Consider the following 288,358-nt stretch of genomic DNA (forward strand, 5'->3'; position numbering starts at 1 on the left):
ATGTTTCTTCGCTGAGGAGCCGAGACTGAACTCCGGCGTTCCAGCGGTACAGCGGAAGTGGCAGGGAGACGTAACGTTACATACGAGGGTTACATACGTAACCGAGACGTTCCCTTTCGTGGTCACTCCGAGTTACGTCGGATGACGACGAATGGGGTCCCCAGTCTAATCACGCCATCTCGGCTGTTTTCCACTGCCCTGCGCAAGTCTGAGCTCCCTGTCGTGAGACTAGCACGGACGAAGGTGTCCTACTTAACATAGGAATACTAAGGTACACTGGGAAGCATATCTCAGCGGAAAATATGCAAATATGCCCAGCCTGAAGGGGGGGGGGGGGACTTAGAATACACATATGACCCGGAGGGGCTGCATATGGAGTAACACTGGGGTGTCCAGCCGCAGGTGGAATATTTCAACCCCAGGGGTGGGAAGGTGGCTTGCCGAGGGAAAGACACATGCTCAGAGAGGCTTACAGTGGAAATACACATGTGGGGGTCGCCCAGAGGGGGAACCATGCACATGGAGGCACCTAGCCAAGCGCGAAAGCTGCCGGTGGCATAACTCTGGCGTTGACGTCAACAGTGCTGGAGGAAACTCAGGGCTTATGAGGCTCACCTGAGGAAATATCGCACGTATCCCGTCCGTGGAGAGGAATGGCGAGCAAGCAAAGACACCTGAGCAGAATCTAGTACCGGCTAGTTGAAGCGAGTACATGAGAAGAAACTGGCTCCACTCGGAGATTATAGAATCTCGCGAATGTGTTAGGTGTCGCCCAGCCTGCAGCTCTACAAATGTCTGTTAGCGAGGCGCCATGTGCTAGAGCCCAAGAGGATGCCACACTCCGAGTGGAGTGGGCCGTCACACCAAGGGGGCATGGCCGACCTTGCTGCTGGTATGCCAAAGCAATGGCGTCCACTATCCAGTGAGACAACCTTTGCTTGGAGAGAGCCTTAACCCTTCAGCTTCCCACCATAACAGACAAAGAGCTGGTCTGAGGTCCTGAAACACTGCGTTCTGTCTACGTAAGCACGGAGGGCGCATACTGTACAGAGCAATGCCAAGGCTGGGTCTGCCTCCTCCAAGGGCAGCGCTTGCAGGTTCACCACCTGATCTCGAAAGGGAGTGGTGGGAACCTTGGGCACATATCCAGGCCGGGGTCTCAGGATCACGCGAGAGTTAGCCGGCCCGAATTCCAGGCACGCTTCGTCAACCAAAAATGCCTGCAGGTCCCCTACCCTCTTGATGGAGGCCAATGCAACCAGTTGAGTGCAGCGAAGGCGGAGGACGCCTGCGGGCCACGATAAGTCACGGGGACTCTCGCGGGCCGGAGGCGTCCTGATGCACGTCTGGGAGAAAGGCACTGGGGGTGAGTGCTGTAGAGCAACACGTGCCCAGGAACCAATCATCAAGCCTACAGCGCTCGGGGGGAGGGTGGTGCCACTCCAACCAATGCTTTCAGCTGCCCAGGAAAGCATGGCCATCAGCTCTGGATCTGACTCCACTAACGCTGACACTCCCGAGGGAGGCAACGCAGTCGAATCCTCATTTCCAGAGGAATCAAGCCCGCCTTGTGATGCTGTGAGTGACATGACACCATCTGCTGGAGCCCCGAATTAAAACAGAGGAACCAGGCACACACGGAAGCCGCACGGTTTGCGATGTGGAGGGGGGCGTGGCCCGAGGAAAGCTCGTCGTAATTATGCCACACTATAACCCTCAGATCACCCTGGCCACCAGCCAAAGTATCCCCTCTCGAGGAAGAGATAGATTGGGGTGTGGCAGAGGGGACTCTCACACGGAGATCATTGAGTCTCGATCTATAAACATTGTGATGGTCATGTTCCCGCAATGAAAACATGACTCATCCACGAGCGCTGCCGAGCGTGATTAAGCCCAACACGCGAAACAGCGCTCGTGACCGTTAGGCAGATGAATCACGTGCCCACATCCAGTAAATACACGGGCGAGCCGTCTTGAAAAAGACGTGCCGCGTGCAGCTCTTTTAGAGAGAGGAAAAAGCTCAGCGGAATGCTGAAGCGCCCAGGGAGAAACACACACACTGTCGGCAGATCACTGCACAGATCAGCAGCAGGCAATGCGATCATGCTGGAACGCGCCGTCACACCAACACACTGAAGAGCCGCTCGTCTCGTAGAGTGAAGATGATTCAGAATGGCTTGTAGGAGTGAAGAGAACTCTTGGCTCCGAAGCGAAAACATATCTGCATGTTGCCAGCGTACTTCCTTATATACCCACGAGGTGGGGCGGACTTATACTTTGCAAATTCCGCAGACCCATGGCATTTTATTGCCATTGGCTCGTTTTGTATACTCGAAGGTGAGAGGCTTTCTAATCGAAACCCCATTCGTCGTCACTGACGTAACTCGTAGTGACCACGAAAGGGAACATTGTTTTGAATGTAAAGTTTCATTTTGCAGGAGAATTGAGGGGTTTTGCCCGTTCTGTGTGTGTGTGTGTGTGTGTGTGTGTGTGTGTGTGTGTGTGTGTGTGTGTGTGTGTGTGTGTTTTGATTTGTGTGTAGAGTTATGAGAGTATGAGGCATGCTTTCAGAAAATGTGTGTAAACAATTGAGAAAAACTGTAATAGACACAAGTCCAGGAGAGAGGTGGTGTGGAGGGCGAAGTAAGTTGTCATTACTATACTTTTGGAAAATTAGTTTACTTTGTTACAATAACAAATGTTATTTGGATGTGGAAGCGTGCAAAAGTTCCAGAACCTTCTACTGCCTTGAAAAAACCTCACGAGCTGCTGGCCGCCGCTGCAGATCAATTTTGTCAAGTTCAGCACAACGTTGGTTGTACAAAAAGTGTCCTGGCCTTGAATGACAAGGTAAGGAAAATATGTTTGGCACATTGTATGGGTCACCATATCATAACAAGGTAATACAATGTGTAATCAAGTGATGTCAATTCCAGCGTTATGGGCATGACATTTGCAGTAAAACTTGAAATATAAATTCTCAGAAAATGCATTTAATAGGCCTACCAATATATTGAAACTGTTTATATATCCATACTCCCTTTAATAAAGAAATATCAGTCTACACATGCGTTTTATATTTAATATGAGGGAAATAGGCAACACATGCCGTGGACATGACACAAAAAATCTTTAACTTTTAGGTGGCAAAATATTTTTTTTGTAATTCTGTGAATTAAACTGCAAACCAAAGTACTACCCACCGGATGAAGAAGGGTCGGCTCTCCACAGAACAGAACATATTCATTTTATTTTATTTTTCATGTTCGCATTTATGAGGAAAAACATACGGACGTGAGCGCTCTGAAAGCGGCACTAAAAGACTGTTTAAAACTTTCACAGAGACATCAAACAGAAAACACAAAGCCTTTCTTTAAAATTTATTTTGTTTTGTATTAATGATATCTTCATTTTAATCAATGTTTCATCAACCAATTGCTAGGATTTAATAATTAAGAAGTAAATATAGCAGACAATAGGCGCCGGCACGTGAACTGGAGCTCGTCTCACAAATGAACCGAAACTCAGCATATAAGGTAGCCTACTTGCCTGACAGACCTGAGAAATATCTATAGAAAGCTTGAAATGTCTTCTTTTAAACAGAACAATTCAAAACGAAAGAAAGCAGACTGCTGCTTGTATAATCCATATGAAATGTGCATTTCTCTCTGGCGCGTTCACTACTGCGAAGATTGCGAGTCAGCATCGTCAACTTCATCTATGCAGGGCACTGACACAGAAAACACTTGTTTATTAATAAACAATTAAAATGTCTCCTTGCTATATTTTACATATTCATAATCATTACTTTTGCCAGTTCTTTGTGACAGCTTTTAGGCGCTTTATTGGCAGCGCCACCCTTATGTTAGGCTACATGAACGCGTCACCGCATCAGCACCGAAAACAGGAGATTTTTTTCAATCCCTGTTTTGGCAGGGGAAAAACTGATCAGAAAATGTAACGAAACATTGTAGAAATGTAGTGGAGCAGAAAATATAATAATTGCTGCAAAATGTAACGAAGTAAAAGTCAAAAGTAGGCCTATGCACTATTGATTCTACTTAAGTAAAGTAACCTACAGATAGGTAAAGATACAACTACGTGAAAAATGTAGCCTACTTCAGTAAAGTAACGAAGTAGGCTATTTATACTTCGTTACATTTCACCACTGCTGATTAACAGTAATGTAAATGCTAAATGTCCTAATACCTGTTGATACTACAACAATGCAAAGTATAGGCTATGCTCTTAACCTTGCAGTTTTTCACATATCATGTAAGACTCAATTTCTCCATTTCTTTGCACAAAACTCTCCAGAAAATGCCATTTGATGGTTTATTTTTCAAAAAAATTCCCGGGGGGGCATACCCCTGGACCCCCCTAGGGAGAGCCCCCCCATATAATAAATCCCCATTGAACCCCTGGTTGTAGTTATATTAGATTGCTTCTCTCTGTTTTTATAATCTACCCAGTCTGTCACTGCATATACCCTCTTACAACCAAACTAAGTAGTACAGTCTGTTCCCAAAAGTCATTAGAAATGAGCATTTAAGTGCTTTATATATAAAAAAATAAAATAAAAAAAATTCGGGGAATTTCCCCCGAACCCCCCTAGCATTTACTGTCCCCCCCAGGTTCAAAATTGCTCCTACGCCCCTGATAGAGACAAACAAGGGTAACTATAAAACAGAAATTGAACACAGGAAGAGAACACAGAAACAATACAAACAGAAAACACTTCAACTTAAAAGTCTTTAAACACATGACAGGAATCATGACAGTGCATCGCCGTGCAAAATGTGTTTTAGTAAGTGAGAATGTGTTTAGAGTTTTGCACAAAAGAGTGCATGACATATACAAATGGTGTACAACTACCTGAACTTGTGTAATGTTTTTCCAAAAGAGTGGTTTAATTGACAAATATATTTAGACCACTGAGCATTTGATTCAGAGAATGGAGTTCATTGGTGAGTTAAGAAAAAATTAAAAGCTCTAGCGTAAAGTTCTGTCAGGAAGACTCAAATGTTACGTCACTCATTACTTTCTGGTCTATCCAATCACTAATACTTGGAGTATAAAAGATCGTTACTTATACATGTTTGAGTTTGCAGATGATGATGCAAACATTCACCTCCATCCTCCCCAACACCACCAGGATGGTCCCTGTCCATACCTCCCCGGGGTCAGCTGCGTTCCTGCCTTCATCTTCAGGCAAGATATGCAAAGTCCGCTACCCTCCGAATGTAAACTATGGATGAGGCCTGCACCAAAGAACTTCACCATCCAATATTTTTGTTTTCATTTTCTGGTCTTTTAATTAATAAATGTTATTGTGATGTCATCTTGCCTTCTGAGTCTTTCTGGTAGAACTGTAATGTAACGTTTAAGAGGTTATAAGAAATACATGGCAATTTTGTCACTGTCCCTGGAGCAACTGCGTCATCTGTTTTTCAGGCCATAGACTTTTTACAATGTACATGTCAGATATATAAAAAAACAGACCTGCATATCTCAGTGTAAGGAGCAGAATGCACTTTAACAGTAGTCTGTGAAAAAGACAGGTTTGTTTCTTTTCATTCTTTATTATAATTTATTATAACTATCCAGCTATTGATATTATTACAGTTATAGTATATTCTATAGCAAGTACATTATAAAGTAAAAAAACTAGTTATATATATATATATATATATATATATATATATATATATATATATATATATATATATATATATATATTGTACTAATATTAAATTATATATTTTATACATACAGAAAGGAGACGCATAAAAAGATTTCCCTAAGGACTAATATTCATCTTGTCAATGGAAAACATCAGCTTTGTAAAGGATTTTGTCATAGTTGGCTTTCCTGGACTTCAGCCTCATTACTATGGCCTTGTATCAGCACTTCTGTTTTTTGTTTATGCATTTACTTTGGTGGGAAATGCTGTATTTTTTACATTGTTTGTAATGACTAAGAGCCTTCAGAAGCCTGTATATTATTTCATTATAAATCTTGTTGTGTGTGATGTATTATTCAGCTCCACAACATTACCAAAGATAATTAGCAGGTATTGGTTCCAAGATGGAACCATTTCATTCTTGGGTTGCTTTGTTCAGATGTTCTTTGTACATTATTTAGGTAGTGTCTGTTCACTTGTTCTGGCAATAATTGCTATAGATCGATATGTAGCAATATGTTACCCACTTCAATATCATAGTATCATGACAAACAGAAATGTGCTCTTTCTTTTTTTTGGCTCTTGGATTTTGGGCTCCTTAGGCCCGTTGGCAATGGTCATTCGAGCTTACCCACTCCCTTATTGTACAGAAAACACCATTATACACTGTTACTGTGATCATTTTTCCATCACAACACTGGCATGCACAGACAGAACACCATATAGTGTTCCAGCTCTCATCTATGCCTTTGCAATACTGTTGGGGCCCTTTGCTCTTATTATTTTTTCATACTGCTCCATCTTTGCAGCAGTTATGCAAATTTCAGGTACTCAAGGAAGACTGAAGACTTTTTCCACCTGTAGTCCTCAGCTCATCATAATTGCTCTCTTTTTCCTACCCAGGTTATTTAATTATTTGTCTGGCAATATCGGTATAAAATTCAGCACTGATTTGCGATTAGTCATTATTATGATATATAGTCTGCTACCACCCATGATCAACCCCCTTATTTATTGTTTGAGAACAGAAGAGGTAAAAAAGGTATTTAGAAGTCATTTTCAAAAGAAACAAATTGGTTTTCCTTTACGGTTGCTCTGATGTGCTTTATTTAAATAGGTGGTTAAACTGTTGCTATTGTCTTAAAGTCCTCAACTTTAGATAATATCTCCATTTTACAAAACATACAACATATTCCAGTCGTTTTTGAATTGGACTGAATGCCAGGAACAGTAATGTAAGCCTTTGAAGGTCTCCTGAAAATTGATTTTTAACTTTCAGCAATTTAGAAATTTGTGGTACCTTTGATTCCAACATTTACAGTGCTTAAATTATATACATTCAGTATGTTTGTCATGAGACGGAACATAAAACCTAGTTCCTGTTAATATTGCAGAGGAAAATTACTTATGTTGTTGAACCTATTGTATTTGTTGTTTATATTGTTAGTTTGGGAACTTGTACGTGCACACGAGAAACACTAGCTGGGCATACTGGAAAATGTGATGTAAATAAACCAGAAAGAGTAATGAGTGAGAAAACATTTTCTTTATGTGCCAAGAAAATGTCAGACAGAAAATGTCAGACAGCAGGAACATAACAGCTCTTGCTTAACATAAAAAATAAGTCAGTTTTGTTTATATAGTCCAATATCACTAATCACAATCCAAACAACATCCATCCTTATTAGTTAAGCACTTGAAAATACAGCTTTATTTTCCTATAAATCATTAAAAAGCTCTAATTTTTTTTTATAAAATATAAATGTATTATGATAAAAATCTGTGATGGTCATTTCTTAATTTTTGTCAGGAAAGCTTATGCACCTGTAACTGGTCCTAATCGAAGGGCGTGTAATCGCCATCGTTTCATTCATATTCGTAGCCAGAGTATGACCCAAATGAGACTACAGAAGTCATAAAACATATGAAGTTCAAGAAAATCCCTTATATGGACAAAGAGTGTTTTGACTGATGAAATATGAAGACAATAAACATAAAACTGCAACAATTTTGGTTAATCTGTGTTTTTCTAGACATCTCTGGTATTTTCATAAGAATAAAGTGCAATTATAAAGCAATGCTATTCGACATAGCCTTTATCACTGTATAGAATACTATAAAACCAGAATGTACATTTCCTGAAGAAAATGTGAGTGGTGCTTGCAGTGGCAAAACTCGGCCCTGGGCAGATGCTAACATATTATGATACCACGTTCTAGTATGATTTGCCATGGTTTACCATGTTTCTAGCATGATTTACCACGATTTACCACATTGTAGCATGATTTACCATGATTTACTACGATTTACCACATTCTAGCATGAGTTACTATGATTAACATGTTGCTAGAATGATGCTAGCATGATTAGCATGTTGCTAGCATAATGTTAGCATGATTAACATTATGCTACCTTGATTAGCATGTTGCTAGCATGTTTTTAACAATAGATGCTAGCATGATTAACATGCTGCTAGCATGATTAACATGCTGCTAGCATGATTAGCATGTTGCTAGCATAATGCTAGCATGATTATTATGTTTGCTAGCAAGATGCTAGCATGATGCCCTAACCCTAAGCTAATTGCAATTAGCATGTAGCTATTCACAGCTAGCATGTATAGCATGGTGAAAGTGTTGTTTGCTAGCATGAGTCAAAAGAGCCAACCCCCATCTCTATACAATAGGTGTTTCTCAATGTCAAGGATACTTCCTTGGCAGGACTGGTCCTTCCAAGTCACTTCCTTCAGAGGCTAGGCGAGGCTCCTCTTTAGCATTCGGAGAACACGTAAATGGAACATGCTAGCAAGTGCACGTCAGTGCGTCATTATGTCAGTGAAAATGAAAAACAGAGCGTTGCTGTGGACGCAGTTCTGTTCACTCAGGCAATATAATCGTTTTTAAATCAATAAACTCCTTTTTAATCATATTGATTATTTGACTGTCAAGTGTGTTTAAACAGTGCAGGTCAATTTGACCCATAACATAATGGATGTAATTATTTTTTAAAACAAATGTTTGGTAACGTAAATATATTTACATTTGAAAGCATATTGACCTGTTAACGCTCTGACTCCGTTAACGTCCAACATTTTGAATTTTTTGAACAAGATAGCAAAGCTGCGCGCATAGGATTGTGGGTGATTTGAAAGCGCGAAGAGCGCGAAGGCTACACATATCCATCCTTTCCTGTATATGGGATATTTTTCGAACGAAGGACTCAGTCCTTGGTGGAAATTCCGAGGATCCTCGACATTGGAACAGTCCTTAGACGGATGTCGATGACGTAGCATCCTCGAAATTCTGGCTTCCGAGGATCCTTCCTTGACATTGAGAAACGCCTAATGTTCTGATGCAGAGATATAGGTCTTGTTAAACGGTTGCTAGGGTACTCTGTTTGGTTGCAATGGAGTGGCTTGGCAGGTGCCAATGATGAAATTCCAAAGGATGCTTGTCAGTATGAATGATATAAACCAACTCTATGACGTTCAGATTTGAAGATATCCCTCTTTAGGTTTGGGTTGCTAGGGTGCTCTAAATGGTTGCTAGGGTGTGGCTAGACAGTTAGCAAGCTTAAACCAATAGACTGGAGCTGCGTCCAAAATCGCGTACTATGTGAGTAGGTACTACATTTAAATTAGAATGTACTTTGCGACCGTTAAAAAAGTACGTTCTATATAGTATGAATAGACCCAATTTCGAGCCGACGCCACAGTTATGTCACGGCGTTAGCTGGTGGCAAAACAAAGGGAATACTGGAGGCGGCCAATACAAACCAGCACAGATTCGGCTATAAGGAGCTTAAATTATTATTATTGTTATTAAATGTCATCTTGTTGTGTTGTTGGGTGCAAGAATCGACGGAGTACAGGCTCCAATTTGAAATTTTATCGCATAATATTTTCTGAATTATTGTGATTATTTGTGAATCATCTATGATTGTATACATTGTTTTGATTGATTGTGACTAGACTTTTTGAAGAACCTGGTAAGAAAGTGTAATCAAATACATAGTTAAAAAATGAATATGCTGTATCTGAATTTTTTATTTCTAGAATAACCTAGAATGATATTCACATCATTAAAATTGCACCGTAATGTCAATCTTTACATTGTCGTCTTATGTCTGGCTATGGCGCTGGCTAGGCAGAACTGCGGATCGTAGGCTACCACACAAGTCTTGTGACCATTTAGTACAGTAATAGGCATCTAAATATGTATATGCCCTCAGTTTCTCTTTACCCTCGGTTTCTCTGTCGGGTAGGTGTAGAGGTCAGGCCACTCAACCGGAGGTAGCGTTGACGTTAATCCTGTCAGATCGTCCATCCATTGAATGAGCGTGTATGCCGGGTCAGCCAATTTGGGATGTCCGTTAAAATTAACTTTTGCAAATAACAATCGCGGTCCTGTACAGTGATTGACCTTGCACATTAAGATACAATTGGATTTTCTCCAGTCATTGTTAAAAAACAAGCTAACAAAACTTGCAAACTAACATTAGTGAAGCGGCCAGAGGGATCGTTCTGCCACCACCTAAGCTCCGCCCACAAAAAAAAACGGCACCAAGACTTCATAACATAAGCCTTAGAACATAGACAGTATTTATTTATATTTGAAACCTGGTAAGATACATCACATTTGTGAAAAATAAATCGGATAATACATATTTATTGATCCCAGGGTGTAAATTACCATTGCTCAAATTTAAGAAAAGAAATAAAATCTTAAAAATTAAGATTACTAGTACATATACTCTACTTATGAAACTATACAGTAGAAAATATAGATCTGAGTATTGTACAGTTTAATTTATTGCATTTATATTATTGTACTATTAAAGCATTGTATGTTTAAAGATATGAAGGATATGAAGCTATATATAAGATATAAGGATATTAAGCTGCTGACAAGTCTAAGTACAAATTGCCCAGACTATTAGTTCAGAATATCTGACACTGAGTGAAGGAGGACTTGAAATGATGACATGGAATGGTTTCCTGAGGCTGTAAGAACGTCAAGAATGGTTTCCTGTGGCTGTATTACAGAAACAAATTCAGTCAGAGTAATATCTTGTCTCTTTAGTAACCACTGTGATTTCAATTTGGAACCCATTTAAAAAGCTGAACTTGTCAGATCATAATTTAGGGCTTAAAGGGATAGTTCACCCATTTACTTACCCTTATGTTTTTCCAAACTTCCATGAGTTTCTTTCTTGTGTGGAACTTCCATAGTATGGAAAAAATACTATGGAAGTCAATGGGGAACAGCAACTTTTTGGTTACCAATATTCTTCAAAATATATTTTGTGTTCATCAGTAGAAAGAGGCTCATGCATGTTTGGAACAACATGAGGGTGAGTAAATGAAGACAGAATTTTCAATTTTGGGTGAACTATCCTTTTAAGATAGGACGTTTCTTTAATTTGGTCCCTGTGAAGTATCTTGGTGGTACCCTGCTCACCATAGTGATAAATTTAATTTTAACATTTAACAGATATATATTACAATTGCACATCTGTACACTTTACCCCAATCAAATGTTAGAAAACTTGAGTTGTGGTAAATGGTGTTACAGCTAGAATGCTACTAATGTGCAAAAGGGGGCAATCTTATCTTGGTAAAAATATTTTTTCATAAAATTGCAGTCTAGATATTTTCTTTGGCCTACACAAGTAAACAAAGAAAATGGAAAAAAAAGAAAAGGAAATAGGAGGATATTTAATTGGGGTAGCAGTACAATACTTCTGCTGTCAGGAAAGACAAATCAAGTTCTTATACCTTTCCTGACCTGAGCACAAGCTCTCATTCTAATCATGAAATTCTTAAATACTTATATATAAAGTCTTAAATACCATATTAAAATACTTTAAGTCTTTAAATTCATTTAAATTGATAATATCACCTGTGTACCTAATTACTGTTTGTGTGATGATTGCCCAATCTCTGAACAAAAAGGTTTCAATAAGCGCCACCTGCTTGCGATAGCTGTAAAGTAAGCACAACAAAAGCTCATGTTGTTTTCCAAAGACAGATATTGATTACAATGGTCTGTATCTTAAACTTGCATTGATTGCTTACCTCTACTGTAACTGATTTCCCCACACAGATGTTAATGCTTTGATGTTAAAGCTAGAATGTCCACTAATGTGTTTATTTACAAAAAGGCATGAGTGGAGAAAAACAAGGCAATTTTATTTTTACTACATTTTCATAAAACTGCAATTTAAATATATTATTTCTATAGGTTATACAAAAAAGGACAAAAAAAAATAGGCTAAATAGCTGATCTAAAGCATGTTCAATAGTGGTAGCCTAATCTATGAACGGTACACCCCCCTAAGCTCACAGAAATGGTAAGACCCAAGTCTTCAGCAGCCAATGACACTGACCCTACTAACCCACTAACTGTTTTTTTTACGTTTATTTCAAGTGTATTTTATTTAACGCACGTTGAATACGCATATTTAACGCGCTGATTTGTCACGCGTATTCAACGCGTATTTAACAGCTATTTCACGCACATGAATACACGTGAAATACGCGTTGTTGACGTGTTAAAATTCACTTGTTTTTGGCGTTCTTGGCTTTCCATAGCCGAGGCAGCGTGTAGATTACGGGTCTACAATAAAAGGGACACATGCAAGCTGTGAAATAATACTGTTTGGGTACGCATTCACAGTCAGCTCCTGAGGGTGCTGGCAGTGTTCATTGAGAAATATCTTGACACGTACATCCGTGCGCTGTCGGATGTTTCTGCCTTGCACCTATTGACTTTCTTCTTAAGGGATGAAAGCCAAATATTGAAATGGCTCGAATCTCACATTTGCAGAGGCAGCGTGTAGATTAGGAGACCATATAAATACATATTAAAATAGTATTGTCTGGTGATAATGACTGCATTTAATTCTGAGAAAATTAAAATGATGGAATATTATCTGACTTTAAGAAGTTAGATATTTTAATTCAGCCTACCATTCAGACCGTGTTTCACTTATCCAGTGTTTATGGCTGCATTTAATTCTGAGGAATTAAAATGATGAGCAGCGAACACACGCTTTCTATTTAAAATCGTTTTCTATTTTTCCCTGCCGGTCCTTCGCTTCAGGGTGTTGAAAACGAGACGAAAATAGCAGGGCTGTCCTCCCCGTGGAGGAATGAGCGAGAACGAAACCGAAAGAGCCTCCCCTCTGGGGAGCCCTCAGGATCGGTTTCCAGCGAACGCACGCTGCTCTGTCTGCCCCACAGGCTTGCGGCCAGGCAGCTCTCGCGTCCACACATCGAGATTCGTTTCGACCAAACTCTGCCGGAAAGCCACTTCAAGGGATCGAGAACGAATCTCGAAAAATACCCGAAATCAGTCTTGAGAGACTGGTTTCCTTAGTAGAATATTTCAAAGCATGGCAAGACCTGCCAAATATTTCTCCTTGGGTCCTTCGCACAATAGAGAAGGGTTACAAGCCAAAATTCAGCAGGGTGGTGTGGACTGCAGATGACCCAGTGCAGGGTCGGGTATTGGAACAGGAAGAAAACTCCCTGCTGGTACAGGAGGCCATAGAGCGTGTTCCTCCACCGGACAGGGAGTCCGGGTTCTACAGCCGCTACTTCATAGTTCCCAAGAAGGATGGGAGGTTGCGCCAATTTCAGATCTAAGACACTTGAATCGGTCTCTGAGGAGATTCAGGTTCAAGATATTCACTATTCCCATCATCGTGAGTCAGATCAAATCTGAGGAGTGGTTTGTCACGATAGATCTAAGGGATGCATACTTCCACTTATCCATCCTTCCATCTCACAGGAAGTTCCTGAGGTTCGCTTTCGGGGCGAAGCATTCCAATATTGGGTTCTCCCGTTCAGCCTAGCTCTCTCCCCTCGCACATTAACCAAATGCATGGATGCAGCTCTAGCTCTGCTGAGGCTTCAGGGTATCAGGGTGCTAAATTTTATCGACAACTGTCTTATTATCGCCCAGTCACAAGAGCTGGCAGTTCGGCATCGAGATGTCATCCTTGCCCACATCCAAAGCCTGGGGTTGAGACTCAACACGAAATAAAGCGTGTTGGCACCAGCCCAGAGTACTATGTTCCTGGGAGTGGTGTGGGACTCAGTCACAATGCAGGCACAATAGTCTCCTGCATGGATCTAGTCCATCCTGGCCACGGTAACCAGGATAAAGCTAGGCCAAGCCATCACTGTAAAATATTTTCATAGAGTGTTAGGACTCATGGCAGCAGCGTCCAACGTCATTCAATTCAGCCTGCTGCACATGAGGGCCCTGCAGTTGTGGTTGAAAACCAAGGAGTCTTCCCAGAGTGGGAACCCGTCCCGCATGATCAGGGTTACGTGCAGATGCCTTCGTTCCCTATCTATGTGGAAAAAAAGCTTGGTTTCTGTCCCAAGGCCCTGTGCTTGGAGCGTCATGTTGCCGGAAAGCCGCTTCGACAGACGCCTCCCTCACAGGCTGGGGCGCGGTCATGGATGGCAGGGTTCCGAGGAGCTTCCTCCCAGACCTCAGGGGTCACCACGCATGTGGGGGTTCTTCAGGGGGTTCTAAGATTGCACCCTCTATCCAGATTGGCACATCAGATCCTCCTGTGGCCCCAGGGGAAACTGTTATCTCTCAGAGCAATGCACGTCCCAGGGGACCAGAATCAGACCGCAGACATTCTGTCAAGACAGGGGCTGAGGCCCAGGGAATGGAGACTTCACACTGAGGTGTTGAAGTCGATATGTGAGAAGTTCAGCCCAGTGGAAGTGGATTTGTTCGCGTCTCGAGGGACGTCCCACTGTCCACTGAGTTTTTTTTTCTCACCCATCCAGCCCCATTGGGCCGATCATGGCCGAGGCTACGCCTATACGCTTTTCACCCGATCGCTCTGCTCCCAGGAGTTCTAGATAGGCTCCGTCGAGGCAGATCAGCCTACTTCTAGAAGCCCGTACTAGAAGGCGGGCTCGAGTATAGTTTTCAGACATCATAGCACTCCTGGCAGGCCAGCCTTGGCAAATCCTCTGAGGAGGGACCTGCTTCCACATACCGGGGGCTCAATATTTACCCTTAACCAGACCTGAGGAAACTTTGGGCCTGGCCCCTGTGGGGACTCGGCTGGAGTGGTTGAGACCATACTCAGTTCCAGAGCTCAGTAAAAATCAGTAAATTTATTCTCATATTCTTCATATTAAATTTATAAAATTATTATTTTTTATTTTTGTCTGTTTAAATTCTATTTACAAACTCCCCACACACAATAATGGTCAATAACTGTAATTTGTTGAAAGCTAATCTTTTTCTGAAAAAGATGACACCTTGCACATTAAGATAGCACATTGTTTTAGAATTGTACAGTCCAAAAATCAAAATATGTGAAAAACTCCTATTTTAGCTCCAGGTTCTAAAGGGTTAATGAGATTGAATAGTTGAATTAAGTCGTTATTTTTGTTGTTTTTTTGTGTGCGCAAAAAGTATTCTCGTCGCTTGATAAACTTGTGGTTGAGCCACTGTAGTCACTGTAGTCAGGACTTTTTAACGATGTCTTTAATAACTTTTCACGAGTTCACACTTAATTTGAAGGGGTAAAGTTTAATGCGTATTTGGCGTGCTGTCCGGAGGGAGGGCTCCGAGCTCGGAGTTCGGCCCGAACCCAGAGTACTCCCCCCGTATGTAAGTGTTTAGGACTAGAAGCGTGGAGAAGGGGTGGTGGAGGGATGCTGCAAAAAACTGTCAATGGAATGAGGTGAGACTGCTGAGTATATATGCACCTCTTACCATTGATTGCTGAGTGCTCTCCACTTGTGTTAATTATCTGAACGTGCTCCTCCCGAACCTTGTTAATAAAACATCATTTCTGGGCCGGCAAGTTTCGATCCCATAGAAGCCTACGGAGGAGTGTGCCAGCTCTTAGATTTCATCAAAAATATCTTAATTTGTGTTCTGAAGATGAACGAAATACTTACAGGGTTGGAACAACATGAGAGTGAGTGATTACTGACAGAATTTTCATTTTTGGGTGAACTATCCCTTTAAGACTTTCTCCTGGACTGCATCTGGACACTTATTCAACAGCTGAGGCATTGCATGCCATGTATTGTAAATTCAACTTACTAAACAGTGGTTTAGTATAAGCTGTAGAGTCCTTGTTAACAAGGTGCTTTGAACTAAGAAACTGTTCTGGTTCTGTTCAGGTGGTTGACTGACTCTTTTCCATAGCTTCATTCCCCTGTCTCTATTTAGGTTTTATTCAGTCACTTTCACTTTCCATTTTACTCATGTATGCATGATTGTGTGTATGTGTTTGTTTAGATTAGTTATGTGTTCGTGATTTAGCTAAATAAACTTTTGTTCACATTCATGTGAGTTTAGATTCTGGTCACTGCTTGTAAATCAACTTTTGTGATGTGATTCTGTGACCACGAAAAATATCCTTTCTGAGAGTTGATAGACGATCAATACCGAGTGTTCACTGGATGAACGGAATCATTTATTGTAATATTATTTCAGCAAAGAATTCGATTACGGACTAAGAACTTCAAGGTTATTTTGTCACTGTCCCTGGAGCAACTGCGTCATCTACATTTATCCCCATAGTCTTCATAATTTACATGTCTGATATAAACAAACTGTGACAAGCACATCTCAGTGTAAGGAGCATAATGCACTTTAACAGTAGCCTGTGAAACAGGTGTGGCAGGTTGTTTCTCTTTATTATTTATTATTATTTGTAAAATTATCCAGCTGTTATTATCGTTATAGTGTATTTTAGTAGTAGCATTGGAGTATAAAATCAAAATATTGTTTTATTTTAAAAGTGTATTTTTAAAGCTGTAAATATTGTACTGATATTAAATGCAAAAATTTCTTCACACAGAAGATGAACAGGCACACAAAGAGATTTCTATAAGGACTAATATTAATCATGTCAGTGGAAAACATCAGCTTTGTAAAAGAATTTGTCATAGTCGGCTTTCCTGGACTTCAGCCTCATTACTATGGCCTTGTATCAGCACTTCTGTTCTTTGTCTATGTGTCTACTTTGATGGGAAATGCTGTATTTTTTACATTGTTTGTAATGACTAAGAGCCTTCAGAAGCCTGTTTATTATTTCATTTTAAATCTTGTTGTTTGTGATGTACTATTCAGCACCACAGCATTACCAAAGATAATTAGCAGGTATTGGTTCCAAGATGGAACTATTTCGTTCTTGGGTTGCTTTGTTCAGATGTTCTTTGTGCATTATTTAGGTGGTGTCTGTTCATTAATTCTAGCAGTAATGGCTATAGATCGCTATGCAGCAATATGTTACCCACTTCAATATCATAGTATCATGACAAACAGAAATGTACTAATTTCAATCCTTTGCTCTTGGGTTTTGAGTTTAATAGCACCCTTAATGATAGTCATTCGAGCATACCCTATTCCTTATTGTGCAGAAAACACCATTATACACTGTTACTGTGATCATGTTTCCATTACAACACTGGCATGCACAGACAGAGCACTGTATAGTGTTCCAGCCCTCATCAGTGCCCTTGTAACATTGATGGGGTCTCTTGCTGTTATTATTTTCTCATACTTTTCCATCTTTGTGGCAGTTATACGAATTTCAAGCACTCGAGGAAGGATGAAGACTTTCTCCACCTGCAGTCCTCAGCTCATCATAATTGCTCTCTATTTTCTACCCAGGTGTTTTATTTATTTGTCTGGCAACATCGGCATAAAGTTCAGTACAGATTTGCGATTAGTCATTATTATGATGTATAGTCTGTTACCACCCATGATCAACCCTCTCATTTATTGTTTAAGAACGGAAGAGGTCAAAAAGATTTTAAGAAGACAATTTCAAAAGAGGCAAATCGGTATTTCTTTATGTTTCTGATCTGCTATATTTAAAAGGATAGTTCACCTAAAAATGACAATTTTGTCATCATTTACTCACCCTCAAGTTGTTCCAAACCTGTATGAGTTTCTTTCTTCTGTTGAACACAAAATAAGATATTTTGAATAATGTTGGTATACCCAGACAGTTGACGGTAGCCATTGAAAAAAGAACAATCTGAGGGTGAGTAAAATGACAGATTTTTTTCTTTTTTCTTTTTTTCTTTAATAAGTTAGACCAAAATTTTGCAGAAGCAAATGTGTTTATATAATGTTTATACACCTTTATATGATTTCCACATAAGCACCAGATAACTAGACATATATTTTTTTTCTTCTTTACTTTAGTAAATCTGTATTTATACATCATTTATTCAATAAGGCTTCCAATGTCACCATTCTACTGATGGATAAAGTTGGAGCATCATGGTGCTCAAAGCAACTCGCACATTTAGGCAGGCAATAAAAACAGCAAAAAACAACAGAAGCTTTTGAACTACATGTGGGTAGAGGTGCTTGGAATACATTGTTATTCAGTACATCACACATCTGATGTAAGGTCAACATGCACCAGATTGTCGTTCTTCTATCGAATTTCATCTAAAATAAAATTAATCCAGCATTAAAAGTAGCTACTATTAAATGCATAAATATTTGGTCCTGTCTAAGAGATCTCAACCTTCTTGACTATTTCCAAGAATTAAAATAAAGTCATAATTTTTAGATAATGTGAATTGTATGCATCCTGTTGTTTTAATAGCTCTAACCAGTGTTGGGGGTAATGCATTACAATATAAGATTACTTTTTTGATGCAACTAGTAAAGTAAGAATAGTTACTTAACTAACTAGTTTTTTTAGTTAGATATTAAACTAGTTATTAGTTTACTAGTTAAACTTAGTTATTTTAAGTACTTAAAATTAGTAAGTAATTTATAAAAATACACATTAATTTTTGAGGTTTTTTTTTATTAAATAATTTATTTTCAGTTTAATTCCTTTGCTTAGACATTTTTAAAACTACTGAATTAAAATTCTCTCTCATCTTCACAAAGTACTCACTTCCAACAGTAGTCACTTCAAACGGAGAAAAAAGTAGTTCAACTTTCAATAAAAATAGTTGTACAGTAGGGAGTCAATATAACCCGTAATATTAAGAGATATTTTGTATGGCATACATAGCTCTAGGGTCCAGGAAATATTCTATGTGGTCAGAATATAATAATATTCTAAATGTGTTTTTAAAATAAAATTAAGATGTTTGTTATATAGGCTAGGCCTATATTGTTAATTACATTATTGCACACACACACACACACACACACACACACACACACAAAACACCTGCAAGGCCTGGAAAAGAGCGAACCTTAAGCCAGGTGACAAAAAGTATCGCAAAAGTAGGCTACTATAACATTATTTTCCATAAAAAGAAAATATGTAACAACACTGGCTGTAGCGCACAAGTTGAATGGCTTTTGTGGATGCTTTATGGTGTTTGGTTCTATTTCACTGTTCCAGACCACCATTGACGGTGGAAGGAGTTACGTCTCATGCATCACATCGAAAATTTCATATCAATTCAGTCACAGGTGACTTACAACAATGTCAGAAGCTATATCAGCTTCCGAATACATCACGGTCGGCCTCTTTGTCATTCTCACGGAGAGATCTCGTTCGAGTGTGCAGAGCTTTTGGGTTGGCATTTGCTCCCCGCTGTAGCACACCTATGGAGAAAACAAAGAAACGCAATTTTGTGTTGGAGTTTATTGGATTCATCATTGGATTACATCGCAGTCATCTTTGGATATTGGATTGGATTGTTTCAGACCCATTGGTTATCCAGGATCTTCACAAACACCGTGTTCTGGCCACTGTAGTTGATGAGAGTGTTGTGAGAACTTATTGGTTAACCAGGATTCTTGTTTTCACCGCGTGTAGCCTACATATAGTAGGTAGTCAATCAGAATGCCTATCACCGCCGTGCTAGCTGCCGGTTCCCATTTGGTCTAAATATCCCTGCTTCTGCTGATACATTTTTTCATAATATATACTTCACCAATAGACCATATAAAATATATAAAATAAAGATATGCAACACGCACGTTTAAACAACAAACAATAAAATCAGAACCATCGCTTCTGGTCCTGTATTGAGAGATAAAATGAATCGCGTTTCTGTTGCAATCCTGGTTCCAGTCGCCTTAATTCATGCTCAGCTTTTCAAAATGTCACAAAGCGTTTTGGGATTGTTTTGAATGAAATATTGAAGTTTATAATTTTTGGCACACCACGCCGAGTTGTTCTCGAAGCTACGCATTGTTCTAAAATCTGGTTTTATTCTGGCATGTTGAATTCAGTGGCGGATACAGAACTTCATTAATAGGTGGGCCTGGTGAATATACGGAGGGGCCTCGTTTTTTTAAGCTTATAAGTTATACACGCCCAGTGGCGTAATTGTAAAGTGATACAACTTATGTACCATAAAACATTTCTGCACGGTGATCCTTGGGCCCACCCCGAGCGACATACCGAAAGCGCCGGGCTCTAGACCGAAGGCAACACATTTTCACCCTTTAACCCTAATCTCTGCCTGATGTCTCTTTGACTCTCTTTGACTCTTTTGACACTCTAAGAGCCTTTTGAGTGAAAGTTGGGTATAAGTGGCACACTTCTGTCAGGAAGGTCCTAGATTTTCACACTTCGGGGCCGTGCGTCGGGGGCCCCTGGAGAGTCAAAATCTCAAATATCAAGGTACCACGACACTGCGTCAACGAACGGGGGCCGTCCCACGGGCCATTTGTTGGTGTTGTGCTTTCACGGACATGCAGTGTCTTTTTTGACCTTTCGACCCCTGAACGAGGCTGTAGGTCCACCAAACTTTTCCGCCCGCTCCAGGGGGCCGTGGCGAGACGGAAAATGGCGCCCCCTAGTCAATCGGCCCTTTCGAAGCGGTGTCCGCGAAACCACTGTGGCAAACGCATTAATTTAATGGGTGGGTAGTTTTATAGAAAAGTCCCAGGGGCCCCAAATTTGGCACGGTGACCCCTGGGCACGACCCGAGCGACATACCGAAAGAACAGGGCTCTAGAGCGAAGGCAAAACATTTTCCCTAACCCTAAGCCTAAAACTGACATTTTCAGCCTCTAACCCTAAGTAATTTTTGAACTGGTCTATCTCAGTGATGAAACTGAGTTGGGACTCCATACTTGGGGCATGTGGGGACCACTAGGAGACCCCCCTGTGCCCAGAGTATGGGGCCCCAACTCGTCTTGGTTCCAGAGATATACCAGCTAGAAATTAGAAATTTAACCGGATGTAACTCAAAAAATAAGCCGAGATGGGACTCCATATTCGGGCCCTGGGGCAAGCTCTTGGAGACCCCCCTGTGCCCTGACTATGGGGCCCCAACTCGGCTTGGTTCAACAGATACACCAGCTTGAAATTTGAACTTTGACCGGATGTAACTGAAAAAGTAAACCGAGTTGGGACTCCATACTTGGGACGTGTGGGGACCACGAGGAGACCCCCCTGTGCCCAGAGTATGGGACCCCAACTCGTCTTGGTTCCAGAGATATACCGGCTAGAAATTTGAACTTTAACCGGATGTAACTAAAAAAATAAGCCGAGATGGGACTCCATACTCGGGCCCTGGGGCGAGCTCTTGGAGACCCCCCTGTGCCCAGAGTATGGGGCCCCAACTCGGCTTGGTTCAACAGATACACCAGCTTGAAATTTGAACTTTGACCAGATGTAACTAAAAAAATAAGCAGAGTTGGGCCTCCATACTCTGGGCATGGGTGGGTCACTAGGGGTCCCCCCTGTGCCCAGAGTATGGGGCCCCAACTCGGCTTGGTTCCAGAGATATACCAGCTAGAAATTTGAATTTTAACCGGATGTAACAAAAAAAATAAGCAGAGTTGGGGCTCCATGCTCGGGCCGTGGGGCGAGCTCTTGGAGGCCCCCGTGTACCCAGAGTATGGGGCCCCAACTCGGCTTGGTTCCAGAGATATACCAGCTAGAAATTTGAATTTTAACCGGATGTAACTCAAAAAAAATAAGCAGAGTTGGGGCTCCATGCTCGGGCCGTGGGGAGACCACTATGAGGCCCCCGTGTGCCCAGAGTATGGGGCCCCAACTCGGCTTTGTTCCAGAGATAGGCCAGCTTGAAATTGTAACTTTGTGAGGATTTCGTGAAAAAAAAAACTTTTTTACGGTTATCGGACAAAAAGTGGGTTCGTGGGAAGTAGTCCTACTTGGTAGTCGTCAGGGGGGAGGTCAACGGGACATTTGAAAACTATAGTTTGTTTGTTGGACAAATAGTGGGTCTGTAGGATGGGGGCGGGGCTTGGGAATGGTCAGGCGGGGCAGTTTGGGGGATTTATGGGGGTATTAACTCAGTATCGCCCCCTTAGGGTGTCCGTATATCACCTATTCCGCGGTATTTGGAAAGTGCTTTGCGGAAGCAGGGGTTATCACAAAGTGACAAATGCCCACTATTTAAAGGGCAATTGTCATCCATATTCGCCCTACGGTCCCTCAGGGACACTATGCGTCCAATGGCAGCTTATTTGTATGGGCGTTTTTCCACGAACCACCTATTTGGACTACCTCCGCAGGGTGACTGTGCGATCCCTTAGAAAGCCCGGGAGAAGCTCAGTGTAGAGCCGCTGCTCCTCCACATCGAGAGGGGCCAGCTGAGGTGGCTCGGGCATCTGTTCCGGATGCCTCCTGGACGCCTTCCCGGGAAGGTGTTCCGGGCGCGTCCCACCGGGAGGAGACCCCGGGGAAGACCTAGGATACGCTGGAGGGACTATGTCTCCCGGCTGGCCTGGGAACGCCTCGGTGTCCCCCCGGAGGAGCTAGAGGAAGTGTCTAGAGAGAGAGAAGTCTGGGCATCTCTGCTATCCCAAACAAATGATTAAACAAATGATTAAATAAAATATACTTAAAGTTAGAGCTTATTTAGAGATATCAGCCAAATGGCTTAGTGCAGGCGCTAATGGATCCAAGGTTGTATCTCGTAAATTACCCCACTAATAATGCCTGGAATGGTACCAAACTTCTACGGTAGAACAAATAGGTTCTGTACTCATAAAACAAGGCACTGGAAAGTTTGTAAGTACATCAGGAGTTTATTTAAATAACACTTGCCTGATGGCTTATGCCACCGCTAACCTGGACATCGAGGTCACTTCCATGATTTGGGAAAAGCCCGTAAAAATCCTGGCAGAAAGCGATGCACAAGGATGTAGTGTAACGACGCCCAGTTCCAGGAATGCACTAATATTTTTTGGTAGTACCAGTTTGCAACAATTATTAGTTAACACAAATTTTTATGGAATGTTAAATTCACTAGCTTTTCCCTTACACTTGTGAGTTTGCAAAGGACTTTTACAGGCTTTTCCCAAATCACGGAAGTGACCTCGACGTCCGGGTTAGCGGTAGCATAAGCCATCAGGCAAGAGTACAGAACCTATTTGTACTACTGTAGAAGTTTGGTACCATTCCGGGCATTATTAGTAGGGTAATTTACGTGATACAACCTTGGATCCATTAACGCCTGCACTAAGCCATTCAGCTGATATCTCTAAATAAGCTCTAACTTTAATAATGTTCGACCAAGGGAAAAAAAAAGCTGCTGGGGGGGTGTTTGGCTCGAGGTCATGGTGCAAAGGACCCTAGGTTGAAATTACTCTGTACCATCCCTTTAAGAGATCTATTTCAAAAGAAACAAATTGGTATTCCTTTACAGTTGCTCTAATGTGCTTTATCGCTTGAGCTGTACAAACTGTTGTCAAACTCTAGATAATATCCTCATATTGCTAAGCATAAAACAGATTCCAGTAGGAATTGTTAACTAACATGAACTAACAATGAGCAATACATTATAAATTATTTATTAATCTTTGTTAATGTTCATTAATAAAAATCCAGCTGTTCATTGTTTGTTCATGTTAGTTTACAGTACATTAACTAATGTTAACATTTTATTTATTTTTTTGTATCAATGAACATTAACTAAGATTAATAAATGCTGTAGAATTATTGTTAATTCTTAGTTAAGTACTGTTGGAAACTTTATTCCTTCATCGAAGCAAGACCAGGAGATGTTGGGATATCGTTCAAGCAGAAATTATTCTTTATTGAGGACTTCGCTGAGCATTGCTGCAATCATCCAACAATCTAAATCTAATACAGTATGCATTGTAGTTATATACATTCCAAGGGGGAGGGATTACATAGAGGCGGAGACTCTGAACAAAGCATGCAAATGAAGTAGGAACACACCCTACTCTGAGAGCGCTACCAGTCCAATTGAATCAGCGTAACTATTCAAATGCTGATACTGGCCAGGAACTCCGGTTCCAAGAGCCATCCCAGAGCCATTAAAGACAAAAGGTGAAAGTCTCCCTTACAGCTAATCCAATCAACCTAACGATTCAGTGTCTGGGCCAGGGGCTCCGAAAGCCATTTGGGCTCCAAAAGCCATTTGCAGAACAAAAGGTGACAATGGAGAAAACAGGAATTGCAACTTTGCTGAGCAGAATCATTCGTGTGATATCATCATCTTAACCTTAAAAGCTAAATACAATATTATTCACCATGATGTTATGTAAGGAAACATATCTGAAATAGATTCTTAAATTTGTAATCCTTCAGTAGTTAACTCATGAATCCTTATTGTAAAGTGTTACCAAAATTCACACCCATTTGAATTACACAACTAAATGAAATTAACTAATAAAAATGTTATGCATGTTTGTGAGTAATACATAACTGAAACAGGGAAGAAAGAGGTAAAAATTAATGGCATAGTTTATTATTAACTATTTGCATCTATTTGACTTCATTAAATAATCATACTTTTAAAATGCATTTATTAAAATTGCTTAGCAAAAAGCTGTTCACTGTGACAATTAAATTTGCCTAGTTAAAAGGTATGAACATGATTAAAATATGGCAAGCTGTAAAACAAACAATATTCACTTAGTCAAAATATATTAGATAATGCATGCTGATTATAAAAGTGAAAGAGTAAAATAGTGCATGTACATTGTAGGTGCTTTTATTTTTTTCTTTATTTCCTGGTGATGTTTGGCTCATTTGGTAATGGGGATTGGAGGATTTCATTGAACATTTAGGTTTTTTTTAGTTTTTTTTTGATGGACCTGAATAGTCTGACTGAAAATGAGTATTGTGATAGTGGGAAGTTACATACTTTTTTGAGAATGGAGAAGCATATAATCATGTCAATGAATTACTAATGCACTCAGTAGCCTAAGACTAATGATTAAAATTGAGTTGTTAAATTTAAAGTGATTTAATTTTAAACTGTTTTGGTCTAGTCTCAACTCAAATATTTTCCAAGAAATTTGTATCTCAGCTATGCTACTTTATAGCTCTTACTGTAGACTGTCAGCAATTGTGGTCACTCAATATGCCATTTAAGGTATTATGAGGGTTTATTTCAAACTACAGCAAGACTCAAGCATGTTAGTGTTGTCAAAGAAATTAAACTGTTAACATGAAAAAAAGAAAACCATGTGGCAATGCATGTCAACACGTGATTCACGTCAAACAACACGTCATCCTGTGGGAGGTGTCTTTGGTTTTGGAGAGTGATAATAAACAGTGTATTTGTCGTTGTCAGATGGATGCACAGAGAAACAGACATTTTCATTTATGGCATACCTATGGCATATGCACATGACAGATTATTTTTTTGTTTGTGCATTAATACAATTGGTGATTCAATGAAACTTCTCCAGTTTGGTGGTCAAAGTCAATCAAAGTCAAATTAATTCAAATTTAATAGATTATGCTATTGACATCTAAATAGTTTCCACAGAGATATGTACTGTATGTGAACTATATCTTATCAATATAATCTGTACTTTATAAAGTCAGTAATTGTTAAACATGTTTGTATGTTGCTTTATTGTTAATGTTTGTATGTTTTAATGTTTGTATGTTGCTTTTTAGACAGTCAAATGCTTTTGTAAAAGTCAATGCTTTTTAATTTTTTTGCTGTTTGAGGTAATTGTGAAGCCGTATAGAGTCATGATCTACACCAATGTCACTGTCTTTACTGAATTCTACCTGCTGGGATTTCCAGGACTCGATCAACAGTATTATGGAGCTGTGGGAGCCCTTTTGTTCTTTGTCTACTTGACACTGGCAGGAGGAAATATCTTTATTATTTCTTTTATTTCTTATGAGAGAAGCCTTCAGAAACCCACCTATTTAATCTTCTGTAATCTTGCTGTGTGTGATCTTGCTTTTGGAACTGTCACGCTGCCTAAAGCCATTGCAAAATACTTTTTTAATAGCAGTGAGATATCATTTTATAGTTGCTTTGTGCAGATGTTTTTTGTTCACTACTTAGGGAGTATTAACTCTTTCCTAATGCTATTAATGGCCATTGATAGGTTTGTTGCAGTGTGTAACCCACTGAGATACTGTGTCCTTATTACAAACAAAACTATTTTTATGGCATGTGCTGTGATTTGGGCAATCTGTATATCATGGATGTCAGTTATTGTTTTTAATGCCTTCAATGAACCCTACTGCTCTTCTAATGTAATAACCCAAAATTACTGTGACCAAAATTCAATTATTAATCTGTCTTGTGGAGATGTAAGGCAGAAAAAGTTTGTTTCATTTTCATGTGCTATGTTTGTTCTTTTGGGACCTTTAATTTTCATTATATTTTCTTTTATTGCCATCATCACTTCTGTTTTCAAAATCTCAGACATTCAGGCCCGATATAAAACATTCTCAACTTGCACTCCTCAGCTTATTATTATTTGTCTATACTATGTGCCCAGATGTGTTGTTTATGTGCATGATGTGATAAATGTGAAAATCTCACTTGGCATCCGGGTTATGTTAGTAATGTGGTACAGTCTGCTCCCACCTGTTGTCAATCCCATGATATACTGCTTCAGAACCAAGGATATCAAAGATGCATTAAAGAAAAAAATTAGAAATATGAAAGTGAGCATATGAATAGAGAACAACCTATGAAAAAAATTTGACAAAAAAAATATTGAAATTGCTTTATTACAGTAACACTGTTATTTTGGCTGTGCTAGTGCTTTAAATCCGAATCAATTACACATTTGTGAAATTATTTAATTTAATAATTAAATTTCCCTAATGTATAAACTAATTTATTCAATAAATATATTTTATTGCCCTCTAAATGAGCATCACAACTATTTTATTTTTTGCATATAAGGTTTACCAAATGTTCATTTAATAGACTTAATATTTTTTTATATCTGTGTTCACCTGTTATAATTAAGATATTCCAAACCATTTAGAATTGAATTGTATGGTTTGGTTATAATTTATATATATTCCAAATGTGAATTTACCTTTTTAAAAATAGTATAACATTACATGAAATAACAGAAATGTTATCTTAAATTTTAACAGTCATCATGGCTCAAGCCATCATCTGGTATTATACAGTACAATTTTGTAAAAGAGATAATAGTAATTTTACCCATAGATGAGGGTGAAAATTGAAATGAAATATAACAGCCAATATAAAAAATTTGAATAACCGATAGGATTTCTAATTCTGCCTTGTGATGTGCATAAAAATTGTGTGGGCCTACTGATTCTGTAAGTACAGTACATTATTATGTTATGTGACATGCATATCCATTTAACAGAGACACATCACCTGTACTCTAATAAGTTCAGTAGGTTTAATGAAAATAGTAGGATGACAAGATGATTTTCTTAAACATAAGATAACTTATTTACCATAATTTCCTCATATTAATTCTGATTCAAACAATACAGAAAGTGCTAAAATTTGTAGACGAGTGATACAGTTCCTCTGTGTCTTTGTTCATGAACTCTTATTTTGACATTGCCTGCATTCAGTTCCTGTGTGTTTAGTTCCTATTTTCGTGGTTACCATAGTTATTCATTGTTTCATTGATTAGTGTCTTATGTGTTACTCATCATCCTGTGGATTTATACCCTGTTATCTTCTTTTCTTTGTCTTATATTAACTTTTCATGTTAACTTTCAACTTCTCGCTAATGTTCCTTGTGTTTATTAAATGTGATTTCATCATTCTTCTGTGTCAAGCCTTGTGAATCTGGATTATCATCATCTCTAGCCAGCGGGTGACAACAAGAGGGAGGTGAAAGTGGAGGAGTGAGAGAAATGCCAAATCCTTCTCCACTGAACTTTCCCTGGCAGACAGTGAGAATGAACAATGAACAATTCAGTCACATATATTTATACGTTACTATACATGTACAGTACTTTACTTTGGAAAATTAGAGCTCATGTACCCCACCAGAAACAGCCTTATCTCACCAAGTCCTTCTGACATTTGTCTCTGGCTCTGATGTCTCTGTAGTGGTTAAACATGAGCTAATTCATTTTGGGTATATCTAACAGGCAGTCTTTGATCTCATGAATCTATTATTTGTTTGTGGGCAGATTTGCCTTGTCTCGGGGCAAAGTTAAGTTTAATAACTTTATATGTTTATTTAACTTTAATGCTGTACTAGAGCATACTGTATGCCTTTGTACATTTGATTGTTTGTGTATTTTATTGCACAAACATCTTACGCTTGCATCATGGATGTTATTGTTCATTACATATTATTGTTCAATAAATAATATTTTATATAAAAATTAAATGGTATTGGTATACCTGGTATTGAGAAATAATAGTACGAATTTTTCTGCGACTTCAGTGCTCGTTCCATTGGTAGCTGGCGGCAAGAGACTAAGACAGAATATCCTGTAATTTTGGTATCAGCCAGTCTAAAAACTCCACAGCTAAATAATGAATAGACATTCCACACTTGTAAGAGATGGTCCCAAATAAAGTAAGAATGTTGTCAACTGTTAGGCAGTTAAACCAAGATAAATGGGACCGAAGAGGGAACATCTTGGCTATCACAGAGAAAATAATGAGTTAAGACCCAAAGGTGGGGTAATTCCCAAGACAGAGACCTAAAACAGACGTTCTTTTTGAGACTTCTTGGTGACCTCTTGGACGCAGGACTGAAAATCTCTCGAAAACCCACAGAGACTATCTTTAAATATCAAAATGCATCAGAAATTATGCTAAGAGGACTTATTGTCAAAAATCATTTCATTGCATAATTCTACATAATGTCTGTAGCCCACACATTTTACTATCATTTTGTAATCACTCCTTTTTAGTAACTATGTATGAATGGTTCATAGGAAGCATGGGGTGCTTGGTATCAGTGTTTTAAAAAAAAATCTATGAATCAAATCTGAGTAAAATGTATCATATTTGTATTAATGCTGTCAAATCGATTAATCGCGATGAATCACATCTAACATCAAAGTTTTGGTTTATATAATATATGTGTGTATTTATATATATATATATATATAAATGTTTGTGTCTGTGTATATAAGGCTAGATTATTGTAATGCTCTACTGGGTGGCTGCCCTACATGCTTAATTAGCAAACGTCAGCTGGTCCAAAACGCAGCAGGTAGAGTTCTTACTAGAACCAGGATGTATGACCATGTTAGGCCGGTTGTGTCAGCACTACATTGGCTCCCTTTTAAACATTGTATACATTTTAAAACATTTCCAATTACTTACAAAGCATTAAATGGTTCAGCTCCCCAGTACTTGAGTGAGCTCTTAATGCATTATAGTCCTTCACGTCTATTGCAATCTCAAAATTCTGGCCAATATTCAATAGTATCTATATAATTCGATAATACCTAAAATATCAAAATCAACTACAGGCGGTATCCTGTAGATCCTTTTCCAATTTAGCACCTAAACTCTGGAACAGTCTTCTTAACATTGTTAGGTAAGCAGACACACTCTGTCAGTTCAGGGAGGAGCCATAGAGATGTTGTCACTGACGCCACCATGAGGACGACTGCAGGTGACGATGACATGGAGGAAACGAGCCCACCGCACAGCCGGAGAGTCGATGTTGCGAAGGGAGTCCGATGATCTAGGCGGCCGCGACATAGCCACGACGACCCCCTGAGATGGTGGTAGGGATCCGGAGGGCAGAAGTAGAGCTGGAGCGAACGAGGGCGGAGATGGAGCCTGAGGGAGAGAGTAGCTGGCCGATGCTGAAGGGGTGGAGGGCCAAAGAGCAACGACTGGCCCGCAAGTCTGCTGCGTGGGTGTAGTGATGTCCGACCTAGGTGGAGCCGACGTGCTGAGGGAGTCCGGCGAGGCTGAACGAGACTGCCGACATCGAGGGAGGAAGGAGCGCAGGTGCAGGAGCCAGGGCAACAGGTCGAGGAGGAGGAGAGCACACAGAGGCAGAAGGCGGAGCCACGGGATTCCCACATCCAGGAAGAGATGGCTCCCAGCAGTCCCAAGGTGGATCCACGCCATGGAGAGGAGGCTGAGGTGAAACTGAAGGGCTAATGGGAGGCAGCGATGACTGGGTGGCAGGCATGGCTGGGCACTTGATGCAAAATCCAACAAAAAATAAAGTCTCAAAAATTTTTTGGAGAGGTGGTGGGAGAAGGAGGTTGGCTGGGACCAGAGAATTAGAAACGTAACAGACAGATTCAGATGGTAGAAAACTGGGCAGAAAGTTAACCTCCAAAATCAAAACAGTTTTCCCATGTGCTTGCCAAACACTCTCAGTGGCGTGAGGGTGGGGCTCCCTTCCATACCCTCATATTCCACTAGCACTCCCTCAGCATGGATGAAGCTGCCGGCTCACACACCTGGTCAGGCACACGTTGTTCAGGTTCCGTAGTGATGTTCTGCACGGTCACCCTTGTTGGCGTTGGCTGGAACGTCACTGCAAAGTCCCTCTCTCGGTCTGCAGTGGGCTCATGCTGCTGATCTCCACAGTCTGGGTGTTGTTGGCTGGGCACTGGGTAGTTAGTGGGGCTGGGTTAGGGTTAGGGTTAGGGTTAGGACACAGGACAACAGCACCCACTCTACGTATCTGGTGAAGCTCCCTCGAGGGCCATCCTCGGACAGCTGCTCTCTGGTGGCGGTGTTGAGGCCGACATGCAGGAAGCTGCAGAGGCAGTTGTCCAGAAAAGTTGTAGCTGGCACAAGGCTGAGGAATTCCTCAAAATTTTCCTCAAGGGAGCAGTCCTTCTGCTCAAGGCATAGCAGTTTGGCTGCTGCAAAGTGGTCCATATTGCAGAAGGAAAATAAAAAAAAGCGTACTCAAAGAAAATCAAACAAGAAACGCTTCAATAAACACGCCGCTTATCAGAGGTGGGACAAAGTCATTGTTATGCAAGTCACAAGTAAGTCTCAAGTCTTTGCCCTCGAGTCCCGAGTCAAGTCGAGTCAAAGATGAGGCAAGTCCCGAGTCGAGTCAAAAGTCAAAGCCAACAAGTCTCAAGTCGAGTCCAAAGTCCTACCATTTTAGTTTCGAGTCATTTCAAGTCCTCTTACCACAGAAATCAAATTTATACAAATCATGTACGTCTGTAAGATTTGTATTTATTTAAACCTCTTTTTATACTTTGATTTATAATCAAATACAGTAAAAAACAGAAAATTTAATTTTCACAAAAAATGCTTGTATTTCAACAGCATATTGCACTAGAACAATGCACAGCATGCAGCTTCAGTCCTGTATTGTATTAACCTCATATTGCAAAACAGTTTAACTTTCAAATAGACATGGGTCGTTTTAGCCTAAACCTTTTTAAACATGTCTTCAATAAAATCCTCACTCCTCAAAATTATCACTTCTGAAAAACTGGACCAACCTGATAATATAATTGGAATGCGTGTTGCAGTGCGTATGCGGTGCAAGACCAGCACGCGCAATAGTGCTTTCACATATGCTGCGTTTGCAGTGCGTGATCCGCGGCTGTACCACAAATACATACTCACTATTTGTATTTCAAATCCAGAAGTTATTAGCATCTTTTATTTAAAAAAAAAAATAATTGTCAGCATTGCGATTCTCTTTGTACACACGTATACACTCTTTAATAGACGTATTCACGTTTAAATACAATTTAAACAACGTATTATTTAATGCATTACTCTTATATAATTATATATTAAGTTGCTCAAACAAGTGGTAAAATATTTAAACATGTAGGCCTACTTATATTAAAATCGCATAGCCTACATTTTAAATTAAAACTTAAAATTGACAAAAACAGCAGACTCATACTCTTTCTTTTGCATAATTTAAATCTTTATACAATAAATCTCGCATGTCACAAAGAACTTGTTTTTCCACCTCCACGAATGAGACGAGTGTTATGTTGCCCTGTTGAAATATGTATTTTCCCTTGATTTAGGCTACCCCGATCTTACGTCTCAGCATTGCGATTCTCTTTGTACACATATACACTCTTTAATAGACGTATGCACGTTTAAACACAATTTAAACAACGTAGGCCTATTATTCAATTACTTCTACTTATATTAAGTTCCTAAAGCAAGTGGTCAAATATTTAACCATGTAGGCTACTTAGCTATATAAAAAAACAGCCGACTCTCATGCCTTTTATTTTATATTTAAATTAATACGAAAAATCTTGCATGTCACAAGGAACATGTTTTTCCACCTCCACGAATGAGACGAGATTTGTTCATTATGTCGCCTTGTTGAGGTAAATTGTAGTTTTCCTTGCTTTACCCTGGTCTTAAAATGAAAATAGTATTTAATTAAATACATTTATGGTGAGATTACTACATTTTATTTAATTAATCGCATTTATGGTGAAATTACTACATTTTTAGGTCAATCTGTGTTCATGTTGACCACGAAACATGCGCTGTCACTTTAATTCAGCGCGTGCAGCACAGCAGAAATAGACTCGGTGCGGAAACGATCGCGGCACTGCTCTGCTGTATACGCACCGCACCTGGAACGGATCGACGGACTGCAACTGCGTGCAGTGTGAAAGCTCTAACCTGTTAACATGGGTACGGAAAAAAATACGCACCCGCTGGCGCATACGCACTGCAAACGGAGTATGTGTGAATGTGAAACGGGCGTTAGATGCTGTCGAATCAAAACAACGTGGGACTACAGTGATTGGATGTCGTGCAAGCAGCGCGCGCGCTCTCTGCATGCATACAGGTGGTGCACATTTTTTTCACAGATGCAGATAAACTGAGAGCGGCGCGGCCGTGTGGACATTTTTTCCCCCAATTTTCATGGGAAGTAGCAAGTCTTCTCGAGTCAAAAGGCGCAAGTCCAAGTGAAGTCACGAGTCATTGATGTTAAAGTCCAAGTCGAGTTGCAAGTCTTTGTACATTTTGTCGACTCGAGTCTGACTCGAGTCCAAGTCACATGACTCGAGTCCACACCTCTGCCGCTTATCCTTTCTTAGGTCTGGTCTTCAGTCGCGTGTTGTGTGGGAGGGACTAAACACACGATTAACACAAAGATAATAAAGAACTCATGAAGACAGTCATTTCTGTGCTACCATACTTAAAGGTGCTGTGCTGTGCTACCGTACTTAAAGGGGTAATCGGATGCAAAATTCACTTTTAGATGGTGTTTGCATATAAATGTGTCTTTGCAGTGTGTGGACACAACCATCATATAATTAGAAACATCCATTGACTCCTTTTTTTTATCCTCAAAAAGTCTAAACACTCAATAATCAAGCCGATTGGATTTTCTGATCCTCTGATGCTCATACTCCGCCCACAACCGCTGACAGACTGTCCCGTATAAGCATATTTCCGCTCTTAGCCATTTGTATACCGTCTTTCAAGGCAGTGCTTTATGTGTCTTGTATCGACACCCCCCATGGAAGAGAGGGGTGAGCAATTGCTCATTATCATATAAAAGGTGTTGTTTTTACACAACCATTGAGGAATTTGTTACAAACTTTACATTAAGACCCTAAAGAATCATACCAACTTGTGGAAAATGGGCATCCGATGACCACTATGATGCATTGTACTTGCAAAAGATCAAATTGGCCAAAAGTCTGTCAGACACGATGGGGCCATAGTATGATGCCTCCATGGCTGAAGACACACTCCACTGGAGCACTAGAGGCAGGCACTGCCAAGACCCTGATGGCCACTCAGAATAGTGCAGGAAGGGTGTTCCGGTTTATAGCCCAGAACAAGAGGGCGTTCTATCCTTCGGATATGTCAATTAAGTGACTTAGCTGATGTACTGGAGTGGTCCCAATGTTTTTCCTCTGACTCTTATGATTTGCTGCAAACAGCCTCATGGCGACGTATCAAGCGTCACGTGACACTTTTTGGGGCTACTTGGATACTTGGAAACTCGCATTCAGGGAGGCCTGGTGAGGCCTACTACCTGAGAGCCAGTCAGGCTAGCTGTCCAGTTGCCCATATGTGAGAACTCACCTTCAGGGAGGCCTGGAGGGCCCTACTACCTTATAGCAAGCTAGAAAACTGGTGAAACCCGATTCCGGGTGTCAGTGCCAGAGTGGCTTGCTAAGGCCAGCTGTCCAGTCCTGGGGCTCAGTCTCGGAGCGGCCTGTCGGAGCGGCCATGTAAAACCATGGCAAACAGTAAGAGTTTGAGGAATTGTGTGCCTCCCTGTCCACACTTTTTGACATCTGAGGACACCTGTAAGCTTTACATTGTCTTCTTGTGAATGGAGCATGTGCGTTGAGGGGGCTGGATGCACTTATTCTGACAAGTGGATGCTTATGGAAGCAGAATAGTCTCAAATATAATTCACGCAAAAAACATGATTCACACATGCGTAGACAATTTCACATGCATGAAACCTGATTCACGCACACACACAAAGGACTCCCCCAGGACTGGACACTGTTTCAGTATTGATCAACCAACATTGATGTAAAGGAAGTAGCAAACTTATTTATTGATTTATTTATTTGATCTTGGCTGACCTCTGCACTTCATCATTAGGCAATATAATGTTGACAGTAAATACGTATATAAATGAATACATTACAAATATAGGTTCATGTGCAACAAAACTACTCTTTCCACCCCCTACGTAATTTTAAAACAATAACATAATAAATTCAGGGCCCTCAGGGGGAGGGGGTGGGGGGGCTTTTATACATGTGAGAGTTGAATATTACGTCAAAGAGTTTAAGTGTATCTCAAGTGTGAGCATTTAAAAACCAAAGCCAAAGCAAATTTGTACCCATAACGTAACTGAGAACACTCTGACCTGTGCTGTAAGTATATTTGTTATGTCTAGAAAAAGATCATGAGCCTGTGTTTTGTCTTATCCTTTGCCTCCCCCCTGCCCTCTTTCTCACCTCACTCATTTGTAAATATTGTGTTTGTAGATACCGCACTGTAAAAAAAATATTATCTAAGCTAAAAGTATTAATGTCTATGCTAAAATCATAGAGCAATGTTCTTCAAATGTTTTATCTTTATGTTGGCATACATATTGCACTCATGCAAGAGTTTGTGTATATAAAGAGTTTTATTGTGCTATTTTACTTTTTATTTTGCCAGATGGGGTTGGGCAGCAATGATATCTACCAAAATACAAACAGCACAACAATGATCACTGAGTTTGTTCTACGAGGTTTTCCTGGCCTCCCTCCTGAGTATTACGGATATGTTGGAGCTTTGTTTTTCATCTTATACCTTCTTCTTGCTACTGGGAATATTTTCATCATTGTCTTTGTGATGTGCGAGAAAAGCATTCAGAAACCAACATACCTAATCTTCTGTAACCTCGCAATAGCAGATCTTGCACTTGGAACGACAACCTACCCAAGAGTCATTGCAACGTACTGGATGTTTAACAAAATCATATCATTCAAGGCCTGCTTGACACAGGTGTATTTTGTCCATTTTCTTGGGGCTACAAATTCATTTCTCATGGCACTGATGGCTCTTGATCGATTCATAGCTATTTGCAATCCTCTCAGATATCATACCCTGATTAAAAATACAACTATTGCCATTATGTGTGCATGTGTTTGGATAGCAAACATGCTGCAGTTAGTTGGAGTCATTCTCCTGGTCCTTGGTGTGAATTTTTGTGGGTCAAATGTCATACCCCATTGCTACTGTGATCACGTCGCTTTAAGCAAACTGACATGTGGAGATGTAACTACCATGAAAGTCACATCTACAGCCATTGCCATGTTTGTTCTGTGGGGTCCTTTAAGTTTTATCTTATTTTCTTACATCTCTATCATCATCACTGTGTTGAGAATTTCAGATTCAGAAGGACGTTATAAAGCCCTTTCCACGTGCACTCCACAATTACTGATCATTTGTCTGTATTATCTACCCAGAACTTTTGTGTATTTGACAAATGTTGCTGGCTATGAATTTAGTACTGACATCCGCATTGTGGTCTCCATGATGTATAGTCTCATACCTGCTGTTATTAACCCGTTTATATATTGCTTCAAGACTAAAGAGATCAAAGAGGCAATGATTAAAAGAATTAAGATAAAACAGGTTGGAGTCAATGGAAAGTTCAATCTTGGGTAAAAATAATCTGGTCCAGTATTGTTTCTTACTAATATCATAGAAATAATTATTCCGATACAGTGACAATGAAACTGAAACACTGGCCAATATAGTGTTGGAGGTTTCACGTCCATGTGCATGGCCTGGTGGCCAATCTTACAAATATAAATACAAACATTGATCAACTTTCAGTTGTTTTAAACTGTGCTCTAGAAATAAATTTGAGACATCGACATATATGTTAAATGTACAATTAATTGTTTTTATTAAAATGTAAAATTCTGTGATTGCACAAGCCTGTCTTTGGTCCCTCAATTTTTCTCTATGTTTGTGCTTTTAAAAACTTAAGAGAACTAAGCCTTGAATTATGGGTTTTGAGAAAAATCTGTCCCTATATAGCCTACAGTACAAAGATCACACACACACTCTGCAACAAGACTAACAATCTATCTTTTATTTATTTATCTGCTATTATTATACTGATATGTTTTATCTATTATTAGAATGATCTGTTTACTATTAAATTTCTGTTACCATTAAAGTCCCTGTAAAGTCAAAATTAAGTATGTGTTCTGAGTTTGTCATACCACCGAAAAATGTGTTATTAGCCACCCAGCCCAATTTCAATGATTAAAAAAGCCGCCAAGTAAATAAAATAAGCTATCAAAATCTCGAAAAAATGAGAAGTAGTCTCAGCTCTCAAACGCTGGGGGCGTGTCCGCTGGCTGCGCTGAAACCACGCCCACTCGCGGGAAATATGACTCGCGCACAGCTCGTGCATGTCGGCGCGACGGGAGGATGAAGGCCGAAGCGGACAGCGGGAGATAGTCGGTTCGGCCCCATTCACCAGTAACAGCGGATTATCAGTGAATTCCAGTTGTCTCCAACGAAAGTAAACTATCCTGATCTCTACAGAGGCGGGTGTGGTGTTGATCATCAGCTCTCCATCAAGGTAACGTTAGCTCTTCACAAGATAAATCCACCTCTTCTTGATATGATAATTTTTCGGAAATTTAAATAAGGACACCGATCTGTTTTCTAAGTGATTGCATCCAGGGAATACGCATTTACATGACGAAGGCATAGCCAGAGCCGTGGGCATAGTAGCTAGCAAACTGTAGGCTGTCTGATAGTAACTCGCGATTGAGCGATAGGCTTAGTAGTGACTCCGTGCATCATCAAGTAGGGGCCCAATCAAGCTCAGGGGGTCGCAGTGCGTCATCAATCCCCCGTTTTAGCCCCGCCCAAAAAATCCGGCTCACAGCAAGGGTGAAAACCTGTTAAACGGTCTAACTCCACAATTTAGTACTTCACAGTTCTCAGTCTTTGTAACATGTTTTAGCAATACATTTCTAGCACTTATAATGTGTTTAGAATTTTTTTGTAGAATTGCCTTTACAGGGACTTTAAATACAAAATTATAATAATCAAGCATCGCGTTAGTTCAGGCAGGCCACGTCAGCCAAGCCCGCATCAGCTGTTAGCCAGCTGTTCATGACGTGGTCCAATCCGGTGTCGACATCTATCTCAGCGGCACACTTAAATCTCACACTCCTTCAGCATTTCCCTCATAGCTTGCTGCTCGCATCTTAACTCCCTCCTCCAACCCCAACTCCTCCTAACAAACCTTCATCTTTCTGATCACTTGTTCTCTTTACAGTGTAATCTTGGCAAATTTTTATTTTATATTGTAATTCACATGTAATTGCTCATTTCAACTCATGTAATTGAGAATTGTAATCATGCATATACTGGTTCTGTTCTGTACCCCATGGGGGGTTTGCCTTGCTGCTCTCCCGTTCTATCCAGGCATAGCTGCATGGACAGGCGTGGGAGTTTTGCCCAGAACAGATCCATACCGCCAACACTAACTGTATGCTATTATCGCAATAAATCTATTTATCCATACTTGGCGAAGTGGTCCTGACTGAACCATAAATGTTTGGTAACGGAGATAAAGACTTTTCTTTCCCCCATGGTAAATTTACTGCAAAACGCAGACAACAAACAAATGTGTGATAGCCTAGTGTTTATTTTATTGAAGGATGAAGCAGACTGAAAGCAAAATTATAAAAAGTGAATTTATAGAGTGAACTCTACCTGTTGTACTAGTCAGGTCCGAATCTTCAAGATTGTGTAACCCTGTAGGCATTTTTGAGGAAAAGTTGTTATACCACATTTTTAGAAAGTTCAGTGACCTCCTGAATAAGGATCCACCGTATAACATTGAAATAAGGGTCCCATTTTCTTGTAATTGTTATTGAAACAATAGGTGCATTATTCACAGCCGAAACACTACAGGTGGATAGGGTAAAATTTTTAAGTTATAGATATCACCATAAAACCTTTCCAGTTTTTCACTTACATAGAGACAGCCATTTTTTGTATTACAAGTTTTCTGAAATGTCATGTTTACATATGCAAATGAGGCATACCAGTATATATATATGTAGGTTGTCTACAAACCGAAAGGTTGGCGGTTCAATCCCCGGTTCCACCTGACCAAGTGTCGAGGTGTCCATGAGCAAGACACCTAACCCCAGCTGCTCCCGACGAGCTGGATGGCGCCTTGCATGGCTGACACCGCCGTCGGTGTATGAATGAGTGAGTGAATGGGTGAATGTGAAGCTATGTAAAGCGCTTTGGTGGCCATAGGTCTGTGAAAGTGCTATATAAATGCAGTCCATTTACCATATATATATATATATAATTCGAGGGGCAGGCATACCAGTACGCGGTTCTCCCTTTCGGGCTAGCCCTGTCTCCTCGCGTCTTCACGAAGGTTGTCGAGGCAGCCCTTGTTCCTCTCGACGACTGGCTGATCCTAGCTCACTCTCGAGACAAGGTTTGCAAACACAGGGACCTAGTGCTCCGGCACCTAGCTTGTCTGGGCCTTCGGGTCAACTGGGAGAAGAGCAAACTCTGCTCCGTGCAGAGGATCTCTCTTCTCGGTATGGAAATCGACTCGGTCGCCATGTGCGCGCAGCTTACGAGCGAGCGCGCGCAGTCACTGCTAACTTGCCTTCGTCAGTTCGAGGGCAAGAGTGCGGTTCCACTGAAACTATTTCAGAGGCTCCTGGGGCATATGGCATCCGCAGCCGCAGTAACGTCGCTCGGTTTGCTTCATATGAGACCGCTTCGCGATCAAGTCCCGAGGTGGGCATGGCAACACGGCACGCTCCAAGTCCCAGTGACTTCGACCTGCCGTCAGACCTTCACCCCGTGGACGAACCTCAGTTTTCTATGGGCTGGAGTGCCCATAGAACGAGTTTCCTGGCATGTTGTTATATCAACAGATGCCTCCACAATGGGCTGGGGCGCCATGTGCAATGGACATGCTGCCGCGGGCTCCTGGACAAGACCCCAGCGCCTTTGGCATGTCAGTTGCCTCGAGTTGCAGGCTGTACGTCTCGCCCTGCACCGCTTCTGTGTGTTGCTCAGGGGTCAGCACGTATTAGTCCGATCAGACAATACCGCCACAGTAGCGTACATCAACCAACAAGGTGTCTGCGCTCCCGTCGTATGTCGCAACTCGCCCGCCACCTCCTCATATGGAGTCAGAAGCATCTGAGGTCGCTTCGAGCCATTTATATCCTGGGAGACATGAACCGTGCAGCCGATCTGTCTCGGTTTCGGCCTCTCGCTGGAGAATGGAGACTCCATCCCCAGTCGGTTCAGCTGATTTGGGATCAGTTCGGGGACGCACAGGTAGATCTGTTTGCCTCCCACGACTCGTTCCACTGCGATCTGTTTTATTCTCTGACCGAGGGCACGCTCGGCACGGATGCACTGGCGCACAGCTGGCCGCGGGGCCTCTGCAAGTATGCGTTTCCCCCAGTGAGCCTTCTTGCGCAGACTTTGCGCAAGATCAGGGAGGACGAGGAGCAGGTAATTTTGGTTGCCCCGTATTGGCACAACCGCACCTGGTTCCAAGAACTAGTACTCCTCGCGACAGCACCTCCCTGGCCAATTCCTCTGAGAAAGAACCTGCTTTCTCAGGGACGGGGCACCCTATGGCACCCTCGTCCCGATCTTTGAAATCTCCATGTGTGGTTCCTGGACGGGACAGGGCAGGTTTGAGTACCCTACCACCAGCGGTGGTGGCTACCATCACTTCTGCTAGAGCATCGTCCACGAGAAATGCCTATGCGTTGAAGTGGAACCTCTTCGTCAACTGGTGTTCTTCTAAACTTCAAGAACCCACGAAAGGCCCGATCAGTGTCGTGCTTTCCTTCCTGCAAGAAGGGTTGGAGCGAAGGCTGTCTCCCTTCACCCTGAAAGTGTATGGTGCCGCCATTGCCACACATCATGATGCAGTTGATGGTAAGTCCATTGGAAAGCACGACCTGATCATCAGTTTCCTGAGAGGATCGAGGAGACTGAATCCTCCTCGCCCTCCTCTCGATCCCTCTTGGGACCTCTCAGCAGTTTTAACTGCTCTGCAGAGTGCTCCCTTTGAGCCTCTGCAATCAGTGGAGCTTAAGTTCCTGTCAATGAAGACAGTGCTCCTGGTTGCATTGGCCTCCATCAAGAGGGTAGGGGACCTGCAGGCATTTTCGGTTGACGAAGCATGCCTGGAATTTGGACCGGCTAACTCTTACGTGATCCTGAGACCCCGGCCTGGATATGTGCCCAAGGTTCCCACCACACCCTTTCGAGACCAGGTGGTGAACCTGCAAGCGCTGCCCTCGGAGGAGGCAGACCCAGCCTTGGCGCTGCTCTGTCCAGTACACACCCTCCATGCTTACGTAGACAGAACGCAGTGTTTCAGGACTTCAGACCAGCTCTTTGTCTGTCATGATGGGAAGCTAAAGGGAAAGGCTCTCTCCAAGCAAAGGTTGTCTCACTGGATAGTGGACGCCATTGCTTTGGCTTACCAGCAGCAAGGTCGACCATGCCCCCTTGGTGTGACGGCCCACTCCACCCGGAGTGTGGCATCCTCTTGGGCTCTAGCGCATGGCGCCTCGCTAACAGACATCTGTAGAGCTGCAGGCTGGGCGACACCTAACACAGCCTCTGGGCGACCCCCACGTGTGTAGTCCACTGTAAGCCTCTCTGAGCATGTGTCTTTCCCTCAGCAAGCCACCTTGCCACCCCTGGGTTTGAAATATTCCACCTGCGGCTGGACACCCCAGTGATTCTCAATATGCAGCCCCCTGGGGTCATGTGTATTCCAAGTTCCCCCCTTCGGGCTGGGCATAATTGCATATTTCCACTGATATATGCTTCCCAGTGTACCTTGGTACCTTGGCATAATTCCAGCAGCCATTAAAAACTGTCCCTTTCATGTTAATGTTGTTTTTTCATTGTTTACATGTTTAAATATTCTGAGAATGCATAGTTTAGTTATAATGTTTAATGTTTAAACTGCAATAAATGCATTAAAACGTTTTTTTTTTGTTTTTTTGGCAGTCATTTTGTTTTTATTGTTTATGCCAAAACAGTGATGTTTACAACTTGTTATACGGCAGAAATGGATTCAGCACCTAAAAATCATATAGAAACAACACTTGAAGTACTTTTCCTCAAAAATGCCTACTGCATCTTATCCAGGGCTATTTATCTATTTTGGGACTCGACTATTGGTAAAGTACAACAATTTAACACTTTTTGATTAGATTAGGATGATTAGAAACATTAAAGTTTTTAAAATACTTTATAAAGTAATCATTTCATAGTTAATCTCCAAAGTAATGTAGAAACAACATAAAGACAGTATATTTTAAAAACTTGTTTAATGGCATCTTTTCATGAATGAAGGCCAGTGTCACTGATACTAATACTGCTACTGATGCCAATTTTAAACATTATAGCCATTCAACATTACCGTGTAATTGAAAGCTTTTCATTTTAACATTTATTAGGCTCCCAAACTTAAAACAATCTTCACATAAACCCATAATAATTGTCATATTTACCTGTACCCTTCCTACCTGTCTAAAGGCCCTTGCACACTGAGTCCGAAATTATCGCATGCGTTTTTTCGCTTTCGTGATTCGGTGGCTCTGAATTGTCAAAACACCATTCAAAATGCTTGCTACGGATGCGAAAAAACGCAGAAAATCTAACCTGATTCGATTTTTTTTTGACGGACGAAAGTTTCGGAGGCAGTGTACAAGCGTAATTGACATAACGTGAGGTCGTATTTATTTTTTTAACGTGCGAAAATTTCGTACGCGAATTTCGGACTCAGTGTGCAAAGGCCTTAACAGGTAGGAAATATACCAAAATTTTGAATATAATTAAGAATAAAGTTATCAAACACTCTGCACTGCATAAATTATAAATTAAATATATATATTAATGCTTATTAAAGCTACAAAAGTTCTTTAGTCAAGAGAGTGATTTTCTCTGTTACCTTTGTTCTTTGATTAACATTAATGACAGACAGCATTATAATGACTGCTGTCACTTTAAGATGTGCCGCTGCTGCACATGATGCGGATTTTATACGCGTCCCATTTTATAAAATGCGTCCCTCACAACTCTTTACATTCATTTAAGATTTTATTTAAATACTCAATACATTTTCAGTACAATACAATACAATACAATTTGATTTGTATAGCACATTTAAAAACAACTGGCGTTGACCAAAGTGCTTAACAAGGCCAATAAGGGTAGACAATACAAGCACAAAACCAACAAAGATACGGACAAAAAAAGAAAAAGAAAAAGTCGGACACATCAGGGTATATTAAAAGCTAGTGAAAAGAGATGCGTTTTCAGAGAAGTTTTAAAAAGTCTCAAAGTTTGGGCAGATCTGATATTGGGGGGTAGGCTATTCCATAGCTTGGGTCCATAAGCTGCGAAAGCACGGTCGCCCCTATTTTTTAATCTGGTCCTGGGGACAGAAAGTAAGTTCGCGTCCCCCGATCTTAGTGATCTTGACTTAATATTTGGATGAAGCAATTCAGATAGATACTGGGGAGCTAAGTTCTGTATAGATTTAAAAACAAAGAGCAAAACTTTCAAATCTATTCGAAATTTAATTGGTAGCCAATGAAGCGAGATCAGAACCGGTGTAATATGTTCAAATTTACGTTTTCCTTTGAGAAGGCATGCAGCTGCATTTTGGACTATTTGTAGATGGGTGATGTGTTTCTGAGGAATCCCGATATATAAAGAATTACAATAGTCCAATCTGGATGTTACGAAAGCATGCATAGCTATCTCAAAGTGCTTACCAGACAAAAATGGTTTAACCTTAGCTAAGAGACGGAGGTGAAAGAAGCAGGACTTTACCACCGCACTTATCTGCTTTTCAAGGGTAATGTTGTTATCAATCCAGACCCCCAGATTCCGAATACAGGTGGTACTGTAGGGTGACAACGTTTTAAGGTCACAAACATGTGTACTACGATCACTGGGGCCAAACACGATAATTTCCGTCTTGTTTTCATTCAGACTCAAAAAGTTACCAGTAAGCCATAATTTCAGGTCATCTATACAGTCCAGTAGTGGCTTTAAAGCAGACTTGTCGTCACGCTTTAGAGGCATGTAAATTTGGGTATCATCGGCATACAGGTGAAAAGAAATCCCATGTTTAGTTAAAATAGAACCTAAAGGTAACATATACAAATGAATAGTTCTGGCCCAAGGATAGAACCCTGTGGAACGCCAAACCCAAGTTTCATTTTGGATGAGCACTGTTTCCCGATAAGAACAGAGTAGCTTCTGTTAGACAAATATGAGCGGAACCATTTCAACACCATGCCCCTAAAACCTGTACATGCTTCAAGACGAGAGATTAAAATATCATGGTCGACCAGGTCAAAAGCAGAGCTAAGGTCTAAAAGGACGAGAGCTACAGATTGCCCTGTGTCAGTACTGAGCAGAACATCATTCATGACTCATAGAAGTGCAGATTCTGTACTATGACGTAATTTAAAACCAGACTGAAATTTCTCGTAGATCAGACTATCAGCTAAAAAAGACTGGAGTTGGATCAGAATCACTTTTTCTAAAATTTTAGAAATAAAGGGTAAATTTGAAATGGGGCGGTAGTTGCTTAGAATTTATGAATCCAAGCTAGCTCTTTTAAGTTTCGGCAAGACCGAGGCATGACCGAGACATTTGTTGATAATAGACAACAAATCGGAACCGATAGCACATACAACCTGCTTAAAAAATTACGTTAGTAACCGAGTAGTTCCCGAGTAGTTCTCTGTGCTAACTTCGCTCTACCGTGACCAAAGCACATGTATGAATTACAAGGGAAGCATGATCCTAATATAAGCCAGTAAAACAGTCTTTATATATTGGATAACTAGAAACTTTAGTTCATGGTATAAGGGATACATAGTGGCCAGCTAAAGCAGCGCCAGGTGTGTATGAACCCTAAGACTTTGTGGGGGTGCTTAACACTTTTACACTGAGAGAACCTTGGCCTGTAAGGCGGGTACCTCCAAGTTATAAAACTTCACAAATGTGGAAGGCGAGGCCCAGCCAGCCGCCGCACAAATGTCCTCAATGGGTATTCCACTGCACCAGGCCCACGAAGAGGCCATGCCTCTCGTGGAGTGAGCTCTGACGCCCAAGGGGCAAGGAAGGCCCTTGGACTTATAAGCTAGCGTGATAGCATCTACTATCCAGCGCGACAGTCTTTGCTTTGTAACAGCCAAACCCTTAGTGTGGCCGCCAAAGCTTATGAGGAGCTGTTCTGACTGCCTAAATGGGGCAGAGCGCTCCAGATAAATCCTGAGAGCCCTTACAGGGCAGAGTAAATGCGCATCACTCTCATCATCTGGTGAGGAGAAAGCCTCTAGGGAAATGACCTGTGCTCTAAATGGAGTGGAGAGCACTTTAGGGATATAACCGTGCCTCGATTTAAGGACGACTTTAGAGTCGTTTGGCCCGAATTCCAGGCTCATGGATAGCGCTTGTAGGTCACCTACCCGCTTGACTGAGGCAGGCGCCAGCAGAAAAGCAATTTTGAATGAGAGCGACTTCAGGTCCACTGACCGAAGCGGCTCGAATGGGGGACCTTTCATGGCTTCCAGGACCTTAGAGAGATCCCAGATAGGCACAGACGGGGGGTGCGGAGGGTTTAACCTCCTAGCGCCCTTGAGAAAACGCACAATGAGTTAGTTTCTTCCCAGCGTTTTGTCGGCTATCGGAGTGTGAAATGCTGTTATGGCTGCCACATAGACTTTGTGCGTGGAGGGGGTGCGCCCCGCATCCAGCAGCTCTTGCAAAAATGTGAGCACACTTGGTACTTCACATGCCTGAGGGTCTACGTTTTGTGCAGCGCACCAGCCAGGAAACACCGCCCATTTCTGAGCATACAGGCGCCTCGTTGAGGGCGCTCTCGCCTCTGAAATGATTTTCAGCACCTTATCCGGGAGATGCCCGGGTACCCATTAAGGGGCCATGCGTGGAGGGCCCATAAATCTGGACGGGGGTGCGAAATCGTTCTGTTCGCCTGTGTGAGGAGGTCTTTCCTCAGTGAAATCGGCCATGGGGCTGTTTCCAGCATCTGTAAAAGCTCTGGGTACCAACACTGGGTTCTCCAGAGTGGGGCTATTAACAGCACTGCACATCTGCACTCCCTGATCCTTTCGATGACCTGTGGTAGCATCATGACAGGAGGGAATGCGTACAGAGGGCGGCTCGGCCAGTAGTGGGTGAGCGCGTCCCTGTTCTTCGTAAAAAATATTTGGCAGTGAGCGTTGTCTTCTGAGGCGAAGAGGTCGACCTCCGCCCTGCCGAAGACATGCCACAGCAGCTGAACCGTTTGTGGGTGAAGAGGTCATTCCCCTGGGAGAATGTTGCGTCTGGATAACATATCCGCACCCTGGTTCAGAACGCCTGGTACATGCGCCGCCTTCAGCAAGCGCAGGTTGATGTAGTGGCCATGTAGTGCAGGTTGTGTGACCTGAGACCACCCTGGCGGTTTATGTACTTCACCACTGCCCTGTTGTCCGTCCGGACCAGGACGTGTGGTCTTTTAAGTATGGGAGAAAGGCTTTTAAAGCTAAGGCTACCGCCTCTAGACAGTTTATATGTAGGCGCTTCTCCAGGTCTGACCATAGACCAGAGACAGGCCTGCCTTCGTAAAGGGCCCCCCAGCCTAAGCTGGAGGCATCTGTCGAGATTGTTTTTCTCCTCGAGATCACACCAAATCTCATGCCAGACCGATACCAGTCGGTCGCTTTCCAGGGAGTTAGGGCTTTAATGCAGCCGTGACTCGCTCTGATTCGTAAGTGACCAGATCGCCACATGTGAGCTGGGACCCATGGTTTTAGCCAGCGCTGAAGAGGACGCATTCGCAGCAGCCCTAGCTGGAGTACTGGTGAGGCGAAGCCATGAGACCCAGCATCTTCTGGAATTTCTTGAGTGGAGCGTGAGCGCCCGCCCTGAAAGATGTTGCTAGGCACCGAACAGACAGCGCGCACGCCTCTTTTGGGGGACGAGGAAGTAGCGGCTGTAAAAGCCTGACTCGCTCCGTGACATAGGAACTGTTTCAACAGCCCCTTTTCTCAACAGTTTTGACACTTCGGTACGGAGAACATGGGCCACGTCCTGTTCGACCGTTGTTTCGACCTTGGCTCGAAAGCGCGGAGGTCTGCGAGCAAACTGGAATGAGTAACCTCGTTTTATTATGTTCAACACCCAAGTCGATATTTCGGGGATAGCCTCCCAGGCTTTGGCCCTCGTAGCTAGGGGTTGAATGAATACAGGGGCCGGGTCGCTGTGAGATAGGGGCCCAGCCGCTTGACTGTATAGTGTTTCCCCACCCGTGTGAACGGCGCTCATGCACAGGGGCGCGCATCTCAGGGAGCGCGAGCCCTCTATAGTGTCTATGGCGTGGGCTTTCACATATAGTGGTGCGTTCATAGCAGCGGGCACACGGTCTATGTTTATTACCCTCTTTTCCCTGATAGGGGAAAAAGATGACACCATGTTGGAAGTGCTTGTGTGTAGGGGCGCGCACATTATAATGGGCACCTGAACTACATGGGCAGCGTGAGCTGGCGGGGGGCTTGAGACTGTATGTACAGTGTTTGAAACTGTATGAACAGTGTTTGAGACTGTATGCACAGTGTTTGAGTGTGGAGGTGCAGACCTTGTGGTGGGCACATCTTCTACGTCTGTTAAATTCGCAGCCTGTGGTGGCGAATTGGTAACTGTGGGGACAGTGCTTGTGTGCAGGTGTGTGAACTTTATAGCGGGCACATGACCTACATATGACACATGGAGAAAAGAGCTCTTTTCTTGTTTTATTTGTGTCGCCGTAAAAACGGCGTTTGGTTGCAGGCGAGCGTGCTGCGCAGCAGACTCATTTGCTGCTGATTTTACATTTCCAGCCGCCTGTGAGGGAACTGGAAAATGTCTGGGGAATTTTAGAGAAACCGGCGGCGCTGGCTTGGGCTGCTGAGGAGGAGGCTTCCTCCTATTCTGATGACTCAAAGCCGAACTGGAGCACTTGGGGAGGAAGTGGCGCATCGCCTGCGATGCTTTCTGCGCCTCCGTGTAGCGTTCAGCGAAGCTCTTGACAGCCGGGCCAAAGTGACCGGAAGAAGAGATGGGAGAGTCCAGGAAAGCAGCCCTGTCTGCCTCTTTCATGTCCGTGAGGTTCAACCATAGGTGCCGCTCGAGCACCGTTAGGTTGGCCATGCTCCAACCGATAGCATGGGCTGTGGATTTTGTAGCTCGCAGGGCAAGGTCGGTGGCGCTGCGTAAGTCCTTAAAAGCGTCCGAATCAGGTCCAGACTCGTCCAGGGAACAGAGAAGTTTGGCCTGGAAGACTTGTAGCACAGCCATCGTATGAAGCGCTGACGCTGCTTGCCCGGCGGCGGCGTAAGCGCAACCAGCGAGGGCGGATGTAGCACGGCAAGGCTTGGGGGGATGTGAAGCCTTAGTCTTCCATCCCGCGGCGGTAGATGGACATAGGTGGGCGGCCACCGCCTCTTCGAGGGGGGGATCGCCTCGTAGCCTCACTCTTTAGTGCCGTTGACATTGGAGAGCGCAGAAGAGAAAGAGGGCTTAATGCGAGCTGAGTGCGGAGCCTTCCACGACTTAGTAAGCTCATCGTGGACTTCGGGGAAGAAGGGAGCGGGCCTCTGCTGGGGGGTCCATTCATCGAGCCTGCTGCGTGATGGTTGCTCGGGTGGAGACCAGTCAAGCCCGAGGTCTGCCACAGCCTTAGTGAGCACGCAAAGAAGCTCAGAATTGACGTTGGCTCTCACGCTGGCGAGCCGAGCCCGCAGGGTGGAAAGGTCCATGTCGTCACATTCAGGGCAGCCGCCCTTAGCGAGTGCAGCTTCGGCATGGTCGCGGCCCAGGCAGGATGTGCACAGAATGTGGCAGTCTCCACCGACGAGTGGGCCTCTACACGAGGTGCAGGTGGTACGAGGCATTTGCAACAACGCCTTCGAAATCTACTCTTTTAGAGTGTGAATGCAGCAGCGAACACACGTGAAAGGCAGTAAAAAGGATACGCACGCCGGATGGCACAGCGACGCGGCTTGCTGAAGGTGGCGAAGAAGCCGGCGTCCTCAGAAGCTCTATCCCGCTGAATGGCGTTTCGACGGCGGCTGGATGCTTCCGTATTCCGGAGGTCAGCGAAGTGGAGAAGTCGCTAAAGGAGTAAAAATCTGGAGCACCTGGGCGAGACACGCCAATATATAGCCTCTGACCACACCCATACTGGCGGGCTATGACGCGCCAGGGCGGCAAGTGTCCCGATTGGTTCTCGCGTCAAAGCCGCCTCGCCATAGGTTCGTGCAGTTGGCGCAGCACAGCCAATGACCGCTCTCACGCTCAGTTGTGCTTGCTGTGCAGCTGCAATGTGTTTTAAAAAGTTTGCTTCAATATTCTCGAGAAAAGGAGGTTTTCCCATTGCGTAAGTTAGTCTTACACAATACGAGAGACCTCTCGAAAGGGAACAATAGTCAAAAAATGGCAGCAGCTGTTTGTATGAAACAAGAGAGAGCGAGTCCACAATACTGGATGGCATACTTAAATAACTGTGCACAAAATATTGATTCGACTGAGTTTTAATATTTTATTAGCTCACCAAACGCAAAACCTCCACAAAGAAAAAACGTTCCTGACTTCAGTGACCCGGATGAGCCTGTGTTATCTGTTTTGAGCGGGTGTTATCTTGGAATAACAAACCGCTGGATGGCCCAATTGACCAATCAGAATCAAGTATTCCACAGAGTGTAATAAGCAGATGTAATGTTAGAGAACTAACAACAGATGGCGCTAATGTAACAAGATTATTACGCTCCTCAAACACTGTGATACTTAGCCTGTTTTAGGGGGGTACTCTCAAGGAGTTTTTAAAGCCCCCAAAACATTTCATTAATGTATTTATTAGAGCAACTATGGGTAAAACCTATCAAAATAATGTTATTTTTGGTCAAGTTTAGCTAAAAGTAAAGCCCCCCTAAAATAAGCCCAGCTACTTCCGTGGTTATACACAAGAGATAAAAGCAATATTAATTATTCAGTCACTACTGGTAAATTACAATAAGTTTAAATAATATATTTACAGTTTTATTAATTTTCTTAATGAATAAATGATTCACCAGTATTTCTCTGGTCAAGTATATAAAGTACATGTACAAGTACTGACTAAATAATAAAGGATGTTGTGAATGTTGTTTTAACATACTTTCAAATGATTTCCTCTTGGTCACTTTGAAAATCACAATCAGCTGGCTGAATAGTCGGTAAGCTAGCTATGTCCTCGAACACATCTGCATAGGTGTTAAAGTGAACACCTAGATTTAGAAGATTCTCTAGCTGCTGGATCCCACCGGAGACAGAGGTGTTGGGGAGACTGTGGACGGAGGGGGATGTGACCATGTCTCTGAAGGGTGAAGGGGCCGTTAGTATAAACTGTCCTCTGGACCAATCTGCAGCTGAAACAGAGTCAAACAAGAGTCAAATAAAAACCAAACCCAATAATTTGTTCAATAATTGTCATAATCAAACCACGCTGTGCACTCACATTTTATATTTATCAAATAAAATTTGTGTCTTAATATTTCGTTTGAATGGTCAACAATATTAAAAGGTAAAAAAAAAGGTCTTTCTTGTTTCCTAAAGCAGTCTAAAATGTAGAAGTGGTGGTGAACGAATGTTACATGGCCACTAGATGGCGCCAAATCTTCAGAATGCCTCTGACAGACGTTGCTCTAAAAAATGAGGATTAATTATTCAAATTAAAATCGCATATCAATATTTGCTGAGAAATATTGATATTCTTTTATATTTTAATTTGTTATTGTTTATTTTTTTTAAATAAAATAAAATTTTAAACAGAAATTAAAAATGTAACAAATTAAATTTCTAAATAAATGCTCATTTAGTTAATTATTTTTAAAAAATCAACACATTTAATCCTTCTGACCCATATTAATTTACAAATGGACCAGTGGGCATTATTAAGTGTTTTATTTATTCATATTTTTAAATAATTAACTAAATTAATAATTTTAGAAAACCTTATTTGGATATTTTTTATATATTTAGGTTTAATAAAAAAAAAATGTTTAAACACAAATTAACTTTTTTAATACATTTTAATGTAGTTAATTATATTAAAAATCATTTTAAAAATAACACATTTATCCTTCTGACCCATGTATAAATCCTGTTTTTTCTTCAGCCTTAAATGGCAACAATTCCTTTCATACCAAGACAGAAATGTCTCTCTTTTATTGTTTGTGTCACCCACATCATGTATATTATTTTATTTCTGAATATCATAACTAAAGGGCCAAACCAATCTCCACCCCATTTTTATGAGCCTCTTTAATTTAGGTGTCATAATCGAAACTGCCAGTGTGTTCTTGCCTTCAGGTGGATGTTCATCTTTCTCATGTGAGCTGACAAGGGACAGTTCTCGCTCACAGTCAAACTCTGAGCCAGTGAAGGAGCAGTGACTTTCACTCTCTGACGACGTCTCTGTCGCCCCGCTTCTGCATGGCTTTATGGGACACTCTCTGAAATTGTGATGAGGGTATCCCTTGTGGTCCCGTGGGGTGTTCAGCTTCTCAACCTCATCTACTGAGAGATGCTGTGGAGGGCCTGTCAGATCAGGAGCCAGTTTTCTCTTGAAGAAAAGGTGGGACTGACGTTGCCACTGGTGAAAATCGCCTCTAAATGTTTTCTGATGAAGTTTAGGAGATGGATCATGATTAGTTTGAGGTTGAGAAAATTTGGGATTGCCATTCGCCTGATCTCCACGTTCATCCTCCTTCTTCAGCTCTGGGGTCTTCAAATCTGAGTATGTGCTGTCAATCTCGTAGTACTCCAGTTCACTCCCTCCAAAACCTGAGACATGACAAGAAGGCCCACTTTCAGTACAACTTTCCACTCCTTGCATAGAATCCCTTGGTTTTATCAAATCCGGTTGCTTGCTGGCCCCATTTGAGATGTTCCGATGAGGCTCATCAGCAGGACCTAAACTAAATGCCAGGTTATCTGTTCCGTGCTGTTTGCTTGGTGGCATGAGGTAGACATGACTCCTCTTTTCACCCTCACAAAGTTTTCCTTGTCTCCTGAGGAAAAAACATAGAACCAGAATCAGCAGAATGAGGACGATGGGAAGAACGATGGCCACTATCCATAAGGGGACGCTGTTTTGTGTTTGAGAACAGGCCTCGCTGTGGACAACATCAGGTGAACAGGATCCACATGGAGACCCGGACACATTGTATAGACAAATGCACCAGTAGTCTTCTTTGGAAGAAGATCCACAGTCACTGTTGTTCCAGCAGGGCTCAGATAGACAGGAATCCTTGAGGCATGGAGTCAGAACACAGCGGTTCGGAGAAAAGCAGAAGGTTTGAAAGACAGACGGGCTGGAGCTGGCCTGGACTATCTCATTATAGCCGCTGAAGGATAGGAGGTGGCCGTTGAATTTGATGTATTCCACACACCCTCTAAAACCTGGAAAGACAAGAAAGCAACATAAGCAGCAAAATAAAGGGGTTGGACAAAATAATGTAAACACCCATTATTATAGGGGTTAATATCATTTGTGTAAGCTACAATGACAAAAAAACAAACATTGCAATTATATATTTTTTTATCTTTTTGTTTTATATTCTCTATCAGAGCAGTATAAGTGGTTTTCAGAAATTTTCATCAGCGAAGAAGAAGTGAATGATAGGGATCGTCGAACACTAAGAAGGATTGTGTCCAAACAACACCGAACAACTGCAGCAAAGTGACAGCAAACATCAATATTTCCCCTGAAGACTATGTTTCCACAAAAACTGACCACAGCAAACGTCATAAAGATATCATCAATGAAATAGCTGCAATTGCTTAACATTTAATCTAAAACTAAAATGTGAAAAAGATAGTGGTAAAAACCAGGGCTGCGTTTCTCAAAAGCATCGTAGGCCTAAGTAGATCGTAGAACAACTACCACCAGTTACAGTCCCGTATTTCAGCTCTATTTTTAGTGTCCCGACTTATTATGAAAAATGCTTTGTCCTTTATTTCATCTTTCCTAAAATGTCTTTATTGCTGAGCGATAGAGCGAGAAGTCGTCATCTCTCAACCGAGAATAGCCTAATCAAAGGTTAGCCAAACACGAAATTTTCTTCTGCTCAAATCTTAGGCTATATATATATATATATAATGTTGTTGCCATATAGATATTTTTATGCATGGGGTGGGGAGGAGGGTGCCTGTCCTTCCTGTATTACACTCTGAGAAATCTGGTCACCCTAATATTATTGAACTACTGTGGCCAGTTTTGGAGAGAAGAATGAGAAGCAGATCTCCTTCTTCAACATCCCTGAAAAAACTGGCAGATGTTCTGATAGACGACATTCGACTGCAGACTATTAAAAAGTTTGATTCATCTATTGTAATAAGGCTGGAAGCTGTAATAAAGGCAGATTTTGGTAAAACACCTTAATAAAGATATATTGCCTATTTCCCAGGTGTTCATATTATTTTGTCCAACCCCTGTATAAGGGCTTTGTGATCAAACAAAAAACAAACAAATAAACACTATTAAAAATCATGAATAAATTAATTGAAAGAAGAAATGAAAGAAAACTAAACTAAATTTAAGATACAACTGAAAATAAAATAGAAATAAAAACTGTTTAAATTCTATACTATAAAATAAACAAATTATAAATAAAAAAATTAACCATTTTAAGCAGCAAAATTTTTTTTTTTTTTTTTAACTAAGTACTGTAAAGCATGTTTAAGTATAGTACTTTATATTCAACAAACCAGGGGCAATCTAACCTAAGTCCTGGATCCTCTCTGGGAAACCTCTGGATTCTCCCAGTGAAGCAGTGCCCAGAAAAATGGTCTCCACTAAGAATGCAGAGTGAGTTATGGTGCCATTGGTGGTGTTGACAACAGGCCGTTCATCCACAAACAGAGAGATGTATGCTCCCTTTCTGCGTAGCTGAAGAACATGCCACTGTCCATCTGACACATCTCCCTCGGTTGAGAGCTCCAGCTGCTGACCAGATGTGACATTGGTGAACACATACAGAGGTTTTCCATCTGATATCTGAGGAGGTAAGAGAAAACATGTTATCAACTGAATTAAGAGATACAGTGGGGCAAATAATAATTTGATCCCCTGCTGAATTTGTAAGTTCGCCAACTTACAAAGAAATGAAGGGTCTATAATAATGGTAGGTTTATTTTAATGGATAGAGACAGAATATCAACCAAAAAATCCAGAAAAACACATTATATAAAGGTTGTAAATTGATTAGCATTTGTCAAGTGAAATAAGTATTTGATCCCCTACCAACCAGCAAGCATTCTGCCTCCCACAGATTGGTTATGTGCCCATGTGGAACACAGGTTAGTCCTGTCACTTTAAGAAAGTTCTCCTAATGTCCTAATGTCAGTGGACACATGTCCACAGAATCAGTATCTTCCATTCCAACCTCTCCACCACCATGGGCAAGACCAAAGAGCTGTCAAATGTCAGGGACCAGATTGTAGACCTGCACAAGGCTGGAATGGGCTACAAGACAATCAGCAAGAAGCTTTGAGAGAAGGAGACTTGTTGGTGTGATTATTCGGAAATGGAAGAAATACTAAATGAAAAATCAATCGCCCTCGGTCTGTAGCTCCGTGCAAGATCTCGCCTCATGGGGTAAGGATGATCATGAGAAAGGTGAGGGATCAGCCCAGAACTACACGGGAGGAGCTTGTTAATGATCTCAAGGCAGTTGGGACCACAGTCACCAAGCAAACCATTGGTAACACACTACACTGCCATGGATTGAAATCCTGCAGCACCCGCAAGGTCCTCCTGCTCAAGAAGGCACATGTACAGGTCCGTCTGAAGTTTGCCAATGAACATCTAATGATTCAGAGAAGGCTTGGGAGAAAGTGCTGTGGTCAGGTGAGACCAAAATCAAGCATTTTGGCATCAACTCAAGTCGACGTGTTTGGAGGGAGAGAAATGCTGACTATGAACCCAAGAACACCATCCCTACAGTCAAGCACGGAGGTGGAAACATTATACTCTGGGGCTGTTTCTCTGCTAAGGGTACAGGACGACTTCACCGTATTGAGGGGCTGATGGACGGGGCCATGTACTGTCAAATATTGGACGAGAACCTCCTTCCTTCAGCCAGAAAACTGAAGATGGGTCGAGGATGGGTCTTCCAGCATGACAATGACCCAAAACATACCTCAAAGGAAACAAAGGAGTGGCTCAAGAAGAAGCACATTAAGGTCTTGGAGTGGCCTAGCCAGTCTCCAGACCTTAATCCTACTGAAAATCTGTGGAGGGAGCCGAAACTTTGAGTTGCCAAGCAACAGCCAAGAAACCTAAGGAATCTCTAAGGATTTAGAGAGTATCTGTAAAGAGGAGTGAACCAAAATCCCTCTTGAGATGTGTGCAAACCTGGTGACCAACTACAAGAAACGTTTTACCTTAAGGTTAAGGTCTTACCTTGCCAATAAGTGTTTATCCACAAGTACTAAGGCATGTTTTGTTTGGGGATCAAATACTTATTTCACTCACTGAAATGCAAATCAATTTATAACCTTTATGTGTTTTTTTCTGGATTTTTTGGTTGATATTCTGTCTCCATCCATTAAAATAAGCCTGCCATAAAAATTATAGACCCTTCAAATCAGCAGAGGATCAAATAATTATTTCCCCCACTGTATAGTTCAGATACAACAGATTCAAGTTTTCTGTTTACTGTTAAAAACAAAGGTAACAAAGAAAAAACAGCAAAAATAATTTATATTAAAATATATAATTAAGGTTCAATAAAAGTTAAGCAGTTAAACTCAACAGAATGTGGCATAATATAGATTACCACACAAAAAATGTGTCCCTCCTTATCTTTATAAATTGCAATGGCACTAACAATGGAAGTGAACGAGGCCAATCCTTAATGTTTTGTATAAGAACAACAACAACAACAACAACAACAAAAAACGCTTACTAACCTGTTTTAAAATACATGTTGTATCCATTTTTTACTTACTTTTATTTATTATGCATCTAAAAAAATCTAAATAAAATAAAACTGTCTTAAAGTAAAAAACTAACGAAAACTAAACAAATTTTAGAGGACGAAAATAAAATAGAAATAAAAATTGTTAAACTGTTTCCTGTTCTGTTTTTTTTATCCATTTTTATTTCTTATTGACCAATTTTATTTTTTATGATTATTTTATGATTGTGCTATATAAATAGACTAAATTATATCCAATTTTACAACATAACTAAAATGACTGTAAAAAAGTTAGTTAATAAAGATTTAAAAGAATTATAATAAGTGCTGTGCTTTTATAAAATGATAAGCGTACTGGTCCCTAGATCTAGGCGGAAGAAAAAGGGTGACTGTGTTTTTGCCATAGCCGGCCCTAAACTGTGGAACAGCCTACCGCTCTCTATTAGAACAATCTCATCAGAATCATGTTTTAAAGCAAAATTAAAAACCTTTCTCTTCGACAAGGCTTATAATCACTAAGTCAAATGGGGCTTGTCTAATTATGTGTTTGTGTCTTATGTCTTTTAGTTTTCTTTTAAATATTGTTCAGCGCAATGGTCCACCACTGTTGTTTTTATTTGTGCTTTATAAATAAATTGACTGAAATTGATTGATAATCTTCATATTTCTGTTTTAAAACCTCCAAAAACTGTCTTCTTTTACTTCCATTGTAAATGCCTCATTGTAACCTTGATACTTTTTTTTTTAAATAAAAGAGAAACAGTTGAAAGATTTTTTTTTGTTGTGGTAATTAGCTGCAAACGTTATCAGCTTAACTTGTATTGAACGTTCCCTTAAAAATCTTTCAGAGCTCACCTTAAGTTTTAGATGTGCTGTTTGACACCAGCACACAAGCAAAACACCATTTCTTCTGACAGTCCTTATCTTGATCTCAACACTGTCAAACCCCTGAGAGTCTCCTTCCTTCCCATCCAGAATGGCTTGTAGAAGCTGATTTCTTCTGTAGCTTTCCTTGACATCAAACTCAATGTAGGCCTCTCCGTTGAGAAACAATACATGCTGCTCAGCCAAATCTATCAGAAAGCAAATTACATTCACTTTAAGGCTCTAAACTTTGAACTATCACAGAAAAAAACAGACAAACAACAGATATGTATGGATGAAATTACACATGGCACAGTTGGGTCCTGTGAAATGGTCTCTACACTGGCAGTGGTGGTGAGACCATCGGTCTTGACAAACTCCTTCATTCAAACACTCTGCTGTTTCGCAGGGAGGAATATTTGCTCGCGGACATCTGATCATCAAAAAGAAATAAACTTAAACATGGTATTTTTAATAGAACTTTCACAGTTACAAAGTTTCTTTTGAAACTGACCGATCAAGAACATTCTGGGATGCCAGAGATTTGAAGGAATCTGGACCAATGTTGTTCACTTGCACGTTTCTCATACAGCCAACAAAGTCGTGAGTCCTGATTTGCCTTTGCAAAATGACATCAATGGACTTTACGCCACCAAACGTCATGTTATTTGAGCTCACTTCCAGAGTCCTGTGTGTAAACATGATTTAGAGTTCAGTATGAGTTCAGATAAACAAACAAGTACTAAGATGATGTAAAATGGTGAATCATAAGCATGAAGATAACATTGAAATTATTAAGTGTACTAGTATGTTTAATCTTGGACAAAATGGCAAAATTAAATGTAATGCTATACCTTTGGGTTCCAGTGCCACCATTCTGCGATAAGCAAAACCCTTGGGGTTCATTGGCAGAGCAGTTGTCTATTTCTAGAGAGGCTATCTGTGAGACACAAAGGGAAGTATACCTGCAGAATATCTGACAAATGTTTCACAAAAACGGCTTGATTGATCGCTAAGTTTGAATATGACCATGTATAGGAATCACTTACATTTCCAGTTCTTCTTGCGGTGATGTTGTGAAAACTTCCATCAGCCACTATCTTTCCTGTTTCCAATCTTATCACTCCAGATCCAAGATCATAAGACAGCCACAGCCTTCCACTCACAATTTCAAGGGCCATGAAGTCTGAAGTTGATGGGTCACCATGGTTGTACAAAAGCAACGCGTTTTGCTGTACAGTCGCAAATTCCAGATAAATGAAGTTATATTGTGGATCCAATGGAGGAAATTCTATAAAAGAAAGTTCCTGAAAGCCATAACTGTGTTCTTCACAATTGATTCCGCTCACACCTAAAAAAATAGGAATGTCAGAAATATCTCTATTCAGAAATGTATCTACAATGTATCTATGTCTATAGCTAATCAGAAATGTATCTATTCAAATTAATATAATAATTAAAAAAAATTATTAAATGATGAATAAATACATTATTCATACTTATTAAAAATAATATAATATTTAATAAAATGTATATATTGTATTTAATAACAATGGAATGTATTAATTATATAAAATAATATACAAAAAATACTATATTTAGCTTAATAATACATTATTCATTTTATCATTTAAATAATCAAATATTTAACATGAATATAAAAATGAATAAATTGAATCTAATCAAACAATACATTTGATTATTCTTTAACATTTAAAGTAATATAATGGATTGAATTTATTGATAATATTAATAATTAATAATATTGTTAATATAATAAATACTATTAAATAATAAGTTAATTAAATTTAACTATAAATAATATTCAACTAAAAAATAATAAAATGTTTCAAATATGTGCCTATGAGCAATATCAAAAAATGAGGTCAGAAATGTTATCATAATATACAGATACGTTAATTTCCTCTTACCAAATGGACACTGGCAAGAGTAACCAGTTAAAAAACTGAAGCAGTTGCCAAACACACAAGGGGAGGAAGCACAATGGTCAACAATACGATCGCAAAATCTTCCTGCAACAAAAATATGTGGTTAATTCATGTACAACAAATCAATTAAAATTAGATAGACCAAACACAAAAAAAAATATTCAGTGCATAAGTTATATGACCATACCTTCATACCCTGGGCTGCAATCACATATGAACCCTCCCTGTCTGTTCCAACACGTTCCTCCATTTAAACATATTACCGTTTGACATTCATTATCAACTGTATTGCAGTGCGGTCCTGAGAACCCCTCTTTGCATTGACAAAAATAAGTTCCTGGATTATTATAGCAGTTTCCCCCATTTTCACAAGGTTCCTTGGTGCATTCATCAAAGTCTAGTTCACATGCATCACCTGTAAAGCCTGTTGGGCAAGAGCAGTTAAAGATCTCCGCAAAATAGGGAGAAACAAATATAAGACTAGAGCTTTCCAACACAGCAACTTCCTGACTGATGTGAATGTTTCTGTTGCAGGTGGCACCATTATGGCAGGGACGGAGCATACAGGGGTCGCTGGTTATTTGGGATATAGTCACATTGCTTTGCACTTCCAGTAACTTTTTATGCATGTTTGATATTCCGCTTGCTGCCTCTCCAGTGAGATACTGACCATTGTAGCTTTTCACTGCAGCCAAAAGCAGCATTTTATCTCCTTGCAACTTCATTCCAAATACATGCGTTTTGGATGCTTGTAGGTTAAAGAGGCTATCCAATGCTTTGACAAATTTTAAATACTTCAAAGACAGAAATTCCTCAAGAGTAGATATAGAGACGTAGAACAACACACAGTTGTCCAGAGAGACGTTGGTAAAGCCTTTGTAATTGACGTAGATGCTGTTGTTGACTGAAGGGTGGAGCTGGTCACTCGCTTCGACAGAAATATTATATGTTGCCTCTCCTTGGTATGGGGAGGACCACAAATTACACATCCCAAATGGGAAACTAAACATCCTAAGTGGCCCGTTTCTGATTGTACAATTGAACACATCCAGTTCGTCCTGATCGGTCGGTCTCACATTTCCGATTAGTCCTCCTGGGAAAGAACTTCCATAATATTTCACCAATATATTGATGTTTCTCTGAAGTGGTGCATTGTCATTTTCATCAAGAACTTTAATATTAAACAAAGTGGTGGAGGACATAGGCGGCTTACCAGCATCTTGAACCACAATATGTATGTGAAAAAGAGGGTTGCGCTCCCGATCAAAAGGTCTTGAGGTAAGGAGAACTCCATCAGATGCAAGCAAAAAACCTTCAGCAGGTCTCATCATCCAGTATGTGAAAGGACCTTGATTTGGAGGAAGATCATCATCTGTGGCAGCTAAAGTAGAGACAAGAGTGCCAGCAGGTTGGTTTTCTCGTACAAACCCTTCTGTGTTCAACAATTTGGGAGAATTGTCATTGACATCAGTGATGGTGATAGCTACCTTTGTGCTTCCGGTTACAGCAGGTGAGCCCTCATCAACAGCAATGACCGTCAGGTTATAGATGGCCCACATCTCTCTATCCAGGTGATTGTTAACTAAAATGACGCCACTGGTGGGATCTATAATGAAGGAACTATTGATATTTCCATGTTCAATGCTATAAGAGAACCTGCTCCATTCTGGGATCACATCCCGGTCCACCGCTTTGACTTTAGTTATGGAGGTCCCAATTGAGATGCCCTCCGGCACTGCTATGGTGTAGAGCATTGAATCAAACTCAGGGGGATCGTTTTCATCTAATATGTGTAGATGTATCAATGCCTCATCAACATTAAATCCAGTAATGGCTCCTCTGTTTTTTGCCAACACTCGCAGGATGTCTTCATTTTGAAGGCGATTTTTCAAATCTTTGCAGATATATATTATTCCTGTGTGCTCGTCCACCACAAAACTAGCTTTTTTACTTTGCCCTGCAAGTACATAAAACACTTTTCCATCAGGCCCTAGGTCATAGTCTATGGCGATGACCCTTCCTATTTCAGTTTTTGGCGGCAAAGCCTCTGACACAGAGAAGTTGTATAGATGTCTTTGAAAAGCAGGGATGAATTCATTGAGGCCAGCGACCTGGATGTGTATATGGGCAACATTAAACAAATATGGAAAGCCAATGTTGGTAGCCTTGACTGCAAGTTCAAAATGCTGATTTTGCTCATAGTCAAATATCTCTGAAGTGGTGATAGTGCCATTTTTAGTGTCCAAATAGAAGAGATGGATGTCTCCTGCAATAAGCGAATACATGATTTGAGAGTGAATTCCTGTGTCAGCATCCTTCGCCCAAACCTGCAAAACTGAGGTACCAATTAAAGCATTTTCTAATGCATTTTTTAAAGTTTTATTCAACAGCACTTTTCCGCTGTTACGTTCTACCTCAAAATAAAGAGATCCATTGCCACCACTATTAAAGTACTCAACATTGTTGTTCATTTCAAGAGAATCTTGATCTACTGCAGATATCTGGATCACTTCTTTTCCCACAAACAGGGTTAAAGGGACTGATACCAAAGGCATGAAGGGTAAAAACGAGGGTGGGTAATTATTATATTGTACTATTGTCACTGAAACAATGCTAGAGCTGTTCAAAGGAACACTGCCGCAGTCAGACGCCACAACTGTAAAAGCAAAATTTACAGATTCAGATTTACGGAGAACAATGGGCTGTTTGTTTGAAATTTCCCCAGTTGATACATTTACCAAAAAAAGTTCATTTGGAGGGTCGATGAAGTAGAGGATATGTGCATTCTCACCAAGATCTCTATCAGTAGCACAAACTTGTAGAAGTGAAACTTCTTGCATCTTCATCTCAGGGACAGTGACAGAGTAAAGTGGTTGATAGAAGATCGGTGTATTGTCGTTGATATCTGTAATGTCTATGGTGATGTCTGTGCTAATGCTCCAAGCAGAATCATTGGCATTAACCTTCACTATGTAATGATCCTGATCTTCTCTGTCCAAAGGAAGCAGTACCAGTAAAGTCCCAGTGGTTTTATCAATACTGAATGGGAACTCACTATAATGGCCGATGATTGTATATTCAATGACAGCATTTAAACCCACATCTTCATCTGTAGCAGTTATCTGAATGACTGAAAAGCCAACAGGGGCATCCTCAGGAACCTCTGTAATGAAAATCTGTGAGAAGCGGGGCGCATGATCATTTGTGTCGAGAACTACAATGATAACTGCTGCAATGGCCGAAAGACTGTTGTTTTCTTTATCAATAGCCTTGAGGGTGAGATTATAATATGCTATTTTTTCTCTATCTAAATGCTTTGTTGTGGAAAGACTGCCACGATTTTTGTCTATTTTAAATGCGCCTCCGATGTTACCCGCTAAAATGAAGTACTCCACCTCTGCAAACACTCCAGAGTCTGCATCGGTTGCTAACACATTACACACCCTACTTGAAGCCAGGTTCTCATACACGTCACATCTGTAGATGCTCAGAGAGAACACCGGTGGATTATCATTCACGTCACTGACATTCAAATGAAGTTCGGCATATGATGAATATGGCGGTATCCCTGAGTCCCTGGCTTCAACTATGAGATGAAAATGCATGTTGGTTTCAAAATCTAATGGATCCTTGACAGTCAGTTCGCCAGTGCTGTGGTGAAGCTCAAAAACTTCCCCAAAGTTTCCAGAGGCCAGATAGAAAGACACTGATATGTTTCTCCATGTTTCTGCAGTCACAGCAGCCACAAGGGTCCCAGTAGCTGCATCCTCGGAGAGGACGTCTTTATATACTTGGACTGCAATTCGAGGAAAGTATGAGTCATTCTGGAATCTGACAGTCAAGGTTGTTATGTCCATTTTTGGTATATCTGCTCCATCCTGCACATGAACATCAAATGTGATGTCATTTCCTCTTTTCACAGAATCTGTAGTGAACACGGTTCCTGTGCTAGGGTTAATTGAGAAGAGATGGGCCTGTTGGCCATGTAGAGAAAAATTTAGTTTTGCATTCAATCCAGCGTCTGCATCCTCTGCCATCACTGTGCCGACAACTGATCCTGTAAAATACATGTTGAAAACAGTTGAAAACTTTTTTTTTAAAGGCAGTTATCTAAGAACACTGGATAAAAAATATTAGGGTCACTATAATAGTGTGTACATTCACCTTTGGTTATCCCAGCAGGAACATTGGCCACATATGGTCCATAAAGAAAGGACGGAAAGTTATCATTCACATCCTCAACTTTTACTGAAACAGCAGCTGAGCTTGAAAGAGGCTTTGTGGGATGTCCGTCAGTGACAGTCACCAAAAATCTGTACAAAGCCACTGCCTCTCTGTCCAAGGAACGTATAGTAAATAAATCTCCAGATGTTTCATTGATGGAAAAAGGAATATCTAGGCCTTCTAAAGAATATCTGCAAGTGAAATTAGTGAAATATCTACAGTCAATTATATTATACTACACAGGATCATATCAGTGTTGTTGTTGCTAACTAAAATGATTAAAAATTGCTTTTGGTACATTAATTTAAACTGAAATAAATTAAAATATCAATATTAAATGAAAAACAAACGAAAATCACAAATGTTGCCTTGGCAACTAACTGAAATAAATAAGTTGAAGTTGAAGAACTAAAACTGAAATAAAAATTAATTAAAGCTATATAGAAATATATAAAAAAGAAGAAGAAATTACAAAAGTTCATAACAAAAATACAAAAGCTAAAATTAAAATAAGTGCTTCAAATTACCTTAGTTGTCCATTTGTCCCCTCATCTAAGTCTGAAGCTGTAATTCTCCAAAAAACCATCTCAACAGGAGAATCCTCTGATATGTGAGTATTGAACGTGTCATTGTCAAATACTGGAGCGTTGTCATTGACATCATCAACAACAATAACCATGGTGCCTGTGCTTGTCAGTGATGGGAATCCTAGAACGGAAAGACAAAGAAATTGTAATATAATACATTGATTATGTAAAGAATAAATTAGTGATGCACCGATTAACATTCTGGCTATTACCAATTAATATGTTCATGTGGCTGATTTTTAAATTCAAAAATAAAACACTAACAACATAAATAAATAGTTTTAAACGCTACTAGTGAATATAGGCATCACAACATCAGAATGTACACTATAAAAAATGGATATTCATTTTTAGGAATTTCACTAAATACTACATTTAACTGTTAATAAATTATTAGTGTTATTAAAGATTAACATTTTGAAAATTAAATGTAAAAACAAGGAAAATAAGCATGCACAATTAAATATCCAATATACACTGATAAATTAAAACAAATCTCTAATATTAACTAATAACCAATATATGGCACAGAAATATTGTGCATCCCTATCTAGAATAACAAACTAACCCAGAAACAAGCAAATAAGTGATGTATTGAGCCATTGAGGTGAATGGAGCAAATTATTACCTGAATCAACCGCAATAACTTTCAACATGTGATGGCTTTTCACTTCCCTATCAAGATCTTCTAAGATTTGGAACGTTCCATTGGAATGAAGTGAGAAGATACTCTCATCATTTCCTGATTCTAAAGAATATGTCAGCTGACCGTTAACTCCCAAGTCGTCATCAGATGCATATATCTACAAAATACATATTTCATATCTTCATGAATCATTGAACAATTAATTAAAACAAAGACAAAAAATGTAGTCAATTAAACCAGAAGTTAGTGTATCATTTCCATTTTATATTAAGTACCTGGTGGGTGTGCTGAGAAGAGTCTTCCCCATTTTCGAAGACATGTAATATAAGTGATTCGGACGAAAAAATAGGCACGCAGTCATTAACGTCTAGGACTGTGACGTTGATGGTTGCAGTAGCAGACCTTTGAACATCTCCCTGGTCTTCTGCTAGGACTGAAAAACTATAGAAAGGCTTCTTCTCACGGTCCATCTTGTCTATCACTGAGACAATGCCTAGAACAGAGTCTACCATGAACCCACTCTCTGAGACAGAGAACCGCACCTGCCCGTTCGACCCAATGTCTTGATCACTTGCGTTAACTCTGAGCAGGCTTGTTCCGCGAGGTACATCCTCATATACTGAAAGGCTGTAAGAGCTTTGAATGAACTCTGGATTGTGGTCATTCACATCCTCAATTAGCACTGTGAGGTTCAATGAACTGAACAATGGAGGTACACCTTTGTCTTTGACTTTCAATATGACTGTGATAACATCCTCGGTTTCCCTGTCCAATGGCTTCTGCAGGTACACAACCCCAGTTGAACTATTTATACTGAACGGTTCTTCTTCTGCACTCTCAAAAATGAAAACAACTTCACCATTGGATCCAGCATCAGCATCTATGGCCTGTATGACCGTAACAACAGAATGAAGAGGTGCGTTCTCAGGAAAAAGGATTGTACTGGGTGTTGTGATGAGCGGGGAGTTGTCATTGACATCCAGAAGATAGACGGTAACATGCACTGAGGTTGTGAGTCGAGCCTCTGTGGGTAGAGCACAATCATTGGCCTGGACAATGAGACTATACATTGCGTTTGTCTCTCTGTCTAACTCCCCTCGCAGACACAGAGCTCCCTGCTGGTTTATAGAGAACTTATTCTCAAGATTTCCAGATGTCACCACGAAATCCACTTCTCCATTTATACCTGTTGGATACAAGAAAACAGAAAACCTGAATTACAATAGCCAACATAAAACCTAGTTCTTGGTAATTAAGAAAAAGTAAGAGTAATATATGACAATTATAGGACATAATCATCAATCCATGAGGCTGAAAGCAATTGTTTTGATATAAAGTCAGGGCCTGTCAGCGATGGGAATCCTAAAAAGGAAGGCCAAAGAAATCAAAATAATAAAGCACTGAGTATGTACAGAATAAATTAGTGATGCACCAATTAAAAATTTGGCTGATATCAACAAATGAATAAATATTTTCATGTTATGGCTGATTACAGATAAATGACTGTCATTAAATTCGGTCACACTTTAGATTAGGGTACAATTCTCACTAATAACTATAATTTTTGCCTCAATAAACTCCTAATTACTGTTTATTAATAGTTAGCAAGGTAGTTGTTAAGTTTAGGTATTGGGTAGGATTATGGGATGTGAAATATGGTCATCCAGAATAAGGCATTAATATGTGCTTTATAAGTACTAATAAACAGCCAATATCCTAATAATATGCATACTAATAAGCAACTATTTAATAGTGAGAATTGCAACCAAAACTAAAGTGTTACCAAGTGAATTTAGGCATCACATCATTATAATGTACAGTATGAAAAATGCCTCTTTTTTATATATATATTTAACTGCGTTATTAAATTATTCATGTTTTTAAAGATTAACTGAATGTAAGATGATGGCGAAGGTGACGTTAATAATCATCAGATCTGCATACAAAAAGTTTGGTAATTTAGTAAAAGGCTTGTAAAAAGGACAGGACTTCAATCCCTGAGGCGGAAAGCAATTGTTTTGGTGTAACATCTCCAATAAAGAGCATGTCTTTCTCTTTCCAGAACAAATGAAGTGTCTTTTCAAACACATCTCAATAATCTTGGTCACTCTTGTTGCTGTTAAAGCTTGTGTGTAATCCTGAACAACTTCCTAAATGGGTTTAAAGGAACAAAAATGTGAATTTCATTGTGCACTTGTATGTGGAATACATAATGTGCTTCAACCTGAACCTGAAATAAGAGAAACCGAGACAGGGTGTTCTCCATTATTAGCAGTAGCCAGCATCCCCGAGAGAGGACCCTATTCATCGTCTCAGGACACTTACAAAGGAGAAATGACGTAAGATTTAATGAGACCACTTTAGCCTATTTGGTATTTCCCAAAGCTTTTCAAACGTGTGAACCTGGAGGTTTTGTGCTTAAAGGAAAATAAAAGATGACCGGTACCATCCATTGTGCTAATTCTATATTTACTAGATTTAAGTATTGTAATACATCCACACTTTGCTTGAATGTCTCAATTTGGGTAATGAAGGAGATGTAAAAAACAAAAGAAAAAAGAAAATATTTTCCCGAAAAAGACTAGACTTAAACAAGAATCTTATGAACACATGATCAATAACCGTTCATGCAATAATCTCTTATGCTCACCAAGGCTGCATTTATTTGATCAAAAATACAGTAAAAACTGAAATATTATTACTATTAATAATAACTGTTTTCTATTTTAATGCATTTTAAAATACTTTTTACTTTAAAGGACTTTATTCCTGCAATGGCAAAGTTGAATTTTCAGCATCATTACTCCAGTCTTCAGTGTCACGTGATTCTTCAGAAATCATTCTAATATGCTGATTTGCTCAAATTACCATAATCAGTGTTGATTATGTATTTTTATTGAAATCACAGTGCATTGTTTTCAGGATTCTTTGGTGAATAGAAAATTCAAAAGAACAGCATTTATTTGAAATAAAAATAGTTTGTAACATAAATGTTTTACTGTCACTTTTGATCAGTTTAATGCATCCCTCCTGAATAAAAGCATTCCTTTCTTTGAAAAATAAACAGTAGTGTAGTGCAATGTTACCCTCATCTGGATCTGAAACATTCAGACTTAGGAAGCACATTCCAACAGGTGAGTCTTCTGGTACAGAGGCAGAAAAGGCTTTCTGGTTGAACACTGGTGGGTTGTCATTGACATCGATCACATTGAAGTATACCCTGACCCTGCTGAGCTCACTGTCTCCCTGCTGAGCTGCAGCAGTCAGGATGTAGTAGCGTTCCAACTCAAAATCCAGAGCACGGGACAGGAGGAATTCGCCGGAATGTGGATTGAGAAGAAAGAGGCCATCGCCATCATCCTCCTGAACAGAGTACACTGAGGTTTCATTCTCTTTACTATATACTGCCTCCACATGTCCCACAATTGTCCCTATGAAGGTGACAGACAAGGCTGAATTTAAGTAATATTAGAGAAATATAGAAAGAAATAGTGTTTGAAATGTGCTCACAAACAGATATATATATAGACAATATATAATAATATACATATATATATATATATAGTCCTGGTCAAGTTATTGGCACCCTTGGTAAATATGAATAAAGAATTCTGTGAAAAGATATCTGCATTGTTAAACCTTTTTTTTTTTCTTTTTTTTACAAAAATCGAACCTTTCATTGAAGTAAAACAACTGAAAATGGGGAAATCTCATTATGAAATAAATATTTTTCTCTAATACACGTTGGCCACAATTTAATTGCACCCTTTTATTTAATACTTTTTTGCAACGTCCTTTTGCCAGGATAACAGCTCTGAGTCTTCTCCTATAATGCCTGATGAGTTTGGAGAACACCTGACAAAGAGATCAGAAATCATTCCTTCATACAGAATCTCTCGAGATCCTTCAAATTCCCAAGTCCATGTTGATACACTCTCCTCTTCAGTTTTCCACAGGATTCAAGTCAGGGGACAGGGGCGGCCATGGCAGAACCTTCATTTTGTGCTCAGTTACCCATGTTTGTGTTGATGTTTGTTTTGGATCATTATCCTGATGGAAGATCCAAACACGGCCCATTGTAAGATTTCTAGCAGAGGTGGTCAAGGTTTGATTTTTTTTGACAAGATGTCCAGGACCTCCAGCAGAAAAATAGGCCCACAACATTAATGAGCAGTATATTTAACCGTGGACATGGGTTACTTTTTAATCCCTGTGAGCACCAAACCCATCTGGTGGGTTTGCTGCCAAAAAAAAAAAAAGCTATTTGTTTGGTTTCATCTGACCATAGAAACTCCATTTAAAGTTTCAGAAGTGTCTGACAACTGAATATGCTGGAGTTTATGGAGTTAAAAAAAATATATATATTTAAACTAAAAATGTTTAGATTCCACAGATTTGTAACATATTGACTGGAACTTTTGAATCATTGCCCTGATGGCTATTTTGTTACAGCCACTTTCTATTTGTGAAGCTCAACAATCTATAGCTTCACATAAGAACTATATTCTTTGGTTTTACTCATTGTGATGAATGATTAAGGGAATTTTTTCTTTGTGTCATATTATACTTATATTATATTATATTATATAGTCATGGCAGCATAATTTTATGTTCCTAGTAACCCTGGCGTGCAAAAAATGTGTAAATGTGAAGTGGAATATACTTCAGAGATATTACTCAAATTTCTAGGGGTGCCAATATTGTGTCCAAAGTGTATTAGAGAAAAATATTTCTTTCATAATGTGATTTTCCCCCCACCTTCATTAGTTTTACTTCAATGAAAGGTTAAGTTTTTGTGATTTTTTTTTAAAATGAAATATCAAAAGGATCAACAATGCAGTATTATTTTCACAGCCTTCTTTGATTATATTTACCAAGGGTGCCACTAATTCTGACCACGACTGCATATATAGAAAAGCAATGCTCACCAGGGGGTGTGTCTTCCATCACTTCAAAGGAATATACAGATTTGGAAAAGGATAGCTGTGAGAAGCTTCTACTACGAACTGGAGCTAAGCCTGATTTGCTCATCGATGGCCGTGGTGATATGTTGAACCAGTTCTTCTCATTACTATTACCTATCACTTTTCTTGTTGAACTGGTACAGCAAGCACCATAAGCAGTAAACCTGAAGAAAATCTGTGGGATAAAAGAAAAAACAATAACTTATAAATTAGCCACTGCGGAGAAAAACATCATATCAAAGGTGTGGAGCAAGAAACATGGAACAGTTTCAGCCATTAAATCCCATGACATACAGGAAAAGGCTCTTTATAAAAGACCTTTTCTAAAAGCGGCAACAGTATACCTTGATTTGTGTAAGGTCTGTGCTTTGAGAGCCCTTGTGGTTCTCCCCTTACCACAGTGTCCCACGCCAACCTGAATATGTTTCTTTATTTGGGTTCCCAAGGTACCTGCCTTTGTTAAGCTCTAAAATGTCAATTTAGATCTGGACAATCTGGTATCCAATGAGTGGCTCGGTGAATAAAAAGGAATGTTCTAATCCTGTTTAGCTGAACGCACTATAAATTTAAAGCATCACTTCATTTTTCATTTTTAAATAAAAAATAAACTGAGGTGTTTTTTATTTTTTTTATTTCGGTCCTCTTGCCGAAATATGTCAAGTAACTTACACTTTCATTTGTTCATTTGTTTTATAGATAGATTAAATTTTCACATTATAATTAATTATATCAATATATATATATATATATATATATATATATATATATATATATATCATACTGTATATATATATATATATATATATATATATACAGTATGATTTAGGCTACTATGCAATTAATTATAGGCTATACATTTAAATACATGATATAAATATTTCATTAAATAGGCTACATATCAACAGATGTATGCATGTATGTTCATATATGATTATTAATATATTTAATTAAATATTAATATTATCTATTTAATGTGTAGGCTATTTAATTAAAAATTACATACTAAATCAATGTGTTCACAAATTTTATCACGGACATGCAGACTATGATATTTAGGAAACTGTAGGCTACATATCTTGAACACTTTCGCAAAACTTTTCACAAAAACAATAGGCTGCAAGTTTTTTAATTGTAATAATAATAATAATAATAATACTCACCGTCGCGTGAATGAGAAAGATACAGAGATGCATTGTTCCAAACTTGTTCATCTTTGCTCGTATCCATTTACCTCTCTACCAAAATATGAACATTTCTCGGACATAACACATATTCGAAGAACTTTGTGTGCACCATCTCTCTGTCCACTGCGCAGTGGAGGGCAGTGTGTGGGTGTAGATGTCCCGTGACGAATTTTATTGGCGCTGCCGCGCTTCCAGTCCAAATCACCGCCTCCAACTGTAACGCCAAAACGCGCAGGTAACGTCACTAAACTAAACTTTAATAGTTACTTATATCAAACAAAAAGCCCTGAAGTTATAAATAAGTTCCCCTGGTACATGATAATAATATTGTCTCTATTATCTAACTTAAGTAACAAAGACTTTAACATGTAGCCTATTAAGTTTTGAGTGACGCAAGCTGTGTTTACAAGTCGGTTGGTCTTCCAGTGGCTTGATGCCATATCTGTCTGCCCACTTTTAATGTGAACTGACAATGATCTATGTAAATGTTCCCCCTCTCATGCGGCAGCAAAGAGATCATGTGCACTGTTTCTGTCTCCATTTGAATTCAGAGGATGCCAGCATGGCACTCGCCCAAAAGGTGAATGAATGGAGTGCCGCTGTAAAAGGGGAGCCACCAGACAACCATTAAACAGTACAACAAAAGACAACTACAATTTCGGGAATATTAATATTGGAGCAACTCTGAATGAAATCCTTCCAGTAGTGATGATGAGAGCTTTCGAAACGCTTAGTGAAACTTCGAACCCTTTGCGAATTTTGTTTCGAACCAGTGATTCGGAACTGCCAAAGTCATGTGATTTCAGTAAACGAGACTGAGCACCAATGACTGTTTCGAAATGTTACAGAATTTCAATGATTCGCCGCTAGAGGCGATCTCTGTGAGTGTGAACCCATGAACCAGTGTCTATGTCTGATATTTTTTTGTATTTTTTTTTATTGCCGATCAATTTGTTAAATTTGTAGACATGTAATATAACAATAAAACATTTTAATTTGTTTGTAAAAAGGTGTTTTTATTCATGTTTGGGCTGAGCAGTTACTTCAATTGATTCAAAGTTTCAAAAAGCTAGTTTCTTCCATCAGGTTTGTAAATACTGGTTTTACCCTACTGTATTTTGTGCAGTCGAGTAAATCAGTTAACAAAAGACTTGAGTGCAGGGGATACTTTTTTCCCCATTCCAATAGTAATAGTGTTTGGATGAAGGAAATTTGGACGAAGGAAATTTGTTTAACTAATGCCCCAACGCTTGCGCGCATTGAAACTTTTCTTCGTCTTCATCTACATATAGCCTACATAATTGACATTCTGCTTATTGTCCGAATTGCTCTGCGTTGCTGGTGGTTATTGGCGGTGTCACATGCGACCAAACTGCCGCCTGTTGCCTGTCATATATTTGCCATAAAGGTGCGTTCACGCCATGCCATAATACCGTAATTCTGACTTGTAAAAAACATTCATGTGATTGTAGAACTCGCAATTACAACTTTAGATTCTTAATTTTCTGAGAGCTATGACTTTGTACCACGTGAGTTAATAATACAAGAGAAATGTATAAGTCCGAATCCAAGGACATGAACAGCTCCAAGTACAGTGTCCATGTTGTCATCTCTTATTTACGGTAATTACGACATAAAGGCTTGTTCGGCTTCATGCAGTGCTGCACAGACCAATCGGTGGCTGACTGAAGCAGTGCATGCCGGTTAGAAATTGTGTCCAACTTGAGACAGTGCCAAAGCCACGTGATTGTGACGTATGCCATCAAAGTACCGCGAGAGCGATAAGACTCTAGTAGTAGCAGCTAAGCTAGTCATGAGATGTCAACATGGTGGAGCCCATAAAAAATGAGCATGTGCAGTTGCTGCTTTAGGAAGGTATTTCTACCTATTAATTCTAATTTTGTTGTTGTAACCTAATTCAATCAGGCGTATGTAACATAAAACAAGGGAATGCTGTTTTAACTTAATTGAGTTACATTGACCCAATATACAATTTCCAATAAACCTCAACACATTAGACACATGCGTATAGGGCAGTATAGTCGTGACTCGTGTCAGCTACTGTATACGGGACATCTGCTCTGAAGCACAAAGAAGAAAATGGGTTTGTGTTTGGCAGCTTAATTCTTGCTGATCGGCGAATTTTGCTTCAATGAGAAATTGTGATTTGAGGTTATTATACACATTATGTTGCACCAAAGTGAAAATCACAATTGTAAAATAAATATACACTCAATTTTGGTTTTTTTTTTTTTTTGCCTCTTGTTCAGTTTAATTCATTAAAATGAGCTTAAGTAACAAAATTTAACATTTTGTCCCAACTTAATTTAATTGTGTTCAATCAACCTAATATTTAAAAGTGAAGTTTACTTAATTAATTTGTGTTAAAACTACATTCATAATTTGTATTGACATTAAATGGGCAGTAGATCTGTAATTCCCAGCATGCTTTGCAAGGGATTAAAGGGTTAGTTCACCCAAAAATTTAAATTCTGTCAGTAATTACTCACCCTCATGTTGTTCCAACCGCGTAAGACCTTCGTTCATCTTCGGAACACAAATTAAGATATTTTTGATGAAATCTGAGCCATGTTTCCCACTCCTCCATAGGCTTCCAGTGTGACCGAAACTTGCTGGCCCAGAAAAGTTATTAAAGAGATCGTTAATATAGTCCAAGTGACTCCAGTGGCTCAATCTTAAGTATATCAAGCGACGAGAATACTTTTTGTGCGCAAAAACAAACAAAAATAACGACTTTATTCCACTATTCATTTCCTTCTCTCTGGATGTCTAGTTGGTTTGCGTAGTGTTTTTGCGCAGCGCGTCTGTGTTACACGTCACCACGTAGGCTCACTATTGGCCGAGGCCGGTCATGTGTGTTTTGCGTGATGACGTGCAACACAGACGCGCAGCGCAAACACACTACGAGGCCCAGAGAGAAGGAAATGAAAAGTGGAATAAAGTCGTTATTTTTGTTTGTTTTTGCGCACAAAAAGTATTCTCGTCGCATGATAAACTTAATGTAGTGCCACTGTAGTTACTTGGACTATTTTAACGATGTTTTAATAACTATTCTGGGCCGGTGAGTTTCGGTCACACTGGAAGCCTATGGAGGAGTCAAAATTCTGTCAGATTTCATCAAAAATATCTTAATTTGTGTTCCGAAGATGAACGAAAGACTTACATGGTTGGAACAACATGAGGGTGAGTAATTACTGACAGAATTTTCATTTTTGGGTGAACTAACCCTTTAAGTGTTATGTGCTTTTCAGTAAAGGGAAAGATGTTGTAGTTTATGTTAATGTTTAATATTCAGTTATGTTGGACATTTAGAGTTGTTTCTGTTATTTAATTTTGTGGTTACCATTGTGCTGAAGAGTAGCGCTTGACTGTGCTTACGCTGTGGGCACTCAAAGTTTTATGCTCAGCTTAGTGGTTCATTATATACATTGTGAATATTGATGCATGACATTTCATGATTGATAAGTAAACCCTAGTAAATAAATGTAAAAAATAGATTGGACCAACGTAAATGTAAAAAAGTTAAGTAAAACATACTAGAGTGAATAAAGTTGACATAAACCAACTAATTTGTGTTGACCCAACTAAACTGATTTATTTTGAATTAACTAAATTAAATTGTGTGTAAAACATTTCTTTAATTAAATTAAGTAAGGGTAATGGATTCATTTTTTGAGTGTATTTACATCAAGGTGGAAAAGGACTTTCATCATTATAAAGTATTTTTACCTTGCTGGTGAAATCAGGTTATATCTACTGAGAGTTATGTTTCAGTAAAACCTTGTTTTTTCAGGTTGGTTGAAATTCAGTTATAATAAGTAATCTTAAATTATTTATTTAATTTCAGCAAAACCACTTTTTGCTTCACAGCTTTGTCAACTACAATCAAAATGCTCCATTAGCCACATTATTTAAACTGATTGGGGTTGCAATTAACTGTCTGGCACCCCTAAAGCGCCCTCTGGCGGAACTAAATAGAGTCTGCGTTATTTTTTATGGCCTTGCGTTGTTTGTTATTGTCTTTTTCCATCTTCCAGATATTTGTCTTCAGGTCAAGTAATTAATAGTCAATTATGTCAACAAGTACTGTTTGATTTACAAATGCGTTGTGACAAATATGAAAGAGTTAAGTGCTTGTCTCTTATGGACTTGTGATCTTCCCTTTATCTTGAGTAGGCCTAATCATTATCGCAACAGATTAAAAAAAAACAGAAATATCAGACGTCATTTAACCCCCCAAAAATGTAGATACAATGCTTTAAATAGGTGCTTTAGCATACTGTTATTTTGTCCTTCCTTGCAGAAGTAAAAGACGTCAAGGTGAAACCTGAATAAGATGACATCATCTGTAGTGTGACAGTAAACAAAGCAGTTACACATCACGGCCACAGGGTGTCGCTGTGTTTGCGTATTCCTTAACATAGTCAATGCTCTTGTTCAGTCACATAGCTTATTTCAAGTCATTACCCAAAACATTTCGATTTTTAGGTTATGCTGTCTGATAAGAGTGAGTGTCTAAATTTCCATTACCAAGTAGGCTACAGTCTTCTCTTCATTTTTGATGGCACACTCCAATACACTGCATTAATTCATGCCAGAGCATGACTTCATGCAACACTGGGTAAGGCTTTGTGTGAAGCAACATTCTGAAATTCATTTATATTGTACATAACTGGAAAATTCAAAAACGTTTAGAGTCTTAAATGTGCTGCAATGTTTAATTGGCTGATGCAGATCATTTCTTTGTTGATTTTGCAATATTAATGAACCAGTTTATAATACAATGCACCGATAACTTCAGATATTAAGTATAATATCCAAGAAATCTGTCACTACAGTAGCTACGGAAGAAAAAAACAGGACAGTTTTCTAAAAAAAGAAATGTTTACTTCAGACACATTCTTAAATGTCAAACAAAGCTGTATTCTTGTAATTAGAGTGGTATTCAAAGTACAGTTAAAGGACCTTATGACGGCAAATACGAAAAATATTTGTAAAAACTAATATGATAGTGCACTACAGATCTACATGAACCAGATACTTGTGCTATGCACCTTCAGAGAAACAGTTCAAATCATATTCAACCTTACGCTGTTCCTGGCAAGAACTACCACTAACGAAAAACAAAGATAAAAAAGAAAAATGTAAAGACTGAAGACACATAGTGTTAACTTTACAAAAGGAGAATAACACTGTACATCTTAAAAACGTCGCATATACACAGCCTAACAATTCTTGTTTCTGCTGTATTACGTTTGAAGATGTGAATCGTGTACAATTGGGTTTATGGCATGAACAAGAACTTAGGCTATATCAGGAGCTAATCTACTCATCATCATCCTCATCTTCCTCCTCCTCCTCCTCCTCTTCGTCTTCGTTCTCATCATCATCCTCCCCACCATCTTTTTTGGACAAGCCTGCAATTCCCTTTGTGCGGTATAGGGCAATATCCTACAGAAGATTCAAAAAGTTAACAAATAGGGCAGGTGCATTTTCAAGTTTGAGAATATTAAAGAGTACTCAGGGAGGAAAGAAAAAAGAAACTATACACTACCTTGTCGTACTTCTCCTTAAGCTTTGCAGCTTTCTTCTCATAGGGCTGCTTCACCTCAGCCGCTGAGCCGTTCCACATTTCTCCAAGCTTCTTGGCAATGTCTCCGATGGAAAGACCTGGGTTCTCACCTTTAATCTTAGGGCGGTAGTCACCACAGAAAATAAAGAACGCCGACCTTGGGGAGAGGGGGAACATGCATTCAAACCAAACCGTCTTGAAAAATGCTTTATTTTCAAAAGCAGTGCAAAGCTTGAACATACGGTGGTCTCTTGGGCGCGTTGGGATCCTTAAATCGCCTCTTCTTCTCTCCCTTCGGTGGGATGTAGTTCTTCATTTCTCTCTCATAGCGAACCTTATCTTGCTTGGCCATATCCTCAAACTTACCCTTCTCTTTGGCAGACATTGTCTGTTCAGAACGAGAAAAGGCTGTATCAAAACGTGCAAGTTACATTACAAAACAGATTTTTACAAAGATTTTTCTAAGTAAGCCTGAAAGCACAACAAATATAATATTTATGCAATATAACAGCATAATTTGCATCCATGTTTTTCAGAACAGTACCTTCCATCGTTCTGAACACTTCTTGGAGAATTCAGAAAAGTTAACGCTGGCTTCAGGGTGCTTCTTTTTGTGTTCTTCACGACAGGTTTGCACAAAGTAGGCATAAGAGGACATCTTTCCCCTGGGCTTCCTTGGATCTTTACCCATCTTTACTCTGTGAAAAAAGATATTCTTAACTAAATGAAGATGACACAAGCTATACTCATTTTATAACTTGTAATCTTGTATAATTATATATTATATCATTATTTTTATATATTCAATTATATTATTATCTAGTGCAATTACATATATATATATATATATATATATATATATATATGTTCACTACAATTTAAAATGAATTTATATATATATATACTGTATATATAGTTATTATTATGTACTGTGAGGAACATATTTGCACTAACTAAAAAAATGATTAATGATGAAATGTGCAGTGAAATCATATTATTGAGATGGCCGGTGAGATGCACAAAGACCCCCTCAGGTTCAGGGTGAAAGACAAGGACATCCTCCATTTCGTGAATAAAATAACAGATTTAATATTCATTCCCACTATTTTATTTTCCATTATGTGTATTTCTCATTAACGGAACATTGATAGCAGCATCGATCATGTGCGGGCAGATAGATTACACAGGGCCCGCCTTAAAATGCCTAAATGCTGCAATAATAATATTTCTTCTTCCATTTTGAAAAAGCCGTCTTCATGAGAGAAAGTCCCCCTCAATTGTCTCCTCCCACATTCCTGGGTAATTTCTAGGACCTAAAATCACCGCACTTTGTCCGTTTTTCGCCCCTGTCCCGCCGCCTTCCGATATTTCGCCTCCCCTATGGAAGAAGTCGGTCGGTCTGGACACAGTGTCTGCAACTATAAGCGCAATGCAATGGGAGTTTAGCTCTCGTAGGGCCGCCGTTCAACTGGAGCCACATGAGCACAGCTAGCAGAGCCAACATGGCTTCCTCTCGCTCTCTCCCTTTATGTCTGCTAGCCTGAGCCGCATACACACACACACACACATACACACGACACTGGCGGTGGGAAACAGTATAAATATAATTGTATCCCCTTTTTCTCGCTCGAGTTCTCTTTGAAAACACCGGCGTCCCCTGAAATAGATCCTCGGGCTTTTGTGCGAGTTGAAAAAGCAATGCAAACGAGCTTGGATGAATTTCATTTTATTAGTTAAGTTGAATGTCGCTTACACCCCGTCCGTCTCCATCCCCCGCCACTCACAGGCAAAACGCAGAGTATATCCTCCGCAAGCCAACCATATTATATTACAGAACACGGCCGCACACGTCCCGTTCAGAGAGAAAAATGCACAAAATTACGAGTACATTCCCTCGGGACTGGTAAATCTATCCGAGGTGTTATTTTAGTATTTTTGTGTCAATGCCAAGCACGTCACTGACTGACACAATAACACCCCAAAAAGACCTCAAAAAGCTAACTGCTTTAGCTGGGATGGCTACCTGACAAATATTACATCCCACCCTAATAAAGGCTATTCTAATACTGTCATTTCACATCAAAAATGCAATAATTTTTAATCTTAAAACGATTTTTCCATTCAGGACATTTCACTATGACTGAATGACTGGCGAATAGATTCTGACAAAGATTGCTCGCCCTGCGTTCACGAAATTACCACGCAACTACCAAGGTAAATGTGTTGTAATATACGACGCAATTTAAAAAATAGTTTATAAAGGCCTTGACAAGCATATTTTGACAAAACTCACCAGTCTTCTCTATTTGCAGCTTCTGTGGATGCCTAGATAATGGGGCTTTGAAGTACAATAACACCGATGCGCGCTCTTCCAAGTGCTTGCAGAACCCTCCGCTCACGAGAGACACAGTATACAGTCACGAATCCTATTGGCTACCACCAAGTCCTGAGCGCCCGTGATTGGCTGTCGGCGCACTATAGTCCCTACGAGAGCTGAAGTGTGGTTGGCTGTTCATCGGCGAAACGTCACATTTTTTCAACGGCGCCTGAATATGAAAAACCATACATTGGTGCAAGTGCAATAGTTTCAGACACCGTTTTGTACTGCTGTGAACATACTGTAGTGTATGTAAGCACACCTTTGTCGTTGAAGTAAAGGTTTCAAATTGTATTATGAATATTTGCTTTAAAAGCATAGTATTTCAAAGATTTCACAGCACAACTGCATGCTGATAACTGTCGGAAGAGAAAAAGAAGAAGAGTAGCCTATAGGCTATACTTTCTACCAGGGTGCAAATTACGGGAAGTTTGGAGGGGTCTGGACTATGACTGTTTAAATCCCCCTAGATAATTAACACAAATTGTTGTGAGTTTTACAAAGCATTAAACACATTTAATTCTGTATATTTGGTAAGGAACGCTTCAATAGCATTTCAAATTATTTTTGCCGCAAACAAAATGTATTGCCTACGCAACCATACAGCAACAGTTTTCTGATGAGAACGCAAAGCATATATTACTGTCAATATTTATCACTCAATTGCATATTCACATATGTATTTATTGGCGTGCCTGTTTTGAAATCGTGCAAATGCAAAAGCTGATTTAGATCCCTAGCTGCACGAATTTTACATTCAACAAACTAAGAATGTTATTACAATAATTGATCATGTATTAATTCATTGTTCATTTTTTTCTTTTAGAAAATTGTTATATAACACGCGAATTAAACGTGACATAGATGAATCACAGGCAATGTTTTAGGACTTTATATTTTAATGTAATCGTTGTTGGTTCTGAGTTTGTAATGGTAATCTTTAAAGTTTCTGTGACATAAATAAAACAACAAAAAAAAACTGAGTAGGCCTACTTTATTATCAGTCTTTCATTGCTCCTTGACAAATCTCACAAACATCGTTGTAAATTCTCCAAGACCCCAAGACGGAAAACCTGTGCTACCTTTTTAATTTATTTTGATAAAGGATGCAATATATTTTGTCGAGATTTTATATTTTATTATTGTTGCTGTTATTATTATTATTACTATTGTTATTATTTATAATTGGTGCTTTTTATTCCTCACATGTAGCCTACTATATTATTATTACATTTCCATTCCTTATTCGTGTATGTTTTTGTGATCCCTGGCAATAATAATAGGCTAATAAAAAAATACAAAAATAAAATTCTTGAATTGCATTATATCATGCTTTCCACTGAGCGGCGCTATATACATCCAAATAAAATCGAACTGGCTCGATTCTGAAGGAATTTAATGATTCTGTTTCTTTAACGGTTACGATTTTTTAGTATTAATTAAGAAACGTGATAAAATAAATAGCCCACAGTTTATAATCCTAATGCATGTAGCCTACATCCTTTGCATGTTTTAATATTTTGTTTTGCATAGCTATAGGGCAATTATTTCAGTCAAAATGTAATCATATTCCTGAAATATAGATTTCAGTGTGCTGTCTCCAACCTCTTTGGACGCTTGACACTGGTTTGTGGGTTTTCTCGTACGTGGAGAAGGACCCCTGCGGAGCGTCAGTTTGCTCTCGCGCACCCGTTGTTGTGCGTTTCCTATAACAACGCCATCTTACAGATAACATCCGATTAGATGGGCATGCATGCACATTAACATAATAAAAAGTTTATCTTCTTGATTCTCACTGTAAAACGACGGAGATACTGGTGAACAGCACATAAACCTCAGATACTGGAACTGGACACATGAATGTCGTTTGGACAACAGTCAGACATTTCACATCTGTCAAGACAACCATTGCAAATTATGGTTAGACACGTTTATTGTACTGTTGCCTTTTTTTTTAATGTTTTTTTTAGGTCATTTTCAGTGTTACTGTTTTCACTGTGCATTGTAATCTAGATATTAACAAAAAAATGGGATGTGTATGAAACTTCTCATAAAAGATATTTCATCAATAGACTTATCTCATCTATTCCAAATCTAATATGGTGAGTTTTCTATGAACAGAAGTGATGCAAAATGTCTGAGTTGAGAATCATCTCTTTTTGTTATCTGTTTCAAACACAAGGCCGAAACCATCTGGCAAAATAGAAATTCATATGCATTGGATGATCCAATGGGAGCAACTGCATACAGTGAAGACTTCTGCTGGAAGCCTGTGTCAAAGACTGTATAAGGTCTGCCACAGCATCAGGAAACCGAAGGAACAACAACCCACACCCAAGCCAGGTAAATGCCACATTTTGTAATTTGCTGTGTTTGTAGCATATAATTTGAAAGCGTCTGCTTGTAGGCTTTGCTATGAATGTGCGTAGGCCTACTGTTAAACTTAAAAAAGCACAGCAGCACTATATCTGTGTTCTATGTCATACATGTTTGGAAAAACATTAGAATGTACAATCTTAAAAATAAAGGTTCCAAATGTTTTTTTTGTTTTTTTTCAAAGATTTCATAAGAACCATCTTTGGTTCCACAAAGAAGCTTTCAGTGAATATTTCTCAAAATAACCAAGAAAGAACGATAACTAAGATAACGATAAAGATATCTAAAAATCTAAATTAAAGCAGAGTTCACACCACAACTGTAACGATAAAGATACGAGGAACGATATCGTTGGGATCACTTTTCGAACGATTATTTTTCCAGTTGTCGAAAGATAAAACACTGACAGCCAATCAGAATCCACTCGAATTTAAAGGGCTCGTGCATTTAAAATGCAGGCCTACAGAAAAATCCAAGTCAAAACCCCTTTTCAAGTTAAAAAAAAAAAGATATATGAGCAATACCCTTGTAGCCTACCCTTGGAATAAACGGTGGGCTCATAATGCAGGCTAGCAAATCCTAGTAACAAAATTACCTCAGGTATGCAGCGCTAGTTTCGACAACATTGTATTGTTTCCTTTGAAGTTGCATTGAAAAGGGTGTGGTAAACACACACACACACAAAAAAAATATATATATAGGCCTATATATATTGATTAGATCGATTACACTAGCTAGCTAGATTCACTGTTTAGATGCGCTCAAAACGTAGCATGCTGAGGACATCTGCTGCCTGGTAAAAGACGTGTAAACAAACTGATATTGATTCATTCGAAAGTATGAAAAAAAAATGACGTCTTAAAAAGACGACATCTCTCTAATCAGAGTGACGTGTTGTGCCGAATTTTATCACAAAGGCATTCATGGTGTGGAGACATAGGCCTAATGCCAATCAAATTAAACACTTTGATGGTAATTCCTCTCTTCAGCTTTCTTTGACAAATCCAAAAGGCTCTGAGTGCCCAGTAGAGGTCAACCTACCAGACTGACTTTATTGGATTACCTCAAGGTGAGTTCTAAGAATTACATTATACTGTAGGTGTATACACTGAATCTTATTTAATTTCAAGGTCTTGTGGTTCCAAAGATATCTTTTTTATGACTGAAGCATCTCAATGTCTTTGTTATATTCAGTCCAAATTCGTTCACAGGGGTTATGAAGAATCATGCAATCTTTGCTCCATTTAACCACAGTCTGTCACAGTTCTGCAAGAGATAGGACCCAAACACAAATGAGCAGACAAGGTTTTTTTATTTACAAGACAGAAGACTAGAGACAGCAGGGAGAGTGAAGCATGAACCACAGCTCAAACAGTCGGGCAGGGCAGACAACGATAGGCAGGATGGGTGACCACTGAGACCGTCAGTAAGATGGCGATGCCGATGACGTGAGTGAAATAGAGGCAGTTCCAAAGGAAAGACCAGGCAGGAACTCGCAGCTTGATGTAGATCTCAGATGTAGCACCAGTCTTGCCACCAGGTAGAGGCCCACAGAACCAGAGGCTTGACACAGGGGTTAGATAGGTGCACCAGTCAGGCTGCCAGGCAGTTAAGAGTCAGTGGCCAGGGAACTCGGAATACAGGGCAGGAGCACACAGAAAAACATACAAGACAAGACAGACATGATATAACAATTAAGAGAGCCAAAATTGAACTGATAAGATCAATGACTAGAGGAGCAAAAAGTTGAGAAATAGATATAACAAAAGCAAACTAACAAAAAAAGTAGCAAAAAAAGAAACATAGCTACAAGGATAGTCTGATACTGGGAATAAGATAGAAAACTAGAGTAAGCGCTAAAATAATTAAGCGCACAAACCAGAGAACACCATCAAGTAGCCTACATACACAACACAAACCAGCAAAGACATGAGGGAAAGAGGCACAATATAAAGGGACCAGAGCAAATGAGGATCAGGTGAGCACAATTAGTGAAATGAGGGCAAGACATGGACTAAAAAAGGGGGCGTGGTAACAGGAAACAAGGAGCACATGGCAAACACAGACCAAGACAGAGCCATGTGCTCCTCAAACACAAGACAAACATAGAAACATGAAACAAAGACAACACAGACAAGGCTGCCAGGGCAGAACCCTGACACAGTCATGCTGTCCACTACTATACCCAGACTGAAATGAGACATAACTACCGCCCACCTCAATCAAAACTTGAGCTTCTGGGGAACAACTCTCGCTATGGGTGCAATATGCTGCATGGTATAGCAGCAAGGGGTATTGGTAAGCTTTGGCAAACCTGCAGCACCTCTGTTTCAACTAGGCCAGTGGTTCTCAATCCTGGTCTTGGGGACCCACAGCTCTGCACATTTTATATGTCTCCTTTATCTGACACACCCAGTTCAGTTCATAGAGCTCTTTCCTAACGAGCTGATGATCTGATTCAGGTGTGTTAAATGAGGGAGACATACAAACTGTGCAGAGCTGTGGGTCCCCAGGACCAGGATTGAGAACCACTGAACTTGGCTAAAATACCAAACTACATTGTTTGAAATTTAAGACAACAAACCCTGTTGGTAGCCAAGACATAATGCAAACACAAAAAAGTAGACTAGACATGCAATGAATTACAAGTTGAATTGCAAGTTAATTGACTTAATCCATCAGTTAGTTGACAATTACAAAGTACACTATATAATCATTAAATTATTGTTAAATAAAATTGCCTTATTATGCCCTTTTACATAGTCTTGAGGGTCTTAGAAGGGTCCACTAGAGTAGGTTTTCATGGTAAAAAAAATATATTTTTCACATATTTTACATTGTTGTAGCACATCTCTTCCCAGTCTGTCAGTAACGCACTATTTACTTCCTGTCTCTATGAAACCCCTCCTTCCGAAAAGTGCAATGTGCTCTGATTGGTTGGCTGGACCATTGTGTTGTGATTGGTCAACCAATTTAACCAGGCTCTTATACTTACAAGGCGGCATGTATTCCGCCATATTGTGCATTGCAGTTTCTCCCATAAGTAATAGGAGTGAACTGTCTTTCTATATCTATAGTCTTTGATTAGGACTCATCCCTTTATTTTTATGTATGCCTTGGGCAGGAACTATTTAAATGAGGAACATTGTGACGTGGACGATCCTGGAAGAAAACTCAACAGTATAATCGAGGCGTTTCAGGAGGGAGTTCAGAAATGGTCCTTACTGATATAGAGAATAATTCCCTTGTGTAATTTGTGCTTTGTATCTTTTCAGACCTTTTTCATTCTCAAACAGCAACGTTTACACACTAAAGAAAGCATAATAAAGCAAATAAAAAAAATAAAAAGCATAATAGGTCATCTTATGGCACCAGTATGGCACACAAATTAGAGAAGAATGACACATTTTTCTTTTACATTTTAGTCCCAACAGTGATTCACAGCCACATCAATCATCAGGAAAACAGCAAACTGCAGACCACCTACAATAAGCATTTTGGAAGCGGACATACAGATGTCTCCTCAGTGCTCAAATCAATCCCACCTCAGATGTTTCTACAGATTGTAAAAAATTATCTGATAAAGGTGAGAAAGAGTGATCCTGTATGTTCTTACTGAATCTTTAGAATACTAGTTCAAATTATTAAATTACATTTTTACTATTATATATATATATATATATATATATATATATATATATATATATAATACATTTATACTTTTATATTATAATATTGTAATTATAATATCCTTCTAGAAATCCTACCGATCTTGCTTGAAAAGCAGAAATAAATAGCCTATAATTCGTAGTGTAGCCTGTTACTGTGGTAAGTGTTGTATATATTTTTTTATTTTTTTTTATTTAATCCTTTACCAGAAAAGAAGGATGTGAAGACATTGCACATAAGCAGCTCCTCTAGATGTAAGGTGAAGAATATTGGTGTATTCATGCAAACCCCTTCCACACTGGAGAGGATGTCTGCCTGGCTTGGGCCTTTATAAACATGGCATTTTGAGTCATGAAAAGCTATATGAATATTTGTGCAGTATTTTTTTAGGGTTCTGATTTTCTTCCAGGAGTCAGAACACTCTTAATATAATGATATGCCTTAATGCATCTTTGATGATGTGCTTAATAAAATACTCAAAATAAACTGAAAACAGATATAAATATTTTTTTACTGTACACAGTTCTTTTTCTTGTTGAGATTTTTTACTACGATGAATATACATGGAAAAAAATATCATTAATCATTTGTCTCTTGAGAATAATAAATCTCTTTACAATTTTGTACTGGAGAATAAGGCCCTATAGTCCTCCTGAGATAGTTATGTATTTTGACTTTATAAAATAATAGTAAAGGTATAAATCAATAACATCAGGTGAACTGATTTATTATGCAGAGCACAATAAAGAGATAGGGATATGCACAGCAAGCTGTAGAAAAGACACACAAAAAAAAAACATTTAATTTCACTTTAATCTTAATACCACGGGTATCTTTCTCAAAATTGAAAACCGAAAAGTGAAAAGTTTTCTTCCCCTGAAAATTAAGAAAATTAGTTTGCTGAACAGACGTTCAGCTTAAAAGGTATTTTTAACATTATGAAATTTAAAAGTGGTTTTAAATGTGTCTCTCATCACAATGCATGCGTAGCCACTCCACTCGGATTTGTGTATCAGGTAACCTGAGACTCAGGTGTGCTGTGTCTCTAAGCTCCTTTGCAAAACAAGCAAGCAGTCTCTAAAGAGAACGGAAGCCAAGCCGAAAAAGACGAGATACTCTCAGATCACTTCAGTTATGCTGCTAGGCAAGAAAATTCGGGCCTCATCTGCTGGAGCCCAACTTGAGACCCATAACAAACCCAGGTAATCTGCTTTTTGTTTTTCATTTATCTATATCTCGACATGGCTTCCAGTTCCCATATTTAAGCATTTAATTTGCTCAGCACCACTTTGAAACAGCTCCTGATACAGAGACTAATTTGTTCTGCTTCATGACTTTCATTTCAGTATGAGGACTATGTTTCGTAACACATTGGTATTCGGTTATTTTCCAGCTCCTGACCTTGAGTGTCACTCCTCCTGTTGTTCATGGTGTTTACTGTTGCCAGGGAATATTGATAATGCTTTTGCCATGCTGGAACCAGTTTGTGTCCTTGAAGATTAATTCATTTATGTTTTGACAGACAAATATGAAGATATTACTTGACTCTAATTTGATTTGACCTAACATACTCTTGGCTTTCGCTTTGCAAAATGAAATTTTGGAGGTGTAAAGTTATCCCTATAAAAACAACAACAACAACAACAACAACAACAACAAAAAAACTGGCAGCTGTCGTTGACAAAATAATTCTGTAAAAATACAGTAAAATGTACAACTGCAATTTTATTATTTAAATCTGTAATTTACACACGCACACACTTTAGAAAGACATGTTTTATGGGGCCATCCCATAGACATAATACTTTTTATACTGTGCAAACTATATTCTATTCCCTAACCCAACACAAGTGCGTGTTTCTGTGTGTGGTTACTCATGACACAGCAACACAGCTAAAAGGATTGCTAATATGTTAGATCTTTTATTGAAAGTAGCCTACTTTTACCTGTTAAAACGTGTCGTCACAAGCACCTGTAAGAGGTATATGCGATGTTTGAGTTTGCTGTTGGGCGATGCGTGATGCGTGAAAGGGCCATTTGCAAGGTTGTTTCTTGATAACTTAAATGAAAAAGAAATGATCAACAAAATATTCAATGCAACACTCTTATGCAGTATTTCGACAGATTTTGGACCAGTGTATGGAGCGGCTGGACTGAACCAGAAGCAGGGCACGCGGTACAGACAGCAGGCTGACAGGGTTCTGCATTCTACGGGGTCCATTTTAGACCATACTGAGAGGAGCCAACAGCTTCCTGCCTGGCTGGAAAGAGAGCTTTTGAGGCAAGAACCCAGACGACACTCTCTTGCCATGGGAGACAATGTTAAACTTAGCATGCGAAAACGCTACAGAGCAGATCCTGCTGGGACCCTCTATGAGCTCAAGGTAAAAGTCAAAGGGTCACACTTTTGCAGCATCTGCTGCTTGGCTGCATTTCCCAACAATTATATTCTACCTAAATTGAATGCAATGCCTAGATTGGGGCAACTTGCCCCAGCATCATCTCTCACTGGTCAGGTATGCAAATGCAGTTGTTATAATAATAAATAAGGGAGTTGGGCAGCTGGATTGATGCACTTCGTAGATCCATAATATTGCATATGAAATTAGAGTCTAATATAATGTTTACTATTTAATATATTAGGTTATATTTGATGTGTAACCCCGCCCCCTCCAGCACAGAGCCCGCCTTCATATGTTCTAATCTTGTTTTGCATTTTTTAAACTGATCTGCTCTAACCGACCAGTAAACAGACCACTGAATTCAGTTTTTACATCAACTTTAGGTATGTACAGAATATGTTTATTTTCATATATTTTGTCTGCTCTAAATCATATCATATTTATGTAACCCAGGGATTTCCCCCTCCAAGTTAAATGGGAGTATTTAAGACACTTTCTAATAATGTTTCTTGGGTACTGGGTTCATATTTCTTTATGATGTGTATAAGGGTATCTACCCCTTTGGTAGAGTTTGGTTGTAATTTACATATGCAAAACGTGGGTTTTACAAACAAGTTAGAGTTTGTCCTTTATTCATTGGTGTATAATTTACTAAGCCCGCCTGATACCTTTGTAATGTGATGTATGATTGGTTCTTGGGAGTTGTGAGGAAAAAAAAAGGAGAAGAAGAGATGTGGCGAATGCGCGGATGGTGTGCGTTTGAAGCGCACCGCTGTAACTTGTGGTGCGTTCAAGTCAGATCGTATTTACGAGTTGAACGCACTTGAACGCCACCACAATGTCGTAAATACCAGTAGGGAGCTCGGGATTTTCTCTAAGCTCCGATCTTTACGAGTTGGGGGCGTGTCAGTGATTAACATGGCGGAATACACAATACGTAAAGGTAGGCTATTTAGCTGTGATATTGTCAATGGGGACTTCAATGGGGCAAGTTTTAGCCAGCGCACATAGGTACGCGCGTGATCATAGGTACTAAACCTATGCGCGTGAACTCGACAATCGATTACTGTGGACTTCGACCGAAAACAGGATGTAAATACAGGTATGTGCGCTGGCTGAATAAACATAATTTTTTATATATTTCTTTCACATCTACTGCAGTCAGATTCACCCGCGTTCACTCAGAAGGAATCACTCATATGACCTGTGCACTTGTAATGACACATCATCAAGGATGTTAAGAGGCTTAAAGCAGGTTTAAAACTTGCCCCATTGAAGTCAACAGGGTGCAAACTTTAAAACGAGGATAACACGGTGTAGGCAACACCGATTTTTGTCGTTGTTCTCTGTACTGACAGCACCCCAAATGTACAAAAAAATGAGCTCAATGTTAAAATTAACCGGAGTTCTCCTTTAATAGTTAACTCAGAAACCCCCTTAACCTAGTTCTGTTCTAACCCTGCTTGCTGTGATGGATTTGAGTGGAAACCCTGAGCTCCGAGCAGAACTTAGCTCATGGTGCAAAGACGCTGTGGTGGATGAAACGCATGCCATTTTGCTGGTAGGGGTTCCTGCTGAAGCTGATGTGGCCTATATTGAGGATGTAGCTCAGACCGTGAAAGCTTGGGGAAGGGTATGTGTAAGAGCTACCAAAGTAGGTGTTAGCCCAGATACTTTAAAAGTATTATGTGAGTGTCGGGAAGCTGTTAAGCCATTGACCGTTCCACCAGTATTGCTGCCTGATGAGGGGGCAGATCCCTAGAGGGTGGTAATAGTTCAGGAGTGTGACCCCTCTCCTGCAAAGTTTGCAGAAAAACTGGCAATGTTCCTCGCTAAGAAGGGAAGTCCATGCAGGATTTGCGATCCTTAGTTTCTCCTTCCAGTCACAATGCTGGTTCTCCTGAGTCGATAATTCGGGCTGTGGGGGATCTGTTGGACAAAACAGGCAGACAAACCACTGACAGTAGTGCATATAGACGGTTACGTACTTTTTCTGGTTCTGTTCCAACACCGCCAGGAGAAGAAAATATGGAGAACTGGATGGACCAAGCTCGCATGATGATCACAGAGTGCGAGTGCTCTGAGAAAGAGAAGATAAGAAGAATTGTGGAGAGCTTAAAGGGGCCTGCTCTTGATATTGTCAAAGCCGTGAGATTTTCTAGTCCTGATGCTGATGCTCTACAGTATCTAGAAGCTTTAGAAAGTACTTTCGGAACCTCTGAATCAGGTGAAGATTTGTACTTTGCTTTCCGTCTTCTCCGCCAGTGTCCTGGTGAAGCACTGTCTGATTTCCTCCGCAGAGTAGAGAAATCATTAACCAAAGTGGTACAAAGAGGTGGACTGTCCCCACAGATGGTGGATAGTGAGAGTAGAGCAATTGATTTGAGGAGCAGTAGAGTCAGACCTGATGCTTCTACAGTTAAGGCTGCGAGAGAGAAAAATGCAACCACCTCTTAGCTCTGTTAAATGAGATCCGAGAAGCAGAAGAGAGTGAAGCCACCAGACAGAAAATCAGAACTACTGTAAAGACAGTACAGAGTCAGGAACAAAAACTCAGCTTTGCAGTTGTAAGCGAGTTAGGAGCAGAGATCCAGGCCTTAAAAACCCGATTAGGGGATGAATCTCCAAAAAATTCCAATTCTCCCAGGATGCTGGAGTCAAAATCTAAGCCCACTAAGAAAAGTGTGGAGACACCACCAGATGAAGTCGAAGCCCTGAAACAACAAATACAACAGCTGCAGCAGAAGTAAGGAGTAATGAAGGTAGGCTATGGTTTGCCAGAAGAACATGCTGCAACAGCAACCCAAACTTTTTCTGCTCAGTCAAGGACCAGATCTTCCTCTGATAGGGAAGATTTCTACTGTTACCGGTGTGGGGAAGATGGGCACATCGCCACAAAATGTAAAGCTCATGAGAATCTTGCTTTGGTTATTCAGAAACTGGTCCATCCGCTCAGGAAGGCGAAGAGTGGAAGGATTGATGCCTCAGGAGCCAGTTCTACGGCTGGGACTCATGATTGTTATTCTGCAAGAAGTCAGGTTGATGTCTCAGGAGCAAACTGTCTTCCAAAAGGATTGGTGGGTCCCTCCTCCCCTGTTTCAGTGAAGATAAATGGACATCCGTGCAAAGCGCTGCTAGACAGTGGGTCTCAGGTGACAGTTGTTTTTGACTATTCCAAATACCTATCTGAGGTGCCTTTACAGCCTCTTCATGGACTTTCTATTTGGGGATTGAGCTCCTCAAGCTATCCGTACAAGGGGTACATAGTGATTGATGCCTCATTTGCTGCTTCTTTTACTGGAGTGGAAGAGTCTATCTCCATTCTAGCTTTGGTTTTTCCTGAGCCCCAAGGTTTTCAGCAAGTCCCTGTGATAATTGGGACGAATTCCAGTTTTTTTGGAAGATTAGCTGCATTGAGTGGAGACCCTAATACTCCTCCTGTGTTGCATGCCTTAAGGATCCAGTCCAACTACCCTGATGTTTGCTTAACCGAAAAGCCAGAAGCGAAGGTCAAATGGGTGGGGCCCCGTGCTCTTATTGTTCCTCCGAGAGGTGAAGTATATGCGGACTGTAAGATGGAGTATGAAAAACCATTGAAGAAGGACATTTTTGTAGTTGAAGCCACGGCTGATGACCAATTACCTCGGGACTATTCATTCCCCCCCGTGGTACTGCCTTTCTCAGCTATAAACATGGACACCTTTCAGCTGCCTGTGCATAATGAAACATCCAAAGAGGTTGCTGTACCTCCTGGCACTGTCCTTGCTCACATGTTTCCAACTGATACTGTCACAGAGACTTGCAGAGAGAGAAGCATATTGAAGAAGATCAACCCAGACTTGTTTAACTTTGGCACATCTGTCATTCCTGTTGAATGGGAAAAAAGGTTACGGCAAAAGCTGTCTGAAAGGATCAATGTGTTCTCGCTTGAGGAGTGGGACGTTGGATTGGCAAAGGGTTTCAGGTTTCAGGTTTCTTTATTTGTACCCGTAGGTATATTTGGTTTACAGTGTCAGAGTGTCATCCATACATTTAGACAAAACACAAACAATAAAAACATTTGACGATACATAAAATGAGAAATATATAAATAATTATAAAGAATAACTAGCATAGCTTCTGTGTCATCTATGTGTTTTGTTCCTCTGATTAATGGCTGCTGGAACAAAGCTATTTTAATACCGCTTAGTTCTGCTCTTTGGAACTCTATACCTTCGTCTGGATGGAAGAAGTTGAAATTCACTATGCAAAGGATGGGCATCATCGTTTAAAATTGAGCCAGTTATCTGCTGTAACTGTCTGGTGTACAGGGACACTGGGCTTAACTGAGACACTCCAATCAACTTACTAGACCATTTAACAATTTGGTTTAGGGAATTTCTGTTTTTTAAGGATAGCTAGATTCCCAAACCATGACACCATACAAAAAGATAAAACTGATTCCATAAAAGCTCGATAAAATAGGACCATGATGGTTTTGTCAACGTTAAAGTAAGATAGTTTCCTCAGACAAAACAGACGCTGGTGCCCCTTATTGCACACAGCTTCACAATTTGCCTCAAAATTTAATTTTGAGTCGATAATTGTCCCAAGATATTTATAGGATTGAGTACATTCAACTGTTTGACCTTTGATGAATGTGACTTCATGTGTATGAGTATGTTTTCTAAAATCAATGATCATTTCTTTTGTCTTTATTATGTTTAACTGAAGGTAGGACTCCTCACACCACGTGGAAAAGTCATCAATTATCGAGCCGTGACAGGTCTCATTGTCCTGAAGCCTACTGACAATTACAGAATCATCTGCATATTTTATGATGGTCCTATTTTCATAACTACTCTGACACGTTTGTGTAGAGGATAAACGAGGGGCGAAAGAATATCAGTTAAAAAATCTAAAATCCAACCCACAAGATTTTTACTCAAATCGAACTGTTCTGCTAGCCGACTGATTAAAATATGTGGTTGAATTGTATTAAAAGCAGACGAAAAATCAACAAACAAGAGTTTAGCGTGAGACCCAGTTTCTTCCAAGTGTTTAACAATTAGATTCAGCAAGGTAACTGTGGCATCTTCTACTCCACTGTGTTTCCTATAAGCAAACTGCATTGGGTCCAGTGCATGCTCCGTTTTCCATAGTATATCTGACCTAACACCACTTCGTTTACCCCTCTTCCTCCTCTTCTTATCTCTCGTTATACCACGAAAGTCTGGTGACTGTAGCATGCTGTCTGTCGCGCGAGCAAGACTCGGACAATTCAGTTGCAGCAGTGCATCTCTTGTGTAATGTATCCTTGCACCATTGACGTTGCATACAAACAGTAGATAAAACAAGATCCACAGGGCGGTTAGGTAAATAAAATCCATTTTTGTATTAGGAGCACAGGAAGCAGTCCATAAAAACAGCTCTCTCGAAACACATACAAATAAATAAATAAAAACGAAAAACACTTAAAAAACAAGTAACACGAGGATGCCAAACTCTCACTGCCGGTCTCCACGTGGGTCTGCTCGACCGAAAAACTGAAACATCACATTCAATTAAATGACCCCAGACCATTCAGAGAGAGATCTCGTCGTATAACTGCTTGTCTGGTAGCAGATGGTTTACAGTATTAGACTTGCGAAGTGGTTACTATCAGGTCGGGATGGCAGAGGAGAGCAAGGATAAAACTGCATTCTTATGCCCATTGGGGTTTTATCAGTTTGAGCGGGAGTTACTGGAGCTCCTGCTACGTTCCAGCGGCTCATGGAGAAGGTAGTGGGAGACATGCATTTACTGCAGGTTATTGTTTACCTGGATGATTTGATTGTGTTCGGTCGTACGCTGGAAGAACACGAAGAGAGACTCTTCAAAGTGCTTGACCGTCTAGAAGAGTTTGTGTTAAAAGTGTCCATCGACAAATTCCATTTCTGTCAAGAGAAAGTCAAGTACGTGGGACACATTGTTTCTGCTTCTGGAATTGCCCCAGACCCAGAGAAGGTGGAAGCAGTCACCTGCTGGAAAATGCCGACTGATCTCAAGTCCTTGCGGTCTTTCTTAGGATTTTGTGGGTTTTACCGGCGCTTTATTAAGGATTATTCCGCAATTGTGAGACCACTGACAGACCTCACCAAAGGTTATCCACCAGTCAAAGGGAAAAGAGACACTGTTTCAACAGGGAAGTATTTCAAGGATACTGAACCCTTTGGTGAACGCTGGAATCAAGCATGTACAGAGGCCTTCAGGAAGATTGTTCACTCCCTTACTAATAACCCAGTGTTGGCTTATGCGGATTCCACTAAGCCCTATGTACTTCATGTTGACGCCAGTTTGAATGGTTTAGGTGCAGTCCTGAATCAAGAATACCCGGAGGGGTTGCGTCCAGTGGCTTATGCAAGCTGAAAGTTGAGTTCTACCGAGCAGCGTTATCCGACACACCAACTGGAGTTCCTGGCTCTCAAGTGGGCAGTAGTTGATAAGTTCCATGACTACCTGTATGGCATCAAGTTTGGCTAGCTGCATTAGCCACTTATGATTTTAGCTTACAATACAAGCTAGGAAAACAAAATGTGGATGCGGATGTACTGTCTCGATATCCTTCTAGCACGGAGTCTGATGAGTGGGCAGAGATACCACAAACAGCAGTGAAGGCTGTATGTCATCTAGCCAGCTCGTCCCTAGGTGGTAAATCTCCTTCAAGGTTGATAGACCAACTCTGTGTCTCTCCACAAAGTATTCCAACGATGTATGCTTGTCCTGCCCAGCTTGAAACTGGAGTGGTGGACAAAAGCAGATCTAAGGTCAGCTCAGGAGCAAGACCCCATCATTGCTCCAGTAAGAAAATAAGTGGCTTCAAACAAAGTGCTTACCATGCCCAAAAGCTCAAATCCAGCTATGGTACTGTTACAATTGACCATCAGAGACAATCTTCTCCATAGAGTAACCAAAGACCAAGATGGAAAAGAAAGATGGCAAATGGTTTTACCTGAGAAGTTCCATCTTCAGGTAATGAAATCCTTGCATGATGATGCAGGTCACTTGGGGGTGGAGCGGACTGTTGAACTGCTAAGAGATAGGTTCTACTGGCCTAAAATGAACCAGGACATTGAGCGGTATGAAAAGACTTGTAGAAGGTGTGTGGCCAGGAAAACTTTACCACAGAGGGCATCCCCGCTGAATCGCATCACTAGCAGTGGGCCTTTAGACCTTTGTTTGTATGGATTTCCTCTCCATAGAACCTGATTCAAAAGGGATTGCAAATGTCCTGGTCATAACGGATCATTTTACACGTTATGCTCAAGCCTTCCCAACTAAGGACCAAAGAGCTGTGACTGTGGCCAAGGTTTTGTGCGAGAAATTGTTTGTGCACTATGGGTTGCCCGCACAAATACATTCTGATCAAGACCGAGACTTTGAGAGCCGTCTCATTAAAGAGTTTCTGGAGATGTTGGGGATCCTCAAAATCCTGTACCTCACCTTACCATCCGCAGGATTACCCTCAACCTGAGCGATTCAATCGCACCTTTATTTCAATGTTGGTTACCCTTGATCCTGCAAAGAAAGCAAAATGGAGCCAACATATTAGCCAGCTGGTACATGCTTATAATTGTACCAAGAACAAAGCGACTGGTTACTCGCCGTACTATCTCTTGTTCGGACGGGAGGCTCGCCTACCTGTGGATCTTCGCTTTGGTACTTCACCTGATGGAGATAATGAAGTAACATATCAGCAGTATGTGGAAAGAATGAGACATGAACTTCAAGAAGCTTACCAATTAGCAGAGGAGACTTCTTTGAAAAATCATCAAAGGAATAAACAACATTATGACAAGAGAGTGAAACCTCAAATGCTGGAAAAAGGAGATTGTGTTTTCATTCGAAACCTGGCTCAAACAGGAAAGCATAAATTGGAGGACAGGTGGAATTCCGTGCCTTACATTGTAGTGGAGAGGTTAAGGAACTTGCCTGTTTATAAGCTTAGACCGTAGACAGGAACTGGACGAGTGAGGACTCTCCACAGAGACCATCTGTTGCCGATTGGAGACAGTGTGAGAATCCCTGCTCCGAGTGGTAAGAAAAAAACAATTAAGAGAAAAAGTAGCTATTACAAATGAGCACAACAGAGTGGAAATGTCTTCTGAGAGCGAGGATGATACTTTTTACCATGTAACAGACCGAGGTGGAATGCAGACCAAGCCACTGCACACATTATTGCCTGAACTTGCCGGTGAGGAGTGAGGAAGTTGTGCACAGTGCTGATGGAAGTAGAACTCTGAAAGACAATGTGTCTGAGAAAAGTCTGGAAGAGAATATGAGAGAGAATTCCTATTCAAACCCTGAAATTGAAGTGGAGGAGTTACCAAAAGAGAAAGTTCAGGTCAGCAACATTCCAACAGTGGAGAGAGCCTCTACGGATAGACGTTCAAAGAGAACCGTGAAACCGGTCATGAAGCTCAGCTACGATAATCTCGGCAAGCCTTCAGACAGACCTTTATCTATTGTGTATAAGGGTATGGTCATACATCTCGGAAACTCTCGGGAGAGGAAAAACGTTTGTGGTACTTTCTGGTGTCATCCACTGGCCCAGTGTGCTTAGTGTAACAAAGTAAACTCTAATTCAGCTCCAATGGCCACAATACAGAGTTTGACTTTCCCTGTAATCTCATGGGGACATGAGAATTTTAGAGGGGGGAGAGTGTAACCCAGGGATTTTCCCCTCCAAGTTAAATGGGAGTATTTAAGACACTGTCTAATAATGTTTCTTGGGTACTGGGTTCATATTTCATTATGATGTGTATAAGGGTATCTACCCCTTTAAGAGCATCGTTCTGTGGTAGAGTTTGGTTGTAATTTACGTGGGTGAAAAACGTGGGTTTTACAAACAAGTTAGAGTTTGTCCTTTATTCATTGGTGTATAATTTACTGAGCCCGCCTGATACCTTTGTAATGTGATGTATGATTGGTTCTTGGGAGTTGTGAGGGAAAAAAAAGGAGAAGGAGAGAGGTGGCGAATGCGCGGATGGTGTGTGTTTGAAGCGCACCGTTGTAACTTATTTGTGAAAGAATCGTGATTAATCCGACCAGGATTGGTTGATTTTATTTATTTTACTAACAAGAAGTGTTGAAATAGTTTATTTAACAGAACTTTGTTTTGGTTTCGCGATCTGTAAGCGGAAAGCTGAGTTATTTTTCAGCTTGTCATATAGTGTGAGTTCCAGACGAGTTAGTGCTAGTATTTATATACTTACTAGTCACTATTCTGTTGGTAGTTGTGTACTTTTAATATCGTGAATAACGGCGATAAGGAGAAGCTTTACGACTGGACATCCAGGTAGCGCCCTGAATCACCGAGAGGTTCAGGGTTCCCCTGGCAACGAGGGATCGCGAGGAGGCCAGGACGCGTATATCAGGGACAAACTGTCAAGTTACCTAACTCGGAGGGAGGACTTTTCACTAAGAAGTTAAGGTATCCCATTTAATGTTTATTTGGCTGTTTGGAGTGAAGCGGCCAATTATCTTTTTATTTTTGCGGCCACAACGCACGCGAGCAACGGTCCAGGCCTGCAACGAGGGGTGAGCGTGATTTTGTGTGTGTGTGTGTGTGTGGGCACACGTGGGTTAATGTGTTTATCGGTCAATTTAAAACTGCCGTAGAATTTTCCAAAAAGGGGTTCGATTTATTGTTATTCCTTTTCTGTAAAGGGCAGTGCATACATGTAAGTAGATTTGATGGTGCATTTAAAGAAGTGTTAAAACCATATTGAGAGACCTTTTATTTATTATTTGTTGAAAAAATCTGTACTCAACTGCTGTATTCATATTCATCTGTGGGTTGTCATACAATTTTAAAAGTACATTAATCATAGAGATTGTGTATTAAATATCCTAACTACCCCTCGGTGACATCATTCTAAAATAGACAGTTAATTGTAGTTTACTCATCCTTCTAGTTTCATCTTTTCTATTTTTCATTTAAATTCATATTTGTTTTAATAAACAATGTAATTGTTTACTTGAAGTGATTTCATCAAGTTTTACTAATTGGTTTGGTTGAAGATTAAACTGAATATTTCTATTGTGTTAATTCACATTCACATAAAAAGTCAGGGTTATAACTAGACAGAGGGAATAGCCTAGTGTATTGTGCTAAAGGGTGTTAAGAGAGTTCCTTTATAATTAGTCGAGAGACTGCCAAATTCAAACCCGAGTACCCGCCCTAAGAGCTCAGGTACGTCATTTCTGAGAGGGAAGGGGGTGCTACATTTAATTCTTCAAAAAGCTATTTATTTTGTCCCAGGTTTTGATGTAGAAGTAGCCTAACCAACCAAATTGTAACTGCTTTTAGCCAACCATCTTTCAATCTTAAAATCTAAAGGTGTCAGTGTAGTATAAGAGGTCACTCTTCTCATACCAAAGCTTCATTAAATTTGCCAAAACCAAATCATTAACTTTCTGCAGGACAAAATTGTTGTCTTTTTTCAAAAATGACATTTTGATTCCCATTAATTCATTAGCTGGATGACCTTTGGATGGGCATGGGCAACCATAGCAGGGTAATCTGTCATGACTAGCGATTGACTGAAATGACACAGTGGACATGCATTATTTATTTCAACAGAGTGCTTGAACTTGCTCCCCAGAAAGCAAATCAATTTTTTTTTCCTTATCAAGCCCAAATTTGTTTGTGCTGGAGGTAATTTGCCATCTGACTGCACAGTGAAATAGGAATGAAAGTTATAATCTGTATTTATCAGTAGGAGAGCAAATAACTACAAGTAGGAACACCTCTAACTAGGCCTACATTTTTCAGTTGTGTAACGTTAACCGTAGCTCAGCTGTTTTCAGTGTTCATTTTGCTGTTTAATGCTGTCACCCTAATTGAAATCTTAATTGTTTTTCTGGCAGGTGCAGTACTTATTATAAATTCCTAGGCCAGCCGGGAAGGCTAATTTACCTTGGGTTCCCTCTGCAATTTCCTATGGATTTTTAGTGGCGATTTTCAATTTGTGAGTAAATTGAGGTCTGTTGTTATTCTAAAGAGACTGTTGTATATCATAAAATGCAGTCTCAAACATGAATTTTAAAAACTTAAGTTGCTAAAAATTTGCAGAGGAAACCCAAGGTAAATTAACCTTATAAATAAAAATACTTATCTAAAATCCTATTAACAATTGTAGAAGAAACCCCTGTATCTTAGACTGGGTAAACCCAGCCCAATCTGTCGCCGATTTGATTTCGCCCTGCAGCTCAGGCTGGAAATCTGTACATTATTCTATCCTGCTTCCGTTACAAATTTGTGGGGACCAATCACAAACTGGCTTATCCACCTGGCAGGCTATTGGTGGGTTTAATCCAATCCAATTCCTTTTAACCTCTCGACGATGCTCAATGGCTTCTTTAGTTTAGCAAACAAATCGCTCGAGTGGGTGTAAATACCACTCACTTTAATGTTTTTTGTTTTTTTTGCACAACCTGCAAAAATCGCTCGATGCCATTGCTGCTTCTGCAAACCGCTGATCAATGCTACAAACCAACACATTTGTTGACACGTTTCCTGCCTGGATTTTTTCGCTGCAAAGTACGTCACCCGGATCGTTAGTCTGATTGGTTGAAGGACTATCCAATTGCGTACGGAGTCATTTGAACTATGCCCGTTGATCACGCCAATGTAGCAAATATAGAGCAGACTCCCCAGACTAATGTTCAGTCTTAAAAGATTGAGCTGGGTCTGGTGATAGCCAGACTACCTATATCTTATATCTTTCATCAATTCATCATATCATTCCTTTATTCATGGTAGATGATTTGACTGGCATGTAATCTATTGATTGTCTGCAGACTGATGAAGCATGTGGGTTTTTGATCCACAACAAAGTTTAAATTACATCATGTTGCAACGAAGCCATTTAAATTTCAAGTGAATTGATTATTGTAAGGAGGAGCAGAACATGTGACAGCAACCTGTCGAAATCCAGCAGCTGAAAGATGTTTGATCATCCAACAAATGTCAAACAACACTTGTCGATTTATACTATGTTGAAATAGCATCCGTCACAGTGACTTTATGGTGTTAATCTTTGTTAATCTTCTTTCTTACAAACCTCTCTGTAAAGACTTGCACATTTAATACATGCTCCTTCCATCTCACATGTTCTGTGAGATTTTTGCCTTTTTTAATTTATTTTTGCTGTCCAACATAGATTGAGAAGATGGTGTCCATTGATGATCTAAAGCAAATTAAACTGGCCTATGATGTAAGTATTCAAAATGTGTTGATTATTTGGAAACCTAATTTAAATGATTAATTAGACACAATATGATTTTCCTAATTCTGTTCTCTTGAGCAGGAGTTTGCAAAGGCTGGCATCCATATGTTGGATTATTCAGAATTCAAATCTGTTGTGAAAAACTGCCCGGGTTTAAAAGGAATTGTAAGTACTGTAAACGTACTGTAAGAGAGGTTTATGTATTCAGTTAGATCCTGTTGCTTGTGTAAATGGGTTAACGGAGACCTAAAATCGTAATGTATGATTGTACAATCTTCTCTCTCTCACTGTCTTCCCACCCATTACTTTGGACTAACACTTTTTGAAACGTCACAGAAAGAATCTTACATTCACCAGCTATTCATGAAGATCGATTACACTTGTGATGGCAAAATCGAATGGGTATGAATAGTTCACTGCTTCCTCTTTAAATCTCAAACTTGCTCTCTTAGATGAACTGACAATTTGTTAAATGCAGTTGCATCTGTTTTTGAGTCGAGTTTTTGCATATAAAAAACCTTTGTGGGCAAGTGGTCAAAATGGGTCTCATTCAGTAACTTTGAATGCACATATTTGTGCAGGAAATTGCTTGCAAACATTTTCAAATAGAAGCCATGATTGAAATTTAGTTTGCAAGTAAATTTATTCCTAATTTCCAAACGTGTATGCAAAAATCCAACTCCTGATGAACTTAATGTTTTTTTTTTTTTTTATATAAATGATATTGTTGTATTACTGTACGTAATGAATACATATTAGGCCTATACTAATTTTATTATGTTATATATTGTATGTTTTCATAGACTCATAGTTTCATAGACTTTCGAAACTCATAAAGTTTATTTAAGTCTTACTCTCTTTCTTTTAGCATGAGTTCTGCACATACATATACCTGGAGTATGAAGCAAACGAAGAGACTGTGCGTCGCAGTAAAATGGCAGCTTTTATATTGCCGGCTAACATTAAGTTTCTAAAACGTGGGAAGCCTGTTGTGAGAATCCACTTGCTTTCTAATGGAACCATTGTGACTCTAAGAGAAGATGGGGTTGTTAACTTCTGGACCCCCAAGCTTTATTTGAAGAGCAAGAAGAATGTGTTTGTGGGTTACATTTACATTTTGTTTACTTCTGTATTCCTGTTCCTGCTCTCCTCCATTTTTTAATTAACCAATATTTAATTTGAATCATTTCTCTGTTTCTATATCCAGCCTGAGAGATCCATCAATCGAAAACAAAAATGGTTTACTGATTTTGTGCCAATGTCAGAGTACAACAAATTGATCATTGGAACTGGGTAAACTGCTTTTAAAATACATTTATTTTTACATAACAGTCTTTATAATACACTGTAGTGTATAGAACTTTCTAATGAAGATTTTTCCCTATGGCATGCTGTTTCAAATGAAGATGAAGTAGTCAATTTGCAGATGCTTTTATCCAAAGCAATTTACATTTATTACAGTGACGATTCCCTTGGAGCAGCCTGGGGACTGCTCTGTTATTCTGCTCAAGTATAGGCCTGGCCTACCTTGTAATTTTGTAGTGTTCCTGGGAAAAAAACAGTTTTATATATAAAACAGCCACATCTGATCTCTGCCTTTCCTTCAGTCAATCCAAACAACATATTTTCTCCCACTTTACAGATCCAGAGAGATCCAGTTTTATGAACTTTCATCTTTGGAGCCTTGCTGTCAGTTGAGTGCACTAAAAACTGTGCCTTTAAACCTGGATTACTGGTGAGCAGACCTGATTCATGTCAGACATGATGTTGATGTGATTGCTGTTTTGTGAAGTTTTGGAGTTTTATTCATGTTCAATGTTTTCAGATATGATTTTAGTTTAAAAAACAACTTAATTTGCTCTGCATTTACAAAGTAACATGATATTAGAAAACAGATCAAATAAAATAATAAGGGTATGTTATGTTGGCTCTTGCATTTTTATTTTTGTGTACTAACATATTTAAGAACAAGAACACTCAATGCTCTTTGTTGATATGTCAATGTTTGCTTTTCTTGTAATTAAAAAATATACTCATTTTGTTAGCTCTACTGGCCCAGATGAATGTGTCATTGTATATGGCGATTCTCAGGTAAGTAAACGAAGGCAGTCCCACACATATGAATTCCATGAAATACAGTGTGTTTAACTAATCACAAAGCTTTTGGCACTCTAGGGCTGTGTGAACATCCTGTTAATAACATCGTTCAGGGATAAACTGAGGTAAACAAGGTTTCTTAATAGTAAAAATTTTCCATGTGCAGTTTTGTAAAACAAAATTACAATAGCATGTCATGCAGGCGTGTTCTAATTTTCATAAATTAATGAATAAATTAATTAGGAAACATTGATTCTGTTCTCTGGAGAGATGTGAAAGATAACTGGCATGTTAAGAATATCATATTACCCTGCTCACTGTCTGACACTGTGCATGATATTCATCTTATTTATATATCCTTTTTATAGTATATTTTATGCATGGTTTGTAAGCTTTTTTAAGAATGCATTTATGCCCTAGATTGTGGAAAAGTTTGCCGATGGTTGACAACATTCCAAACATAAGCCTCGACCGTGCAGTTCAGTCTCCAGAAATGACATTTATCAGATGGAAAGTCCACCAAGACTGGGTGTCAAAGGTAAAACATTTATTATTATTATTATTATTATCATTATTAATGTATGTATTTTTTTTTTCTTCTTCTCATCCTATGTTGTTCTATTGCTGCAATGCACATGGATATACATTGCAATCAATTGTAAATATTCCATCAGTGCATTAGTGTAAGATATTGACAGTGAAATATTTTACTAAATTAGTTTTTTATAATCATCTCATTTTTTACAAAAGAAAAAACAAGTGTCTAAAATGTAACAATATTTTATTATCAATTCAGGTGAAATATTTTCAAAGCTTACCTGCCATTGTATCCTCATCAGGGCATGAAGACTCTGCCATTGTTATAGGTAACATTTAAAAATGACTTCTATTGGTTTACTTTTTGCAGTACATTATTGTTGATTATTTTATTTTCTCTCATTTAATAGGATTATATGTCACCCCAAAATCAAAAGGAAACAGTAGAAATCATATTTTGCCTGAATAAAATTAAGCCTATTCACTATTTTTTTTTTTTTTACATTATTTCATGGCACTTAAGCACATTGTCTTCCTCATTATTGTATTACAGTAATGAGAATCATAATTAAAAATAATGAGAAATATAAGCAAGAGGGAAACAAGGAATAAGATAATGAGAATAGGGGTTGAAATGGGCTTAGTTGAATGAAAATAATGTCACAGAGCAAAAAATCTTATTGATCCTAAAAATTGCATTCATTTTATTTATTCAAGATATAATTTAAGATAAGTTTACTATTGATTTTAGGGTGAAATCTGACCTAAACATTCATATAAACCCATGTGTACAAAAAAGTGTATCCTCCTTTCTCACTTCTTTCTCAGTGATGTCTGTTTAACATGGCAGAAGGAAGAAAATAGCTACTCTGGCGCCTTGCATGTTTAATGCCAGATGAGAGATGTGTCAAAACTCTCAGTGCAATGAAGCTCCGGTTAAACTCATTTGAATAACACACCATGACTCAGAAAAAGGGGAAACGGGATCTGAATCTGTCAGCTGTGATCTGTTTGAGTGGATATGCGTGTATGAAGGTTTGACAATCTGTTTTTAATTAGGATTCATTCATCCATCAACCTACATGCAAGAGCAGATGAGAGAGATGGCAGAAGTGAGCGAAAAGGGAAAGTCTACGAAAGTCACACAGAGGGCAACCGGCAACCAAACAATCTTCACCGTTCCTAAAGGAGTCATGACCTTTGATTTCTGTGAGAAGCGTAATCTTTTGGTCACCGGCGGGTTGGACAGGCTGTTGCGCATGTGGAATCCTTATGTGCCTAAGTATGCCTTTTATCTTTAGGGTATCATCTTCATAAGTGGCATCTCTCTGATTTTAATTCTTTTGGACAATTTCTTCTCTGATCTATATAGGTGTCAGAAAATATGAAATATACATAGATAATACTGTGTTATCAAATACTGTTGTTAAATGTCAGGCTAGTAATTTTACATTTCGAAATGGCAGTAGACCAACAGGGATTTTGAAAGGTCACAATGCCCCTGTTTCCTACCTCTGTATCTGCTCAGAAGATGGGCACATTTACTCAGTCTCCACAGACAAGACTGCTAAGGTGAGGAATTGATTCATTACTTAAAATCCAAAGTCAAATCTGGATTTATTATATCAAAAAAGTGTTTTAAATCTTCTCAATATGAAAAAGCCAAACATTAAACTTAGCTAAAGTTAAACTGAATGTTCATAATTAGTAAAACCAAATGCAACATTTATAGACTGCACCACTTGTTTATTAAAGGATAGTTCACCCAAAGATTGAAATTCATTTACTCATTCTCAAGTTATTGTAAACTCGAATGACTTTCTTTCATCTATATCCTGAACACGAGGTTTTTTTTTTTTTTTAAACAAATGCGTATCACTCTTGTCAGTATAATGAAGGTGAATAAGGACAAGGCTGTCAAGCTCCAAAGTGACAAAAAGCACCACAAAAAAAGAAATAGTTAAATCCACCCAGTCTCTCCTTGATGCATTTATGAGAAAAGTAATGTCCAGTTTGTGAAGGAATCATTCTTTGAGTTAAATTGTTCTTTTCTATGAATCAGTTGATCTAGTCAACTAAACCTGCCTGAAAACCGGTCTGAACCGGACTGATCTTACTCATTGAGTCTCAATGATCCGGTCATAGTAAACAGCCCACTAAAGTGAAGATTAGCATGGAATAGTCTGTTCATCACGCAAAACTATTCAGAAGACTTGCAGTGTGGTGTGTAATTCACAAGGACCACTTTTATGAAACTATTACATTTGAATCCTTTTTGAAGCTTGACAGCATCAGTCCACATTTACTTTCATTTTTTTGACAACAGTGGGCAGAATATTGTTTAAAATTCTCCATTTGTGTTTCACGTCAGAAAGAAGGTTTGGAACAACATGAGAGTGAGTAAATGATGACAGAATTTTCATTTTCTGTGAAATATTCCTAGTTACGTGCTACATGAATATGAAAATGTATTATTTTTTTTATGATGACATTTTATTTATTTATTTATAGATATGGCACATTAAGGATGAGACGTGTCTGTTTACTGCCGATCCAGAGGCAAGTAATATCCAGGGAGAATTGTCTGTGTGCCTCTACTCTTCAGCTGTGAAGGGGCTCTACATCGCCACAGATTCTCTCGCCTTACTATCCCTTCAGACAAAGTATGTATCGTAGATGTTATATAACAAAGATTTCAAAGCCTATTATGAGTATCAGTTGGCTGTAAGACATTGGGTTGTATGTGTATTTAGCTAAAATTTTCTTGTCATTTAGTTGTCATGCATTTTGCTTCCTTTCTCCTTTCATATGCCATCTGTTGTAGACCACAGCCTAAGGGCAATCAGATTATGTCCCACAAAGAGCCAGTGTTGTGCTGCGCATACAGTGAGGAGTTTAGGCAGGTGGTGAGCTGCTCTAAGGGCTCGGTGAGTGCTTTTGACAAGTATCTGTATGAAATACATTGAGGACACAGATGCTCTGTTCCTCATGCTCATAGGTCGGTTTTTGAAAGAAGCCTCTTGAGCTCACCAGGGCTGCATTTATTTGATTAAAAATACAGTAAAAACAGTACTATTGTGAAATATTATTGCAATTGAAAATAACTTTTTTTCTCTTTTAATATATTTGAAAATGTAACTTGCCCTTTTGATGGCAAAGCAAATTTTTCAGCAATCTTCAGTGTCGCTTGATCCTTCAGAAATCATTCTAATATGCTGATTTGGTGCTCAAGAAACATTCCTTATTGTTCTCAATGTTGAAAACAGTTGTGCTGCTTAATATTTTGTGGAAAACATGATACTTTTTTTCAGGATTCTTTGATTATAAAGTCCAAAAGAAAACCATTTATTAGAAATAGAAATATCTTGTAACAGTGTAAGATATTTGACTGTCTCATTTGATCAAGTTAATGTGTCCTTTGCTGAATGAAAGTATTAATTTATTTAAAAAAAAACAAAAAGCTTACTGACTCCAAACCATACATAAAAACATACAAGTACTTCATACGTCTTGTGTGCTATATTCCAGTTCTTATAAAGTCATATGATAGCTTTGTGTGAGTAACAAATTGAAATGTATGGGTACAGGTTTGTTTGTCTTTTAGTAGGGTTTTTGGTTGAAGTGAGCAAAATTGTGACTAAAATCGCTTATTATTGTTAGTAGTCAAGGTTCCTTTAAAATTCATTTTTCTTAAGATCCAAATAATAGATAGGCCTATACATTTTTATCCAGTCTAGTATTTAGTAAAGCAACAGTCCCTCTTTTCTAAATGTAGTACTTTAACGTATTTACTTGAATTCAGGTTGTCAAAGTCTGGGATGTGGAAACTGGAGCTCAGATGTTTGAGTTTGGAGGTGCTCATGGAGAGTCTGCAATTACCTGCATGGCTCTTGACTCTAGCGGAAGGAGGTTGTTAAAGCTAATTTAAATATATGACATAACATAATATTACTGTTTTGTGCAATTATTTTTTTCTTTCTTTCTTTTTTTTCACCAGGCTAGTGACTGGTGGAAGAGATGGCTGCCTTAAGATGTGGAACTTCAACAATGGCCAGTGCGTGAAGATATTCAAGAGAGGTCAATAATTCCTTATAGTTCTTAATGTGCATTTGATTGATTTGCTTTGCTCCTGAGTAGGGTTGGGAACCGAAAATCGGTTCTTATCCAGAACCGTTAGTGTTTTTGAAAAATACCGGAACCGTGCGAAATTCCTAAGTTTCAGTTCCGAAAACAGTTCTGGTGCGATGTGTGGGCTAAGTGCTGGGAGCTTATCCTTTAATAGCGACGTCTCAGCTCATGAATATTAAAATAGTAAAATAGCACTGGCCCTCGCACTACTCGTATACGTTTTGCGTCAGATATCAACACAGAGAGAGTATAAAGGCAGTAGAGCTGCACGATTAATCTTTAAACGATCTCGATTCAAACACTCACGCAATCTTACAAAAGGAATCGCCGGTGCAGCACAGATGTCTACTGATTAAAAATATTTATTTAAGGTGCATAACAATAATTGACTACCGTTTCGATGTAAAGTTACATCTTCACTCACGCAATCTTATTCCTAAATGACAAAAATTTCACATTCAAATCTGTTTGCGCTGTCGTTCAGAGAGCAGTTGTCAATATATATGAAACAGCTTTACTTTCACAGTCTTTTCAACCACACAGTATCGATATTTCTGTGTAACAAATATTCAAATGATCACAGAAGTACTGAGGTAAAAGTTTATAGTTCGAGTAAATCACCTTTTGAAAGTCGCTGCCTTCGATTACATCTGATGCTTCAAAACATTCATAAAGATGACTGTTAAAGCTGCAGTCTGTAACTTTTTTTTAAGTTCAGAATTAAAATTTATATAATGAGCGAGTACATCATGAATGCCTGTTTTTGTCTTGTCCTGATTCACTACGGTAAGCCTGTAATAAGCGTTTAGACTCGGACTACTTTACACCGGTCGAGTCGGCACCGCTGCGGAGTAGCCCAGTTCCTGCGTGACTCACCCGCATCATAGACATAAACAGAGAAAAGTAGGTCCGGCTACAATGTTCTTACGCAAGACGCATGCAGTTCTGTTTATTAACTGCTAGAGCGCTGATTCATCCAGTAATGAAACAAGTGAAGTTTTTATGAATCAATCATTCAAACCGATTTAAAAAATATTATGTTTCACTGGTCTGGATCTTAGATGTGTGTTCAAGCATATTCTGCCCTTTCTGAGAGGGTATTCTCCACTGCTGGAGATACAATAAACTATAGGAGAGGTCCCAAATTATCCTAGAGAATGCAGAATTGTTTATTTTCCTTCAGAAAAATGTATTATTTTTTGCAAAAATTGCTAAATAATATGTTGAATTTGTTGACATTATCAGTCTGTTAAACTCATTTGACAAGTATAAGAAATAAACTCAAAAAGGATTGTGCATTTTCCCTTTACTACTATTTTTTTAATAGTATAATAATTTTTATTGAATGGGAACTGGAACCGAAACCGGAATCATTTGGCGGAACCGGAATCGGAACCAGAACCGAAAAATTTCTTACAATTCCCAACCCTACTCCTGAGTAAGACTGATTATTCAGAGTATATTATATCCCACATTCCCTATAAAGCTGTTGTGAAGTAAAGCCCTTCATTATGTTTTTTTCCCAGATGGAAAATGTGCAGAGATTTGTGACTGCCTCTACCTGACACTGCACATGAACGCGTAAGTCTGCTGACTGCAAGCGCCATTATCTTCATGGATATTATTATCCTCATTTTTTGGCTGATTCACTTTTTTATTTCTTTTGGCAGATTTGTGATTTCTGTTGGTTGGGACCACAGGATCGACATTTACTTGGTGAGTTTAAGGTGACCAGCCTGCTTCCCTTACAACCTTTTTTTATATCAGCATAATTCCCCAGATGGCTCTCATAAAATGGTTGACTGCCATGACCTGTTTCTTCCCCCTGGTACTCTCGCCTTTATTGCTGTTCACTAGATTTCCATATTTCATTTACTTCAATGTTTCTCCCTCCTCAAAAGTGCTTGAGTGCTGTTTGGTGTGGTTTATTCCTCCATTCCCTTCTGACAGTCCATTATTCCATCTATTACAAGAGCTTTTGTTCACTTTAGAAAAGAGAATCCGAGCTTCGTGAAAAAAGATAGCCTAAATGCATGATTTTGACACCACTGGAGAATCCGTATCTCATTTTATTAAAAACTTTCTATCTATCTATCTATCTATCTATCTATCTATCTATCTATGATTTTGGTGATTTTATTGCTAAATGGCATGTAATTAATAAAAAAATACTGTATGGTTGTCACGGTTATGAAATATATATAACATTGTTCTAGTTGTTTTTGGATATTTGAATCCAAAAATCAATATTGTGCCTTTAAATGAATGAATTAAAATTATTCTCCAAATGAAAAATGTATTAGATTAATCCCATAACCAACAAAATACATTTATGTACTTGCCGAGGGACACAGCTGTCGAGTTTATGACAAAAAAAAAATCTTTTAAAAATGTTCAAACATTTTCTGAACTATCTTTTTCTCGCCACCAAATTACATAAAATCAAGGATGTGTAATTAGTACTTTAACTTGTTGGTCAGGTTGCCTTATATCTGAATGGACCATTCTTTGCCAGATTAAACCACAGTATGCATCAAATTTAATGCCAGTGATTTAATTTAATTCAAGAGACTGTGAACAGAATAGTGCAGAATTGCCAGTGACTACTTTTGAAGCTAAACACGTTTATTTATTTATTTTTATTTTTTTGACAGGACTCCAAAGAGGAAAAACTGTACAATCAGAGACCAAAACCTTCTTGGCAGGACGATGTGGTATTAGCATCCTCCACAACTCACACCCATGTCTACACACATGTACTTTGAATCCCCTTCAAATATGCAGGGGCACTTTGGGAAATGTGTTGAATGTTTCACACACAGAGGAATGGGCACAAAGCGGATATTCTGTGCATTGCTCAATGCAAACCACACTTCCTGGCCACTGGCAGCTACGATGGAGAGATCATCGTATGGAATGTAGTGTCTGAACGCATACTGTCTCGCTTCCAGACTCCTCAACAGACCCCTCAACAGAGCAGCAGTTATCCTGGTATTCCAATCTTCCCATGAATTTTCTGTTAATACTGATTTCAGATTTGCTGGTCCTCAATCAAATCTGTTATATGAAAACTTGGTATATTATGCACAACTCATATGGATTACTTAAAAAAATTTTATTGATAGTTCAATGCACAACTGTGCTGAGCCTCATCTTCTTAAAGACCCGGGCGTTTGTCCCTGAATTGTCGTCTTCTGCTTGGCTTGTATCTTCAGACACTGAAGGTAAACTGGTCCTTGCGATGAATAAAATGATAGAAATCAGTTCATATACAATTTGCAGAACGTATTTCATCTTTCAAAGGTTATGTTCATTTCTGGAGTGTTCTGAATGGCGGGAAGTTCATCACATCTTTTCGGGCTGTAAGTAGTATATTCGTATATCTTATATATCATATATTTCCTCAAGTTTGATTATAAATTCAATGTCAACAGAATGAGATAAAGGTTCTAATTAAAATCTTATGTTTAAGTCTCAGCATCAGCAGGCGATTATGAAACTGGCTTCAACGCAGGATGACAGCATGCTTTTTACAGCCGATCATGTCGGCTTCATATACGTTTATGATGTCAAGCAATATGCCCTGGGACCTGAACAAAACCCTCCTGAAAGTAAGGACAGTCCTCATTTTATTTTTATTTTTTTATGTTTATGTTTATGTTGAGTCTTGATGTAGCGTTATTCATTTCTAGAGGTGAACTTCTGGCGTGCACACATCAGCAGCATCACTAGGTAGGTTCAATAAGTGGGGGGAAAAAAGCAAACAAAAAGTGTTTATTCAATATTCTTACTATTATTTTATGTATTTTCCTTTCATTTTTGTTTAGTATTTGTTATAAAAAAAAAAAAAAGACATCTCATTAACATTATTACCATAATTTCCTCTCCTCAAGCTTGAAGATAATTGACAAGGACCAGTTTCTGCTTACCTCCTCATTGGACTTCTCAGTGCGGTTGTGGAGTATCCATGGGGAGTTTATAGGTACATCTACAAGTTTGCTTAGATTTTTTTTTTTTTTTTTTTTCAGGAAGTAACAGTTGTGGCATGTGCATTATTTTGCCAATGTGCATCATACTAAGTATCATATTAAAATACTTGGACAGCATTTCCTGCAATACTTTTTCAGCAGTTCAACAACGGCACTACTAATTCTACGTAACCAGTGTAGTCCGATTCCGGAATAATGACTCTTGAGTTGGTTCTTTTTAAGTGAATCAAAAACTTTCAGGTCAACCAGTGCAGTCCAACACCTGACCGAATAACGCTAATAAATTGGCTCTATTTTAAGATGCAATCTGTGGGGTTAAAATCAGTGGTGGACGAGTCAAGTACTTGAGTAAATGTACAGTGTAACAAATTATCTCAAAAGGGAAATATGAATAATTAATCATAACTTGTTATTATTTAATATAAATATTTGGATCAGTTAATCGAATTAATGTAGCTGAATTAATATTACAGTCAATTAATCTGTTCATCCAGCGAACACTCAGTATTGATAGTCTATCAATTCTCAGAAAGGATTTTTTCGTGGCCTCAGAAAAATAACTCTTTCTTAGCATGTAGCAAGCAGGGAGCAGAATCAACACTCAGCTAAAAAAACGAAATCACAAACACATAACTAATCTAACCAAACACATGCACACAATCACACATACATGGGTTAAATGGAAAATTAAAGTAAATGAAAACAGAAACAGGGAATGAAGCTATGGAAAAGAGTAATTTAACCATCTAAAAGAACCATCAGTTTCTTGGTTTAAAAGCACCTGGTTATACTAAACCTCTAGTTAATTGTACGATACTTGCAATGCCTTAGCCATTGAACGAGCATCGAGATGCAGTCCCAGGAGAAAGTCTTGATGATTCCATGAGTCTATGGTGTTGAAGATGCAATCAATTTTAAAAATCAAAATGTATGAACTTAACTTCTTTATCACCAAAACTTATTATACATGATACGTATTATTATTGTTATTGTACACTATTACTGCAGATTTAGATCACAAATAACTGACAGTCATGACCTAAATATGATTTTCCTTTACAATAATAATGTTAAAATTCAGAATTAGTGACTTATTGCGTCAATCAAGCTACAACGATACAACATTTTGACCGGATCACTGAATCAGTGAGTTGTTAACTCAAGAACAGCTGCAGTCAGATTAGTCAGATTCATGAATGAATGGTTCAGTGCAATTTGTGAACCAATTCAACAGGTTCATTGGAAAGAATTGGCTTGTTCATGAATCAATCTATCGCGTCTCAGCTTGGGTATCAGGTGGTGATTTCTTCAGTTCAAAATAACGAGGAACGATATATTTTTATGAAATGAAGTAGAGTAAGAAGTATGATATTTTGTGAAATGTAGTGAAGTAAACATCTCCCAAAAGAAAAAAAAATACTCAGAAAAAGTATATACTTGAAAAATGTACTTGTCAAAATCAATGTACAAAATTTGTCACGTTGACCATTGCTACAATACTGACAATAGATCCTTTTTTTTGTCCGCAAAATTTTGCTAATGTGACCGCACCTTTAGTAGACCTACAGACTACTACTTGAAATGATAAAATCAAACTTTTCAATTTGTAGGTTCACAAGACATAAGCTATATGTGTTTGATTCACTGAAAAGAACCAATTAATTATTTGTTCAGGAATCAGATGTATGACAACCTAAACTACATTGAACTCTACAGGTACATTTGGACAAAATGAGAGTTGGAGCATCGACACACCATCTTCTTGGAAGCACCCGGCTGTTCCCTCGGAAATTCTCATAGATCCTTTAAGCATGCCTTCTCAACCCATTCTGGATAGAGAGACCGATCTGTCAGATGTCTTGGACTTGGTGGAAACTAAAAATAAAAAGAGTGAGGTAAGATATTTGGATGAAGCCTGGTGTGGTCGGGGGTTGTTTCATAAAGCTCTGTTTTCCCCACGAATGGATCAGGTGGTGTTTCTGAGATTGAAAAATGGCTTCTAAAACAATCCTAATGTGCTTTAATTGCAGCTGGATGTCCTCATCGATGAAAGTGACCATCCATCAATCCTCAAAGAAAACGAATCTGCACAGAGCAATTCCAGGTGTGTCTGAGCCTGACAAGAGGTTAGTGTATAATTTCATTCAGACCAAGCACACATCTAAATGTTAACCAAGTCTCCTTATTAAAGACTAACAAATTGGATTTTCTCAAATTTTTTGGATCGCAGGCAGTGCCACGCAATATTCAAACGTATCAGAACTTCAGACAGAATGGGTCTCAAGGACTACCACACTTCTGAGGACTCAGACCTTGTTGTTAACCTTACAACAATTAAAAAAACAGATCTCTCCAAAATCAATCCAACGATGCAGATGACTAGTCACGTCAAAGTCAGCATGCTAAGATAAGGACAAATAAATGACATAACAGTACTATCAAAGGAGTGAAGAGTTATTTTTTCTTTAGATATCATCTCATGATTTAAAGACATGCACTTTTCATGTTTATTTGCATGACAGTTCAATTTTTTTCTAACCATTTTGAAAGCCTTAAAGGGAAAGTCCAAACCTAAAGAATACCGTTCCAATTCTGAAGAATTTTTAAACTCTTTTTGTCCATACAATGGATGTCAATGGGGTCCAAAACAACATTTTCCATCATATATTTTGTTCCAAAGAGAAAATTCATTAAGGTTTGGAATGACATGAGGCTGAGTAAATGATGACTGAATTAAAAACATTTGGGTAACCTATACCTATAAGAGATTTGCAGAAAAACATGGATTAGAATTTTTTAGAAGTATTTATTTTATTGCGATTTCAGCAAAAGTTTCAGGTACAACACAAAGGAACAAACAACAATTCACTGCATCAACAAATTTCACAAGGACAGCTGGTGCATTTCCACCTGCACAGATTGTCAGTATGTGCTATAAATAAATTGCGAATTTAACATGACATATCCTATTGACTGCACAGCGAAAATAAAGCAAAACGCTCAAGCGTATAGCAGCAGCCCTTGTACATCAATTTCTGAAATTGCAAGCTTTCACTTTAGTGCCATAGTTTCAGCATGAGCTTTCTTTTAGTCACTGCTAGGCAATGGCAGTTTCAGTTCCTTTTGCTGTTCTCTTAATATTGTTGTTAACTGCTATTACATCTACATCTATTCATTTCTTAATCCAAAACAGCAATATCATATTTTTTTGGCATTCATAATCAGCCAATGGTCTGAGTCAAAATTTTAGAAACCAGACTGAAACTGTGGAGAGAAACAGTGGGAGCTTTTAAAGATTTCAAACTAGAGATGCTACATGAAGATTAACTAAAAGTTATCATATGACTATCATATCAAAATAAGAAACAAGGTTCAAATGTGCCTCTTAACATCAAATATAAGAAACAAAAAAGCTTAATTTACCTCTGTTTGCATGACTGAATGCAGCAACCACTATATTACATGCAATCCAGCTATATTGAATTTTCAATATCATAAGCTGCTAAATATTGACATGGTTGTTTTTTGCTTCATTTTGAACAAAATCAGTGTATTCCATTGTCACATCTTCTGGACTTTGCTTGTTGTGTGCCCGCTCTGGTTGAATGTTGTCGTTCATAGGAGAATCAACCCAGGGCTTGGGTTTGTTGTTGAGTGCCTGGAGAATTATAAAAAATAAATGTTAAACACTATGGCAAACAAATGCAAATATAATTGAATTAATTATAAATTAGGTTTAATAATCATGCTCACTAATTTAATAACATGCTCACTATGACTTTTGAAGTCCTGTTTTCTGATAACTTCTATATTAAAAAAGAAATAATAAACGTAAAAGTAAAAGTAAGAAATTCCTGATGAAACGCTTCAGTAAAAGACTAATTAAAAATACCTTTTGAATGTTGAAGGATGACAGAGAAAAGACAGCTAACACCACCCCTGTGTGGGTGTTCGGACATAGTAATCAATACTTGTTACATATAAGGTTATTCTTAGATCTGTCTCCCCCAATGAAATGCTTTCATGATGCTTTTAGTCTTTCCTCACCTGTAATTTCGCCTGGATCTGAGTGCTGTGTATGGCAGGATCATGATCAGATGTGTGTTTATTCTGAGAATCCTGTATGTTTGTCATCCACACTTGAGTATCTTCAACATACACTCTGACCTTGTCCATGTCTATGGCATCAATATGACAGTAACTGTCACTCTGGGAGACAAAAGTGTGCAATATATAATAAATGCACAGGGTTTCTGCACATTTTTTAAAGTCAAATGTAAGGCTTTTTAATACCTTTTTAAGACCTGAAAAAATAAAAATGAATACTGTACATTAGAGGTGTGCAAAAAAACATTTATCTAGATATTTTCAAAGATTTTATTGATAACAATAATTAGATGTTATTTAGCTGAGTGTGTTTTTGTGCTGGTATCATGGCTGGTTTAGACAGCTGACTTAAAAAACCAACATATTTATATTCTATGCGGTGGTCAGTTCACAGCAGTGACAGAAATTGACTTTTTTATTGAGGGGCAATATTTTCCACCTTAAATAAATTTCCAGGGGCATTTTACCTATATAAAGGCTTCTAAACTTATTAGATGTATGCATCACTTTTTATGTCAAGTTCTAACATTCAAATTAAATTCAATTACAGTAATAACACAGTTTTTGTGTATTGGCTGTTACCAATTAAATTAAATCATTATGAGTAAAATCCATCTTTGCAGTGCAGAGGTAACACATAAGCGGCATCAGAAGTGGCATTAATATATTTACAATACATTTTCAATTACATAAATTACATGCTTTGAGATTTTATTTTTAAATTATTCAATATTTAAAACCGCCAGTAGGTGGAGGCAAGTCACTGTCTTAATAAGTGAGTCATTTATGTCACAAATTCCTCGAATTGTCACATGAACAAGCAAATCCACAGATAATAAATAATAAAAATCATATAACGCTATATATATAATTGTAAAATTTGGTAAAGTATTTGTGATACATCTAAGCCAAAGTGTCATCTAAAATGTAAGTATGTCTTGTAAAAATAAGACTTAAGACTTTTTATGGCCTTAAATAAAAAAAAATCTAATTTAAGACTTTAAGGATTTGCGTGCAAATTAACATCCTGATGCACTTAAGAGTTGTTAAACTGGTTTTAAAACTACCTTATATTTTAAGGTGGGTTAAAGGTGCAGTAAAGCGATTTCTGAGAAGCACTGTTGATATTTGAAATAAATCCAAACAGACACGCCCCTCCCTTCATTGCTCCGCCCCCAAATGGACAGACACGCAATGCAAGAGTGCATGTCCCTTTATCATTGATAAAGGGAAGCAAAATAAGGCTTCACGAAAAATAAAGACAAAAAAATGACACTCAAAACTGCGTTTTTACTATAGCTAACATTACAACAACAGCATATCTTGGTTATGTGAAACATAACAAAACCAATGTTACTCACGTATGGAGCAGAAACAACGCGGCCTCAGCGTCCGTTTTCAGGCTTTCCCACTTAGGTCTCTCCAGCACTGGAAAGCTTTTCTAATATCAACACGGGTCCTAAAGCTCTTGCCTGATCATAACCCCCCCCTTTTTACATAGATATTCCTTTGACCTTTTCTCTTTTGTAATGCCTCTCAGCCATCTCTCTTTCTTCATTCTTCATTCTTTCTTCTTTCCTCTTGCTCACTCTGTCTCCTCCCCCATCATGAGTGTTTACGCCCCCTACTGCTGATTGGCTACAAGTGTGTTGTGGCGTTCAGTCCACTTTCAACAGTGTTTCCCAGAAATCGCTTACTGCACCTTTAAAAGTGTGGTTTTTGATAGGAATGTAATGATTTTAAAATTAAGATAATAAAAAATTCTATATATTTGTCTAAATTAATTAAAACATTAATAACTAAAATCAGTCGTTTTAAATGCTACAAGTAAATTTAGGCATCACAACATAATATACAATAAGAAAAATGGATATACATTTTGAGATTTTTAAAGATTACATTTAACAGTGTTTCAAAATATCTCTTTAAATATTTACTGTGTGCATTAGATGATGGCAAAAATAGAGGAAATAAGTATATACAGTTAATTAAATATGATTTAAAAACCCTCTAAAATTGGCCGGTAACCGATATTGCAACAATATAGGCTATATACATTAATTGACATTTTTTGAAAGGTTTCTCTAGGAAAATATTAGACTTTTTATTGAATATCAAATTGAAATTTTTCATATACCTGTTATTATTATTATCATCAGTATTATTTTTATTTTTTTGTAGAGATAATATTATTAAATAATTTAGAAAGATTGTGTACAGTTAATTGAAATATTATGATGATTTTAAATTGTATTACTTTTGAGTTTGCCATGAAAAGCTTTTCATGCTGATATGGCATTAAATGATAAATAAATAAATATCATGCATAATTTATTGAGAAATTATTGAATTTATTATAATATTGTGTTAACTATAAGACAACCATTGATGCCTTGCTGTACTTACAAACTCTAGTGTTGCACTGGCTCGTAATTTTCTAGTCAGTTTAGAAACTTAAAAGTATTGCGGCATTTCTGATATTAGTCTCCTTAGGATGAAGTGCGGTGTTGTTGCATCCCTCATTTGTAAGGTGCTTTGGATAAAAGCATCTGCTAAATGAATAAATGTAAAAGCACACATTCTTTATAGTCACTGATGACTGAAATCTGACTGCATAACTGCATGGGATCCATTATAATGTAAAAAAAACAAATTAGCATAATGCCTCCCGATGCTATAATGTTCCTTGCAGAGCATGATTGTTTTAAATAAGATGTAAGATATGACAAAGTAAATGAGAGCGAAAACTTACTCCATGCTTGTATTCCTCCACAATAGTCATAACTCTGTATTTTGTCTGACAGTTCCTCAAACATTTTGGGTCTCCTTATGGACTCCTGGTATCTGTTTTGCACAGGCAAACCCAGTTTCTGTTGAATAAAACAAAAGGCTTTAATACATCACTTATTTGCAAGCATGAATGCTTTTGTTTGGTTTGCAGTACACAGCATCCAATTAGTGCTCTTCCTAAAGTGCATCAGAAGGGTTTTGAAAGCTACACAAATGACTCGCCCTGCCTTTAAGCGAAGCACATGCCATCGCAAACGCTGCGAGCTGTCAAGACAGCGCAAGTCAATTAAACCACAAAACTGTGGTCGCATATCAAGCAGAGTGTAATGTTAAACCTATTGCAGTGTACAAGTCTGGCTATCTCTGAGAGAACACAAAATCAATTTGTCACGGCACACAAAGGCTAACCTATGATCAAATGTGTTTGTTCATCAAAAAGGACAAACGACTCATGTATTTCTGCCAGCCTGTTAATGTACGTCTGCTTATCTTGGTCTGCTCCCTCATCATACAGCCAGTTCTCTGTGCCATTCAAAAGCTCAGAATGTCTGATGGTCTTAGAGAAAAGCAAAAACCAGTGCTTGTTTAGCAGTATTTTAATGCTGCATTTACATTTGTGGTCCATTCAACTGCATTTCACCAAAGAGCTCATATGAACTACAAACTAATTTGAATGAGAGTTTGTTTCATTTATGCATGAGCTGAAAATGGCCTTTAGAGATTCAGCAATCAGGAACAGGCTTCTGAAACATGAAAACATTAAACGGGCGCTATGAATAAATCACAATCTGTTGATAACAGTTCCTGTGAGCTAAATAGATTACATGTCACTCTACAGGTAATGGCGTGTTATCTGGGAAAAGCTGCACGGAAGATACATTACCTGAGCGCTCAGAAACGTCTGAAAGGGGCCCTCCAGGTTGTGTCTGTAGTAATAGACATTCTCCTAAACTGCGTTTTTAGCATTGTTACGCTCTTTCTCCCAGTCTTGCTGTATCATTTCGCTCTGTCAGAAAAAAAAGAAGAGGAATTTAAGAGAGCGCCAGATGGTGAGAATGACTGATGGATTTTTGAATAGCTTTGATACTTAAGAATCTACCAGAATGTCTTTATTTATGTTTATGGCTTCATACATTGTCAAGATACCAAAATTACACTTCTTAGGCTAACAAAATATCTATCAGCTTTTGAATCATCTTTTGAGCTTTACTGAAACAATCTCATACAAAAAAGAGAACTATATTTGTTTTGCTTTCATCATTTAAAAACTATTACATGTACAGTGGGGGCTAAAACCAAATTTTATTATTAGCATTACAATTGGACTGAAATTTTTAATTAAAATGAATTTCAGAATGGCTTAGTGTGATCCTATTTTCAAATCTAAAAATATATATAAATTAACTCTTATTACATTAATTAAAAGTGACAGTAAATACATTTATAATGTTACAAAATATTTCGTTTTCAAATAAACACTTTTTCAAACTTTGTTCAAAGAATCCTGAAAAAAACGTATCAGTTTCTACAAAAATATTAAGCAGCACAGCTGTTTTCAACATTGATTATATTTGATCAAATAAATGCAGCCTTGGTGAGAAATAAGAGATTTCTTTCAAAAACGTTTATTTTTTATTTATTTTTTATAACCCCAAAAATTGTCTATTTTTTTTTAACCCATTTGCGACCTAGGAATAGCGCTGAATCTTAAATATTTCGTACTCATTTTGTTTCCTAAAATGACTTGTTTTAAATGTTTCAACATCCTAAACCTTTATCCGGAAGGATAAAAGAAGCGACGACAATGGAAGAAAAGAAAAGGCCAGGGCTGGGACTTTGCGTTGATGTTTTATAATGTTTATATGCGACAGTCGTCCGTGAGGGGCTATTGCTTAGTTTTGTTTGGTTTATTTTGTTATTAAAGTTACGCTTGCTGGTTCCCGCCTCCTTCCCTTATCAACGAACTTAGTTACTTTTAGTCACTGATGTATACATGTGGCATTAAACAAACATTTAGTCAACAGTACCTTCTGCTCTATGTAAGTTCTGAGGCGATCCTTTGGCGAACAGTTGGGTAAATGTCTCCTCAATAGGCAGAACAACATGCTTGACCTTCGTCTTGACTTTTTTAGCATCAGGGGGGTGATTGTTTACTTCTCCATTCAACTGTAAATAACAGGCAATGTCTATTTGCATAATGGTGTGGCAGTCAGTCAAACTGACAGAAAATGTCCATATTAAGATATGTAACAAGACATGCTGTGAATAACGATTTTTTATATAAACTAGATACACATCAACATGTCCATTTCATATGCACATACAGTCTAAAGCTAAATGTACTGGCCAAGCAGTAAGTGAGAGATGTAGCTCACTTACGCTCAGTGCATCTCTTTGATTCTGCTTTTCCATGGGGGGAAACTGTGCTATTGGCATGTTTTCTTTGTCTACCAAGAGCTGAATATTTGGCTTCAGTATATTGTCCTAGAAATCACAGTACCAGCCAGGGTTACATTTGATAGTTACATTTCTACACTACAATGTTACTGCATCACACAACAAGAAGCCAATCTCTCACTGCCACCCTCATAGAAACCCAAGCAGTCAATGTTATTGATCATATAAATCCTAACTATGAGAACCACATATGTTAGCTAAGCTACTGTAAATTAAAAAAATATATAAATATATTCCCACCACTGTGTGTGTATGTATTTCATCACTAAAAGCTTGAGCTGTTCAGTCATGATGTCAATTTGTAGACCATCCTGGAAGGCTCATTTGCTTGGGTTCCCTCTGGAATTTCTAATGGGATTTTATAATGGTGTTTTTAAATACTTTTAAGTAAATTAAAGTACGTGTTACTGGTTACATTCCTTGAAGAGACTTTCCTGGTTTGCTACATATATTAGAGTCTTGCGTCGGACACATAACGGTAATTAATATGATTAGTCTTTTGCTTGACCTACATTATCAAACAGCTAATAATGTTGCTAATTTTACACAAATCATGTTCCTGTTCACCATCTCAGTATGCCTTCTAAAAATCAGAAATGTCTTGAACTACTCAGAACGTCAGTGGAGAAAGGCATATAGTTCATCATAACACCATATACATAATTCATCTGCTACATTGCTAAATGCACACGATTTTTCATATCAACAGAAAAATATACCGGGAGAACCTGGCTTCTCTTGAGTCCCCCCTGCTTCACAGTTAAAGATATGCTAAAGCCACATGATTGGTTACAAGGTAGTTTGTGACGTAAGAAACACCGTCGATTTCAAACTGCGGGTTTGAGACTGTCTTTTTTTTTCACTGCAGTTTTAAGGAGAAATTACTCGCCAATGGTGTTGACTTATGAATTTGCACATGGTTTGTCTTAAAGGTACACTGTAGTTTAAGTATTTTATTAGCTAAAATCAATGTCTTTATTCATATGTACTCATTGGTGTAAAATTACCTCTGCCTATGACCTGACTTATACTCGTAAGCAAATAATTTCTTATCTTTATTTACATTGGGCGGGTAAGTCCATAGAGGCTTCCATGTCGGACCGCCATCTTGAAAAACTATAATAGCAGAGAGGGACAAAAAGCACTAGGCTACCTCAACGCGTTTTCGTTCAGAGCCAGCGTCACGTGACTGAAACCAGCTGAAAAGGACAAGGAGATCAGTGAGAGGCGTAAAAGGAAACATGACCAGCGATTTAAAAAAACGAGGGTTAATGTCGGGATAGCTTTTTCCAGGTGGAAAGAGCTAATGAAGGCGAAAGGCTTCGAAAGGGACGCTGAAGTTGCTTGCTTTCTTCTCGACAGGTAAGTCAATGTTACGGTCTAAATTACAAGCTTTTTTTCATTGCTTGGTTGTGTACTTTATTATATAGGCAGCATAACAGTAGAACATGTATAGTTAAAAGCTAAACAGGCTCTTTGATGAATAACAGCATAGGCTGTGTTTGATGTAATAAGGGTTGCATTTCATGCATGTGATTCATACTGTAACATTCATTTGTTCGCTGTGTGTCAAGTTGCAGTTTGTTTGAAATAACAAACCTCATCACCCGAAAGAAAACTCGATGAAGTGCTATTGGAAGACATGTTGTCATAGCTTCTTGGTACATAATGGCTACTGTAGTTGCAACACGCATTTGAAAAAGTGAGGCGCTAGAGAGCACTATTCGTTTTGATGCAAAATACAATTTCACCGCTAGATGGGAGACATTTCTACACAGTACCTTTAAAGCATATTAAAAACACCACATAGACATATAAACAAAATTTAAAAACTTGATTTTCACCACAGGGGGTCTTTAAAATGGCAAAACAACCATGACAAGCTAAAACAACTAAAAATCTATATATTTCTTATTATTTGGTTACTTTTATAAAAACTTTTTTTTTTTTCTAGTTATGCCAAGCTCTAAAATATTTAATCAGGTAGAAAGTTGTAAGTGAGGAGGTGCCTTCAAATATTGTTATGGACACAATAGCTCAAAATTCACTATATTACTTTTATAGCAGTCTTTATATTTAAAAAAATTAGGTATGATTGTGTATAAAACTAAGCTCTAGTGACTTTGTCTTGACATGTACAACCATTTTTACGAAAAAAGAAAAACCATCAATAGAATACATTTTATAACATCCTCTTGTTTATAATTGCATAACATCTGAGAAAGAAAAGTATCTGTAACAAAAACATGGTTTGCAACAATACATTGAATTTGGAGCTGTTGAGTGCTTATAGTGTGTCACGACACAGAAGGGAACAGACGGTGGATGTCAAATAAACAGTTTATTGACAGAGCGGAAGCAAAACAGCACAACAGGTGAAGGATGGTATTACTAGATGACACGTAGCACTTAGCCGTTCTGTAATGTAAATTAAGATGAAGGAAGTGAGGTTGATGATGTAGATCAAGGAACGAAGACACACGGAGGTAATGAGGATCCAAAGTCTGCAGACTGATGAAGATGAAGAACTAGAATGCTGTAATCTCTGGTGAGAGCAGGAAGAGTCTGTGTGACAAGACCAGACAGTGAACTGAAGGGAGTGTAGGCTTGATATAGTGAGGCTGATGAGGGTGAACAGGTGCAGGTGATTAGAATTCCGGTGATGATGAACGAGTGGGCGGATCTGGTGCTGATGGCTGAGTGGATGGTGTGAGTGACTCTGTGACAGTGCTTATTTAGCAGTAATTATTAATATATAAAAAAAAAAAAAAAAATTCAAATTCGGTATGAATGTGTGTAAAACTAAGCACTATTGACTTTTTCTTGACATTAGCTTGTACATCAATTTTACATAAAAAAAATCGAATGAATATATTATACAACATCTCCTTGTAAAGGGAATGTTTACTCTAATATGAAAATATGAAAATTAAGTAGTCATTTATTCACCCTGGTGTTGCTCTAATGTCGTATATTTCTAGTGTTCTGAGGTATACGATAGGGTTTGGTGAAAAACAACACCAGGCTGAATAAATGTAGGGTAAACTATCACTTCAATTATTAAATAACATCTGAGAAAGTAAAAAAATATCTATAACAAAAAGATGACAAGAATTAAATGGCAAATAAATTTAGCTTTTGCTGTTACCCATGGTTATGGAACACAAGCCCAATGTGGTACCCACCTCTATTTCAATATCATCAGAGCCACCATGACCGTAAATCTCATCTATTTCTGTGGTTTAAGATTTGTCTGAGCTGATCCTCAGGACCATAGTAGCTGAGCTCACACTGACTATACCACTGGTGTTTACTTGAACTTTTACTTTTGCCTTTTCTCCATTCTCCTGAGGTTGAATGTTCTGGGCTGGGTTTCCTGATAACGTCGTCTCTTAGCGCGCTACGAAGACTCGTAAGGTATAACTTAACTAAAGGTATACCATTACTAGGCGTGTTCCCCGAACTATACCTTAGAAAGCTGCTTAATATATACCTTCTTACGTGCGACGTTACCCGGTGCTGTCCGTGGTGATGGTGCTGAATTGGTTGATATCGATGGCTTGAGAATCAATTATTCTCTTGTCCAGGCGCTGTTTCACTGCTTTATGCTAGAAAGTGGTGTTCTTTATAAAAGAAGCACTTCAGAAATAGTTCAAAATTACATTTATTAGGACTATTGGATATTATAAAAAATAATCCAAACTGTAATAGCCTATAATAGCCTAGCCTACATATTTTAAAATTGTAACATATATTGCTGCCACAATAACCATTTCAAAATTTTTACGTGCTTTCATCTCTTTCCCATTTTTGTTTGCTGAGGTGGAGCTGATGAAATATTGTTCTTGTAAATACTTTCCAGCATTTCAGTAATAAAAGTTTACATCTTACATACGGTGCTCGGCAGTGATCAAAAAGGATTTAAACAGTGAATTTTGAATCTCTTCTTGTAAACTCAGAGATGTGGATTCAGACGGCAATTAAATTACCACACAACCTGTTTGTCAAAAAACAGTAGGTACTAACTTGGATAGGGATTTTTACGTGGGTTGGGTGAGAAAAAACACTGATATTATGGATTCCGACGGCACTAAAATCACAGACTTACCCCTGTAAATGTTTAAAATACCGGACGAGCCCATGAGAAACAAGCGTCCAAATAGGACTTAACTGACAGTAGCCTATGCTTTCACTGGCCTTTAAAAGCGCTCTTTTATTAAATTAATAATATAATATATAATAATAATATAATTAAAATTCTAACAACAATCAGTGTGATTGACAATTTTATTCTTTGCATGAAAACACTTGAATTAGCCTAAATGAACACTGTCTGTGTGTATTAAAACTTCAGAATTATTTTCATATAGACCTGCAACAGTGATAAGGTAAAGCTAAGAGTGGTCCAGACCAACCTTCCGAACGTATGACTTACAGAAGGTATACTTAACTACGTTTCGGGAAACACGTATTAACGATAAGGTACAGCTTAAGGTCTAACTTAAAGGAGAACTCCGGTCAATTTTAACATTGAGCTCATTTTTTTGTACATTTGGAGTGCTGTCAATACAGAGAACAACGACAAAAATCGGTGTTGCCTACACCGAGTTATTCTATTTTTAAAATTTGCACCCTATTGACTTCAATGGGGCAAGTAGTAAGCCTGCTTTTTAGCCTCTTAACATCCTTTAAGTGTCATTACAAGTGCACAGAAAATGTGAGTGATTCCTTCCGAGTGAACACGGGTGGATCTGACTGCAGTAGATGTTAGAGATATTAATAAAAATGAAGTTAATTCAGCCAGCGCTCATACCTTTGTTTACATCCTGTTTTCGGTGGAAGGCCATAGTAATCGATTGTCGAGTTCAAAAAAATCCTCTGTGTGTTCAACATCTGATTCGGATGAACTATCCATCAGATCTGATATTCTCAGAACACCACACAGCACCGTCATCGGCTGGGCTGACAGTCTGAGTCTCCACTGTTGCTTAGTTACCTATGATCACGCGCGTGAACTCGACAATCGATTACTATGGCCTTCCACCGAAAACAGGATGTAAACAAAGGTATGAGCGCTGGCTGAATTAACTTCATTTTTATTAATATCTCTAACATCTACTGCAGTCAGATCCACCCGTGTTCACTCGGAAGGAATCACTCACATTTTCTGTGCACTTGTAATGACACTTAAAGGATGTTAAGAGGCTAAAAAGCAGGCTTACTACTTGCCCCATTGAAGTCAATAGGGTGCAAATTTTAAAAATAGAATAACTCGGTGTAGGCAACACCGATTTTTGTCGTTGTTCTCTGTATTGACAGCACTCCAAATGTACAAAAAAATGAGCTCAATGTTAAAATTGACCGGAGTTCTCCTTTAAGAACGACGTAGCGTTAAAAAGGTTTCGGAAAACCCAGCCCTGCACTTTATATTCACCTGTGGAAGCATTGCTCACATGCATAGCATTAATTCACTTTCAAAATATGATTTCAGTTTCATCTGTATGCTGCAATATAAACACTATTATGGCCTGAAGGGCAAACCTTTTGATTCTCACCAATCTTCGCCTCAGGAGAGAGCAGAAAAGCTTGCAGAATCAAAGGCTTGTTTCTGTAAAACTTAATCATTTTGGTTGATGGACAAGGATGATTCCTGCCAAATATCTCATGACAGCTGGAAGGTAAGGACAAATAACGCAAGGTTAGTATGTGAGATGCACAGTACAGCTTATGAAAACAATATGCTTGGTTCTGATAAGTGAGGTAGTGAGAGGCTTACAATTTGCCTTCATCTGCTTCACTTGTCCAGGAAAGAGAAACAGGGAATGGGATTACATCTGTGATGGAGAACTCGCACACTCTGAATGCAGGAGAGAACATGGCGCACTCTGGAAAAATCATTATACAACAGATTAACTTTTCATTCCATCAGTATCATTATTTTTGTATAGATTCACACTCATTTCAAATTCTGTATGAAATGTACTGCGCAACATGCCTCAAAACACACTACCGTTCAAAAGTTTAGGGTCAGTAAGATTTGTTATTAAAGAAATTACAATTTTACAAAATCTTCTTATTTGAAATAAATGCTGTTGTTTTGAACTTTCTTTCAATCCTTAAAAAATAAATCACGGTTTCCATACAAAAAGCCACACATCAGTTGATAAGAATAAGAAATATTTCTTGAAATCAGCCTATTACAATGATTTCTGAAGGATCATGTCACTGAATGATGCTGCAAATTCAGCTTTGCCATCACAGGAATAAATTAAAATAGTAATTTACAGTATTAAAACAAAACTTTTTTTTTTAGTAAATTGTGATCAAATAAATTCATATTTAGTGAAAAAATCTTACTGACGCCAACATTATAAATGGTAATGTACAACACTAATGTACAATTCCATTTTAGGATTCCTATTCATCTACTTTTTAAGAATTTCTGGTTCTTAAAGCTGAAGTGTGTAATCTCTGCGCTACTAGCATCAAATTATAAAAAAACTTGTAGTTGTCTGTCTCTGCATATTCAACTAGGCAAGGAGATAGCATTTTAACATAATATTATGTGCTTCAGCTTTAGATGAACCACATTATGCTATCTGTTACGTATTATAAAACCCACTTACGTGTAATGCACAGCCTCTGGCCACTGCTTCATCTGCATTTAATGTAGTGCTCACATCCCGCTCACTTACTGATCTGGGCCTTTACAGCAGGGATCTGTGTGGCTCCTCCTACAATCTCCACAGAACTGATGTCCTGAAGCCGCACTTGAGCCTGTTCTAGTGCCGCCATCATAGGAACCACCATTCTCTCGATCAAGTCAGCACACAACTCCTCAAATTTGGCCCTGTGTGGAAGAGGAAGGCATTTACTTCTCTTGGCTTCTCCATTGAAGCCCAATTGCAGTTCTGCGATAACATTATTGGTGCTTTGTAGACATGCATTTAGTAGCAAATAAGGACAATTAAATATGACTTGTGTAAACAGATTAAGATGTGAATTTAAGCATGTTACAAAACACAAGCGGGGGACTCTTAAATTACAGAATTAGGGGGTTGGGAAAACCATACAGTCACTTAAAACTTGCATCAAATTGCCTTCTATTAGAATACAACATGAATCTTATGCAATAAGTATTTGATTATTTATTAAATAATAGAATCATTGTGAATGTACTTTCAAAGTATAGGTACCAATATGCAGATAAATATTTAATGATTTGTATATTATGCCTGATAACTGATGAACAGCCGATATTAAGATTCTATACTATTTTGTTTAAATAAGTAAAAATAAAATGAATCATTCAAAATGCTCAAAGTAAATTTAAGCATCACAACATCATAATGTACAGTACAAAAAAATGGATATTTATTTTGAAATCTGATAAAGAAAATTCTGATACAGATAAGCTGATAAATATGCCCATATTATCCCTGGTAACCAATAAATAGGCTAGCTGATATTAAAATTCTACACTATATTAAATAAATTACAAAATAAACACTAAAAACTCAACAACAACAAAAATCAATATGCTCCAAGTGAATTTAAGCATCACAACTTTATAATGTAAATGTACAGTATGAAAAAATGAATGTTCATTCTGAACTTTGATAAAGACTACATATAAAGTGTTAATAAATTATTAGTGTAGGAGGAGTGAGGAAATGTAAATGTAAAAATTTAGGAAACTGAGCATACAATTAAACATTATCGACCAATAACAATGAAAAACAAAACATCTCTAATTTTGGACAATAAACTAAATGGAACAGATATACTGTGCACCCCAAAACAGTTCTGCGCTCTAAGTAATACTAAACAGTCACGTACCTGTTCATTTTCCCACATAGGAAAATTATGAGATTATGAAAATCCCCACACGTCTTTATCATCCATAAAGCACTTGATGTTGAAGGTTGCTGCTCATCGGTTTCTTGAGTTTCTGGCACTTTTGTGTCAGTCGCGACAAAGCTTGAGCCTTGGACTTTACATCCATCTTGTACCTGGACTTAAATCCAGCACAGAAATATTCCACCAGCCTCTGATCAAAGTCTTTCCCTCCCAAATAAGGATCAAAGGCGGTAGACAGCACCTGCAAAGAACAGAGCATGCACTGATGAGCATGAAAATGCAAAGTTGCTAATCTACACAGGCGTCTTACTTTGACTGAGACTCACCTTAAGTTTGCCTTTGTTGAAAGCACAGAGACCTGGAGGAATGAGTGGCCCATGTCCACAAACGCAACAATCTTTGGATTCTCATCACAGCCTGGAAGATCTTCCTTATATATGCCGTAGTTTAAAGCCACTGGAATGATAAATGATACTGTGGACATTGCTTTAGACAAGGCAAAGGCAGTTGTAGTGAGTTTCATAAATTCAAAGGATACCTGCATTCATTAGCTTTAGGCAGTTCAAGCCAGCAATCTTGGCAGCATCCAGAACCGACCTTCCTGAATCAGTGAAGAATGAGGGATCATGCGAAATCATTTGTATGGCGAAAGAAATAACACAAACAAACAAACCATTGGATTGGTGGCTTGCACATTAGTGATTTGCATACAAATTAAAAAAGTCCTGGTTAAAATTTCCTGCTGTATGAAAACGAAGCAAGGCTTTTTCTTTAATTTATCATGATGACAAGCCTATAAATTACTATAATATATGATCATGTGGGAGAATTTCTAATGAACTAAAACCTCTATTTCTGGTACATGCCTCTGGTATCTATTAAATATAAAAAAAATTACACACTCCACCACTTTCTTCTGCAGATTTGCCTCTGCGATGTCTTTCATTTTGGTCCGCAACATAGCTGTGACTTTACCTTGACTCTAACCTTCCCATCATTTAGTGGTACCAGACCAGTTCATATGGTAAACTAGCCTTCTCTGCACAACATATGGTGGCCGAGAGAGCTCAACGCGCTGCAACTGAAGAAAACACATGCAAATAGAATTATGGTAATGTACCAACTGTCTCAAAATTAAGAAAACATCTTCATCATTTTTACAACACGACCCAAATACAGAAACACGCTGCAAAAGTTCACATCACAACCAATTACAGAAAAGCGCTGCAAATAGCACAGACCACAAAAATGTTTCCAGGGGACCCCAATAAGTGATGAACCTGGCTGGGACGTGCTTACAGCTCAAAAGTCTACTTTATTTTTTTTACAAAACATACAGAGATGACATGTTTATGACATACAAAATTGTATACAATATACAAAATGTAATAATATGTTCAATGTCATCAGAATACAAATGAGAAAAGAAAAATGAGCTGAAAACTTAAATAAATAAATAAATAAATAAAAAGATAGTTACATTACAAACAGCCAAAAGAAAAGGGAAAATGGCTCATAATTTAAACATTTCTTCTTGTTACTACATTCTCCACTAAATTTCCCAAGTAAAATGTCCTTGTAACTGTTATACTCCTCCAACAAACACACATTTTCCGCTGGGGTAAACTGCACTGAGCGGTTGAATGTGCTTACTCGATCCGCCATGTTTTTTGTTTTGAAAAGTGTCTTATTTTACCCAGAATGCATTGCAGTGTAGTCCTACTTAAGATAGTCAGAGTCTTAAAGTCCGCGTGAACCGGAAGTTGCAAACGACTTTTCTCCAGTGCTGTGACGTATTTCCCAGTGAAACGGTATATTGAACAGAGGGCAGGGTTTTACTCTAGCGCTCCTCCTCTCCATCTCTCGCTCATAGCAGATTAACGGTTTGAGGGGAGTGGTTAAGCGTTTCCCAAACCAAGCCGTCAAACCTACGTCATCAGGGAAGGTCCTCCAATGCAGAGGGGAGGGGCATTTTCAGATTTTGATTAAAGATTACAAAGCCAAAAAATTTTTTTGTGTGGATTGACTTGCATGGATGAATTGTTTACCACAAAACTAACAATTTAGGCAAAAAAAGTAAATATGGTCAATTTTGAATTCATGTGGACTTTAAGTGCTTTGTGCAACGGTCTGATTTAGATGTCTATTTGAAGTCTGACTATCTACTATATCTAAGCCATAGTCAAAGTCTATCTTTGTGAAACTATGTACTACTTGGTGAAAATAATGAGGAAATTACGTTGTCTTTCGTTGCTCCCTTCATCAAGTGTGGTCCAAACGGCTACATAATGGCACACAAGTGCCGTGCTCCCTCCAAAGTCCGGCTCTGCCGTCTACCCTTCGAAGGGAGTATGGCATAAAGATGCTCACGAGCAATAAGGGCCCTGTCCCAAATGGCACACTCCGGACTTGTGGACTTCCTCAGAGTCCACACTTTGGTGACGTCATGTAGTGCTGCCCGCCGGAAATAACGGTCTGGTTGTTGTTGGACAGGAGAAATCACATTTTTGCGCTCCGACGTCTTATCTCCATGTCAACTACACAGCCTGCTTTTACAGTTCTGTATTTTGATATTGTGCATGCCACCTGGGCATTAGACAATAGATACATCATGCTTATTTAAATGATGTATACAGTTGTACATAATAATACATAATGTTCCATTTGAACTAAGATTACAATTTTAACACATAATGAAAATGTGCATGAGTTTCAGATGAATTTACAGGTTTCAATATTCATACTATGTTTACATATGACTCAGTAAAGCCCTGACATGCGGTTCTATTTATTTAATGAATCATAATGCGATCGTATTATTCAACGCACTATTATTATGTTTGAGACATCAACCACTGGTCGATGACCATAATGTTTGTATAAACTGTAGGTAACAACTGGTAAAATGTACATCTAGGTCATAAAAAACGTAATATTTTCTTCTCAGCCATGTCAACAATTATCCGTGAGCGAAATCTCCTCCCATCCGTTGTCTGATTGGCCTTTTGCAAGGATTCCTGGGTAGTTAAAGTGTGTGGAGCCTGCATCTATGCGGGCTTCGCGGAAGACTGCTTCAATGGTACAAAGGGGGCGCTGCTGAGCACACTTCAGAGCATTAAAATGCTGAATGGGACGGCCTACGGACTCACTTATTAGGGTCCCCTGGATACATTTCCGTTGTGGTCTGTGTTATTTGCAGCACGTTTTCTGTATTTGATTGTGTTGTGAACTTTTGCAACGCGGTTTGGGTTGTGTAGTGAACTTTTGCAGCGCGTTTCTGTATTTGGTTGTGTTGTGAACTTTTGCGGCGCGTTTCTGTATTTGGTTGTGTTGTGAACTTTTGCAACGCGTTTTGGGTTGTGTTGTGAACTTTTGCAGCGCATTTCTGTATTTGGTTGTGTTGTGAACTTTTGCAATGCGTTTTGGGTTGTGTTGTGAACTTTTGCAGCGCATTTCTGTATTTGGGTTGTGTTGTGAGTATTTGGAGCACACATTTGTGAAACTGAAGATGTTTTCTTCAGTTGCAGCGCGTTGAGCTCTCTTGGCCACCATAACAACATGATCCTGAAACAATCTGCCATGAGACTCATGAGAGACAGTGCTTGCAGGATTGGTTATCATCTAAAATGGACTACTGGTGTTACATCACGCTAGATCATTTTCAATTCATAATCATCAGATGAGAACAGGGATGCCTACCTGGTTTCTTGCAGCATTACCAATGGTCCTCCTGTTCTTTCAACTAAATGATACAACAGCTCTAAAAGAAAAACTTTAAGGCATATGGTTAACGTTAACGTTAAGGTTTCAGATGTTTGACATTGGCAAGTATATGATATGAGGAACCATGAGTTCTGATATTTTGTTATTTATTTTTATTAAGACAAAAATAACAGCTTATCAATTAGACTTTATATGCTTGACTAGTAGTCTTTCAGCCTGGGTGGATACCAAATGTAGAGTAGGTTAGTCAACATTCATCTGATACACTGATGATTCATGCAACGCAAGCTCTGTGTATTTTTATGCATTCAGCAAGCACAGAATCAGCATCCACTTACGGCCTGCATCTGTCTAAAAATTCATTGGATTCGGTCTCGATGCCCCCGCTTTTGACCACAGCTATACAGCAGTTTTGAAATCCCACATCAAAGCCCACGACAGCCATCCTGGACCTTCCTCGCGTACGCGAGCGGTGTTAATATCAGATAAACAAACGAACAAACCCGCCTGTGCTTGTCAGTCCAGTCAATGTTGGTAATCCAAAACCGTATCTCTTTTCGGCGAACTTTCCAGAAACTTCCAAACACAGCAGCAGCAGCAGCGGCGCAGCTCGGTCCAGTCCGCGCAGATTGCGTTGACATTTCCAGAGCTTTCGGCGCAGAACTCAACGCGGAGCGTCCGAAGGGTTGCTGTGGTAACTGGTAACCGTGAGAGAGTGTTCTGCGCTACAGCTAAATATAGCACACATCTATTGATTTCTTGCAACGTTAGTTATTTTAATGTTACAGAGCGGTACGGCTGGATGTTATCTACATAACGACATTTGTTCAATCGGTCAGTGCGCATATTAAGCGTGAAAAAGACTGCATACTTGTTAGTGGAGGTCTAGTCATGACTCTCTTGACTATTAAATGTGTGTTTTAATATATAGCCAGATTAGATTAGATCGGTGTGTTTTTAGTCATGTAATTTATTGGGTTTGTGATCAAAATATGCAGGTTAATATTTTAGGTGATTTCATAACTGAAGCCAAATTATGACGTGATTGTCCACATGTCCTGTCATCATTTGCCATCTTTCAATGAACGTGAATGAAACTGTCGTTCTGCCGTTCTGTCTTTCACGGAACAAATTAAGGTTTTGATCAACGAAGATGATGGCTGTTACATTTGTTGTCAGTTTCATCTGGCGATTCTTTCCAACTATCCCTTTAATAAACATTTGAATCGCACTTGTTATGTTAGTGACAAGCACTGCCCCTTTTGTTGTAGTTAGCGATGTGGCCACTAGAGGCCGCAGCCGAGGCGCGCGTTCAACAGGAAATGTCCTCGCAAAACAAAAGCTGTGTAATGATCGGCGGGCACTGTAGTGAGTGTTGGATAGAAGATCAGTGCAAACATTCTGCTACAGCGAGCTGGCTGCCTGCGCTATCCGCGCTTCGTATTACTATGCTTCCCATAAACTCTCAATACGGATACAGTGTTGCCCAATATTTCTTGCTTTTGTCGCTTGGTAAGTATTTCTCTACTCATATAGCCTACCAAAATGAAGTTTTTCAGCTCGAGAATCTTACATTTATTTCTTTTGCTGTTTGTTTGAGAAAGGCAGCAGTCTAAAAGGATGTTTACTTCTTTTACTTATGGAAAAGCATATGCTGAGTATAACCGTTATTAGTAACAAGGGTATAGCTATTTTAAATAAGCTGCCACAAATTACACTTCCTTCTTTTTTTGCAACAGCTTTGCTGCTCTGTCAAGTTATGGGGAATGCGTGAGACTGATCTTTACAACTCCATTTGACAGTTGAATGAATTAAACTCCCAAATATTTGAAGGATACGTGCCTTTTCAAACTTATTTGTCTAATAGATTGAATGAATGGCTGAGCTGCCTAGGCAACATTTTGGCCATCATATGTGTGAATGGCCGTTTCAAAAGCTAGAGAGCTGCGTGTAGACCGCATATTTGTGCATTGTAGGTATCATTGATTGTCTCTCGAAAACCTAATGAGCTGCCAATCTTGACAATATTTTTTTGAGCATCATAGGTGTGATAATCTGTCTCAAAACCTAGTGTGCTGCTTGTCTTGACATCATTTTTGGGCAACATGAGTGTAATTTACTTTGAGTAAGCTGCCTTAACCAGAGTATCTGGTTGTCATTGATTAAAAATGAATTGAAGAGAAGGACAACAGTTTGGAGTAGATGCGTGCAAATGTGAAGTATTGTTTAACTGAAACCTTTTTCTTCTCCCCCTTCCTAGTTGAGGTCTATGTGCCAGCCAAATGAGTAATGTTACATGTTTCATACAGTGCACCAATGCAGATAGAGCCATTTTAATGTATTGATCAATGCCTATAAAGACAGTTTAATATGGACATTTGTGGATATTGGGGTCATAAATCAAGCCTAACCACCCGATTGCATGAATTGTGTGTTTCCGTTGCAGTTCATTTAAGATTGTGTATGCCCTACATGCCAGTCACGTAAATGCAATTCAGGTTGTTGGACTGAGCATGCCATCCATTTGTGTTGTGTATATATAGAGCACGTGGGTCCTAATGGGTCTGAACACCTGAACCACAGGCAAATGTGCACTGTCTGATAAGAAGTATTGTCATTGCCCCATATTTTGTCAGTTTTGCCACTGAGGTATAATTTGCTACTTCTCAAAGTGCCTCAATTTGTTTTGCCAATTTGTTGAGATATGTAGAGAAAATAAACTCCTATTGAGGGCTTCTTTTAAATTCAAGAAGTAGGCTATGCTGATAGATCTCACATAACTGTTCATGGAATTATTGATGTGCATTGTGCACGTAAGATATACCTCGTTGTTCAAGAATGAGACTTGTGGTTGCTAATATCTTGAGGAACTGACCTAGTTTTAGTAGTACTTGCACCTGCAGAGTTCAGCAGTTAGGACGACCCCGCTGGTCTGGGGCACATGTGAGAGAGTTTCCAGGTCAGTTGACAGAACCGGCATCTGCTATTTTGGGCTAGTGGTACGTTATCACTACATCCTACATTTTCCGATCTTGCCCATATGATTTTAAAGATCTGGCGGATTTAAACATATCATATCAGTTTAGCTAAGCGACATGCAGTTTTGTCAAAATTGCAAGAATTATTATGATAGTCTCGAAAGTATAATTTGGAATGTTAATTTGAAAGAAAATTACAAACCCATCAGTATTTTTTTTTTCATTTGCCATTGTTTACCAATATAGCCATCATGGAGTTACATTATAGCTCTATTATTTCTGTTAGAAAAACAAAATAATAAATTCAGTATTGGACATTTTGTGACAAAAAACTAATGGAAGACATTATCACAGTAAGATTTTTATGGGAAAAAATACAAAAATAAATATTTTATAAATATAGAAAAAAAATTATTGCAAATCAAATCCTAATTTTTTGTGACGAAAATGTAAAATTTAAAAGAAACAAAAATACTATCTGTAATATTGTTATGATTTTTTTTTTTTAAGTTCAATAAAAAAAATAAAAAAAAAGGGAATAGAATAGTTTTTTTTTTTTTTTTTTTACCCAAATGGAAACATGGCAAATGCAGATCTGAACTACTGTCACAACCAGGCCCAACTTAGCCTGACTACGTCAGACTTCGTACTAGAGATGCGCGGTTGGCGGTTACAGCCGCGGACTCCACGGATAAACCGCGGATCGGGCGGATGACGTGACGAAAAATAATATTTGAATTAAATTCGGGCGGGTGGCGGGCCGTTGAACCAATCAAATGAAAAATATATGTATGCACCAATCAGCGGATGGCGGGCGGGTGCGGTTTTGAAAATTGGTCAAAAACGTTGGTGCGGATGGATGGCGGACGGATGATGAGTTTTGTGATGCGGTTGCGGATGAAATAATAGCCCATCCGCGCATCTCTACTTCGTACTTCCGCTCAATTTCATTTCGCTTCTGTACTCAGTCTGAGACAGCGTCATAGCTTTCCGTTTTCCTCCGGCCTGAAAACAGCCGGCCAATCAACGAACAGAGGGCGGGCTGAGAGCCGTGACGTAGACGCTGATTGTACCGTGGATGCGTAGATTTACTTCACATAATCTGCAAAAGTCGTTCACAGCCATGTTCACTCCGGTATTTCGCTCGATGGTTTTGTTTTCGCATCATACTACATGTGTTTACAGTGGAAGTTAGATGCGGCTGAGCATGCGCATAACACACGCCATAACCAAACGTTATGTGATTGGCTTACGGGTAACCAATGATTTTAAGCTTCAGACTAGCGGCCCCAGGCGGTAAAGAAAACGTTTTTCTATTACGGAACTCCATACTCTATTATTACCTGGTATTGTTACTCTGGTATTACCAGGCTAGGCCCAGCTGGGACTGTGGGGAAAAAATACTGTTGATCTTAAAATATGTTGTATTTTTCCCTGTAAAGAACTTTTTGTGTAAGGGTTTTATGAAGATATGTATGTACGCTATGTCAAGATTATATCAGCGCTGTCCTGCTGTATTATTTATGATGTACAGAATAAAACTTTGAGAAAACATAGGCCTACCTTCTGTGTGAACCTGCAGGCAGAAAGAATGATCAGGCAAAGGCCACTGCGGTTTTGCCCTCAGTCACAGATAAAAACAAAGCCATTTAAAATGCGCAACAAATATGTTGTGTTATGAGTTATACTGCAAGATTTAGAATAATTACAGGCATTTTAAGTCTTTCCCACAGATGTTATTCTGTGCCCATAGAAGTTAGTCCATTGCTGCTCCAGAGTCAGGAGGCAGTTTAAACTAGCAGTTTTGAAAGATAAAAGTGCTGTTTACACCTGACAGTTAAAAAGATAAACACACTCTGACTGTCTGGAAAAGTGACTGTCAAATACAAATCTTAAGGTATGCAGGAATCCATGGATGGCATGAAATCACCTTGGCGGTGTGAATACTTGCGCTCTGTTCTGCTTATCAGTGAGAGGCAGTCTTAGGATTTGGCTTGGGATTGAAAGCCATGGGAGATGGAGACAAACCGGCATTTATGATGAGCAAATAAATGCCAATGCATGCTCGTTTTCTTTTCTCCCAACTTTCTAACTTGCGCTAAAAGGACATCTCTTCTCTTGCTGCGACATCTCTCTTCTCTGTTTACTGGCGTGAGGGCGGGACAACCTGTCACTCACATGAGGTCATAGACAAAATCAAGTCCTGCCCGACATTTTTTGTTGTTGTTCGAGAAGCCGTTTCACTCACATAAACGTCACAACAGGGAAGAAAAGACTGTCGCAACTTGCGTTTCATGTCGACTTGAATACTCAAGAAGGAGAAGTCTGTCATTTCACCGGAAGGTTGAGTTACTGTATGACGTTTTAATTGAAAATTACTATGTGTTGCAAAAATAAACTGAAACATGCAAGATAGAAAATCAATGAATTTTTATTTCATGCCCACTTTAAAAGCCATTCTCAGGTCAGTTTTGAAGAGTGCACAGCCAGAGACATCGTCACACAGTGGGAGATCTTTTTAATAATGAAGTTGTAGTCTGCTCACATCTTGTTGTCATCTAACTGCACTTTCATCATGTTTCGATCTTTTGAGTGATCAATATTTGTCTGTTTAGAGAACTGAAGACCCGTCATATACATTCAACAACAAACTCTTGATGTGATTATCAGGCCTGCCGAGTCCTTTTTGACAGCTTCTTCTCTAAAGTTTTCCTATTTTTTTCTTAGACTGACAGGTCATCAGAAAATCCTTTTCTCTAGCCACCCGCTTCCAAAGTGAGATATAGAGTGATGTGAAAGATGAAGAGTGGTGCTTTTTATTCAAGAGATAAGTCATGCTCCTTTCAGGTCATATTAGTTTCATAGTGCCATGAAATTTTGTGTTTTAAAAGCATTCACTCATCCACTTTGAATGAAATGTCAAGAGAGAGTAGTTCAGGTTTAATACAGCTCACGAGCAATAATTTAAAAGGGATCTCTGATTGACTCATGTTTTCGATTGGATTTAGATTTTGTGTAGTGCTCCTACTGTTTGTGGTACTAATCATCATCACAGCAGGGTCTAGTACTCGGCAAGAGAATTAATACACACCAACAGAATACAGAAGCAGAGAACAGTCTATAACATTCAATGTTATTCAATGGCTGTAACACCATTCAAGTGGCAGTGGTTGGTTTGCAAGTTTCTAATAACTAATGCATTACATTAATATAATTCTCTCAGAACAGCTTTGAGGTCTCCTCTGAGTGCCTATTTGATAAATATCAGTGTGCTTTTGTGATTTATGGAAGGAGTAATGACTAATAACTTGCTTTGTTTGCTTCACACTTGTGAATTTCTGACACTTTTTATACATTCTGTCTTTTGATTAACACTTACAGGTTCATTATCAACTTGCAGAGTATTGAGTACAACAAATGACTTCTCGTACACTCTAAAAATGTAATTAATAAAAAAACGTATCAATATTATCATGTAATTTGTGCTGCTAACCATTGAGGCAGTGAGCATAATGTGCAGGAAAGGTTGTGGAGACCTGGTAATGAAAAGAACTTCAAACACAAAACGGCACGCATGCATGAACAATAAATTTGGCTTCCGGAACCAAACCAAAGTGACTGCTCTCATTGTGACTCTGAGACTTTGGAATCCCATTTCCTTCATATAAAAGCCAATGCTGAGGACAATAGGTTTGTTTCAAATAAGTGCCAGTTACAATTCTGATTCAGGCAAAAAGTGGCTAAATTTGGAAATGTTTGGTTGATGGAATGAGGCAAATTAATGCATTCTTGATGAAATTCAAAACTCCATGTTCACCATCCAAAGCTAAGTAATGCAAATTCCTGTACTTTCAAAGTACATTTGGAGTTTGAGGGAGAACTCAGGGATGCACAATATCATCATCAGCAGCAGCAGCAACAGCAGCTTGTTATAAAGATGTATTCATAAAAATAAATTTTAACAGACAATATTGAATGTTTTTTGTACAGGTTTTTTTTTTTTTTTTTTTTAACTCTTCTTCAAAAGCTCGAATAACACTAAAAACACTGTTAAATGTAATCTTTAGCAAATTTCAAAATGAATATCCATTTTTCATACTGTAGCCTATATTATAATGCTAGTGATGCCTAAAATGACTTGTAGCATTATATAAAGGGGTTATATGTAGAATTCAGAAACCCCTGTCATCAGCGACACCGGTGGCTGTAAAGTAAAATGCAGCCAGCAACCTATTATTGAGACAATGTGATTCAAGGCCACGATATGCTTATGGCGAAGTTCTTTGAATTTCATGATAGTTTGAATATAAAGTATATGGGACATTCCATGTCAAACCAACCAAATTTTGGAAACTTCCCCGGCTTAAATTTGGGATTTTGGTAATATGTTTTTCTGAAGAAAGACGAACATAAATAGTGATGAAAGCCAAAATATTAAATGTGATGGATGTTTGTTTACTGAGTAATCCATTATTTTTTAGAAAATGACAATTTTCACCTGAGATTTGGAGCCAAATTACAGGGGAGTAAAAATGACTTTAGAAAGATGGCAGCATCATTATTTTATTTTTACACAGCTATTAGTTAAATCTGTTGTCTTATCTTTTTTGCATTATATGCATGCAGTGAAAGTCCCAACAGAAATGGGGCACTTCTTTTGTTTTTTGCCCCAAATTTGCATGCCTGTGACTCAAGAAGTATTAAAGATATCTTAATATCCTTTTGGATTCTGTTTTTATCAAACTTTCCTAACCGTCACATCCTTTGGATTTTCCTGCTGAAACATTAAAACTAAAATCAACCGTTTAATGGGGCTATATGTAAGAATATATGTGTTTTATTTTGATTTATTCTTAATCCATTTAACTGTAGGGGAGTTACAGCTATACCCCATTGAGAGACTGATATGCTCAGTGAAGACCAGGCGTCAAAGTTGAAGTTCAATCAGTTTACTAAAGACAAAGTTCTCCGCACTTTCCTAAGGAAAATGAAAATGAGTTGGAAATAACTTGGATAGATATACAGAATTGTAAGAAAAGATGTAAATCCATGTATGTATTTATTTATTTATTTGATATTAATTTATTAATTCCTCTAGCTGTATCAGCCTCAATTTTTAATAGGCCTAGTGCTTTTTATAGTAACATTGGTCATTCAGTTATTGTTTTCTATTGTGTATATGATGAATACTGTATTCAGGCTTGCTGCTGATTTGACATACAAATTTTTTGCATACTGTGTAGCAGGGAAGTATTCATATTTGTTCATAGGAACTGTGCATCAATCTTTCCTAGCAGACTTTGAAATACTTTTAATTACACAAGTACAGCTTTCATCCAAAGCTTCTAATTTCACTAATTTTTCCCATGTTGTTTTCCTTCATCTGAAGGAGCATCTGTTCTTTGCATTTCTCTACTCTAGAAGACATCTGAAAAAATTGTACACAGATATCATCAGTTCAGGCAAATGATTTTCTTGCAGTATTTTATCAAGAATATAGCCAGCAGTTGTTAAAAGCAACACTGGCAATAAAGAAGGGCACTTTATAGTGTAGTTGCCTCAGCGGCCATGTGCAAGCAGAGCTTACAGAGCTGGTAAATGGCCCTCGTGTGTGTCTCTCCCGCCCTATAACATCCTCAGGGGACCGGCATGAAAAGATTGAAAGTTTGCGACAGATGTCAGAAAATGAGGAGTGAACTTGGATGCGTTCCTGCAAGAAGCCAAGGTTTTCAAGCCAAATGTTGCATATTTAATCCACTCTGACAGACTCCAGTCCATGTGAGAATGTAGCCTGCCTTGCTGCTGAGAGAACCACTCTTTTCTTTGTTAAAACCCATTTTCTTATTTATGTGGAATTATTTATTTAAAATTCAAGATGGATCCAACTTTTTTTGCTTGAATATGTTTGCTGAGTGAAACGGTGCTGGTGAATGCGCTCGGCTCTTAATATTAAACACATATTTCTTGCATTTTACAATCGCTTTAATGGCGCGCTCAGGGAGATGTAGTATTATGAGCCTCCCCTATTGCTTTTCTTTTGTGATCCTGTCAGAGCACTAATATGGAATATTAGATTTGAGGTGAAATTGTGATCTATCTTTTTCCGCTATGAAAGTAGTGCACATTAGGGAAGCTATCCTGATGATAGGCAGTACCAATGTTCATTTTTCAACCGTAAACAACCCAATGCTTGGGTGAAACTGTTAGGGGAATTATCTGACAGCAACAGCAGAATTATATATCAGCTCTGGCCTCGGCTCATCCTGCCCACTGATATGCTGAAAATGCCTTGGTTCTTTATGATTCAGCCACAGTGGGAAAGATAATGTTCAGGGCAGAGCAAATCCATCCACTGACATGGGTTATTTATTATTAATGGCTTACATTTTGTAAGAAAGAGGGAACGTGATGTCCCCCTTTAAAGTGTGTTGGAAGATCATCTTAAACATACGGTGGCCGAGAGGTGCAAAACAAATCACAATTACAAAAACAAAATAACAATTCAGAAAACAAAATAACAATTCAGAAAACACAACGACAATTTAGAAAACAAAATAACAATTCAGAAAACACAATAACAATTCAGAAAACACAACGACATTTCAGAAAACACAACGACATTCAGAAAACACAACGACAATTCAGAAGAAAAAAAACGGAAAAGGTAGGTATATTTTGAGAATGACGTACTTATCGCTGAATGGACGAGATACCTGTCAATCAAGAAATTTGTGATCAACTTTGTTTTGCTATGTGAAAATAGAACACATTAAACTTTACTTTGAAGAAGGACATTCATGTGCCGTGATTGTGGACATGCTGGCGACATACCACATAATATTTACTATATTAATAGCAGTGTTGGGGAGTAGTTAACTACAAGTAGCGACGCTACTAACTTAACTACATTTTTCAGTAGCTTGGCAGTAGCTCAGTTGCTTTTTAAACAGTGTAGCTTTTCCAGTAGCTAACTACTTTTTGCAGCAAGTAGCGGTGTAGCGCGAGCAAAAGCTACATTGCGTTTTGTTGTCGAGCCAGCGCGAATCAGCGCGATGCAAGGATATTCTTCTTCTTGTTAGATTACAAACAATTTTTTTGCCATTACCGCCACCTGTTGTTTAATCACGCATCTTGCGGCTAACGGTTCACTGACGTACAGAAGTGGGTTGACACACCCATATTATCCATGATGGAGCAAGACGATATTTGAGTGTTGTGTGTAATAAAACAATACTCTTTGAAATCATAATTGTGTTGCATTGTTTTAAACACTAAATATTTTACTTAAAACATTCCTCAGACACTTATTCAGTTATTTATAATTGTTCAAAAAAATCAAAAGTAGTTTCAATGTAGCTAGCTACTTTTTGATAGTAACTTGTAGTGTAGCTAACTACTTTTCCAAAAGGGTAGCTTGACTGTAGTTTAACTACTTTAACTTACGAGTAGCTTGTAGCTTGTCAAACTACAGTTTCAGAGTAGCTTCCCCAACACTGATTAATAGTGTGTCATGAGTTTAGTATGCCTGAGCACATGGTTAGCATGAGTGTTTCGCGATTAGCGCGATAGCCCGCTATTCATTATAACTGGTCATTATGTCGATGTTATTTGAGTGTATGAGAGTACATGATGTCGTTTCAGTCTTATTTTGTTTGTAAAAAGCATGAGATTAGAGTGTTACTACAGCTGCCACACGTCATTTTGGGGCTAGCTAGAGCATGAGAACTGCACAGAGAGAGTGTTAAATAGCTTGTTGGTCATATTTTTCCTTCTAGTGTGATGGAATGTTTAAAGTCACTAATGTGTACAACGGTCATTACTGTAAAAAAAAGTGATATACATGTTGAGAATGTATGTTTTGAGCTTTTGTTATGCATATTCTCTTATGCTTCATTCTGAGTAAATACACCAACAAAGAAGCCATCACTGCAATGCTCTCTTTTATTTCATTTTTCGACATACCACGACATTAAAAGCTGCGTCGACCAGGACAGTTGTTCGGCTACCGGACAATGTGGTTAGTAAGTTACTTCTGCAGAAGTTGCGTGTTAAACGTGATGACATATGCGGCTGCTGCAAGAACTCGACCCACCAGGGACAGAACAAGGACACGTCGTAGATTCGTTAGGCGTACCTATCACTCCATGGGACGTTGATGGGTACGATTTGTCTCTAGTACTACCGGTACTTCCAGACAGTATCGCTTGATTCCGGTTCTGGCTTGATTGACAGGTATCTCGTCCATTCAGCGATAAGTACGTCATTCTCAAAATATACCTACCTTTTCCGTTTTTTTCTGAATTGTCGTTGTGTTTTCTGAAATGTCGTTGTGTTTTCTGAATTGTCGTTGTGTTTTCTGAAATGTCGTTGTGTTTTCTGAATTGTCGTTGTGTTTTCTGAATTGTTATTTTGTTTTCTAACTTGTCGTTGTGTTTTCTGAATTGTTATTTTGTTTTCTGAATTGTTATTTTGTTTTTGTAATTGTGATTCGTTTTGCACCTCTCGGCCACCGTATTAACATTTGGAAGTTGTTTAACATGAATTAAGTTGTGTGACCATGGTGGTAAACACGGACACCTTTATTTAAATATTAGATAGATAAGCAGGTTAGTTAGTAGTGGTCAGAATGTTGACCACTGAAATGTTTGTCAGTGTCGGCCAGTGTTGGATATCTAGAGATAATAGGGCCAGATTAAACATACTATATGGGCATTTTGCCACATGCCTGTGGGCACTACCAAATTGACACAATGCATTTATAAATGTTTTAATTTATTTAGGCTGCGCAATGGCAAAATATGTATGGTATGGTATATGTTTACTAAGATATTATGCACTACTGTTTAAATGTTTGAGGCTTGGCAAGATTTTAAAAGAAATCCCTGATGCTCACCACGGCTGCATTTATTTGATCAAAAATACAGTCAAATTTGATTGCAATTTGATCACAAGGATCAGTGGCCTGGACCTGGGGGACCGCTGGGGGGTTGGGGGCTTCAGAGGGTCCTTTGGGCAATTGTATGTGATCCTGTCTATGAAAAATCCATGATTTTTTTTTTAATAACAAAATATAATAAATAAAAAATATTGTAAAATATTACTGCGATTTAAAATAAGTCTTCTAATTTAATGCATTTTAAAATGCAATTTATTCCTGTGATGGCAAAGCTGAATTTTCAGCAGCCATTATTCAGTCGTGACTCGTCAGTATTACGTGATACAGTACTTCATAAATAATTCTGATGTGTTGATTTGGTGCTCAAGAAATTCTCAATGTTGAAATAGTTATGCTGCTTAATATTTTGTGAAAATTTCCTCAATGTGACATCCCTAGACTTTACTGTTACTTTTGATCAATTTAATGCATCCTTGTTGAATAAAAGTATTCATTACTTTGAGGAAAAAACAACAACTTTTTAAGTTTGAATGGTAGCCTAATGTATATGACAACAAATGAAAATAATGATAGCAATTGAAACATACATAAAATTGCTAATATTATAGAGAGAGTAGCATTTAACTAAATATTTTGTTTTAAAAAAAGAACTAAAATGCAGGACAGGGACTTTTTAAGCTCGGTTTATTCATATTAAGCATTCCAACAAACAAACTATACATTTTGTTATTTTCCAATGATCCATGGGAAGTGAGCATTTTGATTTAAGCTTGAGCGTGTTGGTTTGTTCCCTGAACTCTGCAAAGCTGTTTGTGCAAACAGTGTGACATTAATACAAATAAAATAAGCACATATATAAAATTATTTATATCATTTTTTTCAGCAACATTAATTAGATCCACAGAGCCACTTGTGCTGTTTAGGTCTAATGAGCTCACATGACCTTTTGGTTCCCTTCATTTATGATTTTGCTCAATGTTTCCTCATTTCAAAGTTAACTTGTTGCCATGCCTAGATTTCTTTCCACTTTTCTCCACGGCTATGTTTACCCATCATCATCTTTTTAACAAGTATAGTTTTCATCCATGTCTACATTAATGAATTTAAAGATGTTTTCACTTAAGCAGCCAGCAGATATTTCTAGCATTGAGCCATTCATTTATGCATATTTAATTTACTTAGCATAACGCTAAGAAACAAAACTTATTTTCACCTATTACTTTTGGATCTTGACACCATTTCTGTTTATGAAATACTCAGAACATAATGCTTGAATTTTTTTCTGCAGGCTTCTCAACATTTTTTGGGGGCATCTACAGAGAACTGGACTCCATAAATAATTAAGTTACAAGCAGGGCCAGGGATAAAGAAGCTAAATAAAATTCAAACCAACTATTGGCCCAGAGGTGTAAACATCAGCCTCATTAAAGCATTATATAAAAGAAGATTTCACAGGTTGCAAATGGACTTGTGAAGTAGCAACAAGCAAATGCCTTTTAACCCTCATATGAGTTAATCTAGAGTTTTAATGCACACTTTCAGGGCTCTGCTCTGATAATGTCACATGAGAAGCGGATAAGTAAAAGGAGCAATTATGAACTGTTCCATAAGGACAGCATAATGGCCAGAAAGCTGTGGTATTCTCAGAAGCCGAAACTCACTCGCAATGATCTCACTGGCACGGAAAGTCATCTCTGCATCTGCCGTTTTGACGCTCGGTATCGATTTTGAGGCTCCTCTCAAAGCGACTCTCTTCTCGGGATCAATGGATATGTAATTTGAGAGAAGCTTCTCCAGCTCTAATGAAAAACTTTGCTAAATACTTGTGGTGCAGAAGTCCCTAAAGGCTGGTACAGATTAAAGGGGAAAAGATTCTCTTCTAATCAGCTGGCTTTTAACTGCCTCTTCTAGATCTTAAAGGAGCAGCACTTAGCCTAACATTTACATTAGAAAGTCATGGGCTTTTAGACCATTGCCTATGTGTTGCAGTTTTGCCAACATGTTAAATGGATTGATGATGGAGTCCTCATTGTTGTGACCTGATGTTTTCTGTTTGATTTTATTCCAGTGCCCCTCATCACTGCAAAAGGAGATGATGTGGAGAGTCACCAAAAGGTAAGGGTTGTGTAACGGCATATGACAGCAGTTTGATTTTAAATGGCAGATCTGTAATCACCTGTTCTTTCGTTTGTTTGCTTCTCATACATGGCTCAAGATCTATCACCCTTTGTACAGGTTTTGTATCTTCAGCAATCAGCACTATAAATGCAAGCTACAGCTATATATTTTTTCTGCTGAAAGTGCACCAATTAAAGCCAAGCATATATATGTGTTTTCCACAGCATGCATGACGATTTTTTTCGTAAGCTTGATTTTGAAGTGGCCTGTCAATATTATAGTAGACATAAATACATTTTTACATAAATAATAGCATTTTGCGACAATTAGGGTTGCGCAATATTGGGGGAAAAAACTGACAATGCAGTATTGTGTTTTTCTGTGATATGGAACAAATACAAGAAGTTTCACCGAATAAATTATTAATTCTAAAATGATTGGAGTGATTTTGTTAGGGAGTGCATCGGCATATAAAAAAAGCCGAAAAAGTACTTTTTACTCTAAAGACTTTTTGTGTGCGTGTGTGTTAGGAAAGGAGGGGTTTAGACAGACTGAATCATTGGATGATTCGTTTGAAAAATGTGGTGATGTGCAGTGTATATTATGAGAAAATTAAACTTTTTTTGACCTTTGATGCATTTAAAACCGTTGTAGGAGACCTCCAAAACAAAATTAGGAACCCTTAAAATAGCACAATAGGGACACTTTAAATCACAGCCTGCGCAATTTGACAACGGCAGTAAGCCATATCAGAATATTGATTTTTATTTATATATATATATATATATACTGGAACGGTCTTAGGCAAATTATGAAAACCACCAAGATGTCAGTAAATTAAAAAGCAGTAGTTATGCATTGGTCAAATCACATTGTAACGTCCATATTCTAGAGTTGAAAGGGTTGCAAACAGAAAGAAAAAGTCAATTTATCAGTTATCTGCCACAACATGCTGTTTATTATCGGTTATTATTGGTGCATCCCTGAGGTGATTTAGTCTCTGCATTTTAATCAATACGTGTTTCTTATTTGGTTCCAGATCCATCTTTAACTTGTCAGGCTGTGTCGTTGTCTTGCAAGAAGAATTACATTGGGTTTGTCTAACTCTAAGGGACTTTGACGGGGGCCTTCACAGCTGAAATGCTGAGCATATGATCCTTGCTGCAAGTGACATTTTTCTCTTTTATTGCGTCAGCCGTTTCTGCTTTCCGCCGATAGGTTTCACGGTTAATGCATTCATTTTCTGGTGTAGCTTTTGTTGAGTTTTAACCAGAAAGGCCACTGACAATCTTGGTCAGGAGAGGGAACAAAGGACAGAGAGCAAGAGGAAGCGAATACATTAGAACGCATAGAATGCTTTAATATGCTTGTGTTTAGACCTTGGACAGGGTTCAGATGTGCTTGTACATCTGGGGTTTTTAGCAATTTTCCTTTTCTTTGTTGATATTTCCTTCTCCTTTTTTCAATCGATGAAATTAAAAGTGAAACGGTACAGTTTGTTAATGTTACCCTCACTATGGTCGAAGGTTCACATGGTTGATTGAGTGTAAAAGTGGACATTTTGATGAATAGATCTCTAGGTCCTTTCAGACGCATGGAGAGGAGAAGAAATAGACATGAAATAGTGGAGATGCCTCTCTTGATATGCACAGCAGGATGACAGGATGGAAAATTGTGCAGGCCCTCCTACTGTTAAATCAATGCTCTTCAAAGACAGCACATCCTTGTGCTCCTGGGGTGAGAGGATTGACTGGTTCCAATCAAGGATCCAAATGAATGTTGCTGTTGCTGTCATTGAAGTTTATCTTTTTCTGCCATTTCTTTTTGTGCATTTAGTAGGACTGTCATTCGCCTACAGTACCGGTTAAACGTTTGGAAACATTAGGCTACTATTTTTAATGTCTCTTATGCTCATCAAGCCTGCATTTATTTAATCAAAAAATATACAGAATACAGAAAAAACATTAAGATTGTGAAATATTTTTTACAATTTGAAATAAAGATTTCTGTGACGGTAAAGCTGAATTTTCAGCATTATTACTCCAGTCTTCAGTCACATGATCCCTCAGAAATCATTCTAATATGCTGATTTGATACAATCAAATGATCAATGTTGGAAACAGTTGTGCTGCTTAATTTTTTATTTATCAAAGAATCTTGAAAAAAGTATCAATTATAAGCAGCTGTTTCCATCATTGATAATAAATCAGCATAGAATTATTTCTGAAGGATCATGTGACACTGAATACTGGAGTAATGGCTGATGAAAATTCAGCTTTGCATCACAGAAATAAATAATATTTTAATATATTAAAATAGAAAACCTTTATTTTAAAGAGTAATAATATTTCACAATTTTTTTTCTGTATTTTTGATCAAATAAATGCAGGCTTGATGAGCATAAGAGAGTTCTTTCAAAAACATAAAAAATAGTAATGTTTCTTAACTTTTGACTGGTACTGTATAGTGAATCGTATATACAATTAGATTAAAAACCATTCAATCCTGTTGATTCTGTTTTATTCTTTTGCAGACCTAACGGCTGTTTTTGATCACAAGAGCGTGTTATGTGTGTAACAGGCTCTGTAATCTCATTCTGTGCTGAATATTCTCAGTCAGAAGATATGATTAAATACATTAGTTCATTTTAACATATTTAAAGGTGCCATGTGTAAAAAAAAATCAATTCATACTCCACATTCCATACCAGATGGGGGCAGTATACCTCCAGAAAGTGTGTCTACTCTATGAATATGACATCTTCAAGCTACTCCCCTTCACCTTTACCAGTGAATATGTTCATATTCGTTTTGTTCATATTACATTTTTATCGTTAGTTTGAATTACATTAATTTGACAGACAGCATTCGCTGATGTTGACCAACGTAACCAGAGCTGCCAACTATCACGCATTCACCGTGAGACACACGCAATTGACACTTTTCACACGCTCTCACGACACACATCAATTTTCTCGCGCACAGAAAAATCCCGAAGCAAAGAGGACATGGAGACCGACAGACTAGACAGAGCAGGTTAGTTATGATATAAAAAAAATCTCAGCTCTCAGATTCTGTCAATTTTATTACGCAATTCAAACAATAAATACCGTTTTGGCGCTTGTAAATGTTACGTGACAGATCCCTAGCGCACGTGAACCGATCATCTCTAGTAGCTAATAGTAAAAAACACGAACACTGTTGAAAGATACAGTAGGCTACAACTTACCGAAATGTATTCCTCATACATAATATCTACCAATCAGTGTTTTTTATCAGCGTGAAGAGGTCAATAACATAGCTGGAGAACAATTATGTCAGATTTACCTCAGGAAAGCCATTTAATAAACATAATATAGGTTGTTATAATAAACAGAAATGTTGCAAGTTCGGAGTCGAACCTCATTTCTTTCATGTCCATTAGTTGTCTCCAGCGATGGAAAGCAGTGCCAATGTTTACTCTGGTTCTGTTCCTTTTTTTATCAGATTTTATTTGCGATTCCGAGCGTGTTTTATCCCTGCAGCGGGTGGGTGTGGTGGTAAGGGTCTCTTGCCAAGGGCTTCAGCCATTCTTCCGCTCTCTTCCCTGAACTGAAATGTAGTAGTGGGCTGTATTTTCCACACGATTGACATCAGGTTCAAGTCATAGACTGTAAAAAATAGGTTCAAGTACGTCCACAAGCCGTGCGAGTTATTCGTGTATTGCAGTTGGGCTGGTGGTGGTTATGTTGCTCGCATACCGCCTCCCATGGCCGAAACTGGTATTACAACACCTGTCTGGCCGTGGCTAGTAATGCTATTGCTAATTCAGGTTGATATCTCTGCAGCACTATAACTTGTCATTTTTTTAATGACATCATCGCCCTTATTTCTTCTCATTCTTTTGATGCGTGTAGCTCATTTTTTGGATATTTTTACCTCAATTTTTACACATGGCACCTTTAATATAATATATAATTAAAATTGAATTAATTGTACTAAATTAAATCACATCAGTACTTCTGTACAGAAAAATGGTGTCACATTTGTTTAACAAAACAGTACCAGAATACAATAATAATTAATATTAATATTTGAATTAATTACTAATATTGTATTAATTTTTCATTTGTTAAACAACTGTGACATTTAGCACCGCATAGTTGTTTTTTTAGTCTGAATTTAAGTGCCTGCAACAAAGTTATATCTATAATGATCGCAGATTTGGCATGTCATCACCACGACACTGTTGCAAAGCATGTTGTACAAAGTCCTTCTCGAGGCTTTTTTCAGGTGTTAGGAGGTTTTAATTATAAATATATCCTAGTTAAAGGTTAGGTGCTTTACAAAATCAGATTACTTTATGGAAGTTTTCTCCGTAATATTAGAAAATAGATATTTCGAAAGATGCATTTTATTTCTCCCATAAAGTGGAAGTCATTGGGGACCAGTGTTGTAAATTTGTACCCCATTAACTTTCATTAAATGGACAAAAACAGTTCTCATTGTATTGTTGTATTCTCCTTCAGAATGTCATTTTTTTGTGTTTCCGGATGTAGTTTAGGGGAATTTTTTGGTAAACTCCCTTTAAAGACCCATAAGTCTTGGGAGACCCTAAAGACTCCCTACATTTTCATTTATTTATTAGCAAGGTCACTATAATAGGCCTATGCGGTACACATGACACCATGTTTGTACAGGACAGTGGTTGCATGCAAATTATGTTGTTGGGCTGTACACTTGTCCTTGATCTTGGATACAGGACAGGGATTACAGTTTGGCTTAAAAATATGGAAAATAATCTACGACCTATAATTCATGTGATTTACAGCACATCCAACGCCTCATAAAAGATACACCAAGGTGCCGTTTTCATCTTCAGCTTTTTAGTCTTGCATGACCTTTGCTGTCGACCTTTTTCTCAAGAACCGGCCACATTGGTCATGCAGCTCGAGGAGAGGCGCTGGACTCGGAATCTCAATGGCTCGGGGAACAGAGGCCAAATGAGATTCAACAGGTCACTGGTGTGTGCTGGAATACTCTACCATATATCATAAGGACAGAGAGAGCGAACCAGCCTTGGTCTGTGTATGGAAAATGAAAGGCGGTACAATCAAGGATTTTTCTGAAGATTTCCTTGATTGAATTGCTCTGGAAGGCGAGCACACACATTAAACCCAACTCCAATTAAGCTCGACCCTGTAATTTCAAGCAGCTTTTCCCATGTGAATTGACTGGTGACTCATTTTTACCTCTTCAAACAGGTTCAGTCCTGTCAGTGCTATAGCTGAAAGGATATCGAGAGCCAGCTGGCAAATGTCACTCTACTTGCAATCTCTGCGTGTTTGTATTGGCAGTTCTAGACTTTGCCACTTGTGCCAAACTGTCCTTTCTGAAGATTTCACAGAATCTCGCAAAAGAGCGTTTTTACGCACTTTGAAGCATTGGGCTTACAAGGTTCCTTCTCTTGCAGGAGGATGAGAAATGGCCATCATGAGGGATTATCATTGGACTCGTTCCTCAGATCAGGGACAAACAGGCTTCTCCAATGAGTTTTGTGACAACAATTCCTTAAACTATAGGATATATATGGGACAGGATGGGAAGTTAAATCTTTCTCTGCCATTGGCCATTGAATAGTAATTGGTTCATTGACAGTTGTACCACTGGCGAAAGAGGCTCCCGGCAGCCCTGAGATGCCACAGTGTGTAGAGTTTATTATGTTCTCGTATGACCTTGTGAAGCAAGAAAAAATATTTTCTGAGTCCCACATGTGTCTTGTGCTTTTTATTTGATATTCTTAGCAATGCCCACATGCAACCATTCTCTTCTGGTGCATTGTTTTTGTCTCTGATATATCCCCCGTGTTGGTGGGTTGAGTTTGTCCTTCATTCTCTTTCGGTTTTGTCTGTTGGCTATGATTTTCTTTATTTTTTGTCCTTTGTGTCCTTATTGGTAAAAAATAAATGGTAAACAAATAGTATTTATATACTAATATGTAGTTTTAATCATATTTTGAATTGGCTTTTTTTTTTTTTTTTTTTTTTATTGTCAGCTTTCATTTTAGTTTAGTTTTAGTACTTTTATGTGCTTTAAATCTTTTTTTTTAAAACATTTAACTTTATATTCGCTTTAATTTAACTTTAAATTTCAGTTTTAGTCATTTTAGTAAATTAGTTACTTAAACTTAACATCCCTAAGGCAGCATTTCTATTTTATCTAATATTAATATTTTAATATTTTAAAGGGATAGTTCACTTTGAAATTAATTTTTGATATGTTTTAGCTTACCTCAAGGGCATCCAAGATGTAGGTGTCTTTGTTTCCGCAGTAGTTTCAATTTTGATATTTTTAGGTCAAACCGTTCTTGTCTGTCAGTCATATAATGCAGGTCTGTGGTCACTGTCTCAAAACTCAAGCACAGAGTCCAAATTAAAACAATTCCCCATCGTCCAAATGAAACAATTCCCCATCATAAGTACACATTGATGGCCTAAGACACGAAACGAGCGGTTTGTGTGAGAAAACGAACAGTATTTATATAGTTTTTAGCTCTTGAAAACAGCACACGTCCAAATGGTCTGACGGCGCGGGCGAGTATAGATGTATACATAGATGTCGCCTTGGCTACGGTTTCGTTCCAATGAACTGCAGTAGCGAAGGCGACATCTAGTGTATACATCTATACCCGCATAGATATATACACTAGATGTCGCTTTGCTACGGTTTCGTTCCAATGAACTGCAGTAGCCAAGGCGACATCTATGTATACATCTATACTCGCCCGCGCCGTCAGACCATTTGGACGTGTGCTGTTTTCAAGAGCTAAAAACTATATAAATACTGTTCGTTTTCTCACACAAACCGCTCGTTTCGTGTCTTAGGCCATCAATGTGTACTTATGATGGGGAATTGTTTCATTTGGACGATGGGGAATTGTTTTAATTTGGACTCTGTGCTTGTGGTTTGAGACAGTGACCACAGACCTGCATTATATGACTGACAGACAAGAACGGTTTGACCTAAAAATATCAAAATTGAAACTACTGCGGAAACAAAGACACCTACATCTTGGATGCCCTTGAGGTAAGCTAAAACATATCAAAAATTTATTTCAAAGTGAACTATCCCTTTAAGTCAGCTTTATTTCAGTTAACAAAAATGTTTGTTTTGTTTCAATTTTAGTCATGTAAGGTCCATCCAATTGGCCCAGTGATGGTGTCCAATGGTGTGGTTGAAGGTTTCCTGCATGTTCTGTCTTTTTGGTGCAGAAAGTAATTAAATTCCATTTAAACTTGTATTAGCCTACTTCATTTTATCATGACCTCGAATTCAGTGTTGTCAGAAGTGCCGTCAATTTCAAACCGCATTTTTGAGTTTATTTATGAATTTGCACATGGTTTGTCATAAAGCATATTTAAAACACCACATAGATATATATAAAAAACTTGATTTTTCACCACAGGGGGTCTAGGCTGCCCATGCTCGCATGAATTAAATAGTAGTACCATAAACAGAGGTTATACTATAAAGTAATGCCGCCCCATGCTTGCTAGTACCTCAATAGTATTTTTGTCTGGCAATACAAAATAATACAATACAAAACATCAAATGCTCAGAAATAAAGAGTAAAGGTGCATATCTGACATCTGAAAGATACATAATGCTGAGTGTATAGAAGATGCTAATATGCATTACTGGATAATCTGGCTACAGAATCGCCCTGAGCCTTTTGCAACATTTAAATATCCAGACCAAGACAAAACATCCTCCAACATTATTCGAATTAACAATTGAAATTTGCATTAATCAAGATCCCAGACCTGGGTTAGAGCATGTGAGTGGACTGGAATAATATTTCCTTTCTGAAGATTCCACTCTGCTCGCTGAGTCCGCTCAGGGCCGCTCACTCAAACCAGAATAATCTTTGTGATATACTGGTTTGGTTTGAGAATATGTGAAATAAGCAATAGGTCTAAGGTTTTGGAGTTCAAATATTGGTTTAATGAAGTTGTGAACCTTATACATAAACATCAAAATTAGGAACGAAGAAGGAGAAGAAATTGAAAGGAAGTGTGAAGGACCTGAGTTTGCAAAGATTCATTTTGTGATATACTAACAGCGAAGTTCTTCATTGCTTTTTGCTTATGGATAAAAAGTTTGAAATACCTTTGCAGCGCTACTGTTAACAAACATCCCACAGCCACACTAATGAGAGCTGTTGCTGTAATTGAGACATTTATGCAAGCGTTACAAACAGAAGGACGTATATAGTACAGAGAAATTTAATGAACGGGATTTGAGCAAATATCGTTTTACCGGTGAGCGTGAGCGGTGCATGAGTGAAGCGTTCTCTCGGGCCGTGAGTGATTGAGCAAAACGCTTTGGCATAGTGCCGAATATTGAGCAGTCCGTCACACCACTTTGCTCACATGCTCTGAACTGGGTAGTTTACACTTTTTTGGGGACAGAAGGTAATTTGCATGGAAGACCCTGGGAAACAGTAAGCAAAACTCTCTAACTTGTATTACCTTTTGGTCTATTTCGCTGGATGTGAGACCATTGTACCAGTGACACTGAGACATTTCAAATGATACCGAACATGACTTGACATAGAACACTATTTTTAATATAATCATTCTGAGTGAACTGAGTAAATGGAAGAATGGGTATAGGAAAGAAAATGGGGGAGAAGGAACCAATGTTGAAGGAAGGACAGATCTTCACTCTGTTGTGTGTGGCGAAAGATGCCTGTATCTGTCCGTATTGTCTGTATCTCAGGAGATCAAAGTATCTGATGTTCTTTCAACCAACACTGGGAATGAACAGCACTTTTCAGATTATAACTAATTATAAAAGCCCTTATATACTTCATGCGAAATTGAAGAATGACCTGATGTGACGTTATTTCGAACAAAAACACAGCTTACCAAAACGAACTTTCTGGAAAAGTTCCCTCTTGCTAGTTAACACCTTTGTACTACCATAGGTTCGTGGCGATTACGTAGTAGGTAGGTGTGCACTGAATCTCCTCCTCGCTTGATGTGGAAATCTTCTCTGGTTCATTTCTTCTGTTCAGTCTGTTGAGGTCGGACATCCTCGAGTGAAAACATGAACACACTGGAGAGCCGCTTTATAGTAGAAAATGAAGTTGTAATTCTGATTAAATGAGACACTGGCACTGTTTTTCATGTTTAATACTGTAAAGCTGCTTGCTTTTAAGCAATCTATTGTATAAAGTGATATATAAATAAACGTCACATGATGTGCCTTTATTAGAGTGCCGAAATGCAGAGCTCGTGCAAACATATCACAATGCTATGATCAGATTCTTATGCTTTATTTAAAAAAATGCTTGCTGTTCTCTGATTTTTGTTGTGTGTTTATTTTGTTATCGAGAGGAAAGCGTACAGCACCTAATCTAAACTCCGCTCTTAGCAGTGTGGACGGCTTCGGGATGTTTGCTAACAGTATATCGCTGCTATGTAACTTCTTTTTACCCCTAAGCGAAGAACGAAAAAGAACTTGCTGTGAGTATATCAGGGTCTTAACTGAAGCCTATCCCCAAAAGAAAACATCTCTAAATTTGAACTTGATTAATAATTAATTAAATGAATTAATAAACAATTATTAGACCATTTATTACACAATTAAAAGTCCCCATTTAGACATATGTGAGTGTAAAAAAAAGAGAGCTTGTAGATGGTATAGTGGGAATGTGAACGTTATAATTTTCCAGTTCCAAAAACACACTCTCAGCAAACTGCTGTTTTGGGGTTGTAGAGATAGAAGTGGAAGACCAGGTGGTGTGTCATTTTAATGTTTTTTTTGTTTGTTTTTTTGCTGTTGACAGTACAAGATCATGGTTGTGTAACCCACAAGTAGCACGATAAAGCCACCTCCACTTGATTGTATTTAATCTGTTATCCAGACGACAACAGTAGCAATGGCCCATTTTCTCCTGTTTAGTCCGCTTCAGAAAGTATGTGATGAGGAGAAACCCTTGAGCTTGATAAACCACAGAGCCTAATTAAGTCAGTGCCTTCTACCCACCCCTGGCACTGATTTAAATCAGTTCTGATGTGGTCCTTTCTGCCCATGCATAAATTTTCCTCTCACTGAAATCAGATCAAAAAATGTGACTAACCATGCAGACGTTTTTCCTGGCATCCTGTTATCCACTTACTTCAAACAGATTTGTATTCGTCCCCTGTCGATTATATGATGAAAATGAGGAAGCAACTTCCCGTGTGTGGAAATATTGGTGCTGTATGGCACAATATAAGGTGGTGTATCTCTATGGTGGGTGGCAGAAGATGTGTACAGTTTGACATGCCTAATGTTACACTTTCATTTTAAATGAATATGCAAAAATAGGAAATAGTTTTTTATTTTTTATTTTTTAAGTGATGGATCTCTACGGGGGTTGAATTTAGACGCGTAACCTCTCATAAAGGCTTTTAGCATGCTGACAGTCAGTTAACCCTCTCCAAGAAGTTGCGTGACTAAATTCATACCCATTAAACCAACATCTCTACAGCCAGCAAAGCAGTGTTTTTTTTGTTTTTTGTAACAAATTCACCAGCCTCAACAGTTCTGTCAGATTTCAAATGTGTGAGCAGAGTTTTTTTTATTATGCATGGTCTCTAGGAGTTTTTTGTTGTTGTTGTGAGGACTAAGGTTATAATTAAAAGTTATAGTTAATAAAATGTTATTGTTATTATTTTGCCTATATTTGTTCAATATCTGTCAGTTAACCTATTTGAAGTCTGCACTTAGCATCCATTTATCCACAGAAGCACATCTGATGGTGTCTGCTTGACAAAAACCAGCCTAATTATACAGGGCTTTTTGTCCAAGTCATTCAGACAGCCCACTGACTAATCGATTTTGAAGATATGTAATTTTGAATATCTTTTGTGAGGAAGGAAGCCATTTTTTCTGGCCAGAACCCACTTACTTAAAGAGGTCATGCATTTTTCTTTTCTTTCATAATGTTCTCTGAGGGCCACTTATAATTTTATCAGGATTTTTGCATCAAAAAACATCCTAATTTAGAAGTAATTATTTTCTATCCTGTTTTTTGACCCTCTATTTGAAACACACTTTTTTTTGATGGGCATATCACATTCAATACTAATGCCCACTGCTATGATTGGGTAACAGTTTTACATTTTAAAATAGGTTTCAATGGCCTGCCATTACATCTCGAAAACCTCCGATGTTGAAAAATATCTCGTTAGATTGTTGAAACATATGCCAACAATGTGAAACATTAATGCGTATTGTATATGTTTTGGTTAAGTCTTGGTTGTGACAAATAAAGTTGAAGTACTTTACTACAGTTATAATTGACAAAGGATGACTTAGTGTTTTGTGTAAATGGAAATATGGAATTATGAATGAATGTGCCATTGCTAGTCACCCTGTCATTCTTATAGACTATATTCATCAGGCTATTCATTCAGGATTACAGCGAATGGCTTGGATCAAAACAAAAGCAGCGTTCTCAACATGCTTTCTTCCGTATCCGGCAATCTCCCCATTAACCCCATAAATGCCGAAGCAAAGGAAAGAACAGCCAATCACAACAGCATATCACATCTATTCACAGTTTGACTGCGGCGCTACAGTATAAATACTCAAATATCAAACGATCTGTAACAGACAAAGCAATAGTGACACATTTGTCACACTTGTGTGTTGTGACATTGCTGTCGGATCCAATATAGTCAGAACTGCATCATCTTTAATTTTCAGTCTCTCTGAAAAGCCTGCGGCGAACTTTGAATCTGCAGTAAAAAGAAGCGAGCAAATGAACAGTCTTACTGACGCGATCTGACTGGAACTTCAGTTCATCCACGCTTTCTTATAGGCGTCATGGGACGCCCATTTTCCACAAGTTGATATGATTCTTTAGGGTCTTCATGTAAAGTTTGTAACATACAAACCAATTCCTCAATGGTTGTGTAAAACAACATATTTTTTACCTCCTCAAAAACAGCTCTGTTCACAGCGACCCGTTTCGGTGCATGTCTCTTTAAATGAAAATGAGCAACTGCTCACCCCACCCACAGCTGCATTAATGCACGGGTTTACCTGGGCTGAAGCCCAGGGGCCTCCCAAGTTCAGGGGCCTCCCATGTTCAGGTTCATGATGAGCTGAAAAGGTCATATTGTTTTGTAACTTGTCACTTTTCTGTCAATCACTCTAATTGCACGTTACGTCTGCTGATTGAGTGACCCACGTGGCCCCATAAGCCCTGTTCACACAGCCATCGATTTTGTCGCTGTATGTCGCTAGTCTCTATACTGTGAAGTCGCTTGTGGGCGTTGGTAGTGCTGTCGCTCTAATGTTATTGGTAGACTGCTCGTCTGGCCACATCTATACAAAACACCATCACAAGTGATACAACTATATTATTTTAATTTGACTAGCAATTAGGCTCAAAAGAAACAGTATGCTGTTGGGAGAGTGTTTTTATATTACCACACAGTAGTGTTCAGTGGATTAAATAATTTACTAGATTAATGATCGATTAATCTACAAATGACTCACTCATCCTGTCATAAATTACTAAAACGTCGTCCGAATTTGACAAATAATCAATTTTCTTGTCCCTAATAGTCAACATAATGCAGGGGAAACTGTAAAATGAACTGCAGCAGTGCTAAACTTGCATCATAAAACTACAACACTCGAACTATAAATGTATGAATTAAACTCACTGAGACTGTCGACAGTTTCTTTTCCATGCATAATTTTATTATATCTATATTTGTGGTTAGTTACAGTCAAATCATATAAAACAGTGAAATCGCCCTCGAACTCTTCTGTCTTGCCTGCACTGCACTCGAGACGGTGACGGGAGCTGAGCTCCACTGAAAGGCTTCTTTCCTATTGGTTGTTGATCGTGAAAATCGCTTCTCATTTGCATGAAGTTGAAATTTCTCAACTGTGATGTAGATTACCTAGATATTACACTTTTTTAAAATGAGACTCTATAAATCGAGGGGATGGGGGGCCTACAAAACCTCTCAGCCCCGGGGCCTAACATTAGGTCAAGGCGGCTCTGACCCCACCCCTCTCCTCCGTGGGGTGGGTGGACATGACACGTAAAGTGCTGTCTTGGCAGACAGTATACAAATGGCTGAGGGTGGAAATATGCTAATACGGGACAGTCCGTCAGTGGTCGTGGGCGGAGCATGAGCAATATGACATCATATTGCTCAGAAAATCCAAACGGCTTAATTATTGAGGCTTTTTGAGGATTAAAAAAAAGGAGAGAAAGGATTTTTTTCATTGTTTGGTGGTTGTGTCTACACACTGCAAAGACACATTTATATGCAAATACCATATAAAAGTAAATTTTGCATCCGATGACCCTTTAATGTTAGGATCACAAGGAAGGCATTGCAAAGACTGTGTTTTTCCGCAACTTGGCACTTGGCATCACTATGGTTTTATTGCAGGAGTACTCCTGTGTTTGCATCTTTTTCATATTTACTACTACATGACGTGTGAATCGGTGGGCAGGGCTAAAGAGGCAATGATTTTCGTACTATAATAAAGTAACGCGATCTGAAACGAGTAATTTTTTTATCATGTTTTCAATAAAAGCTGGTTTTGGACTAACAAGGAAGTTTTGAGTTCTGAAAGGATATTTTTACAGTACAATGACCTCTTATATGTCAAAAGATGAAGGAAATTTTTATTTCTCAAATAAAAAAATTACTGATTGACATTTAAAACTCCAGTTTATTTAGTTTGTATGTCTATAATTAGGATCAGGTTTAACAGTATAAACACTATTATATAACTTATTATATAACTATAAATATAACTAATAGTATTATAAATATTATATTATTATATAACTATAAATAATTTTGTATAAAAAAAGTATACTAAGAGAAAACATTTATTTGTATGTATTTATTTATTATTTTGGCAGCTTTGGAATTCCATATCACCAGACCTCACTTCTTTTAGTTGCACACTTCCATTGTGTAGGCCTATTTGTTTCAGGGTCAGTTATACAACTGGAGGTGGCTCTTCCGTCTCAACAAGTCCCTGTCTTTGAGTTTCCTGGTCCTTTGGGGTTTCAGAATCAATGTTTTTCTTCTCTTCGGGTTGCCGTGGATTGAATCTCTAACCGTGCCATGATTCACTACGTCACCTTGATGATTCAGCCTCTCTCTCTCACTGTAATGATGTGCCACTCTCTGCCCGGTGTAAAGATATATTACTTGTTTCTCGAAGGGCTGCTTGGAGCTCAGGACTAGAGTTATTGTTAGCAGAGTGGTTGCAATAAATCAAAAGCCATCTCCTTTTTTCCTAGTTATCCTCTAATATACCACAATACAAGTAGGGAGAGCATCGAATATTGCTCGAATTTGCTCCCTTCTCTCTTCATGTCCCTGAGGACGTTAGATTTGGTTTGAGCGGGGAAGGCTTGTTCAAAGTTCGCAACAGGAACTGTGATCGATTCGCTCTTTCCTCCACAGTCGACTGGTAGCACTGACAGCTCTGGTGGCAGAATGAGCTTCCTAATACCCTAATTGAGCTGAGCACTCAGGGTTAGAACAGCATCAGCTCCGGGCACCAAAACCACACAATTTGCAGTGAACTAATGACATGGTGAATCATGATTTATTAGTTCAAATAACCCAAATGATCCTCTCCACATTTTGATGTTCTTTTAGAAATTGAATTGAACAACTAATTTATGCATACAGGAAGACTAATTCTGGCTTCATGTCAGAATGATCATGTTTAGGAGATTTGCATGAACGAAACCACAATGTCATAATTACCATTAGGGAAACTTGAGATGTTCTTTTATTTGTGGTTGATCATAATTTGTTTTACATAATCAGAATTATAAACAGAATATAACATGAAATAAACAGAAATAACAGAAGAAATGTAATAAATGGCAAACGTGTAGGGCAGGGGTGCCTAATCCTGCTCCTGCCGATCGACTGTCCTGCACAGTTCATCTCCAACCCTAATCAAACACCTTTAATTTTCAAGTGATCCTGAAGACCTTTTATTGGTTGCTTCAGGTGTGTTTGATTAGGGCTGGAGATGAACTGTGCAGGACAGTCGATCGGCAGGAGCAGGGTTAGGTACCCCTGGTGTAGGGTCATTCCATGTCAAATCTGCCAAATTTCGGACACTTTCCCGGCTCAATTTTTTTATTTTGTTAATGTTTATCTGAAGAAAGATAAACATAAATGAAAGCCAAAATATTAAATGCAATGTAATATTAAATGTTATTCAAATTTTATACATTTCATTATAATATTAATAAATTTAAAGATTTCTGTTTATATTTTTGTCTTAAATTCTATTTCAAGTCCCTGATTTTCAATGTAATGTCAGACTTTTTGACCCCACTAAATGTCAGTATTTTGTGTTGCCTACAAAAATATTCAAATGCCAACAAAAAAATAAACTATTAAATTTGCCCTAGATGCCCATTGCGTTGTAATTTAGATATCTGATCATGTCAGTAAGAACTTCCCAGGAGGACTTGACAACATTACATTTAGAATAACCATTAGTTTGCAGTTTATTTAGTCTTGGGAAAGGTTCTGTCTCATACATCTCTCTCCCTTAGTGTTTAGGTTGTACTTATTTGCATGTTTTAATAGTGCTGAATTGTCTTGTCAAAACGAATGATGTTAAGAGTGCCTCCAGGTTGGACTTTTATTTACTTGCTGGTTAATTTGTAAACACAGCCTCTAATGTTGTCTTTCTCTCAATTTCTCTTCTCAGATCCATGACGCTGACAAACCTCTCTCTGAGAGTCAGCTCGGTGAGTATCCAAGCAGCGTCTGTTTCCTTTCACATCCTGCAAAAGTCAACCAGAGTGTGAGGAGCTTTCAAAAGACACCAAAATAATTCCTGTCAGAGACTTCAAGTTGTATTTTAGTACCTTTTCAGTTTGGTAACACTATGTTCTTATCACATTTCATATTGTGTTTCTTCAGACCAACTGTAAATATCACTGATGCCTCATCTAAACAGAAAATGGTAAGGTTTATTTTAGATGGCTTTAGTTGATGTGGCTCTCCGTGCAGCATTGGATTTTAGGGCACGGCTAATTGATTTGGGTCATCGTTTGCAGTGTGCTGTACGTGTGTTTGATATTTCAGTGTAGCGAGGCAAATGAGAGTAATCCGGCATGGCGTGATGGAATGATCAGATCGTAGGGGTTTATTACAATACCCGTAATTTAGGTCCTCTTGAAATTGCCACAGTAAAACATTCGAACAGAAGGTGCGAAAAGTTTTGGATGATAAGAACGTCATTATTTGACCTCTTAATTCCAGCGACCATTACAGCTAAATTGATACGGGTGTTTTGCTTTTCTTTTGTCTTCAAAAGACCTATGCTAGAGCAATCAGCATACAAATGACTCTAAAGGTGCAAAGGTCAATTATGATTGGCTGTCGCTGCTTAACAAAGGAAATCTCAGTGGATGAGGCAGAGGAAGAGAGAAATGACAAGGGCATGTTAAAAGATGACAGTAGATCAACAGTTTGAGCATAGACTGGGGTTTCAATTATGTACAGGCATGAAATTAGCCTTTATAAAAAGCAGAATAGAGTTAAACATGGTCTTTTTGAAAATTTTCTTTGTCTGACTCAAAAGTAGGCAAGTACGGCAATTAATCAACTTCATGAAGTGGATGTGGAGTCTGTCGAAAATGTAATGACTTTCATACATCAAACAGTTGAAGGAAGCCTGAAGTGCAAAATTTTCACAGAACTCTCACTTTCAAAAAGCTTCAGCCTATAGTATGATTACGAATATTCTCAGAGCCTCTTTTTGCACCAAGCGTGTGACGCAGAACAATAACCTTTATGGTTTTGAAGTTCTCTTCCATAGTCTCCCAGAAGTGTTTGGTTGCCTGAAGCGCTTTATGCGTATATGTCAGAGAGGCATTCTTTTGAGCTTTGTTTTCTCTTGTAATACACTCTACAGATAGCGAAAAGTCAAGCGCACTAGCATAATCTCTAAATTATTTCTGGATATTGTCTGTGCAGCTAAAAATACTGTACTTCAGACCAAAGTCGACATCATATGGGAATGTTGAGAAGTTAGAAGTAGTTTGAAATGCATCATTCCTCCCAGAATAAGCTCATATGGAATATCTGTGTGTGTTTAATCTTAAATATTGTTTTTTAGAATGGTTTGAAGGCCTGTATGAATTTGATTGCAATCGAAGCAAACCGAGGATGCTTCCCTCATCCACCACTCCAGAACTGTAGTACCCGATGCCTCTTCATCCCTGTGCATAACAGTCACTTAACACAGTCATGGTTGCCATGGTGGTGACTTGACATCGACCCTGTCTTATCTTTTAGAAAGTCTGGAGCCTTTTTTTTTATGTAATGAAGCATTAAGAAGAGTTGGATGGAGTGGTTAGAAAAAAAGGGATGATTTGAACATTCGAAAAGGGATAAAAGGATATTTTTTTTTTCTGTTTAGCAGCGCGTCAAAGTGTAAAATTGAAACGTGAGGTGTGGGATGTTTTATACAACTATCTGAGTGAATTTAAACTGGTTCAAACGTCTTCTTTTTTTAAACGTGCCATTTGTAAATCATCTCAAAACTCTCAGTTGGTGCATTAAGAAGATATCAGAGTCTTTCAAGAGCCTCATGAAGGGCGAGATAACAGTTCCTCAGAGTTTCATTTTCAAATTGGAGATTTTTCAAGGGTTTTTAAATGAGGCTTTAATGACTACAGCTTCTGAGTGCGAGAAAGAAAAAGGATATAAATCGAAATGACACCAGTTGGTGACTGTTTTATTAATACTAGCACATTAACTGATATTTATAGCAAATTTGAAAGGACTAGTTATATATAATGCCCAATAATGAATTATGCCATTACTTACGCACATTGCTTTATCCAAACTCTGTATGATGTTATTTCTTCTATAAAACTCAAAAAGAGATGTTTTTCAGAATACCCAAGCTGCTCGTTTACATGCATTGAAAATGGACAGAGATTCACACTGTTGCTCCAAATTAAATAGTTTTCTCTCCTGTATTGCCTCGTCTTTTAACATTAACCGACACAGCTTGGACATTCTGCCTAACATCTCCTTTGATCGACAACATGCTTCAACAGGGTGAGTAAATGTTGACAGAATTTTTTTTTATATCCTTTTAATAAAAAAGTATGGGTTGAAAAACTCTAAGTGCATCTCAAGTCTAAAATGAAATGCCTAGAAGATTTTCAAAGGCTTGTTTTACTTAAAAAAGGAACCTTGCCTCAGTATCAGTGACTCTTTTTTTTATTATATTCTTTTATCAGATACTCTCTTCATCATGGTTACTCTCTGGACCATCTCCTAAAGGATCATTCACATGAAAAATAGCTTATGTAGAAACAAGCCAAACTGTAATGCTTAATTAACCCAGCTTTACTTCTGCTTTATCCAGCACTGATGACACTTAGGTTACATAACACAACACCTTGGATGTGCTGCTGTGTTTGTGTTGGCGTCTCTGATTTCTAATGTGATTACGTCTATAAATATGATTAAGACCGTAGTCATTGTTCATAGTCATACTGCAGCGATGTCAGGTTTTATTACTTGGGCATGTGCCAAGTTATTAGGAGTCTTTGCAATTTCTGCATTGGTTATGATCAAGATTATTCTGCCAGAAGGCATGCAGAGCATGGCTCAAACTCTGTAGTTTAGTTTAATGATAGGCTTGCTTAGATATATGGGGAGATTGGGGTAAGATGTGTCAGTGTGTGAGCTATGTCACCACTTCAATCTAGCAAAGTGCACCATTTTTGTCGCATGAATCTATCTATCTATCTATCTATCTATCTATCTATCTATCTATCTATCTATCTATCTATCTATCTATCTATCTATCTATCTATCTATCATCTTAACTATACCTCTTCCCAACTATCTGAATTATCCCTCTCTTTATTTATCTCTGCAACTATCTATCTTGACTATTGCTCTCTCTGACCTTCTCTGTCACTATTTCCACTATCTCTCTTTCTATCCTTCTGTAATCTTCTCTGTATCTATCCCTAACCATCTATCTTTACTAACTTCCCCTCTCTTTAACCAGCTGTCCCTCTGCATCTATCACTACTAACTAACTAACTAACTAACTAACTAACTAACTAACTAACTAACTAACTAACTCTCTGACAGTTGAGTGCCACAGATTTGATCATTCCTGTGACATGAGACATACAAATAAGTTTTCTTCCTCCTCATCCTAGATTTTTTCCCTACATCTCTCTGAACTCAAGTGACCCGCATTCTTTTCTGGGATCTGCTTGGAAAATCTCACGGTGTTGCCTCTTCTGAACAGTTTGTCTCCTAGAAATGCGAAAACTCAGATGCTTTCTGATTAATTAAAGCGCAACTCTGCTTTTTTAAAAGTGGCTGAGATCATGTTTACTCAATCCCACATCCTTGGAGCGGCGTTCAGTTTAAGACCTGATAATGAGGCTCACGGATTTGGAATCTTTTAAAGTGGAGCTGCCTCCAGGCCTTGAATTATTGATGCAAAGTAGGAGGTTTAAAACTGCCTTCAACGCTCATTAGTTTCCGGGTGAGATGCACACAGGGACTGCAGCTTTATAATGAGCATGATTAAACCAGCTCGAGCTCCCTTGCCTAAGTTCAGGTGTTGGAGTCCAAGAGGTTTTGTGATGTCCAACCCTTGCTGAGAATCCTAATGAGTGTTATTCTTTTTTCTGTTCTGCCAAAAAGTGTCTACCTCTCTCTGCTTCCTTCTCTACAACTAACACTCTTCTCTCTTTTTTTAAATAGTTATTTACGTCATTGACCTTTCCATCGGTGAGTTAAAACTATGCGTGTTATGTTGACCATTTGTGCTGAGTATTTAAACAGAAATTCACAGGTATAAAATGGTGGATGATTATACCATTAATGCAAATATTAATGTTATATAATATTTATGACCGCTGCTAGCGTAGCTAGCGAAAGCGGTCATATAGGGATTGTCAAAGATTTTTTTTTTTTTTTTTTCGTCAATCTACTGAATTTTCCGTCAACGATACCAGGGACACCGAAACACCGGGGAACATGAAATTTGGTGAGCATGTAGCCCCACTAGACTTTTACGGAAAAATTTTGTTTGGTCCCCGGGGGCCACTCCCCCCCCCGCGCTGGGTCCCCCCAAACCCCAAAAATGCAGTTTTTCCTAAATAACTACTTGAACCGTGGAACCGAGGATGAAGACATTTTTATGGTATGTTGGTCTTAAGGGCCCACATCAACCTAGCCCATAATCACTCATTTGTGATTTGCGCCCCTCCCATAAAAAATGAAAATGCAATATTATTCTGCTTTAATCGCCCCTATCTTCAGTGGAGATGTTCAGAACTGCACCATATTTCATGTGTATGATTAACTTGACATCCTCTGGGGGTATGCTAAGTTTCGTAGAATTTCATCCATGGGGGGGTATAAAATAAATTAATTTATGTGCACATTTAGTGACTGTACACTCATCGGCCTGTAGATGGTGCTGTTGAGCGAAGGGTTGCTGGTTTAGGATGATACTGTCACACACACACATGCAGGAATACAAACAAACGCAAGCATGCACACACACTGACATCCACACGCACAGACACACACCCATACACACACATACAAATCCACATGCACAGACACACACGCGCACACACAAACACACACACATACACACACACACAGACAGACATGCACATACTACTACTTTTTTTTAGGTATATACATAAACACGCAATACAGCCAAATTGCTCCACGTCATTTCTTTTTGTGGAAAGCCAGTGCAGGCCTGAGCGGCGGTCATATTTTGTACCGCCATGCGGTACATCTAGTCTTAAGATATATTAGACATATTGGTTGAATTTACTAGGCAGTTAGTAGGGTCGACTAGTTAACAGCTTCTAGATTTTTTTCTTAATAAATTTAGCATCAAATCTTTAATAGGCATGTTGTTTGTTAAACAGTTTGCACGTTAAAACCATTTTGTATGTAAGTTAATTCCTTTCAAAGTACTGCCACTTCAGCCATATACACTATTGTTAAAAATTCAGTAACAGTACATTTTTATTTTTTATTTATTTTTTATTAAGAAAATGCATTAAATTGATCTAAAGTGACAATTTCTTTAGAATTTTAGACCTTTACATTGTTGCAAGTAAGTATTCATAAAGCCATCTATTCATCAAAGAATTTAAGTATTTAGCAGAAGTGTTGTCAACATTGATAATAATAATAAATGTTAATTGAGCACCAAATCAGCATATTAGAATGATTTTGTATGGTAGTGTACATATATGGATGTCTTTAGCTGTTGCATTGCGCCTCACCTCAAATGATTGTGTGTCAAGTTAATAATCTCAAGAATCCTGTATTTTGTACATGAGAAAATGTAAATGCATCTGATTGAGTCAGGTGTATCCAAAGTCAGCCTAATTATACAGTGTTAATTAGTCATTAGTCGTTTAAAAAAAAAAAAAATTATGTAGTTGCACATCCCTAAGTCATATTCTCTATGGAAAAGCTTTTCATCTTAAACCTAAGATGGTTGTATTTTTTTGTTTTTGCATTAATGTCCTATTGAAGCACCTGCGGGGGCCTTAAATCTAAAGGGCTATTTTTGCTCCAGCTGATATAGTCAGCCTTTTTTTGGTGTGAATCCTCAAGTTCGCTTTTCTTTGCACCCTCTTTCATTCCACCTCTCCCGTCTTATCTTGTTTTTCCATCTTTTTCTTCCTTATCATCCTTTGATCCCTTTCATTCACTCCCTTCTCTCTTTCCTTTCCTTGCTTTCTCTCTTCTTTGAACGACGTTACCCCAGTGAGTCGAAAGGGATTGGGTAGCTTTGCATACAAACTTGGATCACTCCAAATCGTTACATCTACAGCAGCACAATGATCTGAGTCACTGGAGCACAGCCAGTTCTACATTGAAACAATCAGCTCTGGGCCAGGATGCACAACGCCACCGCTCATGGAAATGAGCCATCGACAGTCTTTCTTGTCTCCCATCACCTGCCACTGAGCGTGCAAAATCCACTCTTGACATTTTCATTGTTTCTCCGTACGGCTTAATGGCCCCTCTTGTGTGGCTCCGTCATTTAGAAAGATGTCTGTTATTGTTAAAGCAACATTCAAATCAGGAGTAGGCGAAAAAATTGTGCCATTATTCTTCACATTGCTTTTAGCTTTCCATCTGGTACTCATTGTCATGCATGATTGACTTGATTGACGGAACAAACTCTCTCCAGTTTTTTGGGGGGGCTCCCCCCTCCCCAGTTATTCCAATTATCGTTGTTGGTAGACTGCTGCTTATTTGTACATTTGCCAAGTCTCACAGGGATAGTTCATCCAAAAAAGAACATTTTGTCATTTCTCACCCTTGATGTTGTTCCAAATCTGCATGACTTTATTTCCTCAGAGGAGGAAATGAAATTATGAAAACCGGTTGCTGGTTGCTCTTTTCCATTCAATTACAATACAGTTACTGAAAAATACAAAAAATATCAAAAGCAACCTCAATGTATCAAAATTAATAAATGAGACGATTGCACTATATTCCTTTAACTTTTAAGTTGATTTAAGTTTTAATTTTACTAACCAGTTTTATTTACTGCAGCCAAAATGTAATCGATTCAGTGAGTTGAACAAGTAAACTGAATCAGCCCAAATTGTGAAACAACTCTTTCAGACTGAATCAACTGAATTATTTGTTCGAGTCAGATCTTTTCAATAAATCATTCACAAATCGAACATGGCTACTTCAAAGAGAACTAGGGCTGGCAAGATTTTACATGAGTAAGAAAGACCACTTTTATGATACTTTATAAAAAATACTTTATAATATAGATTTTTGTGTTCTTTTATTATCCTTTATTGAAGCATAAAAACTTCAGTACCCATTCACTGTAAATCGTTTACAAGCATAATTTCAGAATTTCTGCTGTTTTTCCACGAAAAAAAGTACGACTTACAGGTTTGGAACATCATGATTTTGTGTCAAGACTGACATAATTTTCTTTTTGGAGGGAACTATTCATTTAAGGGTGATGGATTGAGTTCTCTGCACCTGTTTTGCTGACATTCAGAGATTTGACAATCCTCCAGCGGGGGCACGAGGTGACTGTCCTTTACGCTTCCCCCGGCCACCTCAGGCAATGCAAACTGTCAGCAAGGGTTTGTGCCAGGTGGATGGACTGTTTCCATCACACGGACAGCACATTCGTTTCTCTGCATTCAGTCAGGCATGTGTACGGACTCTTTCTATGTCTTTGTTGACTAAATCTGTCTCCGTAACCTTCCGTGTTGAGACTCATTGACTGCATGACTCCAGTTAATGTTGGAAAAGGCTTGTCTCTGGACTTTTTGAGTCCAAAAATGGAGCGATTAAACCTGGAATGGTAGATACTGTTGGTTGGTTAATCATTGCATTTTGTGCTCCCTACTGTTGTGCCCTCAAACATCACCTCTAATTACTGTACTTCAGTGCCAATGTTCTCTAGTAGATGCTCTGATGGAACTTGTGAGCACCCTAATCGCTGGAAAACTTTTCTTCTTTTTTAATTTTTTTTTTTTTAGCCTTTTTCACACTTCAGCAACTGCCATATGTCTTCACTGCTCAGTCTCACATCATTTTTCTCTTCGATTTAAGGCGGTATGAGTGCACAATAAAGACTTTTAGCTTTTTTAGCTGATCCAAGCACAGTACACAGAGAAATTCTTGATTGCCTGTTGGTTGGTTGTGCAGAATATTTTTAAATGTCCCCAACCCCTTTGTCTACAAATATTATGCCACCAACTGTTCAACTGTCTTCTGGAAAAGGGCTTATTTTTATGTACTTGCATTCTGGGTCTTTCTCTTTAGAGGTAAAATTGCCATTTGGATTCAATTAAATAGTCTGCATTGAGATCTATTCCTCAGTAATCAGTCTGTTTTGTCAATACTCTGTTTTCAATCTTACATTTTATTCACCTCAGACTTGTACCTGATTCACCAGCATCTGGGTATAAATGTGCTATTTTCTCTTTAACTTTGTAGTGCTCTCTTACTTCCTTCTCCCTTTTCTGTCACCTCTCTTTCCCTCTTTCTATTATCATATACATAAGCAAACAACATCATGTCTGACTTTGTTCTGGGTTGCTGTAGAACTAATTTGAGTTTCTGCTGTCATGTAGTTCCATCTTGTTGTGTTGCCGTGGGACAGAATCTGATTGGTTTTGGTTCCTGGGTAGATGCAATACCATCTGAGGTTCATTTTTAGTGGGTTTCCTCAGTGTGACTATAATGATACACTTGCGTTCATCAGATGCCTCTTCCTAGTCTTAATATCTGCTGTGGTTGCCTCTGTAAAATATGATGACAATGTTTCTGGACGTGTTGTCTATATTTTTTTTAAAGTTCATAACCATATATCGACAGTAAATTGGTAAATCATATATACAAACCCACTTAAAGTACTTGCATTCAATGTTGTTTAGTATTATTTATATACTGTTATAGTATTTATTCATATTTTGAATTGGGATTTTATTTGTATATTTTCAGGTTTTAATTTAATTTTAGTTTGAGTACTTTGGGCATTTTTATTATTATTTTTTTAAATATATTTCTATTTAGCTTTAAATTATTTTTATTTTAGTTTTAGTTTTCGTAATATTAGTACACAGCTTAAACTTTTTTCAACTTTTGTTTCATTTAGTTGCCAAGGCAACATTTTTTTAAGTTTCATTTTTCAAGTTTAAGTTTTTCATCTAATATTTATTCTAAGTATTGATGTTTATATTAAATATTTATATTTTAGAAGGAGGGATGTTTTCATTTACTGCATGAGAAATCAGTAAAATTTTAAATACATATATTTGTTTTTTAAATATGACATGGCACGCAGGGAGTTATGTGAATGTCCTAGAAGTGTGATGTCTTGTTTTTGGGGCCGTTCACATGTCACGTCTTTTGTGTGCTCATTATAATAAGCTCATAATATAAGTTCATTATTTTAAATGTAGACGCATGTACGCTCATATAGAGAGCAACACCATTGCGCCGCTCGTGTTGTGATGCGCTCACTTTTCCCAGGTGCGTTTACACTGCAGCGAGATGAAAAAATCTCACCTTTTTAGGTGACGTCATGTGACAAGAACCAGCTTCACCCTTTTTAATTATAACATTGAAAGCTCAGCCAAAATGGACGAACAGCTAGTGATACCTGTACAGGGTGTTTTTTTTCTTTCTCATCTCCATAATAAATATATCTAGTAGCAGAGCTCATGCATAGGCTGGAAATACATTTATCCATTGCTGAAACGTCTTCGTCTTTATGGAGAACGCTGCTCATGATTGCTTGGCAATGGCAGACACCACGGGAGAGCAAGCTCCCATGCGCTTTTTGAAAGGAGAAGAAAGCGGTGCGGCGGGCGTTTTCCACGAGTTTTTAGACCTGACAAGTGAGCTAATTCCATATTTTATTTTATTTTATTTTATTTTTATTTTATTTATTTATTTTGTGTTATTCATGTTTTTCTTCCAAAAGCAGCATGCAGCAAAATTGCATCTTATTAGGTACTATAGTGTTTCTGCAAATTAGGACCCCTGGAGAGTGACCAAACCCTGGAGGGCGTGATGAAAAAGAAAGAAAAAAAGCAGAGGTCATAGCTTTGAAGGTGATACTTTATATGAGGAAAACAATTCAGTGACTGAAGCTCAATTCTCCAGCGTCTCATTCAATAAATCTCCCTTATCCAGAAGATTCAGTTCCTTTATCTTTCGAGTCACCCCTCCAGTAGAATACAGGATGAGCAGAGAGAGAAGTGAGGGAGGACAGAAGAAACCTGACGAAGGATCACATGCTTCTAAGCCCTGTAATCAAGTGATACCTCACTAAATAAATCATAGACCTAACTCAAGTCATCAGCCACCTCTTGTCTCCTCTCCATGTCAGAGTTTGATTGGCCTTCTCATCCAAAAGTGGTCTACACTGACAGTTTGAAGAACCGTTCTCTGCATTTTTACAATTCAGTGGTGGTCTGCAGTGAAGATATTGCTGTTTTAAAGCCTTGTGTAATAATTCAATACATTTCTTAATTGCTTACTTAGCTCCATCACGCAGAGTCCTCGTCCGCAAATTCGGTGCGTGCAAAAGTGATGGTGACCAAGCTTAGAGAGAACGAGGCTGATGTAAGGTCAAAAAGAGAGACAAAATGTCAAGGCTTTTCCTTTTTCCATCCCTCTGCTGTTCCGTTGTTTAATGATTAATCGAACGCTATTAGTGGAGGCCACACCATTTAAATTCAGGTTTAATTAGTTTCTTTTTTTACACACTGCTCTGTGCTTTCATTCTGACATCACACAGGCATAGAGACACAATGAAAGATTGGCAAGCACCTTATCATTGATGCTTGCCTGGACCGGATAACTGTTATTACTGTGGCACCCCACAATGCCAGAAAAGAAAGACTCTAAAATGTTCTCAGGCTTTTAATACACCTGCACAATGCCTGTCAGACATACACTTAACACACGCAATCACTCTGTTACGAAACCTAGCTGCCTACAGTACATGTTTGACTCCGGATTCATTTTACCCGTCGATCAGATATAATAATATATTATTTACAAATATCATGTACATTGGTTGAGATTTTTTAAAATGTATTTCAATAACTTCTAACCCTTACAAAATGACTTTGTTTTGGCCAAAAGAGGGTAGTATTCTTATCTGGCAGTGGAGAAGGGAATCCCATACATTGTGACAAGTCCAATGAAATTTTTTTTATTTTATTTTACCCAGTATTTGCATTTGCGTGTGTTTTTGTGCGTATTAGAGGATTATGTTGCTAGCTTAGCAACAATCTAACAGCAAACTATACTGAAAGCAATTGTGAATCTTGTCTTTTTTAAGCACTATTTGTGTGGAGTGTGAAGTTATGTTGTAGTTTAATATAGAGCCTATGTAGAGTGTTTTACAATTTTCGGTGCAAAAACGGTCCATTGTCAATAGTGCTCTGACTAATGTATTGAAGCACAGCTCACACAGAAGTCACTTCCAAACCAAGCAGCTTTCTGTTGGTCAACACAGCAAATCCACCTGACCATCTTAAGGCGAGACATTAGGCAAAAACAGTTTTTGCATGCATTTGTCAATTTTGAGATTTTTGTTTTTTTCAGACTAGTGGAAAGAAAACTTCCAAAGTACACTTTTAACTGTATCTTTTAGAGCACTTTATCTATTTGCGTCTGTAGTAGATTTCAATTACGGTCAGTATCTCCACGTCAGTAGCACTTACATGCACCAAACTTTACAGTTTTATTCTTATCTATATTTTAAAGGTTTGAAGATTTTACAACATTTAATTCCTAAAATAAAATGGTGAAAATCTATTTATTTTTTGGCTGTTGACAGTATTTTCTGATTTGTGGAGTGAATCAAAAGTTATCCATGGATAACGCGCTGATGTATTGTGCATGACTCTTTAGCTCCGCCCACGGCACGCCTCCAGGAGCTCGGCTGTTTTCGGAAAGAGGATGCAATACTACTCAATAGGTACTCAAAATTTACATGAGATTGGCAGAATCTGTGTGTGTTATGTGCCCTTTAAACAAAATCTGTGTGGGGAAATCGTGAAATTCCCAATCGCATGCTTCCTGTTGAAGTGTCTTAATTTTGCAGCAAAAATTCTCAGAACGTTTAAATTTTTACCGCCCCAGCTTCCTATGTAGACAGAAATGCAGTTCACTTGGTTTTAGAACATAGGATAAACTTTTGTTACCATGGAGGCATAGACAAACCCACTGCTCCAAAATTCATGTATACTATAAATAGATCTCGGAAAAGATCCTATCTCACATCCGTATGCAGACACGTACATGCACACAAACTTGCAAGCGTACTTCGCACAAAGGCTTTTAAAAGTGGGATTGTGCCACTGAAAGCTCAAGGATGTGAATGGGAAGCTGGAGTAAACGGCGTGTACATTTCTTTATAAGTCCCCGTCTTTCCCTGAGGCAGGCAGATCTGTAAGAGATGGGCACGCCGTGGTTTAGGAGGTAAATCCCCTTCCCATCAGAGCCGGCAGATCAATAGCAGCTTTGAGGTGGAGAAGGACAGAGCGGAGACGGCAGGCAGCAATACTAAATTACAACAGCATGACACTACATAACAGATCATGCCCATGGCCCTGGGCTCTCCTGCCCCAAAGCTTTGCGTGGACAGAGCGTTCAAGCAAAACAACTGTAGCTTTCAGTCTACACAGACTTAGGCCCTGTTTACACCTGGTATAGAGATGTGTTTTGGTCGATTAAATAGCAAGTGGACGACGCTAAATACAGATGTAAGCGGGGTCAGGGCTCGACAGTGCGAGCATTTAATGCGTATTTGTATGGAAGCAGATTAGTCTCAAATATAATTCACGCAAAAAACATGATTCACAAATGCGTAGACAATTTCACATGCATGAAACCTAATTCACGTGCACAAAAAAAAAATCCACGTGCGCGAAAAAATACATATATTCACAAAAAGCAATTCACATGCGCAAAATAAAATTATATGCTCATAAAATACATTTCACAAATGCAAAACACAATTCGTAGATATACAACTGTGCACAAAAACCTTTGAATGTTTAAAATGTACGAGTGTATCCTTACATTTGAATGTGCAAATCGTCATTCACGTACGAATCGCCTTAGATATGTGTGTGTGTGTGTTTTTGAGACTTTGCTGGCAGCATAACACTCGTAACACAGAGCAGTCGTACTCTTTAGCCAATCAGATTTAAGCTTATCAATCGACCAATCAGTATCACGTGAGGGCGGGCCTACCTACATGTTACGTCATCAGCTTTCGACCAGTTCATGGCTGAGCAGAGGTAAGTGCAGTTAATCGTTCATTTCTGTGTTAACTGAAGTTAAAGAAGTTTGAGATCAGTTGAAGCAATAGTTTATGAACTATTAACTGATGTAAGCAAGTGCTGTTGTAATCAGATGTCCCATATCGTGTCAAAAATGAAGAAGAATGATGCTTGTTTTGTTGTATTTTAGCTGAAGGTAGACAGCTCTCACAGCTACAATCACGCTAATGATTGCAAAACAATCATCTGTGGTCAATACCCATCGAGATTGTTCTTTAAATAGTGAATAGACCTATTTTAATGAGGACCCAGTGTTTTTTGCCATTTGTGTATGATGTTAAATTATTATTAACACTTGTTTCCCTGCATTTTATCAGGATTACTCACCTTTGGTGTGGCATCTGGATAGCAGTCACGAACATCTTAATTCATGTTGTTTCTTAATTCTCTTTTATACTTTTTTTTTTTTTTTTTTTTGTCTTAATTGGTAACACTTTATTAAAACGTTTCATTAGTTAACATGAACTAATAATGAACTGCACGTGAACAGCCTTTATTATTTTTTGTTAATGTTAACATTTACTAATACTTCATTAAAATCTTGTTAACATTAGTAAATGCACTGTAAACTAACAATGAACAGCTGTATTTTTAACTAACGTTAATAAAGATTAACAAACACAGCAACAAATGTATTGCTCATGGTTATTTAATACATGAACTAATGTTAACTAAGTTATTGTACCTTATTGTAGAGTGTTAGCAATATATTCAACATGCATTTCCTTATGTTTTGTGCTGTATTGTCATCGCAAGGTTTTTAAATAAGGTTTTTTATTGTCATCTTAAGGTCTCAGGACAATATTGTGAAGCATTAATTTTACTTTGCCTAGTAAAATAGGCAAATCTGATTTTATGCTGATGAGACAAAGGTACTTATCATAGAGAGGCAATTAAGATTATGCGACTAAGATTACTCAGTAAACTCTATTCAAATACCATCACTTAATTTCCCACGTCCTCTGTCTGCAACTCTTGTACTATAGGGTTTTAGTACTTTAAATATCAGGACAAAATCTTATATGTCCTAACAGAGAGGTCTACTGATGACCGGACTGAACACAATTCATTTTTTAACTTTTCACTTGATGTATTGCACTTATATTTATATACTCTAAAAGCAAAGTACTCTCTGACTGGATCTCACAACTCCTGAAGAGACGTATATTTCTCTGTACTGAATATTGTGCTTCACAGTTTAGACTGTCAGTTCATGATCTTCATATGTAACAGGAACATTAATCATGATCAAGTCATTTTATATATTTTATTCCCAAAGGATTCAGAAACTTTCAAATGAATAAAACGTGTACATCAAATTGAACTATGTCTGAATCTTTTAATTCTTACAAGAACATTTAATAATGCATGCATAGCAAGGCTTTATTCCTAAAGCGTGTACATATAGTCCGCAGGAGACAAATTAATACAGTAACAATGCATCACTTTCAACCACTTGTTGAAACAACTGTCAAAATGGATGGCTTGCAACATGACTGTTTTCAAAGAATTACAGTAGAAATGGTAAGATCACAGTACTGGTTGTCTGCAACTTCATACATCATCTGTCTTGGAAATCTGAAACAATAAAACTACATAATATATGCAGATCAAAACATGTCTCCTATATATGCACGTCATTACATACATTATCATAGACTGAATGTGTGGTGGACAGGACATGAAAATCCATCAATACTAAAAATAAATGTTTATATTCACATGTGGACTAAACAGCAGTTAATAAACTATTGCTTCAAATGATCTCTAACTTCTAAACACAGAAATGAACGATTAACTGCACTTACCTCTGCTCAGCCATGAACTGGTCGAAAGCTGATGACGTAACATCTAGGTAGGCCCGCCCTCACGTGATACTGATTGGTCGATTGATAAGCTTAAATCTGATTGGCTAAAGAGTACGACTGCTCTGTGTTACGAGTGTTATGCTGCCAGCAAAGTCTCAAAAACACACACACACATATCTAAGGCGATTTGTACGTGAATGACGATTTGCACATTCAAATGTAAGGATACACTCGTACATTTTAAACATTCAAAGGTTTTTGTGCACAGTTGTATATCTACGAATTGTGTTTTGCATTTGTGAAATGTATTTTATGAGTATATAATTTTATTTTGCGCATGTGAATTGCTTTTTGTGAATATATATATTTTTTCACGCACATGGATTTTTTTTTGTGCACGTGAATTAGGTTTCATGCATGTGAAATTGTCTACGCATTTGTGAATCATGTTTTTTGCGTGAATTATATTTGAGACTAATCTGCTTCCATATATTTGCGACTAAAAATAGATGTATGCGAACTGAATGGAGCATGAGTGCGAATAAAACTTATGTATATATATATATATATATATATATATATATATATATATATATATATATACACAGACCCTTTCCAAAAAAATTTTATATCATGGAAAAGTTTATTTATTTCCATAATTCCATTCAAAACGTTAAACTTCCATAGATTATAGATGAAAAATTAGAATATTACATGAAATCACACTGTAATTACACAGTGATACCATGGTCATTGAACCAGGTTTTGGTTCTTTTGGCAGTGTGGGCAGGTGCAAATCCTGCTGGAAAATGAAGTCAGCATCTCCATAAAGCTTGTCTGCTGAAGGAAGCATGAACATGAAGTGCTCTGAAAATGTCCTGGTAGACGGCTGCGTTGAGTGGACAGCACAGTGGACCAACACCAGCCGATGACATGGCTCCCCAAACCAACACAGACTGTGGAAACTTCACACTGGGCTTCAAGCATCTTGGATTGTGTGCCTCTCCATTCTTCCTCCAGACTCTGGGACCTTGGTTTCCAAATGAGATGCAAAATTTGCTCTCATCAGAAAAGAGGACTTTGGTCCACTGTGCTTTATTAAATCCAGAGTCAACGCAGCCGTCTACCAGGACATTTTCAGAGCACTTCATGCTTCCTTCATTTTCCAGCAGGATTTGCACCTGCCCACACTGCCAAAATAACCAAAACCTGGTTCAATGACCATGGTATCACTGTGGAATTACTGTGTGATTTCATGTAATATTCAAATTTTTTGAAATCCTGTTTTCGTGGGTTTTATGAGCTGGAAGCCCAAATTATGTACAAATAAACAACTAAATACTTGAAATCGTAGAAGTTGTGGGCCCTGAATCCATAATCTATGGAAGTTTAACGTTTTGAATGGAATTATGGAAATAAATAAACTTTTCCATGATATTCTAATTTTTTGGAAAGGGTCTGTGTATATATATATAAATCTTATCATTTTAAGAGGTTTTCAATTAATTATAAACTAATCCACTCTTGAAAATGAAGACTCTTATGTTCACTCTTACATCCAACAACAGAACACTGGGATTGCTTACGAGACATTGTCACTACACTGAGGGCGGAAACTATGGTAATGCAGGACTGTCAGGCCTGAGCAGTATGATGTCACACTGCTCAGAGAATCAAAATGGCATGTCTAATGAGACTGCTTTGGTTTAATAGGGATTTAAAAAAGAGTGGGTGGATTTTTATCATTGTAGGGTGATTGTGTACTGACTTTGCATAATAGGTGCGTTTTAAATATGTGTAATGCCTCATTTGTTAACATTTGCTAACAAACTAACAGTGATCAATATATTTGTACAGCATTTATTAACCTTTGTTAATGATAATAATATTCATGTTCATGTTAGTTCACAGTGCATTAACTAACGTTAACAGATACAATGGATTTTGGATGGATTTTAATAATATATTAGTAAATGACGAGATTTAAATAACTAAGATTAATATATGCTGTAGAAGTATTGTTCATCCTCAGTTTATGTTAATGTAGTTATACATATATAATTTTTTTATTATTTATCAAAAAGTATACAGAATATTTCTTTTTATTATTAGATTTTTATTTGCATAATATCCGGTGAAGTGAATATCATGCAGCCGATGCTCACTAGTTTGTACAGTGTATTTTGGGAATTTTTAAGAGAGTAAATAGTTCTTTGCACTGGAACAACTTGGACAATGGGACAGCCTTAGAAACGGCTGAAACCCTGGGAAGAGGGCTTACGACTTAACTAGGGAGCAGATTGAGGCATACAGAGATTGTTTGCTCATGTCAGCTGTTTTCCACATTCTCACTCTTTCTCAGCCTGTCTCGGAGGAAGATTACAAAGCTGTCGCTTTCCTCATACTCCTCGTCTCGTTTGTGTTGACAAATGAGCCTCATTTCTCAGAGCTGCTTAAAAACGGCATGAAGGAGAAAACTCGGTGTCCAATCATAATTTACGATGTGTAATATGCACTGTATGGCCACATTTTGCTGCAGATGTTTGAAAGAAACCTAATAAAGAGAGACCCAGAGTGCTGTGGCTGGCAGAGAGCCTTGTACATGAGCTTGAGCTAACATGCAACAGAGCTCATGATGAAGTGACTGCAAGACTTATAAAAGAAGTGACGCTTCTCATTGGCGTATGGGTTTTATTACATGCCAGAGCTTTCTTACTTAGGAGAACATATGAAAGCAAAGTTAATTCTCTTTACCAGCCTACAGATTTAGAGTCTGTTTTCAATGTGTGGGTGTTGTAGTGTAATGAAGTGGAATATGAGTGCATTTTGCTGGTTGTTCTTTATAGTTAAACTATATAGTTTACATTGCACCTGCATCAAGGATTTGTAATACCTCCTATTACGAGATTTAATGCTGTATGTTTTTTATATGATTAGCGTGTGGAGATAGATATCATATGCTTCCTGTGTCTGCGCTTCTTAAAAATAATATTTTACCCAAATATTGTTTCTAACCAAATATAGCTTTTCTTTCATCATTTACATACCCTCATGCTGTTTTCATCCTGTATTACTTTCTTCTTTTGTTGTATCAAAAAAGAGATTGAGCAAAACGTTTAAAAAAAATTCAAATACAATGAAATTAAATGGGCACAGAGCTGTCAATCTCCTAATATTTTAGGATATATATATTTAAATCACTGATAAAGTAAATTCCCCATCCATCCATCCATCTTCTATTCTGAAAATGATCATGTGATGATGTTTCCTGACTGGTTTGATGATAAATATAAAGTTCATGAATAGATTCCATGACTGTGACATTAGACAAATGCCGCAGATTCGTATTCGGTGTGATCAATGTCTCAGCATGTTAAATCTGAGTCTAATTACACCACTCACAGCCCTTCAAACGAGTCATTTTCATCAGGTCCACACTCATGACTTAAAGCCTCTTATGACACATTTATCAATGAGGTGGTCTTAGCTAATTCTCTGTTTTTTAAACTCATTATAAATTAATCCTTTGTGAATTATTCAAGAGACCATGTCGTTACATTTTTATGTAGTACTTTAGCTATTGTAGATCAAGAAACATACTCCATCTCGAATCAGGTCTTATCTGATTAGTAACCATGGTGATTTCAGGTCTCATTTGGAACATTGAGCTTGCCAGATCTTAACTTGAGACTTGAGATAGGAAGTTTCTGTAATACGGCCCCAGAAGCATAACTGTACGAACTTGACCTAAAGCCCAGAGAGTTCTGCTCTATAAAACAGTTTTTTTTTAATAGATTTCAATCTTGTAGCACATTCATAAACTGACATGTGCGCCATGCTAAGCCCTGTCTCTTCCCAGGGCAAAAACCCTCCGAATGTTATCGGTTTAGAAAAAAAGGATGATTATTTTCAGGGCTTTTAGATTTATTGAACAGAGATAGTAGATAGAGTCAGAATACACTGGATAGAGAGCAGGAAATTGAAACCTGCAGAAACCTGCATCTTCTGTATTGGCACCAAGGTTCAACGCTAACTGAGGAGCATATTTGAGTGCTAACCATAGTGCAATGTTTTTATTCCCTCTTTAAATATTGTGCTCAATATTCTGCATGTCCTTCCTCTGCTTAGAGTTTAGAATGAATATTTTCCATAGATATGCTTGCCTTTGCAACAAAATAATTCTTACCCAGCCTTAATGTCATCACTCTCAATGGGAAAGTGTGGTATGCTGTGCAGGAAGCAAATTAACGGGGATGACATGGTGAGTGTTTTCTCTGTTTGTTGTAGACTTGAAAGAAGTGGTGTTTGTCATCCAGAGCCAGAGGAACTCTTTCCATGTGCAGCAGGCAGAGAAACTCAGAAAAGACCTTCTTCAGCAGACACAAGCTCTTCAAGAGGTATCAATATTTATACATTTTTTTTAATTCACATTTTCACTTTGGTTTTTCATGACCATTTGACCTCATGCCTGGCATGTGTTCACATAATTTACTCTCATCAGTTCAACCCAAAGAGAAATTATTTGTGCAATTATGCTCCAATTTTGTCCATGACTTTCTGGACAATTACACCCATCTGTTATGAATTTTTTTGCTAAGCCAGATTTACAAGACCAGTCAAAAGTTTGAACACACCTACTTATTCTTTCTATATATATATACAGTGCTATGCATAAGTTTAGACACCCATGCTAAAGTTGACTAAGAAGAGGAATAAAAAATCATCTTTTGGAAATTGAACTTAATGCCTTAATTTAAAAAATTAGGAAAAATCCAACCTTTAAGGACACCAATTTTCTTTGTGAATGAATAATGTATCGTAAATAAATAAATGTTCTTCCTTAAAATACAGGGTGCATAAGTTTGGACACCCCTATGTTAAATTCCCATAGAGGCAGGCAGATTTTTATTTTTAAGTATTTTTTTTTATTTTTTGTTTATGATACTATGCATCCTGATAAAGTTCCCTTGGCCTTTGGAATTAAAATAGCCCCACATCATCACATAGCCTTCACCATACCTAGAGATTGGCATGGGGTACTTTCCATAAGATCATCTCTCAATGCAAATCAAACCAGCTATTAGGCTAACTGAAATAAAACCATGCCAATCTCTAGGTATGGTGAAGGCTATGTGATGATGTGGGGCTATTTTAATTCCAAAGGCCAAGGGAACTTTATCAGGATGCATAGTATCATAAACAAAAAATAAAAATAAATACTTAAAAATAAAAATCTGCCTGCCTCTATGGGAATTTAACATAGGGGTGTCCAAACTTATGCACCCTGTATTTTAAGGAAGAACATTTATTTATTTACGATACATTATTCATTCACAAAGAAAATTGGTGTCCTTAAAGGTTGGATTTTTCCTAATTTTTTAAATTAAGGCATTAAGTTACATTTCCAAAAGATGATTTTTTATTCCTCTTTTTAGTCAACTTTAGCATGGGTGTCTAAACTTATGCATAGCACTGTATATATATATATATATATTTAGGGCTGGAACTCGATTAAAAAAATTAATCTAATTAATTAGAGGCTTTGTAATTAATTAATCGAAATTAATCGCATTTTAATCGCATATAAATTAGGGCTGTCAATCAATTAAAAATAATTGTGTTGAACATGTTATTGAAATAATGTTCAAATGTTCAAAGGGTGAGCATTAAATTGTGCCTATCAAATAATCAATACAATGCAATTGAACATTATTAAATTATACATTTGATATTAAACATTAAATTATAAACATTATTTACACTTGCTTTACAGGTTTTTAACATTACTTCAAAAATGCTGCAATTTAAAGTTTGAGATGTTTTTCATCTGTTTTAGAAAGTATTTTTAGACTTTTGTTTTTTCAGAATAAAACTTTTTACAATCTTGAGCATGTGTTATATTTTTACTAAATGTGTTTAATTAAGCCATTGCTGCAAGTAATTTGACAGTTAACAATATTTTAGTGTACAGTTAATCATAAATTCAGTCAGCATTGTCATGACTCATTATCCCATGATGAAAGGTAAGACGGTGAATCAACGTCACGATATCAACGTTGATTCAATTTGCAAAACCGAAGCATAATTCAACATTGGTTCAACGTCGACATACAATCTTTATTCACCCATATTGAAAGAAGAGACGGTGAAACAACGTCACGACATCAACGGTAAAACAACGTCACGATTTCAACGTTGATTCGTTTTGTACAATCGAAACATAATCCAACATTAATTCAACCTTGGTCCCTTACGTTCACCGGTGAATCAACTTTGAAATGCCGGCTGTTTTTTTTATAAGTAAATGTTCCAATCAATGATCCAGGCAGCGCCAGCGCGTTCTCATCTCCCTCCTTCATTTTACAGTCGAATGGTGGCTAGAACGGCTCCATGTTCAAAGGTCAATATGGAATGGATTAATCTGCGTTATTTTTTTTAACGCGTTATTTTTTCTCAGATTAATTAATCGAAATTAACGCGTTAATGTCACAGCCCTAATATATATATATATATATATATATATATATATATATATATTAGGATGTACACGTCCTCCTGAAAATTCTTATTTTAGGAAAGGCGGAAAGGCAAGGACAGATCATGAAGTGACATTTTCTCTAAGTGAAGTGGTGGGATTGACATTTCAAATGTTAAAAGCTTAATTTCAATGAGAGAAACTGTTGGGTTCATCCTTAATATTCCACCCTTGATAGTGTGTTCTATTCATTTCTCAGCATGGCGACCATCCTCTGAGAGTGAAAGTGTAATGCAATCTATGTTTTCCTCCCCTCACATCCTCACCTGATAGTTTACAGCTTTTGTAGACAAACTCTTTCCGACTGCTTGTTCTGAAAATCTGGAGTGCCAAACCGCAATAACCTCCGAGCTCTGCACCAGTTCACTGAGCTGTCACCCTCCGATCCAATCAAAACCAGATTAAGAGACCGCTCTTATCCTGCACTATATCCCTTCTGCTTCCTTTCTTTCATTCTCAGGCTCTTCTTTTTGCAGAACATCTTAGCCAAAATTTTTAAAGGATGTACAGTACAATGGATGTTCAACAGTGTGTTGTATATTCTTTCATCTTTCTCATATCAGATTCGATGCTTTTTAGCAACACTTTGTGAACACAAATGAAGTGGGACAAATGCAGTGCAAATTACAGAAAGTGCAAAAGTGTGTGATACCACATAAAAAGTTGCACTTCACTCAGTAGAGTGCAGTCAAACAGGACCATCGTCTAAGAATTCCTGCTTTTGTGACAAAGTTGAGTTTTTTTTTAAAACACTCGCCCTCAAGCAAACAGAAAATCCATAGATTATTTTAGATATGTCAGTTTTGTTCTCAAATGCAATGTCCATGCAAATATTTTTAGAGTCAGTGGTGGTTCGGTTATTTATAAAATTCACTGAAACATACTTCCTTTGTCCTTAGACAAGGACACAAAAACTTATAAACAATGTAATCAAATCCCACTTTAACATTTTAAATGTAGGGTAGGCAATTTCAGAGAGGCTAGCAATAGCAAGCTACCTTTGAAAGTATAAGATCCCACCCTCCCTTCAGAGCCATGCCTCCTTCAAAACACAACATGTACAGCAGAGTCTGTAAAGCGTCAAAGACTTGAGATGGCATTAAACTACCTGATGTCTCAAAGCAAATAACATTACAATAGTAATGAATGTAAACAACTTACAGAGCTCTGACTTGTACCACCTGACAGCTGCAGATTCATTTTGGGGTTGATCCTGTTTACTTGGAAACACATAAATCTGAGAACGCCACGGGTTGCCATCTCGTAGTTATGGTTTCTACATTGCATGAATGCAGCATAGGCTCATTGTTTTGGTTCGGTAACAGAAAGTGTTTGTAAAATAAAATTGTCTACCCAACCTTTAAGATCATATTATAAATGATTGAGGAACTAGGCCATGTACATGTTGTCAAGAGTTTGGGTCAATTTTATCCAGATGAACAAAAAAAGTTCTGTTTAATTGTATTTATTTAGCCTTTTTATATATATATACGTATTACGTTTTGCTTCAGTGTATTGTTTAATTTATTTGATTGTAAAATGTATTTAATTTAAACTTTAAATTTAAAATGAAGTATACAAATATTATATTATTAAATGTAATATGTATAAAATATAATCTATTAAATAAAATGTTCTTCTTCTTTTTAATAATAAACATATTATATATTAATTTGTGTAATTGTATTTTTATAAATTAATATTAATTTAAATATTAAATTAATATTTTATGCTTTATTTTTATTTCATTGTATAGACAAACAAACAAACAAAAAAGTCATTTTTTATCTTATTTTTAATATAACAGAATTATTATTTTGGGGGGAACTGTCTTTTTAAATAATGGACCCTTTTCGCATTTCCGGGTTTCTCAGAAGTGGAAGTTGTGCTAGTTGGGTAAACTTCGGTCCAGCGGGGTTAGCGAAGGGGGCGGGACTTACCAGCTCTATAGCGGTAAATAGGGGTGTGAAACGACACTGGTCTCACGGTTCGGTTCGATTACGATTATCGTGTCATCGATTCAGTTCAATGTGATATCACGATGCACCGCATCCTCAACTTTACATTTTTCTTCAAAAGTGATGTGCGCGCGAGCGTGTGTGCGTGTGCTCGCCTGTTCGGGAAGTCGCAGTGACAGAAACAGTGACATTCCAGTTCAAGTTTCAAGGGAGTAAAGCTTGTTTATCCCATTAAGAAAAGGAAAATCTGTCAAATACATTTTGTTTTAAAGAAATGTTCATTTAAAAGCAGCGCTCATTAATCAGTGTATTATGTTACCATTAAAGATGCCCGCATCAACCGTCGCCGAATCCGCTGTTGAAGGTGACGATCATCCATTTATAATCACTCGTAACAACACAGAATAATTGTAATTTGACCATCGGGTGTGGATACTTAAATCAGAGAAAATTATTGGCGCGGGTGGATGATTTATTTTTGGCTGCGCATTCGGCGTTGGAGCTCATCCGCTTACACTAAAGCAGTAATACTCTGCCAGGCGTTAAAGGTGAACTAAGTAACTTTTTTACCTTAACTGAACAGCTTCGGAGTCATTGGAATGGTTATATTACTTATTTCGGGTTGAATGGTGGTCGTTTCGCACCCACCTGGTGCCCGTGAGCGGAAAATACGCACTTGCAACTTTGAGCCGGCGGGCCGCCGGCCACCGCATCAGGAAGTCTCGCGTGATATCAGGTCTCGCGATGTAAACAATTGCTTTACGGCCAAAAGAAATCTGCTAAAATGCTGTCATTATTGCGCTCCCTCACGCTGTTTGAACCCGAATGAAGAAGACGTTTTAAAGAATGTCCCATCTGCTTTGATGTCGTTGATCTACTAGCCTCTGGTGTCCGAGAATCGCCTACGAGTTTTTACAACAGTGTTGTCAAATATCTATTCCGAAGCTGTGGGGGGAGCTCTAGAGAGAAACCTGCGAGCAAAAAGCGAGAATACAGCGAAGAAATCCCGAAGTTACTGAGCCCCGCTTTAACAGCTCGGGGTGAAAACGGCTAACGTGGTTTATCAAGTTCATGAGCGCACACAGCGCGTCTTCTGCAGGTCGTGCTTACCAGGTTGTTCATCAAAGCCGAAATGTGCCCAGATGTAGGCTTTAAAGTAGTTGGAGCATATTTAATTTTCTCGCACTCGCGTCTCACCTCCCTCTGCCATTGTATGCTACCGTGACAAAGCACATAAGCGACAAATGAGGTCAGAAAAACGTCAGTATACATTATAATCGGTTATGGTCTATTACTGAACCGATACCGAATCGTTCTCGTCTGCATCGCGATGCATCGTAGAAACTAATTCATTTTGACACCCCTAGCGGTAAATAAGAGAAAACGTGAAATATATATTTTTTTGTGTTAAAACGTGTCATCAGTCTGTGAAAAGGGTCCATACACTAAAGGAGAGCTTCTATAGATGAGACTGGATAACATCAGAGATATATGGAACGTCACTGTTCCTCTGAAGGAAGTTACAGCTTTGTACCTTCAGACCTTTGTAGGAAAATAGAGCTTGCTGCTTTATGCATTGCCACAAGATGTCAGCACTAGTCTGAGACATGAGAGGGTTGATTTCTGATGCTTAATCCATGTTTCAGTAGAGCAATTTGTTTCTCTTTAGTTGGACTCATGAGGCCTTACATCTATTCGTCACAGATAAATACTCATGCAACATGCTCTACATGGATGTGCACATCAATTCTCACCCTCTGTCGGTCTGTGAAACCTGACAGCTTCAGTATTATTAGTGTAAATTAGACTTCAGATTTATCACTCTTGCCCTGTCTGACTGTACAGTGCTCACTTGCTCATATTAACACCCCAGTGTGCAGCCAGCAATGAATGCTATGTTGTAAAAGCTGTGGGATGTTTGTTCCACCACTGGGGGGCTGAAGCAGCAGAACAGTGGAGGCGTTTACAGCAGAGAACAAATTCAGTAAGACCAGCAGTCTGTACACACTGGGTTATTCATTTCTAAAGCCCTGAGAGGGCACAGAACAGAAGTCCACAAACTATATGGCAGCAACTGATATGACCTGGACAGTGGTGTATAGTAACAACGTACAAATACTTCATGTAGTACTTAAGTGCAGTTTTTGTATATTTGTACTTCTACTTTTACTTGACATATTAAAGAGAAAATGTATACGTTTACCCCAAAACATTTGTCCAGACCCTTTCGTGACATTTGCAGCTGCAAAGTGCAAAAAATAACAGAAAGCAATATTTGCTGGTCATATTATCCAGTTCGGAAATGAATCTTTTGATCAAATTGGTTCCTTTAAATTAGTCAAACTAGTTTTACTAGAGAAATTTGTTTCGCAAATCACAAATATACATTTTGAGAAGCACAAGCACACCAAGCAAATCGTAACGGCTCTCCACTGGTGATCTAAATTGAAGACGCTTGTTTATCAAAGTACATTCGTTTTATGGAAACATTTTGAAATTGTGATTGTGTGTGATACGATTGGAAATGTGTGTGCAATAAGATATATGACCAAACTCTCTCGCAGGTGGTAGTGATGAAAAAGATGAAAAGCTTAGTAAACATGCCGGACATCTTTGACCATTGTGCCTCCTTATTTCCAATGTCCTGCATCTTGTGTTTTTAAGACCAAGACTCGTTGTCTGAACAAATTTATTCATCTTACTGCAGTTTTAAAACGTTTTTTCTCTAAAAAGTTTGCTTTATTTTGTTGTATTGTGGATCACAGACGTAGAAGGACACTCTCATTTAATTCAGTTCTTGAGTTAAAATTGACAGTTTACCCCCAAATTCTGTTGTTTTTATGGAAATTATGGAAAATATATATCTATATATAATTTGTTTGTTTTTTTATATATATTTCTGATATGGATTTTTTCTTTTTCTTTTTTTCTTTTTTTTTTGTCAATACAATGAAAGTCACTGGGTTTCCATGTTGTTTTGGACTACTTTCATTATGGAAAGAATGGTTTTTAAAAATACATCTTTAGTTTTCTGCAGAAGAAATTCATACAGGTTTGGAACGGAATGAAGGTGAGTAAATTATGATGTTATTTTATATTTATACATATATTTTTTTTGTGTGTGTGTGGATGATCCCTTTAATAACTCTTACATCACACAGCATCTCGGTGCCATTATTTATAAAACGTATACCTGTACTTTTAATACTTGAGTACTTTTAATATCAGTTACTTTAATGCTTTTACTTAAGTCTTTTTTATGAGCAACTTTAACTTTTACTCGAGTCAATTTCAAAAACTGTACTTTTATTGAGTATGACAATTGGATACTTTATACAACAATGGAACTGGACTGTTTCCTTTTGTTGATGTAATTTGCATTGCTTTGCAGATAATTACAGCCTTAGTTCAACCTTAAATTGTGTATAATTTTAAGAAATGTGAGTTTGAAAATGATCGTTGTAATATCTAAAGAGAATATATTTGTGTGTGTGTGTGCGCGCGCTCATCAACTAACTAATCAACTAACTAATCAACATTTGGTTGATGAATATTAGACCTTCACTTTGTAAGAAAGATGGGGGAAATAGAACAAACCAGCTGTCGAAATCTCTGTGCGCGCAAATAATTACTTCAATCACTGGTATTTTCCAGGAAATGTTCATGTAAGTTAGTAATTTAGTTTTGGAGTGTGTAGACATGGAGTTTAATTTTTTTTTTTTTAAATATTAAAAAGTAGCATTTTTAACAAGTCTTTGTGTATTCTCAACATATAATGCTTCCTGATTCATATAAGTTGTAGTGGAAGGAGTTCTATAATTGCAAATGACTTGGAAAAAACAACTTGGTTATTCATTACAGACAGTGGGGAAGCTGTAATTAGTTTGATCCATTAGCTTAAATTTTCCCTAATTAATTACACTGATACACACACGAGCACTCTTTAGCAGAGCATTACAATGTTTGTCCCAGTCTCTATGGTAATCAGGCTGAATGTGCAGAGAACATTAGATAAATTAACCTGACCTCACAACTGAAATGCATCCTCATAATAAATTGTATCAGCTTGACCTGACATGCAGCTTTTAAAATATTGTTTATATGCTACCTGCTGGCTTGTATATTTTATGACATTTAGTACCCAAATCTTTAAAAAAAATAGCTTAATGGGTATATTGACCATTCTCTTCTGTAGTGATTTTTTTTGTTGCTGGTCAAAAACATGATGCTAGCAATCGTATTTCTATTTAATGTATGTAATCTGTTTTTTCGAAACTATCAGTCAAGTTGTTAGACCAAGCTTAGATGGCCAGTCTTACCAAATTGTTTCATTTAACGTCCATGTTCTCTCAAGGCAACATTCCATCCAAAGCCTGACATTAAAGTAGGTTTAGATTAAAAGACATTTTCCACAAACAAAATGAATACCGCAAAGGTTTATTATTGAACTGTTAAATCAAAAGGGACCTTTTTTTTTTGGTGATAGAAAGAATCCATTTCTTTACCAATGAGTTAAAATTCAAATTGAAAGGACAAACTAAGGTAATTGAACTCGCCAAATGCAAGCTTTAGTCTCTTTTTGCTTATATGTCTTTGACATATAGGACAGACAGATCAGACACTTCTAAGAATCAAGTGCTAATTTCTCACCTTTCTGGTCTCTGGTTGCCACGTGATTGAGCCAGGGCAATCATCTGTGGTTACATAAGGTAGCAAGGTCATGCCGACCCCCATTTTCAACATCTTTAGTCACAGCGTGATCACAAACCCTTTTTTCTGGTCACATCCTAATGAGCTGTATCAAGACACAATGGGTGTCTCAAAGTTCTCAGTCATTCGTGTCTCTCTTTGGAGATAAGAATAACGTTTTTGTGGGTACTGAACATGAGCACTCTCTCACCTGATTCATTGTCACTCCTATGAAAATCACAAATGTGAATTGACTTAGGATAAAAATGTTACTCCTGAAGGGATGTTGAAAACCTTTTTTTTATTGCATATAGAACACTTTTGTAGCTCAAGGTTATGATTCTCTACAGGCTGATGATATATTTGTCCAATTTCAGCATTTTCTGCAATTGATTCCTATTAGGGACAGAAAGTGTGTGACTGCAATCTGATTAAAAAGAATATACAGTAAGGCTCTGTCTTCATTTATGCAATCTTATAAGTGTACTAAAATTCAACAGTTTGGTTGAAATATGAGTGAGGTAAGTACGTGTGGCTAATGTGAAGTGAGCGAGCAATTTTAAGTCGCACATCTTTTTTGTTTTGTTTTTGGTATATTAACTGGTGTGGGAGTTTATGAGTAGAATAAAGTATTGGGTAATATGCTTTAAATTATTATCAATATCAGATTAATCTCAAGATTTAAGATTCATATTAATATTAATAAGCACCTAAACAGAGTTAAGCATCTACAGTAGGAACTACCGGTATATTTAGCAGCCATATCAGAATATACTACACAAATTTAGTCTCTTAAGGGCTATTTAAACTTATGAACTATGAAGTCTATCATCTAATCCTCCATAATCATTCTAATTTAATGAGAATAGTCATGTCCACCACTATGCTGTTCAAAAGTTTGGGGTGAGTCATTTTTTTTCAAAGTAATTTTTATTCAGCAAGCATGCATTAAATTATTAAAAGTGATAAAAAAATATTAAAAGTGACAGTAAATTAATAATACATAATAACAATAATGTTAAATGATTTATATTTCAAATAAATGATAATATTCATCAAAGAATCCTGAAAAAAAAAGTTTTCATGGTTTCCACAAAAAATATTAAGCAGCACAAAATTAGCACAATATTAAGCAGCACAACATTGATAATAATAAGAAATGTTTCTTGAGCAGCAAATCAGCATATTAGAATGATTTCTGAAGGATTATTGTGACCCTGAAGACTGGAGTAATGATGCTGAAAATTCACCGGAATAAATTACATTTTAGAAATATGACCGTTATTTAAATAATATTTCACAATACTACTGTTTTATAGCTTTTTTGATCAAATAAATGCAGCCCTGGTGAGGATAACATTCAAAAACATTACAAGGTGTGCGTCTTAAACTGATCGCTCTTCTGTTCTCTCTTTGAAGTCCATCCCTGATTTTGCTGGCTGTTGTCCTGAAAGTAAACTACTGTCTCAAATCAGATAAACTCACTTGATAGCTGGCGGTTCTCATGGTTTCTTCCCATTTTCTCTTCGTCTGACAGTAGCTGTAATAGAGTGTTTGTCTCTTTCAGAGTCCCCCTGTCATCCTGCTCCTGCACACACTGTCAGACAATGAGGGAGACTGGAGCATTCTCCCACTGCTGCCATAGTAAGTGCTGTAAATACTGACATTACAGACATTCAGCATGGCGAAATCTCAGTGTTAAAGGTTGAAGTGAGGTTTTCTTGGGTTATTCCTTAGAGTTAATTCAATGATAGTACTGATTGAATATCAATACAGCTGTGATTTTGCTATAAGCATTAATTATTGATGTTATATATTTTAAATAATAGTAATAATTATTAGCAGTGGTAGTATTAGTATAAATATATATAGGAGTTACATTTTACACTCACTTTTGCCAGTTACTTTATGTATTTTCTAAATAAAATGGTTTCAAAAGCCACAGCAGAATCAACTCTTGTGCGTCTCCTGGCAACACACACTAGTTGTCCCTGAATGAATCAGTACTTTGAATGATTCAGTTGAGTAAAAGATTCAGTGACTCACTTGCAAGGACAGTCACTGGCTGCATCCGAAATCGCATATTTGAGTAGGCAAAAGTAATTAACTCAAGTAATGACTTTGAGAGTGCTAAAAAAGTATCTTCTATATAGTTTGAATGTGTGTAGTATGAATGTAATCCGGACATACTAGATTCGTCATTTTGTTGTTGTCATTTGTGTTGCTTCATTGCCATTCATAATCCTCTCCCGTGGCCTCATGGGATAGTAAAGTGTTCATTGTATGCACACTTCAGAATCTTGACGGATGTAGGTAGTCATCTGGGGACTTAACCCTACTCTTTAATGAGTCCTGTGAATTTGGGCAAACTTATCTTGTCACGTACTGTTTTTCACTTACTGTATAGTAGGGAAGTATGTGATTTCAGATGCAGCCTCTTATTTCATTCCTGACTGAATCAGAACAAATTGATTGAGTGAATGATTCAGTGACTCACTGATAAAACAGACCCATGTTTCCATACTGAATGAATCAGGGTTTTTGAACAAATCTGTTGAACAATTCAGTGACTCATTCATAATACTCTTGTCCCCACCTACCGTTGTAACATTGTTACTTGCAGAAACAATTAAAAAATCTCCACCACTAATGCACAGACTGATTATGAATGTTTGTATTCTGTTTTCTGTTTGTAATAACTGGTTTGTTTCTATAAAACTTTTGATAATGCAGAATGTTTTTCCCTTCAGCTTGTCATCACAGTTTGGAAAGAACTCTTCTTGGATCATGTTTCTGGAGGAGGACACCAGAGTGAAACTCCAAAAACTTAATAAAGTCCTCAAAAAATTTGACCGCAGAAAAGTAAGAACTTTTCATAATGTGCCGAATGTGATTTAAACAGAATTCACATTTAGCACTATACTTGATGTACTCACAGTCCCTGTGAGTGGAAATAGGCTGACATAGTGTTTTCTTATGTATATTCCATTTTGCTGTTCAATGAATACTTACTCATGTGGATATTCATGCTCATCATGAATTTAAAGGATTAGGTCACCCCACATTTTAATTTCTGTCATTAATTACTTACCCTCATGTTGTTTCAAATCCGTAAGACCTTCGTTCATCTTCGGAACAAAAATGATATTTTTGATTAAATCAAAAGAGCTTGCGAGAATACTTTTTGTGCGAAAAAAGAAAATCCACTCGACTTAATTCAACAATTTCTTCTCTTTGGTGTCAGTCTTTGATGCTGTTTAAATATATGACCAACATATTTTGAATTGGCACCACCTACTTCTATTATGAATGTAACATTAATGCTTTTTAGACTTTTTAGACAACATTAATTATTTTGAATGCCTTGTTCAAGAGTAAAAGCACTTAATGCTGAAAGCTGATTTACATTGATCTTGTCAGGGAAAAGTGAAAAGATTTATTGTGTATGCACTGAAAGACTCTCCAAGATGCTACTTTTATCAATGTTAAAACCCTCCTAACAGAAATCACATTAAATCGCAAAATATGTCATAGCCCAGAAGTGATATTCATGTAATTTGCGGTTGTTATTCTGAAAAAAATCCATAAACGCATATAATATAATTACACACTACCAAGCAGAAACTCAACTACCTCAACCTATTTTTTTTTTTTTTTTTTTCATATATGAGAGTAATGGAAGGGAAAGAATTCAATGAGTGAATCTTTTTCACCTGACATATTTAATTCTCCCACACATCCAAATCTTAAATGCCCGGAGAAGTCTACTTTAATTGGTTTGATTCTGACTAATGTTCCTCATAAATTCTCATCTGTTGGTGTTTTTTGCAATGACATAAGTGACCATTATGTTGTGGCTGCCATCAGGAACACTAAAGTCCCTAACTCAAAATCACGTGTCATTTGTAAGAGGAATCTTAAACATTTTAATGAACAGGGGTTTTATCATGATTTGTTTCATTTCAATTGGAGTAGAATAGAGCTTATCCCTGATGTGGAGACAGCTTGACCATTTTTTAATGAGGGTTTTACACAAATCATAAATACACATGCCCCACTTAGGAGATTTAGAGTAAAGGGGTGTGATAACCCTTGGTTTTCCACAGAGTTAGCAGAAATTATTCATAAACGTAACTTGTCTTGGGCAAAAGCAAGGAAAACAGGTTCTACATCTGACTGGCTTGCATTTCGACAGCTAAGAAACAAATGCACCTCTTTTATGAAGACAGCCAAATCTGAATATTACTTGTCTATCACCACTAAAATTTTTAATGATCCCAGAAGATTTTGGAAAACCATAAAATCCCTTTCTGTAAGCAAAAATTCGCAAGTAGTACCCACCTTTGTTATGAAGGATTCCGTTGCTGTTCATGACAAAATGGAGCTCTTGAATAGTTTTAATGAGCATTTCATATCTTCAGGTTCTCTGTTTGATTCTACTTGTTCTGCTTCTGTGAATCCCTGTACTGACAAGCCAGGATATGTTGATCAGTCCAGTCTTTTAATTTCATACCATTTTCGGTGCAGGAAGTTCAACAAGCCCTAAAAGCCTTGGATTGTAGAAAAACCTTATTGATCCTTATTTCTTGAAATTGGCAGCCGATTTTGTAGCTGTGCCTCTTACATATCTTTTTAACCTTACAGTGGAAAATAAGGAAATTCCAAGGATATGGAAATCAGCTTTTGTTCTTCCTTTATTAAAAGGAGGTGACCCAGCTATTTTAAATAATTACAGGCCAATATCTAATTGATCAGTACTAGCAAAAATTCTTGAAGGTCTTGTGAGTGATCAATTAAAGGAGTTTTCATACTCAAATGATGTTTTATCTACATATCAATCAGGCTTCAGAAAAACACAGCACCATCACAGCTGCAATGAAGGTGGTAAACGATGTTTTGGTTGCAGCTGACAAGAAGCAACATTCGGCATTACTCTTTATTGACCTGTCCAAAGCTTTCGATACAGTTGATCAGGAAGTTTTGAAACTTAGACTTATTAACTCAGGACTTTCAGAGCAAGCAGTTGCTTGGTTCTCAAATTACCTTAGTGATAGGTCTCAGTGTATTAGATGTGATGGTCTATGTTCCAATACTGTAGCAGTCAGGGTGTACCACAGGGCTCTGTATTAGGTCCACTTTTATTCACTATTTATATAAACAATATGGGTCAAAATATGTTAAATGCTAATCTTAATTTTTATGCTGATGATACTGTCATATATTGCAGTGCATCAACTCTTGTACAAGCAATTGAATATTTGCAAAATGTGTTTATTGAAGTCTAAAACACCCTTATGCAGCTGAAATTAGTTTTAAATGGAGATAAGACCAAACTTATGTTGTTTACTAAATCTAGGACCAGGCCACAAAGCCTCCCTCCGATTGTCACTATGGGGGAAAGTGAAATAGAGGTTGTTAATTCCTATAAATACCTGGGTCTTTTGATTGATGACTCCCTGACTTTTAAACCACATGTGCTGTACCTGGTGAAAAGCTGAGGCTAAAATTGGGTTTTTATTTTCTAAATAAGTTGTGTTTTTCTTTTAATGTAAAAAAACGACTTGTGGCCACCACTTTCTTATCTGTTCTGGACTATGGTGATCTTTTATATATGCAAACTTCTGCACAGAATTTTCATATGATTGACACAGCTTACCATGCTTCGTTGAGGTTCATTACAAATTGCAAAGCGCTGACTCACCACTGTGAGCTATACTCTCGGGTTGGATGGCCTCCTCTAGCCACCCGAAGGCTATGTCATTGGTACACTTTCATATACAGTATAAGGCAATTCTTGGTCTGCTGCCAAGTTACCTATGTGTTCATATCATACAGAAAAGCAATGGGCGACACTTTTTGCGTTCTCAGGACTTTGTTATGCTCTCCGTGCCAAAGACTCGTACGGAAATGGGAAAGAAGGCATTTCAGTATTCTGCACCTTCAGCATGGAATACGTTGCAAAAGGACTTGAAACTCACTGAATTAATCTCGCTAAACGCATTTAAATCCAAAATAAAAGACGTAGAGGCTGATGCCTTAATATGTAAATGTTTTTAGATCGTAAAAATTATTTAGAATTATTTTATGTAGTGTTAGTTTTAGTTTTCGGTGTTATTTGTCTGTACCTATGTGTATGATTATTTTTGATATGCTGCTGCCTGTCTTGGCCAGGTCACCCTTGCAAAAGAGGTTCTTAATCTCAATGGGATTCTCCTGGTTAAATAAAGGTTTAAATAAATTAAAAAAAAAATATATATATATATATATGCCACCTGCCATTTTCCACATTAGATGTTATACTATATGTAAAAGTTTTTTACAATTTTCATATTAATGACATTTGACAGTGAAAGCCAGTTACAGCTGCCATTCTAAACAGGTGACTTGTCTCAGGTTTCCACTTCATTCAAATCTGTTCACCTGACCCTTTTCAAAATAACACCATGCATAATGTAAACTACATTATGATGAGTCGCTTGTACAGTGCATTCAACGTGACAATACGAGTAAGAACTTTTCTTGGAATAAATTTGTTACATTTGTTTGCTTTTGTCTTTATTATTATTATTAACCTATGGCAATATGTACAGACCCAGATTGACTGTAAAAACAGAATGAAAAGTTAGTTAACAAGTTTGAGACTGTAATGCCCCCTACAGTGCATATGAATGGGTGTCAGCTGTTTGGTGTGATTTAGCCTGAGATGACCATCACGGTGTCATTACTCTCCACATTTTGCCCTCAGGAGTGGTTTCTTGGCAAGGCACTGCATGATGAAGAGTCCACCATCATCCACCATTATGCCTTTTCTGAGAACCCAGTGGCTTTCGAGTACCCAGACTTCTCTGCAGGATGGGCGCTTAGTATCCCTCTTGTTAACAGGTTTGAATGCTGCCCTCAGCTGAACTGACTAACTGTCACAAAGCAGATCCAGGGATCAAGTCTTCCAGTATGATGTTTTTATAGATTAGGTTTAAGTTAAATTCTAAAATCTGTTCCATTTTATTATTCATGCTCTTTTGCTGAAAGGTTTTTCCAAGCTGGATTCGTTGCATTGTTAAAGCTACACTGTGTAATTTTTTTTAAGTTAATTCTTAGCAAAAAACACTTTGTTCTTTCAAAATGATATGTGCTCATTAATGTGTAATTACTTCTACCAACTAATCAAGTATTCTCGTAAGTGTAGAATCTGCCATTTAGAATACATACGAGCGAGTCGTTCGAATGGTGGCAGCCATGTTGTGCCTCCATCTTGAAAATACATTAGCCAAAGAGGGACATACCTGGAAATTCAAGCTTCGCCTTTCGCGTTTTTACACTCAGTGGCACCGTGACGAATGCGAGGGGGAGATTACTCGCGACTGCCTGCAGATTTGAATTAATACGGCCACCGTAGGAGTTAAAACGCCCTCGGAATGGGAGGGTAATAGAAAGTAATATTCAGTTGGTAGTCATAAACAATTTCACCGCTCGATGGGAGAAAATCCTACACAGTGTAGCTTTAAAGTGATTATATCTTAGATTATGTCAGGTAGTTTTATAGATTTATACTATGGTAATGAAAAATTACCATCTTCATATACTATTACATGGTATTACCATTTTGCCATTAGAAATGTTATGTTTGAGAAGGTATTTTGTGTCATTTTCCTTGTAGTTCACTCATTTTACAGTGATTTCACATTTTAGGTTGACAAGCAAAATTGAAGATGAGCCTTTAAAATCAGACTTCACCATAGATCTAAAACATGAGGTAAGAATGTTTAAGGTGTATATTTTGAGATGACTATGGGCTCACTTGATATTATTATTTTAAATTTTAAATTTTTAAATTTAAATAGATTACATTAAAGTATCCATTAAGAAAAACAGTGGAAAACCACCACTCTAGAAACAAAACAAACACTGCATTTTTTTTATCAAAATTACAGTAATGTTGTGATATATTATAATTTAAACTGTTTTTCTGTTTTAATATATTTTTTAAAAAGTAATTTATTCCTGTGATTACAAAGCTGAATTTTCAGCATCATTACTCCAGACTTCAGTGTCACATGATCCTTCAGAAATTCTAAAATGCTGATTTGCTGCTCCAGAAACATTTCTTATTACTATCAATGTTGAAAATAGTTGTGCTGTGTGATGAATAGAAAGTTCAGAAGAACAGGAAATAGAAATGTTTTGATCAATATAATGCATCCTTGCTCAATATATATTCTAATGTCTTTAAAAAAAAAAAAAATCAGTTGTGGAAATATTTGAGCACTCAGTGCTGTGATTGACAAGTTAATGCTGTCACAACAGGGAAGAAATGACAATCGCATCTTACATTTCATGCCAACTTTTTATTGTTTTGATTGGGACACATGCTGTTTTAGACTTTCATATGAACAAAAACAGTCAAAATATCTTCTTTTGTGTTCTACAGAAGAAAGAAATTCATTCAGGTTTGGAGCAAATGATATCATAATTTAAATATTAAATATTACAGAAGAAAAACTGGACCTTGTGTGCTAAACTGAAACATGACACAAAGATTCAGATAATATTCTTTTTAATGAATTTACGGATTATTTGATCACCTGGTAGAGGTGGGGGTATCATTGTGTTGTATGATCAACAATACCACACAGAGTCCCGTGGCTGTTCCTCAGTTTAACTCATACGAATGGCTTGTTCTGAGTGTCTCTGCGCCCCTCACTACTGCCATAGCAACAGTCTGCAGGCCTCCAAGGCAGACTTTTTATCAGAATTAGCAGATTTGCAGTCATTGTTGTGCCTCAAATTTGAGAGAGCTTTTATCCTGGTGGATTGTACCATCCACATGGACATACAAAACTACAATAACAAAATATTTGTTTGTCTTTATTGGAGTGCTTTGATTTGAACCAGTGGACTGTCCTACACATAACAAAGGCCAGACCTTGTGATTTCAATGGTTCATTTGTGTCTCTTTTGCCACCTGTGATTTAGGGCTCTCTGATCATTGGCTATCTTTTTTAATATGGAACTGCCTGACATATACATTTCCTCTTCTCGCATCATTAACTATAGCTAATGGAGATCTATTGAGCCCTCTGATTTCACTGATTTTATTGATTCTTCCTTAAGTTGTTTTTCTCCATCTGATGCACCGGAGGACAAAGTTTCTATGTTAAATTCAGTTCTCTTGACTGGCCTGAACTCATTTGCTCCTTTAAAAATCACGATCTGTTACTTTTGTACGTTCTGCTCCCTGGCATAATGATGACCTGCATGCAATGAAGGCATTTTGTCGTAAAATGGAGCGTAGGTGAGCATATGTCTCGCTTGACTGTTCATAACCAGGCCTGGAGAGACCACTTACTAGAATATAAGGCTGAGATTGCAACTAGGGCTGGGCAAATGAAATTGGGGAAACCAGGAAAAAGGATTGTAAACAATGACAAAAATAAATAGAAAATAATAATAATGATCTTTAATACACTTCCCTCAAAACATACTTTTTAGTGTAGCTTTATTGATTGATTTGTTTTACTTTCTAACTATCTTCTTCTATACTATTTACTTCTTGAATTGTTTTGATAACATGTTTTTATTTTTGTATTGTATATCTGAATGTACTTCACTTTTATGAATGCATTTATTTTATGTTATTGTATTTCTCTTTTATTTAATCGTATTTTTGTAAAGTGCTTTGAGATGTCTAACTTTTAAAGGCGCTATAGAAAATAGTTTATTACTATCATTATTATTATTATTATTATTATTACTTGCTCTAAACTAAAGCAATAAGAATTGCTTTGTATTTAAAAGCGTTGCATTTAATTCTATTATTACTCTCCTACAGGTGGCGCTATACATCTGGGAGGACGGAAAGGGACCTCGACTGACAGGGGTTCCAGAACTTTGCACGCTGCCAGAGCAAAATCCAAGAGCACAATATTGTGCCACCACTGTCAGCAGCCATTCACCACTGTGTGTAGGTAACCTCCACATCGAGTGCTTAACACACTTGTCACATGCACATCATCAGCATGTTCTTCAGATTTTTTTTTTTTCATCACACTTTGTTTTATATTGCCACACAATAAATAAAACGAAATAATACACAATAAAACCAAAATGCATAAACCGCTTGACTATTTGATCCCTACATGGGTGAGAATTAAACGCCCCTTTCCACTGATTGGTCAACCAAAGATCAAACCATGCCATCATCAGTTTTGCGCTACAGAAATCAAGCGTAACATTAGTTCTGGCTGTTCACGTTAGTCAAGCTCGCATCAGCTGACTCTCAGCTGATCCACGTCTACCTATAGGAATACGACGCCTATCACTGTATTCATAAATAAGCTCCTTCAGTATTATCAGCAGCTATCGCGTTTCTCAGGAGCTAATTACCCTCCTCCATCCCCAGCTCCTCTTGTCAGTCAGGATTTGGCATGATTTCCCTTTGAATCAGACTCATTTCTCTTATGTTGTACAGTAAAACATTGACATTAATGAGATCTGCAATACATTCATGTTGGTTCTGTTCTGTTACCCTAAGGGGGGGTTATTGCTCTTATCCATGCTAGACTGCAGAACCATACCGCCAATCCTAACTGTATGCTAATTGTCAATCATCTTTGATGATAGTGGTCCTGACAGAATAATAGTCATCCGCTCTTCAGCTGTACAGATTCTTAAAGCATTTATTGCAACTACATTTCACCTCTTTCTCATCAAACAACCAGACCAATGACTTGGCACAAACCATACCGGGGCAGAGCCTAGACAAAGCTTTCTTCTGTGTAGACATACATTCACCTACACGTGCTGTAAAATAGTAGTTTATCTCATAAATAAATATTTATTTATTTACTTCACTTCTGCACATATAATTATCCCTAGGAGGTAATGTAGGATATTTGGCAAACTGCTGACCAACTATCAAAATCAGTGTGGCGAAGCTGTGCGATGCACTGAACAGCATGGAGCGAATCCATTTAGGCCACGTTGATGAGAAGTGCAGACTAGTATCGATTCAAGTACTCTTTGAAACAACACTGCAGAGACTTACACAAAGTCAAAGATGAAGAGTGTTTTTATATTTATTACCATGTACCACTGTCAGAAATGAACTTGCCCATAAGGGAAAATATTTGCCCCCTCAAACTGATTTTCAGAAGGTTTTTTTACCACTTTTTTTTTTTTTTTCAACCATACCCTCATCCTCTCCTCAAAAAACGAATTATCCAAAGGTATAATTAAGGTATAATAATTCAGTGTCTGAACATCTGGGTTTGATCCCAACCAAATATTATAAATCAAATTGAAAATCTATTTATCCTAATCCATTCCTGGTCATTTCATCCTGTTTCAGTCTGAAGATGGTGACCATGTGTTCACTTCATAATTGTTATGCTTCGAACGTTATGCAAATGTCTATGAATTTGTGAGTTTGGGCCGTTTGCATCACCATCAAGCGCATCTGTCGCCTGTTCCATTATGAACCATTACAATCTCATTGATGTTAAGTGCCACTTTATGGTTTCTTTTTGAAACATTATATTACATAATTCATAAACTGCTGTGCTTGAGGCTATTTTACCTCCTTATTTCCATTTTTGTAACTTTCTTTTTCAGATACAGAGAATTGTGAATGTTACACTGCGTGCATGCGTCTGTGCGTGTTCCTGTGTGTAAATATTTTAAATAACCATGCCTATTTTCAGCATGATATCAACAGACATCTTCACTGCAGATTATTCTAAAATGTACAAACTTTATCAGGTCATTTATCAGATCGTCTCCTGCCCCGATGCTTGTTTAATATTCACAGCGTGCTCAGATCAAAGCAATATCTCCCTGAAGCAGCGCTGAGCGCTCTTATCTCAGAGTTACTATTATCAGGCCTTTGCATGCTCTCCTCAGATTTAGAACCAAAAACTTAACCAGAAATACATAAAAACAAACATTAGCATAATACAAAAAGAAGTTGGACTGCTGTGTCTGTTGTAAGTGTGAAAATCACAAGTTTGGTTTGGAAGGGCAGATGTTTTCTGTTGCCTTTATTCCAATCTGAGACTTTTAAAGCATGTATCCACATTATTCCTACGCCCATTACACTTTGCGCGAATTATGGGTGTAACTTCCGTTAAGCTGTAAACAGTCAGTGAAAGACTAGCTATATGGACGCAATAATATATTTTATATATACTGTGTACAATGACATTACATTATTGTTCTCATCCTTCAACCATTTAACATTAAAAGGACATTTAAAAGTTTGGATAGAGTCTGCTATATATATACAGTGTATATATATAGAGTCTGCTATATATATACAGTATATATATATATATATATATATATATATATATATATATATATATATATATATATATATTAGGGATGTCAAAGTTAGCGCGTTAATAACGCGTTAACGCAAAATCATATTAACGGCACTATTTTTTTTAACGCTCGATTAACGCAGCGCGTATTTTCTGTTTGACCCGTGGCCCAAAACCTAGTTGGAGAAATGGAGATACACAGTGTTGCCAACTTAGCGACATTGCAGACCCATTTAGCGATTTTTTTCCCTTCAACAAAGCGCCCAAACCTTATTTAGTTTCTGAGAATCTACCGGTACCGCCGGTACTGCTCTCCCAGCACGCGCGCGCGCCTCTCTCTCTCTCGCTCTCTCTCTGCGTCTCGCGCTGGAGAGAGGAGCACCGCTTTAATTCAGTTAAACACAGATATGATGTTGCTTCTCTAATTTTACATGCAAGTATAGCCGAAATCGCAAAACAGATATTGTGTTTATCTTATGTGTATTTGATTTCATCAGACGACGGCTCGATTATCAGGATTATTGGGCAGATTAACATCTTGGAAGGGAGAGCTGGTTATGTCTTAATGGGTCGCGTTTCAGTCACCATTTCATATTCATTCCGTTGTTTGACAACAGAAACAGTAAAATATACCAATGAAAACCGTTTTATTGAGAATTTAGCTTCATCAAAATGGGCACAGAGAGAGACAAACTATAATGTAGCCTAATAATAAATGTACATTTAGCATTTTCAGAAGAGCTGCCCTGTCATGCAAAAATCTAAACATGTTTGTGTTAATTGCTCAGTGCAAAGAAAGAGAAGTAATGGGAACCTGGTATTTCTTTGTTCTTTCTACATGTGTCTACTAGACATGAACAAGTTCTTTGAAAAACATCTATGACCTTTGAAACATGTCTCATCTTCATGCTCTATGTTGACCATGGTTTCAATAATAAACATCCATTTGCATAAAGCATCCATATTTATCCATGCCCACGTTGATTAGAGTATTACTAACTTGAAAAGTATTAATTTAAGGTACATTTAGAACAAATAAAAAAATGTGCGATTAATCACGAGTTAACTCATGACAATCATGTGATTAATCGATTAAAATTTTTAATCGATTGACAGCCCTAATATATATATATACACATATAGTCATTTTGTATGCTTTTGTCATTTTTATTAATTTTTTTAATGTTCTGTTTAGCTTTAATTTAGTTTTATTTCAATTTCAGTTTTAGTCATTTAAAATCTCTCAAGAAACTCAAGAAATCTCTGCAATACTCCATCTGTGATCCTTGGAGAGTCTTTGGCCACTCAAACTTTCCTCCTCACCGTGCATTAAGACAATATAGACACACATCCTCTTCCTGGTAGATTCGTAACATAAATATATAGATATAGATATAGATATGATATATATATATATTTACTTCAGCATTGCGTGATACTATTTCAAAGTGATTTCAGTCATTTTGACTGATAATAAATTTACCTGTGAAAACAATCCTGGAAAGAGACGTGAGGATTTGGGGATAAAAAAAAAAGACAGATTTTTCGTGCATTACAGTGAATTATAATGGCATATATTGTAAATTAAATCGGGAGAACAGACCACAAATGTGCAGTATATGTTGACCTTTTTCATACTTTTACAGCGGAATGCAAAAGGAAAAAAAGAAAATAATCATGAGGAAAAGAATGCAGTGACTGAAAAGAGCTCTTGCCATAGATAGGGCCTATTCTTTGTTATAACATGTCACGTTAAAATACCATGAATAAACCATGATTACTTAAATAAAACATGAGAGAAAACTGATAGCTTATTGAGTCAAACTGACGGATAAGCTTTATTTGTAGGGCAACCTTATGATTTGAAATGATTCGTTTCAGTCTTTTTGAATGGAAGTTCCCCAAACCGGAAGTGCCACCCATAATTCAAAACGCAGGAAGTTGATCAGGAATAAGGTGGATAGAAATAACAAGTATAAAATGCAAGTAAAAATTACTTAAGCGAGTAAATAGACTTGGCATTGTAAGTATGATACTGATAAGTATGTATGTATGTATGTAAGTATGATGATGATGATGATATGATTTGAATGGTTTGTAAACACCTGCTGTGATTCAAGGTGGCAAATTAAGCATTAAGCATCTGTTAGGGGTGACTAAACGCATTAAAGCGCAACATCCCTCACATTAAGCCTCCAAAATTAAAATTGTGACCGTCTTCACAGCTGCAGTTTTACCAGTGGACTCTGACTCATCTCTTACATGGTGCTGCGAGTTACAGTGACACAAATATATAAGGAATAAGCAGCAAAATAATGTCCTAATATATATATATATATATATACAGTACTGTGCAAAAGTCTTAGGCATGTTAATACCCCCACCCCCACATAAAAAAAATGGTTTTAAGTCAGTTATTTATATCTTTTGCTGTAGTGTATATTATATTAATAATATCTTTTGCTGTAGTGGATATTAACATGCTTAAGACTTTTGCACAGTACTGTGTATATATATAAGTTGTTTTTTTCTGGAATAAAAATATATTCACCAAATTAAATTTAGACATTATAGTATTCTCTATTTGCTTACTTGCAAAGATTTCCTATGTATATATGTGTATGATAATTTATATATATATATATAGTCATTTTGTAAGCTTTTGTTTAATTTTTTTTAATGTTCTGTTTAGCTTTAATTTAGTTTTATTTAAATTTCAGTTTTAGTCATTTTAAAACTTCAATCTAAATGATTTCTGTTATCAATAAAGTAGTTCTTAATAGTTTTAGTCTTGACGATATCAACACTGCTCAGCATGATTGATACTGTGTATTTCAATGCTTATGATCAAACCCATTCAGGTTAATGAGGTCCATATAAAGTGCTTCTTTGTTTATTTTTGTTAAACTAATTTGAACACAATACTAATTGTATCCCTTGATCTAGTGGTAAATGTAGAGGTGTACTAAACTTTCTTACTTAAGAAATGGATATTTCTGTATATAAAAGCACAATTGTTGCCAATTCAGTGTCTGTCTGATTATGTTGAAGAAAAAAACACTTTACATGGGGTGTTCTTACTTTTCACAGTATGCACTGCTGAGCACTTTCAACATGTTGTTGAACATTATGCAATCTGTCAAAACTTTCTCTTCACCTGTGTCCCCAGGGCCAGCCTGTTAATTGTGAAAACATCTTCGTAGCAGTGAAAACTTGTAAGAAGTTCCATTCTGACAGAGGTGAGTGGTACGTCTTTTATAATCCGCGCTCTTAACACATACGTCGCCGCCTCCCTCTCAAGGGTCCCACCTGTTCTTCACAAGAGCACTTAATAAGTAGTAGAAGTAGTAGTAGTAATATCATGTGTCTGAGGTTGTGCGAAAATTTTAAAAGTTATCACTGATGACACAGTCTGACGTTTTCTTTTGCTTTAACAGTTCAACGAGCGTCAATGTTTGACCTCCAAAGCAACTTGGTATTGAGAGATTTTTGGCCGAGTGCCCCGGCGGGCATCACTCGAGTCTTCTCTCCATTATTAGAGCCCTTCATGGCAACTCTGGGCAGTTGCTAAGTACCAGGCATTAATTCAAACTTAACGAGACAGATAAAGTGTTGCAGTTTGAATTCAGAGAACCATCTGACACATCAGTTGCATCTAATTGCTCTGATTATCATAATTATATGATTATCATATAATCTTGCAAGTCGCTTTGAAGCATTTGGCATTTGGAAGAACATGATATTTCCCCTTCAATTATTTTTAGATAAAACTGCTCCTTTTTATTTTTATTTTATTTATTTATTTATTTAGAGAAACAGGGACAGCGTACAATAAACATTAACCTCAAGGGGAGAGATGCATTGTACCAGGTTTTAGCTCAAGAGCTAATTTCCACCCGTAGTCCCTGGGCAGGCTGATGTTATAATAAAATACATCATACATACATGAATAATGAAATTTGACCAAATAAATAATAAATAAAAAATAAAGTCTCTTATTCACACCTTTCATTTACTCAGGTCTACTCTTATAGACCTCAGAACACACACTTACACACACACACACACACACACACACACACACACACACATACATACATCCAGTCACATGTGGGTACAAATTTGATTTGACAAGAGCCATTTCTTTACCAGGCGTGAGAACGTGTAAGAGTTTGTGCTTCTTATCAGCTCTGTAGGCAACATATTCCACTGACGAGCGGCCACACAAGAAAAAGCATAATTTCCAAATGCTTTCCTGCGTTTAGGGATCCTGCATTCGCCTCACACTGCAGATCTAGTGGCTCGAGCTGTTGTTTCAGAGGCCAAAGATATGAACTCTTTTAGTGGAGGAGCAGCGGTGTCATGGAGGATCTTATACATCAAACACAGATTTGTGTGGATTATCAGATTTTCAAAGCTGAGAAATTTGTGTTTTACGAGGATATGACAGTGATGGAATCGTCTGCCTTTCTTATCATGAATCTTTAGAGAACTTTTATATAATGACTCAAGTGGCCTGAGGGCAGATTTACAAGCCTGTGACCAACTTGTCATACAATAAAGAAAATGTGGAACAATCATTGCATTTAGATAGGCTCCTGAGGCCTCGATTGTAAGGGAATTTCGAATGTGTCTGAACTGTGCCATATTCAATTTGATTGTATTTGATAACTTTATGTGCTTTTTAAAGCCTAAATTTGGTTCCAATATGACACCTAAATATTTTACCTGCTCTGGATTTGAAATGATTTGTCCATCAATTAAGATCTTAGGGCAATTTCGTATTTTATAACGATTTGTAAAAAACATAGAAACAGTCTTATCTAGATTTAAGATAAGACAAATAAACTTTCTTCATCTCTTTGGTCAGTTTTTGAGCAACTTCTTCCGCAGTTTTACCATGTGTATATAGTACCGTATCATCAGCATACATAGTAATTTTACTCTTACACACAGTTGGCAGGTCATTTATGTATAGTGTAAACAGCAGGGGGCCCAGAATGGAACCTTGTGGCACTCCCATGCTGCAAGGTCTTAAGGATGATTTTGTATTGTCGACCGCAACACATTGTTGTCTGTCATTAAGGTAAGATTGAATCCATGCTATTGTGTTTGTGTCAAGAGAAAAATCAGATAGTTTCCAAACTGGCAGGGATGTAATGCATCAGTGTGGTCGAGATACTCTACTAGCTGCTCTGCCACCACCTTCTCAAAGATCTTGGAGATGGCTGGTAGGATACTAATAGGTCGATAATTTGACACACAGAGCTTGTCTCCTGACTTGAAAATCGGCTTGACTACTTCTTTTTTCAACGCCAAAGGAAAATTGTTTTCATTTATAGATTGATTCACAGCTATTGTTAGTACAGGAGTTAGAGTAATTTTGTGTTCTTTTAAAAGGGATGTATCAAGTCCAAATATATCCTTTGCTTTACTATTTTTTAAATTTGCTATTATTTTGGAAATTTTGTCTTCATCTATATTCTGCAACCTACAGTAAGACGCATTGCCATCCCCATGATCATCTCGGCAGCAGTTCACTTCAGGGAAAGTCTCCGCCAGGTCTAACATAGAATCCAAGAAATAATCATTGTAATGTTTAGCCAGAATAGAGCCCTCATTTTGAACTATTCCATTGATTTTGAGCTGTAAATGCTCCTGATATATTTTTTCCCTTCCCAATAGTTTATCCATGCTCCTCCACAGATTTTTACAATTACCTTTTGCCTCTTTGATTAAGTTTAGAAAAAAAAATAGCTTTTGCTTTTCGAAGCAGCATGGTAACTTTATTTCTCAGAGATTTATAAATGTAATAATCAGTGGTTAATTTAGTTTTAAGACAAACCTTGAGAGCTTTATCTCTCTGTTTCATTGTGTCCCAAAGGGATTCATTAAACCACGGGAGCCTCTTTTTATTTGATTTTCTATGTTTGAGCTGTGTATATTTATCAATTTTATTCTTTATAGCAGTTATAATATTGTTGCATGTATGTACACAGCTTGGTCTATCAATTTTGGAGGCCCAGTCAATTTCATTTAAATCTTGATTTCTTTTAGGAATATGAGAAATTTTGCATTGTTTGTTTGATTGTTCTTTGTTTATGTATCTTGATTTATTTAATTTCCTGGCTATTAGAACAAAATCATGAACAGACAGTCCAGTTATTAGGTTGTATGTTTTTATTACCCTGTCTGGTTTATTGGTGAATGTTAAATCTATCAAAGTTTGAGACGTTTTTGTTATTCTAGTAGGCTTTTTAATCAGTTGTGTCATTTGTATTGAGTTTGCAATGTCTTTTAGGTGTTTCCTCTTGCCTTTATCAAGCCAATTTATGTTGAGGTCGCTTCATTCATATGTTTTTAGAATTTTTGTTAAACCAGTAAAGATATCGCTTGTTGCATTTGGTGGTCTATATACACAAAGTACAATAAATGACATTTGAGGCGATAGTTTAATTGTAACACCAACACACTCTATAGTTTGATCTGGAATGTCTATTTGGTGACTGTCAATACTGTCTTTTACGTAGATCAAGACCCCGCCCCCTTTTCCCTTTCCTCTGTCCCGTCTGTATACTTTGTATCCAGGAATCATAAATGCCGATACAGGAGTTGTAGCTGTAATCGAAGTCTCAGAAAGACATAGGTAATGTAGATTTGATCCCAACAGTAGATGTTCCAACTGTTCCGTTTTAGACATTACGCTTCGTATGTTAATATGTCCTCCGAATATTCCTTTCGGCTTTGTCAATGGGTTCCATAGGACCGACGCATGGTTTACTGTCTGAAATAGTTTCATCTGGCTTTGTTTTGAAACAACTATAGTCTGCATAGCGTTTAATTTACCACTTTCATTTGCTAGCTTAAGCGCGTGTAGTGCCAGGAGGTTACCTTGTTGCAGTGTATTGGTAAACGTGGATGCGCACTGTTAGCAATGGTACCCGATAGCATCTGCGCTGTGTTGAAAGCATGCGGGGTGTGGATCAGAGCGGTCTCCGCCACCTGCAGTGGTTGTTGTAGATCCAACGGCCCTGGGTTCACTTGAATATCCCCGCATAAAAGTAGGATAATGCAGAGAAGAGTTGTACGGCCCCAGTAGACTGTTATTTGAGCCATTCTCCGTGCTCTCGGCTTGTGTTGCTCATTTGGAGCATTCGCACGCCCATCATCAAGAACTTTGGAGAAGATGACATACTGGCTCCACGAGTCGAGGGGTGTACCAGGCCTAGGTGTGCCACTTGCTTGTGAGATTGATCATTCACTGGCAGCAGTCCAACTCCCACACATTTGCATAGTGATGATCGTCATCAGGTAGAGCGATACAATAAGCACATTTAACGCCTTGGCTTTGATGGCCAAGATATCCAGGTTTTAGGGGCAGATGTTAGATCGGGCGGTTTTCCAGATGTCTTTAGAAAAGGAAGAGCATCAGCACCTGCCAAGCTGCTACCTGCTGCCGCCATCTTGTCCTGTTGTAAATGAAGCATTAGTATTACAGTTGGAATAGCTTGTTACAAATGTGTGGCTCTCTTACCTGCAGAACATAGGTAATTCATTTATGAAGTAGCCCACTTGAATCATGATCACATATTTTCAATAAAAAATGGTGAAATTTCATAAAAAGACAATACCACCACCACCCACCGCAGTGTTCTGAGGATTGTGGGAGTTATCTCTTATGTGTTGAAGTACTGATTGATTCTCTATTCCCACACAACAGTTCCTGTGGTGAAGAAAACATGGGGTGAACAAGCCTCACTGCTGGAGTATTACAGCGATTACGCAGATCCCTCTATACCGACCATCAATCTGGGAGTGCCAAACACAGAAAGGGGTGAGTGCTCAAATCTGTTCTCATACTTGGTATATTTGTGACGTGAGATCAGTGTATAGGTCTATTATTGGAAATAACTATATTTCATTTCGGTGTTTCAATCTTAGGTACTGCACTCATAGTCAAGCTGTCACTGACACTTTCCAAATTTGGGTGCAAAATTGGGTATAAATTCACCATTAAAAGGTTTGGTGTTGGAAATGTTTTTGACAGAAGTCTTTTATGCTCACCAAGGCTGCATTTATTTGACCAAAAATACATTAAAAAGTAATATTTTGAAGTATTATTAAAATTTAAAATACCTGTTTTCTATTTTAATATAAAAGTAATGTATTCCTGTGATGGTAAAGCTGCATTTTCAGCATCATTACTCCAGGCTTCAGTGTCACATGATCCTTCAGAAATCATTCTAATATGCTGATTTGCTGCTCGAGAAATATTTCTATGTTGAAAACAGTTATGCTGCTTAATATTTTTGTTGATACCGTGAGACATGTCCTGATTTTTTAAAGTAAAGAATGTTCAAAGGAACAGCATTTTTTAAAATAGAAATATTTTATAACATTATAAATGTGATCAATTTAATGCACCCTTTTAAAGGATAAATTTCTTTCAAAATTCTTTCAAATCGTACTGACCCCAAATGTGATAGTGATAATGAATAGTGATTTTTTTTTTTTTTTATTCTAAGAAAGTTATAATAATAACAACAGCAACCAGAATAGCCAACAGGGTTTTAACCTTGCGATCCTATTCATTGGGACACAATTTTAAATACAATATTTTTATGTATTTTTATTTATATTTAGGGGTTCAAGCACGTTCTAAGGACGGGTTGAATACAGGTGTAATATGGATGTGAATGCATAAGTCTTCTAACCTGGAGAATCATGTTTGTTGTAAACCTCAGATGTTGTGACACTAGCTGGAATGATTAAAAATGTCTGATATCATCAGAAATTTTCGTCTGTTTTCTGATGATTGCATAATGCCTAATGTAAGAAGCGGTTAGTAAATGCTGTGTGCCATAGGGTCAATTTCTCTATCAATCTCTTTCCATCGCTACCAACCCACAAGCTGATAAGCTGCACTTCCATGGCAGTCTGTCACTGGTGACCTATGCGAATGTGATAATAATGGTGAAGTGAACTTGGTGCTTATCTTCTGATTAGAACAGGAAGTCAAATGAGAGCCACAAGTTTTTTTTTCTTTTTTTTTTCTAACATTCAAATTATATTTGAAGTACCTCCTGGGTCAGTCTTTCGTTTGATTACCCTCTCTCTTTTGATTGATGTTCTAAAATGCTCTTGGCACATTCTGTTCCTCTGTTCTCTCTACTTGTTTATTCATAATGATATTCATTTGACATAGGCCTAATGTCTGTGACTTAAAAACCCTCTTCAATAGATTAAATTAATTCGCTCTCTTAATCTCAAATGATGTCAAAGCCAAATTAAATGCGGATTCTTGCGTTTATCATTGGCAGATAGTGACGAAAGTGAAGCTGTATATCACTGTGTTTAAAGTTAAGAGGGATGAAAAAGTCCCTATTTACTGTCACTACAGTATATCTATCTATCGATCCATATATTATATATACAGCTCTAGAAATACTCAAGAGACCAAATGTGCAAAATTAGCCGTTTCTCTTGATTTATTATTTATATGTATCTGTTTGAGTAAAATGAAGATTTTTTATTTATTCTACAAACTACTGACAACATTTCTTCCAAATTTCAAATAAAAATATTGTCAATTAGAGCAGTTATTTGCAGAAATTGACAACTGATCAAAATAATGGAAAAAAAGATGCCATGACCTCAAATAATGCAAAGAAAACAAGTTTATATTCATTTTTAAATACAATACTATTGTTTTGGGAAGCGTTCAGAAATCAATATTTGGTGGAATAACCCTGATTTCCTATCAAAGCTTTCATGCGTCTTGGCATGCTCCCTATAAGTCAGTCACATTGCTGTTGGGACTTAATGCCACTCCTGGCGAAAAAGTTCAAGCAGCTTGGCTTTATTTAATGGCTGGTGACACTCTTGCTTACATTCCAGAGGTTTTCAGTGGGGTTCAGGTCTGGAGATTGTGATGGCCATGACAGGGTCTTGATCTGGTGGTCCTCCATCTACACCTTGGTTGGCCTGGCTGTGTGGATTGGAGCATTGTCCTGCGGGAAAAACCAATCCTTCGAGACGGGGAAGCAAAGACAAAGACGGATCTTCCTGATTCTGATCTTTTCTGATGAGTCTCTAATGGTCAGACAGAGACCTGGAGAGGCCTACAACCCACAGTCTCTCGCACCCACTGAGTAATTTGGTGGAGGATTGGTGTTGATCTGGTGGTTTTTCTGTAAGGCTAGAATCTGGCATATACGTCTTTGAGAAGGATGCGTGACTCAAGCCACGTACAAGATTGTTCTGAAAGAAAAAATGCTTCCTTCCCCAACTCGAAGGTTTGTTTTTTCGTGCAAGACAATGCTCCAATTTACACAGCCAGGCCAATCAAGGTGTTCAGTCCTGTTCCTGTCATTCCAGTTCAAATCCAGCTCAACTTCCAAATCTAAGGGTATGGCCGATTTAATTCAAATTCACACTTCTGAATTGACTTCTGAATTTTGCACTACTCAACTAATGAGTTCCTGTCTAATTATTTTCCCTAGAATTTGTGCCATTTTTCAAACATATACACACAGTCACTCTTGTTCCCATCATTGTTGCCTTGAGGGTGGATTTAACTGGTGGCTGCAAGCTGTCCGATGGCCGGCACATTACAGGGGTCTCTGATATTTGTTGTGAAAGGGGTCCTGTTCTCCCTGTGCAGTCTGACAGCAAGCACATCCTGTTCTGCTCTCTTCCCTTAGCCTTCATAGTCGCTGCCACATTCGTGCTTTTCTCGCATTATTGTCACCAGTGCAGTTTCTTTGGGGTCTTTCTGCTTACTGTGCACATTCTCTATTCAATATCAAAATCTGATTCTTGGCTTAGGAAAACATTTCCAGCTGATATCACATCATGTCTGCAGCACTTATCCAAAGGGTACATAACGGAGAAATAGAGTTCCGTTCTCATTGCATTTCCAGTGCATTAATTTGCAGTTTTTTTTCTGACAGCTGAATGACAGCGTTGAGGTGAAAAGGTGAAAAGTTGTAAAGCTCTCAGCAAAGTCAGACAAAGTCAACTAACCTCTGACTGTCAAAAAAAAAAAAAAAAAAAAAAAACAATGAACACGAAAAACACATTGTTTAAAAGACATGATTTTTAGGAAGGTGCACGCTGACATTTCTTGTACGTTCCCAATGCAAATTATGTACTTTTGTTTACTTTTACTTTTAATACTTTTATTTCTGTCGCAGAATATAAAATAAAAAAGCTAATTCTGAGTATTTTGTCTCACAATTCTGACTTATTTTTATATCTCCTACTGTAATTCTGAGAAGAAAAAGTCAGAATTGCAAGTTATAAACTAGGAATGGGAAGAAATAACGTCCGAATTGTGATTATATAAACTCACCATGGCGAGAGAAAAAAAGTCAAAATTATCTTTTTAATTGCAAGATTAGATTACAGCGGGGGTAATAAGTATTGAACATGTCATCATTTTTCTCAGTAAATATATTTCCAAAGGTGCTATTGACATGAAATTTTCACCAGATGTTGGTAACAACCCAAGTAAGCCATACATACAAAGTTCAGAAATTAAGTTATTTGTAATAATGTGAAATGACACAGGGAAAAAGGATTGAACACAAGAAGAAAGGGAGGCGCAAAAAGGCACTGTAAAAACTTACAGTAATTAAAAAGCAATCCAGCCCCCTGTCAGTGGAAATTAATAACAGCTGGTCCAGTCCCAAATGATGGCCTACAAAAAGGTCTCATTGCCAAGGTGTCACACAAGACACATCTCATGATGGGTAAAAGCAAAGAGCTGTCTCAAGACCTTCGCAACCTAATTGTTGCAAAACATAATGATGGCATTGGTTATAGGCACCATTCTAAGCTTCTGAATGGTCCAGTGAGCACTTTTGGGGCCATAATACGGAAGTGGAAAGACAATCATTTCACCATAAATTTGCCTCGACCAGTGCTCCTCGCAATATTTCTGATAGAGGAGTGAAAAGAATAATCAGAAGAGTTGTCCAAGAGCCAAGGACCACTTGTGGAGAGCTTCAAAAAGACCTGCAGATAGCAGGTACTGTCGTCTCAAAGAAAACAGTAAGTAATGCACTCCACTGCCATGGCCTGTATACACGCTCACCACGCAAGACTCCATTACTGAAAAAAAGCATGTTGAAGCTCATTTAAAGTTTGCTGCACAACATTTGGAAAAGCCAGTGAAATACTGGGAGAATATAGTGTGGTCACATGAGAGCAAAATTGAACTGTTTGGATGCCATAATACACATCATATTTGGAGGAGAAATGGCAGTGCACATTACCCTAAAAACACCATACAACTTGGTGTTGGCTCTTGGACAACTCTTCTGATTATTCTTTTCACTCCTCTATCAGAAATATTGCGAGGAGCACTGGTCGAGGCAAATTTATGGTGAAATGATTGTCTTTCCACTTCCGTATTATGGCCCCAAAAGTGCTCACTGGACCATTCAGAAGCTTAGAATGGCGCCTATAACCAATGCCATCATTATGTTTTGCAACAATTAGGTTGCGAAGGTCTTGAGACAGCTCTTTGCTTTTACCCATCATGAGATGTGTCTTGTGTGACACCTTGGCAATGAGACCTTTTTGTAGGCCATCATTTGGGACTGAACCAGCTGTTATTAATTTCCACTGACAGGGGGCTGGATTGTTTTTTAATTACTGTAAGTTTTCAGCAGTTGTCTTGGCTTTCCATGCCTTTCTGCGCCTCCCTTTCTTCATGTGTTCAATACTTTTTCCCTGTGTCATTTCACATTATTACACATAACTTAATTTCTGAACTTATTTTTGTTTGTGTCTTTGTACTGTATGTATGGCTTACTTGGGTTGTTACCAACATCTGGTGAAAATTTCATGTCAATAGCACCTTTGGAAATATATTTACTGAGAAAAATGATGACGTGTTCAATACTTATTTCCCCCGCTGTATATCTGACTTTTTTTCTTACAATTCCAAACTAATATCACACAATTCTAAGGGGAAAAAAATAATCAAGTTATAGACTCGGAATTGTGAGAAATTAAGTCAAAATTGCATGATAAAACTATCAATTCTGTCAATATTCTTTCAATATAAAAACAATTCTGAGAGAAAAAAAGTCACAATTACCTTTTTATTTTTTTTATTTCTTGGCGGAAAACAAGATTCCATATTTATTTGTTTGCAGGTCACTGTGGGAAAACATTCGCCATCTTAAGAAGATTTTTGAGCAGTCACGTGCCCAAGACTGATTGGCTGTTGATTGTAGACGATGATACTCTTATAAGGTAAGGCTGTCTGTTTCTGTACATCCAGGCGACATATGCCTGTTGTCTGGGAAATTGCATGTTTTTGCAAGGAATCAATTTACACGTTTAGTGGGTGGCATAATGTGTTATGTGTTTTGTTCTCACAGCTTGCCCAGACTGCAGGCGTTGCTGAGCTGCTATGACTCCAGAGAGCCAGTGTGTCTGGGAGAGCGCTATGGGTACGGACTGGGTCAGGGAGGATACAGTTACATCACTGGTGGTGGAGGGTGAGTGTCTGCTTTACGAGGAAAACAACCTTTTTGACATTACTTAATGTTACTTAAATTACATTACTTATTACTTAACATGGTGTCCTAAACAGATGTTAGGTTAGGTCAACTTTATTATCCCCAAGGGGCAATTTGTTTCACAGCCAGCAGTAATCCATAGAATCAACAAAAACAAAAAGCACACAACAAACACACACACACACACAAAAAAAACTACTTCCTTAATGAATTACTCTAAATAATAAATATATAAAAAATGGCAGCTGGTACAAAATAATTTTTAAATCTATTAGTCCTACAAAGTGGTAAAGAATATCTGCGAGGTAACAACTTAAAAAGATTCTGCAAAGGATGGCTGGAATCTTTCATCATTAACTCGGCCTTCCTCTTTGTACAAACTATTCAAATCATTCAGGGTGGTGCCAACAATCTTACCACACACTTTAACAGTACCCTGTAATCGATTTCTGTTTTTAAGGTTAAGTGATCCATACGAACACACAAATGAAAAAGTAATAACAGACTCAATTAAACAAGAATAAAACATTTCCATAAAAGTACTATCCACGTTAAAACCACAAAGCTTCTGTAAAAAAATACATACGCTGGTGGGCTTTCTTACACACAGCATCCGCATGAGCCTCAAAAGTCAACTTTTCATCTATTACAGTACCAAGGTATTTAAATTGATGTACAATCTCAACAGCATGATCATTAAAAACCACAGGAGAGATGGCTGTACGATTCTTCCTAAATTCTACAATCGTCTCTTTAGTTTTAAATTCAATTTACACCAATCAGTAAAATCTGTCAATACAGAACCATGAGCAGGATCCTCATTATTAAGGAGGGACACAATCACTGAATCATCTGCAAACTTAATGATATGACGCCTCTCTAGTTGCGTCCGACTCTCATTGGTATAAAGCATAAATAAAAGAGGTGAAAGAACACATCCTTGCGGTGACCCAGTAGAAGAAAAAAGTACATCAGATAAAACACCATTTACCTTCACACGTTGAGACCTATTTGTTAAAAAATCGATCAGCCAACATATCAATCCAAAATCAATATTATGAACACTCTTTAACATTTCTGCTAAGATATGAGGTTGGATACAATTAAAGGCTGATGAAAAACCATATCAACATTAGCCCTATTCTGGTCCAGAGTAGCATTATTAAAAACGGCCAATTCCTGACTAAAATTATGACTATTAAAACGATTATAAAAAACATTCAGATCATTAGAAAGATCAAAATCAAGCTTCCCATCAAGAGAAATATTAAGTTTTTTTAGAATGCATCCCCATCATGGATTTCACTCCCTCCCATGCAGAACGTGAATTTCCGGTGCTTAGCATATCCTCCACTTTGACCTTATAATTAAGCCTTGCCAGTTTGTTCTTTTTTAACTTGTTTTTTAAATACCTTATACTGAGTCACATCACCTTGATTAAAACAAATATTTCTCAGAATAATTGTATTTTTTACCGATTTAGTGACCCATGGTTTATTATTTTGGTAAATGACTATTTCTTTCCTGGGAATAACAAGATTCTCACAAAAAGTAATATAAGTTGACACAGTCTCTGTAAATTCATCTAAATCAGCACAAGCATCAGTAAACACATCCCAATCTGTGCAACTAAAACAGTCCTGGATACAATTTATAGATTCCACCGACCACACCGGTGTTCGACCACACCGAATTTCGACCCCCTGCCAAATTATTACCCCCCTCGTTGAAGTCAGTACCTGATTGCCTAATCCTAACCCCACCCCAAATCCTAACCCCTCCCCCACAACTAATCCTAAACCTACCAATACTAGGGGGGTAATAATTTGGCGGGGGTCGATATTCGGCACAACACCGGAACTAAACGACGTTCCGGCCTAATTTTCTTCAGGACCGATTTGTATAATGGAACCAAGTAGGCCTACACAACATTATGATCAGATGTACCCAAGGGAGCTCTACAAAATTATTTAAATGCTCCCTTTACAGATCCGTAACAATGATCCAAACATTTCATATAACGTGTAAAACAGGTTACATACTGATAAAAACCACACAGGGACTTCCCCATTTTACAAAGGTTAAAATCACCCATAATAAAATTCGGTGCATCCGGCGAGATCCCTTGAAGCCTTTGCACAGTTTTAACGATAATTCGGGCTGCCGTGTCAGCGTTAGCTCTCGGGTGAATATACACGAGCATAACAAATATCTGTGAGAACTCCCTTGGTAAGTAATAGGGTCGTAGGGAAACCGATAAGAGTTCAATGTCAGGTGTGCATAATGTCTCCCTAATGACCATTGTATTACACCAACTTTTGTTAAAGACATAATCCTCCACCAAGTGATTTACCGGTCACAGTTGGATCTCTGTCCAAACGATAGGGTTCCCCAAATCCATCAATTTCCAAGTCGGAATAAGAGTCTTGTTTCTTGAGCCAAGTTTCTGTGAAAGCGAGAAGACATGCTCCTTTATACTCCTCCAAGAATTTTACATTTGCCCGAAGTGACTGAGTGAGTGACTGAACGTTAGCTAGCATAACTGCAGGGAGAGGAATACGACGATGGCCTTGTCTCTTCAATCTCTGACGCATGCCACCGCGACTCCCCCTCTTCCTCACCCCTTTCGGCTTGAATACACACTCTCGGTTTGCCACGATAAAATCCGACTGGATAACCTCTGCTGGAAACGCCGCCACAGTGGATCCACAGTGCCCTCTCCAGAGTTTGTAGTAGTAGAAGAAACTCGCGGCTGTACTGCAGAGGTACACTGAGCTCGCATAAAACACTCAAAAAGTGCCAAAAAAACATAAAAAAAAAACACACAAAACGAATCAACAAACAAGCACAAGACTGCACTTCACTGCACGCTTCCCAAACTGCTGCTGCGTGTCGCCATACACAGCGCCACCGTATGGGTTCTGAAGAGTGAAGCCATTATAAGTGACCAATGAGTTTTATTGGAGTCCTTCAAAAGAATATATGTGAATAAATGAGTTATTATGAAATGAATCGGCCATGAATTTGAGATGTTTTAATTGATTGATATCAAATACCAAATTTAGGGCCGTTTACACGTCACCATTTTCAACTAAAAGCAGAAAACTGTTTATGCTTTTTGGCCGGTCATTTACATGACAATGGCGTTTTGGGGGAAATGCTAACTTTTTAAAATGGGTTTCCATCTCCATGTGAATTACAAACACTCAAATTTGTGAAAACAGTGATGTCCATGTGCATGTACTGTACGTATATTACGTGTTCAGTCTATAGGCACATAGTGACATCACTAACTACTGGCCTGATATGCATAATACAGGGTTTTTAGTCTTTTTCGCAGATCTGTGTTAACTGGGATTGTTTTAACAATGTTGTCTGTATGCGAAAAACGCAAAGGAAAAACTTTTCTCGTTGTCGTGTAAATGTAGCCTACCGTTAGATTACCTTTGTCGTACACTTGTTGAACACTCACTTAAAGTTAATTTTCAAAGACACTTAATAATTTAAAAAAACACAAAAAAACACTATTTTTGACATGAATACATAATTTGGTATAAATACAAACAGTTATCACTGCCATGACGACAGTCTAATCTTACAATTCGTAGTCATGATGACAAAGTGCGCTAACCACAATTGGAAACTGAGCTCTCTAATTTGGCCCCCACAGATAAATGCACACATGCGGTGCAATTTTCTTGCATATTTTGGAAGCAGTTCCATCAGAAATGAGCTTACCGTAAGTGACTCTGGGGTTAGTGCACATGCAACCACCTGGTATTCACAAACCGATAACACTTTACAATAAGCTCTCATTTGTTAACATTAGTTAAAGGGTTAGTTCACCCAAAAATGAAAATTCTGTCAGTAATTACTCACCCTCATGTTGTTCCAACCCCCTAAGACTTTCGTTCACCTTCGGAACACAAATTAAGATATTTTTGAATTTGATTAAATCTGAGAGCTGGTTTATCTTAATTTGTGTTCCGAAGATGAATTTTCACATTTTTGGGTGAACTAACCCTTTAATGTGTTAACTAACTTGAACAAACAATGAGCAAATACATTTGTTACAGTATTTATTAATCTTTGTTAATTGAAATACTGCCATTTATTGTTTGTTAATGTTAGTTTACAGTGCATTAACTAATGTTAACATATACAAATTTTACATTAATAATGGATTAGTAAATGTTGAAATTAACATCAACTAAAATGAATAAATGCTGTAGAAGTATTGTTCATTCTTAGTTTATGTTAACTAAAGTAGTTAACTAATGTTAATTAATGAAACCTTATTGTAAAGTGTGACCCACAAACCTTACAATGGCAAATCAATAGATCACCGTATGTTTTTTAAATGTCCTGCACTGAAGAAGTCACGTACTGTACACAGTGCTGTTGTGTTGTGTATTGAACAGGATGGTGTTCAGTCGAGAGGCTGTGGTCCAGCTGTTGGCCAGCGGCTGTAAGTGCTACAGTAACGATGCTCCTGATGACATGGTTTTGGGCATGTGTCTCAATGCTCTACGAGTTCCTGTCACACACAGTCCCCTGTTCCACCAGGTACACGCACACATTTTTGCCTAATCTTACTATAGGCTATTATATAATTGTATTATTTCATAAGCATTTTTGTCTCCAGAAGTATGTTTTTCCTACTCAAACAGTGTTGCCTAGCTATCAAAATTATTATTGCAAAAATAAATATGAGTACTTTTATTTATTTATTTATTTATTTATTTATTTATCTATTTATTTATTTGCAGACTTCTCTGGATTTTTTTAAAAACATTTTTGTCATCAAAAGTATAACTAGGTCATGGCACATACACAGACTCCTTCGGGACTTAATGACGTACCTTGTCCTAATGTCAGCACGCAATATTGTGCTGCCATGTTTTGTCCAGTTATGTGTTGGCTGCACAGCAAGTGCCCCAAATTGTTTTCCTGTCGGTCTTCATTTCTCGGTGCACTAGATGTCTAAGATTATGTTCTGTGTGTGCACAATGATTTTGTGCAATTTTTAAACAAAACAAAATTTTCCAATTTCTCGGTGCACTAGATGTCTAAGATTATGTTCTGTGTGTGCACAATGATGTTGTGCAATTTTTAAACAAAACAAAATTTTCCAATTTAGGATGGATAATACAGGTCTCTGTATATTTCCTAGATAATTTAAAGCACTGATCTTTGCAGATGGAAAGATGGCACAGTTATTTACAAAAAAAAAAAATTGCTTATAATATTGCTTTTTCTGCCATTTCTAAACTCATCTTCCTCATTGTCCTGCAAGAAGCAGTCCTGATATGCTCTGTATATATATATTTTTTTATCTTTCTAAGTAAATTATGCTAGCAGAATCGTTGTCATTAAAGGTCTCAACTAGCAGTGCTATGTAACCAAAGTTTTACGCCCAACTCGGAAACTCAGGTATCATGAGTTTCCCATTGGTAAATACGACTTCGGAGGGTGTTCTTGTCCAATTTTCTTACTAGGATACTTGTATTTACGATAATTCCGGCAACACATGAAGGCAGCGTTAAACTGGGTGCTTGTGGTGGTGACAGCTAAACGTCTTTTTGTATTTCATCGCATCCGCATCAGTCCCTCTTTTTCACGTCTTTTATCAACAACATCACAACTATTTGGCCATTTGAAGAAACTTTTCAACTCAGCTACTGTGATATTTTTGCAATTATTTTTAATAGAAAAGTCCCTTTCAGGCATTTCACTTGACGGCCAGCTTTGAAATGTCTCTCAGGCAGCTATTTCAGTCAGTCACGGAAAATATTTTCGATTAACTTAATTTGTTAATTCATTTTAACACTGCTTTCACTACTCTTTTATAAGCCATTTGGGTTCAATCAAACATCACATCGTAATTTTTAAAGGAAGATTTCACTTTAAATGTCACCAAATAACAGGAAGTTAGTAACAGTAGTAGTTTCACTTGGTAACACTAATCATATCTGCACCTGTGTTTATTTTTGTATTCTGTCTCAGGCTCGTCCAGAAGATTACGCGAGGGAGTTCTTGGCCCACCAGACCCCCATTTCCTTCCACAAACACTGGAACATAGACCCTATTGTGGTGTTTAACAAGTGGTTGAAGAACGGCGAACACACAGAAGGACTACAGAAAAGCACTAAAGAAGAATTATAGTGTTTGTGTGAGTGCGTGTGTATGCGCGAGTAGTAGTGAGAGTGTGTATGTCTGGTCTGACGTCCAAAAATGTTATTGTTCGCCCTTCATTGTTACATACGTTTTAAATTTTGTGATATCTTGCACAAACATGAATGGAAGGATGCCTTCTGATCTGTATGAATGTCCTTAACAGTGTTTTCTTGGGAGTTGCATGTCTCAAATGTCTGAAATATTAATATTCCACAATTAACCCAACCTGTCCAATGTTATTTGTAGGTTTATTTTTAAACACCTTTGTTTTCTAAAAGATTTGAATTATGTGTGAATTATAATATTGAAATTTATGATAAAATTCAAATCCTGTTGCCTTAAATTCATTTTTGCAGTGTCCTGATTTCAGTATTGAATGCAAAACCAATGAGACTGCATTGAAGCCTTTGTCGTGAGGTTATTTTTGGCCCACACTGGTGCACAGAGCCAGAAAAAAAGACCATATTATATTATGAATCACTTAAAGGAACACTATTATTTAGAAGTTGTCAAAAGATGTTCCCATGGTAATGAGCATCTCAGTCATGTATAGGTTATTCACTGAGATAAAACTTTGCATTTAAAGGTCAAGTGTGGAATTTATATGCCTAATGATGACTTTTTCTGAACATCTGTTTGGTCAGACAGGTGGTCCAGCCTAAAATCAACTTCCAGTTATGTTCATTTGGATTTAAGTAACTGTCAAATCTCAATGAAATCTTCAATAAAATGCTGGTTACAATTTTGCTACGGCAAAAAGCTTTTAAATTTAATTTACAAAAAGAATAATTCAGGTTTTTACATTTTGTTTAGGATGAATAAAACATGACAAGATTAAATATCCTGTGCAAGCTTGTCTGCTCAGCAATTTATCTGGTCTCTGTGCTCTCCTCGAAAAGAACCTACTGAATTTAAATCCACAACAAATGGATGGGAGTGTGCACTTTTATTGCAATGTGAAGCAAATGTAGTTGTGTCCGACAACTCATACTCAGAGAGAGAGAGAGAGATGGAGAGATAGACAAAGATAGATAGGCAGAGAGACCGATCGATGCACTGATGGATGGATGGATGGATAGATATTTTACAGTGGGTTTAGAAATACATTCATATTTAAAAAAAAGTTTTAGTCACTGACGAATGCCATACAATGGATGGATTTCTGGATGGTTGGTGAATGGCCACTGAATTCCAACAAGACTGTGATGTCAGCATATGGAATATTGGTGGAATGTCCGTTTAGAGTCTCTGGAATAGAATTAAAGGATTGTCTCCTGAGGCGTTGGAGGAACTGTGTCGAACTACCGATCATCTGCCGCGGACATTGGCAGTTCTATGGCGGTCTTGGTGGTAAAACAGAGAGGGACTTGTGGTTAAAGCTCTCAGGGATTAAGGAGAAAGAGAAATCTCTCCTGGACATCCCCAATTTCGTCTTCAGATCTCTTTGGCACCTCCGTTGAGACGGTGGTCGAGAGATTCAAGGTGATGGCTAGTGTGAACAAGTAGAGTTTAAGCTCCTCTATAGTCCTTAGGGGTTGAGTTGAAATGCGAGGAAGTCTTTTCATGATTTGCATCCCTTTGTGATGAAAACGAGAATTAATTTCTTCCCCTGAGAAGTAGTGGTAGATCAAAGGTTGTTGTCTACTTTGAGCAGCTACTCCCTGAAAGGCTGTGTCAAGTTTTTGACATAGCTAATGATGTGCGATGCTCTGAGGGCACTTGGGTATCTTTACCTGCCCTGTCGGGGAGGAAGGTTTTTCAAAAAGGCCGTGACTTTTATAGTTAGTCTAGTAAGGCTGGTACTCCCTTACCCAGGCAGAGTTTGTAATTGGATCATCTCCATAGTATCATCTCCAGACGCCGCATCAAAGTTCCACTTCTATGGGAACGTCTCAGGTTACGAATGTAACCTTGCTTCCATGCGAAGGGGAACGAGATGTGGCATCTCGTTGCCATGCGTCGGGTTTGCCTGCACGTCTCCTTTGTCCCACGGGCCATTTTGACCCGAAACTCATTTGAAAAAATGTAGTGGTCATCGGAGTGGTCCAAGACCTAAGGACTTTTGGCACACTTGAACCACAAATACATAAAAATATTGACTGGATTATTCGAGGAGTTTATGTTGTTGTAATAAAAAAGTAACAAATCCTTCCCTCGCGGTATAGGAATGAATGTAATGCGAGGAGTGCTTCAGTATACGAAAAAAAAAAAGAAAAAAAAATGCTCAAAATTAAAACAAAAAATGCTAAAACTTTTTACAATTATTTTATAATGTGTATTCTGAATGCAAACTGAAGAGATAAACTCAAAAACTGACAGTGGAACAGCTCATTTGCTCCATATAGAGCTATTGGCAAGAGTCATGAAATATCAGATTAGATCATTTTTTTCCCACAAGAGATCGGCAGACACACCCAAGTTGACCCAATGTGAGATATTTTGAGCTGGTTATTGCATGTATTGGAGAGTTATTTTGAATTTAAGTTGAAAGAATGTGAAGAATGTGCTTAAATTATATTATTTATTGATCAAATCTAGAAATTTAAAGGTAGGGGAGACTGGGGATGGTTGTAACAATTCCAATCTGTCCAATCAGGAACTAGTTGCAAATCACCTGATTTACTTGCACATGCTCAGTTTAGTCCTTATTCCACATGTGATAAAGTAGAGCCCTGTGGCAGACAGAGATGTTAAAGTGGAAAAAACTATTTTAAGGTAAGAAAGTAACTTATTTTACTTTCTTTGTTTATTTTTGTTATGGGGATTTCTGCTTTGTACTTAAACTCATCAAATTTAAATAGTTTATTGTGTGTCTGTGTAGATATTTTTCATGAAAGTTGTTAGTGCTAATGTTTTGCCTGTTAGCTGTAAGGTGAGCTAGTTCATGGCTACATGGCTCTGGGTTAGTTGTAACAACAATGAAACGTTACAACCTACCCCAAGAACATTATGTTGAATTTATATATGTTTTATTTGAATTTCAGTATCCCTAGGTCTTGGAAGAGACTGACAGATAGAGGGGTGTCTCTCATGATTTTGAGGAGAGCATCAGATGATGCTAAAGAAATGGGAAAGTCTATAAGATCTGTGGCAAAGTTGGATGGCATTTGCCATGTAACCATGTACAGATTCTGTAAAAAGAGGAGGATGTTAGAAGAGAAGGGATCAGGTGAACTTCCGAGAGTAGGCTACCACAGTGGAAAGAGGATCTTCACTGAGGAACAAGAAAAACAACTTACTGAGTATCTGCTGAGGGCAGCTGATGCATTGTCCACGCGAGGTAAGTAGAATAAAAAGTAGAAATAGGGATAAAATAGGAGAAAGTTAGGAGAAAATGATCAATTTAGAATGGTGCCGGTGTAAAATATAGAGATGGATAGATGGGGGAAATATTGAAAATACTGACATTTTTATGTGATTAAAATTACAGGTGAGAAAACTTGCGTATCAGCTTGCTGTGAAAAATGGGTGCAAATATCCAAAGACATGGGATGAATCTGATGACTGGTTTTCAGCTTACATGAAAAGAAACCCAACTTTGTCCATTAGGAGCCCTGAGGCCTCAAGCCTTGCACGGGTCAAGATGGCCCTGGAAGAAGAGCAGAGAACAAGGTCTGAAAAAGTGAAATGGAAAATAAGCTTGCCCAAAAAGGGTAACAAGGGCAACAAACCCGATATGTCAACTCAACACCCTAAAACACAGGGAAAGTAAAAACTGAAATTGCATAACATTAAGCCACAGGACACAGATTCCTCAGATGCTGTATTGTGTGCATGGAACACTTCAAAACATCAAAGCCAAAAGAAGGTTGGGTTCAGTGTTTGACCTGTGCTCTGTGGGCACTCCAGGAGTACCATACATCTGTCACCACTGTGATTCTGATGGTGACTAACACCTTACACACACATTTAAATGTTGTTATGACCAATACTAAAACAGTAACAAACGTGCTTACACAAACACAATTACTATGATTGAGAGTAACATACTTTACACACACACACACACACACACACACACAATGGTCAAGTGTTCAATTTTATTATGACCAATATTACGACTGACAGTAACAAACATGCTTACACACAAACAATGTTTGTGTTCAAGTTCAATTTATAATGGTCAATTACTATGACTGAGAGTTGCACACACACACACAGACACACACATCAGTTATATTGAAAAGTCAGTGTTGAATAAAAGGCTTTCAAAAATATTTTTTGTCATAATCCTCATTTCATTATGTTACATTTCACCCCAGGGTATGTTACAACTAACCCAGACTATGGGGTGAATTGTAACATTTCACTCCTCATGTTTGGAAATAAAGCATGCATTTTCTGTGTTGTAAAGATAATAGCTATGCCATTTAATAGCAGACATTTGTAACTAGTTTGAATCACATTTTGAACACACTGGCTTAAAAGTACTCCAGGATATAGACAGAAAGGTCAAACATGTTACAACCATCCCTGGTCTCCCATACATAAAATAAAAAATATTTTAAAAAAAATCTCCAAAAAACATGAAAAATAATGTAAAAATTAAATGATGAAATGATAAAAAAAAAAAAAAGGTTTAATTTTAGGGCTTTGGGTCTTTTTGACCCGCGAGGGAATGATTTTTTACTGGATGCGGGGTAAGGATGAATGTCAATAATCCTTTATCTGACTGAGTTCTTATGTGCTCTAAATCTCTCACAAATCTTTTGATAATTCAATAATCTTCAGTTTTTACAAAATATTAGTTTTTTCATGCCTTTGGCAAGACATTGCACCATTTCATGCTTTTCATCTTTAGAAAGATCTTTCTTCCTCCCCGTATTGCATGGCAACCTCAGTGATTTGCTTAATAATGTGGAAAACCCTCTTTAAAGGCTAGGTTTTCCATTTACCTAAGAAGACCTGGCAGACTAATTAACAAACCTGTCTGAGATTAATTACAAACAAACACTTTCTTTGAAAAACTAAAATCTGAATGTTTATTGTACTGAAATCCTACTGATATGTCGCTTGCATAATAATTTGGATAATATATTATCTAATAACAGACAGATAGATAGATAGATAGATAGATAGATAGATAGATAGATAGATAGATAGATAGATGGATGGATGGATGGATGGATGGATGGATGGATGGATGGATGGATGGATGGATGGATGGATGGATGGATAGATAGATTACTATAGTTATAACAGTAAATTTATAATTATAAATTTGGTTTATACTGGTTAATGTGGTTAAAACTGGTTAATATTGTTAATATTGTGGTAAGTTGCATGTGAAGCCAAGAGGTAATCAAGTTCAAATTAGACAAATCTACGTTTTTATGTAAATGTTATGAAAAGATGAACAGAACAACTGGCCACAGGTTTCATAGTAACCACTCAAGATGAGGCTGACGCACAGCAGAGTTCTCTCTCTCTCTCTCTCTCTCTCTCTCTCTCTCTCTCTCCCGCTGGACAAACTTTTGCACTGTTAAATGTGTCAGGTTTCCACCTGTATTGACGATTTTGAATTGCCCGTGAGACTCACTGCTCGTTCATTCACACAATAACGCGCTCTATTTTTAGGAAGCTCTATTGAAAGGAAGCTGTAAAGACGTAGGCTTTGTAGGCTAGTATGTAGTAGCCTAGGCTACGACTGTCACGAAGCCACAATGAGATCGGTTCAATCTGCTGCTGTGAGCTTTTTTACATTGGATTTATGTTTGATATGGATATTGTTCACTATATCGATAACAACAATCAAAGGTAAGAAATTATAAAAGACAGAGAATGGTCATCTTAAATAAAATAAAATAAAGTTATTTGTTGATGTCCTTAGTTTCATAAATATCATTATCATATAATTCGTTTCACCGTAAATTTAATGTGTAGCTATACTGTATTTATAGTAAGCCTATATGCAAATTGTAAATTGTGCCGTACCAAATTGTGTTGAACACTGAAAACCAAAATTTAAAAAATGTATATTTCTGCTGTTGGGATTTGCTAAGGTTATTGGCTACATAGCCTACATTTTAATTTTAAGGGATGATGAATAGTCTTGAGAGAGATTTCAGTTTTACTCCTGTAGCTGGACCCGTAGGCTACGTGCTTCTGGCGCTTAAAGAACAGCGGGGTAACACTTAATAATGTTCAGTTGTAGCCTAAGTCATTTATAAGTGGTTAGTTAATGATGAACTAATCATTTACATGCATTCACAAACATGCATAAATGATTAGCAAGTGATATACTAACATTTTATGTATGTTTTGTAAATTCCGTTACAAGTGATAGTAAATTATTAACTAATAATTTACGAAACATGACTATGCATTCATAAATGATTAATAAGTGATATGTTCATTATTTTATGTATGTTTTGTAGATTCAGTTATAAGTCATTTACATTTGATTAGTTAATGATTAACTAATCATTTACAAAACATGACTATGCGTTTCATAAATGTTTAATACATTTTTAAAAAATGTTGTATGTTTTGCTCATGTGCACAGTGTTTAAAGACTCCATGTGTTTCAGAGAAGACAGCTGTCTATACCCTCACCAGTCAGCACTTACACTGCAGTACACACTACAGTGTCCAACACCTGTTATAGATGTGTAAACGCATGAATAAATCATTTACAACACTTTCTGCATCCCCTAATCTAAAGTGTAAACTATTCATCACTTGTAAATGTGTTACACATCATTCGTAGATACGATTCGTTGATTCTTGAAGTGGTAATCTACGAATGATGTGTAACACATTTACTGATGAATAGTTTACACTTTAGATTAGGGGATGCAGAAAGTGTTGTAAATGGTTTACACATGATTGTGTTGAACACTGTTACTTACCTGTTACAAATGATCTGTACGTGTAGGTTATACAAGGCATTTACAACACTTTCTGCACCCTCTGATTGCTACATAGGCCTACATACAAAAAAAAAAATTAATAATTTCTTAAACATTTATGAACCGCATATTCATGTTTTGTAAATGATTAGTTAATAATTAACTAATCAATTGTAAATGACTTACAACTAAATATACAAAACACACAATGAACATGACACTTATTAATTATTTATAATAATTAGTCAATCATTTACTAATCACTTATAAACTAATCTAATCTAGTATATCTAATCATTTATGAATGTTTTGAAAATGATTAGTTCATCATTAACTAACCACTTATAAATGGACTTACACCTGAACGTTATTATAAAGTGTTACCATTGTATAAATACTCTTTATCACTATTCTTGGCAATGTTGCTATAAATTAGACCAGTGTTCACGTTTTGCTCTTGAGGAACAGGCAGTGATCCAACTACAGTCTTCAAAATAAAAGGGACTTTATTGCAATGAAGAACCTTTTTTATTCACAGGATGTTTCCAATGCACAAGATGTTCAATCTTGTGGAAAAGTAACAATTATAACAAAGTTATAGTGGAAAAGGTTCTTTAGATCATTAAAATGTTCTTTACACTAATAATATAAATAATAATAATAATAGTAAAGTGGTTCTTTTAAGAATGGTTTACTGAAAGGTACTTTGTGAAACCACTAATGCAGTGGTTCTCAATTCCAGTCCTCGTGACCCACTGCTCTGCACATTTTGTATGTCTCTCTTATCTGACACACTCAGTTCAGTTCATGGAGTCTCTCCTAATGAGCTGATGATCTGGTTCAGGTGTGTTAAATAAGGGAGACATACAAAATGTGCAGAGCAGTGGGTCAGGAGGACTGGAATTGAGAACCACTGCACTAATGGTTCTTCTATGGCAGAGGTCTTCATTCCTGCTGCTGAAGAGCCACTGTCCTGCAGAGTTTAGTTCCAACCTGATTCAGGACACCTGCCTTTGAATGCTCAAGTGATTCTGAAGAGCTTGATGAGCTGATTCAGGTGTGTTTAATTAGGGTTGGAACTAAACTCTGCAGGACAGTGGCTCTCCAGGAGCAGGAATGAAGACCTCTGTTCTATGGCATCACTGTGAAAACCCCCTTTTTGAGCCTTTATTTTTAAGAGTGTAAGCTATTCTGTGAGACATGGGAAGATAGATTTCCTCAAAATGTTGATTAATAAACTTCCAACCGAACCAAAACCACATTTGATAGAGATTTATACAATTCATAAAATGACGATACAATACGACTACAATACAAGTATTGATTGTTAGGCTCATGTCAAGTCACCTTTATTTATATAATGCTTCATATTGTTTCATCGCAGATGCAAACTTCATCAACTATACAAATCGATAATATTACTGAATATTAAGGTTCTTATAAACCTCAACCAAATAACTGATCTAAACTCTGGTGATAGATATGGAGAGAGAGAGAGAAAACCTTGAAAGAAACCAGGCTCAGTTCTCCTCTGACCAAATGAATGAACATGGTGTGATTTACGGTATGATTCCAGGCTCCATCAAAAGTCAGATTGTATATTGCAATTGTCCATCTCCTTCTGCTCGAAAATCTGAAATGTCGAGCTGGCATTAGGCATTACAGTACAAGATCCTAGAAGGGACAGCAAGTTATTTTCTTTTTCCTGTGATTTCACAGATGGCATAAAGTCTTGTCTAAAACTCGAACGCTGAGTTCTTATTGAAGGCATTCCAAGACACAAACAGAGAGTTACTACAAGACACTTACTAAACAGAGAGTTACTACAAGACACTTTACAGAGGTCATGGAAAATTCACCATTTTTGCCTTTAAAAGTCATGATTAAGTAGTATAGGCTATGTTTAAGAAATCTATAATATAGTATAATGGATCCATTTATGATTTACATCTCTCTTCACCTCTTTCTCTCTCTCTATTTTACACTTAATTACAGCTGAGTCACATTCAAAAGTAGATTTGCATTACAGATTTGAGTTCACATGAATATTCCAAGCTAATGTTCTTGTCTCTGAAGCATGTGCCACCATATATACTAGTATGCATTTATTATCTAACACTCAAAGAAAATGTATTTATTTTTGACAGTCTGCACAGTTTGTCCCTTTTCTCAAGGCATTTGGAAAGCAGATTAGATTGAACTCTCTGGTTGCACCCAAACAAAATCTTACTGAAATCTCTTTTCTTTTCTTTCTTTTTTTTTAGATCAGTTTTACAGTTCCACAGTTTTAGAGTAAAATATATATTTCATATAAAAATTGAAAACAGTGTTTTTGTGCAATTTCCATAACAATAAACGTAAAATTCTATTACCTTTTTTAAGTTCACTTTTCAAAACTTTACATTTACGTTCACTTTTCATTTTTTGCAATAATCTGCCAATAATCTGTCTCATCTTTAAAAAGAGACCAAACTTAAACCTGTGCTCCAAAGCATTACAGTAAATATTTAGGAAAGTTTAAGTTGGAAATTTCATTTTCAGGTCTATGCTCAAAAACGAGTATATATATACATATATAGTACATTTATTTCCTTAAAATAAATAAATAAAAACAGTAATTTTGATCGCCACGCAAGCAGGGTTAAACGAAGGCTTGGATCACAGGGCAATATTTGTTACAGAGTGCTTATCATTCATGTTTTTACTAAAGCCTTAAAAGCCTCAATATCCTCAATAAACTATAATGTCATTATAGTTCAGTATTGACATGTAAAAGTTGTTGTAATAATCACATGCAAACACATGCCCAAGGTATTGGAAGAAAAACTAGAAAGACTTTTTATTATAGCTGCATTTATACCATCCGACTATCTTTATATCTGAATGACATTATTAAATTGCATTTTACCGTAACATATGAAAGCAGAAGATTAACATAAGCATGAAGTGTTGAAAGTGATTTCTCACTTGTATATTGTCCCAGCAGCAGGGCTGGAGCGCAGGCCTTCAGAAGACTGTCAGCTGGGTCACTATCCATGTGGCAATATGAGCATTTGTCTGCCACAGGTTCTGCAATGCAACGGACAAAACGACTGTCCCAATGGAGCTGACGAAGACAATTGTGGTAAGAGCTTTTTACAAATACAGACATGTCACATACAGCTTATATATATATATATATATATATATATATATATATAGTCAGAGTATCTCTGAAACGGCAAGGCTTGTGGGTTTCTTGCGGTCAGCACTGCAGTGGTGAACCAAAAGTGATCCAAAGAGGGGCAAACCATAAACTGGCGACAGGGTGTTGGGCTCCCGAAGCTCATCAATGCACAAGGACAACGAAGGCTATCCCGACTGGTCCGAGCTCTGTATTTGCTCCCCCTGGCATCTATTTTATAAAAACATTGTGTCTCTTTTCATATATACCGATGATACCCAGCTTTACTTTCCCTTGCAACTCAATAATAAATATTCTCTTCAGCCACTATTAGATTGCCTGAACGAACATAAGTCATGGCTTTCAAGCAATTTTTTACACCTAAATGAAAACAAATCTGAGTTTATTATGTTTGGCCCCAAGGAAAACAGTGTTTTTGATTTTGATCTTGGCTTCCTCAACCCATACAAGGAATTTGGGCTTCCTATTTGATTCCCGTTTAAAGTTTGACAAACAGATCTCAGCTGTTGTCAAGTCATGTTTTTACCAACTTCATCTTCTCAGTAAAGTTAAGCCCTTTTTATCAAGGAGCAATTTTTGAAACAGCTATTCATGCTTTTGTAACATCTAGGCTTGATTACTGTATTTCGCTGTACTATGGCATTTCTCAGACTTCCATCTCTCATCTGCAGTTGGTTCAAAGCGCAGCTGCTAGACTGCTTGAAGGGAAGCGGAAATATGACCACATAGCACCAATTTTAATGTCCCTGTAAGGTGTAATTGTCACCTTATTACACTTGCGGTGTTCCAGGTCAAAAATGACCGGCCTACAAAAAATGACTTATAATCTCTCATTATACTATATTATCACCCAATATTGGATTCAATCTTTTCAATTAGGACTGGTTTTATATTTATATTTGCATCTGATTAATCGTAGGCCTCATGTATCTGAGAGTAGGCATCTAATGGCACTCTGATTGGTCGGCGGCGATGCACAGTGTTGTTGTGACTCATTCCTCCCGCAACCATCATTACAACTGTCGTTCTGTCGGCTCTGTCGGCTCAATCAGTCAATCATTTATCTCTAGAGCACGTTTAAAACACAACCAAAGTTGACCAAAGTGCTTTACAAAGAATAAAAGAAACAGAAGAAATAAAAATAATATACATATATAAATATATATATAACAAACAAGCCAAAATAAGTAATAAGCAATCAATAGAATAAAAGAGAAACCCAGAATGACAAACTATGGAGTGTTTAAAGCCAGGATGAATAAGTAAGTCTTAAGATAAGATTTAAAAATACTGACAGATGGGGCATGCCTAATAAAGGGAGGAAGGCTATTCCACAGCTTTGGTCCAACAGTGGCGAAAGCGCGATCACCACGTTTTTTTTATTTTCACCAAGTTTTACTATAGCCCTTGTGTTGTGTTGAAAACCCTGTAACACTTGTGATGTTCCCGGTCAAAAATGACCGGGCAACAAAAAATAACTGCCTCATTTATCTGAGGGTAAGCATCTAATTTTTTGAGTAAAAAAAAGCATTATTTGTGAATAATTTTGGAAATATTAAATAAAATATGAAAACACATTGCACTGTTGATCACAGTAGTCTACTTTAATGTTTCACCAGGAAGTTTGTTTTGAAAAACTTTTATTTTGTACAAAATGGCACAAAGTTGGCCAGCCATTGAAAGTGAATGGGAGAGACTAAAAATAAGAGAAAAAATGTTCATTATGTTCATGTACACATATGTGCATGTGTGCTTGCAAACATCGAGCCCTTGGACCTGTGCATGTGTGGATACATGCATACACACGCTACCCAAACACACACATACACACACACACACACACACACACACACGTTAAAACACACAAACTATTCTGAGTATTACACACATTCTTTTTCACAGAGAGAAACATGATCCTACCCTGAACTGCATCTAATATCCATTCATCCATCTGACATTCACACACACACACACACGCGCACGCACACACACACACACACAAACATGCAAACTGGTTTAGTCTGCAGTGACTCTGTTTCAAAAGAATCTTTCATGTTCTTTGTTTCATCACAGTTTTCAGACAAAATATTATGACATTGTGTTTTGGGACTTTGATGTTCTCAAAGAAAAAGACGAAAATTTACAGTTATAGCACAGACACATATAAATGCCTCACAGTGCCTTGCTTGGCATTCATTTTGTAGCAGCACAATGGTGAAGAAGCTCTCTCTGCATGATGTTCTTCATCAGATCATTGATCAAGTGATGCAGGATGGATCTCAGAAGAAAGCCTACTTTGCCTCATTGGTGGGGATGAAGACCAGGACAAAGTTCTATCTTTCGACCAGAATGTAACCGTAGCATCAGCTGAGCCCTCATCATCAGATGACTGCTGCTCATCAGTTGTTTTAAGGTCTCTAGCATCTGGTGCCTTCTGATACATCTTCTATTGCTCCTTTACTGCAAGATTCATCCTGCATCGCCTCACTAGAATCTTGATCAATGATCTGATGAAGAAAATCATGCACAAAGAGCTTCTTCGCCATTGTGCTGCTACAAAATAAATGCCAAGCAAGGCACTGTGAAGCATTTATATGTGTCTGTGCTATAACATATTTGTACATTTTAGTCCCAAAACACAGTGTCCTAATATTTTGTCTGAAAACTGTGATGAAACAAAGACCATGAAAGAAAGATTCTTTTGAAACAGGGTCACTGTAGACTAAACCAGTTTGCATGCGCGTGTGTGTGTGAATGTCCGATGGATGAATGGATATTAGATGCAGTTCAGGGTTGGATCATGTTTCTCTCTGTGAAAAAGAATGTGTGTAATACTCAAAATAGTTTGTGTGTTTTAACATGTGTGTGTGTTGGTAGCGTGTGTATGCATGTATCCACACATGCACAGGTCCAAGGGCTCGATGTTTGCAAGCACACATGCACATATGTGACCCTGGACTACAAAACCAGTCACAAGTAGCACGGGTATATTTGTGGCAGTAGCCAACAATACATTGTAGCCTATGGGTCAAAATTATAGATTTTTCTTTTATGCCAAAAATCATTAGGATATTAAGTAAAGATCATGTTCCATGAAGATATTCCTACCGTAAATATAGAAAACATTTATTTTTGGGAGCGAATGCAGCACAATCGTGAACATAATGGACAACTTTAAAGGTGATTTTCTCAGTTTAGATTTTTTTGCACCCTCATTTTCCAGATTGTCAAATAGTTGTATCTCGGCCAAATATTGTTCTATCATAAAAAAACCATCAATGGAAAAATCTAAAAATCAATGGAAAGCTTATTTATTCAGCTTTCGTGTGATGTATAAATCTCAATTTCAAAAGATGTACCCATGTTTTGTGGTCCATGATACATGAACATAATGAACATGCTTCTGAAAACTAAAAAAATTCACTTTCAATGGCCGGCCATTTTTGACCAGGAACACCACAAGTATAACTTTGTGCAATTTTGTACAAAATAAAAGTTTTTCAAAACAAACTTCCTGGTGAAACATTAAAGTAGACTAGTGTGATCAACAGTGCAATTTGTTTTCATATTTTATTTAATATTTCCAAAATTATTCATAAATAATGTGTTTTTTTTACTCAAACAATTAGATGCTTACCCTCAGATAAATGAGGCCTACAATTAATCAGATGCAAATAGAAAAATAAAACCAGTCCTGAAAGAGAACAAGTTGACAAAAAGACTGAATCCAATATTGGGTGACAATATAGCATAACAAGATATTTTTTGTTGCCCGGTCATTTTTGACCGGGAACATCACACGTGTTATAGGGTTTTCAACACAACACAAGGGCTATAGTAAAACGTTAAAAAAAACGTGGTGATCGCGCTTTCGCCACTGTTGGACCAAAGCTGTGGAATAGCCTTCCTCCCTTTATTAGGCATGCCCCATCTGTCAGTATTTTTAAATCTTATCTTAAGACTTACTTATTCACCCTGGCTTTAAACACTCCATAGTTTGTCATCCTGGGTTTCTCTTTTATTCTATTGATTGCTTATTACTTATTTTGGCTTGTTTGGTATATATATATTTATATATGTATATTATTTTTATTTCTTATGTTTCTTTTATTCTTTGTAAAGCACTTTGGTCAGCTTTGGTTGTGTTTTAAACGTGCTCTAGAAATAAATGATTGATTGATTGAGCCGACAGAAGGTCTACAGAAGGTCAGACAAAATTGTAATGATGGTTGCGGGAGGAATGAGTCACAACACACTGTGCATCGCACTCTGCTGCCTATGGGGCTGTGTGGCCGCTGACCAATCAGAGTGCCTATGATGACGACCCCTATACACCGCCGAAAGCACCTACAAATGGCATGTGAGCATCAGAACTTGACCGTGGAGCGGTGGAAGAAGGTTGGTTTGATGAGTGTCATTTTATTTTACATCACATGGATGGCCATTTACATCACATGGATGGCCATGTACATGTGCATTTACCCTGGGAACTGTTGGCACCAGGATCCACTGTGGGACGCCGACAAGCCAGTGGAGGGAGTGTGATGATCTGGGCAATGTTCTGCTGAGAAACCCTGGGTCCAGCCATTCATGTGGACGTAAATTTGACGTGTGCTACTTACCTAAATATTGTTGCAGACCAGGTAAACCCCTTCATGACAATGGTGTTCCCTGGTAGAAATGACCTCTTTCAGCAGGATAATGCACCCTGTCACACTACACACATTGTTCAGAAATGGTTAGAGGAACACGATGAAGAGTTCAAGGTGTTGCTTTGGCCTACAAATTCCCCAGATCTCATTCCAGTTGAGCATCTGTGGGATGTGCTTGACCAACCATTCTGATCCACAGCGGCTCCACCTATCAACCCTACAGGACTTGAAGGATCTGCTGCTAATGTCTTGGTGCCAGAGACCACAGGACTAGCCTAGTTGCCAATAAGAAGTCTGTGTCTTTTCCCAAGATAAACATGGTCCTAAATAAAAGTGTAAAGAGTGACAACTAGCCCCTATAAACTGATCTACAGTATATTAAAATGGATACAATATTGTATCATTGTTTTATCAATAATGAACTTATGCCTGTCTGTATGTGTTTTGTGTGAATGTGTTTGTGTGCTCGTCTCATGTTGACGTCTATCTCATCGCTGTCCATCTCTCTGAAGGGGATAACAGTGGCTGGGCAGACCTCTTCGACCAGACATTTAAAAGGGTTTATCCACAAGAGCTTTCTACAGAGTGCCGTAAATATACACCTAATCCCTAATCATTAATCTCTTGAATTTGCTGTCTTGCAAAAACGCAATTTAGACAATCCAGTTCTAGACAGTACTGCTTGTATTAGTACAAGCTTTTCCTAAACCTATGCCAAATATATCAAGTGCAGTTTTTAATGTCACTTTCAATAGAAGTTCATTATCCACATTTTCCTAACGATGCTGCATTTTAGATTATGGGAGGCACTTCCAGTTTGTAGAAGTTCCACTCAAAAAGACTGAAACAAATCATTTCAAATCGTAAGGTTGCACTATAAATAATCATTATCCGTCAGTTGGACTGAATGAGCTGTAAAATGTACTTTTCTGAAGTCAGGAGAATAACATAGCACTTGGTATTGTAATGTGATATGATATAACATTTAGCAAGAGCTCTTTCAGTCGCTGGATTCTTTTCCTCCTGATGTTTTGTTTTTTCCTGTATGTTCCGCTAACAGTATGAAAAAAATTAATAATAATAATTAAATACTAGCCTATACAGCGCATTTGTGGTCTGCTCTCCCGATATAATTTATGATATAGCTATCCCATGATTAATTCACTGGAATGCACAAAGAATCTTTTGTTTGGGGTAGCCTATATTCATTGTCTGTTGTAGTTTATGCTTAACTTTTAAATTTCCTTTTAATGTTCGATGGTTAAAGGATGAGTAGAATAATGTCATATTGTACTCAGTTTTTGAAAATGCTTATTATTGCATTCAGCGAACCTGCAAATTGTTTACCGTTTAACGAAAGTACTTCCATAACTCGTGAAAAGTGTCATGGGGCATAGGAAAAAGGTGGATAAGGTCAACTCATATTTAAACTTTGAAATATATTTGAAATGTAACCTTAATTTAAAATTCATTTTAATATACTTTTCCACAATGTAAATCCGTGTTCATTTTTAACTATATTTTGATTGTCAACTGCACAGAACTTCCATATTGCCAAAACTGTTGAATTTGAATGAGTGTATGTTCGTGTGTATATGTATCTCTTTCCTATTCTACCTTGCAGAAGTGGAGCAGTATCCTGATCGCTGCCAGTGCATTAACAATGAGATCCACTGTGTGCATGTCAGCTTGAGATCCGTTCCACAGGTGTCAGCGAATGCTACCTTCCTGTACGCATCCTTCCATTGCAAATTTGTGTAGTCAAAATGTACAGTAGCCTAGTTCACTGATTCAAAAGATTATGAAGTGTTGAAGGTTTAATGCTGTTTTCACGTGCTATCGGAAATTTCCTACTTCCCACTTCTGAAGTTGTGATTACGAGCTCATCGCATTTAGTACTTTGTTGTCGGAAAGAACAGGAATTGTGGAGGACACCAGGTTATTCTTGCCTAATTCTTGGGAAAATCTTATTAAAGCCAAAATGTTAAATTTTTAATAAAATGTAGCTTCCCATTCATTGACAACCATATAAACATTCACCGCACCATATAGATAGTCAGCTTGCTGACAATTCTGGAATTTCTGTCAATTAGGCTACATGCTATTTTCACTGTGTAAAAACATACAATGCTTGAAATGATTATGCCTATGTGTAAATATGCACTACTTCAACGACAAGACAAGGCGATGTAGCTGTTGTGGAAAAAAACGAATAAAGAATAACAGTCAAAGGAGCAATTATTCCTCCCTCTGCGACGTTTAAAGTTTATGGCACGCCCTACTCGGAAATTCTGGTGTCAAAATCATATCTGAGTTTCCCAGTGGTAAATACTTGAGAGGGCGTACGTGTCCAATTTCCAAATAAGGAAATCATATTTATACGATGATTCCAATAACATGTGAAGGCAGCCAAAAAAACATAACCCAGTAATAAGCTCTAGAGCAGGGTCAGGGCCACTGGTGCGGTAAGTTATAAAAAAATTCAACTTGAAAATAACTATATAGTAGTAATCATAAACAGTCTGTTTTTATAAAAGAGCTCGCAGGGGCTCAAAGGATCTTTACCAGTGGCACTCCCTCACAAAACTAAACAACCATGTGACAAAAAAAAAAAAAAGTAAAAAAAAAAAAAAGTAGCCAAATTCCACTAGAAAACGTGCACTTGGCAACCCCACGGCCGGCTGTTTAGAAATAAACAACCAATCAGAAATCTTGCCCACTGATGCTTGTTGCATCACAGAAACTTTCGCGGACCCTATTTCGTTTCACAACACTTGACACGTTCAAGTGGTACTCACTGCAGAGTCAAATGATGTCCAACTCCTCCTCTCTGGACGTCTAATGGGGTGGGGATAGTCCAGATCCTCCTCTCTGAATGTCTAATGGGGTGGAGATAGTCCAGATCCTCCTCTCTGAATGTCTAATGGGGTGGATAGTCCAGATCCTCCTCTCTGGACGTCTAATGGGATGGGGATAGTCCAGATCCTCTTCTCTGGACGTCTAATGGGGTGGGGATAGTCCAGATCCTCCTCTCTGGACGTCTAATGGGGTGGAGATAGTCCAGATCCTCCTCTCTGGACGTCTAATGGGATGGGGATAGTCCAGATCCTCCTCTCTGGACGTCTAATGGGGTGGGGATAGTCCAGATCCTCCTCTCTGGACGTCTAATGGGATGGGGATAGTCCAGATCCTCCTCTCTGGACGTCTAATGGGGTGGGGATAGTCCAGATCCTCCTCTCTGGACGTCTAATGGGGTGGAGATAGTCCAGATCCTCCTCTCTGGACGTCTAATGGGCAGGGGATAGTCCAGATCCTCCTCTCTGAATAGGCTCGTTTGACTTCATGCAGCTCTGCGCAGACCGATCGGTGGCTGACTTGAAGCAGTGCACGCCGGTTAGAAATTTTGTCCGACTTGATACAGCGCCGACGCCACGTGACTGTGACGTATGCCATCAAAGTACCGCGAGAGCGATTCGAGAGTAGCCGGAGAACTCAGCCAGCGCAGCTTCTCAAGAGCGGCTGCACTGGGCTGCATGAGCTCTGATGACGACACAGCTGTTCCACGATTGGCTGGATTCACGGCATGACAACGATCACATGTGTTTCGTGTTTATTCCAACACCTTTAGTTCCTCTAAAGCTCACAAATCAGTTTTTTATAACAGTAAACACTCTTTTCATGTAGTTGCGATGTTATATTGTGTCATGTTTATCAAATTAAAACTGATTAAAAAGCGTAGACTCCACTTCATTGATAGTAGCTTATGTTGAACTTTATTCTTGTTCAAACAGACGCTGTATGAAGCAGTACATAAAGTATTGAATGAAAATGTCTCTGAAACATCTGTGTATTATTTGGCAAATATTGCATTTATTTCACTTCAGCTGTGGTAAAGTATGCAAACACCACGTGAGCGGTCACTACGGGAACCAGAAAGTGTCCGACTTCACGTCTCCGTTTGTAGCTCCTCCCCGCCTGTACGCGGCTACTCTCGCCGATCGGTTACATCCAGCCGCAGCCGATGTCGAACACACCTAGTGTCTAATGGGGTGGGGATAGTCCAGATCCTCCTAATGGGGTGGATGGATAGAGTTGTGGGTAGGGTTGGGGTTTGGTTGGATATTAGCTCCACCCATTAGGCCCAAATTACAGTCGCTCCTCCTCTCTGGATCTCTAGTGAGGAGGAGCTCCACGTAAGCTCCACCCATTTGCTCTGCAGTGAGCAGCCTCTCGTCACGTTGACACATGGCAATAACGGGAAATGCGCTATTTGAATGAAAAAGAGATTGTTTTATTCTTACAGCTATGGTCTGAAAAGTATATTCAGTAAACCAGCAGTGACATGCAAACATGACACGGCTTAACAATTTGAAGAGTGGAAAGACCTTTAGTTCGCAAAATACACTGGAGTAAACAAAAGACAGTATCAGTATAGGCTATAAACAAATTTTCTTTATCATTTATTTTCTTCAGCATACACAAATGAAACACTACTGAGTGTTAAATTGACTATTTGTGTTGCTTTTGGACAGATCATTGAAGAGCAACGAGATTCGCATGTTACCCGATAAAGCCTTCATCAAAAACATAAAACTACAGAGGCTGTAAGTATGAATAAGCATTCATTTCCTCTGATCCGAAAATGCTACTTATAATTTTTGTCACATAGTGATTGATTTCATAAGACCTGCTCAAGACAACTTTGGTATGCATTTACTAAGAAGATGCTTTGCTAAGCCGCAAATCAATACAGAGGCTTGTATAATGGAGCTCTCAACCTGTACAGCCAATGCTTGTTTATGTGGTACAAAAACTATTGGTTCCTGCATGAAACTGATTAACGTTTCTGATCAGCTTTCTGTTGAATCCACTGAAGCTTTTATGATGAGGCCATGGTCACCTTCCTTTAAATTGAGCTTGCTGCTGCTTATTAATCTCAGTATTGGCAGGTTTCTGTATAGCATGCCATTAAAGCTGGGATTTTATGTGTTGCTTTATGGTGATTAATGCTTTCTAGTACACACTGACAGGCGTGAGGATAGTGGCCACAAGCACTTACAGTACTGTAGATATTTATTGTCAAAAGACATCAGCGTTACACCAATAGAGAGTAATGTTTTTCCTTTTTACAAATAAGTTTCATAAAATATTTTTTGTAAAGTCGTCATGATTAAGATTTTGCCATCTTTTGAATGTTTTAATGGAATAAACACGTTCATAAGATTTGGGAATATAAGCTCACAAGGCTGCATTTATTTGATCAAAAATACAGTAAAATCAGTAATATTATGTCATTTATTCCTGTGATGGAAAAGCTGAATTTTCAGTGGCCATTACTCCTTCAGAAATAATTATAATATTCTGATTTATGCTAATTATTAATGTTGAAAACAATTGCTGCTTTATGTTTGTGGAAACATTTCTAAGCGTTCAAAAGAAAAGCATTTATACATTAACAATGTAAAAGTCGCCGCTGTTACTTTTGATCAAGTAAATTAATCCCTGTTATCAATTTCTTTCAAAGTTATCAATTTCTTAAAAAAAAACATTTTTAATGGTAGTGTAATTTAATATACTTTAAACATAATTGATTTTTTAAAATATAATATAAAATAATTTAGTTTTCCCTATCCAGAGATAAAAACATCAGTTTGAGACAAATGTCCATTTCATGCTTTTTGGCACGAAACAAAACATAACAAATATTTGTGATTTACATATTGCTTGCAAAAAAAAACACACAAAAAAAAAACTAACTAGACATACAAACAGCTAAACTGCGACCCCTCGACCCACTGATGAGAGTGATGGAGGTAGGAGTGATGGCTAACATCCATATAGATAATGCAGAAAACAATATGGCAAAAGAAATCAAAACTGTTTTAAAAACTTTCGATCTGACTCAGCATGTACATGGACCCACACACAATCGTGGACACACTTTAGATTTACTTATCAGTAAGGGTCTAAACATTTCATCGATTGTTATTAAGGATGTAGCACTGTCTGATCATTTCTGTATTTTCTTTGATATATTGATCTCTCCTGCCACTGAAGCTAGATCTGTGTCTGTCAAGAAGAGATGCTTAAATGAGAACACTAGTGTCCTATTTATGAAGGCTATATCCTTAACACCAAGCATATCTGCAGACTCTGTTGATTTTCTCCTTGATTCTTTTAACTCAAAAGTTAAAGGTGTAATTGATGATATTGCTCCTGTTAAAGTCAGGAAGAAGAGTGGCAGACAAAAGGCCCCTTGGAGAAAATCAACAGCAGTGCAAAATATGAAAAGACAATGCAGAAAAACAGAGCGCATGTGGCGGAAGACAAAACTTGTAGTCCATTATAACATCTACAAAGACAGCCTTCATGCTTTCAATATGGAACTAGGCAAAGCTAGACAGACTTTCTTCTCAAATATTATAAACAGCAATTTAAACAACACACGCACTCTTTTTGCTACTGTAGAGAGACTGACAAACCCCCCAAGCCAGATTCCCAGTGAAATGCTCTCAGACAACAAGTGCAGTGAGTTTGCTTCTTTCTTCTCTGAGAAAATCAATAATATCAGAAAGGTGATCAGCACATCCTTGAGTTGCGCTGGGGTCAGACAGATCAAACCACCTGAGAAAGTAGTTACTACGTCTGATTTCAAAGAAATTGATGGCAAAATTTTGGAAGAAACCGTACAGCACCTTAAAACATCAACCTGCGCTCTTGACACACTTCCCACATCGTTTTTCAAAAGTGTGTTAAACAGTTTAGAAGCAGATCTTCTAGAAGTGGTAAATGCTTCACTTCTCTCTGGGAGTTTTCCAAACTCCCTGAAAACTGCAGTTGTCAAGCCCCTCCTGAAAAAGAGCAATCTGGATAAGACCATATTAAGCAACTATAGACCGATCTCAAATCTTCCTTTCATAGGCAAGATCATTGAAAAAGTTGTCTTCAATCAACTGAACAAATTCTTATGCTCGAATGGATACTTTGACAATTTTCAATCTGGTTTCCGACCGCACCACAGCACAGAGACAGCGCTCATAAAGATAATAAACGATATTCGCTTAAATACTGACTCAGGCAAATTATCAGTGCTGGTACTACTCGACCTCAGTGCTGCATTTGACACTGTCGATCACAACATACTTCTGGACAGGCTGGAAAACTGGGTGGGGCTTTCTGGGATAGTCCTAAAATGGTTCAGGTCATACTTAGATGGGAGAGGTTATCATGTGAGTATAGGAGACCATAAGTCTGAGTGGACATCTATGACATGCGGAGTCCCTCAAGGCTCAATTCTTGCGCCACTCCTGTTCAACCTGTATATGCTCCCAATGAGCCAAATAATGAGAAAGAACCAAATTGCTTACCACAGCTATGCAGACGACACACAGCTCTACTTAGCCCTATCGCCCAACGATTATAGCCCCATTGACTCCCTGTGCCAATGCATTGATGAAGTCAACAGTTGGATGTGTCAAAACTTTCTTCAGTTAAACAAAGACAAAACTGAAGTCATTGCGTTTGGAAACAAAGATGAAGTTCTCAAGGTGAACGCATACCTTCACTCTAGGGGTCAAACAACCAAAAATCAAGTCAGGAATCTTGGTGTGACACTAGAGTCAGACCTTAGTTTCAGTAGTCATGTCAAAGCAATAACTAAATCAGCATACTATCATCTGAAAAATATTGCAAGAATTAGATGCTTTGTTTCCAGACAAGACTTAGAGAAACTTGTGCATGCTTTCATCACCAGCAGGGTGGATTACTGTAATGGACTCCTCACTGGCCTTCCCAAAAAGACCATAAGACAGTTGCAGCTCATACAGAACGCTGCCGCCAGGATTCTGAGCAGAACCAGAAAATATGAACATATCACACCAGTCCTCAGGTCTTTACACTGGCTCCCAGTTAAATTTAGGATTGATTTTAAAGTATTATTACTGGTATATAAATCATTCAATGGCCTAGGACCTCAATACATTGCAGATATGCTCACTGAATATAAACCCAACAGATCACTCAGATCATTAGGATCATATCAGCTTGAAATACCAAGGGTTCACTCTAAGCATGGCGAGTCCGCTTTTAGCTATTATGCCAGCCGCAGCTGGAACCAGCTTCCAGAGGAGATCAGATGTGCTCCTACAGTAGTCACATTCAAATCCAGACTCAAAACACATCTGTTTAACTATGCATTTACTGAATGAGCACTGTGCCAATGTTCGTCCGACTGTTTGTACTGTATTTTATTTTTTATTTTTCTAAACTGTTTTAATTATTCTTATTTCTTTTTATTATTTTAATTTCTTCTATGTAAAGCACTTTGAATTGCCATTGTGTATGAAATGTGCTATATAAATAAACTTGCCTTGCCTTGCCTTGCCTTGCCTAGGAGAGATAGAAAAAGATCAGAAATTACATAGAAAACTATTACTGGAGATGAATGAAATGATGTTTGTATTGTGAGTTATACCAGAGTAAATGGTTATATAACACCAGGTTCATTAAGTCATTACCATTTTCAAAAATACTGAAAGTGCTGCTTTTAATAGAAGATTTTGATGTTCAAATTATTTTAGAACAAACAAAGTTATGCAAGCTATGTAATTACTTCATTTAGCTCTTTCCTTCCGCCTGGGAGGACTGGGTACACCACTCTGACATAATAAAAAATAATAAAAGAGACAATCTAGTAAATGGCTGTTTCAATGCTCTCAAGCCTTGAAATGGTTTGGCATTAAATCAAACATGAAAAGTCAGTCATTGTGCAGCTTTTTTGTGTGCTATTTCAGTGAATCTGCTTTTTGTATTTCTGTCAAGGAGAAAAGCTATTTTGTCGTATTTATTTGTAGTGTTGCGTCTCAGAAACGGCACTGAGAGTAGAGTTTTCTTCGTATATAAATGATAAATTTCATAATTAATTATCAATGGCCCATTCCCTAATTCATAATTCAAAGCCCTTAAATATTTAATATAGGTGACCCAAAAATGGCAATATTTTCTGTAAAGAGCCACAGCAGACACTGTCAGCTTGAAAACACAACGTACTTGTGCAGTTTACACTTGTGTGATGACGCTCACGTCACAGACAGAGGATGTGGAAACTGCCCTGATGAGGCATTCATTTTAGCGCCTCCAATATTCCAATATTTATACATTCTTAGATGAATTTTTGATTGGGGACACTTAGTTTTGGATACAGTACTGATGGCAAAGGATGGCATGACTATATGCGAGTTGTTCTAGTATTCTGTGATATGATGGAGGTGTGGGAGGTGGAATAAAATACATCTGCGGAGATTTATTAAAGATAAATTAAGGATATGAGGCAGGCTGAAATTGTGGTCAAGGTACAGGCGTTGGTCAGAAACACAGAGAGGCAGTCTATTGTCATCTAAGTGCAAATCAGCGATCCAAAAACCACTCAAAATGGCTTATCACAAAGTCTCTATGATATCTTAGTCTATTTTTCATCTATATATATATACTGTTATATATAACAGTTGTTAAACACAACCAGCTGTTGACCAAATTGCTGATTGTTTTGTTTTCTTCCTCAGGTTTCTCCAGGATAATTGCATTCTCACTGTTTCCATTCACGCTTTTAGTGGACTATATAAGCTGCAAAAACTGTAAGTGTTTTTTTTTTTTTAAGTGTAATATATATATATATATGAATCACATTAAACAGACAGGAATAGTCAAGTCACCCTTATTTTTTTTATAGCACTTAGATTGTTTCAAAGCAGCTTCACAATAATAAACTGGAAAGTATTAATGATGCAAACGTCATCAAATTCTGCTGTAAAGCAACTGTAGCAAGATCATACTGTTATTATTCAGCTCAATTCAGTTGTAAAATTCCTCAATTATAAAAAGTTCAATTCAGTGAATAGCCTACAATTTTTTTTTTGTCTTTGTTAAAACTTCCCACATTCTGAGTAAAGCTCAACATCATTTATCGTTCTTGTGTTGCAGATCTTTGAGCCAGAACTGCATCTCCTTGCTTTCACCTGGAGTCTTCAGTGATCTTCATAAACTCAAGTGGCTGTGAGTACAACCATCAACAAGCTGTAAATGCTGTTGTTTTATATATATATGCTATATAACGCTTAAATTAAACTGCCAACATCCAAAGTCCTGATGATTCTGTTGTTTACATGAGTCATATAGACTACATTATATCTAAAATGTTTTGCAACAGCAGTATATGCCTGTTCTTAACTTACATTTTTGTGCATAAGTACACAATACACATTGAATATTTTGACCAAGAATAAAATCTGTATTAATACAATTAAATAAACTTAGTATATTAAAATAGATTCAAAATTCATAGCATATGTTGTTACAATTTAGGGTTGTTAATATTTAGTCTCTTAAAGGAACACTCCACCGTTTTTTGAAATAGGGCTTATTCACCTTCTTTCCTACATTTAGATAGGTGGGCAAATGCATTTTTGTCTCAGTGCATGCATTGTTTTAGTTTGACAGGGTCGGCGCTAGCTTAGCTTAGCATAATGAATGGAATCCTTTGTTGCCAGCTAGCATGTCCTGAGTAAAAGTGATATAAAAAATAAAAAAACACCTAATTACTTCTTGTGGCCTGCGTATTCACAACGAGTACAAATAGTTAACACTAGGTGATTTCCTAGGCAGATATTGACTTATATATTAAGGACTATATTAGGGGGAAGCACAGGCGAAGCACTGCTACTTGGGCGTGATATCTCAGAGCCCCGCCTGTGCTTCCCCCTAATATAGTCCCATGTCAATATCTGCATAGGAAATCGCCTAGTGTTAATCTGCATCGCTATTTGTACTCGTTGTGAATACGCAGGCCACAAGAAGTAATTAGGTGGGGTTTTTTTGTTTTTTTTTATATTACTTTTACTCAGGACATGCTAGCTGGCAACAAAGGATTACATTCATTATGCTAAGCTAAGATAGCGCCGACCCTGTCAAACTAAAACAATGCATGCACTGAGACAAAAATGCATTTGCCCACCTATCTAAATGTAGGAAAGAAGGTGAATAAGCCCTATTTCAAAAAACGGTGGAGTGTTCCTTTAAGCTCAACAATGCTGTATTTTTTATTAAAACAGTTGACAGTACAGTTACAATAAAAACAGTAATATTTTGAAATATTATTATAATTGAATTAGTTTTTACTGTGCCTTTTGATCAATTTAATGCATCCTTGCTGAAGGATATTCATTTCCTTTAAAAAACTTTTAAATGGTATTGTATCTGCACTGAATCTACGAGTTATTCATTTATTAAATGAATTAGTCCATTAGTTTGGCTTGTGGTTTAGGAACATTTTTGCAAGTTTTGAAATGTTATTTTATCTTCAGGATTTTGGATGACAATCCCATAACAACAATTACAGCCAACACATTTACTGGTCTGAACTCCCTCTTCTTCCTGTAAGTCTTCATCCATCCTCATCTATGAAGTGCTGTTGATTTCCTTCTATTGTAATAATAAACCCCATTATTTGTGTGTGAAGCGCTGTTCTTCAGAATCAATGCATTTTACTCACTGTAAAAAGTGAACAGTTGGATCAACTTAAAAAAAATTACTTCAATTGATAACACCTAAAGAAATTAAGTTTTCTCAACTTAAATTATCATGTTTTATCGTGAAAAACGTGATAATTTAAGTTGAGAAAACTTAATTTCTTTAGGTGTTACCAATTGAAGTAATTTTTTTAAGTTGATCCAACTGTTCACTTTTTACAGATTTTAAATGATTTAAGTCTGTGCACTGTAGTTTTAAGTGTCTGTACGAGGTTGTGATGTTGTGGCTCACCTCATCTAAACATCTGTACAGGTCAATGGTAAATACCTCTCTAGAACAGCTCCCCCCCACCAGACTCTGCACCCATATGCCCTTACTCAGCTGGCTGTAAGTATCCACTTCTCTTTTACTTACTATAGCTGTCATGGTTTACAGGATTTTGAATTCAGTTCAGTTAGGAAGATGCTGGCAGCGAGACAGATCATGTTTGAAACAGAGCTGGGTTACTCCGAGACAACTCAACCTGAGGTCTCCGGCTCACATTTTTTAATTTTGTCAATATTTATTTTTTCTGAAGAAAGACAAACATTAATAGTAATGAAAGTCAAAATATCAAATGCCATGGATAAATATTTAGTTTATTGAGTAATCCACTATTTTATAGAGGGGGTCAAAATGACAATTTTCACCAGAGAACTTAACTATAGAAAGTTATTTTTACAAATAGATAGGTAAAATATGTTGTCTTTAGCAATCCTTGTTGCATTATACCAATGGAGACAGTTGTCACTTGTTATGGGTTTTGTCCCCTACGTTGGCATGCCTGTAACTCAGAATGCAATAAAGATATCGTAATATTCAGTGGTATATTTTTTTGTTATTTATATAGCTCATTTTATACAAATTGGAAATTGAAAGCGCTTTAAAAGAAATCAAGTTTAAAGTTCATTTGCCATGGGTAAAAATGAAGAACTGAATAGAGTGCGGCAGGGATGACGTCAAAACACGGAAGACTAATTTGCCAATGTTCCCTCAAGATTTCGCTATGGGGTTTTATAATGGGGTTTTTCAATGTTCTCTTAAACATAATGTGACAATACTTGAACGTTTTGCTCTACAACTTAACTTGCACACACTCACACCCCAAACGTTCTTATGTACTTATCAGAAACATACGTTTATTTAAATGAAACATAACAGCTTCAAGATTTGTGTTTACGAAATGGGTCTGTGTAATTTACATTATAGAGCAAAATGTATCATAAAGTTATGTTCACCACAGCTCTTATTTTTCTAACTGTGTATATAAAAAAAAAACATACTTCTATATATATCTCAACATAATGAAACCTAGTAAAAGTCTTTAGTGCATAGTGCATAGTGTACATCTGTAGCATTTTTTCTTGTAGCATTAGTTTTTTTGTGGCTCTTTTAAAATCCCAGACAGGTATAAATGCTAGCTGGGGCTCATCCTTCTTGCTCTCATCTTTGTGTAGTACAAGAACAGCATGTACTCTGTCGCTAATGCATCGTTATTCTCTCCTTGGCCATGGTGTCCGTCTTTGACAGCCAAGAGCAACAGGATGAGGCTGGATTTCACTGATATGCCGATGTGTTTAGGTGTAACCAAATAGTCTTAGGCCTTCAGCTGTCATGCTACCTTATAATATTGTGTATATATGTCACATGTACATGTCAACATGCCTGTATTATATTTACTGAAATTTTGTATATCCAGCATTTTTATTTTCATTACTAATTCTTACTCATCAATTTATGACATGCTCTCTTAAAGGGATTTTGAGGGGAATCGTATTACGACGTTGGGGTTGTCAACTTTACTCGCTTGTGAACATCTTACTGTGCTGTAAGTATTATTAAATACGATGTCCTTATTCAGCTGAAGAGAAGTGAACAGCAAAAGAAGTTAGAAGACAGTCATTTTCAGTTTTAGTTTTATCTCAAAACTTTGGAGCCCACTGTATGTTTATGTTCTCTGATCCAACTGAAGTACTGAGTCATAGAGTATGCTCTTGGAGATCAGTTTCTCTATTTTAAGCTTTAGCTGATAAAAGTTTAGCTGACAAGTTCCAAATCAGGACCCTTTCAGTGAGGTTTATGATCTTAAGTCTTCTCATGCTTGGTGCTTTTTAGGTCACTGAGAGCCAATCTTATCAAGAGTTTGCCGGAGAAAACCTTCCAATCCCTGCGCATGATGGGAGACCTGTGAGTGACAATGAAACATTGTTGTGAATGAGTGTGTGCATGGAAATAAGGAAAAAGAGAAGGCACTAGTGATTTATCAAACAATTTTATCGTTTGACATGCCCATGTCGCTTTTGCAGAGATCTGTCCAGTAACTTGATAAAGGAACTGCCAATCAGTATTTTCAAGGATTTACCCTCATTGCAAATTCTGTGAGTAATAGCAGTTGGATGAATACATTTTATTTCAAATGTAAAAATGTAAATATGAAAATCTGGTGCAGATCTTTATAAAGTATATATGTACATACTATTGGCCTGCTGTGTTTTCTCATTTGTAGGAATCTGTCCCAAAACCCACTGGACCACATCCACCCTGGCCAATTTAATCACCTAATTCAGCTCCAGTCTCTGTAAGTAACAGCGTTATCTAAGGTTTTCATGAGATTTATTTTAACAATAGGCCTATATGTTATTACATTTTCTATGCTGTAGTAACCACACAACAAAGGTTGTTCTCCGAGTCGAGTTAGTTAACAAACAGCAGACCAAGCTATGTGATTGTAGTATTCACTGAGGCTTAGAGCTTGCAGGAGACCGGACAATGGTCAAGGCTCTTGAACACTAAAACGTCAATATTCTGTTTCTGCAGTGGCCTGGAGGGAGTGGAGATCCCAAATATCCAGACAAGCATGTTCCGGACCATGGATAATCTCTCCTACATGTGAGTATCTCATTCTGCTTTGAATTTTTTGGAATCAAACCTGCAAACTCACAAGGGGTGAAAATGTGACATGTTTGCAAATTAAATCATTGTAGGGTGGTGTGGGGGGGCATCCCAGATGGAAATGTAAACAAGGCATTCTGGTGCACACTGACAAGAAAATAAAATGAAAAGACAACATTTGCTTCAAGTAAATAAAATAAAAAACAGCACATATTTATTGACACCACTTAACTTGAACTGTCTGGCACACCAGCCACAACTTGCTACATCAATACAAATATTGTATCTTGTCTGGTCTAGGGGTGGGCGATATGACAAAAATATCAAATCACGATTTTTGTCAGGAAAATCACGATTCACCATTTTATCACGATTCTTTTTCATGTTGGTTTTACTATTTTGCAAGTGACTGAGCATTACAGCCAAACGAATGTCCCTATTTTAAAAACAAAGCCTTACAAGGTAACACATTTTTTTAAATCTTTGTCATTATTTTCTTTGTTATTAAAAGATAAGAACAAAGATACACATTACATATACACAACATATAATACAAATGAAATAAACAGGGCTTTATTTATTTTTTCAGCTACAGTAGGTGTATTTAACAGAAGCATTTAAGAAAGAAATTAAATAAACAAATTAAAAATAAAACTCTACATAGACTTCAGTGTTATACATTGATACTTATTAAAGCTACTATTAAACTTCTCAGAGCAGTGAGTTATTTTCTCTTTGTTTTTTGTTGTTATATTACAGTTTTTCTCGATTGCTTAAACACTATAACCAGGCTTTTGAACTAAAATTTCAAAATCATAATGCCATTTATCTAAAAGCACACCCATTTCACTAAACTATAAACACTATTCCCTGTTTTGACACATGAGTCAGATTTGTTGAACTGTCACTGCAAAACTCTACACACAAATCCCTTCATTTCTCATTGCCTAGACCATGTTGTCAAGTATAAAGCACTAGCATTCAATATTGTTCACTCAAGTCAGCACAGCTTCAGCTCAGTTAGCACACAATTACCCAAGTGGAAATAGTAAGAGTCAAAATTGAACACGCATCGATCAGATCCTTCAATAGATAGATAAAAGGGCCCAAATCAGTTTATTGAGTTTTTGAACAATGGATCCAGAAAGACATGAAGGAAGAGATCGAGGAGAGATAAGGAGGAGGAGGAGGAAGGGCAAGAAGACAAGCAGTCTCAGATGAAATTCAATCCACTCTAGTTGCACATGTCTTTATGGTATGACTATGAGGGAGGCTGGGCTACGACTACGAGTAAGGCCAAATTTGAGTTGCTTTACCGTTGCCTCGAGAACCTTCAGGGAGGTGTGGTGGCAAACAAAATTCTATCACTGAATAAGAGACAAACATTTCCAATAGTCTTTGATGAGATGTATTTTCTTGCAAGTGAAGTCCAGCAGTCGTACAGTCACACAGAGTGGCTGCAGAGTGTGACAGTGAAGCAGACTCCCAGAATGTTATCTTTCTAGGCAAATGATGGTATTTCAACCATATGTGGAACATTCTTAGACGTGTTCATCATATTGTCTCCTTGAGTGGAGGCCCTCCTGTCACGTAACAACACTCTTTACCATTCCAATACAATTCCATATTAGAATAAGGTTTGTGTGTGCTCTTTTACTGTCATATGATGGTCACACACATCTTACTGTAAGTAAATATAAAACTAATTTTAGAGGAGAGAATAAAAAATTAAAAAATAAAAAAAAAACAGGGAAATTTGTTTTGTTTTGTTGTGTTGTGTGTGAGTTGTACTGTGTAGTACATGAATGAATAAAAATGTGCCAATGTATCCATTGGTTGTGTCTTTTGTGTTCATCATGTGAAAAGGTTTGTGAGGGGGGGAACCACAAGCAAAATAACTTACCAGTTTTGGAAATGCTGTTTTGAATTTATTGCACCAGTGTGTTAGACTATGTTGTAGTGTGTGTGATTTTGAGGGCTTGTGTGTCCTGTCTGAGGGCAAAGTTTGGTTTTTCAGCAAGAGTGAATGGTTTTGAGTGTAGAGCTTCATTTTGACCTGAAAATAGGATGTTTGGGAAATTGGGTGAGACTTTATGGATTTGTGTTTACAGTTTTGAGAATACGAGGCATAGTTTCAAGAAATGTGTTTAAGCAATCGAGAAAAACTGTAACATTAAAGGGATAGTTCCCCCAAAAACAAAAATTGTCATCATTTAAACCCAAATAAGTTTCTTTCTTCTGTTGAAAATAAAAGTTATTTTGAAGAATTTGGCTAACCAAACAGTTGCTGGTCCCCAGGGGACGGGGATCTCCAGCAGAAATTCAGATTTCTCTTGGCACAGCTACTAGAAGACAGACAGGTTGCTCATGTCACATCTACGTCGTCAAGCTCAGTTTGAGTCTGCGCAGTACGCTCGACCATTAGGAAGTGATTGCTTCTAATTGACTTCACTTTTCTCCGGTGAATCCAATGGGATTGAAATTTTGTATATCCAGCATTTTTATGTGCATTATTAATTCTTACTCATCAATTTATGACATGCTCTCTTAAAGGGATTTTGAGGGGAATCGTATTACGACGTTGGGCCACTGCTTTTTTACGACTTTTTTTACACATTTTCTGTGCAAAAAACTTTTTTACACATTTTCTATATACTGCATACAGTGGCGGGGGGTTGGGTTCGGTGTGTGGCCTCCATGGCCTTCCGCTACGCCACTGACTGCATATCATGATAATAGTTGGTCGTAAAAAAAAAAAAATCATTTATAATAATATGATATAATATATAATATAATGAATAAAATATAATATAATATACAAGTTAATAGTACTACCAGCTACCAGAAGACAGGTTCATTATTTTTTACAATTCCGTTAGGTACCACTAGAATCACAGAAATTACACACATCAGTGTGAATTTGTAAACACATTACATAACATGAATATTTAAAATATTAATTAAATATTGATATAAATTTTTTCTCAGATATTTCAAGAAGTTCCAGTACTGTTCTTACGCCCCACATGTCCGGAAGTGTAAACCAAACTCAGATGGTCTCTCATCTTTTGAGGATCTGCTAGCAAACGTGGTCCTTCGTGTGTCTGTGTGGGTCATGGCTTTCATCACCTGCTTTGGGAACCTCTTTGTTATCGGGATGCGGACTGTCCTGCGGGCTGAGAACAACCTGCATGCCCTCTGTATCAAGGTTTTGTGCTGTGAGTACCTGACGTATACATTTTACCATTGCCCACATTATATTAAACACTAAATATGCTTTATGATACGGTCTGAGTTAAAAGCATGTATCCTTAAAAGGCCAAGTCTTTTAAGATACCAGCATTAATGACACCAGAGGGCTTATTTGTACTATAATTGGCTGACTGTTATGAAACCAATGTGACGAAAGCAGAAGCAGCTGGCACTCCAAGATGAAACCATTTTCTAGGACACCAAGCTCTCAAATTATAAGTGTTCCTGCACCCATAATGTCTTCTCAATTACATATCGCAAGCTATCTCTTAATTTTTCTATTTATCTTAAAAATGATGTGGGTTTCGTCTTACTAAAGAACTCGGTCCAATTATGCTTTCCGCATTCAGAAAGGGATGCGTGAGAGCGGTTGACAGTTGACAAACTGGAGGAGCACTGCCTGAGATGTTTGAAAACCCTTTTCTCCAGGTCCTCTTGCTGTCTGTCTCCTTTAACCAAAGTGTCCCACTGTTGACATCTCCCGCCTGACATTCAGCTTGAAAGGCTGTTGTGATCAGACGGGAAATCTATAAACCTGTAAATGTTCTGTTCACACAGGATTCGCTCTCGATTACAATCACCTTCAGTAATCAATTCTAACTCTGGAGTTCTTGGGCTGGTGCCATTAATCAATGCACCCATGTTTGGCATGGGAAAGGCTTCTATTTTAGCCTGCATTGTTATTACCATGTGCCTCGGTCACACACCTGTGCTATCCTATGCCTCGTAAAAATAGATTTCTTGCCTGCTGGGGTTGTGATTGATCTTTTTAAAATAACATTTTATATGTGCAAGAAATGCTCCAACATTCTGGCACAAGACCAAATTGTAAATCTGGGCTTTTAGGAAGCTACTTGTTCATTAATGAGTTCTGCTTCTGTTATGCACTGAGTAATAGCTAAAGCTATTTACCACAATGCTTCATTTATCCCTAGGTGCAGATTGCCTGATGGGGGTCTATCTGTTTTTTGTGGGGGTCTTTGATATGAAGTTCCGTGGCGAGTACAACAAGAACGCTAAGCTGTGGATGGAGAGCCTGGAGTGTCGTACTATTGGCTTCCTGGCTATGCTGTCCTCCGAGGTTTCCGTCATGCTGCTCACTTACTTGACCATAGAGAAATTCCTAGTCATTGTTTTCCCTTTCAACCACCTGCGACCAAGCAAGTGCCAAACATTTGCCGTCTTGACCTCTATATGGCTGCTAGGTATCTCTATAGCTGCAGTGCCTCTGCTTAATGAGGACATGTTTGGGAATTATTACGGACACAATGGAGTGTGTTTCCCTCTTCACTCTGAGCGTCTGGAAAAGCCCATTGCAAAGGGATATTCCACTGGAATTTTTCTTGGTGAGTTCTGGCAATGGTAAAAAAAATTTTTTTAGTTATGGAGATTAAAGGAGTCATAGCTTTCCTTGTTCTTTTGAAATACAAAGTTATTCTAATCCAATAGCCATCCCAGCACACATAGATCATTTATTGAAAATAAGATTCAATAATGTATACATTAACATGACCGCCCACATTTATTGGACAGGTTTAATTGATTTTTTTGTAGTTGTTAAGAATATACCATTCAAAAGTTTGGGGTCTGTAAGATTGTTGATACATCATGTAAAATGCAATTTTGGCTATTTTTGATCCAAGAAACCTTGACTAACAAACGTGGACAAAAATAAAATGATAAAAATTGTGGAATATGGCCTCTTTAAAACAGAGAAATGTCTCAACCTCAATAATCTGAAGAATTTCTGTCTTGTTTTTGTGCCACATTCTGTTAACTGCTGCTGATGATGGCACTCGTTTATTAATGAAACCAACCATACTGAATTGATGAAAGCTATTTTCCCGCATTGAATTGTTCATACATTCTCATAAATGGGGAGGATGCAGACCTGGAACAGGCAGCTGTAAGCCCCTGTTATTCCTAATGCGTCCAGTAAGGGGAGGCTGTACAGTATGAGCCAGACCAAATCTAGAAATGACACGAATATAAGAGGTTATTAAAGGTGCTCTAAGCGATGTTGGGTGACGTCACTTCTTGCTGACGTTCGAAGTATTGTCAAACAAATAGAGGCTAGCTCGACCCTCCCTCCTCCTCATCCCATCCCCTCCCTCTCCCTTCCGTGCTTCCTGAAACAGGCTTTTCGGATGTAAATTCGTGACTTTGCGCGTTCCTTCTCTTTTTCCCTCTTCTTTGCTATTTGTTTATCGGAACGTAGTCTCTTTGGTCGTGTGTCGGCCATATCAAAATTCAAGAGAATATAATTCTAATAGTAGTCGTTGTCTAGGACATCTCTCCTCTAACTTCCCTCTTCATGCTTCTCTCTCCTCCACTCCCCACACCCCCCTTCATGTGCACGCGCACTAACCCCCCAACCCCCACCCCCATACCATTCTTGTCAGTTATTGGCTGGAACACTGTTTGTTATGTTTCGTGGCCCAGGTTGGCCCAGTTTGTTTTTGTTGCCGTTTTTGGAGCCTGGGCTGTCTACAGCGACCGCGTTTTTTTTTACAGTGTGTTCAGGGGACAGGCAGCTAGCGGATAGTGAGAAGATGTTTGCTGGATGTGACAAAAAATGTTTCAGCCTAAAAAACGTGTGACATCGCTTAGAGCACCTTTACATAATTTGCTACAGTTATTGTTGTTCAGCAATCGAGCTACGTTGCAACATTTATAATTTATGGACGATTGCTCCAGGTCTGCAAGCCTCCCTTTTCTTGTATGCTCAGCTTTAAGAAACCTTTTAGTCACAGTACAGAAATGGCCTTGACCTGTTTTCATTATGCTTTGTGCTGTTTTTCAATCAGAGTTTTATGTTTATACTTGTAGGACTTAACCTGGTGGCCTTCCTCATCATTGTCGTCTCCTACTCCAGCATGTTTTACTCCATCTACAAAACAGGCATTGATGCCACAGAGCTGCGTGGACGGCTGCACAGGGACGTGGCTATGGCACATCGCTTTTTCTTCATCGTGTTCTCTGACGCCCTCTGCTGGATTCCCATATTCCTGGTCAAAATCCTCTCCCTGCTGGAAGTTAAGATACCAGGTTAGTTGGTCATTAAAAAATGAAATGAAGAAAAAATTTGCGTACATATAGAAAAGGTATACAAGTAAAAATGCATTCACAAATATTAATATGAGTAATTTATAAGTGCCACTTAGATTTTACATTTTACTAAAACTACACAAAAGACTTACTGAACAAACATATAATGCACTCAATATTTTACTAAAGGAAAATATCTCTTATCTTTCATGTCTCTCTCAGGAACAATCACATCATGGGTGGTGATCTTCATCCTTCCCATCAACAGTGCCTTGAATCCCATCCTGTACACGCTGACCACCAGTTTCTTCAGAGAGCAGGTGGAACTTTTATGGTGCCATAGACAGCCAAGACTCAAACAGGACCGCAAGAGCTTCACCAGCTCTGTTATTTACATGGACCCCTCGAGGTCTTCTTACTACCACCCACAGACATCTATCTTAGTCAAAGATGCCAGTTATAGATGAAGATATTCTATATTATGGACACTGCATTTGTCTGCAGTGTATCTACAGAGTTTTCGGAGAGCCGGAGCACTTAAAGACGATATCCTGGTAGAGCCTCTTTGCTGGTGATCCTAATCACAGAATCATGGACTGACTGTAATCAGATGCCATCTTAAAGACCTACATTAGATCAAATATCTACATGCTATGGTTGGACAAGAATGATAAAACAAAGTGCAAGATAGCCTGATACTATTCTTGCAGTACATCATAAAAAGCTTTAAAATGGCTGAATATGTTATAACCTTGCTAGTCAATAGGTTTTACAGTTTTTCTCAATTGTTTGTTTACACACAAATACTGGTACTTGAGACACAATGACCACAACATGTAACTCATTCACCAACCCCCTGAACCAATTCTGCTAAACTACAAGCACAATTCCTGCTTTACACTCAAATTGCAGTTCTAAAACACACTTTTTTCAAAACACTACACACAATTCTCTGCTTTTGGCACAATTTTCATGCAGAAAATCTCTTGTTTTCACAAGGAACACACTGCCATTCAAATGTGCACACTGACTCATCACATGGGCAAACACCCGTCACACAGTTTTACAATTAGCAATCAGAGCTTTAGCTTAAAAGAGCAACAGGTGAGCTCTTCAATGGAGCAATGGATGCCAACACTGGATTTTTTTTTTTACTGTAACTGTATACAGTCAATTCTTCTGTTGTTTTGTATGTAGACCACTATACAGTTCACACTTTACAGTACAACTTTGTGTTAGTTGGGATGTACACTGTGTACATTGTTTTTGTGGGAAAAATAAAATATATTTGTTACCATGTATTTGTGTGTTCTGAGTATAAAAACAATATTCTCAAATATTTTACAACACACTTATGTATGTACTGTCTGTAGTAAGTATAACACTGAACAAAAAAAAAGGCCTAAGTCATTATGATGAATGGAGAAGAAGTGTTTTACATTCATCATAGTGTTTTACATTGAGCACATCAGTGTTCAACTGGTTCTTATAAATGTCTATTCATATGATGGTTTGTGTGTGTCATTTGAAAACAAAATACCATTTGGAGAAGAAATAACATTGTTTTGAATGTAAAGTTTCATTTGGCAGGAGAATTGAGGGTTTTTGCCAATTGTGTGTGTGTTTTTTGATTTGTGTGTAGAGTTCTGAGAATATGAGGCATGCTTTCAGAAAATGCGTGTAAACAATCGAGAAAAACTGTAAGACCATGCACTGATCTTGTAAGATGTAGCCTACTTTGACAGAGGGTTGGTTGTTTTTTAAAGGCACACTATGCAAGAATTGTACCTTAATATAACAGCTTCAAAGTCATTTCGGTGGTAAACAAACTCATGGTAGGGCGGGGGGGGGGGGGGGGGGGGGACGCAGCTGGAAAAACCAGCAATGCAAGTTTGAGAGGAGCACCCCCGACAAATCTTGCGAGAATCACGACTTGCTTTACGGCAACGACGTCACACACATCAACAACATATGAGGCACGAAGACACTTGCGCGCATTTCAGACGTGATTCTTGGAAGACTCGAAGATGGAAAAAACAAAGAAAGTGTGGTCGGAAGAGTGTAGGAAAAGGAAAAGAGAATCTGACCGCGTGAGGAACCGGACAAGAGTCCCACTCGGTCAGGCTTTCATTCGTTGGCGCGAGCTAAAAAGCAGCACTGGATGCAACAGCGATGCTGACCTGCCGATCTTGTTGATGGACTAGTATGTAAATCTCTTATTTGTAAACTTGTTTGTGTTCTATGTTGTATGTTGTTGCACTTGTTCATTCATCCATTGTTGATAATTAGACCAGTCCAATAATTTCCACATATGTCTAGCTAGCTTTCGATTATCAGAGCTGTTTGCAGACTTGCTAACAAACACTCGTATCTCTTACGTGGTTTTGCATTATGTTTGCCACACAAGCTAGTTTGCCAGCTGAACTCAGGTGTTGTGCAGTGTATTTATCACGTAGTCCTTTGTCTGGTTCCGATTTCTTATGGCGTGTGTACTGTGCTTATACAAACTTTAGCTGACTAACAGTGAACTTCCTGACTGTAACTTTACTTTTATTTTTTATTTTTTTTATTTTTTTTTGCTGCAATCATGTAAAAACGTTATAAGCCAGCAAATGCGGTAGGCTACTTTATTATTATAAAGTAGTCTAACACTTGACATACACTTATTATTATCCTATTACCATCATCAGTAGTTCAGTAGACTATGCAGTATGCAGTAGCCTAATATTTGTATGAAATCATGAAACATTACCTGGTCAATATCTTCGGAGTCTATCGATCTGTGCCTGTTCCATGCCCAACGCTTCTATCCTACCAAACAGGTACTGGTGTACACTAGAGTGGGGGGTGGGTATTTACGACAGTGTAAGTATTCCACAGCGACTCTAGGGGTCGCTGTTTGACAAAAACACAATTTCTACATAGTGTGCCTTTTTGCATATGTATATGATGTACAGTAAAAGTATTTATCTTTTTTGTAGTGTATTTGTGTCAAAAAATAAAGAAAAATCCTGTTTCACTTGCAGTAGTAAATGGAGCTACCTACATCTTACTTCCATTCAATCATGACATTCATCACAGCAGTGTCATAGCAGTGTATATGTAGAAAAATGATTACTATAAAAATACTTTGTGAAATATTTTTGTATAATGGCCTCTAATTTCACAGCTGTTTCATTCATTGCAAACCTTTTTTTTTTTCGTTTTCACTTCACGGTATCTCCTTTTTTCATCCCAACGTTTAATTGCCGCCACCTTGTGACTCAAAACGGTTACTTGGACTACCAACTGCAGAAAGGCCTCGGATTTTGTGAATTTATATAATAATCAGCATAAAACTTTTGATAAAAGGATTCAGAATCAAGAAAACGGAAACATAACTCAGGAGAATAAGGAACCGGTAAGAGACACTAAAGGTCGCTGAGAATTAAATAGCCTACTAATTAAGTTAGTGTTGTCTTGTTGCAGTAGACATTGTGCATTGTGATGAACTTTTTTAGATTAAGCTAAAAGTATGGAAATAAAGATATCAATATTTAATGTCCATGTATTTGTTAAGTACATTAGCCGTTTAATAAGCTGTATAAGGTATAATTAGCTGGAAACCAACCCATTCAAGGTGGAAGAGTGTTTATTTTACTACATTTGACTGGACATCATTCATATATTAACACAATAACTTATAACTATATCGTTTTGGAGTACGTTATGTTTGTGAAGTAAAGAAACATTGACTGACAAATAGAAAATACATAAAGGTAGCCTAAGTTCGTTGTAACACGCTAGGTCCAGGGCTACCGATGGGAGGTGCTTAACAAATGGGAGGAGCTTACGACTTCACACTTCTTGTTTGATTGACGAGGCAGAGGCTCCGCATACCTCGAGGCAAGTGCGAGAATTCATCGCATCCGCAGCAACTTTAGGATGGAGCAGTAGTCGAGAAAAGTCCTTTCCTCACAGGTACGTCTATTCACTTATATTGGCGACTGTCATTTGGAGAGGATTATCTGTCACCTCTGTGAATCCACACTTTGTATTAAATATTCATCACGTGAACCCTATCCTTCACGTTTCCTGAAATCGTTCTGTTGGGTATCTGCATGAAGGATTATAACAAAAGTTTACTATGGTCGTGATGAGGTTTGCAACATGTTGCGCATGTGTTTATTTTTGGATAAACTGGGACGCATCAAATACTGACGTATCTCCATTAACCAGGCATTAATACTTCTGAGATAAAATGCAACTATTAACATTTTATCCGGTATACTATTACTGACCAATCCTTTATTTGCAGGTTTCTTTGACTACAGCTGTCCTACCAAAGAATATATATTGAATTACCTCTTTTTAGGGAGTAGATCAGAATGAAGAATATGAACAGACTTTGATGCTTTTTCATACATTCACTTATTCCTGTTAAATAAAGAATAGAATAGCACAACCCTTCTGTATGTAGGCGTGCATTTATGTAAATGATCCCATGCTGCTAGAGGGCCTGCCCAACATTATTATATAAAAGCTAAAAATAAAATAAAAATGGTTACAGTTTACAATAAGGTCCTATTAGGTAACATTACTCAATGTACTATTAGATTATTACAATCAAAGGTTGCATCTGTTAATACTATTTAATAGAGCTGATCTAACATGAACTAACAATGATTTGATACAAAATGTATTAAAGGGATAGTTCACCCAAAAATATTTTGAAGAACGTCAGTAACCAAACAGCTGTGGGGCACCATTGACTTCCATAGTATTTGTTTTCCTTCTGTGGAAGTCAATGGGGACCTGAAACTGTTTTGTTACCCATATTCTTTCAAATATCCTCTTTGTGTTCAACAGAGGAAAGAAATTCATACAGGTTTGAATATAAAAGAGTGCTGATTGATTGTGAAATATTACAAATAATTTAGAGTTTAGACTAGAATAATCTAAAAGCAGTGTCAATTAATACATTTTAGCTATCTTGGTGAAGTTGCATGTACAGTAGCTGCTTGTGGAACTGCAAAGTAGTTCAATAAATAATATAATAGCATATGCAACAGGTCTGTATGTAAGCGTGCTTTTATGTAAATGAGCCCATGCTGCTGGATGAATTGCCAAACCTTATTATATAAAAGTTAGTTTTTTTTTTATATGCTAAAAGTCCTATTGACTGTGTGAACCATAAAAATGGTTGTGATTTGCTTAGAACAATGTGTTGTCTTAGAATAGCTCATAGAAGTGAAGCTATCAGAGACAGATGGAGTTGACCTTTATGACAGTGCAATGATTTGCTGTAATTCACTCTCTTTAGCTGTCATTCCAGAGTTTATTGAATCATTCTGACAAGAACATTCCCAGACATCTGTTTGAAGAACATCCCACAGAAGCGTGTTTCTCAGGCAACCGTGCTGGTTTAGTACGCTACTATAAATATGCGAGAAGGTGGGCAGGAAGCTTTATGATCTGGCATCTGTACATAGTCATGTTCCTTCTCGATTTTTTTTTCTATTCTTCATGTTCATCCGCCAACACATATGCGTTTCATCCAAAGGCACATGAAAGCATCATCTAATTAGCCTGAATCCTGTTCGCTTGCAGTTCAATTATGACTTGGCTTGGACGTTGCCATTCAGACAATGGCCGAGGCCCAGGGACATTCAAACACCAACGTCTTCATGTGTCACTTAAGACGGAGGGCGTCTTTTGTGAGTGTCAAACGCTTGATTGTTGAACCTGAGCCAACGGCTGATTTCCTTTTCCCATCTTGAAAGCTGAACAATGAACGTTTGTGTATACGTATCGATGCCGGGAACAAAAAAAGATCAGAATCACCTGGCCGTAACCAGATATGAGCAGCGTGACACCTGCGATGCCATAGGGTGATGAGATGTAAGCTCCGCCCATTAGCAGTTTCTGACCTGTCTGATTGGATGTCAGAAATGAGCTGTGCCTCTGTTTGCCAACAGACGAGCAGTTAGAAGGACAGGTGCAGGGTGAGGACCCAGATGCCCTGAAAGACCCCATTATCAGTGGAGCGGAAAGAACCGGTACTTTCATTCAGCGAACACCAGTCTCAACCCTAAGAATGCTGCATTCATTGGCACCTTTATAGAATAATTTTTATAATAAATACATTTTTATTATTGTATTATACTTAAAGAAATAAATTAATTTAGATATATTTTTTTAAATATGACATTTTTATTTACAGAAATATTTATTATTGGCAAGTCAAGCCACTTCTATTTATATAGCGCTTTGTACAATACAGATTGTTTTAAATCAGCTTTACAGTGATCAACAGGAAAATAATGATGTAATGATGCAAACAGAATTCAGTTCTAAGCAGCTCTGAAAGAAAATAGTGTCATTGTTCAGCTAAGGTCAGTTCAGTGTTGATTCAGTTCCGTTGTAAAGATCATTAATTATTAAATTAGTTCAATTTGACGAAAGGAGCTCTGTAGAAAACAGTAGTGTCATCGCCCAGCCCAGTTCAGTTCTCATCCAATACAGTCTGATCAATACCGGTAATATTGTTGAATATTAATAAGTGTCCCCAACTAAGCAAGCCAAATGTGACAGTGGCAGGGAACCTAAACTCAATCTGGGGGGGGGGAGTATTGTATTATTCAACAAATCCCTAAACTTCATTACTATTAAAGTCATGCTGCTTGTTGAGATGAGGAGTGCTATTTCCTTCTAAGTTATATTTGACTTATGATTTTTGCAATAAAGTAAAAAAATAAAATAAAATACCTTAGTCTGAGAAGACTGAGCCGTCTATAAGAAGCATAATTTGATAGGGACTTGGGGATGGAGTGTTGTTAATCTTAGTTGAAACCAAAACAATTAAATTCATTTTCATTTATTGAAATAAATATAGGCTAAATAAAAGATAAAAGATAAATGAAAAATATAATAAAATTAATATATTAGATAAAAGTTAGCTGAAATGAAATGATTGATTTGAAGTACTAAAATGACTAAAACTGAAATAAAAAAGAATTAGATAGCCAAATAGAAATCACAAAAAAATTATTGCAATATAAGCTGATTCAATATATTGATAAATACTATAATAGTATAAAGATGATAATACTGCTAAACTACAAAGCAATGTGCTAAAAATCAGTCAGAACACATAGCAATGCATGAAATCAAGCAAACACAAAATTTAGTAAAGCACGGCTTTTATTACAGAATTAGAGCCTAATATTTGCCAAGCATTAGGGCTAGTTATTAATTCTTATTCTTTTAATTAATTTTAAATCCCAGTATGAACTGCTTAAAAATCTACATGAAATCCTAAAACAGCCAAGTGTCTAAAATGTAAAGCATGCGTTAAATGTACGGTTGAGCTTGATGCTAGTGTTTGTGTGTTGCGATGGGGAGCAGATAGATGCCTCTCGATGTGGTCTCTGAGCTCCAGATGGCAGCTGAAAGCCCTTAGACGGATGGATGTACATGAGATCAGGTTGAAAGAGCTGCTTTGATGAGTCACATGATATGTTCTCACCATCTCCACGCATTAAACTATTGCCTGGAACAATGCACTAGTCCGAAACTATTTAACATGTTTTCAGCTTTTTCCCCTTAATGGCCTTTTTTTGCTGTTGCTTTTCTCAGAAATCATTTGAGGAATTGATCTTCTAGAGTTTGTGTTGAACTACAGCATTTTTAACTCAATAAGCACTTATTCTCCAAAGCGTTTGCTTTGCACTGATGCAAATGATTGAGAAATATGGGTCAACGGAGACAAAGTACACACTCATCCAGTTGAGAGTGTTGAGTCGATTATTTGCAGTGTGGCAGATGTTTGTTGCTGTTGTTTTCTCTGGAATTTACAGAAGGCTCATCAGAGTACAATTAACTTTAAATGAGTTTATTCTAATAATAGGCGTTTATCAATTATTCACCAGGCCCTTCTCTGCGTATGTAAATTCAGATGTCCCTCGCCATGGCAACAGCTTGCTGAATTCTCCCAGTGCCCGGAGGTGTTGACTCTCTTCGCCAAACTCTCGCCTACTTCTCTCTGCCCACAGAGACCTGCTCTGCATTTCTGGAGCTTACGAAACAGCTTTTGACTATAAACGGAGACTGTCTTTAAAGCATGCTCTGCGATCAGTGAATTTATCACAGGCATGACATTATCTTTGTTAGTTTTTGATATGATATGCTCCATTTGTAGGCATATGTATGACATGTTATCATGTCCTTTCTTATGGATTTTTTATGGTATTCTTTAAACATGCACATTTGAGTTGCAAGTTGTGGCAGTCCTGCATATGCTTGTTTTAACTCTAGAGGGCGCAGTTGCCCCATTTTTTTTCTTCTAGATTTCACAAGAAGTGAAACATTGCATTAGTGCAACTTATGTTACAATTTACGTTAAAAGTCACTTTGAGATTGCTTAGTATCAAATCTGAAATTAAAACAATAGTTTTGAAATTCAGATTCGACAAAAATAAAACCAAACTGCCATATTCGTTTAAACAAAACATATACACTACTGTTCAAAAGTTTGGGGTCAGTAAGATTTTCAAAAAATTATTTAAAGCTTTAATTAAGCAATGATGCAATAAAGAGATTTATAATGTTATAAACCATTTCTGTTTCAAATAAATGCTCTTGTTTCGAACTTTGTCCAAAAAAATATTAAGCCGCACAACCGCATTTATCAACTTTCAATATTGATAATAATAATTTCTTGAGCAGCAAATCATCATATTAGAATGATTTCTGAAGAATCACGTGACACTGCGAATAATGATGCTGAAATATTAATGATGCTGAAAATTCAGCTTTACAATCACAAGAATAATTTACATTTTAAAATATATTACAATATTAAATAAGAGATGTCTTCAGAGTAACTTACTGAACCCAAAAGTTTGACCGGTAGTATACATTTGATATAGCTGTTCATGCAAAAATGTACATCCTAAAAAATCCATGAAGTTCTCTATATGCCCTCATATTCACTTTACTTTTTCACCGAAAACTCCAGCAATCCTTTCATAGCTGTAATTTGAATACTTAAGTGATTTTGTGTGGTTACAATCCTCCTAATTCAATTGTGGTTTTCCATTCGGAACTTTTCACAAGCTGAACCTTTCCCCTATTTTATACGGTTTAAATTTGAATAGGACAAATGTATTACGCAACATCACAGGGTGTGACTAACCCAGATCATGCTGGGGAAAAACACTAATTGTATTTTTCTTGTGGCATACAGTATATCTATTCTTCAGTGTACTAGCTGGCTAAACAGACTTACTTTTAAAACAGAAAACGCCTATAAGTGCACACAAAGTGGGTTTGTATTTCTCATGTATGGTAACAGTGGAAAAATCCATTCATGTAGGTGTGGGCCATTTCTGGTGCTATTTCTAAGTACAAATGAGCGTCAGAAGGTGAGTTTTTTTAAAAAGTTTTTTATAGGGATTTCTTATTAAGCCTTTGAGGGTTTACACCCATGATGCAACAATTCCCATTACATAGTCTGTGCTGTTTTTTTCTCTAAGTGACTTAATAAGGACAATCCACATCTGAGGCACAAATGATTCCTCCATCCCAGCGGAGTTTGGGGATGCCTCTCCAAAACATGAGACGTGCAAGGATCTGCATTATCTTTGGGGAATCCCACCCTCTGGACTATCACAGGAAGAGGACTCAATTACACCGAATGACGGAAGCAGCTTATTTGTGATAACTACTCACAGACGGAGAGCTGCCCACTGCAGCATTTCCTGTGTCTCTTTCTTTTTCTCCGTTTTCCTTTTCCTTTCGTATTCTGTCACTGGGCGGCACAGTAATCCTACACCTGCCTGTTCTCATACGTTGTACTGTAACTGGCTGAACTGCTTTGACAAGCGCGAGGGGGTTAAAACACACTTGCAGCGTGGAGCCGGGCTCATATCTGGCTGCATCTCTCCACACCACACACACACACACACACACACACCCATGCACACACTGGTATAAGAAACAGCCCAGGATCAAGACTCAGTCTTCTGTGAGAAGGAAAAGACGAGAGAAAGAGCAACAGAAGGAGAGCAAACAAACTGAAAATCACAAGTTCAATGGTCCCGCTGTGGAAAGCCTGACGTTAACTGGAGATGCCGATCGGCGAGCGTGGCTGCAAGGAGCTGCCGGTGCATCAGGAGAGTGATGGGATTGAAGTGGTGAGCATGGCCAGCTTTCCTGAAGACCTGATGCTGAGCGGCGACTTTCGCGGGAAGTTCAAGAAGATCCGGTCCAGGAAAAGGCCCACTATTCTGGCATGTAGGTGCTGATTGGTGTTCATTTGTTGTCACTGTCTGCTATGAAATAAGAGATTGGAGCAAAAATTAGAGGCTGCTTTGCTGGGGTGGTCAACTTCGTAAGTTTTTCTGTTAACCATGTGTGAAATGCCTCAACGTCTATAGATATTTATTTGGTTACCTCAAGAATCTGGCGTCATGTTTGTTAAAATAGACTTTGCTTTCAGATTATCACATTTGTATATGAGCCAACAGAATGTGTGCAGTGAAAGCTGCCATAGTGATGTGCTGAAACGTGAGGAAATGGATATCAAAGTTTTTTGTGGGATTCACCCTAATTTTCATCTGAATTTGGAACTGGATTGCTGGATTTCTGTTAATCTATGACAGGGTTGTCCGGGATCATCTCAAATGATTTGGCATGACTTGACATACAGTGTGGTCCAAAAGTCTGGGATTCAAAATCTGGAAATGTACAAAAAGTTTTAGCATTTTGAAAAGAAAGAAACTGTTACTGTTTAAATGATTTGGGTCAGTATGATTTTTTTTTTAGTGTCCAGGGCTGCATTTATTTGATCAAGAGAACAAACATAACATTGTGAAATATTATTACAATTTAAAATAACTATTTTCTATTTGAATATATTTTTAAATGTAATTTATTCATGTGATGGCAAAGCTGAATATTCAGCATTCATAAACATTTCTTTTGATTATCAATGTTGAAAACGGTTGTACTGCTTAATATTTTTGTGGAAATCACACTGTAAAAAGCGATCAGTTGACTTAACTTAAAAAAGTGAGGAAACCCATTGCCTTAAAATGATTAAAGGGATACTCCACTTTTTTGGGAAATAGGCTCATTTTACAACTCCCCCAGAGATAAACAGTTGAGTTTTACCGTTTTCTAATCCATTCAGCCGATCTCCGGGTCTGGCGGTACCACTTTTAGCATAGCTTAGCATAGATCATTGAATCGGACAAGACCATTAGCATCTCTCTCAAAAAAATGACAAAAGAGTTTCAATATTTTTCCTATTTAAAACTTGACTCTTCTGTAGTTACATCGTGTACTAAGACTGACGGAAAATGTAAAGTTGCGATTTTCTAGGCTGATATGGCTAGGAACTCTACTCTCATTCCTGCGTAATAATCAAGAAACTTTGCTGCCGTACCATGAGTGCAGCAGGCGTAATGATATGACGCAGCGCCTGAAAATAGTCCCCAGCTCTGTAACTTCCAACGTGACCGGGACTAAGTTTGTCTAACCTATTAGACCTATTTTCAGGCGCTGATGCTAATGGTCTTGTCCGATTCAATGATCTATGCTAAGCTATGCTAAAAGTGGTACCGCCAGCCCCGGAGATCGGCTGAATGGATTCGAAAACGGTAAAACTCAACTGTTTATCTCTGGGGGAGTTGTAAAATGAGCCTATTTCCCAAAAAAGTGGAGTATCCCTTTAAGTAAATAAACTTCACGTAATTGAAAAAATTAAGTTAAGTGAACTTGACAATTCCACGTAACTTATTTATTTTCAATTAAGCATGAAGTTTATTTATTTAATAATTTTAAGGCAATGGGTTTCAGTTAAGTAAGTCAACTGATCACTTTTACAGTGCATTGATAAAAAAAAATCAGGATTTTTAAACAAATACGGTAGAAAGCTCAGCAGAGCGGCATCAACTCTGATAACTTTAATTTTAACTTTTAACTCAAATTGATATGCTGATCATATCTTTATAATTCCGTAAAGCTATCAGACTTTTTGGACCCCACAGTATCTATCCTGATTGTTTAATGTGTGTTTAATGTGATAAATGACAGGACACACAGAGACCGCTTCGATTGAGGAGAGACACTGAAAATGTTACTTGAGCCTTGTGTGTTAGTCTTTGTGTGCCTTTCCTTGAAGTAGTCTGAAAAGGAGGATAAGGTAAGAGGAGAAAGAGGGGCCAGAGGGTGGACAGAGAGAAAAAAAACAGCACAGGGAGGAAAAGTAGACAGAAAAAAAGAGGAGTGCGGAGCTGGTACTGATATCCACAGTGACGCCTGCATCAGTGAGACATGCCTCACATTCCATCACTTCATCAGAGCTTGAAAATGCTTTTAATAGGCTCTTAATGGGACTCAACCTGCCGAACAACCTGCTCATACTCCCCCTGAAGGCTTAAGACTAAATATTTACTCTTGACCTGCCAATGGATGCCTGTGATGAGAAAATAGATTTTTGTTTGTAAGGTCCCACATATAATCAATTACTAATCAATTACTTTATTTTATTTTATTCGTTTATTTGATAGCTTGATTTCACTTGAGTGCTGTTTGAGTGATTGGCTTGAGCCATTTTCCAATACGATGCTTTCAGGCTTGTGGCCTTTAGCTTTTTGGACATTTCCACCCATCAAGCGCTCCATTTGCACCGTGGGGTGTTAATGGTCTGGTTGAAAGGTTGAGAGATAGTTCAGCCAGGACATTATGTAATAATATGTCTAGCTCCTCGCTGTGCCATGCAACTCCAATCTCATAATGTTACCGTTTCCGATCTGTGTGGGTTATGTTACTGGGATAAGTATATACTTTGAGTTTACATTTGAAATAAATGGTTGTTCAATTTCCATAATGTTATCACTATAACTAACCGACGTAGCAATGTTTTAATGTTTGAAAGATAAACAAAAACAGGGAAGCACCGAATCCCTTGTTCCCTGTAGGCAAATCCTAGTTGTGAATTAAAGTCAGAGGAAAAGATGCGGCACTGTTGACATGGCTTACTGTCTGGATTGTCTAGGGTATTTACATATGAAAATATAAAAAAGCATGTGCTAAAACTGACTCATCAACTCACATTGGAAATGTAAGCATCTTAACATCTTTCTATTAAAGGCCAATGTATCTTATCATATCTATTGTTTGAATTAGTAGCATATAAGTAGACTGTTATTAAATTCAGTGGCTTCCACTCAGATTGATGTTATATTATATGAATAAATAGACTCTTTTCCCGCAGAACACAACTGGGTAACTCTAAACTGGCCTGATAAATAGAGTGTGAGCATTATGTAATTAAGGGCAAGTTCTTGACATCGGAGGGATAGAGAGGGGCATGATGGGATTATGGAGTAACTCAGGCTCAGGACGTGCAGTGCTTGCCAGCAAATCAGCTGTGTAACATCCAAAGCTCTGTGGTGAATATTAATTATTCTGTGTTTATGTTTGTACTTTAGACAGGTAGAGTAATTCGTACCATGCTGATATCATTTGTGTTTAAAGTGCATTTGTGAAGGAGACTTTTGCTTACGAAAGTCTCAAACTTGTTCACCGCTGCATTGATTGCACTGGTGTTTGTGCTGCGTTTGACCTTTGCTGACTTCTTGTGAGCTTTGCACTTTGTTTCTCAGCAAAGAAATTAAGAAAATAGCATGAAAATGCGCTGACATTATTGTTCCGGATGGCCCTGCAGTTGTCTCTTTTCAGCCCTTTTCTTCATACTTGACTGACACTTGTGATGAATATGGACTTTACTGGTTCAAGCCAAAATCAATACTCAAAGTTGAGGAAGTCAAGGAAGGTCATGGGTGCCACACAAAGAGTAGACAAGGCTTTGGAATAAACAGTGTCCCAAAAAAGTATTTTAACTCTTAAGCCACAAATAAAAATGAACGAATGTGTGCTATATTACAAAATAACAAACCAAGTGACATTTATTTAAAGAAAAGTGCAAAAATTGCACATGCACACACACACACACACACACCATTTGTCTGGTTTTAAATGAGAAAATAATAGATACATTGGCATTCAAAAGTTTAGAGCTGGTTTTAAAGGTTTTTGAAAGAAGTTTCTTAAACTCACCAAAGGCTGCATTTATTTGGTCAGAAATACAGTTTGGAATCATTTTAAAAAACATTTTCTGTTTGAATGTATTTTAAAATGTAATTTATTCCTGTTATGCAAAGCTGAATATTCAGCATCATTACTCCAGTCTTCAGTGTCACATGATCCTTCAAAAATCATTCTGATATGCTAATTTGCTGCTCAAGGGAACATTTCTTATTATTTGCATAATTTTTGTGTAAACTAAGATACTTTTTTCAGGGTTCTTTAATAAATATAAAGATTAAAAAAAAGTTTTTACTGTCACTTTTGAAAAAATGTAATGTGCCCTTGCTGAATAAAAGTATTCATTTCTTTAGTTAATGACATGAACTACACCTTTATTATCTTGAGAGAAACTGACTTCATGCATTATTTAAAGGAACAGTTCACCTAAAAATGAAAATATCTTGATTATTTACTCACCCCAAGGCCATCCAAGATCTATATGACTTTCTTTCCTCAGCTGAAGATAAAGAACATGTATATCTTGGATGGCCTTGGGGTGAGTAAATAATCAGCAAACAATTTTTGAGCAAACTATTCCTTTAAAAATCAGCCTATGACCAGTTTGTTAAAAGTAAAAGTGATGTGAAGCTCTATCATCATTTGTTTGCAGAATCAGATACCACTTGGTTTCATATTTTCTAATGCAATGGCATTCATACATTTTTAATTGTTATATAGGGCCTAAGTGTTTTAATTATTCAATATGTTGAAGGCCATTGTAGTAATATTATTTGGAAAATAGACCGGCTTTAGATTTTGTCTTTGATTTCCTTTTATCCAGAGTCATCGGTGGCTGCTAAGTGCTACGATTGCTGTTTGGAACACACGCAGGTACATAAACCACAGTAGTAGAAAAAACATTTGTGGCGTATCATCAGGGGCTTCTTTTCCCCCTGTACATCAGGATACTGACCTACCAGATGCCTCTTTCATGGCTATCCTCACACACTCAAGCTGAAGATGACAGTCAGGAGCGTTTCTCTCACTTGATGCAAACAAACAGAGGTTATAATTAACCACACGGGGCTAAGAGGATTTCTCCCCGCTCTCCCTGCACTGCTCACAGCCTCCGACGTTGGGTTATTTAAAGTGAACCTGCCCAGAGAGAGTGAGAGAGAGAGGGAGGGTGGGTTGGAGAGGAGGACGAGGAGGGGGGGAGAGCTTAGCGGATCTGTGGCGCTCTGTTCTGGCTCAGTCTCCGGTGGCAGCATCACTCTCCCATAGCAGTGGATTCCACCTGCCTGTTCTGGAAATGTACAGGACTGCAGCATCCTCTGACTGACTTCACCAACTCATCCGCCGGCAGATATGGCCAGCCAGCAGGATTCGGGTTTCTTTGAGATCAGCATCAAGTCCCTTCTGAAGTCCTGGAGCAGCAGTGAGTATCTTGGCGCTCAGAGCTGCGGGATCACAGCCAGGGCTGGCGGGATGGATCCTGATTTAGTTCGCATGCGAGTTTGTTGCTCTGGTACACGTGCTCTGGTGTTGTTGTCCTCTTTTATTTAGTACGCATGGGGATCAGCATAATATGGATTTTATGGCATGCATGATGCATCGCTATCTCTATTTTACTTTTTTGTGTGTGCGTGTGGTCAAATGATGCTTATGAATCAGGCTTAAAGGGATAGGTCATTCAAAACTCATTTATTATAAAGGGTCATTTATTCACCCTCATGTCGTTCTAAACTTTGTGCATGAATTAATTTCTTACGTGAAACACAAAAGAAGATATTTTGAAGAATGTTGGCATCCAAAACACCCCATTGACTTTTGTTGTATGGACAAAAAGCACAGACATTTTTCAAAAAATATCTTTTTGTTTGTGTTTCGCTGAAGTAAGAAAGACGTACAGGTTTGGAATGACATGAGGTTGAATTTTCAGTTTGGCTGACATTTTTGTCTATTTTGCTTAGTAATCCCTGTCCTGGTGTTGTGGTACACAGTATGCTCCCAAGAGCAGTGTACATCAGGTGCCTGTTCTCACCAGCCTAACCGACCAATCAGCTGTGAGGGCTGGTCAGCCCTCTGCCAATCAGCTTGCAGTGAGAGTGGCAGTGTCTCCTTTAGAAATCAATGTTGATTTACTTTTAATAGCTTAAACATACTTTTGGTTGTGTAAACAATAAAAAAGTATTTGCTCTCTCTCTGTCTATATATATATAAGTTGCATTTTCCTCATACATTTGTATGTTTTATATGTTGTTTTTACTGACTTTTTTTTTTGTCATTTAGAAGCAAATATATTTTCTGTGAATTACGAATCACCTTCTTTTCAAGCCAGAGTGATATCAAACATGAATAGAAATAATCATTTAGACCAAATTATAATCTCTCTCTCTGCCTCAGAGTAAATGGGTGAAACGTTCTTATCACTAAATCAAATGTGCGCTGCACAGTGTACCAAATATATTTTTAGCTCTGGCTCAGAGGTTTAGAGCTGCGAGTGTCCTTAGGCCTAATGGCTAAATCCAGGAAAAATGTCCTTGTTATTTAGCTGTCATAATCAGCACGGCTCAAATATCTGCGAACGTATCTCATCTTTCAGTTTTTCTGTTTGTAATCCTGACCTTTCTATTTGACACAGGGATAGCCAACTTTCTTCAATCGGTACAGTGTGTTCGGGCAACTTTACAAAACCTGATCCTGTTTCTTCGGGTTATAGTATACTATAGGTGTGGATGCCCACGGGCGACTGATGTGACCTCTGGATGTCATTTTTTGCATTCTATTCTTTGAAGGGCTTTAGTTTGGTAACAATTTACAAAAAGGTCTTGTTTGTTAACATTAGTTAGTGCATTAACTAACATGAACTACTGTAACAATGATCAATATCTTTTTAACCTTTGTTAATGTTAGTTAATAAAAATGCTCAGTCATGTTTGTTTACAGTGTATTATGTTAGTAAATGTTGAGATTATCATTAGCTAAGGTTAATAAGTACTGTAGAAGTATTGTTCATTGTTATTTCATGTTAACTAATGTAGTTAATTATGTTAACAAATGAAACCTTGCTGTTCAGAGTTACCCTTATTCTGTGTGTTTAAAAATAACTTTTTGCCATTGCTCGTATCTTTAGTTTCTTGTTTAGGGCGCCAAAGCTACGTTCAGACTGCAAGCAAATGCGGCCCAAATGTTCACATGTGACTCAGATCTGTTTTTTCCCACCATAACAGTGTGAACAGCACAAACCACATGGAAGCTGATCTTTTCAATTCCGATTTGGGCCACTTAATGCAGCCTTTCATATGTTGTCCTAAATCTGAAACAGGTGTTTTGCAATGTGACCTCGGTCTGAACAGTCAAATTGGAATTCATGCGACTTTTACGTCACTCTAGATCAACATTTGTCACAATTCTGCGCTTATGAGAGTCACTTCAAAGATTTTACATACTTGAAGTTATCAAAACATCACTTCTCGTTGAGAACTTTTCTCTGTTCGTTGATGAAAGTAACCAGTGGGATATGAGTGGGCTTTCAATGCTAACAGCCTGATAACCATCTGAAAATGGATGAGGCTTTATAGGTCCCATTTACAGTTATGTCAGTTGTCCCGAGGGATCTTTTGTACACAGTTGGGGTCTATGAATGTAAAAAGCCCACATCTTTTACATCAGAGGGGGATTTTGTTAGATGTTTTTTCCATGCTTGTTGTCCATCCTTGAGCAAGAAAAATGTTGGGAGGACACAACAGGATTTGTTTTAGAAAGAAAAATATGTCTGTATACTGTCTTTGTGTTTATGTATATGTCTCATGTCAATGTGTGTGCGTGTGTTTGTGAAATAGAGAGGCGTTGTTCTATGTCTTATATTGTCCCTGTTGGGAGCAGCTCAATGCTCAGAGGCTCCTCTGAAGAACGCTGATGTAATGCTCTGTCTGAGCCCATCTTTTGTTTGCAGAATCACATGTAATGCATCAGGCTGCCGTAATCATCTAGACTGGCACTGGAGCACAGAGTGACCCGTTTACCACTTCTGTCAAAAACTGTAGTTTTCTGAAGAAACTGAGAGTGGTGCTTGCACATGCAAAATCCACCGCCATAATGCCTGGGTGTTAGCCAGAGCGTTGGGGTCCGGTTGCTATAGGTACTTGCTATACTTACTAGGGAGTTGCTAGGTGGTTGCTACTAGGGTATTCTGTTGCTAGTTGGTTTCACTTATTATGACAGTCTCCCTAGCAACCTGATGGAATCGCATACATTTACTCCATAGATAATTTTCTTTTTAATGACTCTGAATGAATCTTTCATTCCAAGATAGACTTATCGCTTATGTTGAAGTCATCATGTCAGCGCAATTTAAACTTTTTTTTCAGTTAATGCTACACTAACCAAGTGAGAGAATCATGGCAAACAATCAGGACGAAAGAGCTCAGCAACAAACAAGTCTAAACTTCATATATATATATATATATACTTTTTTGAGCATAAATTAGCTCTTTTGTCCTGATTGTTTTATTTAATATTTTACTACCATTCAAAAGTTTGGGGTCGGTCATTTTTTTATAAAGAAATTAATACTTTTATTCAGCAAGGATGCATTCAATTTATCAAAAGTGACAGTAAAGACATTCATAACGTCACAGCAGAATTTTGTTTCAAATAAATGCTGCTTTTTTACTTTTCATCCAAGAATCCTGCATTATTATCACTAACTGTTATAACTGTTTTTATCATGGATGATAATAAGAAATGTTTCTTGAGCAACAAATAGAATGATTTCTGAAGGATCACATGACACCAAAGGAAATCCAGCTTTGCAATTACAGGAAAATGTAAATGCCATTTTAAAATATATTAAAATAGAAAACCATTATATTGAATTGTAATAATATTTCACAATATTAATGTTTTTACCGTATTAGTGATCAAATAAATGCAGATCTCACCAACTCCCAAATTTTGAACAGTAGTATATTATGCATATACACTCTAAAAAATAAAACATTGGGTCAACAAAAAAAAATATGTTAACGTTTTCCACTAGAATTTTTATGTTAAGACTACAGGCAGAATTACATTAATTCAAAGCGATGTTTTGAGTATGGTGAATTACTTTTTTTGGGCCACAATAAAACGCATTTCTAAGTAACATGAACTTAATAATTTTCAACATGAATGCAAGTAATTAAGTTGATCCAACATAATGTTTTAAGTTAGGTGAAGCAGTTTTTTGGCCACAATAAAACACATTTCTAAGTAACATGAACTTAATAATTAAGTTGATCTCTGCATGAGTTAAGTTGAGCCCTTTTGATTTGATTTGAAGTTGATTACTCTTTTAAACATACATGTAACATTCATCTTTTAATATATTTCCCTTTTAAAACATTTAAATGAACTGTATTACCATGTCCTTTCTAATACAACGTAAAGCATACATTTTCTTAGAAATCAACCTGTGTACTTATCACTTCAAATCAAACATTCAATTGAAATGTATGGTCACTACACTGTCATTGGTCAGGCGCGCACACACTGTTAACGATATCATTGGCTGTAGAGTGTGACAATCTGTCAATAAAAATCAGCCAACACTTTTTTGTTCTCCTCCGATCTACATTGATCTCATAAATTGCCTCTGTGAAGTTTGAACACAGAAAACATTTCATCACTGGATAGGCTTCGTTCGTCAGCTGAATGTGCGGAACGCTTTTCAGAGAAGATAAGGCAACGTTATTTTAGTACAATTCACACACAGCGGTAACTCAGAGAGAAAAAAAATCTCTGAATGCTTAACGTGAAACTTCGGACTTCCGACCTATTACCATCGTGTCAATTCTCTATTGATTTTGATCGTGATATCAATTTTGATTAACGTTAACATGCGCGAGGGAGGGAGGGAGAGCAAGACAGTTTGAAGACTGAGAATGCGCGCGCGCGGCCGGAGGAGGGTCTCTCTCTCTCTCTCTCAGTAACATGCACGGGCGCCTGTCACAATTGTAAACAATAAAAACGAAATTTAGAAAACTAAAACGGAATTCATAGGGCCCTACATAACTCCGACTTGTTTTGAGCAAAGTTTCTGAACAAATAGTATAACGTTAGCTATACTCAATCAGTGACAGGCTACAGCTACTAGCTAACTTTACCTCGGCACACAGACTAACGTATACTATCAACACTGCTCAAATTTCAGAGTAAGGACTTCTAGATTTCGGTATTCGGTTACAGTAGGCTATCACCAACAGAATCCTGAGCGAATGCGGATGTGTAAGCATAAAATTACTTGCGCCACAGCGAGTTTCAGCTGTGGCCACACTCCTCTGGCCTTAAACATGCACAAGGAAACTGTGGACCTTTTTTTAACGGTCACGTCATCAAATTGTTTTTTACATTAACAGAACTTTAAATTAAATTAATTTTTGATTAACTGAAAATGTTAAACTCTGACAAGTCATGATAGTATATTGAATCAATAGGCATAATTTGTGTGTCAGCCCAGCTCAATAAAATAACAATTACAAGTAAAAAGTCTAACAGCATCTCAGAACTTGATTTTTTATTTCACAACAATATATTTATTTAAGTAATGACTAAAGGTCCTCTGAATTAGTTTTTAGAGTGTACTTGTATGATATTAAATGACTAAAAAGTAATGGTTTTATATTATACTGTCATTTTTATTTGATTACGTCAGCGTCATGGAATTGTAGTTTGCTTATTGAATCATTATTTATTGACATTTGATGGCTTGAGTTCTGTTTGCATTTTGTTTACAATATTTTTGATTGAATTTTGCAAGCCTTGTTGGCATCCCATTTTCTGCCAATGGCTGTTTTCCCAAGGAAAGATTGTGTAATGGAGTCAGTCAGTGGAATTCAGATAGTTTATCTTGCTTTACGCCGTCTGTGTTTTTACGTACAAGCAGACAAGGGAGTGAGAGTGAGTGAGTGAGTCTGTGCCCAATCAAATGATGTTTACACTGTTGGTTAGTGTCAGAGGGGAGATCAGGACGTATAGTGTGTACACAGGGATAAATATAGCCCTGCAACTATGCCACTGTAACATGTCAGTCCTGCACACTTGCCCAGACCTCAGCTAAAAATTCCAGGCTGACCTTCAGTCTCGAGAGGCAGTGGACATTTACACTGCAATAGAGAGCCTTCAGAAGAAGCGAGCACACGTCTGGATTTGTTATCACACAATTTTCTGACTTTTTTTGTTTCAACTCGCACTGGGACGTTACAGTATGGGGCAGGTGGCGAACCGGAGAAGGTCCCGCCATCACTGGAATGATTGATAAGGCCGTGTGAGGTTTGGAAAACTGGATCAAATATACTACTCCCCCACTATGGATAGCACAGCAATGTGCTGGAATAAAACCAGCATGGTGAACTTCATCAAGGGCCTGGGTAGGTGCTACAAAAGAGAAAAAGAGAGAGGGAAGTGAGAATCTCTGAGTGAAGATGAAACTAGTAAACGGAGACAAATGAATGAGTGCAAAGCAAGGTTCAGACTTGTCCATGAGATTTAATTGGTGTTTATAATATTATAGCAAAAAAAGAGACTCCTGTTACAGTGGCTGTAACATATTACAACATAATTGGGGATATTCTGGGGATATCTAATTTGATTTTATCAATAAATTCCACTAGAAACAAACCTTGTTGTATTATTTTAATTTAATACTGTGAAGCTGCTTTGATACAATCTGTATTGTGAAAAGCGCTATACAAATATACTTGACTTGACTTGACTTGACTTGGCTGTTCATTTTGAAGAAATATATTGGTCTAAGATGGTTTGATGAAATTAAGCCAATTCATCAACAATAAATGTTTGTTAGCAACTTTTTAGGTGCATTGTATGTGAGTGAATGATTGTGCAGTTATGTTGAATGCAATACAATTCAAGAAATATTAATACAATGTAAAAAAAAAAAAACTATTTTTATTATTGAATATTTATAAATTAATACAGTTCTGTCATGACAACTCTCTGAGAGTTTGGCATGGTAATGGGTATGACAATGTTCGGTTGTTCCAAATCTTTCGGTCTTGGCAGAATAGATCTGCTACGCTGCTGCTGCTGTTGGTTATTGCTGCTGCTGTAGAGCAAATACGGAACTTGCCACTGCCAATACACACACGACACAAGATATTCGGGCCGATTTCTCCCCTTTCGACAATCCTAAGTGAAGTCCCGATTATCTTGATGGTTCTACAGATTATCTTATCAGATTTTCCTGTGGTGTGAAGTGTGTTAAGAGTGACCAAACCTGCTCGGAAGAACGTCGGAGCCGGAGTCTCACATTTTGAAAATCTTATTAGAATTTAAATATCTTTTGGTGTGGCCCCAACATAAGACATGCTGCTGCTGCTGTACATGCAAGGATGAATCACCGCTTAGCAGATCTATACAGGTGGAGCTGGGGAGGGTGGAGGGTTTCTGAAAGCGCGCTGCACTGCTATAGCAAACGTTAGGTATTTGGATGTCGAGCAACGAGCTCATTGGTTACTGATACAGCAGGAACTGATCAGCTGTGCCCATTAGAGAATGATGTGATTGCAAGCAGATTGAGTCAAGGACCTATCAGCATGCGCCATTTAGAGTTTCATGACAGAACTTTGTATTTAAACTTTAGATTGAAAGTAGATTAAAAAAGTTAAGTAAAAAGAAGAAATGAACTTGCTTGTATGTTTGTTGCTGTTGTTGTATGTTTTTGGAGGTGAAATGCTGTGGGTGACATACAGACTATCTTTTTGTTCTGTTTAAGGGAAAGCAAAACGCAGTTTAATCCATGTGGAGCGAAGTCTGTTTTCGTCAACATATGATAAGTGTCTAAAACTAGATCAAAATTTGTTGTCAAAATGAACACTGCTGTGACTGCCACATCCCCCCTCTGCAACTCGACCACAGTCACTTACAGTACAGTCTGTCCAGTAGCTTCTCTGTGTGTTTGTGAGCTAGGTGGGAAAAAAAAGATATAAAGTTGCACCTTCTGCTTCTAGGGTGTTACTTTAGTTGGTGTTGAGGAAAGCTAGGTGTTACTTTGTGTACACATGTTTCTGGCAAGCTACAGAATGGGAAGGTTTGGGGAATTCTGAAGTGGATTTCACCGTCTGGATTAGGAAACTGTCATTGTCTGGAACACAATACTTGACTATTCTTTCAAATAGTTTCTGATTTATTCTGAAAAAATGCAATAAGACAAATACAACTTCTTACAATCATTTTTCATTTGCTTGCCTTTCAGATTAATAACATTTATTATGATTAGTATTATTATTAATTAAAAAAATGTCTTTCCTGTATTTTTATTTATTTATAATATTAATAATATTGTATATTTTTTGTCCGAAGCTTCACCAGGGTACAGCAAGCCTCCCGTCCCCCCGGTTTGCTGCTCACAGGGTGAGAAGGGGCCGCCCGCCATGATGCCCATCAGCGTGGACCCAGAGAGCCGGCCGGGCGAGTACGTGCTCAAGAGCCTCTTTGCCAACTTCACCACCATCTCTGAGCGCAAAATACGCATTGTCATGGCCGAACCTCTGGTGAGTGACATTTCTGACCTATTGAAGACCTATGACCACTCAAATCCTCAGAGACAAATCAGTCTTTGAAGATTGTGTTGAGGGTTGACCATTTAGACTGTGGGATTGATTGCTCAGAAGATATCAATGAAATATAAGCTAATCCAGCTAATCCTTTTTTTATTCGGCCTGCCTAGTTGTTTATGCAGCTCAGCAGCTTTCACCTTAATGTGACCCTGTATGATCCTTGTTAATAGAAATGAAATTTAGATCTGCCGGGCATTGAAAATACGGATGAGATTTTAGTGTACAATGCTTGTTCTGTACAAAACAGATTGTTTATCTCTAAGGACCTTGAACACTTAGCCAGCCTTGTTAGTATTTCCCAGACAACTGGCAAGTTCACCTGCACGTGTTTAACAGCAAGCTGCTAGTTTCATGACCGGCAGGCAGACTATTTTTAATTAACCCTCCCAGGACAGATATATTGTGTCCCTGCTGCTATCAGGATGAGCTCATCTTTTGTCCTCTAATTTTTACTGAACCAATAACCAAGATCAGGTAATACATAATACACTTAATACATAAGCATATGATCTTGATTATGACCAGTTTATTTATACATCCCTCTTACTGGACAGTAAATTGAGCGATTCATAGCTGGAGTGTCTTTTTTTATTTTTTATTTGTTTAAGGATCTCTTCAGACATAACTGAATGTTTTTATGAGTCAGTCATACATGTCTTAAACGACACCCCAGTCATTTAATTCAGTAGTGGAGAAAAGTCCTGCAAGAGCATAAGGTGATCCATTAACCTCTTATGAAAGCCTTGAGGAATATTGCACTGTCCTCGTCCGCCCCCTCATCTGTTTCTCCCTCAAATGACTCCAGCCACTGAAATATTTATTAACCTAAGATGAAAGGGGTGCTTCAGTGGGTTCTTAAATTTAACACGGTCTGAAAGTGCTAGGCTATGTTTGACAAACCCTGTAGATTCTAAGAGTCAGAGAAGACGCTGTGTTCTGGGCCTGGAGTTCATTAAAACAATAATACTATTTGAATATTCAAATCGGTTATCAACTCTGCTGTTGCCTGAAAAGAATTTACACACAATTCTGGTGCTCGATTGAAAAATCTTTCTAGAGTAGGAGTACAGAATGAAGGTCAGTTTGTTTTTTTACACAACATGTGATGTTTAATCAGCAGGTCCGATCCATGATAGTTGCTAAGATCAGCTTTTTCACATTGTAAGACTATGCTGGTGGCCCTGTTTGTGTATGTGCACTAGTGTTCAAAAGTTTGGGGTCATTTAAAAAAAAAAAAATTATAATGGTACAAAAAATATTTTTATTTCAAATAAATGTTGTTCTTTTGAACTTTATATTCAACAACTGTTTTCAACATTGATAATAATAATAAATGTTTCTTGAGCAGCTGGAGAATCATGTGACACTGAGAACTGGAGTAATGATGCTGAAAATGTAGCTTTACCATCCAGGAATAAATTACGTTTTAAAATATATTAAAATAGAAAACAGTTATTTGCTATAAAAATGACTATTTTTGATCAAATAATTCAACCTTGGTGAGCAGAAGAGACCTCTTTCAAAAATACATGATGTTTGAACAGAGCTGCATTTAATCAAGGAAACCATAAGGAATCACTTTTAGCTAGAATTGCTTTGAATAATATTTACTCTAGCAATTATGTTTCTGTTGTTTTACAGGAAAAACCTCTGATAAAGTCTCTTCAGAGGGGTGAAGATCCCCAGTTTGACCAAGTAAGTACAGTTTGCTTCCTGAACCCCCCAACCCCCCCCCCCCCCCCCCCCCCCCCGAACATTTTGCACGCGCACGTCCACACGTCTAGTCTGTGGACAGATGTCCCAGCGGAAAGACAAGAGACAGGTTTTTAGCTGCCCAGCTGTGCCAAAAATTAATCTGACTTTTTGAATTATTAAAATAGATTCATGGATCTGTCTGGCCTTTAAAGCATTTAAAGTGACCTCTGTAAAAGCTTGATGTGGTTTTTGGCTCGTCTGGCTGTCTGGGAATGAACAAGTAAATTTGCATCTCTTATAGATTAGATAAGAGAGTTTTGTACCTAAAAATTCACGATACATAGGAGACATTGTGTATTCCATCTTGTCTTCAAAACATTTCATGCAGTGTGTGAGACATTATTTCTCCATAATTTGCACATCATTTCTAGTTATTTTATACAGTGCTCAACAATAAGGGTTGTATTTTGACCCAGGGCCAGTGTAAGAGCTTCAGGCCAGTCCCTCACTGTATTGAAACAGTGTTATATCTTATATTCTTTGATCATATATTGTACATGCATTGATCGTGTCATTACTTTCCAGATTTATTTTTCCGTCTAGTTTCCTGTAAATTATAACTATATAATTTTTTTATTACATATTTTCTTTGCAATTTCACACACAAAAATGTGATATATATATATATATATACTAGATCAGGGGTGTCCAAACTCAGTCCTGGAGGGCCACTGTCCTGCAGAGTTTAGCTCTAGCCTGCCTCAACACACCTACCTGGAAGTTTCTAGAATGCCTTGATTATCCTTGATTACCTTGATTATCTGGTTCAGGTGTGTTTAATTGGGGTTCGAGCTAAACTCTGCAGGACAGTGGCCCTCCAGGAGCAGGATTGGACATCCCTGTACTAGATGCACTGATGAGCCAAAACATTATGACCACTCACAGGTGAAGCGAAAAATGTTTATCATTTCCTAACATTTTCTGAGTAGTTTAGATTGTTAGTGACCAATCAATTCTTGTAGTCAATGTGTTGGATGCAGCAGAAATGGACAGGAGTAAAAACCTGTGAGACTTTGGCAAGGGCCGAATTGTTATGGTCAGACAAGTGGGTTAGAGCACCTCTGAAAGGGCAAGCCTTGTGTTTTGCTCCTGGTCAGCAGTGGTGAGATCCTACGGACAGTGGTCCAAGGAGTGACAAACCACAAATCGGTGATGGGGGTTTGCGTGTCCAAGGCTCATTGATGAACAAGGCAATGTAGGCTTTCCCGTCTGGTCTGAACTGATAGAACCGATGTGGCACCATTCACAGAAAATTTCAATGATGTTACTGGAGAAATGTGTCACAAGACACAGTGCATCGCACTCTGCTGCGTATCGGGCTGCGTAGCCGCAGACCAATCAGAGTGCCTACAATGGAGTCGGAACTGGACCTTGGAGCAGTGGAAGAAGGTCATCTGATCCGATGAGTCCCATTTTCTTTTACATCATGTGGACAGCTGTGTACATTTGTGCTGCTTACCTGGGGAACTGATGGCAGCAGTATCCACTGTGGGACGATGACAAGCCAGTGGAGGGAGTGTGAAGATCTGGGCAATGTTCTGCTGAGAAACCCTGGGTCCGTCCATTTATGTGGACATAAATTTGACATGTGCCACTTACCTAAATATTGTTGCAGACCAAGTACACCCCTTCATGACAATGGCGTTCCCTGGTGGAAGTGACCTCTTTCAGCAGGATAATGCACCCTGCCACACTACACACATTGTTCAGAAATTGTTAGAGGAACACGATGAAGAGTTCAAGGTGTTGCCTTGGCCTCCAAATTCCCCAGATCTCATTCCAGTTGAGCATCTGTGGGGTGTGCTTGACCAACAAGTTCGATCCACAGCGGCTCCACCTCTCAACCCTACAGGACTTGAAGGATCTGCGGCTAATGTCTTGGTGCCAGAGACCACAGGACACCTTGAGGGCTCTTGTAGAGTCTATGCTTTGGAGGGTTGGCACTGTTTTGGCAGCACGCGGAGGACAAACAGAATATTAGACAGAGAGTCAAAATGTTTTGGCTAATCTAGAAAGTATAGATAATTTTGAGTTGGGGTCCATGTGAGGCAAGTAGATTTCTGAACCAATAGCCAGACTGAGAAAGCAGGACACAAATCCTTATTGTTGAGCTTTGTTATATGATTATAATTCTCAAACTCATTTGTAAATTAATGACAAAAGTATCTGCAAAATAAATAAACGTACGAAATGTCTAAAAAACTGAATTTAATTTCAGATACCCTTGGCTTGAGTAAATGCATTGAAAGTCTAGAATGAAAGGGCTTTTTATTGCTGGCTTGGGTGGAGTGTGTGTTCTCTGCCCTGAGTTTGTAAGTTTGTTTCTGTATGCATGTATGTGTGTGTGTGTGTGTGTGTGTGTGTTGGAGGCAGGTGAATAGCAGCCTCATTCAGAGCTCACAGGGCTGTGTTTGTACCCATGATCCCTTGGGCTTTTCAGGAGCCTCACTGAGAGGGGATTCTTCTCCCAGGATTCATCAGGGAATGAAGGGCTCGCTGTGTTCACCCTGAGCCCCTGAATCCGCCCTATTTCCCTCCCTTCCCTGTGTGTTGAGTCCTCACCAGGGGCCGCCTTTCCTTCCTGCACTTATTACCCCCAACTCTCTCCCCTTTTCTCACTTTCTTTGCATCCTACAGACACATTTAAGACAAAATCCCTTGCTTTCATCAATACCACCTCCACACTCAAAATAACTTTCTCCTGAAGATGCACTATGAAATTCATGGCCTATATACAGTACTATGCTCTAGGTATATATATTTTTTGTTTATGTGGTGATTAATACATTCTCGCCTTTCATTTTCAGTTGATCAGCACAATGAGTTCTTTGGCCGAGTATTGCCTACCATCTATCTTGCGCACCCTGTTTGACTGGTACAAAAGACAGAACGGAGTTGACGATGAATCCCATGAGTACAGACCGCGTTCAAATACAAAGCCCAAAAAGTGAGTCCTGTTTGTACAGTTTGTACATATAGATAATGCTGATCATTTAAGCTTGATACAGTATGATATACTTAATTATGCATAATGCTGTTTAGTAAAACATGTCTGCTTCATGCGTATTAAAGACCCATGAATTCAGAATTGGAGTTTTATCCATTAACTTTAGAGCCATTTATATGTTACGTACTCCTGCATACATACATACATATATATATATATGTTTTTCTTTTTCTTTTTTTACATCAGTTTAAATTGTTTCAAAAGATTTCTATTTCAGGACTTTATTTTAAATCCTGTTCTTTTGAACTTTCTGTCCATTAAACAATCCTGGAAAAATGTGTTCGTAAGGGATTATCTGTGTCTGTATCTGTTTTGGGAGGTTTCCTGTGATTGTTTCTATGGTTTCTTGTTGATTTGATTATCATGTGCACCTGTTGTTCATTTCTTTGATTAGTTAAGTTTTTCTTAAATCCTGTGTTTGTTCAGTTCATTGTCTGTTCTCGTCTGATGTTGGTTGTTCTGTTCCGGATTTCTATGCATTATTTGGGTTTCTTTTGGGTTTATAAATGAAGTTGAACTGCTGCATTTAAATCCAGCCTTTTTATTTGACCTTTCTTCAACCACGCTGTAACCAATCAAGGTTTCCATAAAAATATATAATATATAGCATATTATATATTATAATGATTTCTGAATGATTCGGATCAAACACTGAAGATTGAAGCAATGATGCTGAAAATTTAGCTTTGCCAACACAGGAATAAATTACATTTTTAAATATATATAAATAGAAAACAGTTCTATTCAATTGTAATAATATTTCACAATATTACTTTTTTTTTGTCAGATAAATGCAGCCTGGATGAGCATACAAAAAAAAACTTTTGAATGGTAGTGTAAATAACCAATTCATAGGGCCTTTAATGAATGTGAAAAGAGAGCAATGAGACAGCAATACAATGTTGTCACTTGGCCTGATCAGTTCTGTCGTAACTGGATTTGACACAATCGTGCCAAAATAGCCCAGTGACATCAGACAGACAACTGGTTGTTGAAGCTTCTGTGACTTCTGCTTCCTGTAGCTGGAGTACAAAACTCCATTTCATCATTGACAAATGATACTTTAGTCTGTGAATGTGTGAGAGGGTGGGAGCAAAATTGGCTTACATGATCTGTTTACATTCTCTCTCTCCATTTCCCAGTGATGAGCAGCAAAAAGATTATCTGCTCGAGAGGAGAGACCTAGCCATCGACTTCATCTTCTCTCTTGTGCTCATAGAGGTTCTGAAACAGGTAACGTCAAACTGGCACATGCACTTTGTTTCACATCTAAAAAAGTTTAGATGCAAATAACTAACAGACATCAAATATGTTAGAGTGCACACGTTGTTCTGTCGATCATCACCAAGAATCAATGGTAGTTACTGCCCTGCCAGACACCCATACAGAAAATATTCATTAATAAGAAGTAACAGTTACTATCACAATTGTGAACTGTGTAATGAACAAAGTCTATGCTATTTATTGTTTGCTTTGACAAATTGTTTACTAACCCTAACCCAAAATGGCAAATTTAGCAATAGATTCCACCTTAGAAGAGATTGTTGATATACAGTTTACTGGTTATTATACAAAAGTATTTGAGATCAAAGTAAGCCACAATGGACCAATCAGAATCAAGTATTCCAGAGAGCCTTGCTATTAAATGTGATACTGTTTGTGTTTTTCCCATTTGGCCAGATGCCCCTCCACCCAGTTGTGGATGGTTTGGTCCATGAAGTCATTCATTTGGCTTTTAAGCACTTTAAATATAAAGAGGGGTAAGATACTTTAGAATTCTCTATTGGATACATTTAGTAAAATAAATTCATAGAAACCTATACATTTTTACATGTGTTTTATTATGACCAGGTATCACGGTCCCAACACTGCCAACATGCACATTGTAGCTGATCTCTATGCCGAAGTGATTGGAGTTTTAGCACAAGCAAAGTGAGTACTCGTCAATCCAACAAAGTCAACATTATTTGTATTTAGCAATGTTGAACTATGTTTTTTGTAACATGTGAAAAAGCATACTAGGCCTGAAAATGAGCCTTTGAGTTTCTAGATCTTCAGAAGAGCATAGCTTTCAAGTGGTCTGGATGCTTAGCATCCTCTGTAGTGTCATTCCCATAATGTGTGTGTTAGTCTACAAAACAACTGCGCCCCTGTCGTTGTGGTAGAACAGTTGCTTCTGCATGTCAGTTTTATTTCTGCCTGAGTGAATTGGAGATTGAACTGGTGAACTGAGTGAAGTAGATGTTACCAGGTCTCTGGTTGTCTTGTTTGACAGCTCAGGGTCTGATTAATGAGAGGGCAACGGTAGCAGTGCTGTTCATTTCCAACCACAGTGTACACTCTTACCAAACGACATGGTGAAAATGTCCAGTGAATAATTTATCCATTTATTTATTTGTTTTGTGCTTGTTTTGTTTTTGATATGTACTTTGAGCATGCAATAGTTTACAGGATTTCTACAATCATGGAAAATCTGGAAATATCAGGGAAAGTCTCTGAAATGAGTAAATCTTAAAAGGTGTAAAGTTTTTTATTTATAAATCTAACATTTAGATATTTGTGAGTGCTTGTGTAGGCCTACAAGCCAGTGATTTTATCTGCCAATCTTTTTCTTTTTTTTTTGTAGATTTCCTGCTGTTAAAAAGAGGTTCATGAGTGAGCTGAAGGAGCTCCGTCAGAAGGAGCAGAGCCCGTACGTGGTCCAAAGCACCATCAGCCTCATAATGGGTGTGAAGTTCTTCCGGGTGAAGATGTATCCTGTTGAGGAGTTTGAAGCCTCCTTTCAGTTCATGCAGGTAAACAGAGAAAATTAACACATTTGGATAATTTCCTTTCACAAAGCTCATTTATTTAATTATTTATTAATTTATACTGAAAGCAAACCCTGTGTTTCACGATTCTGTGCTCCTTTCTGTCACAGGAGTGTGCACAGTATTTTCTGGAAGTGAAGGACAAAGACATCAAACACGCTTTGGCTGGACTCTTTGTGGAAATTCTAGTTCCTGTAGCAGCGGTTAGAGAAATCTTATAAGAACATGTCTTATTTACATGCATTTTGCACACCACTCACTCCAGTTATTGTTTTAGTAACTCACACTGACACACACACACACACACACACACACACACACACACACACACACACACACACACACACACACACACACACACACACACACACACGTATGTATGGATGTATGTACATTATGTATGCATATATAAATAAATATATATACACATCTATCTATCTATCTATCTATCTATCTATCGTGTGTATGTGTATTTCACTCTTTTATAATCTTTACTTTGCTAGAAATGTCTAAATACATTTTGATCCTCATTATTATTGCCTTTTCTGTCCTTTAATAGGCTGTCAAGAATGAGGTGAATGTTCCTTGTTTAAGGAACTTTGTGGAGAGCTTGTATGAGACCACCTTGGACCTTTCAACAAGAAAGAAACATTCTCTGGTCAGTCTGGTTTTCATAAGCTATAGTATTTCATACTCTTTGACGGCACTCTGATCATTACGTACCCCTCTCTGGTCTTTTAGGCTTTGTACCCACTGGTAACATGTCTGCTGTGTGTCAGCCAAAAGCAGTTCTTCCTCAACAGATGGCATGTCTTCCTTAACAACTGCCTCTCAAATCTGAAGGTATATGGTTTCACTGTGTTATAGTTTCTCTTTATTCATTCATTTGTGATTCAACCAGAATGGCAACCAGGATTGCTCACTAAATAAACTTTGTCGTTACAGAGCAAGGACCCTAAAATGGCACGGGTAGCGCTAGAGTCCCTCTACCGACTTCTGTGGGTCTACATGATCCGCATCAAATGCGAGAGCAACACTGCGACGCAGGGGTAAGCACGTCCCTCGTCTGTAGCTACTTGTGTTTAAAGCCACTACCAACACACCCATCCGAGGCCCCCAGAGTCAAGCTGTGGGTAGGTCTGCAGTAAACTGATTTGACATAATATAGTCCATCTTATGAATGCCAGCTTTCTTGATGGAGTTCAAGAAGGCTGAAAAGATGTAATAATAATAAAAACAAGTCTGTACCCTGCCCCTCCCATGGCCGCCAGTCCACCGAGCCGGGGGTGTGACCACATCTCTCAGCCCTCTAAGTGGCAGCGAGTAAACAAGCAATCCATTACAGTCGTCGTGCCTCAAGCGGAGGGGTAGAAGACTTGGTAATTACTGACAGTGCTGCCAAAAATGGGTGGAGAAAGGAGAGGACTAGAAGGGAGGCTGGTGGTCATGGGTGATGGGTGTTGGAACGCCAAAATCGTCCTCTGGGAATTGAAAGCTTGGCAAACTAAACCTTATACACACCCTTGTTTGATCTTCAGGGCCAAAAAG

The 288,358-nt window shown here is 37.9% G+C and overlaps 12 protein-coding genes across 15 annotated transcripts in view; 9 read left to right on the plus strand and 3 right to left on the minus strand.

Annotated features, from left to right (window-relative positions):
- Positions 1 to 5,825: 5,825 nt before the first annotated feature.
- LOC311297509 (olfactory receptor 2A7-like) lies at positions 5,826 to 6,782 on the plus strand (the record flags this gene model as incomplete). Its single annotated transcript, XM_084419828.1, has 1 exon — positions 5,826 to 6,782. One exon carries the CDS (start codon positions 5,826 to 5,828, stop codon positions 6,780 to 6,782), a length of 957 nt encoding a protein of 318 aa, XP_084275954.1.
- A 9,806-nt stretch (positions 6,783 to 16,588) lies between these two features.
- On the plus strand, positions 16,589 to 17,548 carry LOC311297357 (olfactory receptor 10A3-like; the record flags this gene model as incomplete). The annotated part of the gene is made up of 1 exon (XM_084419605.1): positions 16,589 to 17,548. The coding sequence occupies one exon, from the start codon at positions 16,589 to 16,591 to the stop codon at positions 17,546 to 17,548; it is 960 nt and encodes a 319-aa protein (XP_084275731.1).
- An 8,061-nt stretch (positions 17,549 to 25,609) lies between these two features.
- Positions 25,610 to 26,557, plus strand: LOC311297358 (olfactory receptor 1500-like; the record flags this gene model as incomplete). Its single annotated transcript, XM_084419606.1, has 1 exon — positions 25,610 to 26,557. One exon carries the CDS (start codon positions 25,610 to 25,612, stop codon positions 26,555 to 26,557), a length of 948 nt encoding a protein of 315 aa, XP_084275732.1.
- Positions 26,558 to 34,973: 8,416 nt separating this feature from the next.
- On the plus strand, positions 34,974 to 35,969 carry or30bw1 (odorant receptor, family 30, subfamily BW, member 1; the record flags this gene model as incomplete). Its single annotated transcript, XM_084419607.1, has 1 exon — positions 34,974 to 35,969. The coding sequence occupies one exon, from the start codon at positions 34,974 to 34,976 to the stop codon at positions 35,967 to 35,969; it is 996 nt and encodes a 331-aa protein (XP_084275733.1).
- A 13,375-nt stretch (positions 35,970 to 49,344) lies between these two features.
- On the minus strand, positions 49,345 to 68,595 carry LOC311297360 (protocadherin Fat 4; the record flags this gene model as incomplete). The annotated part of the gene is made up of 16 exons (XM_084419608.1): positions 49,345 to 49,822; positions 50,760 to 51,857; positions 53,181 to 53,454; positions 56,234 to 56,451; positions 56,548 to 56,675; positions 56,757 to 56,930; positions 57,097 to 57,182; positions 57,292 to 57,593; positions 58,174 to 58,275; positions 58,379 to 60,457; positions 60,983 to 62,248; positions 62,356 to 62,606; positions 62,943 to 63,123; positions 64,112 to 64,834; positions 66,735 to 67,079; positions 68,577 to 68,595. The coding sequence occupies 16 exons, from the start codon at positions 68,593 to 68,595 to the stop codon at positions 49,575 to 49,577; spliced, it is 7,494 nt and encodes a 2,497-aa protein (XP_084275734.1). The 3' UTR covers positions 49,345 to 49,574.
- A 6,087-nt stretch (positions 68,596 to 74,682) lies between these two features.
- Positions 74,683 to 77,807, minus strand: hmgb1b (high mobility group box 1b). Its single transcript, XM_084419402.1, has 5 exons — positions 77,683 to 77,807; positions 75,934 to 76,087; positions 75,632 to 75,777; positions 75,372 to 75,546; positions 74,683 to 75,268 (listed from the first exon to the last, which is right to left on the minus strand). The coding sequence occupies exons 2-5, from the start codon at positions 76,078 to 76,080 to the stop codon at positions 75,143 to 75,145; spliced, it is 594 nt and encodes a 197-aa protein (XP_084275528.1). The 5' UTR covers positions 76,081 to 76,087; positions 77,683 to 77,807; the 3' UTR covers positions 74,683 to 75,142.
- Positions 76,392 to 84,995, plus strand: tex26 (testis expressed 26; the record flags this gene model as incomplete). Its single annotated transcript, XM_084419609.1, is given in 7 exon segments — positions 76,392 to 76,457; positions 79,949 to 80,045; positions 80,048 to 80,109; positions 81,683 to 81,717; positions 82,307 to 82,440; positions 83,568 to 83,728; positions 84,879 to 84,995. Coding segments are annotated over 7 exon segments (672 nt in total).
- Positions 84,996 to 85,886: 891 nt separating this feature from the next.
- Positions 85,887 to 111,651, plus strand: wdr95 (WD40 repeat domain 95; the record flags this gene model as incomplete). Its single annotated transcript, XM_084419611.1, has 29 exons — positions 85,887 to 86,195; positions 98,399 to 98,452; positions 98,546 to 98,629; positions 98,801 to 98,866; positions 99,333 to 99,563; positions 99,672 to 99,757; positions 100,107 to 100,199; positions 100,510 to 100,555; positions 100,640 to 100,686; positions 100,982 to 101,099; positions 101,358 to 101,427; positions 102,158 to 102,380; positions 102,565 to 102,670; positions 103,610 to 103,761; positions 103,923 to 104,025; positions 104,901 to 105,007; positions 105,096 to 105,175; positions 106,753 to 106,807; positions 106,897 to 106,942; positions 107,881 to 107,940; positions 108,049 to 108,217; positions 108,352 to 108,450; positions 108,530 to 108,588; positions 108,699 to 108,837; positions 108,919 to 108,958; positions 109,120 to 109,208; positions 110,932 to 111,110; positions 111,246 to 111,341; positions 111,446 to 111,651. The coding sequence occupies 28 exons, from the start codon at positions 85,887 to 85,889 to the stop codon at positions 111,327 to 111,329; spliced, it is 2,994 nt and encodes a 997-aa protein (XP_084275737.1). The 3' UTR covers positions 111,330 to 111,341; positions 111,446 to 111,651.
- Positions 111,652 to 112,241: 590 nt separating this feature from the next.
- hsph1 (heat shock 105/110 protein 1) lies at positions 112,242 to 130,798 on the minus strand. The gene is given in 26 exon segments (XM_084419532.1): positions 112,242 to 112,873; positions 113,263 to 113,424; positions 116,075 to 116,101; positions 116,106 to 116,192; positions 116,564 to 116,660; positions 116,982 to 117,058; positions 117,062 to 117,118; positions 118,140 to 118,175; positions 118,177 to 118,278; positions 118,492 to 118,596; positions 124,111 to 124,240; positions 124,346 to 124,452; positions 125,196 to 125,259; positions 125,261 to 125,446; positions 126,458 to 126,489; positions 126,491 to 126,670; positions 126,756 to 126,784; positions 126,787 to 126,885; positions 126,968 to 127,064; positions 127,328 to 127,401; positions 127,404 to 127,440; positions 127,443 to 127,463; positions 129,979 to 130,050; positions 130,129 to 130,167; positions 130,171 to 130,189; positions 130,491 to 130,798. Coding segments are annotated over 26 exon segments (2,199 nt in total). The 5' UTR covers positions 130,598 to 130,798; the 3' UTR covers positions 112,242 to 112,717.
- Positions 130,799 to 131,453: 655 nt separating this feature from the next.
- On the plus strand, positions 131,454 to 220,444 carry b3glcta (beta 3-glucosyltransferase a). Its single transcript, XM_084419533.1, has 15 exons — positions 131,454 to 131,664; positions 144,095 to 144,141; positions 159,906 to 159,945; positions 179,178 to 179,287; positions 189,640 to 189,716; positions 190,823 to 190,934; positions 194,818 to 194,954; positions 195,762 to 195,825; positions 197,902 to 198,033; positions 203,559 to 203,628; positions 208,110 to 208,223; positions 213,556 to 213,655; positions 213,784 to 213,903; positions 218,346 to 218,490; positions 219,931 to 220,444. Exons 1-15 carry the CDS (start codon positions 131,475 to 131,477, stop codon positions 220,087 to 220,089), a joined length of 1,617 nt encoding a protein of 538 aa, XP_084275659.1. The 5' UTR covers positions 131,454 to 131,474; the 3' UTR covers positions 220,090 to 220,444.
- Positions 220,445 to 228,518: 8,074 nt separating this feature from the next.
- rxfp2b (relaxin family peptide receptor 2b) lies at positions 228,519 to 256,842 on the plus strand (the record flags this gene model as incomplete). Its single annotated transcript, XM_084419612.1, has 18 exons — positions 228,519 to 228,540; positions 229,939 to 230,076; positions 235,301 to 235,378; positions 236,413 to 236,518; positions 239,321 to 239,392; positions 244,349 to 244,420; positions 244,767 to 244,838; positions 246,146 to 246,217; positions 246,624 to 246,698; positions 248,107 to 248,178; positions 248,466 to 248,537; positions 248,657 to 248,728; positions 248,857 to 248,928; positions 249,168 to 249,239; positions 252,231 to 252,460; positions 253,430 to 253,840; positions 255,324 to 255,542; positions 255,765 to 256,842. The coding sequence occupies 18 exons, from the start codon at positions 228,519 to 228,521 to the stop codon at positions 256,007 to 256,009; spliced, it is 2,172 nt and encodes a 723-aa protein (XP_084275738.1). The 3' UTR covers positions 256,010 to 256,842.
- Positions 256,843 to 265,491: 8,649 nt separating this feature from the next.
- The window catches only part of frya (furry homolog a), a 69,927-nt gene continuing 47,060 nt past the window's right edge, over positions 265,492 to 288,358 (plus strand). For 2 of the 4 annotated variants that reach the window (XM_084418711.1, XM_084418712.1), the window contains exons 1-12: positions 265,492 to 265,817; positions 278,982 to 279,172; positions 280,880 to 280,933; positions 283,801 to 283,940; positions 285,143 to 285,233; positions 285,681 to 285,760; positions 285,852 to 285,932; positions 286,627 to 286,795; positions 286,921 to 287,013; positions 287,370 to 287,468; positions 287,552 to 287,653; positions 287,756 to 287,859. In XM_084418711.1, the coding sequence (XP_084274837.1) occupies positions 265,652 to 265,817; positions 278,982 to 279,172; positions 280,880 to 280,933; positions 283,801 to 283,940; positions 285,143 to 285,233; positions 285,681 to 285,760; positions 285,852 to 285,932; positions 286,627 to 286,795; positions 286,921 to 287,013; positions 287,370 to 287,468; positions 287,552 to 287,653; positions 287,756 to 287,859 (1,370 nt within the window). In that variant the 5' untranslated portion in view covers positions 265,492 to 265,651. Of the gene's footprint in view, positions 265,818 to 270,788; positions 271,057 to 276,684; positions 277,031 to 278,981; positions 279,173 to 280,879; positions 280,934 to 283,800; positions 283,941 to 285,142; positions 285,234 to 285,680; positions 285,761 to 285,851; positions 285,933 to 286,626; positions 286,796 to 286,920; positions 287,014 to 287,369; positions 287,469 to 287,551; positions 287,654 to 287,755; positions 287,860 to 288,358 lie in introns of those variants that run through there. The other 2 variants (XM_084418714.1, XM_084418713.1) reach the window with 2 other exon arrangements.

The sequence above is a fragment of the Rutilus rutilus genome (assembly GCF_951802725.1).
Source record: "Rutilus rutilus genome assembly, chromosome: 9".
Taxonomy (NCBI): domain Eukaryota; kingdom Metazoa; phylum Chordata; class Actinopteri; order Cypriniformes; family Leuciscidae; genus Rutilus; species Rutilus rutilus.

What these genes read in the sequence shown, in the direction of transcription:
- hmgb1b (XM_084419402.1), bottom strand. Translation starts at nt 76,080, where the DNA reads ATGGGTAAAGATCCAAGGAAGCCCAGGGGAAAGATGTCCTCTTATGCC. An exon ending in AGTGTTCAGAACGATGGAAG is followed by an intron (nt 75,778 to 75,933) that starts GTACTGTTCTGA and finishes CGTTCTGAACAG; the next exon opens with ACAATGTCTGCCAAAGAGAA. An exon ending in AACGCGCCCAAGAGACCACC is followed by an intron (nt 75,547 to 75,631) that starts GTATGTTCAAGC and finishes CCTCTCCCCAAG; the next exon opens with GTCGGCGTTCTTTATTTTCT.
- b3glcta (XM_084419533.1), top strand. Translation starts at nt 131,475, where the DNA reads ATGTCCTCGCAAAACAAAAGCTGTGTAATGATCGGCGGGCACTGTAGT. An exon ending in ATTCTCCCACTGCTGCCATA is followed by an intron (nt 189,717 to 190,822) that starts GTAAGTGCTGTA and finishes TTTTCCCTTCAG; the next exon opens with CTTGTCATCACAGTTTGGAA. An exon ending in ACAGTCCCCTGTTCCACCAG is followed by an intron (nt 218,491 to 219,930) that starts GTACACGCACAC and finishes ATTCTGTCTCAG; the next exon opens with GCTCGTCCAGAAGATTACGC.